This window comes from Eubalaena glacialis, chromosome 7, assembly GCF_028564815.1.
Source record: "Eubalaena glacialis isolate mEubGla1 chromosome 7, mEubGla1.1.hap2.+ XY, whole genome shotgun sequence".
In the NCBI taxonomy this organism is placed as follows: Eukaryota; Metazoa; Chordata; class Mammalia; order Artiodactyla; family Balaenidae; genus Eubalaena; species Eubalaena glacialis.
This window is the reverse complement of record NC_083722.1, coordinates 61,167,307-61,419,399: the sequence shown is the minus strand read 5'-3', so window position 1 is coordinate 61,419,399 and position 252,093 is coordinate 61,167,307. Positions and strand designations below refer to the sequence as shown.

The window sequence follows — 252,093 nt, the reverse complement described above, 5'->3', positions numbered from 1 at the left end:
CGGAGGTCAACATCATCAACCTTCTGGTTCCAACCGGTCTGAGGTCTCTGTGCTTGTGGGCAACATACAGTTCACTTCTTCCACCTGGTCAGGATTTCAGTATCTGCGTAACAGCTCAAAGGACATGGCTCAGAATATTCTCTATAGCCCTTGAGGAGGAACTAGAGGTGCTTGACTTTGTTTAATGGCTAAACTATTATTATTTTGTCTTGTTTGACTGTTTACCTTTCTTTCTGCATTTTCTCACTTCTCTGATTACGTTTATTCTTTGACTAAAGTTTTTTTTACAGACAAAAGTCAGGCAGAAGACATGGTGGGGTGGGGTCCTGTCCTGGGAAGGCCCCATAGGGTCCTGCTCGGTTACAGTAGGATGCAGGAGACGATGGAATCTGGAAGGTGAACGTAGTATTCAGGTCGCTTACATCCTGGGAATTTGCTAGTCTAAAGGGGTGGCTGAGTTGTGACACTTTTGAAAGCTTCCCAGAACTAGAGGATACAAATCAGAGTTCAGAGCCCACTGAGGGTGGGGTACCCTGGTAAACAGTCTCCTGCTTTGGATTAGGATCTCAAAGTACTACACCCTAGAAGTCAGAGTAAATTGACAGTAAACCAGCCTTCACACAGATTGTCACCAGTTTTGAATGATGGGGTGGGCCCCAAATCTAAGGCTTTGAAATCAGATTAAAGTGATCCTAGATTACTAGTGGTCCCAGGAGCCTGGCAGAAGCAAATAGAAATCCTCTCTGGAGAGAGATAACATCATCCTGAGTCTTAACTTATTTCTATAACTAATTTTTGAAATACATTGTTCAACACACAGTCAAATATAACTAGACACGTGCGGAGCCAAGATAAAATGAACAAGAACCAGCAGAAATAACTGACATCAGGCACAGCCCTGGAGGCCTCCAGATCTTGGAATTATCAAACACAAATAGTAAAACAAGTGCACTTCCTATGCTAAAGGATGCACAAGCCACGTTGGAAAATTTCAACAGGAAACTGGAAACTATAAATGGTGACATACCACACTTATAAAAGAACCAAATAGAATTTGACAAGAGAAAAATACTATAACCAAATTTGTTAAGTGAATGAGTTTACGAGCAGATAAACTGGAAGGTATGTTAAGAACCGAATCATAAAGCACTACAACAGTCTGGTGAGAGTTACATTTGCATATGTATAATAATATAAACACTGAATGTTGATTTGACCAAATATTATAACTATATTCAGAAAATATCACTAAGGATCCTACAGTTATTAAAAAGATAACAGTTTATTTTAAACTTATGATAAATTTCAATTTTAGATAAAATAGAAAACTTCCTTGAAAAACACAACTTACCAAAACACACAAGAAATAGGACATTTGAATAGTATTATATGTATTAAAGAAATTGAATTTGCAGTTAAAAACTCCCCCCTCCACACATACAAAACCCCAGCCCCAGATGACAGTAAATTTTTGAAAACATTTAAGGAAGAAATAGCACCAATGTCACACAAATTCTTTCAAAGAATAGAAAATGGGAAAATGTTTACCAATTCACTCTATGCTATCAAGATAACACATAAAAAAAAAATCTGACAAGGACGTTATAAGAAAGAAAAATTACATGTCAATATCTCTGATGCAAATAAATTTTAAAATTCTTTTAAAATATTTTAAAATTGAATGCAGTGATATATAAAATGGATAATCATCATGGCCAGGTTGGGTTTATTACAAGAATTCAAAGGTAAAATGATATTCAAAAAGGTATTCAATTAATATATCAAAATTTTGATAGCTCAGTTTTAAGAGTACTGTCTTTTTCAATGATTGATTCAACATTTTTTCCAAATACTTTAATATAAACTTATTGAATATTGACTCCATGCTAATAATAAAAATTAACTTTTTGTAATAAATGAACAAACCAAACAAAAACAAACATGCAGATAAAGAGAACAAAATAGTGGTTACCAGAGAGGGAGGGGTTGGAGAGAGGGCAAAATGGGTAAAGGGGATCAATGGTATGGTGAAGGATGGAAACTAAATTTTAGGTGGCGAGCATGCTGTAGGGTATACAGAAGCAGAGATAGAATGTTGTACACATGAAACATATAATGTTATAAATCAATATTACCTCAATAAAAAGATAATAAAATAAAATAAAATTTTTTGTAAAGAAAAAAATGAAGATAAAGGATAGTAGGAGAGGAAATGGCACTGTGAGAATAAATTTGCATCTACCATAATATGAAGTTGGTAGATAACGTCTAAAGTAGCATGTGCATGTTATTTACAAATACGTAGAGATATAAGTGCCAGAGGAGACAGCTAAAGGAGTGAAAATTAGTTGCTTCCAGAGAAGAGGAATGAAGAAACTAGGGAGGGATGGAAAAAGGGAAATGCTGTATTTTGTCATAAGCCTTTGTAGTCCTGAAAAGGAAAATCTCAGTTGTTGTTGTCTTTCCTATGTAGGGAAAAACCCAGTTCTTCCCTACTGTGTCTTTCTTCCCTGTGTGTCGCCTTTACCTTCACAGAGAACACTTCACTTCTAACACTTGTGGTCACCAGATGTGTGAGTTTTTTTCCCCACAACAGCAAGCTAGTCTCCACCACCAGCTGGATGTCCTACAACTTAAGTCTAGCACTACCTGGAGGTAGTGTCAGATCCCACAGATTAAGGGCTCACTCCCATAAGACTGCTCTTACCCCCCACACTTCAGACACCAGGGGCAAGCCCAGGTTGTCACCTGTGCTTCGGACCAACTGGCTGTAGATCAGAGACTCCTTGGGTTCAATTAATTTGATAGAGCAACTCACAGAACTCAGGGAAACACTTTTACCAGTTTATTAAAGGATATGATAAAAGATACAGATGAACAGCCAGATGAAGAGATATATAGGGCGAGGTCTGGGAAGGTCCAGATCGCAGGGGCTTCTGTCCCCATGGAGTTGGGGTGTGTCGCCCTTCAGGTGCACATGAGTTCACCAACCTGGAAGCTCTCCGAATCCCATACTATCGGGATTTTATGGAGGCTTCCTAATGTAAGCATAATCAATTATACACTCTGTTTTTAGCTATATTCTCCTCTCTGGGGGATGAGGGGTACGGCTGGAAATTCCAAGCTTCTAATCCTGGTGACCAGCCCCCATTCAGGAGCCAACCAGGAGCCCACTCAGAGTCACCTCAATAGAACAAAAGATGCTCCTAGGGCTCTTATCACTTAGGAATTTGCAAGGGTTTTAGGAGCCCTGTGTCAGGACGGGATCAAAGACAAATGATAAAACAAGAGATGCTCCTAGTGTTCTTATCACTTAGGAAATTACAACAGTTTTAGGAGCTGTGTGTCAGGAAATGGGGGCAGAGGCCAATATATATATTTTCCATTATCTCACAAGTACTCTTTGACTTTTCTAAATATGTACATATTACTTCAATAAAACAAAAATTAATTTAAAAAGTAAAAATGAAAAAACCAGGACTGGATGAGATCATGAGGTAGACAGAGAAAAGAAGAACTCTAATACCTGAGCCAGGGCCCTTCCAATGTTTAGAGCTCAGGAAGATGATGAAGAGGAGCCAGCCAAGTAGACAGAAGGAGCAGCCAGAATCACAGGAGGACTTAAAAGAGTGGTGGCCTGGAAACCAAGTGAAAGAAATATTTCAAAAAGAAGGGAATGATCAAGCATGCCAAGTGCGATTAGTAAGACTGAAAATTGATGAAAAAGAATATATATATATATTCAAATATATATTTATATATATTATTAATATATATTATATTATTTAATATATTATATTATAATTATAATAATTATATATAATTATAATTATAATATAATTAATATATAATAATTGTTGTATTATAATTGTAACATAATTATAATTATAATAATATATTATATATTATGTTATTAATATATGTAATATATATTAATGTATTATTCAAATATATATATATTTGAATCACTTTGCTGTATACCTGAAAGTAACACAACATTGTAAATCAACTGTACTTCATACTTCAATTAAAAAGAAAAGAATGAAAATTGATAATTGAATTTGATACCGTCAAGTGTAATCCTCAAGAGCAATTTTGGTGGAGTGAAAGCCTGATCTAAGTGAGTTCTACAGAGTATAGTGAGGATGAAAAGTAAAAACGGCAAGAACAGCAACTCACTGGTAAGGAAAAGAGGATGGGTATTTGTATGTCAACAGGGAGCTTTGTGCATCTAAGTGTGAGTCTCTGTGTATGGTTTCAAATGAAAGTATATGAATGTTGATGGGAATGACCTATTATGTTATAGGACAGGTATGTGATTTATATACATATATGCCTAAAATATACTCAAGTTAGACAGCATTAATCATTTAAAATGATCCTGGATTTACCTTGTTAAATTTTAAGATTTTTGCTTCTATGTATAGTATAGCTTTGGAAGAATAAACTAGTTTTCCTAAGAAAATTAGAAAGATATTTATTGTTTTCTGTGTTCAAAAGACACACAAAAGTGTTAAGTTATTCATTAGATTGGCTGGACCAAGTGAAGAAATACAGGTAAGAGAATCCAACAAACTTGGGTCCTACTCCAGCTCTTTCACAGTAAGTGAAATACATAAAGCTGTTTAACACTGGGCAACATTACTTCTTTGAACCTCTATTTCCTTTTCTGTAAAATGGTGTTAATATCTAACTCATATTGTTATTGAGGATTAAATAAGATAATTTATATTGTGTTCAGCATGGCACTTAAATATAGCTAAATGTTTACCATTAAATGTAGTTACTATCATTAATGATCATCAGTTATTTTTTTCTTTAATGTTTTTTTCAATTTCTTCTATTAGTTATTGACCTACAAATGTTTTCTACTTCTTCTTGAGTTAGTTTTTGTAGAGAGGTCTTTGGTTTTGTTATCAGGCTGGGAATTTTGAGCTCAGTTATAAGCAGCAGTCCAAAAACTAGCAGAGAAGGATAGAATGAGGCCAAGGAATGAAAGGGGTAATTGATGAACCAAAGTCCACAGGGAGATGGGAGAGGTGAGGCCAAGCACACAGATTTATGCATCAAACAAAAACGCACATCTACTGAGGCTGGCAGTAAGGGATGGATAAGTGTAATGGATGGTGTTAAATATGGAGGGAGGGAGGAAAAGGAGTTTCATGTTAAGTGAACATTCTAATTATTCAACAAAAAGCCTTTAAATTACATCTTATGGTCTAAAACACTGTGAAACTGCATTTATTTCTCTAAACTATATTAATGTCACAGCATAGTATTGTACTTCAAAGTACTTGTGATTGATGTAAAAAAACTAAAATGTGGGCCCTTCCTAGAGAAAGCAGTGTGGAAAAATACACAGAAGACTGTACAACACATTGAGAGAAAGTAAAAGCCAAATTTATGAGCAAAAACCAAAGCATTTCAGCAAAGCACATCATCTTCAGGGTGCTTTCATCATATAGAAACAACAGAAGTTCTCTGTAGAAATAGAATTACGAAATATATACTATGGTTATGCTATATTTATTGAATAGACAATTTTACTCACAAAAATACAGAATAGACATTGATTGTTTTATTATATACGGAGTAGTAAAACTAAACAAGCAAGAGAAAGTTTGTTAATTTATATGAGTATATCATGGTTAACGTGGCTACTTCTGAGGTTTCCTTGTGCATAGATTACCAAGCATCAAAATATCACATCTGCTACCAAAAAAAAAAAAAAGGCAGATGATAAGAGTGTATCAACTAAATGTTAGCTGGGGAATAATTTCTTGTTATGTGTAAATTATGTTATAGGTCATATGTTATACATGTTATATAAGAGTATCTTTATCAACTAAACATTAATTGGGGGTAAGTACTCTCTATGTAAGCTTAAGTTCTTATCAGTTTTACAGTTGTGTGTGGTAAACAAGAAGATGAGCAATTAACCAGTGGAAGGAATGGATAAAAGATGAAGACATTTTGAATAATTGAGAAGAACAACCCCTTTCTTTGCACTTAACAGTAGGACTTCTTTTTAAACCCAGATTATAAGTATTTGATAAGTCTACTCATTTTCCATGTGTAGTGGTAGACTAAATGACATTCAACGCATGTCAAACCTTAAAGCTAATTTCAGAAGAGTGTCCTGTTATAATGGAAAAAGTATAGGATAGGGAGACTGGCAAAACTGGGTTCAAATTCTAGCTCAATTACCTACTATCTGGGTGACTTTAAACCGGTTATTTAAGTTGTCCAAGCCTGTTTCCTTAGCTAAAATTTGGGCATCATAATACTTTCCTCACAAGGCTATTTTAAGGACTTAATAAAAATGATAACTATTATTAAGAGAAGAAAACTGTTTTTTAAATTTTGAAAAATTGAAAATCAATTTTCTTAAATTTTCTTTTTTGATATTCTTTCATATTTACTATTAACTGCTTTAAAAATCTTTTTTAAATCCACTAAACCAGGCTCCATTTATTACAATTTCTAAAATCTTCAGGTAATTTTTCCTATAAAGTTGGCATATATAACTTCATTATGTACTTCCTATATGTTGATTATTATAGGAAAAAAGTCATTTTTTTCTTGGTATCTTGGTATCTTATCTAGCAATAAGAGATAAATTACTTGTTCAAAGCTATATAGCTTGCTAAACTACTTCTGTTATAAGCAATTATCAACTTGTTATTTCTACTGTGGCAAATTATTTTGACCCACTAAACCCCATTTTAAAGCTTCAAATGGATTAATTCTGGCCTCACACACCATACTGAGGTAACTATTGCTGCATGACAAGTTACCCCAAAATTTAGTGGCTTAAAACAATGAACATTGATTATGTTATAGTTCCTATGGGTGGCCAGGCCAAGCCACAATATTTTTTATGGCTGAGCCTTGGAAGTCCACCTACCATCACTTCTGCCATATTCACAGACCAACCCTGATGCACTATGGGAAGGGGCTACACAAAGGTTGGAATACCTGGAGGTGAACATCACTGGAAGGCCATCTTGGATTCTTGCTATCCCCCCCACATACAGGAGTAAATGTTCTGAAGAGGTACTTTTAACAGTGAAACTGTTTCTAAAGGCAGAGTATTTTGCCTTATACATGAAAATGCTCAACAGTTTATTGAATAGATAAAGAGAAAACAAGCAAATAAATCCATTGCCTTTTTTTTTTTTTGTCTGAGCTTGGATGCTGATTGGTTATTTTGTACAGTTTGGCCATCTGTGTCTTTTAGATGGCGGTCAGCAGAAGTGAGGAAGATGGTTATACAATCGGGCACCTACGACAATGATAACACAATTGATCACTACAGGTTTCCACACAAAGGAGAGACAGAAAGAGGATATGGCAGGAAGTCTCCAAAGCACCTGGTAGCTTGGGTCTTGGGGTACAGTAATCAAGGAAAATGGTCTTTGGAGGACACCAGGGACATCACAGTAAGAGATAATGCTTGAAAATATACAACAACCAGCATATCATTTCTTCCTTATGAATGTCTTTCTAGTTGTGATATATGCATGGTCAGCATATTTTCAAGATTTCATCAGAAACACCCCCTCTTCCTTTCTACTACCATATACTCATTGGCAGGAAGCTGAGGGGACCCATCCCAAATCTCAGACCTGCGGAGATAACATTTATTTCAACGAGCATCTCAACCTAAAGCCAGTCAGCCTGTGGAGGTACCAGAAATGAAATGATCAGTTTCCCAAAAGCCTCCATCTTGGGAATGATACTGATAGTTCTCATCCATCCACAAATGGTGCTTAATAGATATTTTTGGATGAATAAATAGAAGAATGAATGAAAGTTCCCACATGTGAATGGAAGTTTTTAAACTATTTGATGGGAGACTGAGTCAACTAAAGATACATAATATGGACTTATTCAGTGTATCTGCATAATGCCACTTCGTTCAGACCCAAGCTTCCTGCTGCTGTGCCCTCACTGTATGGTGGAGATGGATACCTTGGGGAAAAGCACCAAGTTTCTCTGGAAAGGAACTCCTCCTCTTTCCAAAGAGGCTGGTGCGATGCTCTTTCTTTTGAATTTTAGCCCCAAAACAATGAAGTTTATTCATAGATGTATACTCACTATGAAATGGTGTCTCTGAAATGATTTATTATCTCTCAACTCCAGTAGCAATAAAGAATAATTGCTGAACACCTTCAAGAAAGAGCTATCTTGCTTGTCTCAACCCCTGCTGGCACACAGCAGACACTCAGCAAACATTTCTTGAATGAATAAATGTTATGCCAACTGTTTAATCTGTTCTGCCAGTACAGTCTTCATAACTAGTTAACCAGAATTTAAACTGGACTATAAAGCTCTTAAATCTTTTGAAAGAGATAAGTGTTGCTTATGTGAAAAGGAGACAAAAACATAAACCAAACTAGAAAGGTAGATTTGATAAGAAACTTTAAGAACTTTAAGAAGAAGAATTGAATTAGCTAATGACAAGTCACATTGTAATTATGAATGCAGTTTATAGCCAAAGACATTATAGAGTCAGGACAGAGAAGAGGTGGTTCAACCAGTTACAGGAGCTTTGAAGCAAACCATTTCGACCTGGCCCCAGGTAAAACTATGAAACTGGTTTGGTCTGTCTGTGTGGTCCCCAAACTTCTCTTTCCTTCAACCCTTTTCCAGGCTAACAGTACCCTCAGGTTTTCTCCACTCTCCCACTAACTTTTTTTTAACATTACAAGGAAAGTGCAATGGTGATAGGTTGAAACTAGCTCCAAAAATACCCCTAATCCATGTATTGCAGTGGCCTCAGGGCAAATTTCCCAGGCTATAGACAGTGAATGCATCACCGATGAGTTGAAATAAAATCCAGTATTTTTCCTAGAAGAAAGAGCTGGGATTTCTGGCCTTTATTTCCTACTTTTTTTCCAGAAGTGTGCTTGTTGAAAGCCCAGCTCCCTCCTCAAGTAGTGCAGTTAGAACTTGACATGGATTGGTTAGGGGAGGCAGTGCAGAGAAGTATAGCCTTTTTTAAAATAAATTTATTTATTTTATTTATTTTGGTTGTGTTGGGTCTTCACTGTTGTGCGCGGGCTTTTCTCTAGTTGCGGCGAGCAGGGGCTACTCTTCGTTGTGGTGAGCAGGCTTCTCATTGCGGTGGCTTCTCTTGTTGCGGAGCATGGGCTCTAGGCACGCGGGCTTCAGTAGTTGTGGCTTGCGGGCTCTAGAGCTCAGGCTCAGTAGTTGTGGTGCATGGGCTTAGTTGCTCTGCGGCATGTGGGATCTTCCCAGACTGGGGCTCGAACCCGTGTCCCCTGCATTGGCAGGCGGACTCTTAACCACTGCGCCACCAGGGAAGCCCTAGCCTTTTAAAATGTTCAGTGATTACAAAAGTTCTGGGGTTCAGGGACTATTCAATGTGTAATCAACAGCTCCTAAACAACATTTACTTAGATAAGAAGATAATTCAATGCAAACAGAATTGGGTATTTCTTTGGGCAATTTATTTAGAATCTTTTGTCCTTTCATGATTCAACCTGCCCTTTGTAAAACTATGAGTCACCATGATTCTCATTCTGACCAATATTTTTCTGCTTCACTGCTTGGGGGGAAATGAGTACTACATTTTGAATCCAGCACATTTTATCTACTGTATCTAGTCTTAACTATTCAAAGAAATTTTGAAGACTTGATAAATTGCTATGCTACAGCATGACACAAGATAGCCTCCTAATATTGTGTGTATGGATTTGACCTCTGGAACTGCTGCAGCCATCTTGTGACCATGAGGAAAGTGATAAAAGAAATTTTTGCTGAACCTTGAATATATGCATTCAGACTTGCTTACTGCATGACCCTGAGCTTGTAATATGGCAAAGAGTCAGAGCAACTGCTTCCCCAGAAGAAGGAACCAGAGCAACTGCTTTTCAGAAAACTAGTCAGTCAGTAGAAAAGCTACCTGATGGGGAGTTTGTGACTGTACTATCTAGACTCAACAAACTGACTTGGGGCATAGCAGTCAGCTGTGCCAAGCTCCACTATCACCAATCAACTTTGAACTGGCAATCGAAGTAGTTGTTGAAACCAAGAAACCATTACTCTTTGTGAAAACGTGTGACTTCTGCCTTTATGGGTCCCCTCCTTGCCCTTGATCAGAGACACCATCTCAGAAGGCTATATTCTTTCTTATATACCTATAAATGAGTAAATCCCGAAGACTTCACACTAAATTTGTCTCCAAAGTATTCTTTGCAGTTTAACACTTACTCTGCCTCGGAATCTTTGTTTCTTTTCTTGGCAGGTCAAAACTGATACACCAAGAATGGCAAAGCAGGAAGACAGAAAAAACCTGGTTCCTTGATGATATCTGTATTTTACTAACTATGGAGCCTTCCTACCTCTGGACTTTTTGTTTTGTGATAAAATAAATTTCCTTTTTTGCTTAAGCCACATTGCGTTGGGTTTTCTGTTTACTTGTACCAAAAGTAAAATAAGTGATACACCTTTCATTGCTCTTTTAAAAATAGTGCTCCCACCCCAGAACACACTGCCCCCTCATCCTCCTTATTATATAGTTACTTCTTTGTTTACTTGTTTATTGTCAATGTCTGCCACTAAAGTGTAAGCTCTACAAGACAGGGAACTTGGTCTGTTCAGATGTCTGTCTAGAAAGTGCTAGCACATTACGGATGCCCGATAATATTTGTTTAATAAATATTTGTTTAATTCATAGAATTGTATATCATCTTTGATTGGGTTTCCTAGAAGCAAAGCCTGAGACAGGGATGCACAAGCATGTGATTTATTGGAGGAGTGCTCTTTGGAGAAAGGTAGTTCAAGGAGCAGGGTAAGGCAGGGAGAGGAACTCAGGAGGGATGTGGTCTCAGCTGAAGTCTATACTCAGCCTGATCCCCGGAGAGCTCTAGACTATGAATTGCACCACAGAGTTGGCTCCATTTTGAAACAAGGGGGCAAGCTTTTATTTTTCACCCAAATTAATATCATTAGTTATTGACTATGAGCTGCTTGGTTAGGATGGAGGGGAATGTTATCTCCCAGGCAACTCAGCTCCCATCCAACCAAAGGCAATTCTCCAGAGAAGGGGCTAACTGTGAGTAGTTAGTAGTCAACATTCACAGCAGCTGGGGGACGGGTGTATTGGGCTTGTAAAGGGAGTCTGGGTGGGACACCAACAGTGTTTACAATATATATCTAGAAAAAAAAAAACCCTAGAGAATTACTAAAAACTATTAGAAGCAATCATAGAATTCATCAAAATGGAAGGTTATACATTGAGTATATAAAAATCAGCAACATATCCCTAATCAATAACTATGAAAAAATTTAGTGGAAGAAGACATTTTATTTTAAAAACTATAAACTGATCAAATATCTAAGCATTCACAAACAAAAAATATATAGAATTTAAATGAAGAAAACTTCAAAATTCTATTTGGGGACATAGAAGATAAGTAAATTGAAAGACATAACATTTCTTGGATCAAGAGACTAAATATGTTAAGTATATAAATTCTTCCTCAGTTGTCATATAAATTCAATCCAATCCCAATTAAAATACAAAGGATTTTTTTATCTTGAAAAATAGTTCTATAATTCATGGTAGCCAGGAAAATTCAAAACAAGGTATGGATGGTCCTACTACAAATTGATGCTGTAATAACTAAAGTACTTTAGAACTTGTAAAGAAATAGGCAGATCCATGGAATAGAATAAAGGGTCCAAAATAGATCCAAATATATATGGAGAGTTAGTTTGTGATAAAGGTGTCATGTCAAATTGATGAGGAATGAGAGATTATTATGTACATGGTATCAAAACAACTATATTATTATATATATGGGGAGGAGGACAAAAATACTGAATCCCTATCTCATTCTCTAAACCAAAATAAATTCCAGAGGGAGCAAAGATGTTATGTAACTAATGAAAAACAGAAACTTCTAGAAGAAAGCATGGGAACATATATATTTGCTGCTGTAGAAGAAGGAGCCTTACTAAGTAGTACCTAAAGTCCAAAAACCATAAGTCGTAAACAAAGTCAAGGGTCAAGTGACTGAGAAAAATATTAACATGTCCATACTTTACAAAGAGCTCTTGTAAGGACAGATAGTTCAGAGAAAAAGAAATACTAATGATCAATAAACTCATAAAGAGAGGCTTAACTTCATCCACAGTTAAAAAAAAATGCAGATCCAAACAGTGGAAGATATTTAACATCTTTTGGATTGGCAAAATTGAGAAGTTTAATGGTATCTAGTTCTAACAAATGTGTGGGAAGATGGGGAAACTCGCATAGGATTGGTGGTATTGTAACTAGTGGGACTTTTGTGAAGGTGATCTGGCAGTCACTACCAATGTAGAAAGCACATACCCTTGGCCTATCAAACTCACCGCTAGAAATATTCCATAAGGCTATACCTGCAAAAGTTCATCAAGATAGGATGTATACAGATGTTCAATGAAGCGTCATTTGTAACAACAATAAAAAACCCTGGAAACAATCAAATTGCAATTAATAGGATATTGGTTTAATAACTAATAGAGGGGGAATTCCCTGGTGGTCCTGTGGTTAGAACTCTGCACTTTCACTGCTGAGGGGCAGGGTTGGATCCCTGGTTGGGGAACTAAGATCCGGCAAGGCACATGGCAAAAAAAAAAAAAAGAGAGAGAATACTCTGCAGTCTTTTTTTTAATTTAAAGTATGAAGTCGTTTAGTTTGTGCTGATACGGAAATTATATGCAAGTGGGATATTTGGTTTAATTTACTAGTCCCCTTATTACATTCACCACTCACAGATTAGAGTAACAGTGAAATGAGTGTGTGATATTAAACTCCCTAAATATATCCTTTCAGTTCATTGCCTCAGCATTGTCATTTAAGTATCAGAGTACTGGCAAAGCAAAAGCCATCCCAGACTTGTATTTGAGGACAGAATACAACAGTGATTGAGAATACAGGATGTGTTAGTAATCTATTGCTACATAACAAATTACCCCAAAATATAGCGACTTCAACAGTGAATATTTATTATCTCACAATTTCTGTGGATCGGAAATCTAGGAGCGGTTTAGCTGGATGGTCCTGGTTCAGGGTCTCTCATGAGGATACAGTCAAACTGTTAGCTCTGGCTGCGGTCATTTCAAGGCTCAAATAGGGCTGAAGAATCTGCCTCCGAGTTCTCTGCTGTGGTTGTTGGCAAACCTGAGCTCCTCGCTGGCTGTTGGCTGGAGGCCTGCATTCTTCACCATGTGGGGCCCTGCCATGGGGCTGCGGGACATGGCAGCTGGACGTGGATGTCTCCCAAAAAAGGGAGAGGCACCCAAGTCCAATCTCAGAAGTGACATAGCATCTCTTCCACCATAAGCCATTGGTCTCCCAGACCCACCCTGGTGTAACGTGTGAGGGCACTTACGCAACGTATAGATACCAGGAGGCCGGGGGCGGGGACCACCTTGGAGGCTGGCCATCAGACTCCAGGGTTTGAATCACTCAATAACCTTTGCCTCAGTTTATACATATGTAAAATGGGAATAATAATAGTACCTGCTTTTGACGACTAAAATAGCTAATATATTTTAAAAGTTAAGAATGTATTTAAGATATTTATGAGTGAATTATGGGACATCTGGCATTTGCTTTAAATACTCCAGAAAAAAAAATTGAGGGAGGAGAATGATGGTGGTAGATAAAACATATATGGCAAAATGTTGATGATAATGATTTAAAGTGGGCGATGCACAGGGAGATCACCTCGGTGCTTTGTGACCACCTAGAGGGGTGGGAGGGAGATGCAAGAGAGAGGGGATATGGGGATATATGTATACATATAGCTGATTCACTTTGCTGTACAGCAGAAACTAACACAACATTGTAAAGCAATTATACTCCAATAAAGATGTTAAAAATAAATAAATAAATAAGTGGGCGATGCATACATAAAGGTTTTTAAATGATCTTTAGTTTTTAAAAAATTTTATTGACATATAGTTGATTTACAATGTTGTGTTAATTTCTGCTGTACAGCAAAGTGACTCAGTTATAGATATATATATTCTTTTTCAGATTCTTTTCCATTATGGTTTATCACAGGATATTGAATATAGTTCCCTGTACTATACAGGAGGATCTTGTTGTTTATCCATAATGATCTTTTCTTTATTTCTTAAGTTTAAAATGTCCCATAATAAAAAGTTACATAATTTTTTACATAAAATGTTTATAGCAGTACCTGGAACATAAAATGCTGGTTATTATTTTTGGAAGGATGAATAAGCCAGATTTTTCTTTATTCAAGTGGTTTAATTTCTTACACACTGGGTCTTTATACCTGTATAATTCTGGATGAAATAAGTTAACTTAGGTCTTTACAATGTTTCCTTAAAAATTATTGATCTATTCAGCTATAATCATTTCTCTATCAGGGCCCAAGTAATCTTTGCCGCTGCAAAAATGAAGATATAGTTTCCTATATCTTGTATGTCATAGTCCTGTCCTATGAACCACAGCAGGGAGCCCATGTCCAGAAACAAACTGAAAGTAACAAACTTCGAATTATCATTGACAAGAACAATCGTCTGCTTAAAATGCACTTAATCACTAGGTGAAAGAAGTCTACTCTCCATTAACCTGGGGCTGTTTATCAGGTTATCCAGGCAATAGGAAAAGAGTGCATCACAGGTCATATGAAGAGTGCAGTCCTGGGAAGATACCTGGGTGGGCAAACTAGAGGAGCCCAAGGGAGACACTGCCTATTTCAGACTGCCCCAAAGTGAGCATGAAAAATCACACTAAGATATTACTTATAATAGATCATTAAAAACTGAGATTTGCCTCATTTTTATAATCTAGGACTCAATTGCATTAATTTTCAGCTTTCTAACCCATTTTTGGTGGAAGCTTTGTGAAATATGCCCAAGCTTGGCTATCTTGAGACAAACAAATTTTACATTTTTTTCATGTCTCCTGATCACTAAAACTTTTTTCTCTTATCTAAATTCTGCTTTCAATTGCAGAATTATGGACTTTGGTCTTTTCTGTAGGATGCAATTTTCTTCTTAATAAATAGAAATTTTGTCAGTCTGTTTACAGATTTGGATCTGACTTGGTTACAGTAGAGCCCTTTTTGCAAACATTCGGCATATCAAGATCCAACTGTGGTGCACAACCGAATATGTAAAATACATCTTAAGTCTCTGTGCAATGTTACCTCCATTTATATTTAATAGACATTCACTGAAAGTAAACAGTGGGGGTACCACAATGTATAAGAACAGTGATAATAAGATGACTTGCACACAATTCTTGCACAAGTGGCATTTCTGAGTCTGATCTATCTGCTCCCTACTATCCCCCTTCTTTTTTTTTTCTTTTTTTCTTTTCTGTTGGTTTTTTTTGTTTGTTTTCTGGGAGGACGGACAGCTATGACTAATACACCTATGTCAAACTTGGGAATATACTATCCTTTTACATTTTATAAATCATCCTTAAGTGTACAGAACAAAATCATAGGGATAGAATTTTCTCTTCCTGAGAGTAGCCAGGTGAAATGAACTTTTTATCCAGGTGACCAAATGCATTCAATATGTGGTTTCAGTATACCTGGTACTTACCATGATGGAAACAGAGTTGTCTGCTCTTACACCCCCCAACCCCAAAATGAAGCCAACACTTATTAAAGGCTCCTTGAAGGAAGCTTATGCAGGATTCCCCTGGAGGGAGAACAGGAGGGATGGGATGGACCAGTTTAGTAGAGAGTGATGTAGGGGGATGCAGAGAGTCCCCAAGGCTGAGGGAGGCATAGGATTTGGTGAGGTCAGTGGGATGACCTGTGTTTAGCTTCTTAAAGCTCCTGAGAGGGTGTCACCCACACTTAATTGTGAAACATTGCAGCAACCTTCTACTGAAGAACCCTGAATGGGGCAACTGGCTAATTGACCCTGGAATTGGCCATCGTTGCCCTTCTCTGGTGTGACCTTTGGCCTGATCTTGGCATCTCTTAAGATGTCATGGAGGAGGGAGATACTACTTTACCTTCCTTGCAGGGTAGTGTAGTGGGGAAGCTCAGAGAAGTCCCAGAATATAAATGCTGTCTAGTAGTTAAAGAGGATAAGGCAAAGAAAGGCATCTTTTTCTTCAGATAGCAATTAGTTTACTGATTTAGAATTGTAAATGTAACACATGCTCATTGCAAAAATTCAGAAAATAATAGAAAAGTATAAACTGTGTAGCATTTTAATGGGATTAGTTGACAAATACTGATTGATAACCTGCTTTTTTCATCATAATATATTCTGGACATCTTTTCATGATAATGAATATCAATCTATGGCCACATAATATTTCCTTTTGTAAATATGTCAAACTTAATGCCTCTTGATAGAAATGTAGATTGCTTGCAGTGACTTTTTATATAGAATAGTGATACAGTGAACATCGAACTTTGCACACTAATTCAATTATTTTCTTAGGATATATTTCTAAAATTGGAATTGTTGGGTCAAAGATTACAGAAATTTTTAGAATCTTAAGGCTTACTACCAAGTTGTTCTCCAGAAGTTTAGTACCAATTTATATTTGAGCAACAAAGTATTAACAGTGTCTATTTTTTCCACATCCTAATCAATTCTGAGTATTATCATTTTTTAAATTAACAAATTCATTTCTTACTCAAAATATTAAGAATCTTCCTAGTCCCAGATACCAGTGATACTTTTTAAAAAATGGATAAATATATACTTACATATATGTAACTGAATCACTTTGCTGTACAACTGAAACTAATGCAACTTTGTAAGTCAACTATACTTCAATTTAAAAAAAAAGAACTAAAAAATGTATAAAATAGTAATAGTTGCTCAAACATTTAGCAAGGTAAGTTTCAGTAGACACAATTCTCAGGCAATAAGCTTTAGTTAAGGAAAAAGTAACAAGTTAAAATTTTATTTACATAACCTCTCATACAAAGCAGGGTATGCTATTACTCTGTAATGTTAGCTGTAAAGTAACTATGACAATACTTGTAATTCAAGATCAGTTTGGTATTGAATCACTCTATATTGATCTTCTTTGTCCTAAATACAAAAGAACTTTGTCAAAATGTGGACCCAGGGAAGGACTCCAAAAACAGAAGTAACTATAATTTGTTCTTTCTTTTTTGTAGTTTATATATGTAAAAAAGTAAGTAGAGAGACTTCCCTGGTGGCGCAGTGGTTCAGAATCTGCCTGCCAATGCAGGAGACACGGGTTAGATCCCTGGCCCAGGAAGATTCCACATGCCGCGGAGCAACTAAGCCCACCACAACTACTGAGCCCACGTGCCACGGCTCCCGAAGCCCGTGCGCCTAGAGCCCGTGCTCCGCAACAAGAGAAGCCACTGCAATGAGAAGCATGTGCACAGCAACGAAGAGTAGCCCCTGCTCACAGCAACTAGAGAAAGCCCACACGCAGCAATGAAGACCCAATGCAGCCAAAAATAAATAATAAATAAAAAATTTTTTAAAACACTTAAAAAAAAAAGTAAGTAGATATTTAGGCCAAATGATTAAATCTGAAAATTATAACTATTAACGCCCACTTTAATATCCAGTAAATGCTTTTTCAAAACTGTCTCAGATTTATGTAATTACATTAATTAAAACCATGTGCCTAGAATGGTGGTTGGGTTTCTTATTCCCATAAGCAAGCACGGTCATTTAAAGAATGTAGACGGAGACCTTCAAGATGGCGGAGGAGTAAGACGTGGAGATCACCTTCCTCCCCACAAATACATCAGAAATACATCTATATGTGGAACAACTCCTACAGAACACCTACTGAACGCTGGCAGAAGACCTCAGACTTCCCAAAAGGAAAGAAACTCCCCATGTACCTGGGTAGGGCAAAAGAAAAAAGAAAAAACAGAGACAAAAGAATAGGGACGGGACCTGCACCACTGGGAGGGAGCTGTGAAGGAGGGAAAGTTTCCACACACTAGGAAGCCCCTTCGCGGGCGGAGACTGGCGGGGGATGGGGGGGAAGCTTCAGAGCCACGGAGGAGGGCGCAGCAACAGGGGTGCAGAGGGCAAAGTGGAGAGATTCCCGCACAGAGGATCGGTGCTGACCAGCACTCACCAGCCCAAGAGGCTTGTCTGCTCACCCACTGGAACGCGTGGGGGCTGGGAGCTGAGGCTCGGGCTTCGGAGGTCAGATCCCAGGGAGAGGACTGGGGTTGGCTGCGTGAACACAGCCTGAAGGGGGCTAGTGCACCACAGCTAGCCGGGAGGGAGTCCGGGAAAAAGTCTGGACCTGCCTAAGAGGCAAGAGACCATTGTTTTGGAGTGCGCGAGGAGAGGGGATTCAGAGCACCGCCTAAAGGAGCTCCAGAGACGGGAGCGAGCCGCAGCTACCAGCGCGGACACGAGAGACGGGCATGAAATGCTAAGGCTGCTGCTGCCGCCACCAAGAAGCCTGTGTGCAAGCACAGGTCACCATCCACACCTCCCCTCCCGGGAGCCTGTGCAGCCCACCACTGCCAGGGTCCCGTAATCCAGGGACAACTTCCCCGGGAGAACACACGGCGCGCCTCAGGCTGTTGCAACGTCATACCGCCCTCTGCCGCTGCAGGCTTGTCCCGCATTCCGCACCCCTCCCTCCCCCCGGCCTGAGTGAGCCAGAGCCCCCGAATCAGCTGCTACTTTAACTCCCTCCGGTTTGAGCGAAGAACAGACGCCCTCAGGTGACCTACACACAGAGGTGGGGCCAAGGCCAAAGCAGAACCCCAGGAGCTGTGCGAACAAAGAAGAGAAAAGGAAATCTCTCCCAGGAGCCTCAGGAGCAGCGGATTAAATCTCCACAATCAACTTGATGTACTCTGCATCTGTGGAATACCTGAATAGAGAACGAATCATCCCAAATTGAGGAGGTGGACTTTGGGAGCAACGATATACATATATATTTCCCTTTTTCTATTTTTGTGAGTGTGTATGTGTATGCTTCTGTGTGTGATTTTGTCTGTATAGCTTTGCTTTTACCATTTGTCCTAGGGTTCTGTCTGTCCTTTTTTTTTTTTTAGTATAATTTTTAACGCTTCTTATCATTGGTGGATTTGTTTTTTGGTTTGGTTGCTCTCTTCTTTCTTTCTTTTCTTTATTACTTTTAAATTTTTTTATTTTTTAATAATTATTTTAATTATCTTATTTTATTATTTTCTTTCTTTCTTTTTTTCTCCCCTTTCTTCTGAGCCATGGGGCTGACAGGGTCTTGGTGCTCCAGCCAGGTGTCAGGTCTGTGCCTCTGAGGTGGGAGAGCCGAGTTCAGGACATTGGTCCACCAGAGACCTCCCGGCTCCGCGTAATATCAAACGGCTAAAGCTCTCCCAGAGATCTCCATCTCAACGCTAAGACCCAGCTCCACTCAACGACCAGCAAGCTACAGTGCTGGACACCCTATGCCAAACAAGTAGCAAGATAGGAACACAACCCCACCCATTAGCAGAGAGGCTGCTTCAAATCATAATATGGTCACAGACACCCCAAAACACACCACTGCACGCAGTCCTGCCCACCAGAAAGACAATATCCAGCCTCATCCACCAGAACACAGGCACTAGTCTCCTCCACCAGGAAGCCTACACAACCCACTGAACCAACCTTAGCCACTGGGGGCAGACACCAAAAACAACGGGAACTACGAACCTGCAGCCTGCAAAAAGGAGACCCCAAACACAGTAAGTTAAGCAAAATGAGAAGACAGGGAAACACACAACAGATGAAGAGGCAAGGTAAAACCCCACCAGACCAAACGAAGAGGAAATAGGCAGTCTACCTGGAAAAGAATTCAGAATAATGATAGTAAAGATGATCCAAAATCTTGGAAATAGAATGGAGAAAATACAAGAAACATTTAACAAGGATGTAGAAGAACTAAAAGGCAAACAAACAATGATGAAGAACACAATAAATGAAATTTAAAATTCTCTAGAAGGAATCAATAACAGAATAACTGAAGCAGAAGAACGGATAAGTGCCCTGGAAAATAAAATAGTGGAAATAACTACTGCAGAGCAGAATAAAGAAAAAAGAATGAAAAGAATTGAGGACAGTCTTAGAGACTTCTGGGACAACATTGAACACACCAACATTCGAATTATAGGGGTCCCAGAAGAAGAAGAGAAAAAGAAAGGGACTGAGAAAATATTTGAGGAGATTATAGTTGAAAATATCCCTAACAAGGGAAAGGAAATAGCCACCCAAGTCCAGGAAGTGCAGAGAGTCCCATACAGGATAAATCCAAGGAGAAACACACCAAGACACATATCAATCAAACTATCAAAAATTAAATACAAAGAAAAAATATTAAAAGCAGCAAGGGAAAAACAACAAATAACATACAAGGGAATCCCCATAAGGTTAGCAGCTGACCTTTCAGCAGAAACTCTGCAAGACAGAAGGGAGTGGCAGGACATATTTAAAGTGATGAAAGGGAAGGATCTCATTCAGATTCAATGGAGAAATTAAAACCTTTACAGACAAGCAAAAGCTAAGAGAATTCAGCACCACCAAACCAGCTTTACGACAAATGCTAAAGGAACTTCTCTAGGCAGGAAACACAAGAGAAGGAAAACACCTACAATAACAAACCCAAAACAATTAAGAAAATGGTAATAGGAACATACATATCAATAATTACCTTAAATGTAAATGGATTAAATGCTCCCACCAAAAGACATAGACTGGCTGAATAGATACAAAAACAAGACCAGTATATATGCTGTCTACAAGAGACCCACTTCACACCTAAGGACACATACAGACTGAAAGTGAGGGGATGGAAAATGATATTCGATGCAAATGGAAATCAAAAGAAAGCTGGAGTAGCAATTCTCAGACAAAATAGACTTTCAAATAAAGACTATTACAAGAGACAGAGAAGGACACTACATAATGATCAAGGGATCAATCCAAAAAGAATATGTAACAATTGTAAATATTTATGCACCCAACATAGGAGGCCCTCAATACATAAGGCAAATGCTAACAGCCATAAAAGAAGAAATCGACAGTAATACAATCATAGTAGGGAACTTTAACACCCCACTTTCACCAATGGACAGATCATTCAAAATGAAAATAAATAAGGAAACAAAAGCTTTAAATGATTCATTAAACAAGATAAACTTAATTGATATTTATAGGACATTCCATCTAAAAACAACAGAATACACTTTCTTCTCAAGTGCTCATGGAACATTCTCCAGGATAGATCATATCTTGGGTCACAAATCAAGCCTTGGTAAATTTAAGAAAATTGAAATCATATCAAGTATTTTTTCCGACCACAGCGCTATGAGACTAGATATCAATTACAGGAAAAAATCTGTAAAAAATACAAACACATGGAGGCTAACCAATACACTGCTTAATAACCAAGAGATCACTGAAGAAATCAAAGGGGAAATCAAAAAATACCTAGAAACAAATGACAGTGAAAACACTACGACCCAAAACCTATGGGATGCAGCAAAAGCACTTCTAAGAGGGACGTTTATAGCAATACAGTCCTACCTCAAGAAACAAAAAAAATTTCAAATAAACAACCTAACCTTACACCTAAAGCAATCGAGAAAGAAGAACAAAAAAACCCAAAGTTAGCAGAAGGAAAGAAATCATAAAGATCAGATCAGAAATAAATGAAAAAGAAATGAAGGAAACAATAGCAAAGATCAATAAAACTAAAAGCTGGTTCTTTGAGAAGATAAACAAAAGTGATAAACCATTAACCAGACTCATCAAGAAAAAAAGGGAGAAACCTCAAATCGACAGAATTAGAAATGAAAAAGGAGAAGTAACAACCAACACTGCAGAAATACAAAGGATCATGAGAGATTACTACAAGCAACTCTATGCCAATAAAATGGACAACCTGGAAGAAATGGACAAATTCTTAGAAAAGCATGACCTTACGAGACTGAACCAGGAAGAACTAGAAAATATAAACAGACCAATCTCAAGCACTGAAATTGAATCTGTGCTTTAAAATCTTCCAACAAACAAAAGCCCAAGACCAGATGGCTTCACAGGCGAATTCTATGAAACATTTAGAGAAGAGCTAACACCTATCCTTCTCAAACTCTTCCGAAATATAGCAGAGGGAGGAACACTCCCAAACTCCTTCTATGAGGCCACCATCACCCTGATACCAAAACCAGAGAAGGATATCACAAAAAAATAAAACTACAGGCCAATATCACTGATGAACATAGATGCAAAAATCCTCAACAAAATACTAGCAAATAGAATCCAACAGCACATTAAAAGGATCATACACCATGATCAAGTGGGGTTTATCCCAGGAATGCAAGGATTCTTCAATATACACAAATCAATCAATGTGATACACCATATTAACAAATTAAAGGAGAAAAACCATATGATCATCTCAATAGATGCAGAAAAAGCTTTTGACAAAATTCAACACCCATTTATGATAAAAACTCTCCAGAAAGTAGGCATAGAGGGAACCTACCTCAACATAATAAAGGCCATGTATGACAAACCCACAGCCAACATCGTTCTCAATGGTGAAAAACTGAAACCATTTCCTCTGAGATCAGGAACAAGGCAAGGTTGCCCACTCTCACCACTATTATTCAACATAGTTTTGGAAGTCCTAGCCATGGCAATCAGAGAAGAAAAAGAAATAAAAGGAATCCAAATCAGAAAAGAAGTAAAACTGTCACTGTTTGCAGGTGACATGATACTATACATAGAGAATCCTAAAGATGCCACCAGAAAACTACTAGAGCTAATCAACGAATTTGGTAGAGTAGGAGGATACAAAATTAATACACAGGAATCTCTTGCATTCCTATACACTAATGATGAAAAATCTGAAAGAGAAATTAAGGAAACACTCCCATTTGCCATTGCAACAAAAAGAATAAAATACCTAGGAATAAACCTACCTAAGGAGACAAAAGACCTGCATGCAGAAAACTATAAGACACTGATGAAAGAAATTAATGATGATACAAACAGATGGAGAGATATACCATGTTCTTGGATTGGAAGAATCAACACTGTGAAAATGACTAAACTACCCAAAGCAATCTACAGATTCAATGCAATCCCTATCAAGCTACCAATGGCATTTTTCACAGAGCTAGAACAAAAATTTCACAATTTGTATGGAAACACAAAAGACCCCAAATAGCCAAAGCAATCTTGAGAAAGAAAAATGGAGCTGGAGGAATCAGGCTGCTTGACTTCAGACTATACTACAAAGCTACAGTAATCAAGACAGTATGGTACTGGCACAAAAACAGAACTATAGTTCAATGGAACAGGATAGACAGCCCAGAGATAAACCCACACACATATGGTCACCTTATTTTTGATAAAGGAGGCAAGAATATACAATGGAGAAAAGACAGCCTCTTTAATAAGTGGTGCTGGGAAAGCTGGATAGCTACATGTAAAAGAACGAAATTGGAACACTCGCTAACACCATACACAAAAATAAACTCAAAATGGATTAAAGACCTAAATGTAAGGCCAGACACTATAAAACTCTTAGAGGAAATCATAAGCAGAACACTCTATGACATAAATCACAGCAAGATCCTTTTTGACCCACCTCCTAGAGAAATGGAAATAAAAACAAAAATAAACAAATGGGACCTAATGAAACTTAAAAGCTTTTGTACAGCTAAGGAAACCATAAACAAGACAAAAAGACAATCCTCAGAATGGGAGAAAATATTTGCAAATGAAGCAACTGACAAAGGATAAGCCTCCAAAATTTACAAGCAGCTCATGCAACTCAATATCAAAAAAACAAACAACCCAATCCAAAAATGGGCAGAAGACCTAAATAGACATTTCTCCAAAGAAGATATACAGATTGCCAACAAACACATGAAAGAATGCTCAACATCACTAATCATTAGAGAAATGCAAATCAAAACTACTATGAGGTATCACCTCTCACCAGTCAGAATGGCCGTCATCAAAAAATCTGCAAACAGATGCTGGAGAGGGTGTGGAGAAACAGAAATGCTGGAGAGGGTGTGGAGAAACGGAAACCCTCTTGCACTGTTGGTGGGAATGTAAATTGGTACAGCCACTATGGAGAACCGTATGGAGGTTCCTTAAAAAACTAAAAATAGAACTACCATACGACCCAGCAATCCCACTACTGGGCATATACCCTGAGAAAACCGTAATTCAAAAAGAGTCATGTACCACAATGTTCACTGCAGCTCTATTCACAATAGCCAGGGCATGGCAGCAACCTAAGTGTCCATCAACAGATGAATGGATAAAGAAAATGTGGCACATGTATACAGTGGAATATTACACAGCCATAAAAAGAAACGAAACTGAGTTATTTGTAGTGAGGTGGATGGACCTAGAGTCTGTCATACAGAGTGAAGTAAGTCAGAAAGAGAAAAACAAATACCATATGCTAACACGTATATATTGGATCTTAAAAAAAAAAATGTGGTTCTGAAGAACCTAGGGGCAGGACAGGAATAAAGATGCAGACGTATGGGCTTCCCTGGTGGCGCAGTGGTTGAGAGTCTGCCTGCCAATGCAGGGGACACGGGTTCGAGCCCTGGTCTGGGAGGATCCCACATGCCGCGGAGCAGCTGGGCCCGTGAGCCACAATTACTGAGCCTGCACGTCTGGAGCCTGTGCTCCGCAACAAGAGAGGCCGCAATAGTGAGAGGCCCGTGCACTGCAATGAAGAATGGCCCCCGCTTGCCACAACTAGAGAAAGCCCTCGCACAGAAACGAAGACCCAACACAGCCATAAATAAATAAATAAATAAAATTTTTAAGAAAAGATGCAGACGTAGAGAATGGACTTGTGGACACAGGGTGGAGGAAGGGTAAGCTGGGACGAAGTGAGAGAGTGGCATGGACTTACAAATATTACCAAATGTAAAATAGATAGCTAGTGGGAAGCAGCCACATGGCGCAGGGAGATCAGCTAGTGCTTTGTGACCACCTAGAAGGGTGGAATAGGGAGGGTGGGAGGGAGATGCAAGAGGGAGGAGATATGGGGATATATGTATATGTATAGCTGATTCACTTTGTTATAAAGCAGAACCTAACACACCATTGTAAAGCAATTATACTCCAATAAAGATGTTTAAAAAAAAGAATGTATAGTGATGTAAATTATAATCAGTTTAAGTCAGAAAGTTAGAAAACTAGAGTGATTTACTTAAACTTTTTGAGATTTGTTTCAATTTAATGAATGAATCAATTACTCAATAGCTCACCTTAAATAGGAGTATATGAATCATTAGTCTGTGTTACAAACAAAACAAGCTACAATTTTTTTTATTAAGATAGAATTCCTATGCCATAAAATTCATTATATGAAAGTGTACAACTCAGTGGTGTTGAGTATATTCACATATTGTGCAACCATCCCCACTCTCTAATTCCAGAACATTTATATCATCCCCAAATGAAACTCTATGCCTTTTAACAGTTAATCCTTGTTCCCTCTTCCCTTGCTCCCTGGCAACCACTAATCTACTTTCTATCTCTGTATTTGCCTATCTGGACATTTCATATACATGGAATCATACAATATATGACCTTTTAAAAATAACAGCTTTACTGATACATAATTGAAATACCATAAAATTCACATATTTAAAGTGTAGAATTTAATGGTTTTTAGTATATTTACAGATATATGTAACCATCATAAAGGTTAATCTTAGAACATTTTCATCACCCCCAGAAGAGACTCTGTACCTTTTAGCTATGATCCCCCTATCCAGCTATTCCTCCCAGCCCAAACAATCAATAATCTATCTCCTGTCCCTGTAGATTTGCCTATTCTGGACATCTCATGTAAATGGCATCGTACAATATGTGATCTTTTGTGACTAGTTTCTGTCACCAACAGGTTATTATCTGACTTTTTTATTATAGCCATCCTAGTGGTTTTGATTTGCGTTTCCCTGATGACTAATTATGTTGAGTATCTTTTCATGTGCTTATTGGCCATTGGTATATCTTCTTTGGATGTCTATTCAGACTCATTGCCATTTTTAAAAATGGGTTTTATGTCTTTATTATTGAGTTTTAAGAGTTCTTTATATATTCTAGATATAAATCCCTAATTAGACATATGATTTGCAAGTGTATGCTCCCATTCTGTGGGTTGTCTTTTCACTTTCTTGGTAGTGTCATTTGAAGCATGACACTAGAAGTTCTTAATTTTGATGAAATCTATCTTTTCTTTTGTCTCTCATGCTTTTTGTGTCGTATCTAAGAATCCATTGCTAAATCTGAGGTTATGAAAATTTACTACTATGTTTTCTAAGAGCACTGTAGTTACAGCTCTTACATTTAGGTCTTTGATCCATTTTGAGTTAATTTTTGTAAGTGATGTGAGATAGGGATCCAACTTCATTCTTTTGCATGTGGATGTCCAGGTGTCTCAGCACCAGTTGTTGGAAACACTACTGTTTCTCCCATTGAATAGCCTTGGCATGCTTGTCAAATTTCACTCAACCAATGATGTATATGTTTACTTCTGGGTCTCAATTCTATTCCATTGTTCTCTATGTCTGTCCTTATGCCAATACCATACTGTCTTGGCTATGGTTTTTAAATTGGGAAGTGTGAGTCCTCCAACTTTATTCTTCTTTTTCAAGATTCTTTTGTCTATTCTGGGTCCCTTGAAATTTTATATGAATTTTAGAATCAGCTTGTCCATTTCTGCAAAAAATGAAAAACAGAATTTTGATAGGGATTGCATTGAATCTGTAGATCAATTTGGGGAATAAAAAACAAAATTTTTAAATAACTTTACTCTAGCTTAATAGGTCATGGCAGACTGTTTGCAAAGATAGCCACAGTTATACTGTTTCCCATACCTATGGATAGATGCTATGATATTTTAGTTCCTCCCATCAAATGGTGGAATCTATTTCCCACCACTTGAATTCAGGCTGGCCTTTTGACTTACTTTGACCAAAAAGAATGAGGTAAGAGTGACATTGTGCTAGGCTTAAAGATGCCTTGTACAGTTCTTATTCTACTACCATGTGAACAAGCCCAGGCTAGCCTGATGGAGGATGAGAAAGCACATGGAGCAGAGACAGACCACCCAGATGAGGCTGTCCCAGACCAGCCAGATCCCAGCCAACCTAGAAGGTATCGCAGATATGACAGGCAAGCCAGCTGAGATCACTGAAGCCTAGCCCAAATCAGCAGAACTGCCCAGTCTATCCAAAGACTCAAGAGCAATTGTTTTTAAGTTGTTATTTTAATACACTTAATTATGGTGTGATTTTTGTATATAGCAATAAATAACTGTTTATAGTAAGTCCCCTACATACGAACGAGTTCCATTCCAAGAGCATGTTCATAAGTCCAATTTGTTCGTAAGTCCAACAAAGTTCACCTAGGTACCCAACTAACACAATTGGCTATGTAGTACTGTATTGTAATAGATTTATAATACTTTTCACAAAAATAATACATAAAAAACAAAAAAAATAAAGAAAACATTTTTAATCTTACAGTCCAGTATCTTGAAAAGTACAGTAGTACAGTACAACAGCTGGTGTACAAGGACTGGCATCAGGTGAACAGGCAAGAAGAGCTACTGACTGGAGGAGGGAGAAGAGTTGGGAGATGGTAGAGCTGAAGGATCGTCAGCAATAGGAGACGGAGGGCAAGCTGCAATTTGACTCAATCCTGACGTTGATGGCACAGGTTCTGGTTCCTTGCTGGATTCAATTCTATCTACCCTCTTTAAAAAATGATCCAGTGATGTCTGGGTAGTAGATCCTTTTTTCTTGTCATAGATGACACGGTAACACTGGATTGCATTCTGGACTGCTGCTGCAACCTTCATGTACCGTTCTACGTTCGGGTCCTGTGCCTCAAAAACTAACAGTGCCTCCTCAAATAAAGAAAATCCCCTTGCCATTTCCTGCATCATGAATCTCTCTGTTTCTTCAGTTACGTCTTCTTCCTCTTGTCTCTCTTCGTCCTTTCTCTGGGCCTCCAATTCCTGGCACTTCCTAGCTGTACCAGCTTCATCACCACTGCTTTTACACTTGCTTCCAGACACCATGGGCTTGAAATAAAGATACTGTACTACTGTACTCTATACAGTACTGTACAGTAAAGTACACAAAAGCACAACCACTTGTAGAGGATGCACGCACGTGTCAATGTACGCCAGACACGAGAACTAATTTATGTGATTGGACATACGAACGCATGTTTGCGTCTTTGAAAGTTCGTAACTTGAAGGATTGTACGTAGGAGACTTACTGTATAGGCAAATTGAAAAAATGAAGTGTCCACAAAAACATGTCCTCTTTATGGATAAACAAAATGCAGTGCATATATATATATATATATATATATATATATATATATATATATATATATATATATATACATATACATACACACACACACACACACACACACACACAGTGGAATGTCATTCAGCCTTAAAAAGGAATGAAATTCTAATACATGCTACAACATGGATAAAACTTGAAAATGTTATGCTTAGTGAGATAAACCAGACACAAAAGAACAAACATTGTATGATTCCTCTTATATGAGCTACCTAGAATAGGCAAATTCATAGAGACAGAAAGTATAAGAGAGGTTACCAGGGGCTAGGAAATTATTGTTTATGAGTAGAGAGTTTCTATCTGGGAAGGTGAAAAAGTTCTGGAAATAGATAGTGGTGGTGGTTGTGCAACACTGTCAATGTACTTATTGCTACTGAGTTGTACACTTAAGAATGGTTGGCATCGTATAAATTTTATGTTATGTACATTTTACCACAATTTTAAAAATATGTCCTCTTTGAGCCTGAATTTTTAAAATATGTGTAGTCAACTCACTCATCTGGATGGACTCTCCAGAGTCCTTGGGCAGTAAAAACCCACTTTAAACACATTAACCTTCAAAGCAGCTTTGTCAGTTCCCCTGACTGGCTCCATTCCTGGCTCTAGCTGTTTGCCCTATTACAGTGCCACCCAGCTTCTGACCCAAGGCTTCAACTTTCACTCCTTGGAATTGACAACAGGATTCCACTTGCTGGGTTTGGCTTTTGGGATTCCCCAGCACAGGACTCAAACTCTGCCTATGATCCTTTGCATTTCTGGCACTACTGGCAACCACTTACCTGCTTCCTACAACCCCTGAACTTTGAGATACTCCAGGTAGGCTCTTCACAGAAAATACTTACAATATTTGGGACATACTTAAAAATTACTAAATGTTTATCTGAAGTTCGAATTTAACTGGACGTCTTGTATTTGTATTTGCTAAATTTGGCAACCCTAGCCCCAGGGCTCTGCTAAGGAGATTTGGGGGGGAAATGCACCAGGAAAAACTATATGAATATTTTTTATTTTTATTCTCTTTCCTGGTGAAGCCATTTTTCAAAGCACTACCTATATCAGTATGTTAAGTATTTCAGCAGCCAGGTTAACAGTCACAAACCCAGATTTAAACACAAATACAATCCTGCACTCAAGAGAGAAGATAATGTAAAATGAATCTGGTAGCATTTTATCCCACAAGGATTCACTATCTCTCGATGTATTATTTTATAGCAAGCTACATTGTATGTGCATTTAACCATATAATTTTATACTATATTAATTTACACTGAAAAAGCATATTTTCTCAAATTATTTAAAAGGCATGATCCTCATATAAATAGTGAGCACATGTCAAAGTTTTATTTAACTCACTAATGAAGGAACAAGAAGACAGAGAAAATAGTTGGATAAGGATATGAGAACCCGGGGTGTAAATGTCAGTGGGAAAAGGAATGCTGAGATCAGATTGCTGAGTTAGATATGAAGCTGGTTTATCTCTTACGAAGCAATAAAACCAAAGCCTTTGGATTGTCTTCTCTACCAGATGGGGGAAAAAAATCATATCTTACCAGTTTTTGCAAGTTAACATCTAACCTTACAGAGTTGTGAGACATCTAGGCCCCTAATCAGTTGCTAGCCAAAAAAGTTACACTTTCTGAGAGACATGATCTCACGTGAGTCTATTAGAAAGTGCTCTAACATGATATTAAAATGTCCCTTAATTGTCTTTTTGCCTTTTGTCCAATTTCCGGATAATTTTTTTCTGTGCAACATCTACTACATTCATAACTATATTTGGTATGGAAAAATAAAGGATAGAGACAAATGATATGCTTGATCCCCCTACCATTCGTCCTGAGGTGAGCCTGGGAAAGGAGATAAAAATCTACTCTTCCCTCAGTTCCTCTTTGTATGCTGGCGACTCTGTCAATGAATATGAGTCCAGTGTTTAAAGTTGTGGGTTTTTCAAACAGAAGGTCACCTAAATGCAAGCCAACTATTTCATGTGGTGCTCGTCCAGAAAAACGCAGTTTGTTCCAATACTGGTGGGAAAATTGACTAACATGTTGTCCAAAATTGGAGACTTGCTAAGGATTTCTAAGGCTAACTATTACTGTTTAAATTTTGGCATTCATGCTGGATTTAGAATCTAGACAAACCACAATAAGAGACCCTTCTGTAATATTGATTTTTTAATTGATTTTTTTTTTTTTCTTGAGGAGGTAAGTACATACTCTACAGATCTGAGGCAGTACAATGAGTTTGTAGTAGACACCTATTGGGCCTAGATCCCTTTTTCTTGTCTAGTTCCTTGGCCGCTCTAAAGATTGATTGTGAATTGCTTAGAGCGGCCCTTTTTCTGGAGAATTGCCTTCGGCCAATAGGAGCCACTTCTCCTGAGAGGATACTTCCTCCTCCTGAAGGCAGCTCACAACCAGTGACTGACTGATAAGGATACAAAAGCCTGTACCCTCTGTCTCAAGGCACAGTTAGCACTCCAGAGCTCCTCAAGGTGTCAGGCAGAAGCTAGACTCCAGGTAAGACACATTCTTGCTTAGCTTTTGATCCCTGCCCTATCTTGCTTCCTGCATGCCCTTTTTCCTGAAATCACATACTCAAGAATCCCTATCTCTGCATCTAGGGAACCTGACATAAGACAAGAGGATAGAGTGAATAGTAAGCTTCCTTCCTGCATCTTCCCTTCAGGCACCCAGTTCACTCATAAGAAGTAACCAGGGTTGCCATTGTCTTGGGTAAACTAACAGAAATATTAAAATATATATATAATATGTAAATAAAAAATAGATATATGAAATATGCATGTTTGTGGGTTTGTTTTTGTTTTAGATAAACAAATGGTATCATCCACTATCACTGTTTTGCCTTTTTATTTGATAATGTATCTTGGAGGTAGTTCCTAACCAGTATACACAGTGCTGTTCCATTTGTGAAAGCTGTTCAGTATTCTGTTGTATATATCTACTGTAATTAGGAAATTGGTCTCCTAATTATGGACATGTAGGTTGTTTCCAAAGTTCAGCTATTAAATAAATATATACAGCAATGCTACGGTGAATCCTTGTTTGTGTGAAATATCATAAATTATGAATATTTTTGGAGGATAATTTCCTATTAGTGGAATTTCTGGGTCAAAGGGTACATGCATTTGTATTTTGGCAGATATTGCTGAAGTGCTTTCCACAGAAGTTAAATCAGTTTTCACTACCACTGAAAATATATGGGAATGGCTGTTTCTCCAACCCTCATCAACATGATGTAGAGCCATATGTTTTATATTTGCCGATCTGACATGTAAAAAACGGTATCTTTTATAATGAATGAGATTATGCATATATTTATACATTTAAGAGCCATTTGTATTTCCTTTTCTGTGCACTATTTATGTTCTTTTCCATTTTTATATTGGATTTTGCTGTTTAATTTATAGGTACTCTATATTTAGGAAAAATTAACTCTGACATAAATATCTTTTCTAAGTTTATTATTTATCCTTTTCTTTTGTTTATGAAGTTTCAGTGCTATGCAGAATTCTTTGTTATTGTTGTTTTTAGGTAGTTGAATATATAAACCTGTTGTTTCATGGTTCTTGATTTTTGTGTTACTGGGCAAGTTCTTCCCTGGTTCAAATGATTTTGGAAATTCTCCCACATTTTCTTCTAATACTTTTATGAATTTACCTTTTTTTTTTCATTTAATCTAATGCATCTGTAATTTGTTTTGGTTTAATCTGAGAAGAAAAAATCCAGTTCTCTTTTTTTCAGATGAATAGCCATAAATATAATTGATTAAGTAATCCACCTTATTATTCCTATCTTATTAATAGCTATTTTAAAAAATGAATGTCGTATTTCATCAAACGCTTTTCAGCACTTGTGGAGATATGATTTTCCCACTTTTTCTGTAGTGAATGGTGAGTTATTGAACAATCCTCAAATTCCTGGAGTAGATACCACTCAATGAAGTTGTGTTATTCTTTTAATGTACTCCTTGTTTGCTAATATGCAGTTCTGAATTTTTATGTAAATATTCATAAGTGATATTGAGCTACAGTTTTATTTTTTGGTATTATCTTTGTGGTTATATTCACTTCATTAAAAATTTAGAAGTCTTTTCCTTTCATACTTTAGAACATAGCAGCACAGAGTCATTATTTCTTAAAGGTTTGGTAGAAGTTCAGTGAAAATATTTGTGCCAGGGTGGTTTTGGGGGAATAGCTCTTTAATATTTCCCCCCATTTTTTCTATGGTAATCAGTCTATTTATATTTTCTATCCCTTCTAAGGTCAGTTTTGGCAATCCCTCTTTTGAACCAGGTTCTCAAATTTCTTTTCTAGTGATATACACGGTAGTCTCTCCTGAATCTATTAATTTCTCCTGTATCTATATTTAATTCCCTCATATAAATTCTTATTTTATGTACTTATGATTTCACTCTGTTAACCTCAATTAAATTAAAAAACAGTTTATTAATCTTGCTTTACTTTTTGAAGAATTCGGTTTTGGATTTATTTCTCAGATCTGACACTTTTTAAAAAGTTATTAATTTTGCTTTTATCTTTAATTCATTAATTTTTACAATACTAGGATTGTTTTCTTGTGTTTTTCTAATTTCTTGATTTGAACAATTAATTCTTTTATTGTCAGTTTTGCTTTTTTAAAAAATTAATGTATTAGGACTTTGCATTTTGTATGTATCTCAGATGTTTTCCTATGTGAAATTCAGTTTCAGTTTCCTCTTTGATCCAATAAATGTTTATGATTTACTGGTATAGTCTTGTTATTAATTTCTAATTTACTTGCATTAGGCACAAAATAATATGGTCAAAAACTAATGTTGCCTATATCATTCTTATGTTTTTGAAATTTATTAACTTTTTTTAAAAATTTATTTATTTATTTTTGGCTGTGTTGGGTCTTCGTTTCTGTGCGAGGGCTTTCTCTAGTTGTGGCAAGCGGGGGCCACTCTTCATCGCGGTGCGTGGGCCTCTCACTATCGTGGCCTCTCTTGTTGCAGAGCACAGGCTCCAGACGTGCAGGCTCAGTAGTTGTGGCTCACGGGCCTAGTTGCCCCACGGCATGTGGGATCTTCCCAGACCAGGGCTCGAACCCGTGTCCCCTGCATTGGCAGGCAGATTCTCAACCACTGCGCCACCAGGGAAGCCCCCTTATTAACTTTTTAAAATCACATTTTGTGAATATTTTTTGGACACATAAAAAGAAGATGTATCTTTGGAGAGTATAAAGTTATATAAATTAGAGCTACCTAATTATGCCTTAAGATATTTGAATCCCTTGTGGAAAGACACAGGAAAAAAAATATTTTTGAAAGATGGTTTTAATACTCCTTTGTTGTAAAGAGTATTGTAGAAACACTGTTCCTAGTGTTTTAGGGATAAGAGAAAATATTGTTTTAAAAATTACAGCTGTAATTTTTGCCTTTTGCTTTATAGGTTGTAAGAGCTGTAAAGAGCCTTTCAAGAGCCTTTAGTTGATACAAAATTACCAAGATTTTGTAGCATGGCTGATTTAGGAGTAGTAATGATTGATATACAGTTTTAAAATTCCATTTTCTCTGTACTAATACTCATTTATGTTAAAACTTTTGGTAAGCCTGATATATGAGGTGTTTGGGGGTAAACTAAGGAGAGACCTCTGTGAACACTTGAGGCAGTGGAGAGCTGCAACTACCTGGAGCAGTTATGATATGGGCAATAGTGACCACCAGAAAAAGGCCTGACCTTGGTACTGAGGATTGAGACCTTAAGGTGCAATGCAATAGAGAAATTGGATTTAAGTGTAGGTTAATTCAGGAGTGGACTTGACATACATTCTCCTGGAATATATCAGATAGCACAAAACATTGAAAAGAGAAGCTACAGCCTCCTAACCCATGGGTTGGGGCAATCTATCCAGCAGATATTTATTTTATGCCATTGTAACTAATAAAAGCTTAGAGTTTTATTGAGCACTTGCTATGTGCCAGCCACTGGCCCTGGGCTGATGAGATATATATATATATGTAAAATTTTCATTTAATCCCTCACTACAATCCCATGAGGCAAATGCTCATATAATCCTCATTTTAGAGAGAGGAAACAGAGACTTAAAGAATCATCCAAGGCTGATTGGTTCAAGATGGCAGAGTAGAAGGACGTGCTCTCACTCCCTCTTTCGAGAACATCGGAATCACAACTAACTGCTGAACAATCATCAACAAAAAGACACTGAAACTCACCAAAAAAGGTACCCCACATCAAAAGACAAAGGAGAAGCCACAATGAGACGATAGGAAGGGCTCAATCACAATAAAATCAAATCCCATAACCGCTGGGTGGGTGACTCACAAATTGGAGAACACTTATACCACAGAAGTCCACCCACTGGAGCGAAGGTTCTGAGCCCCACGTCAGGCTTCCAAACCTGGGGGTCTGGCAATGGGAGGAGGAATTCTTAGAGAATCAGACTTTGAAGGCTAGCGGGATTTGATTGCAGGATTCGACATGACTGCGGGAAACAGATACTCCACTCTTGGAGGGCACACACAAAGTAGTGTGCGCATCGGGACCCAGGGGAAGGAGCAGTGACCCCATAGGAGACTGAACCAGACCTACCTGCTAGTGTTGGAGGGTCTCCTGCAGAGGCGGGGGGTGGCTGTGCCTCACCATGAGGACAAGAACACTGGCAACAGAAGCTCTGGGAAGTACTCCTTGGCATGAGCCCTCCCAGAGTCCACCATTAGCCCCACCAAAGAGCCCGGGGAGGCTCAAGTGTTAGGTCGCCTCAGGCCAAACAACCAACAGGGAGGGAACCCAGCCCCACCCATCAGCAGACAAGCGGATTAAAGTTTTACTGAGCTCTGCCCACCAGAGCAACAGCCAGCTCTACCCACCACCAGTCCCTCCCACTAGGAAACTTCCACAAGCCTCTTAGATAGCTTCATCCACCAGAGGGCAGACAGCAGAAGCAAGAAGAACTACAATCCTGCAGCCTGTGGAATGAAAACCACATTCACAGAAAGATAAACAAAATGAAAAGGCAGAGGACTATGAACCAGATGAAGGAACAAAATAAAACCCCAGAAAAACAACTAAATGAAGTGGAGATAGGCAACCTTCCAGAAAAGAATTCAGAATAATGATAGTGAAGATGATCCAGGACCTCAGAAAAAGAATGGAGGCAAAGATCGAGAAGATGCAAAAAATGTTTAACAAACATCTAGAAGAACTAAAGAACAAACAAACAGAGATGAACAATACAATAACTGAAATGAAAAATACACTAGAAGGAATCAATAGCAGAATAACTGAGGCAGAAGAACGGATAAGTGACCTGGAAGACAGAATGGTGGAATTCACTGCTGCGGAACAGAATAAAGAAAAAAGAATGAAAACAAATGAAGACAGCCTAAGAGACCTCTGGGACAACATTCACATTACAGGGGTCCCAGAAAGAGAAGAGAGAGGGAAAGGACCAGAGAAAATATTTGAAGAGATTATAGTTGAAAACATCCCTAACATGGCAAAGGAAAGAGCCACCCAAGTCCAGGAAGCGCAGAGAGTCCCATACAGGATAAACCCAAAGAGAAACATGCTGAGACACATAGTAATCAAATTGGCAAAAATTAAAGACAAAAATTATTGAAAGCAGCAAGGGAAAAACGACAAATAACATACAAGGGAATGATGTATACATACAAAGTGATGAAAGGGAAGAACCTACAACCAAGATTACTCTACCCGGCAAGGATCTCATTCAGATTCGATGGAGAAATCAAAAGCTTTACAGACAAGCAAAAGCTAAGAGAATTCAGCACCACCAAACCAGCTCTACAACAAATGCTAAAGGAACTTCTCTAAGTGGGAAACACAAGAGAAGAAAAGGGCCTATGAAAACAAACCCAAAACAATTAAGAAAATGGTAATAGGAACACACATATCAATAATTACCTTAAATGTAAATGGATTAAATGCTCCAACCAAAAGACATAGACTGGCTGAATGGATACAAAAACAAGACCCGTATATATGCTGTCTACAAGATACCCACTTCAGAACTAGGGACACATACAGACTGAAAGTGAGGGGATAGAAAAAGATATTCCATGCAAATGGAAATCAAAAAAAGCTGGAGTAGCAATACTCATATCAGATAAAATAGACTTTAAAATAAAGAATGTTACCAGAGACAAGGAAGGACACTACATGATGATCAAGGGATCAATCCAAGAAGAAGTTATAACAATTATAAATATGTATGCACCCAACATAGGAGCACCTCAATACATAAGGCAACTGCTAACAGCTATAAAAGAGGAAATCGACAGTAACACAGTAATAGTGGGTGACTTTAACATTTCACTTACACCAATGGACAGATCATCCAAACAGAAAATTAACAAGGAACAGAAGCTTTAAATGACACAATAGACCAGATAGATTTAATTGATATTTATAGGCCATTCCATCCAAAAACAGCAGATTACACTTTCTTCTCAAGTGCTCATGGAACATTCTCCAGGAGAGATCACATCTTGGGTCACAAATCAAACCTCAGTAAATTTAACAAAATTGAAATCATATCAAGAATCTTTTCTGACCACAACACTATGAGATTAGAAATCAATTACAGGGGAAAAAACGTAAAAATGGCAAACACATGGAGGCTAAACAATACGTTACTAAATAACCAACAGATCACTGAAGAAATCAAAGATGAAATCAAAAAATACCTAGGGACAAATGACAATGAAAACACGATGATCCAAAACCTATGGGATGCAGCAAAAGCAGTTCTAAGAGGGAAGTTTATAGCTATACAAGCGTACCTCAAGAAACAAGAAAAATCTCAAATAAACAATCTAACCTTACACCTAAAGGAACTAGAGAAAGAAGAACAAACAAAACCCAAAGTTAGCAGAAAGAAAGAAATCATAAAGATCAGAGCGGAAATAAATGAAATACAAACAAAGAAAACAATAGCAAAGATCAATAAAACTAAAAGCTGGTTCTTTGAGAAGATAAACAAAATTGATAAACCATTAGCCAGACTCACCAAGAAAAAGAGGGAGAGGACTCAAATCAATAAAATTAGAAATGAAAAAGGAGAAGTTACAAAGGACACCACAGAAATACAAAGCATCCGGGCTTCCCTGGGGGCGCAGTGGTTGAGAATCTGCCTGCCAATGCAGGGGACATGGGTTCGAGCCCTGGTCTGGGAAGATCCCACATGCCACGGAGCAACTAAGCCCGTGTGCCACAACTACTGAGTCTGCGCGTCTGGAGTCTGTGCTCCGCAACAAGAGAGGCCGCGATAGTGAGAGGCCCGTGCTCCGTGATGAAGAGTGGCCCCCGCTTGCCTCAACTAGAGAAAGCCCTCGCACAGAAATGAAGACCCAACACAGCCATAAATAAATAAATAAATAAATAAATAAAATTAAATAAATAAAATTAAATAAATAAATAAATAAAAAAGATTAGAAACAGGGAGACAGATTAGAGTTTAAAAAAAAAAGAAAAAGAAATACAAAGCATCCTAAGAGACTACTACAAGCAACTCTATGCCAATAAAATGGACAACCTGGAAGAAGTGGACAAATTCTTAGAAAGGTATAACCTTCCAAGACTGAACAAGGAAGAAATAGAAAATATGAACAGACCAATCACAAGTAATGAAATTGAAACTGTCATTAAAAATCTTCCAACAAACAAAAGTCCAGGACCAGATGGCTTCACAGGTGAATTCTATCAAACATTTAGAGAAGAGCTAACACCTATCCTTCTCAAACTCTTCCAAAAAATTGCAGAGGAAGGAAAACTCCCAAACTCATTCTATGAGGCCACCATCACCCTGATACAGAAACCAGACAAAGATACTACAAAAAAGGAAAATTACAGACCAATATCACTGATGAATATAAAGGCAAAAATCCTCAACAAAATACTAGCAAACAGAATCCATCAACACATTAAAAGGATCATACACCATGATCAAGTGGGGTTTATCCCAGGAATGCAAGGATTCTTCAATATACAAAAAACAATCAATGTGATACACCATATTAACAAACTGAAGGATAAAAACCATATGATCATCTCAATAGATGCAGAAGAAGCTTTTGACAAAATTCAACACCCATTTATGATAAAAACTCTCCAGAAAGTAGGCATAGAGGGAACCTACTTCAACATAATAAAGGCCATATACGACAAACCCACAGCAAACATCGTTCTCAATGGTGAAAAACTGAAAGCATTTCCTCTATGATCAGGAACAAGACCAGGATGTCCACTCTCACCACTATTATTCAACATAGTTTTGGAAGTCCTAGCCATGGCAATCAGAGAAGAAAAAGAAATAAAAGGAATACAAATTGGAAAAGAAGAAGTAAAACTCTCACTGTTTGCAGATGACATGAAACTATACATAGAGAATCCTAAAGATGCCACCAGAAAACTACTAGAGCTAATCAATGAATTTGGTAAAGTTGCAGGATACAAAATTAATGCACAGAAATCTCTTGCATTCCTATACACTAATGATGAAAAATCTGAAAGAGAAATTAAGGAAACACTCCCATTTACTACTGCAACAAAAAGAATAAAATACCTAGGAATAAACCTACCTAGGGAGACAAAAGACCTTTATGCAGGAAACTATAAGACACTGATGAAAGAAATCAAAGATGATACCAACAGATCGAGAGATATACCATGTTCTTGGATTGGAAGAATCAATATTGTGAAAATGACTATACTACCAATCTACAGATTCAATGCAATCCCTATCAAATTACCAATGGCATTTTTTACAGAACTAGAACAAAAAAATTTAAAATTTGTATGGAGACACAAAAGACCCCGAATAGCCAAAGCAGTCTTGAGGGAAAAAAACAGAGTGGGAGGAATCAGACTCCCTGACTTCAGACTATGCTACAAAGCTACAGTAATCAAGACAATATGGTACTGGCACAAAAACAGAAACATAGATCAATGGAACAAGATAGAAAGCCCAGACATAAACCCACGCACCTATGGTCAAGTAATCTATGACAAAGGAGGCAAGGATATACAACGGAGAAAAGACAGTCTCTCCATTAAGTGGTGCTGGGAAAACTGGACAGCTACATGTAAAAGAATGAAATTAGGACACTCCCTAACACCATACACAAAAAGAAACTCAAAATGGATTAGAGACCTAAATGTAAGACTGGATACTATGAAATTCTTAGAGGAAAATATAGGAAGAACACTCTTTGACATAAATCACAGCAAGATATTTTTTGATCCACCTCCTAGAGTAATGGAAATAAAAGCAAAAGTAAACAAATGGGACCTAATGAAACTTCAAAGCTTTTGCACAGCAAAGGAAACCATAAACAAGACGAAAAGACAACCCTCAGAATGGGAGAAAATATTTGCAAACGAATCATCAGACAAAGGATTAATCTCCAAAATATATAAACAGCTCATTCAGCTCAATATCAAAAAAACAAACAATCCAATCCAAAAATGGGCAGAAGACTTAAATAGACATTTCTCCAAAGAAGACATACAGATGGCCAAGAAGCACAGGAAAACCTGCTCAACATCACTAATTATCAGAGAAATGCAAATCAAAACTACAATGAGGTATCACCTCACACCAGTTAGAATGGGCATCATCAGAAAATCTACAAACAACAAATGCTGGAGAAGGTGTGGAGAAAAGGGAACCCTCTTGCACTGTTGGTGGGAATGTAAATTGATACAGCCACTTTGGAGAACAGTATGGAGGTCCCTTAAAAAACTAAAAATAGAATTACCATATGATCCAGCAATCTCACTACTGGGCATATACCCAGAGAAAACCATAATTCAAAAAGACACACACACCCCAATGTTCATTACAGCACTATTTACAATAGCCAGGTCATGGAAGCAACCTAAATGCCCATCGACAGACGAATGGATAAAGAAGATGTGGTACATATATACAATGGAATATTATTCAGCCATAAAAAGGAACGAAATTGGGTCATTTGTTGAGACATGGATGGATCTAGAGAGTGTCATACAGAGTGAAGTAAGTCAGAAAGAGAAAAACAAATATCATATATTAACGCATGTATGTGGAACCTAGAAAAATGGTACAGATGAACCAGTTTGCAGGGCAGAAGTTGAGACACAGATGTAGAGAACAAACGTATGGATACCAAGGGGGGAAAGGGGTGGGGGTGGGGGTGGTGGTGTGATGAATTGGGAGATTGGAATTGACATGTATACACTGATGTGTATAAAATGGATGACTAATAAGAGCCTGCTGTATAAAAAAATTAATTTAATTTAAAAAATTAAAAAATAAATAAACTAAATGACAAAAAAAAAGAAATTAACGTTGCTACAATACTATTAACTAATTTACAGACTATATTTGGGATTCACCTTTGTTTCTACCAGTGTTCTTTATGGAATCCAGGGTCTAATCTAGGATACCACATTGCATGATTAATTTAAGTCAGAAAAATTTTTACTTGAGCCACATGCCTGTCCTTCAGCAATATATAGCGTACATATATTTATATTTCTGAATTTTCTCCCTTTCAGATGTTCTTTTATGTAAATAAATATTATTGCTCTCTGCTTATAACTCACTGATTCTGAACATAAGCTTTGAGTGGGCATTCTCAAAATGAGTTTTGTAACATTGCAGAGGAACCTTATTTTAAAAATTCCAATTAAAACAATTTTTTTTTCAAAAAAACAAAATAAAGAATCATCCAAGATGGCACAGTTGGGATTTAAATACAAGTGATAAGATTCCCAACTGGGTCTTTTAGGTATGAAAAGTAAACTAAAGACACTTCTGGTTGTGGGAAAAATGGAATACGCACACTTCTCCTTATTCCTTCCACTAAGTACAACTAAAAACCCTGGACGTTATATTTAAAACAAATAAAGATGGCTTTGAAAGGTGGAGCAAAGAAAACAGAATGGCTAGGGACCTCAGGACTCAAGGATTGACATGCATTGAGTTCCCTAGGTTTTCTTTTTCCCTCATATTCTCAGCTGGGTCCTGGAGAAGCTAAAACCTAGGAATGCCAACAGATGTAGATTAAAAAAAAAAAAAAGTCCAAGAAAACCCCATTCTTCCTAGCCAAAGGACAGGAAAGGGGCAGTTTGGCAAGACTGAAAACTTTTAGACAATAATGGCCCTACTGCAGCCAAATGCCTCAGGAAAAACTGAGGCCCCATCTCCACCCTTGTCAACAGAGGTTGAGTGGAGAGCCTAGACTTCCATCCTCACCCAGCTGGAATGAGGCCTGCTCCTCCCTGCCTCTCCCCACACTGGAGTGGTGTCAGAGAAGGCCGAGTGAGGAGCCAGGACTTTCACCTGAGTCATCCAGGTAAAAGCCCTCCATCCTCCAAAGCTTCCGTGGAGATGATGTGGAGAGCTTGGCTTCCACTCCCACATGGCGGTGAAGGGCAGCATCACCCTTCCTCCACTGGTGTGGTGTCCGAGGAGACCTGCTAAAACTGAAGATTTAAATAAGACAGATCTCGAAACATAATAACCAGGATGTCTGGAACTAATTTAAAAAAGAAATCCTTTTCTCACAAATCAGGAAAATCTCCACTAGAATGAGAAAAGACAAACAGATGGCAAGCCCAAGATAACACAGACATTGGAACTATCCGACAGGGATTTTAAAGAGACCATCATAAAGAATGCTTCAATTAGAAATTTTGAACATGCCTGAGACAAATGAAAAAATAGAAAATTTCAGCCAAGAAATTTCACCTGTGGGTGAGTGAACACTGAGAATCTCACCAGATCCACATGATAGGACTTCCCCACAGGAAAGAGGTGGTCTGGTATCAGAGTAAGAAGAGAGGAATGCAAATGACACCCCAAAGGATAGATGCACAACAGATGTCTACCTATTATGCTTGGCACTATGAGTACAGAGGTAATAAAACACGGACACTGCCTTCAAAGGGCTCATTCTCCCCAATTTTCTTTCTTTTCCTTCCTTTAACAACTTAGTAAATTGCTTTACCTCATTTGTAAGGTACTATTCCAGACTGGAGCCTTCTGATTTCTATTTTAAGGATCTTTGAGATCTGGGAGTTTCTGTTTCTGAATTATATACAAGAAAAATTCCCTATCATTTTGGGACTTTCCCATTCAACTGTGAGAAAAAGAACATCTAAAATGAAAACCATTATTTGTCTACTGGGGTTGTAAGGAAAATATAACTGGTAAAACCAGAGGCTCCTTTTATTAAAAAGAAGTAATGCATGATTAAAGCAGTTCTGAGGAAAAGAATTCCAATCTAGATTCACCAATCATGGGATAGGCGTGCCTCTGACATGCCCACACATGTCCTGGGCATACCATACATGTGTACATCATTCATGCTCACTCCACCCATCCCAGGAACCTGTAGAGTCGAGGTCTTTTTCTGATACTATTAAGACTTGAATAAGGGTTGGACGAAGGGGTGAGGAGGGAGGGGGCACATATGAAACTGCAAATGCTAAGACATGCTATCTAATTTACTTGCCTCCTTCATTTTTGAGAGTAACCATTTATAACATGACTACTTAAGGCATTTATTGAAAAGAAAAGAACTTGAAACATTGCTTGTTCTATTCTCTTGCTTCAGGGACAGATTTGTACTTGATTTAACTACAGGCAGTAACATTCCAGGCACCGTTGGTAATGCATTGCATTGGAGCCCATCCCTAGTACCCAACCCAGAACTTGGTTGGGTTGGGAACAAGATGAGGCATAAATGAATGGGAGTATTAATGAGTAATAGAGAGAAATACAGCAAGCAAACATTTTTTTTTATGTTCTTGAAATGAGAATGGGATTCTTTAAAAAGTTATGTGATTGGATTTTCAGTTAAACATGGTGGATGAAGCACATCTATTTCTCTGCTCCATCCAGAAACCTCACCAAAATGACTGGGGTTGAGTCTATTTTTTTTATTGCAGCACTTTTTTAAAAATTCAGGTATTGTTAATTTACAATGTTGTGTTAGCTTCAAGTGTACAGCAAAGTGAGTCAGTTATTCTTTTTCAGATTCTTTTCCATTATAGGTTATTACAAAATATAGAGTAGAGTTCCCTGTGCTATACAGTAGGTCCTTGTTGTTTATCTATTTCATATATAGGAGTGTGTATCTGCTAATCCCAAACTCCTAATTTATCCCTCCCTCCACCCCTTCCCCTTTGGTAACCATAAGTTTTTTTCTATGTCTGTGGGTCTATTTTTGTTTTGTAAATAAGTTCATTTGTATTATTTTTTTAGATTCCACATATAAGTGATATCATATGACATTTATCTTTCTCTGAGCTGAATTTTTAACAGCTTTATTGAGGTACACTTGACATACAGTTAACTACAGTTGGCTTTCTGTATCCATGGGTTCTGTATCCATGGGTTCCACATCCACAGACTCGACCAATCTGAAAGTATTCAGAAAAAAAAAATTTGTTTTCCAGAAAGTTCCAAAAAGCAAAACTTACCTGATTGCATTGGCTAGCATCTCCTGTACAATGTTGAGTAAAAGTGGTGAGAGTAAACATACTTGTTTTGTTCCTGATCTTCGGGGGAAAGCATTCAATCTTTTGCCATTAAGTATATTATGTACTTATTATATACCTTTGCCATTATATATAATTAAATATTATATTAGCTGTAGGTTTTATCAAGTTGAACAAGTTCTATTTCTACTTAGCTGGCAACTAGATCCTCTAAAAAGTTATATGGTTGGATTTCCAGCTAAACATGCTTGATTGAGCACATCCATTTCTATGCTCCTTCCTGAATCCTCACCAAAATAATCATAGATGATTTTTTTAAAAAGATATAGACTCATAAGAATAAAACATAAAAGCCAAAATATTGACAACCAAAAAAGCAGACTTAACAGCACTGAAAAAGCTGAAAGCCTACTTACCCTTCAACTGTGGGGGGAGCAGTTTAGAACAAACTTAGTCGAAGGGCAAAAACCTCAGAAAAGAATTGAACTCAGAAGGACCAAGTACTTCCGAAGGTAGGATGAGAGTGTGGGAAGATTGGCTGATTATATGTATAAAGAGCAGTTAAACACCAGTTTAGAATAAAAGGTGACTTCCCCCACCCTGTACCACCAGAAGGCTATCCTTCCTCCACTATAGCATAATATTGGAGACTTAGATACTGGAAAAATTGAGCAAAAGAGGATCTGAGGCAGAGCTGAGAGTGCCATAGTGAGAAGGGGGGAATAAATAAAAGTCTAGATACTGAATGCGATCAACCTTTAGCATCCTTTCCCTGCTGATTCCTGAAAACCAGGCTTATGCATCTGTATTAGTTTCCTAGGGCTGTTGTAGCAAAGTACTACAAATTAGGTGGTTTAAACAACATGTATTGTCCAACAGTTTAGGAGCTAGACGTTCGAAATCAAGGTGTTGGCAGGGTCATGCTCTCCAAAGCTTCTAGGATCCTTCCTTGTCTCTTCCAGCTTCTGGTAACCCAAGGTATTCCTTGGTGCAGATGCATCACTCCAATCTCCATCTCCATCCTCACATGGTGGTTCTCTCCTGTCTGTGTGTCGCTCTGTCTCATCTTCTTATAAGGACACCATCATATTGGATTAAAGGCTCACCCTACTCCAGTATGACCTCATCTAAATGAATTACATCTGCAACAACCCTATTTCCAGATAAGGTCACCTTCTGAGGTACTGGAGTTGAGGATTGCAACATATTTTGGGGGGAACACAGTTCAACCCATAACCTCAGCAGGATGTTGAAGGATTGCTCTCTGGGAAAACTGACTTAGTCAAGAGGAAAAAAACCTACAGATCCTGACATTTGGTGAAGTGCCAATCAAACATCTATGTTCTTGCCTGATCACCCCCTAGTTATCTGACTCACACATACAAAGCTTCCAACAGATTTTTGTTATCCTCCTTAAATAAACATTTAAGGAAACATCCTATAATGAAAGACAGAGATAAAGCAAAAGAAAGTTAAGGTAAATAGAATATGCAGGGAACAGGAAAAAATCTGTAAAAACCTTCAGGGAGATAACAGAAGAAGTTACATCTATGACACAAAACAGATTTCTTAAAAGTACACTAAGAGGATTAGAAAGAGTTCTTAGAAATAAAAATATAACAACCAATTTTTTAAATTCAATAGATAGTTTGGAAAATAAGATAGAAAAAATTCTCCTAGAAAGTAGAACAAAAATCAAAGATATTGGAAATAGAAGAAAAAAAAAAGATACGGTAATTAGTGAGCGCAACTAATCCAAGAAGTCTAATGTCTAACAAATAGTTCTGGACAGAAAAAACAGAGCGATATAAATTAGAAATTTTTCAAAGAAATAAGTTTTATCTTATCTGGACGTCAGTTTCCAGATTGCAACAGAGTGCTCAGCAAAACAAGTTACAAAGAACCATTTCCAGACACATCCACCTGAAATTTCTCTGCAATTGAAATAAATAAAGCATTATAAAGCTTCTGAACAAAAAGAATGGACTCCAGAAGATCTTCGAGCAATGCCTTCCAAAATGTAAGAGAAAATTAATTACAACATAGAATACTATAACTGAACCACCAAAGTATGAGGGTAGAATAAATACACAATCAGAGATGCCGGCTCTCAAATAATTTATCTTTCAGTGGAGGATGTGCTTACAAGGCAAGAGTGTAAACCAAGAAAGGGAAAATCTTGGAAACATGACACCAGGGACAGAAGAAGGGAATTCCTTAACTTATGGTGGAATGAAGTCTCATGGCTGCTGTGTAACCCACCTAGAAATGCACCACCCTGGACTAGAACAGGACAGAGGGCTCCAGGAAGGATGCCTTTAAAGAAAACAGTTGAATTGATAAACTACTAAGTGTTTATGGTCATTGGGAGGAGTTTTACCACTCTGACAAAGATTTTGAGGATGAATTAATGATCAATGTAGAAAATATTAAACAATCAAACAAAAAAACTGAGGCAGTTATATATTCATAGGTTGAATAAACAAAAAGTTATACAAGAAATGAAATATAATCACAGTTTTCTGTGTGGCTCAATAGTAAACAGAAGTTACGTAGTCCATAATAAAATAAACCATAAATATTCAGCTAACCACAAATCGTGATGTAATTATACCTGGAAAATGAGATGAGAGGAAGCGGAGATGAGGAGAGGAAGATGGGAGTGTAAGAAAAATAAGTCTTCAATTTCCATTTTGAAAAGATGGTAGCTAATGTTTAGTTTTGAAAAACAAAGAAATAACCTCATAAACTGGTAATTAGAAATATGGCAATAAATACTAAAAAACCAGCTAAGTAAGAGGTTACTCCTGGGACGTGGAAAACAAGAATAGGAAAAGGGGTAGGAGGTAGCTGATTGCTGCTTCTTGCTATCAGGTTTACTGACCTATTTGACTTTTTACATTACTTATCAGTATAATTTTTAAAAATTTTTATTGTACTATAATATGTATACAGAACTATGCACAATTTACATGGAAAAGTTTGGTTTTTAAAAATCAAACTTAAAAAAGTCAAAGGAGACATACAGGCACTACAGGTGTGGTGTTAGGTATGATTCACTGTTGATGGAAACAATGAACCACTGCAAGTGTTTCTGAAGTTGAGATACCAAGAGCACTGGTCTGTGATTCTCAAGCACTTTGAGGTTTCTGAGGAAAAGTAATGTCACATTATTCATAATTTTAAGATAAAGGATTAACTGTGACTTTCTCAGAAAGCTGGTTCTTCAAAATCATTATCAGTCTTTAAGATGGCTTTTATTTATTTATTTTTATGTATTTTTTTCTTTACTGGCCTCTCCGCACAGCTATGGGATCTTAGTTCCCCGACGAGTGATGGAACCCAAGCCCTCAGCAGTGAAAGCACAGAGTCCTAACCACTGGACCACCAAGGAATTCCCAAAGATAGCTTTTAGATAGTTCTTAAAGGACAACTCATTTTAGCTAAAGTTCAATTAACCAGATTAGTTTATCTCAGCCATGGTATTTTGAGTTCTTTCTATGTGGTTTTTTACTTTTGTTAAACTTAAGAGCTTTGATGCTCTCTGTTTTGTGTTCTATATCCCCAGGTCATCTATTATATCAATCATTGAGATATGGTTCTCGGAAGCTTACAATTAGTAATGAAAATAGTAACCTAAACACAGCCACTAAGAATAACTTAGCTGTTCTAGGCCCTTGCGAACATCACTCATCTGGGCTAGGCATAAATTTAAGCTTTTAAAAATGAGCAGTAAGTGGAAATTTCAGAGCACCAAGGGACTAATAAACTAGTCAGATATTCTGCTACTCCTTTTTCTCCACGGCAGTGCGTCTCAACCTTGTCTGCACATTAGAATCACTAGTGAAGCTTTTAAAATTCCAAACCCCAGCCATACCTCAGGCCAAGTAAATCAGAATCTCTTGAAGTGAGACCCAGACATTCATATTGTTAAAACTCCCTGGGTGATTCCAATGTGCTGTGAAGTTTGGGAACTACTGCTCTATAAAAAACCATAATGTACAACATTCAGGCACTACCGCATTGGTTTCAGTCTTTTTCTTAAATAGTCTCAGCCTTCTGCTTGTGAGATGTCCAAGCAAGATTTGATCCCCCACCTTTTTTGGGAAAGGGAGATTTCCCTCTCCCTAAGACACCTGCTTCAAAGAAGATGGTTTCTCCAACCCCGTATAAAACCTGTCTTTAGGGCAGTAAAGATTGGCAGGAATAATATCCAATCATAATTCCTTTACCCACGTGAGCTATGTTTCATAAGCAAGTCTCTCTCTGTTCTTTAACTGCAATATTAAACAAAAAGTTGGCACTTTTTTTTGAAAGAACAGTTTTATTGAGATATAATTTACATACCATAAAAGGCACCCACTTAAAGTGTACAATTCAGTGGTTTGGGGTATATTTGCAGAGGTGTCACCACGACTATCTAATTTCAGAACCATGTAGCTAATAGATCTTGTTACAAACACAGGGGAAGAGACCAAAACTAGAAAAACATCATTCAAAGTTTCATTCTGAGTAACAAAATAGGAGTAAATTAAATTATCATCAAAAATCTTGGCTATCCACCCAACAAATGACAAACATTAGGCTTGGAGAGCTAGCAAAATGAACTATTGGCAACATTTATTTATTAAATGACACTGTGGTACATAGAAAATAAATGACCATAATGTATGCATTCTCACAGATATTTAGCTCTTTATTTGGTCAAAACTATTTATGCAGAGCAGGAGTCAGCTCTTGGCATATACAAGGGAAAAGTGCTCAATGACTTCTTGTTCTGTTTATCATCTCAAACCCACATTCCAGGAGAACATTTTGTGTTTTAAGTTTGACGCATCTCACCATCATCTCCATCCTCCTCTGGAGCAGGGAGGAGTGGCTGGCTCCTCTCACGTTATGCACGTGAGCAATCCTTAAAACAAAAGCAATCCTTAAAAGCTGTGAGAAGAGAGAGCTTGGTGTCTCCATTTCCAGGTGTTTTCCATGCAGTAACACTGGGAAGCAAGACAGGCGAGGCCATGTGGATCCAGAGATCCTTGGTTGATTTTCACAGGTTGTAGCTAGGCCAGTGGGAGAAATGATTGTTATGTGCAGTGGCCGGATACCTAGCACATTATTGACCGGAGACGTAATTAATACGGCTTTTGTTACCCGCACGTTATTGACCAGAGATGTATCAATACATTTTTAGAGAGTGATATAATTAACATCACCGTGCAAAGTTGTTAGAGCTTAACATTGATCAAGCGTTCATTAGACAACTTATGGTTGTCATTATCATTCACATTTTGGTCTGTTAGGTTTTTGTTCCAACCTTGTGTATATTGTAAACGCAAGTTTATTACTGTAAAATTTTCAAAAATGAAGCACCGTGAAATTTTGAGTGAAGAAGAATATTTTGGTGAATTTTATGCAGATACTTTCTCTGACTGTCCGAGCGACATATATAGTAGTGTCTCAGAAGATGATAGTTCTTCAGAATATAGTTCTGATTCGGACGTTGTGAATATTAGACCAAGCAAAAAGACAAAAAACCTTAGTGATTGATTCTGATACGGAAACTGAAAATGAAACTCATGGTGCTGGAGAATGCTCCTTTGCTTCTACAGAAGAATGGATTGAAGACAACATTTCACGAAAATTAGAAGACTTTACAGGTGTGTCAGGTGTAACTATTGAATGTAATAACCCGCAAAGTGTTAGTGAAATAACAGAATTAATTTTTGGTAATGACTTTTTCGAGTTGGTTGCTTCTCAAACAAACTTGTATCACCAACAGAATGAAAAATCATATAAAAAGTATGATACGGCTTTAAAATGGACTGATGTAACCAATAGTGACATGAAGTTTCTTGGATTAATAATTTTTTTTTTAGGAGAATTTTTTTTAATGGCTTGAGATGAGGTTAAATTCAGTGGAGAATGTTGAATATTTGTACACCCAAGTCTTGTGGAATTTTATAACCAATGGATTAATAATTTTGATGAGACAAATAAGAAAGTCACACTGGAAAGAATATTGGTTGACTGATCCCTTACTTGAAACACCTATCTTTCCGAAGATTATGACAAGAAGAGGTTTCGAACAAATAATGACATTTCTTCACTTTAACGATAACTCGGAAACTCCACTTCCTGCAGACAGAATTTTAAAAGTTAAACCTCTTTTGGATTATTTTCTACCAAAATTTCAATCGATCTGTATACTCAAACAAGAGCTATCACTTGAAGAGGCAATGATAAAGTGGAGAGGATGACTCAGATTCAAAACCTATAATCCCGGAAAACTTACAAAATATGGAATTTTGGTCAGGATGGTTAGCAAAAGTGAAACTGGATATATATGCAACCTTGAGATTTACATGGGTGAAGGAAAGAAAATGCAAGAAACAATATCATCAGTCCTACAACCTTTTCTTGGTTCATGGCACCATATTTACCAAGACAATTATTACAACAGTGTGTCCACATCTGAAACACTGTTGAAAAATAAAACCAGAGTTTGTGGGACTATAAAAGAGAATCGTGGTCTACCAAACCAATTAAAGGAGAAATCTAAAAATCTACAAAGGGGAGAAATGACGTTCTTTTGTTTTTTGGCTGCGTTGGGTCTTCGTTGCTGTGCGTGGGCTTTCTCTAGTTGCGACGAGTGGGGGTTACTTTTCGTTGCGGTGCGCGGGCTTCTCATTGTGGTGGCTTCTCTTGATGCACAGGCTCTAGGCACACGGGCTTCAGTAGTTGCAGCACGCAGGCTCAGTAGTTGTGGCTCACGGGCTCTAGAGCACAGGGTCAGTAGTTGTGGGGCACGGGCTTAGTTGCTCCACGGCATGTGGGATCTTCCCAGGCCAGGGCTCGAACCTGTGTCCCGTGCATTGGCAGGCAGATTCTTAACCACTGTGCCACCAGGGAAGTCCCAGAAATGGCATTCTTACGGAAGGGAGAAGTGATTCTTCTTATATGGAAAGACAAGAGGCTAGTCCACACGGTGACAACTACTCATGACGCCTCCATAGCATCTACAGGAAAGGAAGACAGGAGGACTAGCCATCAGATAACTAAGCCCACTTGTATATTAGAGTATAATAAATATATGAAAGAAGTTGGTTGATCTGATCAATATCTGGCAAACTTCAATATCCTCCGGAAAACTCGAAAATGGTGTAAGAAAGTGGGCTTCTATTTGAGTAATTGCAGTTTATTCAAAGCGTTTAAAATTTATTGCAGCCTTAATGCACAGAATAAAATGACTTACAAGCAATTTTTGTTGGCAGTAGCTAGAGAATGGGTAACTGACCATTCTGGTGAATGCAGTGGTAGTCCCGCACCTGGTCCTTTTTGTGGCATTTCTAAAAGAGCCCCCGGCAAAGATCCACCTTGTCGACTATCAGGTAAAATAAAAGAACATATTCTAGAGGAAATAATACCCACAGGACTAAAAAAAAAAAATGCTGCCAGAAAGTGTAGAGTCTGCTCTTCCAGGGGAAAGCGAAGTGAAACACAGTATATTTGTAATAGATGTTCTGTTCCCCTGCCTAGAGGTGCCTGCTATACTGCCTATCACACTCTAACGAAATATTAGAATGCTTTAGTAAGACATGTGCAAAGTTTCAAATAAACACATTAAGTGCAAAAAAGGTTGTTGATATTTACTCAAACGTGGGTGTTTCAATATTCACTTACATAACAAATCGCCGGCCACAGGCATTAGTTTCTGCAAAAATCCCCTGGTCAATAATGTGCTAGGAACTCACAGGTACAGTGTATCCCTTTTACCTAAAATCTATGCCCACAGAGGAACCGTAGTTCTCCCTGGAAACGAGGGCCTTTCTGATTCCGCAGGAAACCAAGTGTCTCTAAAAGGCTCTGCAATTGTACTTTAGTACTAAGGAGTACTCAGGAGACTTTAATAGTAACTCCCCTCCCTCTGTTGATTTCCCTGCTCCTTGCCCTGCTCTCCGGTTTCTTACCTGCTCCCAGAACTGGAGCTTCTGAGCTATTTCTGTGCTCCTGAGTGTCCTAGGGTCATTAGAATTCCTCGCCTAAAAGTCTCCAAGGTCTCATTTTGAGGATAAAGTAAAGGGGGCTCACAGAGTGGATGAAATTGCCCCAAAGACACCGCCAATTTTTAACTTTACCTGAGCTCCTGGGAAACAGGGAGAGTTAGGAAAATCACTCCCACCCGCACCCACGCCGCCCGACACACACACACGCTTTTGCATTCTGGAAAACAGGCTTACTGGAAAGAATTTCTTTTCTCTATATGACTTAGATAAGACTGATGAAATACAGTTTAAAAAAATAAATAAAATCTATGCCTTTCCCCCAGGTGATTTAATTGCTTTATCTTTTCCTGAAACTCCTTCTAAATGTTATGCCCAATAGTCCTTACAAGTGTCCCATTGGCTCTTGTATACAACTTATGTTATTTTCACTTGGTTTTGCTCGTTATAATGTAATTAGCATAGGCAGAGGTGCTTCCTGTGCACTCATGAGGTTATGCAATCTGTTCTCAGTCAAGACCTCCGTTCCCCTTTGTACAATCTCAGCTCTTGTCTCACTTCACTTTTTGACTAAAAGAGTGCAGAAACTCAACTACCTCTTCCTCATTATCAGTGCCTGTGCTCTTAAGTATCATGCTGATCAAACCATATTTATCTAATTCTACTGATTCAATGCATTATTTTTTTCACTAAGTTATTCACAAAAAAATTTTCACTAAGCATACATCACCATATGAATGTATGTCTTCCTTTCAAATCCTCTGTTAACTACAAGTTACATACTTCTTAGCTATCCCATTTGTGATATACTAAATATCCTAAATCCAATAAAATAAATTCCCCTTCTAATTAATGTTACCTAATATTTATAATAATATTGAGAGTCTGGAAAATGTTCTTTCATATCAGTAAGGGTGACATAGCAGCTGTATAGGAAGCAAGAAAGGATATGCAAATAAAAAGGTCAGACTGAATGTCAGTCCACACACTGCTTTAATCACTGTCTTTGTGGGGAAGAATGTGCTCCCTGACCTTGATTTTATACCGAAGGAAATCATGAAAATAAAAACTGTAATCACAGAGACCGGGGTTTGGGGAAGAGGCCACAGTGCTCCTTGCCAGCCAGGCTGCAGGCATCCGTTGCAAGGATCAGTGGGCTCAGCTGCTCAGGATCTGCCAGCAAACAGAAAACCTCAGTCTAGTCTCCTGTTTTTGAAGCAAACTAGGTTTTGTTTTGTTTTGTTTTCAGAGCTTCAACTAAACAGCATATATTTTTTAATGGACCTGTTGGTGCTACTCGCCTGCCTAACAGTATATACGGCCAGAAGACCCTAGCCAGTCTGACCAGTCCCAACCGAGTTTCTCAGGGTAGTGACGTCCTAGCCTGAGTCAGGCTCACTGGCAGGTAGTCAGAGGGCTTGAGACGCAGGCTGCAGAAATATGCATTGCCAACTGGGGTGGATACAGACATATGCCCATGTGGACAGCTGCCTCAGAAAGCAGATCGTGTGATCTGGAATTTGTTCTGGCACTAGAGAGGAAGGGCTGTGAGAAGGACCATCTGATAACTCATAATACATGTTCGGGGACTTTTTCTGTAATCTTGTATTTCATAATAATTTCAAACTTACAGAAAAGTTGCAGCCAAAAAAAAAAAGAGAGAGAGAGAGAGAAAGTGATACAAAGAACTCCCATACACTCTTCATCTCAATCTACCATTTGTTAACCTTAAGCCACTTTTACTTTATTAGCCTCCCTCTCTTTCATTTGTCATTTTCTGAGCCATTTGAGAGTAAGTTGCTGATGATATGCCCCTTTACCTCTAAACACTTCTCATTTCTCATGAAGACAGAGACATATCATCTTCTCCCAGGTCTCTTTCATTGAAGAAAAAAATCTACTTACATACACTATCATCTTTCCAACAGAGTTAACTTCACGAATAGTGAAACAAAAGATTATAAGAATCTAAGATGAAGTCTTTCTTTCTCTTCAATTTTATATTTTCTATCTAGCAGCCATGTATTAAGAGAACATTATGTAGTATTTTAAACTGTTTTTCCCTTATGTTTACATCCTTAGGCCAAATAGTCTATTGAATGGGCTGAAAAAAGTCTGAATTATTAGAATGAAGTCAGGAAAATATGTCAAATACATGATTTTTAAACTTTTTGGACTTAATGCTTTTTCTTGGTTTGGTGACTTTTAATTTTGTTATGATTTCTAACTTACAGAAAAGTTTCAAGATGAGTACAAAGATTGTTCATATATTCTTTACCCAGTTTGTTTACACTTTCCTGTATTAACTTTCTCATTATCTCCCTCTATATAAAAATGTATGTGTACATTTTTATACGTATACATGTACAGCATGGTGACTATAGTTTTAAAAAAAGGAAAGAAAATTGAAAACATCATGCCCTCCGCTTCTAAATATTTCGGTGTCTATTTCCAAAGTACTAGGACATCCTCCTATAGAGGCACAGTACAATGATCAAAATCAGGAAATGAAAAATTGATGCAATACTATCATCTAATCCATATTAAAATTCATGCATTGTCCCAATATTGACCTTTATAGCTGTTTTTCCCACAGTCCAGGGTCCAATCCAGGATCATGCATTGCATTTAATTGTCATGTCTCTTTAATCTCCTTTAATTCGGAACAGTTCAACAACGCTTCTTTGTATTTTTGTGCTTCTTGACCTTGACACTTAAAAAAATTATTTTACCTAATATGCTAGCTTCACAAAAGAGATTCAAAATTGTGACTAGCTTTAAGTGTCAATGTTAGTATAATTTGTGCTGGTCATTGAGCTATATTCTTATTGGGGATGAACAATATCCAAAGAACTCTTTCTTCCGTGATTCTTCCAATACTGATTGATCAAAAGTTGTTATCATTTGCAGCTATTTTTCACCACTTAATTGATGTTTATTGGAAACTTTCTGAAATTGGCCAATAGCTTGGTTGTGTTTTACCGTATAATATAAATATAGTCATAAAAATAAAGGAATAGCTGGAAAAAATTTAAATATGATAAAATTGCAACTAGTATGTATATGTTTTCATATACGTACTTTAAAAAGATCAGCAACAAGATCTATATGAGGAAAACTACAAAACTCTGATAAAAGAATCCAAAAAAGAACTAAACAAATGTAGAGATATTCCATGTTCATCAATAGGAAGATTCAATATTGTCAAGACGTTAGTTCAGCCCAACTTAATCTGTAGATTCAACACAATCTCAATAAAAATCCCAGCAAATTATATTGTAGATATCAACAAAATGATTCTAAAGTTCATATGAAGACAACCTTCAGAATGGGAGAAAATATTTGCAAATGAAGCAACTGACAAAGGATTAATCTCCAAAATATACAAGCAGCTCATGCAGCTCAATATCAAAAAAAAACCCAATCCAAAAACGGACAGAAGACCTAAACAGACATTTCTCCAAAGAAGATATACAGACTGCCAACAAACACATGAAAAGATGCTCAACATCACTAATCATTAGAGAAATGCAAATCAAAACTACCATGAGGTATCACCTCACACCAGTCAGAATGGCCATCATAAAAATTCTACAAATAATAAATGCTGGAGAGGGTGTGGAGAAAAGGGAACTCTCTTGCACTGTTGGTGGGAATGTAAATAGATACAGCCACTATGGAGAACAGTATGGAGGTTCCTCAAAAAACTAAAAATAGAACTGCCATACGACACAGCAATCCCACTGTAGGGCATATACCCTGAGAAAACCGTAATTCAAAAAGAGTCATGTACCACCATGTTAATGGCAGCTCTATTTACAATAGCCAGGACATGGAAGCAACCTAAGTGTCCATCAACAGATGAATGGATAAAGAAGATGCAGCACATATATACAATGGAATATCACTCAGCCATAAAAGGAAACGAAATGGAGGTATTTGTAGTGAGGTGGATGGACCTAGAGACTGTCATACAGAGTGAAGTAAGTCAGAAAGAGAAAAACAAATACCGTATGCTAACACATATATATGGAATCTAAAAAAAAAAAAAAAGGTTCTGAAGAACTTAGGGGCAGGACAGGAATAAAAACGCAGACGTAGAGAATGGACTTGAGGACACGGGAGGGGGGAGGGTAAGCTGGGACGAAGTGAGAGAGTGGCATAGACATATATACACTAACAAATGTAAAATAGCTAGCTAGCAGGAAGCAGCCACGTAGCACAGAGAGATCAGCTCGGTTCTTTGTGTCCACCTAGAGGGGTGAGGTAGGGAGGGTGGGAGGGAGACGCAAGAAGGAGGAGATATGGAGATATATGTATATGTATAGCTGATTCATTTTTTTATACAGCAGAAACTAACACACCATTGTAAAGCAATTATACTCCAATAAAGATGTTTAAAAAAATAAAGTTTATATGGAGAAACAAAAGACTCAAAATGGCCAACAAAATATTAAAGGAAAAGAACAAAGTCAGAGGACTGACACTATGAAAGAATAGATCAATGGATCAATAGATCAATGGAATGGAATAGAGAACCCAGAAATAGACCCACATAAATATAGTCAGCTGATCTTTGACAAAAGAGCAAAGACAATACAATGGAGAAAAGATAATCTTTTTCAACAAATGATGACAAGCAACTGGGTGTCCATATGCAAAAAAAAAAAAAAAAAAAAATCCAGGCACAGAACTTAGGACCATCACAAAAAAATAAATCAAAATGGATCATAGAAATAAATGTAAAACTATAAAACTCCTAGAAGGTAACCAAGGAGAAAATCTGGATGACCTTGAGCATGGTGATAACATTTTTAGAAGCAACACCAAAGGCACAATCTATGAAAGAAATAATTGATAAATTGGGCCTCATTAAAATTAAAAACTTCTGCCCTGTGGACGAAACTGTCAAGAGAATAAGAAGACAAGCCACAGACTGGGAGAAAATACTTGCAAAACACATGTCTGATAAAGGACTGTTATCCAAAATATACAAATTCTTAAAACTCAACAATAAGAAAACAACCTGATTTTAAAATGAGCAAAAGATTTGAATAGAAAGCTCACCAGATACCTCAGAGATGGCAAATAAAGGTATAAAAAGATGCTCCACATTGTATGTCATTAGGGAAATGCAAATTAAAACAACTGTGAGATAACAGTACACACCTAAAACCCAAAACACTGACAACACCAAATGTTAATGAGGATGTGGAGCAACTGGAATTATCATTCATTGCTAATGGGAATGCAAAATGGTACAGACACTTTGGAAGACAGTCTGATGGTTTCTTATGAAACTGAATACATCCTTACCATATGATCCAGCCATTGTACTACTTGGTATTTACCCAAATGAACTGAAAACTTATGTCTACACAAAAACCTGCACACAGATCTTTATAGCAGCTTTATTCATAATTGTCCCAACTTGGAAACAACCAAGATGTCTTTCAGTAGGTGAATGAAGAATAAACTATAGTACATCCAGACAATGGACAGTGTTCAGCACTAAGAAGAAATGAGCTATAAAGCCATGAAAAGACATGGAGGAAACTTAAACGCCAGTTTGAAAAGGCTACATACTGTGTGATTCCCAAAAACAATGGAGACAGTAAAAAGATCAGTGGTTGCCAGGGGTTGAGGCAAGGGAGGGATGATAGAGCACACAGGATTTTTAGGGCAGTGAAGCTTCTGTACCATACTATAATGGTGGATACATACCATTATACATTTGTCCAAACCCATAGAATGTTCAACACCAAGAGTAAACCCCAGCATAAACTACGGTGATAATGAGGTGTCAATGTAGATTCATGGATGGTAACAAATGTACAGCCCTGGTGGGGGATGTTGATAGTAGGCAAGCCTGTGTGTATGTGGAGGCCAGGGGTGTATGGGAAATCTCTATACCTTCTACTCAATTTTGCTGTGAATCTAAAACTGCTCTACAAATTGTTCATTTAAAAGGAAAAAAAAGGGAATTTCCTACTTGTCCAGTGGTTAGGACTCAGTACTCTCACTGCCGGGGGCCCCGGGTTCGATTACTGGTCGGGGAACCAAGATCCTGTAAGTTGCATGGCACTGCCAAAAAATAAGAGGAAAAAAAGCAGCAAATATAACTGAGTTTCCCTACTGAAGCATCTTTACTGTTGAGGGGAGAAGTGTTCACATTGGTCTTTTTAATGAAGGATCACCTGAACACATTTCTGTATGCCATTTTTAATGCCAGCTTTCAAGTGGCTTGCTCGAGTGGCACACCTCAGGGATACATTTACTCTCTTCACTAGGCTTTCACACAGCCAATGTATTACAATCTTTAATATTGAGGATGCAATTTCTCAGGAACATCAAACTGAGATCAGTCTCTGAGCATTCAGTCCTTTCTCAGCAATGGGTGACTTTCTGTGCACATCACAGACATATAAATAGATGGCATATCATGGGGCACATTTATAAACCACATCTAAACATTGTACCTGAACATGAAGAAATCCAAGGCAAAAAGCAACCAAAAAGTAGATTAGGAATCCTTTTTTTTTTTTGGCTTGCAGGATCTTAATTCCCTGTGACCAGGGATAAAACCTGGGCCCTGGCTGTGAAAGCTTCGAGTCCTAACCACTGGACTGCCAGGGAATTCCCAGGAATCCATCTTTTTCTTTCTTCTTCTTCTTTTTTTTTTAATATTTATTTATTTGGCTGCACCGGGTCTTAGTTGCCATATGGGGGATCTTCGTTGTCGCTTGCGGGATCTTTAGTTGCGGCATGTGGGATCTAGTTCCCTGAACAGGGATCGAACCCGGGCCCCCTGCGTTGGGAGCACAGAGTCTTAGCCACTGGACCACCAGGGAAGTCCTAGGAATCCATTTTTTTCTGTTTCCCAAGTTGAAATATTTTCCTTTCTAGTTTTGGGTATATGTTCATTGACTTTGCAGAAGGCTGGAAATGGTATCAGTTAGAAATTGCTCCAATTTCAGGGTTCACCCTTGATCATAATATCTAGCAGTAGCTGACAGTGACACCCGAAACATGGTGCCAGTCCTGGTGATCTGGAGCAGAGTTTTGGTCATTTCCTTTAGCAGAGATAACATCAGAAAATAAACCAAAACATAAAAATAAAAACCTGACTGTATATAAAACCTGATCTGCAGCTCAAGCTGTATAGAAATTCCTTTGTATGTCATCTGCTTCATGGATAACAACCTTTATAACTATTCATTATGAATATTATAAAATTCACAATTGAATGAAGCTGAGAATCTGTTAAGAAAAAACCATTAGATTGCTTTAAAAAAAAAAGACAACTAATGCCAAATAAATTATCATCTTTCTAAAGAATGAGAGGTAGCTATAATTCATTTAACAAATTAGTTAACGAACATGGCAGAGTTAACATGATAATCGTATTATTAAATTGGCTCCTGGGAATTTTCTAAGCATTTTACATACATGTCTTTTGTCATTTAATTCTCATGAAAACACTGTAAGTTTCGATTATTATCACCATGCTTCTATAGGTGAATAAATTGAAGCACAGATAATAAAAGTCACATAACTAATAAATAAGCCAGGGACAGGACATTCAAAACTCTCACTGCCCCTACTTACAGACAATTCTATAAGTTTAGGTCCTGAATTTCTCTCCCTGTTGGTTTTCCCTGGCAATGAGGGCATGCTGTGGAGTTAAGACCCCAAGAACAACCTTCAACCAAAGAGATTCAGGAATTGGTCAATAAATACCCCAACTTCCTTGCCTCTCTGTGAGACAATTCTAAGTATTCTGCACAGTCCCCAGAGGAACTGAGCTCAAGTTACTCCCTGTAGTAACTTACTCATTAATGTCCCCTTTCTGGGCTTTCTTTCCTTCCACGTCTCATTTTCCAACTCTCTCATCACCCTTCCAGGGATCACTTCATGCATCAATGCCCCCGCCCCCAGCCCCAACCTCTGCATAGCTATTCACTCTTAAGAGCTGGTTGTCACCATAGCCCCTTGGTAGGGTACACACTCATTTTACTGCTTTGGACAAAACATGAAATTTGTTATGGTGACTATATATTTCTCTTATTCCCCAAGTCTCCTGCTTTTCAGGCAGGTATGACACAGAGGGGATTTAAAGGAACCCATTTTTGAGACTCCCTGTTTCACTGTTAAGGTTTTCAGAGAAGCACTAGGTGCAATCAGTAACTCTGCTCATGCCATTGCAAACTGCTGCTGGGAAGAAAAATATATAACAGAAGCCTGGACTGGGAACTTCTTGGGTTCTGGTTCTGCCTTTGTGCTTTCACCCAATTTACTTCTCCCATATTATGATTGTATATTATTTTATAAAAACACCTCATAAATGTACTTTGAAGTGCTTTTAGCTTCCTCAGTGCAGTTCAGTTATCAGAAGGATCTAGAGAAGATTGGTTTGGTCATATTGCATGCCTTGGGGAAAAAGAAACTCAGTGCCTCTGTCAAGGCCGCTGTGAATTCCCTGCGGAGTTCCCGTCTCACAGCCCGGCTGGCGCTAGCTACCGCCCCTGAACGCTTGTTCTCCATTGTGCAACTTGGGGCTGTTCCTTCATCTCTACTTTTCAATCCATTCCTTAGTTTTTGTACCAAAAGCAGCTCCTATTTACCCAAGGTTTGGAGTATGTAGCTGTCTACAATGACTGTTTAGGGAGCCACACAAGCATCTTAAAAATCAAACGTCAGACACTCTGGTTCTTAGGAGTCTTTTGGCTACATCTGTTGTTTCTGTACTCACTCCTCTCTCCTCTGCATTTGCCCTCCAGAAGAAAAAAGAAAGCATAAAAAACAAATTCTTTCCATTTCCTCTGTAGAGCAATGCGACCTTCTCAAGCCCCTGCTTCCCAAAGCAGCTCTGAGCCTTCGTCCAGGACGTTTATAGTTTCCTTTTTTAGATATAAATCTTTAGACTATCTGGTATTTGGTTTTGTTTAAGAATATTAAAAAAAATTTTTTTTATTGTTTTGTATAAACAAACACAAGGAGGTAGGATATAGATTAGCAAAGGGACCAGAAAAGAAAAAAATCAACAAACTAAAGAAAACAAAGATTAACAGGAACATCTTGTTCAAAGTGAATCAAAGATGCCCTAAAAGACTGTGTTTGTTCCCAGGTTCGGGGAACACATAGGTACCCTGCTCAGAACCCCTCAGAATCTCCTCAGGTTACACCAGCAACCTTCTTCAAAGGATTGCCCCTGCGCTAGTGGAGCCACCTCCAATTGGAAGGTTAGAGATGCCTGGGAGTGCCCATCCCCCAAGGTGGCTAGTAGCCAACCACTGACTAGTGAACCAAGCCCAGCTCCCTAGCCTCAAGACTGCAGGAACTCAAGGTATAATTTATGCTCCAGAGCTCCCTACAGCATCAGACCAAGTCCAGCAATTCATCAAAAATTGTACCCTTTTCTGCTATGAGACTAGATATCAATTACAGGAGGAAAAACTGTAAAAAATACAAACACATGGAGGTGAAACAATATGCTACTAAATAACCAAGAGATCACTGAAGAAATCAAAGATGAAATTAAAAAATACCTAGAAACAAATGACAATGAAAACACAATGACCCAAAACCTATGGGATGCAGCAAAAGCAGTTCTAAGAGGGAAGTTTATAGCAATACAAGCCTACCTCAAGGAACAAGAAAAATCTCAAATAAACAATCTAACCTTACACCTAAAGGAACTAGAGAAAGAAGAACAAACAAAACCCAAAGTTAGCAGAAGGAAAGAAATCATAAAGATCAGAGCAGAAATAAATGAAATAGAAACAAAGAAAACAATAGCAAAGATCAATCAAACTAAAAGCTGGTTCTTTGAGAAGATAAACAAAATTGATAAACCATTAGCCAGACTTACCAAGAAAACAAGGGAGAAGACTCAAATCAACAGAATTAGAAATGAAAAAGGAGAAGTAACAACTGACGCTGCAAAAATACAAAGGATCATGAGAAATTACTACAAGCAGCTAAATGCCAATAAGATGGACAACCTGGAAGAAATGGACAAATTCTTAGAAAAGCACAACCTTCAGAGACTGAACCAGGAAGAAATAGAAAATATAAACAGACCAATCACAAACACTGAAATTGAAACTGTGATTAGAAATCTTCCAACAAACAAAAGCCCAAGACCAGATGGCTTCACAGGCCAATTCTATCAAACATTTAGAGAAGAGTTAACACCTATCCTTCTCAAACTCTTCCAAAATATAGCAGAGGGAGGAACACTCCCAAACTCATTCTATGAGGCCACCATCACCTTGATACCAAAACAGAGAAAGATGTCACAAAAAAAGAAAACTATAGGCCAATATCACTGATGAACATAGATGCAAAAATCCTCAACAAAGTACTAGCACACAGAATCCAACAGCACATTAAAAGGATCATACACCATGATCAAGGGGGGTTTATCCCAGGAATACAAGGATTCTTCAATATACACAAATCAATCAATGTGATACACCATATTAACAAATTGAAGGAGAAAAACCATATGATCATCTCAATAGATGCAGAAAAAGCTTTTGACAAAATTCAACACCCATTTATGATAAAAACTCTCCAGAAAGTAGGAATAGAGGGAACCTACCTCAACATAATAAAGGCCACATATGACAAACCCACAGCCAACATCGTTCTCAATGGTGAAAAACTGAAAGCATTTCGTCTGAGATCAGGAACAAGACAAGGTTGCCCACTCTCACCACTATTATTCAACATAGTTTTGGAAGTTTTAGCCACAGCAATCAGAGAAGAAAAAGAAATGAAAGGAATCCAAATCGGAAAAGAAGTAAAACTGTCACTGTTTGCAGATGACATGGTACTATACATGCTACCAGAAAACTACTAGAGCTAATCAATGAATTTGGTAGAATAGCAGGATACAAAATTAATGCACAGAAATCTCTTGCATTCCTATACACTAATGATGAAAAATGTGAAAGAGAAATTAAGGAAACACTCCCATTTACCATTGCAACAAAAAGAATAAAATACCTAGGAATAGACCTACCTAAGGGGACAAAAGACCTGTATGCAGAAAACTATAAGACACTGATGAAAGAAATTAAAGATGATACAAACAGATGGAGAGATATACCATGTTCATGGATTGGAAGAATCACCACTGTGAAAATGACTATACTACCCAAAGCAGCCTACAGATTCAATGCAATCCGTATCAAACTACCAATGGCATTTTTTCACAGAACTAGAACAAAAAATTTCACAATTGGTATGGAAACACAAAAGACCCCGAATAGCCAAAGAAATCTTGAGAAAGAACAGTGGAGCTGGAGGAATCAGGCTGCTTGACTTCAGACTATATTACAAAGCTACAGTAATCAAGACAGTATGGTATTGGCACAAAAACAGAACTATAGAGAAATGGAACAGCATAGAAAGTCCAGAGATAAACCCATGCACACAATGATAAGGTGATATGGTCACCTTATCTTTGATAAAGGAGGCAAGAGTATACAATGGAGAAAAGACAGTCTCTTCAATATGTGGTGCTGGGAAAACTGGACAGCTACATATAAAAGAATGAAATTAGAACACTCCCTAACACCATACACAAAAATAAACTCAAAATGGATTAAAGACCTAAATGTAAGGCCAGACACTATAAAAATCTTAGAGGAAAACATTGGCAGAACACTGTATGACATGCATCACAGCAAGATCCGTTTTGACCCACCTCCTAGAGAAATGGAAATAAAAACAAAAATAAACAAATCGGACCTAATGAAACTTAAAAGCTTTTGCACAGCAAAGGAAACCATAAACAAGACAAAAAGACAACCCTCCAAATGGGAGAAAATATTTGCAAACGAAGCAACTGACAGAGGATTAATTTCCAAAATATACAAGCAGCTCATGCAGCTCAATATCAAAAAAAAAAACAACCCAATCCAAAAATGGGCAGAAGACCTAAATAGAAATTTCTCCTAAGAAGAGATACAGATTGCCAACGAACACATGAAATGATGCTCAACATCACTAATCATAAGAGAAATGCAAATCAAATCTACAATGAGGTATCACCTCACACCAGTCAGAATGGCCATCATAAAAATTCTACAAACAATAAATGCTGGAGAGGGTGTGGAGAAAAGGGAACCCTCTTGCACTGTTTGTGGGAAAGTAAATTGATACAGCCACAATGGAGAACAGTATGGAGGTTCCTTAAAAAACTAAAAATAGAACTACCATATGACCCAGCAATCTCACTACTGGGCATATACCCTGAGAAAACCATAATTCAAAAAGAGTCATGTACCACAACGTTCATTGCAGCACTATTTACAATAGCCAGGACATGGACGCAACCTAAGTGTCCATCGACGGATGAATGAAGAAGATGTGGCACATATATACAATGGAATATTACTCAGCCATAAAAAGAAACGAAATTGAGTTATTTGTAGTGAGGTGGATGGGCCTAGAGTCTGTTATACAGAGTGAAGTAAGTCAGAAAGAGAAAAACAAATACCGTATGCTAACACATGTATGTGGAATCTTAAAAAAAATGGTTCTGATGAACCTAGGGGCAGGACAGGAATAAAGACACAGACAGAGGACTTGAGGATACAGAGAGGGGGAAAGGTAAGTTGGGCCGAAGTGAGAGAGTAGCACTGACATATATACACTACCAAATGTAAAAGAGATAGCTAGTGGGAAGCAGCTGCATAGCACAGGGATATCAGCTTGGTGCTTTGTGACCGCCTAGAAGGGTGGGATAGGGAGGGTGGGAGGGAGACACAAGAGGGAGGAGACATGGGGATATATGTATACGTATAGCTGATTCACTTTGTTATACAGCAGAAACTAACACAACATTATAAAGCAATTATACTCCAGTAAAGATGTTAAAAAAAAAAAAAAAGGAGAGAAAAACTGAAAAAAGAAAATCAACTCAAAGCAGCTGAAGCCAAGAAGGGAATTTATAGTTTAGTAAGTTTAAAGTCCAGGGTTGCAGCTGGCTTCATCTGTGGCTGTTTCCAGGGGTCAAATGATCACGCTCTCCACTTCTAGGGAAGGATCTTTCCACATGGCAATCAAAATGGTGGTCATGGTGAATTGTACAAATTGAAAAGTGTTCATTTTCCCTGTTACCTCTAGCAGAGACGGACCAGCTTTGCTCAAATCCATCTCTCATTCAATCACTGTGACCACGTGGGTAGGATTCAGTAAGTGATCACACCTTGATCAAATGCCACACCTACATCTGGGAAGAAAGGAGCCTGTCACCACTCCACATCTCATACACCAATGCTTCCTGTTTTCGCAGCACTATAAAGCTTCCCATACACAGAACTGTAAGTGCTAAAACTGAGTCAGGGCAAACAAAAACAGTTGGTCCCTCTTCCCCATCACCCCAAAGAAAAGTGGTTGCAACCCAAAGGTGGATGGGAAAGGGTGTTAGGCAGAACAAGTGTATAGCTACCTACCACAGTGCACCACAGGGTTGAATTGCTTTGGTGTATGGGCAGATGCAACTCATTTCTGATCATTCCAGCTCCCTTATTCTCTTAAGACAGGGGTCCCCAACCCCCGGGCTGCGGACAGGTGCAGTGCGCGACCTGTTAGAAACCGGGCGGCACAGCAGGTGAGCGGCAGGCAAGAGCGAAGCTTCATCTGCGGCTCCCCATCGCTTGCATTACCGCCTGAACACTCCTCCCCCAACCACCGCCGCCTCGTCCGTGGAAAGATTGTCTTCCACGAAACTGGCCCCTGGTGCCAAAAAGGTTGGGGACCGCTGTCTTGAGATATTTACTTGTCAAAAGACTTTTTTTCAGTCACTGAAGAAAGCTGACTGATGATTTTTAGTTCACTGCCAGTCTTTAAAATCTAACGTAGGGACTTCCCTGGCGGTCCAGTGGTTAAGACTTCGCGCTCCCACTGCAAGGGGTGCGGGTTCGATCCCTGGTCGGGGAACCAAGATCCCACATGCCAGTGGGGCATGGCAAAAAAAAAAAAAAAAAAAAATTAAAAGTAAGTAAGTAAATAAATAAATATAAAAAATCTAATGTAAATGAACCAGAAGTCTCAAACAACTCATAGTTCCACCATGAACTCTCCTAACTCAGACTTTATTTTTGCTCCAGTAGTCTTGTCACATGCACTGAAAATATTAGCTTTACTTTGTCATTTGAGAGTTTCGCTTTTTTATTTATTTATTTTTTATGGCTGTGTTGGGTCTTCGTTTCCGTGCGAGGGCTTTCTCTAGTTGTGGCAAGGAGGGGCCACTCTTCATCGCGGTGTGCGGGCCTCTCACTATCTGGCCTCTCTTGTTGCGGAGCACAGGCTCCAGACGCGCAAGCTCAGTAATTGTGGCTCACGGGCCCAGTTGCCCCGCGGCATGTGGGATCTTCCCAGACCAGGGCTCGAACCTGTGCCCCCTGCATTAGCAGGCAGATTCTCAACCACTGCACCACCAGGGAAGCCCCTGAGAGTTTAGCTTTTAAAATGCAAATTATTCATCTTCGTGAGCCACTTTTATTGATAAGGTGCACTTATAAAGAATTCATTCATTTAATCCAAGTTTTACTCTTTGTCATGGCATTTTCTTTCTTTCTTTTTTTATAAACAAAAATAACAATTCAATATTAAGTTAGAAAACTTTGACCAGCTGCTACTCCTGACTAAGCCAGTGTGCATCTGCATAGTAAAGAAAGCTTTCAAAATCAACATGTTCATTATAAATTTTATTCAAAAGAAGAAATGATCAAACCACTAATTTTTTTAAAGCAACATTTACTTCTTTACTAGCCCTTGAAAAAATACAAAAACAGATTATTTGCAAAAACGTGTTCTTGTAGCAGGAGACTTGATGTGGGTTACCACTTCTGGAGTTCCGTCCATAATATATTTGGCTTCTTCTCTGCATATTCCCATACTTTTATTTCCAGAAAATGCTGTGTGGTATTTGGTTGAAAATATTTTCATCAGTTATTTTACCAACACACATCTTCACAGACATCACCATTACAAATATAATAAACAATTTCCTAATCAATAACAACCGTGCATTCATTCAACTATAAGGAAAAGAACTGGATTACATATGACTTTTTAAAAAATCGTACTCAGGTGTGTTTATTAACTGTGCTATTTTTATAAGAACACATTTTCCAGATTGGCAACCTCTTTTGACCTAAACAGATTTGGAAATATCTACCATGTAGCATGTCACCAATTTTTCATATTTTTAAAATAAACATCAGTTTCCAAGGTAATTAAAAAGTCAGTCTGGGAGCTTTATGAAATTTTTAATTGATGTGTGAATTTTATTGTAATGCTGTAGTCAGGGCTTCTTTCTTTATGGTTAAAAAAAGTTTGCAAATTTGATTTTTAAATGTCACTTCAAATATAATGGTTCCAGGCAATTATTACTCAGTTTTCTCAAAAACCAGATACAAACCTTTAGTCTCATTCACGCATCCACAATAATAGAAATTTGTATTAAACATCTGATTATATCTGTCTACATTTTAGATGGACTTTGGCTTGTTAAAATGATGATTGGACTACATCACTGTCAAAATAAGCACAGGGAAATTTGGGTAGTTGTGAGCTGTCAGTAACTTGAATAATTTCAGGTTTTTCTGAATTTCTCCTGTTCTCACTGTTTCAAACTTACTATTAAAACTTACTCCTTTTCACTATTGATTCCTGTTCCCATTTGAAAATACAATTATCAATATTTTAAAAGTGTTACAATTAAAGATAGTGTGGTATCAGCTTCCAGAATAATCCCCATTCTTGCCTTCAGTTTTCATGCCCTAGTATTGTCCCCTCCCACATCTCTGTAAATAATAGGACTCTTGGAGAAATGATGGCGTGTGACTTCTGAGATGAGGCCCTAAAAGACATTGTCACTTTCTCCGTGGTCTTGGATCTCTGACTTTGGAAAAAGTCTGCTGCCATGTCATGAAGACAATCAAGCAGCCCTATGGAGAAATTAATGCAGTGAGGAGCTGAGGCCTCCTGCCCACAACTATGGGCATGAGCCACCTCGAAGGGAGATCCTCCAACCCTGTCAAGCCTTCAGATGACAGCAGCCCTGGCTGACGTCTTAAATGCAGCTTCCTGAAAGAGCCTGAGCAAAGACATCCAGCTAAGCTGTTCTCAAATTCCTGGCCACCAGAATCTGTGAGATATGAATATATATTGTTGTTTTCAACCATTAAATTGAGGTAATTTGTTACTCAGTAATTAATAACTAGTAAAGACAATCAGGCAGAAACCAGAGTTTCAGAACACAAACTTTTTGGTGCTTTTTTTCTTAGAAAGCTCACTGCTAAATGAAATGAAAAAGTGCCACTTATAACAAAATATCCAGTCAGAAGCAACTGAGCAGGAATTGATTTTATGGGAGTTAGTAGATTTTTTATCTTGTTTTCTTTTTTTTTTTAATCACAAAATTAAAAACAGTCTTATAAGGTGGGAAAATTGTTTTTGAAAATATTGGCTGGGTGCATCCTTGTGGACTGGGCAAGAAGTCTCACATTAATGCAATGTCTCCCAGCGATATTTTCAGGGCTTTCTTACCACAGTCTAACTCACCTTTGATATATTGGACGGGAGAACATCACTGGGCACCCTGATAATATCAAACCACCAAAATTTCCTATCATTCATTACACATAAAATTTTACATTTTTCCAGGCTTTTATGAAAATAAGATTGGCTGCCATGAAAAAGTGGGATATTGTTTATTTTCCTTATTGAATGTATGTGACAAAACCTTTTTAGGGCTTAAAAATTCTGACAAGAACTCCTCCATATAGGTCCCAGGAACCAGCCAAACTGGCCTGGCTATGATTGCTGAGCTCAGCCTGGCATTTCCTGCCTCTACATCCAGATTCCTTCTTGCCCCTGGGATCCCTTCTCTGCTTCTCCTTGCTGAAATCACATCCATACTCCCACTCACCTCATTTGCTCCTATCTAAAAAAGTGTCTCTTAAATCTGCCATGTGAGAATAATATTTCCCACCTTGGACCATACCCATTTATGACTATTCCCACACTTACCATGGTAACATATATATTTTTGGAGTTGAAAGTTTGGAGTTAAATTCTTCTCCCAAGAAGTATTTAAGTTCCTTCTGGATTTGAGTTATTCCTTAGAGAACTTAACTCAAATTCTTAAAAATGGTAGGAAAACCAAAGGTATTTCCCATTTGAAGTATTACATAAAAAAGTCCTTCTGTACCCCAGGGTCATAGTGGGAAGTTAGGAGAATTGAAGCCATTGGTGGTACTATTGGGTAGAGCCTTCCTAATAGGCAGGGTGATGGAAACTCTGTAACTCTCAATTCATCTTGAAACTGATCCCCATTTTAACTCTTAGCCCCTTTCTTCAACAAAGCATTCTGCTCATTGGGAATCCACTTTTGACTTTCTTATATTGGAAATTTATGAGAAAATATTTACTCATAGAAATAATTTTACAACAAATATTGCTGGGACAGGTAGGTCTATTTCATCATTAATTTCCAGAGCAACCTGTGAAGTTTTGTCTGATCTTTTTAGCTGGACTTCCTTAATACTTGTGTTTCATTTGTCTAGGGGTTAATTGTATGCCACCTAATATTGTATTTCAAATATTTACTACATTGATGGAATCTTTTTTTAAAAAAATTTTACTGAAGTATAGTTGATTTACAATGTTGTGTTAATTTCTGCCGTACAGCAAAGTGATTCAGTTATACATATATATTCTTTTTCATATCTTTTCATATCCACTTCTCAATGGATTTCATTTGATTTTTACCAAAAAATGAAAAAAAGTCTTTGTGGTGGGTGATGGCATTTGATTTTACCTTACTTACAAGCTAATAACTTGGCCTTTTGCTGTTTCATAGATGCTAACAGAAGACCCAAGACTTCTGGATCAGAGAGAAAGGTCTTTTCTACTCATGGCAAAATACGCAGTGTAAGCTTCATGTTTGCAACGGTTCCCCTTTGCCTCCCAAATTTCCTGGGGTTGTGTTACAGGAGAGAAACAGAAGCTGGAGAATCCTCTATTTTAGAGCAAGCACTAAGTAAACCTGTTTTTTGTCTTGGAGGGAGACATTATTTCATCCCTCAAGGTTGCTCACTGAAAACATACCAGGTAAAGAGAGGTCATGAGACAAGTTGGTACCTGGGACCTGGGACCTGGGACCCCTTACTGCAGTGCTTGCACCTGGACAAATGTCTCCTTGAGCAACAAAATACAGAGAAACTGTGAGGGACTAAAAATAACTGTGCCCATGTGCAACTGGGACAAATTACAGACAATAAGATACAAAAAGACCAAAAAACCCAACTGCTACTTCTGAAGAGCCAGGAGCAAAAACAGTGTGTCGGGAGAGAAAGCAGGGTACTGCACATGCCCCCTGCACACAACACCACCAAAGGGGTGGGCAGACCACCTAAGCCAACCCTCCAGCCCGACCCATGACATACCCCTACCCTCACCCCATATAAGGAACCTGCTCGCCCCCCTGGGGGAGTGAGCAAGGGCACCTGTTACTTGTTTTTGCTCCCCCCTGCTGCAGCAGGGGCCCCAATAAAGCCTTGCCTGATTTCTTGTATGGCCTCTTATCAATTTCTGTTGATTAAGGAAGGCCAAGAACTCTGGTTGGTAACAGTTAGGGCCTTGCTTTCTTGGCATACCCAACAAGACATATGTGAGACTTACGTAGGAGCCTCTCTGCCTACAGTCATTACTGATTTCCTTTATTTATTTATTTATGACTGCAGCACGTGGCTTGCGGGATCTTAGTTCCCTGACCAGGGATTGAACCCTAGCCCTGGCAATGAAAGCGCCGAGTCCTAACCACTGGGCCACCAGGGAATTCCCCCTAATTTCCTTTATTTCGACGGAAACACTGGAGCTCAGAGAAGTTAACAGATAACTTAAGTTTACACAGCTAGTAATATCAGAACTTGAGTTTTCTAATTCTAAATTGGTGCTATTTTCAATAGACCTGCACTGTCTAATATATAAAACATTTTAATAACAATTTTCATTTTGATCACGGTTCTAAATAACATTTGAATATTAATACAATATTAAATATAATAAAATTATTAAATATACAATGTAAGAAAACATCGCCTATAACTTTATTCAATCTTGTTTTAAAACATCATTAAATAAAATATGAAATATAATCTATATATTACTAAATATAACTTCACTTATTTCTTTTTACTTTTCAAACTGTGGCTACTAGAAAAAAATTAATCACATATATTAATACTTTATGGTCACATATGTATTATATTTCTATTGGATAGCCCTGCAATAGACTATAACTCTTTTATCCCTTATTTTCCTTTTAATTCTTTAGTTTTAACTTTTTTCCCCCACTTTTTATTAGTTTTAACATACATATAGTAAATACACCATGTACTAGTCTTGTTGAATTGATACCTATGCATATACTGCAATGATCACTACTCAGGTCAAGATATAGAACATGTCCATCACTGCAGAAAGTTCTCTCAGGCCCCAGTCAATACCCACCGACTCCCATTCTTTGTGATAACCCCTCTTCTAATTTTTATCACCATCAGTAAGTTTTCCCTGTATTAGAACTTTATGTAAACAGAATCACAGAGTATATATTCTTTTGGGTCTGATTTCTTGTGCTCAACATGGTGTTTTTGAGATTCATCCTCATTGTTGAGTGTATCAGTAGTTTGTTTTTTATTGCCTTGTAGAATTCCATTGTATGGCTATATACCACAGTCATCTATTTTCCAGTTGGTGGATGTTTGGGATGTTTCCAGTTTGGGCTATTATGAATTAAGCTGCTCTGAACACTCGTGTACATATCCCTCTTAACCTTTGAGGAGAGATTGTGGTCTATCTTTGGTGAGCCACCCAATGCCCCCACTGCCACTCTAGTACCTAACACAATGCCCTTCTTGATGGATATTTATTGGAAGTATGGTTTCAAACTAGCAGTGTCGTGATTTGTCTGTCAGTCTCCATGTGGAAAATAAAGTCCAGTGTCAGAAGAAAGTCGACTCAAAGTTTCCACTATTATCATAAATAATGAACAAATAGGTCAGGAAGTCGGTCTCCTGTATTTAAAAGATCTATTTCAGTCTAGTTGCCAGTTAAAAATAGACTTGTGCTCCCAGATACATTTAGTGACTGATTACAAAAGAATGTAGATGTTTCTTACGCTGTTTTTTCCCCTAATATTTCTACCCATTTTCTGTGTCTCCTTGCTCTTTTCTTTTTAACAGCAGTTCAGAGAAAAGCAGGTTCTCAGTGGAAATACTATATGGATATTCAAAGAAAGACTGTGTTATACTGATACAAGGAGTGTTATTATTTTGGTAGTAAATTCCAAACTTTTCTGTTTGTTTGTTTTCTTTTCTTTAAAATTATCTATTTGGGAGAAGCCAGACATCCTGTGTTTAAATCATGAATCTGAAATCATGAGTGAGGCTGGAGACTTAATCTCTGAGCCTTAGTTTTCTCATCTTTAAAATGGGGATGTAATACCTTCCACATAGGGTTGCTTGGAGGATTAAAAGACCTAACATGTGTCAAGCTGAGCTCTTCAGGCAACAGCGTTTGTGAAGCCCAGTTCTCATTGGACCCACGCCTTCTTCCTTCATGAGCTGCTATTTTCATTTCCTGTTCTCTTTGTCTCTCTGACAACTTGGGCATCGTCAGATATCTGTCTGCCAAGATTCCTAAATTGTGTGCTCAGGTACCCCAGGGTGCTGCCATAAACTCAACAAGAGCCTTCCAGGATAGCTTGAATTTTAAAGGGAAACAGTGATATTTGGCATCTGTCCGTCATGGAGTGAACTACTAGCTCCAAGGAGTTAGAAGTTTCAACATTAGATTGTGATACATTTCTTTCATTGATGCCATTTTTGCAAGGCTGTGTTTTCTGTGGTTGCTGTGATAAAAAGCCAGTGCTACATGAGAAGCAATGTACCACAGGCAGTGTCCAGTCTGATTCCCAGGTTTGAGAAATTGTGCAGTGTACCAACAGGTGCAGATATCTCATAAGTAAGTGCGCTTATTTAAGAATGAAATGAAAATGCACTTTTTTTTTCAAATGCCTACTAAGATGTTAGGATGTGAATACTTATTGTTTGGCTCTTACTATTCAGTAGATGTATTTCTTAGGTGTTTCTTTTGGTCTAAGGTTCTGTGAAAAATCACTGATACTAAAGTGCTGTGAACTAGAAGGCTTGAGAACTTTCTGTTTTAACGATATTTAACTGAGGACAGACAACAGTGCTATAGAGAAATAAGTAGATTTTGTAGTAGGTATGTAATGATAATAACTGTTAAATTTAAATAGTCAAGACTACATCTTGTAGATAAACATGTTATTCCTCAAAAAAACACTTTGAAAAAAATTTTATTGAAGTATAGTTGATTTACAATGTTGTGTTTAATTTCTGCTATACAGCAAAGTGACTCAGTTGTACATATATATATTCTTTTTCATATTCTTTTCCATTATGGGTTATCACAGAATGTTGAATATCACAGAATGTTGAATCATGTGCTATTACAGTAGGACCTTGTTGTTTATCCATTCTATATATAATAGTTTGCATCTGCTAATTCCAAACTCCCAGTCCTTCCCTCCTCCACCCTCTCCTCCCCCTTGGCAACCACAAGTCTGTTCTCTATATCTGTAAGTCTGTTTTTGTTTCGTAGATATGTTCGTGTCTTATTTTAGATTCCACATATAAGTGATATCATGTGGTATTTCTCTTTCTCTTTCTGGCTTACTTTGCTTAGTATGATCATCTCTAGGTCCATCCATGTTGCTGCAAAGGGCATTATTTCATTCTTTTTAATGGGTGTGTAATATTCCATTGTATATACATATGTACCACATCTTCTTTATCCATTCATCTGTCAATGGACATTAAGGTTGTTTCCACATCTTGGCTGTTGTAAATAGTGCTGCTATGTACATAGGGGTGCATGTATCTTTTCTAATTATAGTTTTGTCTGGGTATATGCCCAGGAGTGGGATTGCTGGATCATATGAAAAAAATCACTTCTTTAATTAGCTAATTCCTATATATTCTCAAAACTCAATTTATACATAAACCTCTCCAGGAAGCCTTCCCTGGTTTACACCTGTCCCACCCCCATTCTCAGTGCCATCTAGATAAGAAGCCTCTCATATAGGCTTCCAAATACCTTCTGTTTACCCCATCCTTGCATCCTGGGAATGTTGATTTTCTTGTCTGTACTTAGGTTTGTTGTGGGTAGAGACCAGATCTAAATGAACTTTGTATCTGTGGACCCTGGCACAGTGTGTAGCACATAACAAGCTTTCAGAAGATATTTGTCGATGAATTAATGAAACACACAGAGGGTATGCATAGGTAATAGTAACCAGTGTTACTAAACATTTCATAGTTACTTCCAACGTTACTCAAATGCCATAATATTATTTTATAACGTGAAGACTATTTAGTTATCAACTTAAAGACCTTGAGTTACGCAAGTTCAGAAAGGTGAATGGAGACAACAGAGGGCTTAGGGCAGCAGTAACTTTTGGTCACAGGGACAGGTAGGGCTGAACCTAGAATCCACAGCCTCCTACATTTTTTTTTTTTTCTATACCACATACTGCACCTGGTCCCTGGCAATTAGAAAACAAACTTCTTTGGATTGGACCCTTTTTTTATATTCTTCTGTAACCCTTATGAACAGAACCTTTAGACACTCAAGAAACAGTTGCTACAGTTTATGATTGAGGCCTAATTGCAGGGAGATTACAGTCAATTAAAGATGGAAGAAACTTTACATCACAATACAAAGAGAAACAGAGAAATATAGAAAAAACCTCAGAGTAAATACAGAAGAGAGGTTTCTTTGAATTTGGAGAGTGTGTTATTATTGTTTTTGTTGTTATTATTTTGTTACTGTGAACATTTCAAGCATTTCATTACATTCATTCACTTGTTCAACTTAAATTGATTGAGTGCCCATTATTTGCCCAGCACCATCCAAGGAAAAACACAAATGATCTTGGAGCTTTCTGTGTAATAGAGGAGACAGATACATAAAATAATTATTAAATTGTGGCTGGAAATAATTGGCAGGAAGCTAAACAATGTGCTTTTTTTTTTTTAATTTTTATTTATTTATTTATTTATTTATTTTAGGCCACACCGCAGGGCATGCGGGATCTTAGTTCCCTGACTAAGGATCAAACCAGCACCTCCTGCAGGGGAAGCACGGAGTCCTAACCACTGGACTGCCAGAGAAGTCCCCAGTGTGCATATAGAATGTATTATAGACCAGTTTACACACACTAAAATGGCTAAAGCTAATTACCCCAACCATACCAAATATTGTGGAGGATGTGGAGCAACTGGAACTTCCGAGTACTTCTGGTGGCAGTGTAATATGGTCCAGCCACTTTGGAAAAGTATGGCAGTTTCTTCTAAAGTTAAACATACACTTCTCATATGACCTAGTAATTCCAGTCCTTGGTATTTACCCAAGAGAAATGAAACCCTGTGTCTGCACAATGACTTGTACACAAATGGTTATAGCTGGTTACAGCTGGAAAACTGAAAAATGAAACAACTCAACTGTCTATAAACAGGTGACCGGGTCACGAACTGTGGTTCTTCCATATATGGAATACTACTCAGCAATAAAAAGGGATTACTGACACACCAACAGCAGTGGATCAGCCTTAAAACATATGCTAAAGAAAGAAAGAAGCCCGAGTCAATAAGAGTACAAACTGTGTGAAGTCACGTGAAATTAAAGAACAGGGTGACCTATGCTACAGTGATAGAAATCCGATTAGAAATGCTTGGCAAGGCAGTAGTTGTTGACTGGGATGTTCCTCCAGCTTCCTAGGGTGATGAAAACGTGCTCCAACTTCTTTAGGATGGTAGCTCTTCACATTGGTGAATACATTTGCCAAAGCATATGGACTGAACACTTAAAATCTGTGCATTTTACTCTGCAAATTAAACCTTAGTTTAAAAAAAAAAAAAAGCATCACATGGTGACCCAACCAGAAGCAGGAGTCATGGTGTTTGTTGTTATTTTTTTAAATAAGGAAGTGTATTCTACAAAGTAAAACAACAACCACCACCACAACAAAACAAACCCAAAAAACCGGGAGTGGGGCTGGGAAGTGGAATTCCAAGTACCAGAAACTTTCCCAAGTATTGGTTTCAAGTGGAGGAAAACCTGGAAGTGTTCTCGATTTTACAGGGCGAGGGCAGGCTGCTGAGATGGCGGATTGCAGAGAACTGTCGGCTTCCCGGTGGGGGCCAACACAGTCCGACCCCAATTCCCCGCAGAGGTCCCACTGTCCCCAAGGGTTCCCGCCCCCGCCTCCGCCCCCGCCTCCGCCTCCGCCCCTGCCTCCTCCGCGAAGCTAGAGTCTGGACAGGCGGGCGGGCGATCGCCCGCCGGCGTCGCGCTGACGTCACGCGCGCGCTGACGTCGCCGGCGGCCGCGGACTCTGAAGCGGGTTGGGGCGCGGGGGGCGCCGAGTTTGACTAGTTTGGGGGCCGATCCGCGCCTGGCGCTGCACCCGCCGCGCCCCGCGAGCCGCGCCTCGGCTGGACCCAGCGCGTCCCTCCCGTTCCCGTGGGGCCCCGCGCTGGCGGCTGGGCGGTGCTCGGCGAAAGTTGGTCCCTCACAGGCGGGCGAGCGGTCGCGGCCATGGAGCCCCGCTGCATGGAGTACTTCAGCGCCCAGGTGCAGCAGAAGGACGTCGGCGGCCGCCTGCAGGTCGGTCAGGAGCTGCTGCTCTACCTCGGCGTCCCCGGCGCCATCCCAGACCTGGAGGAGGACCTGGGCTGTCTGGGCAGGACGGTCGACGCTCTCACCGGCTGGGTGGGCTCGAGCAACTACCGGGTAAGCGGCGGCGGCGCGGCCTGGCCGGGCACGCCCTCCCCCGTCGGCCCTTTAATCACGGATGTCCGAGGCCGGCCGGGCGAGCCCCCGGGGGGGCGCCGGGCACCTCGGAACCGCCTCGCGGACTTGGGGTCCCCCGACGCGCCCCCACCGGGGAGCCTGCCTCTCCGAACTCGAGCCGGAGACCGACTTCCCACCACGACCGACTTTTTCCACAATTGTGAACAGTGACACATTCAGCGATTCCGTGACACCGCACCGTGCGGAGTTCCTTGGCAGTAGGATATAATGTTTCATCACGTATTTTAAAAAATCAATGATCATTTACATGCATAAAAGGTTAGAAGACGTTTTACATTTGTACGTACCTATGTAAACACTACCCAGACCAAGACGTAGGACATGAGAATACAAATTTTAAGTTGAAAGATGTCAAGTTAATCCCTGTTCATTAGTGATTTTTATCCTACTTTATCGCCTGTTTCTTTTTTTCTTATATAGTTTGTGTGTGTGTGTGTGTGTGTGTGTGTGTGTGTCTGGAAGGTTGTGCTTTTCGTGTCTAAGGCATCTTTAGAGCTTAATAGCATGCCTGATTAAGTTTACTGTTAAATCTAATGAAAAGATGCTGACCTCATGGCATTATTTATTTGCTTTTCGTTATGGCCGACGGAAGGCAGTTGAATGCTGTCATTTTGTTTTGCCGCAGTTGAGAACTGACTCGGATTTGAAACCGTGCCGTAGGAGGTTAGCTGATGCTGACAAAAAATAAAAGGATGAGGTACAAGAAGGAATGAGTGTTTCTGAAGAGCCGGTAGTAGGCAGGTTGTAATGTAGCCAAGTTGGGAGACCAGGTAAATATTCTGTAATCAGCCTGAACTGTGGTTTTTGACAGTAACTTTTCCTTCTAGTCTTCTGGTGGCAGTGTTGCTTTAAAATGTTGGCCCAAACGTCCTGTGGATGAAGTGATTCTTCTTAGTAATAGATACTTAAAACCCAGCGAATAGGCTGTACTTTGAAAGCATTATCATCATGGAGAAGAAAAGCAAACTCTAAAATTATTATGCAGATTTAATGGTGAAACTTATATGAGTTTTGGAAGGGTTTGACTTTTTACAAGAATAATAAACAGTTTGAGAATTAACCACCTCAGTGCTCCATTATATACTATCTCTTTATTATTTTTTAAAACTTTGGGAAAAGTTAATATTTAAGAATATGTCATTACTGTTTAGGGGATTAGTCTTATTTCTTTGGAAGAAACAAGCTAAATTTACTTACCCTGTAAGAAGAGCATACACACTCAAGATAGCTGATTTTGTGTTACAGCCTAGGCTGCTGTAGAAAGTCGGCTCTTTGGTAATGCTTGCTATCCTTCCCGAGTGAAGGTTGATGTGTCACCTCTACGCTGGCTGTGGTTGAATTGGCTTTGGGCCATTTCACTCCTCAGGTGTACCATCAGTGAATGGCAGTTAAGCCGTCCCATCTCTTGAAACATATTTTTGGCTTCTGTGATACCACAGTATCCTGTTTTTTCTTTTTTGTCTCTAAGCACTACTTCTACTCAGTGTTATGTTTTTCCTTTAACTGATCCTTAAGAGTTAGAATCCTTCAGGGATCTGACTCAAGTTCTTATCTCTTTACTACACATTCTCTCCATGCTCCTCAGTAGATACTGCAGCCTGAGACAATTTCAGAAATCCGAAGAGAACTCCCACATCCTCACCTACATACTTCCTTGTAGCTGTGCCCATATAACTCTGTCTCCTCTGTTATAGTGAACAAATTATCTGTCTTTCTCACTTCTACCAATCCCCCCACGTGGATATGAAGGCATGTGTATCCCATGCCCTCTTGCCTTCTCAAGGACATTAATTCATTAATTCTGATCTCTCCTTGATCATTAGTTCTCTCCTTTCTACTGAATTCTGTAGTATAAGAGCTTTTCTGACATTGTTAGGGAGAGGGCATTCTAATTAGTTTATTTGGGATTTATAAACTAAGTTACCAAGCTAGGTCATCATTTTTTACTCAAGATACAATGAATATTTAAATCTTTTGAAAAAAGTGTATCATGGAATTTTTTGAACATACATACAAATAGAAATGTACTTAAATTTCAAGTTATGCTGAACAAAATATAGTTTTTCTTTGGATTTGATAGTACTTCAGAATTTGAGTTTATTAATAACAGTGAATTTGAGTGACTATACTTATATGCTGGGTATTATTCCAGATATTGAAGACCCAGCTGTGAACAAGACTAGAAAGGCTTATTCATTCAGCTTCATTTGGATATTAATTGAGGAACTACCATGTGCAGACAATCTTCTGGGCACTTGGGATACAATAGTGAAAAAAAGACAGAAATCCTTGCCTTTGTGTGCTTAGATTCTCATGGGGGCAGAGGAATAAACAAGATAAAATAACTAAAATCTGTAGTATGTTAGACGGTGGTAAATGCTTTGGAGAAAAGCAGTGAAGGGAATAGGAGTGTTGGGCAGGATGCAGATGTTGGAATTTTAAATAGCTGGTCATTGAAGACCTCACTGAGAGTGATTTAAAGGAGAGAAGAGTGAGATCACTGCTGTCATGGAGGCAGATAGGTATAAAAATTGAATAGTTTCAAGTAACAAGTGTTTGTAAATCAACTGATGTGAAAGACTGAGGGGAAGATGAGACTATTTTGGAAGTAAAGGAAGTGAGGTGAAATTTGAGTACAGACAGGAAAGAAATACAGGAATGAAGAATGCCTTTAGGGAGAGGAAACTGCAAATGCAGAGAACCTAGTTCTGTTGAGGAACATAAAGAAGGCCAGCATGGCTAGAGTTTACAAGTGAGGGAGGTGTTCAGAAAGGTGAAGTTGAGGAGGCAGGTAGAAAGAGCTTTGTAGGATTTTATTCTAAATTGGCGGAGGTTTTTATGTAGAGGGTTGGCTGCTTTGTGGGCAGTGGACAGTAAAGCAGCAAAAGAAGAAGGAGAACGATGGTGGCTAAGGCTTGTTTGGTAGCAGTGGCAATACTGAGAAGTGGAAGATTTGGTATGTGACTTGGTGGTAAAGCCAATAGCACCTCCTCTTGCATTGAATATGAGCATTGAGAGAGAGCAGTTAGGGGTAGTTGCGTTGCTTGAGCACCAATAGAGGGTAGTATTTACTGAAATGGGGAAGACTGAGAAAACAAGTTGGGTGAAGGAAGTAAAAAGTTAGGTTTGAGAAGGTCGTTTGACATCCAAGTTGAGATGTTAAATGGGCGATTGGGGTCTTCATCCCAGTGGAGAAATCATAATTGAAGATTAAAAATGTGGGAATAGGTATGTATATTATATAAAATATATATGCTCTGGTGTTTGACTTTGGTAAGGATAGTCCTGTGATTTCATGAGTTCCCAAATTTTAAAATGGTACTACAGCAATAAAGTGTCCCTTATAAAATGCAGTTAAATATGATACCCACCATTTAAAGAGTCCTTAGTGAGTATCAGGCATTGTCTCAAGTGCTTTATTTCCATTATCTCATTTTAATCTTTAAGGTGGCCTTAGAAAGTCAGTACTATTTCCTCATTTTGTAGAAAAGAAGATAAAAGTATCTTGGCGTAGGTCCTAGACCTGGTATATTGGTGGAGTACTTAAACCAAGGGAGATCAGGATTTTCCTTTCCTTTTCTGTACTTTTGTAAACCTCTTCAATATCCTAGCATTTGTCAGCTCTACTCTCACTTTATCTATCTGCAACTATAACAAGTTGACTCTAAAAATGGAGAAAACAGTAAGTACCACTTATATTATAACTAGTGCTGGGCTAGTAACGTGCTAGGATTTCAAGTCTTGTAATCCAAAATCACAGCCCTTTTGCCACTTGAAGGATGATACTTTTCAATGTTAGCATCACCTTGATTGTATATCTTATAAGCCATCAATTTGTTACAATATACTATTTTTTAGTTTGAAGTCTATCTGTATATATGGATGTTGTCTCTTCCTTTTACCTGCCATGTAGGAAGAACATCCAGGGTGTTTTTAACTTTTTCCTGTTCGCATTGTCCTTTTGCATTGTCACCTTGTACGTGTGCATGAGAGTTTCTGTAGGGTGGTGATTCTGAACCCTGTCAGATTCAGTGCCTTCTTTTAATGCCCCCTTTACAGTCCTGAAATAAAATTTATAGATAATACTCAATATACATCATTTTTAAAAATCCCAATAATGACCAAACTGTACTATAAAGGAAAATTACACATAATTTATAATGAGATAAAATGTTTCAATATGTAAATGTGCCAGCCTGACTACCCAGGAAGACATAATGCTAGTCAGATGGCTGCATCAGTACATATTGCTATAAATGCCAATTCAGACCACTACAGGTATGTGGTTGCTCGTTATTCAGACTTCACCAGCGGCATTACTGTTGGTGGTTGTGATATTCTGTGACTATAAATTCTGAACCTTATTTCTTTGACTATACCATCTTAAAGAGATTGACCACCCCATGTGACATCCAATTCATTTAAGTTTTAACCGTCCCATTATCCCTCTTGTCTGAGTTTAAATATCCTAGTCAGTCAATCACACCCTTACATTCATTTTTAATTCTCTTCTCCCTCCTCACTTTTCCTTTGTGGTTCTCATTTGATAAAATGTAATCCTAGTTAATCGAACTCTACCTACCCTGCACCTGCACCAGTGCAACTGAAGGTGGATGGAGAAAAACACAAAACCTCTAACTGATTTCATTTTAAATTCCTGACATTCAAGTGGGTCCTCTTTGGAGCCTGGCAGTCTTCCTATATTTTCTTCATTCATTCTTTCATCTGTTCCTCTCCCCTCAGACCTCTCCCCTCAGACCTATCAATAGTTCTGCTTCCATCATCAGTTTCAGCTGATGGCCTTGCTTCCTACTTCACTGAGAAAATTGAAGGAATTAGAATTTATTAAGATTCCCACTACTGTATGTACCTACCTTCCAGCATTTATACCCATGGCAGGCTCTCAGTATTTGTAGAATCAGTGAAATTGTGTGAAAGCACACTTGATTTATCTGCTGGCTGCATTCCTGGAAACCTCATATAGTAAAACTGTGTACACACACACAAAAGTGTTAGGCTCTGATAACTTCAAACAGGGCTTTTATTTACTTAAATGACTGGCAGCAGGGCTACCAAGTATAGCCATATACCTTTGGGCTGCAGAGCTGCAGGGAAGAATATTGTGTGTCTCCAATAATTGTTCTTGGTTATGTGTCTAGCAGTGGAAATATTGGGTTATACTTCCTGTCTTGTCCCCCTTGCCCTACCTAGAATTTATCAGTATCTTTAAGTTATTTATTTCCCTCCTTTTTTGAGGGAAATAGTTTTTTAATATATTTATATAAAAACCTGATATTTCTCTTCAGGTTTTCAAAATTTGTAAGCCATCGTGTTTTACTTATTTGATCTGTGCATACATGTTCACTTGCCAATTATTCTATCCCATTCTTTTACTCATTTTCTTAGATGCTGAATTAATTTGTGTGGGGAAAAAAAGTCCTGTACACCTACAGTATTTCCTAATGAGAGAAGGAGCATTACAGAAGTATGCTTGTTGTGAATAATACATGCCTTTTCTCTGTTGCACCTATGGTGGAAAAAATCTATGACTGTGAATTAAGCTTATGTCCTTCCTAGATTTCAAGAACTCTTGTTGTCAGGCTTTCTGACCTTTACATGGAAAGTTCTTAGTTGTGATTTTTTTTTTTTTTTTTTTGGCCGTACTGCGCGGCATTCAGGATCTTAGTTCTCCCACCAGGGATCAAACCCTCGCCCCCTGCAGTGGAAGCGCGGATTCTTAACCACTGGACCGCCAAGGAAGTCCCAGTTGTGATTCTTAAATTGGGGGTAATTACTATCGCATGCAATTACTTAGCTCTAGTGTTGGTTGACAACATTTCTGATTTAAATCATTTTGAAGATTAAACATTATATTGAATTAAAACTCTGTCGCCAAGATGACAACTTGCATGTGAGTTTATTGTTCAACCACTTGTGATTCAGAGGTAAAAAGGGAGTGAGAGAGAGAAAGAAAGAATAGGAAAATGACCCTAAGGGTTCTGGGACTTCTTGGGGTTAATAAAATTTCATAATTTTTTTTTTTTTTTTTTGGCCATGCCATGCCGCTTGCAGGATCTTAGTTCCCCGACCAGGAATTGAATCCAGGCCTTGGCAGTGAAAGTCCCAAGTCCTAATCACTGGACCACCAGGGAATTCCCCATACATTTTTAAAAATTTCGGTTTTGTGGCTTAAAAACACCATACAATTTAAGCTTGGTTGTAGCCCAAAGTTTGCTTTTTGGGGTTTCTGTTTTTCTACCTGTTAAAAGGTATGTTATTTGTGCTTTTATGTATGTGTATATATATATATATATATATATATATATACACACACACACACACACACATACATATATATACACATACATACATATATATAAAATTTGGCTGTGCCACAAGGCTTACAGGATCTTAGTTCCCCCACCAGGGATCAAACCTGGGCCCTGGCACTGAAAGCGCCGAGTCCTAACCCTTGCACCACCAGGGAATTCCCATATATTATATATTTTAAATATTTTATTGTTGTATATTTTATATTATATAATATGTTTTATATTTTTGCTTTTATATTTTATATATACATGTTAGAAAGTACATTATTTTTGCTTTTTTTTTTTAAAGGATCTGAATGGAGGCATTTGAGTTCCTAAGAAATTGGTGAGGAGCAAATTGGAATACTGCTCTAGTTGTTTTTTCTTCTTTTTTCAGGGTTTTAATATTCTACTGAAAGGATCCTTAGCCAAGATGCAGGCTAAGTTGAAAGATGTCTAAATGGAAATTCAAGAAAGTTATTTGTAGCTCCATGGTAAATCTTGATGTTTGCTGTGTCATATTCACTCACCAGATTCTTCAGGAATGTGTTGGCTATTATTGGGTCTTTATTTACTATACCATGCGAATTTTAGAACCAGCTAGTCAAGTTGCACCAGAAAATTGTGGTTTTTTTATTGGGATTACATTGGATGTCATCTTTTGGGGGGAAGACTTGATAGCTTTATAATATTGAATTTGTCATAAATTGCAAATATATTGTTTCATCAGTTAAGTCTTTCTATTAATGTCTCAAAGATATCAATAAGTGCTCTTTAAAAAAAATAGCATAACCTCAATACTATTATTATACATAAAAAATTCCTTGATATCAAATATCTTGGGTTTAAATTTCCAGTTTTTAAAAATGTAGTACAAATTTTTAAATTAGTTGTTTTAAGAAAAATCAGGATCTGAATAAGGTTCACATGTTGTGATTCATTAATATATTTGTTTTCTATTGCTGCTGTAACAAGTTACCACACACTTTGTATCTTAAAACAAAGTACATTTATTTTCTTACAGTTCTGGAGGTCAGAAGTCAGAAATGGGTTTTATTGGTATAAAATCAAGGTTTCAGCAGGATTGTATTCCTTCTGGAGACCTTAGAGAATTTTCCAGCTTCTAGAAGCTGCCTACATTTCTTGGCTTATGGCCTTTTCTTCCATCTTCAAAGCCCTCAGTATCTCATCCTCTGATCTTTCTTTCTGACCACTGCTTCTGTCATCACATCTCCTCTGACTCTGACTGACTCTCCACCCTGTCTCTTATAAGGACTCTTGGGCCCAGGATAATCCCAGGGTAATTTCCCCATCTTAAGATCCTTAACCACATCTTTAAAGGTTTTTTTACCATGTAGTTAATCTTTTCACAGGTCTGGGGATTAGGATGTGAACACATTTGGGAGGCCATTATTCTGCTTACCTCAGTTAACATGTTTATTTGTTTATTTATTTATTTAGGCTGGGTTGCTGCGCATGGGCTTTCTCTAGTTGCAGCGAGCAGGAGCTACTCTTCATTGCGGTGTGCAGGCTTCTCACTGTGGTGACTTCTCTTGTTGCGGAGCACGGGCTGTAGGCGTGCGGGCTTCAGTAGCTGTGGCATGTGGACTCATTAGTTATAGCTCATGGGCTTAGTTGCTCCGCGGCATGTGGACTCTTCCTGGACCAGAGATCAAACCTGTGTCCCCTGCATTGGCAGGTGGGTTCTTAACCACTGCACCACCAGGGAAGTCCTAACGTGTTTATTAAGTCTCTTAATCTGTTTCTTCCTCAGTGCCTTTTTTTTTTTAAATTTTTTTTATTTAGTTATTTATTTATGGCTGTGTTGGGTCTTCGTTTCTGTGCGAGGGCTTTCTCTAGTTGCGGCAAGTGGGGGCCGCTCTTCATCGCGGTGCGCGGGCCTCTCACTATCGTGGCCTCTCTTGTTGCGGAGCACAGGCTCCAGACGCGCAGGCTCAGCAATTGTGGCTCACGGGCCTAGTCGCTCCGCGGCATGTGGGATCTTCCCAGACCAGGGCTCGAACCCGTGTCCCCTGCATTGGCAGGCAGATTCTCAACCACTGCGCCACCAGGGAAGCCCCTCAGTGCCTTTTTAAAAAAATTCTTGGCTTTTGTTTGTGGTAGAGTTTCCCACAGTCTGGATTTTGCTGATTTCATTCCTGTGATGTTTTCTCTGTATTTCCTATAAATTGGTAGTTGGATCTAAAGTTTGATCAGAATCAGTCTTTTTTTTTTTTTGGCAAGACTACTTCATAAGTAGTGCTCTTCTTCCACCAGCTGGCATGTAACATTAGGAAGGCACGTAAGGTCTTGTTCTGTGACGTTAGCAGCCATTAATGTTCAGTGTTTAGATCTCTTATTCATTAGGGTTTACAAAATGATATTCTAATTATGTCATTCCTTCATTCATTAGCTGGAATACTTTTATAAAGAGAAACTTCCACTGTTTACTGGTATTTGGTTACCCAGTGGTATAGTTTATATATAAACTGTAGTTTATAGTTCGTATGATTCTTTATTTACTAATTGTCAAAATAATGAGGTAAAAATAACTAGTATCCTCCAGTGTTGACCAGATAGTTTTTGTTATCATTATGAACTCTTGCATTTAACTATATCTAATGCATTTCAAGACAATACAGTTATTATCCCCCCCCCCTTTTTTTTAATTTTCAGGCTGGTTTCTTTGGTGTTTTTTTTTTGTGTGTGTGTGTGTCCACGCTGCACAGCATGTGGGATCTTAGTTCCCCAACCAGAGATCGAACTCGAACCCATGCCCCCTGTAGTGGAAGGGCAGAGTCTTAACCACTGGACTGCCAGAGAAGTCCCCAGTTATTATCCTTATTAATATCCAAGCTGTTCTATCACATGACCCTAATAATCTTTGATAGAGTCTTTGCTATCTGGTATAATGAGATCATATTTTCTGCTCCTGCCCTGGAATCAGCCACTTCTCCAAGAAGCTTTGGTTCCTTTTTGTGGGAAATGGTATGTGGAAACTACAGTGTGGGTGCTAATGGAACTTATTGTTACTCATCTGATCATTGTTTCCAGATTTTTTTCAATGCATAGGGTTAGGTTTAATTTAAAGAAAAATATATGGTGAGTTCATACTGATATTCTAATTCAGATTCAAGACTGCGGTTTTTACTATTATATATCTTCCATCTATATCTCCTTCTATCAACAGAATTTCTCAAAACATTGACAGTTTCTTTTTTGCAGAGTTTCGTTTTTGTCCTTAGGGTATATCCCACTGGAGAGATAATAGTCAAATTGCTGTATTTTAAAGTCACTTGGAATAGTCTTCTGTGTGGTTATGCTACTAATTGAGTATACATTTAGGTTTACTTATTTTATTTGATTTTCAATGAAATTAGTTATTGCTACAAAGAAGGTATATTCACACTAGTCTGGTTTCTTTCTCTGTTCCTTATAGCCTATTGCCAACCATAAAATTTTTTTTCTGATTATCTTTCCATTGTTGTTATATTTTAAATAAACATTTATAACTAAATCTGTTTGTAGTCCCCTTTTTAAAATATACACATGCATTTCTCCAACTTGCTTTTTTCACTTAATATATCTTGGAGAGCATTGCATAGCAGAAGTAGGGTAGCCCTCATTTTTATTTTTAAAGTGTCATAGTACTCTCTGGTGTGGATGTACCATAATTTTTTGAATCTGTCCCATACCACTGATGAATGTTTGGATAGTTTCCAGTCTCTTGCAATAATCTTTGTGTGTCTTCTCATAATTTTGCTGGTATATCTCTGGGGTAGATTCCTAAGTCAGATCTCACTAAGAGTTCATGTTTTTCCTGTTGATTTGAGATACTGCTTTTATCATCTATTAAATTTTGTGTATGAGTGTGTCTATTGGTGCACTTTCAGTTAATTTTTTAAATAGCTTTATTGATATAATTCACATATTATACAGTTCACTCATTTGAAGTGTACAGCTCATTTTTTTTTTAGTATATTTGTAGGTATGCATGACAGTCAGCACAGTCGATTTTAGAACATTTTCATCACCTCAAAAAGAAGCCTGATGGCATTTTTCACAGAACTAGAACAAAAAAATTTCACAATTTGTATGGAAATACAAAATACCCTGAATAGCCAAAGCAATCTTGAGAAAGAACAGTGGAGCTGGAGGAATCAGGCTCCCAGACTTCAGACTATACTACAAAGCCACAGTAATCAAGACAGTATGGTACTGGCACAAAAACAGAAATATAGATCAATGGAACAGGATAGAAAGCCCAGAGATAAACCCACACACATATGGTCACCTTATCTTTGATAAAGGAGGCAAGAATATACAATGGAGAAAAGACAGCCTCTTCAATAAGTGGTGCTGGGAAAACTGGACAGCTACATGTAAAAGAATGAAATTAGAACACTTCCTAACACCATACACAGAAATAAACTCAAAATGGTTTCAAGACCTAAATGTAAGGCCAGACTCTATAAAACTCTTAGAGGAAAATATAGGCAGAACACTCTATGACATGCATTACAGCAGGATCCTTTTTGACCCACCTCCTAGAGAAATGGAAATAAAAACAAAAATAAACAAATTGGACCTAATGAAACTTAAAAGCTTTTGCACAGCAAAGGAAACCATAAACAAGACAAAAAGACAACCCTCCGAATGGGAGAAAATATTTGTAAACGAAGCAACTGACAAAGGATTAATTTCCAAATATACAAGCAGCTCATGCAGCTCAATATCAAAAAGCAAACAACCCAATCCAAAAATGGACAGAAGACCTAAATAGACATTTCTCCAAAGGAGATACACAGATTGCCAACAAACACATGAAAAGATGCTCAACATCACTAATCATTAGAGAAATGCAAATCAAAACTACAATGAGGTATCACCTCACACCAGTCAGAATGGCCATCATAAAAATTCTACAAACAATAAATGCTGGAGAGGGTGTGGAGAAAAGGGAACCCTCTTGCACTGTTGGTGGGAATGTAAATTGATACAGCCACTATGGAAAACAATATAGAGGTTCCTTAAAAAGCTAAAAATAGAACTACCATACGACCCAGCAATCCCACTGTTGGGCATATACCCTGAGAAAACCGTAATTCAAAAAGAGTAATGTACCACAATGTTCATTGCAGCTCTATTTACAATAGCCAGGACATGGAAGCAACTGAAGTGTCCATCAACAGATGAATGGATAAGGAAGATGTGGCACATATATACAATGGAATATTACTCAGCCATAAAAGGAAACGAAATTGAGTTATTTGTAGTGAGGCGGATGGACCTAGAGTCTGTCATACAGAGTGAAGTAAGTCAGAAAGAGAAAAACAAATACCGTATGCTAACACATATATATGGAATCTAAAAAACAAACAAAAAAATGGTCATGAAGAACCTAGGGGCAAGACGGGAATACAGACACAGACCTACTAGAGAATGGACTTGAGGATACCGGGAGGGGGAAGGGTAAGATGGGACAAAGTGAGACAGTGGCATGGACATATATACACTACCAAATGTAAAATAGATAGCTAGTGGGAAGCAGCCGCATAGCACAGGGAGATCAGCTTGGTACTTTGTGACCACCTAGAGGGGTGGGATAGGGAGGGTGGGAGGGAGGGAGACGCAAGAGGGAAGAGATATGGGGATATATGTATATGTATAACTGATTCACTTTGTTATAAAGCAGAAACTAACACACCATTGTAAAGCAGTTATACTCCAATAAAGATGTTAAAAAAAAAAGAAAGAACCTTGTACCTTTAGCTGTTACCTCCCTATCCCCCACATACACTAGTCCTAAGTACCACTAATCTACTTTCTATCTATCGATTTGCTTATTCTGGACATTCTTATAAATTGAATCACACAACATGTAGCCATTTGCGTCTGGCTTTTTTACTTATCATAATGTTTTAAGGTTTATCCATGTTGTAGCATGTGTCGGTCATTACTATTTATAGCCAAATCATATTTGATTGAATGCATATACCACATTTTGTTTATTCATTCATCAGTTGATGGACATTTGGGCTTTTCCACCTTCGGGCTGTAATGAATGATGCGTAATGAACATTGGCATGCAAGCATCTGTTTGTGTCCTGCTTTAATTCCTTTGGGTGTATACCTAGGAGTGGAATTATTGGGTCATCCATGTTTCTGCGTCACACCCTACACTTTAGGCCTTCTCTTTTTTCTCATGCTTCATAGAGGGGTTTTCTTCTTCCCCAGTGGTAGACTGCCGTTGCTTCTTATTCTGTTCTTGCTGGCTGGCTTATGGGTAGTGGGGCTGGTCCAGTTGTTTTCCTGGTCCAGCTTCAGTCTTAGGAACCCTCTGTCCCTGAGTCTTGGGGGTAAGGCTTTATCAGAAATCCTGCCCCTCCTCAGCTGAAACCTTTTTTAATCATCGGAGCCCAGCATGGTTTTCTGCTCCTACCCTTGAAGTAGAAGCCTTTTTTTTTTTTTTTCCTTTTCTCTTTACTTAATGGGTATGAGTTTTTACCTCTGTCTAGAGGGTAGTAGCGTTGTCTTTCCCTCAGTAGCTTCAAACTTTTGTTTCTTGTAGGACAAGGAAACGGGAAAGGTTTGTGCTTTTCCTGCAGAGGCAACTGCTCCCTTCCTACGAGACCTGTAACCACCAAGAGACTTTCTCTTATCTCCTACCCTGTCCTCAGTCTTAATTATGAGTGTCCAGTGGAGGTTTGTGGAGAAAGAGCCGGCAAGTGGGTGTGAACTCTCCTTGTGTCTGCAGCTAATAGGGATTCTGTATTTTCATGCTAACCCACACTCAACTATTAACAGTGAGTTGAATATAGCTGAATTCTTTTTACACACTTGCATCTCAGCTTCATTTTCCATCTGTCCTCTGCCACGTGTGACCTACTGCTTATGTCCCATTCTCCTTGGCACCTGTCTTTCCTAAAGATTTCAACCTAGATGATTATTCTACAACCTTAGCTTTCTGATGAATTCAAGAATAGTTATGGTTTTGTAGATTATTTGGCTTTTTCTTGTTTATGGTGGGAGTGATGGTTTTTTCCAGTTTCTTCATCCCAGACAGAAGCTAGAATTCCTCTGTAATTAAATGTGCTGTTTTGTTTAACCGTTTCATTTAAGAAACATTTCAACATTACAGGAAAGTGACAGGTATAGTCAGTGAACTCCTGTGTACCCTTCACCTAATTTACCAGTTATTAATATTTTGCCAAATATGCTATATCACTATCTTCCTGCATTTTCACGTCATCATTATTATTATTATTATTGAACCATTTGAGAATAGGGTGCCATACCCTCGTGACTGTTCACCCTGAATATTTCAATCTCCTTATTTTTTTAAAAACTTGGTAATATATGAAGATCTTTATGTCAGCAGTTACATACTGATATTTAAATATGCATCAGTAATTTGTATTCATTAAAATTTCTTTCCATCTGTAGGTGTCATTAATGGGATTGGAAATTTTAAGTGCCTTCGTGGACAGATTATCAACACGATTTAAGTCCTATGTAGCAATGGGTAAGTTAACTTTATTTAAAAATTATTATAGGGTTTGACATACTTTTTTCTCATAATTTTTAACAGAATTAGTTCTTTGTAAATGCAAAAGTGTAATTTTATACAACCCAGAGATCTGCTACTTAGCATTTTAATTTGCCGAACATAAAAGATTTTAAGCCTATTTAAATAAATATGTTCTTTTTAAGACAAAAACAAACAAAAGCAAACAACTTACCGAATATACTGCTAATAGATTTTTACTTTGTATTTTCAAATTTTTTACTTATCATTTACTTTTTTTAACATATTAATAATTTATAATATAATTCGCAGCACCACTTTTCACTTATCTATGGTGAAGGACCAGTTTTTTCATTGCTAGTCTACTGCAGACCAATATTTTGTAAAATACAATACAAATAAATTACAGCAAAATGAAATGAAAAAAAATACAAGGCTCAGTTTTTTATTGGTAGATTCAACAAATGTATAATTTACTTTGGTCAGATTGTTTCCAAACCTTGTTTTAGAAAAACTCACAATTTCTTTACCACATGTAGTTTGTAGACTGGCCCTGGGCTGCTGGCCATACTTGAGCAGCACTTACTTACATTGTGTTTGCAGTCCAGAACGATGTGCTAGTGTAAAGCTGTTTGTATAGTAGTTAGATTGCAAAGTTGGCTTTGACTTATCTTTTAAACCTAAGTGACCTTTGTGTGCCTCTTGGAGTGCTTCAGTGCGTGGATTTGGTCCTATTATGTAGAAATATATTTAAGGGTAACCTCAGATGTTTGTGATTTCTTTTATGGATTAAGTTAATGCCTCATAATGTATCATCACCCTTATTTTCAAATTATCTTTGGTCAGCTTCATGTTCGGTATGCCACTAAATTCTGCCAATTTCTTCTTTTATTTTTATTGTCTATCTACCCTTTCAGCAGAAGCATCTTAGTGACTTTCTCTATCTCTATTATTTCCTTTTTAATCAATATCTGGTTCCAATTCAATCTTTGTATGAATATCTTCTGAAAAGATGATTTTTAAGCTGTCAGTCTCCTGCTTAAAATCCTATGATAGATGTTAAAAACTGCTCTGCAAGCATGTTACTTGCTTATGTATTCTCTTAAAGTATTTTGAATCATTGTTAGTAAAAATTCGTATTTGTAGCTTGTCTTGAAAAATTGGCCAATGTGGCAACCCTGCTCTTCCATTTCCACGTGTAAATAAAGGCAGAAGCTCTGTCGCAGCTTCCTTTTTGTCTGGGTCATGAGCTTTCCAATCCATAAGTCCCTCCCATCTCCTCTTGTTTCCTCATAACTGAGAATTTCGGTTATAATACACAGAGGTTGGAATACTGCAGTTCTTAGGTCTGGTTCATTTTTGGCATTTCTGGTACCTCCCTGACTGTAGGCACCTCTGTTTGTGACCCCTGCCCTGTAGTAGCTCCCTATTATTAGTTGTTACAGACAATATTTTAGACTTGAGAGTAATTCTAGGTATCATGTATCTCACTTATTTTTCAGACACAAGGAGGGCCAGATGGGGTTTGATATACCTACTGACTGCTCATATTGAGGCAATAGGAGTATTAGGACCAGAACCCTAGTTTGCTGCCTCCCAGGACTGTCCTATTTTCAAAACTTATTTCTGTTTTTCTGTCCTTGGTGTTTTAGTTCTCTCAGCGTGTATGGCTCTTCTCCACCTCAGCAGCCTTCTTTATTTGTGATTGTCAGTAAATACTCTCCACTGTTGTTAATCAGAAACTTGCTCACTCTTGTTAGTTCTGGCTTAGTTTGTTTATGCCTGTGCTGTGCTGTTATTTCTTTTTGAAATCCTCTCTTCTTCTCCATGGTCCTTCCTTTCTGGGGTTTTTTTGGATTTTTTTTTTTTTTTTAATGGCTGTGTTGTGTCTTCTTTGCTGTGTGCAGGCTTTCTCTAGTTGCGGCAAGTGGGGGCTACTCTTCGTTGCAGTGCGCTGGCTTCTCATTGCGGTGGCTTCTCTTGTTGCAGAACACAGGCTCTAGGCGTGCGGGCTCAGTAGTTGTGGCTCGCGGGCTCTAGAGCACAGGCTCAGTAGTTGTGGCGCATGAGTTTAGTTGCTCCGCAGCATGTGGGATCTTCCCGAACCAGGGCTTGAACCCGTGTCCCCTGCATTAGCAGGTGGATTCTTAACCACTGCCCCACCAGGGAAGCCCCCTTCCTTTCTGTTTTAACGATTTACTTCCGATTTTAACATCTGGGAGCTTTGCAGATTAATCTCACCATATACTGAATTTTTTTTTACTTCATGATTCTTATACCCTTAAATATTAATAAATTACATTAAGTTGTTTTTGTTGGTTAGTGTTTTTTGTATGTTTCTCACATATCTACATATTCTCATATGTATAACTTTATCTTTTAATCTCCTAGCTCTTTCTGGTTATCCCTGTGCATTCACTGTTAGTCAGTATTGTTTTCACTTTGAACCCTAAGTGTTCATTATTTTTCTTAGTGAAACCTGAACTTGTTACTACTTGAGAGTCAGTGTGATATAATAGGAAAATTTCATCCCAGTTTTGCTACCATTTATTGAATGCCCACTTTTTATCCATTTACTGGGCTTCTCTACTTTACATATATGAAAGATTATCCTTAAATAATTATTTCTAATTTGTATGACAGCTCTACAAGAGAGGCTACAGTATATCTGTGTGCTCTTAAAGAGATATAGTACTAGACTAAGAATCCCAGACTTAGCTTTCTTGTTTTACTCCATCATAGATCTTAGCCAAACCATTTTAGGAACCTTTCCGTAAAAGGAGGGAATTGAATTAAGTTATGTGCTGAAGGTTTTTTTTGATAATGTAACCTTAGATACATGTAACTTGATGTGAGTGATATTGTTTTCCTTTTGGTACACTTAGGTTATTAACTATCATTACAGATATTTTTTATCTTTTTACATTAAAAGTGAAGTTTTAGGAAAATTGAGGTTCATGTTCAGTTTTAGACAAAGTATCAAAAAGAGTATGGACTCTATTAATGTAATTCTTTAATATATTTAAATTTTCTCTTGTGACTACATGTACTGTGGAAAAATTTAATGTTCAAACCAAAAAAAAAATACAGTTTACATTTAACACCGATCACCAACCAAGTTTTTTTTTTTTTTTTTTTTTTTTTGCCGCACCATGCAGCTTGAGGGATCTTGTATTTTGAATCATTAAACCTGTGCCCTAGGCAGTGAAAGCATAGAGTCCTAACCACTGGACCACCAACCCTGGTTTTATGATTCCCCCAAGCCTGGTTTTATGACAACAGTAAAGGATTTCATACTTTACAAATCTTAAACAGATAGTTTTAATCCAAAGTGGTTTTGTAGAAAGGGTATTAGAACAGTCAGGATGCCTGGTCATCAGCTTTGCATCTTGTAAAATGATTTGCATCTTGTACAATGCTAAGAGAATAAAATATGCTAACATCTATGCTTCAAACTTCTTCCATGTTTCACTGTCCAAATTCCAGTCTATGATAGATGTATTTGTTTATTTAACGAGTTCTTTTTGAGAGTTTACAGAGTGAAAAGCTCTGTTTTGTATTCCCAATAATTATCGATTGCATGTTCATTATCTACAGATCTTTAAGGAATAGTGCTAACACTTCTGAATGGTTATTATGGGCTTGGCCACAGGTGCTTTTTACCAGTTTTACTTATTCTCTCACTAGCTGTGTGAGGTATAGACCTGGATCCCTCCTTATTTTACAGACAAAGAAACTTTGAAGTTAGAGAAGTTTACTATCTTGCATAATTAAATAACCAGTAGAGCTAGAAATAAATCTTGTTCTGTTTGACTCCAAGAGTTTATATGTTAAAAAGGAAAAAAATTATGAATTTTTTTGTTTAATTTAATAGCTGTAAATCTTAAGTTTATGTAGTGTGAGGTTTTTTGTTTTAGTTGTTTATGTTTTACAAATTTTAGTTTTTAAATTGAAGTGAGCCCCGTTTGGGCCAAAAATTTTTTTTTTTTTTTTTTTGGCTGTGCCGCACGGCATGCGGGATCTGAGTTCCCCAACCAGGGATCGAACCCGTGCCCCCTGCAGTGGAAGCACGGAGTCTTAACCACTGGACCACCAGAGAAGTCCCTTTATTTTCTTTTGGAGTTAAACTCTGCCTCTCAGGAATGAAGTGTCTATTTTTTTTTTCATTATTGTTACGTGGTTGTTAATACACACACACACACACACACACACACACACAAAACACCTCAGTCACAAATAAATGGAAGTAGTTGTGACTGTAACCTAACACTGTGTAGATTACTTAAATCCTGATTTCACTATTTGCTACTTGTGCGACCTTGGTCAAAGTATTTAATCCCTCTGGGCCTTCTCTATCAAACGGGCCTACTCTGTTTCATAGGATTGTTATGAGGATTAAATGAGATAATTCAGTGCTTAGTACATAATAATATCTAACATTTACTAGTGTTTAGTATTGTCTTCTGTCAGAAGCTATCAGAATGAGTCCCACAATAGCCAATCCTGTAGATGTAGGTGAATTTCTTTAGTGTTAACAATACATCTAAGCAAAATGAGAAGGATTTATATTGTTTCAACTGACAGGTACTTCAGTTGCCTCATGATTAGGCTTATGATTTTTATGACAAGGACTTTGTTTTCTTACACAATCATTTCCTTGATTAAGCTTAGATTTTTGGATGATCTTTCCATTTTGTATGGTTGGCTTCTCACTCGAATCATTTTCTTCCAGAAGGATGTGTTCCTTCTTTCCTTAAATGTTGTTGATTATTATATCAGTTCTGGTTGTTATGTTATAGACAATGTTAACATTGCAGAATACATTTGCATTACATTACATACACATTTAATTATATGTGTCTATAAATAAACTAGAGACACATTGAATGCTTACCCAGTGTCCTTCACTCTCTGAGTTGTTTACATATATTTCAGTAATCTTCCGAGGTGAGTACTGCTGCACATATTTATGGGTTGAGGAGATAAAGACAAAAAGATTAAATACTAATACTACACTGAGTGGTAGTGGTAATTTAAGGGATTACAAAAAGATAATTTTGACTATGAGATGTTTTTGCCCTATGGGCTGACTTTAGAAACCATAACCTCAGTTCTAGCCCCCCTCCCGTTTCCTTCCCCCCACACCCAATAGATGTGATTTCTTTGTGGTGCTTTGTTGATTTATAGTTACAGCAACCTGTTTCATGAAAACTCTAAGAATGGACTCTAGCCTGCCTTTCCTGCCTCCTTTCATGGAATAGTGTCAAAGTCTTGGACATAGTAAAGAAAGACCTCAGTCCCATGGACCCATGCTTTGTTTTTGTCATTTGAGTAATATGTTGTACATATAGAATAATACATATCAAGCATGTACAATTTAAAGAATAACTATAAAACCAACACCTGCCTGTGCCCAGGTCAAAGAACTAGAGCTCTGCCAGTTCCTTATATGCTCCCTCTGCATTTTCTGATGACACCTCCCACCCTCTGCCAGAGATGACTGCTGTCATGACCTTTGGGATAATCGCTCCCTTGTTGATCTGTAGAGCTTAACCGTCTATATGTATCTCTAAACAGAATAATATTAAGTTTTGCCTGTTTTTTGAACATTATTATTATAAGTGGATGTCATACTATATGTATTCTTTTGAAACTTGCTTCTCATTTATTTTTGATTGGACTCATGAGTAAAGAACTTGAAACAATTTGCTTACCTCATAACTTTTCATTTATGGAAATAATTGATGTTTGTAATTTTGTAAAATACAGTTTATAATGGAGATGAATTATAAATATTTATTCTTTTCCCCCTTAATTTCTCTAGTTATTGTAGCTTTAATAGACAGAATGGGAGATGCCAAAGACAAGGTTCGAGATGAAGCTCAGACTCTGATACTGAAGTTAATGGATCAAGTAGCACCACCTATGGTAGGCCTACATTTTAGAATTCAGATTTTGCTAATTAATGATTAAATAACAGTAAAGATAGATGGTAATCACTGCAAGTCAGTAAAACCCCAGGGACATAAAAGCTAAAATTTTAAACAATAAATTATTGCTAATGCTTTAAAGAAGTTGAAATTTAAGATAAAGTGTCAATATTTAACTTTTTGATTTTTTGCTTTCCTTTTTCTTATTTTTCTATTCTTTAATGCTTTTTCAAAAAGCTAACTCATAGATTTAAGTGATTTGACAATGTACTGATTATATTATTTGTTAGGATTTTCTGGTTTTCTCTACCTACAAATAATACAATGTTCAGTGAGAAAGCTTATTTTGAGAACTGCTGAATGTTATATGAATTTCTGCAACTCTTACTGAAACAAGGAGAAAATTTCTTATTTTAACAGATGGTTACTAATTATATAAGGCATATATTAGATGACGGTGACCTGTGTTTTATGAATATGGTAGAAAAGAATTGCCCTTACGGACGTATTTTGAAAGAGGAGTAAAAATAAATTGACACGTAAACAAAGATTTAAAGAGTAGCTCATGTCGGGGGCTTCCCTGGTGGCGCAGTGGTTGAGAATCCGCCTGCCAAGGCAGGGGACACGGGTTCGAGCCCTGGTCCAGGAAGATCCCACATGCCGCGAAGCACCTAAGCCCGTGCGCCACAACTACTGAGCCCATGTGCCGCAACTACTGAAGCCCACGCGCCTAGAGCCCGTGCTCTGCAACAAGAGAAGCTACCGCAATGAGAAGCCTGTGCACCACAACAAAGAGTAGCCCCCACTCGCCACAACTAGAGAAAGCCCTTGCGCAGCAACGAAGACCCAATGAAGCCAAAAATAAATAAATAAATTTATTAAAAAAAAAAAAAAAGAGTAGCTCATGTTAAGTGGGAAAAAAACCAGAATTTACAAAATATAGTGATACTATGTGTTATCATTTAAAATACAGTTTAAGAATTGTATTACATATGTTTTATAAAAAATCCAAATAGTAGTGAAAGTAAACTTCCTCAGATTTTTTATACCATAGAGTATAAAGATATATATATAATCCTTATAATTTGATGGATATCCTTTGACACTTGCTTAGCAGTTCAAATTTTAACTTGTTTTTGACATGCTGTTATTATGAGTGCTGTAAAGAGCATCCTTGTACATGTGTCTTTGGACATAAATGTAATTATAGAACAGAGTTCCAGAGACAGTGTTGCTGGATCAGGTTATTCACATTTAAGACTTTTTTGGTAAACTTCCAAGTTACCCTCCAGAAAGTTTGGCAGAGAGAAATAATATTAGTAGAACTGAATATAGAGTCCAGGGAGAATAGAGTCCAGGAGTAGGGGTTTGTGTGTATGTGTGAGAGTATGTGTGTATGTACACATTAATTTAGTAAATGGTAAGGGTGGTGTTTCTTAAATGTGGAGAAAGGATTGATTGGGATAATTGGCTATATGTTTAGAAAAACAAAGTTGAATTCCTTTGAATAACAAACCCATATAATTAGATTGTTTGTATAGGTTTATCTATGCTTTTTCAAAAAAAAAAGATTATAGTGGGTAGCAATAGAATGATTATGTTTCTGTATTTGGATCCAGTGTTAAAAGGAAAAAACCCCTGAATTATAAAATGCTGAAAAAGCCTGTTCCATGTGACAGTCTGTACTAGTTGCTAGGCAACATTGGACCTTTTAAATGCTTACAATACTACTAGGCTTATAATGGTAACATTGTTATTGAAGGTTTCTAAAGTTTAGAAGAAATTATACGTCCTTGGAAATTTTAAGGTTTTTAAATGTTGAACACAGTTTTTCTGAGAATAATTGAAATCTAAAGTGAAAGATATAAAATAAAAATTAAAAATGTGATTAAGATATTTAAAAATGGGTGAGAACAGCATCAGTGCAAATTTGGCTTAGAAAAACTTGTAGAGAAATCTGTGGGAAAATTTAGCTACCAATAAGGTTGGTAGTAAAGTTGAGAATAGATAAAAGATTATAACATGAGTAATTTAATTTTTTGTTATACATGTTTACTTTTCTTTCAAATAGTACATTTGGGAACAGTTGGCTTCTGGTTTTAAGCACAAGAATTTTCGATCTCGAGAAGGCGTGTGTCTGTGTCTTATTGAAACATTAAACATGTAAGTTTTATGATTACTGGAGTATGTTTTTCATTTTTCTAAAAAAAAAAAGCAAAATCCATTTCACAAAGCTCAAGGAAAGCTATGAAAATAACAAATTTTAAATAGTTATTAATTTATCTCTGGCACCAGAGTTTTTTTATTTGATAGCTTTATCTGTTAATTTTTTTGTATGTATGTTGTTAATTTAAAATTATTAGTCATTGGTAAGAAGAGTTTCTTTTTTTCTCTTTAGTATGTTAATAGTTGCCACCCAAATAGATGGCCATATAACAAATACGCTGATATAACTTAGAATCTACCTCTGTTCTGGACCCAGTTTCGAATTTTTTTAAACTCAGTGGTATTTCAACAATTGTAGCCATTTTCCCCAGCCCCCTTTTGCCAGTTGGCCCTAGGTTTTCTAGAGCAATGCAGGTGGTTACCAAAATCATAGACTGAATAAGACTCCCCCAGGTAACCAGACAGTGAAGCTGACAGCAGTGTGCAGAGCTCTGACAGCATAGATGCCACAGAGCTCAGAACTCCAGCCTGAAGAAATTGTAAACTAGGGCTTTTGTTCTCTTTCTGGATTATTTTTTCAAGTTTTGTGCAACAAGATAGGTAATATATAGTAGCTTTCAACTTATTTTGTAGTGTTACTTCCTTTTCTCTAACTATACCTTCATTTTATTTTCTTTTACTCCTCTATGGTCCTTTCTGCCATCTAGAGCTTGTAAGTGCATTCAGTCTGCACAACTTCCATGGTTTTTGGCTGTCTTGTCATTTGCTTTCAACCCATGACCTCATCAAAATATTAATAAGCATAAATAAAGATCTTTTAATTTACTTATTGTACTGGAATGCAAATTTGTTTGAGACCCAGAGTCTAAAAAAACAGTATTTTAATGCAAAAGCTCAAGTTTTCTAAGTGATTGATAGGTTGCTAGGTTTAAGAGTGCCATTGGTTGAACATTTTGCTCTGTTGGATCATGTGTTGACAGTTTTCATTGTCAGTCATGATTATTCAATTTTACATATCTCACATTGTTTAGAATTAGGTTTTGCTTGTGTCTCATATCCTTCATGTTTTAATGATGTGTGCCCATGCTCTCCACCGTATTTGTCTTATTGAGACAGATAAAAGTATAAGGATATTTTGTTTACTGTTTGATTAAAACCAAATTCTCTTTATTTTATTTTTCAAATTATATTTAGTTTTGGGGCTCAGCCACTAGTCCTCAGCAAGTTGGTACCACATTTGTGTATCCTATTTGGAGATTCCAACAGTCAGGTAAAATTTTATCTACATTTAAGCACTGACTAATTTTTTAGCCACCTCTTGTTTTCTAATGCTCTTATTCCATTTTTAAAAAGAAGAGAGAGGGTGGAGGGGGGTGGTAAAATCAAGATTCCACTTCATTTTTTTCTTTTAAAGTCTACCACATTTAGTTTTTAAGAATACATTATATTCACAAACGTAGCTTAAGTTTGTTAGCTGTTTGGCTAGTATTAAGGATAGATGGGACTTAAAGGATAGTTCTTGAGTTTGAAAGATTGAGTAACAAAGAACCTCAATTTCCTTATCTAGTCCTCCTATAAGCTAATTGTGAGGGCAGATTGTCAGCTTCCTTTTCATTCCTGCATAACAACTTTTGCAACAGTCATAACCCTGTTTGTGCCAGTGGTATATCACTTGTTGGAAATTTCATTCCCTGAGCTTCAAATACTATAGGCATAATACAGGGGTGTGTTCTGGATCTTGTCCTTTGTGGTGGAGTTGAATCTTGGCTGTAACCCTTTTGGCACAGCTTGGGCATTTGGAATGACCCTGGATATTTCCTTGCTTTTAGGCCCTAGCTCCGCCTCTAGAGGTTTGTAGAGAGTTCTACTGTCTCTTCATTTGCCCTTCGACAGTGAGCTGTGCAAAGGAACTAAAAGCTGTCTTCCACATTCCTGTCTTTAGGCCACATTTATTTTTTCTTTTAATTGTGGTAAAATATTCACAACATAAAATTTACCATTTCAGCCTTTTTTAAGTGTACAGTTCATTGGCAGTAAGTACACTGACATTGTTGTGCAGCCATCACCACCACCCATCTCCAGAACTTTTTCATCTTCCCAAGCTGAAGCTCTCTACCCATTAAACAATAACTCCTCATTTCCCCCAGTCCTTCAGCTCTTGGTGGCCACGTTTTACTTTCTCTCCAAATGAATTTGACTACTCATAAACGTGGAACCATACAATATTTGTCCTTTTGTATCTGGCATATTTCACTTAGCATAATGTCTTTACGGTTCATCCATGTTGTAGCATGTGTCAGAATTTCCTTCCATTCCTGTTTAAGGCTGAATAATATACCATTGTATGTATATACCACATCTTGTTTATCCATTCATCCATGGCTAGACATTTGGGTTGTTTTCACCTTTTGGCTATTGTGAATAATGATGCTATGAACATTGGTGTATAATTATCTGTTTGCGTTCAGGCCACATTCTTGAAAGGCAGTTTTATTCTACGAATATATGTTAACCACGATAATGATTTGTAGTCATACAGTTATTATTAGTTCTTTATACAATATTATTACAAATAGAAGATTTTTTAAAAGCCACATTTATTTACATGTTTCTTAGATTTCTGTAAAACTTTTACAAGGTTTCTCTAGAGGTTTCTTGGCAGGTCGTCTTGGTTTTTGTTAATGACCTGCCATAATCTCCCAGGGGTTTAGAGGCATTAAAACCAACTTGGAGCTTCAAGTTGGTCTGTGAATTTAATGTTACCTTGAGGTGAAGTATTTTATTGTATCTCATGTAAGTTTTTTTTTAAAATTCTGAATTATTTGGCAGGTTAGAGATGCTGCAATATTGGCTGTGGTGGAGATTTATAGACATGTGGGAGAGAAAGTGAAAGTGGACCTTTGTAAGAGAGGAATTCCCCTTGCTAGGTAAGTCTTGCTAAATTTATTTTTTTGCCAATGGTTTTAAAGGTTTTAATTTCATGTGCTTATTTAAAATAGGTTCAATTTTCTGGAATGCTTTAATATTCAAAAGATATAAAAGGACATATAGGTTATTACTGTTTAAAAAATTCTTAAGATTCTATACTGTTCTAGACAGGATAGTATAATGAACCTTCATGTACCTATTATCCATCTTCAATAACTAACTTGTGGACAGTTTTGTTTGTTACACCCTTACCTACTTACTCTTGTCCTGTATTATTTTCAAGCAAATCCAACTCATAACATTTCATCTGTAATTATTCAATATATTTCTTTTTATTTTTAAAAAAAATTTTTTTTCACTGAAGTATAGTTGATTTACAGTGTTTCAGGTTTACAGCAAAGTGATTTAGTTTATATGCATATATATACATATATATAATCTTTTTCAGATTCTGTGCCATTATAGGTTATTACAAGATATTGAATATAATTCCCTGTGCTATACAGTAGGTCCTTTTTGTTATTCAGTATATTTCTAAAGGGAAAAAAAAATCTTTTTTCCAATCACAACCACAATGCAATCATCACACCTTACATTTTTTTGCAAATAATTCTGTAATATCAAATATCCAGTTAGGGTTCAAATTTTCATAAATGTCATAATGTTTTATAAATGTATGTATATATTTTAACAGTTTGTTTGAATCAGTATACAAATAAAGTCCAACAATTAGTTGATATGTATTACAAGCCTTTTTAAATCTTTGTATACCCCCAAATACTTTTTTCCTTGTGTTTTATTTGTTGAATAAGTTGGGTAGTTTACCCTGAAAGGTTTCCCATATCCTGGATATTACTAATTCTTTTCCTGTGTTGTGGTTTAATGTGTTCTTCTGTCTTTATATCCTTTAAATTGGTAGTTGGATCTATAGGCTTGATCAGATTTTTGATGGGGGGTGGCAGGAGGAGCAAGACTACTTCATAGGTGGTGGTGTGTTCTATTTACATAAGTCTCATCAGATCTGGCTGCCTCTCTTACCACGTAGATTATTTCCAGTATGAATTATTTTTTAGGTAATAAGGTCGTCTAAAAAATATGCATTTTGTTTACTTATTTATTCATTTGCTTTCTACTTCCAGGGTTAACAAGAATTTTATTTGAATAAATTCTGTATCATTTTATGAAAGAAATGGTATTAATGTATATTGATATATTTTGTGTGAGTGTATGTATATATGCTACATTATATATTTTTAAATTTATATTGAGATTGTTTTTTTAAAGTATTTAGAATTTTTATTCAATTTTGACATTCATACAGAAGAGTGCATAAATTGTAAGTATGCAGCTCTGTAAGTTATCACAAAGTGAATACACACATGTATCTACCACACAGGTGAAGAAGGTAGAACATTACAACATTCCAGAATCCTCCCCAAATCTTTCTTAATCCTTGTCTTTTCTCTCCTTCCCAGAAGTAACCATAATCCTGACTCTCACCATACGTTAGTTTTACCTGTGTTTGAATTTTATATAAATGGAATCATATAGTGTATACTTTTTGTGTCTTGCTTCTTCCAGTTAACGTTATCTCTTTAAGGTTCATTTGGGTTGTTGGATCCAGCTATAGTCGTTCATTTTCATTGCCTTATAGTTCTCCTTTGTATGAGTAGGTCATACTTTATGAATCCATACTGTTGATGGACTTCTGAGTTGTTTTCATTTTGTAGCATTTATGAATTAATGTTGTTAGAAACATTCTTATGCATGTCTTTTGGTATACTTATGTATTTGTTCTCTTGGAATATATTTGAATGGAATTGCTGGGCCATAGGGTATGTTTACCTTTAGTTGATATTCACAGACAGTTTTCCAGAGTGGCTGGAATATTGGATGATTTCATTTATATGAAATGGCCAGATATGGCAAATCTATAGAAAGGAAGTTAGATTAATGGTTGCATAGGATTGAGGAAATTAGGAGGAATGGGGAGTGACTGCTGATGGGTACAGGGTTGTTTTTTGGGATGATGATGACATTCTGAAATTGATTGTGTACATCTCTGGCTTTATATTAAAAACCATTGAATTGTGCACTTTAAAGGGGTGAATTATATGGTATGAGTTTTATCTCAATAATTGGCTGTTATAAAAAAAGATAAGTTCTGAGATACCTAATTACCTCTTTCATATTGTACTTGCGATTTATTATTATGACTCTAAACTTAAATATGGACTTTGGATAGAGTTGCTTTTCCAGTTTTATCCTAGTGCTTTACTGTTCTCTATCCTTTTCCTGAATCAGAACCTTCCAGAGCTTTACAGGCCTCTATTCTTTGGCCTCCTAAGTTGTGTTTTGGATATTCCAGCCTCGGTTGTATTTGCCTTCTGTTGAATTTCCTAAATTCTTTTTCTTCCTGAATTACTTAAAAGATCCCAGTCTCTTCTTTCTACTCTTACATTGTTCCTTTCCTCCTTTTCCATCAGATTATATGTGTAATGATCCTCCATTATGAATAAGCTTGTTTTTCTAAATAGCTATATTATTATTTTATAATAGCTTTTTATTATTTCTTTTTCCTTTCTTTCTCCCTGTTACTGTTATATTTGCCTGGTATTTCAGTTGACCCCTCTTCACATTAAAGCTGCCTGTATCTGCATTCCTTGCTGTATATTTTATCTGTCCCACCTCATTCCTTACCAACCCTCTTTTCTCTCAGAGCTTCCAGCCTTTAGTTTCCTACTCCCTTTTTGCTACTGAATAGCTGAGTGTTAATTTCATGCTTCTTAACATCTTGTTCTGCCTTTTTCCCAGAGAGCTTTCCTAAATCCTCTCCTTTCTGTTTCTGGGCTGTCTGGTCTTCATTCTGAAGTCCCATCTTCCAATTCCAGTTTTCCCTCCCCGGTCTCATCTTGTCCATCTTGTCTCTGGGCAGCCTGTCTAGTGTCTGCTCAATTCTCTGGAAGGTAACTACTTTGTAGGATGAAGGGACCTGTGTCTTTTGACTGCAGTGCTTTCAGGTGTGTGAATATTTGTTGAATTTAATGGGGGTAAGAGCTGAGGTTAAGGTTTAGAAATCCCATTATAATGAATTCCTAGAAGGTTTTCAACTAAAAAAAAAATTTTTTAGACCAAACAGTATTTTCATCCTCAGTTTACAAGTAAAAAATGACAGGATGTGGACCAAGGCTTAACTAAGGTTTTAGAAGTGAAATCATGACAGAACCATTGATGTGAGAAAAACATTTGGCAATTAAAGACTTAACCCAAATCTCTAAGTCATAATTTAAGAATCATAGTGGGACTTACCTGGTGGCACAGTGGTTAAGAATCCGCCTGCCACTGCAGGGGACACAGGTTCGAGCCCTGGTCCAGGAAGATCCCACATGCCACGGAGCAACTAATCCCATGTGCCACAACTACTGAGCCTGCGTTCTAGAGCCCGCGTGCCACAACTACTGAAGCCCGCGCGCCTACAGCCCATGCTCCACAACAAGAGAAGCCACTGCGATGAGAAGCCTGTGCACCGCAACGAAGAGTAGCCCCAGCTCGCCGCAACTAGAGAAAGCCCACGTGCAGCAACAAAGACCTAATGCAGCCATAAATAAATAAATAAATTTAAGAAAAAAATAAATCATAGCATGGTATAATACTGGAAAGTAAAAAATAGTGCTGTCAGCATGATCCCATGATCATGGTCTGAAAAAAATATATATATAAATATGGAACATCGGAAAGCATGCAGTTAAATAAGTTCTCTGGATGGTGGGATTGTGGTTTTTTTCTTTGTTCCTATTTATATTTCCTAATTTTCTTCTATAATGAGTATACATTGCTTTTGTAATAAATACTTTTTTTTAAAAAGTGAAAGCAGAGGTGTATTATTCTGAATATAAAATCAGAAGTGCTAATAGAATTGCTGTTGAATTAAAATAGGTTAACAGGAAAAACATCAGATTATCAGTCATATCAGCATCACTTTAATTTCTGACATATTTCATTGTTTTTATGTTTGCCTTAAGTTTCCTTAGCATGATTTTTATGTACTTTTAAAAAATGTCTTGGTTACTGAGTAGATTCATTATAAGGTTGGAACTAAAGTATTGGGTTGGCCAAAAAGTGCCTTCGGTTTTTAAGTAAAAATAAAAGACACATTTTTCATTTTCACCAAGAACTTTATTGAACAGCGTACTCACCCTTTTGTTCCACTACCTTCTGCCATTTTTCAGGCAACTTCATAATTCCATCTTGCCAAAACTTTTTATCTTTTTGAGCAAAGAACTGTTCCAGGTGCCTTTTCCAGTCTTCCAGGGAGTGGAAATTTTTTCCATTAAGAGAATTTTGTAAAGACCTAAATAAATGGAAATCCAAAGGCGCATTGTCTGGTGAATACAGCAGATGAATCAGAACTTCCCAGCCAAGCTGTAACAGTTTTTGCCTAGTCATCAAAGAAACATGCGGTCTTGTGTTATCTTGATGGAAGATCATGCGTTTTCTTTTGTCGCTTTTCGTCGAGTGCTGCTTTCAGTTGGTCTAATTGGGAGCAGTACTTGTTGGAATTAATCGTTTGCTTTTCTGGAAGGCGCTCATAATAGAAGACTCCCTTCCAGTCCCAGCATATACACAGCATCACCTTCTTTGGATGAAGACCGGCCTTTGGTGTGGTTGGTGGTGGTTCATTTTACTTGTCCACCATCTCTTCCATTCCACCTTATTGTACAGTATCCACTTGCCATCGCCCATCACAATTTGTTTTAAAAATGGAACATTTTCATTATGTTTAAGTAGAGAATCGCATGCAGAAATACGGTCAAGAAGGTTTTTTTCGCTTAACTCATGTGAAACGCAGACATCAAAGTGATTAACATAATCAAGCTGGTGCAAATGATTTTCAGTGCTTGATTTGGATATTTTGAGTTGTCAGCTATCTCCTGTGTTGAGAACAATGTTGACTGGTCTCAATTAATGTCTCGATTTGATCGCTGTCAACTTCAACTGGTCTGCCTGACCATGGAGCATAGTTCAGCAAGAAATCTCCCGCACGAAACTTCGCGAACCACTTTTGACACGTTCGATCAGTCACAGCACCTTCTCCATACACTGCCCAAATCTTTTTTTTGCATTTCGGTTGCGTTTTTACCTTTCTTGAAATAATAAAGCATAATATGCCAAAAATGTTGCTTTTTTTCTTCCATCTTCAATGTTAAAATGGCTACACAAAAATTCACCAATTTTGATGTCTTTTTTTAAATGCACGCTGATATGACAGCTGTCACATACAGTCTAACAAAATTGTTTCGAATGAAGTTAAAGACAACTAAGTGCTACTAGAGCCATCGTATGGAAAAAACCGAATGAACCTTTTGGCCAACCCAATATTTTTGGTGGGTTTGGGGGAGTAATTTTATGATGAAAATATGAAACTGCTTTGTGTGAAACTTATCTTTTTTTTAAAATTGAGGTATAGTTGATGGTACAATATTATATAAGTTTTGGGGGTACAACATAGTGATTCACAATTTTTAAAGGTTATATTCCATTTATGGTTATTATAAAATATTGGCTATATTCCCTGTGTTGTACTATATATCCTTGTAGCTTATTTATTTTATACATCGTAAACCCCTACCCTTGAAGGTTACCTTTTCACAAATATACCTGTGAGTGTGTAGAGTGCTACCTGTATTTGACTGCTTTGCTCTACTGAAGAGATGCATTTTGTGTCTGCTTTCAGTGAGTTAATTGTAAAAGAGAGTTGTATAGAGCTAACTGAATCCTTGGAATTGTTTTTTCTCAGGGAGATGGTGAAGGAAATTGTTTCTAATTAAAACTGTATGTAAAACAAACAAATAAAATTTATTCTTTATTCCCAGATTAGAAATGATACTTGGCAAATTTGATGAAGTGCAAAATTCAGGTGGTATGATTTTGAGTGCCTGCAAAGGTAAGAATAATTAAGTTATTCCAGTTCTCAAACATTTCTAAGATTATTTAGCAAAGTTTTAGACACTAAAATATGTCTTCAAGTCAACTATTATATCACTGATTCAGCAGATTTGACTTTGTGGCTTAAAACTTGTTTAGGATAACAAAGTCTTTACATCCTGCTGATCATTACCTATCCTCTGACTCTTTTGGAGTAAGTGAAAATTTAATAATGGGTTAATTGTGTAAAATGATACTATTCTTTTGCCTTATATTTGGTATCTTCTGGGTTGAAGATATGATGACCCTCTTGCCTTCTATGTTCTGTGCACAATATGTGTTTTTTACTCCCAGAGTAATTGTGTTTTTTTAATTTATTTTTTAATTGAAGTATAGTTGATTTACAGTGTTGCGTTAATTTCTGCTGTACAGCACAGTGACTCAGTATATACATATATGCTTTTTGTTTTGGCTGTGTTGGGTCTTTATTGCTGCGCACGGGCTTTCTCTAATTGCGTTGAGTGGGGGCTCCTCTTCACTGTGGTGCACGGGCTTCTTACTGTGGTGGCTTCTCTTGTTGTGGAGCACAGGCTCTAGGCGCGCGGGCTTCAGTAGTTGTGGCACGTGAGCTCAGTAGTTGTGGCTCGTGGGCTCTAGAGCGCAGGCTCAGTAGTTGTGGCACACGGGCTTAGTTGCTGCGCGGCATGTGGGATCTTCCCAGACCAGGGTTCGAACCCGTGTCCCCTGCATTGGCAGGCAGATTCTTAACCACTGAACCACCAGGGAAGTCCTCTACATTCTTTCTTATTTTCTTTTCCATGATGGTTTATCCCAGGATGTTGAATATAGTTCCCTGTGCTATACAGTAGGACCTTGTTTATTCATTCTATATATAATAGTTTTCATCTACTAACCCCAAATTCCCAATCCATCCCTTCCCCACCTTCCCTCCCCCTTTGTAACCACAAGTCTGTTCTCTCTGTCTGTGAGTCTGTTTCTGTTTCATAGATAGGTTCATTTGTGCCGTATTTTAGATTCCACATATAAGTGATATCATGTGGTATTTGTCTTTCTCTTTCTGACTTCACTTAGTCTGATAATCTATAGTTGCATCCATGTTGCTGCAAATGGCATTATTTCGTTCTTTTTTATGGCTGAGTAGTATTCCATTGTATATATGTACCACATCTTCTTTATCCATTCACCTGTCGATGGACATTTAGGTTGTTTTCATTGTAGACTTTTTAATGATGGCCATTCTGACTGTTGTGAGGTGGTACCTCATTGTAGTTTTGATTTGCATTTCTCTAATGATTAGTGATGTTGAGCATCTTTTCATGTGCCTCTTGGCCATCTGTATTGTATGTCTTTAGAGAAATGTCTGTTTATGTCTTCTGCCCATTTTTCGATTGGGTTGTTTTTTTTGTTTTTGTTGAGTTGTATGAGCTGTTTGTATATTTTGGAAATTAAGCCCTTGTTGGTTGCATCGTTTGCAATTATTTTCTCCCATTCCATATGTTGTCTTTTTCTGTGTGTGTGTGTGTGTGTGTTTTGTTTTTTTTTTAATGGTTTCCTTTGCTGTGTCAAAGCTTGTAAGTTTGATTAGGTCCCATTTGTTTATTTTTGTTTTTATTTCTATTGCCTTGGGAGACTGACCTAAGAAAACATTGGTACGATTTATGTCAGAGAATGTTTTGCCTATGATCCCAGAGTAATTGTTTTAGTTAGATGCTTTTAGTAGAAATTGTAGGGTTGATTACTCTGTTACACCTATGTGTAGAGTATCAGTGATCATACTAGTGAAGAGACACAGCCATAGGAACTTCACCAGTGTAATCATTTTTGGCTTCTTAATTAGAATGAGACCAAATTGGAATTCAAGGAGGTTTGGAATTGGTATCTGGCATTTATTTGATCTTTTGGTTGCTCTTCTTTTTGTAAGGTTGCTAAATTGTGTTTGGTCTTATTGGGTAGCATTTACCTTCAATCCTTAAGTATTAATTAACCATATATGTGAAGAATATATTCTGTTTCCAAAGATAGTATAGGTGGTTTTTCTACCTGGGAAAGTAGGTTCATATTAAAGATAGTATGCTTAGCTTAGTAACGTGCATGATGTTGGAGAAAAAATTTGGTGTATGAGTTATTATAGTCAAATAATAGGAAAGCTAGTTACTAATATAATTTGGTTCTCTTTTGCTGGATAAACCAAAACCAAGCCTTGCTGTGTGGCAGGAAGGCAGATGGAGTGAGAGAATTTAGTGTTAAAAAGATTGTGTCTACCCTAATCTAAACTTAGTTACAGAAGCATAAATTAACTTCAGCACTACCAATCCTCACCCTGATTGCCAGCTGTTTCTCACTCCTCTTCTCTAAATAGAAGGTGTTTTAAGTACCTTGTCCTTATTTTTCCAGCCGTTACCACTGTCCATTTCCATAGAAACCAGAAACAGCAAGAAGATGGAGAATTGTTAAAATTCCTTGAATTAAGACTTGTGTGTTTTCATATCATTTACACTACATACTCATTTATGTATTCCAGACTATGTAGTTACAGCCCTATGAAGAAAAGTATAATGTGTACTAAAAATTTAAGATATTTATTATTTGGATATGGTTTATTTTGAAAGTATTGTCCTTCTTGTATTTTGTGAGGTTATTTCTGTTACCTTCAAAATAGAAGTTTTTTTTTGTTTCCTATTCTTTTAGCTCCCATTTCTTCTTCTTTTCATTATCTCTCCACAAACAGGGACGTTTGGGGTTAGTATCTGGCATTTATTTCTCTTGGAGAGAGTTTTCAGAAACCTTTCTGTTTTGGAGATTATAATCTGAATATTGCAAGTATACTCAAATGTGAACGTTAAAGTGTATAATATACTTATTGGTGTGTAAAAATTGGTCATGATGATTTTGATGACAGTATTAAGCTGTCATTGAAAAATACTTTAATGGCTCTGTTAATAAGGGACGAGACTAGAAGAGGAAAGCCCATTTATCATGTTGGTAGGTCCCAGGGCCCAAGCCTCTTTTTCCCCTTGTCTTTATTCTCTTTCAGTGATTTAATCCAGCCCAAAAGCTTCAAATGATAACTATTTGCTGATGACTACTAAATATGTAGTTCTAGCCTTCATTTATCTCTGTGTGCTCTAGATCTGGGAGCCTGTGGCCTCGACGACATTTCCATTTGGATGTCTAAGAGACATCTCCGGCTTAACAGGTCCAAAAGTTAAAGCCTGTTGTCTCTTCCTTTCCCTCAAAACTGTTCTTCCCCCAGTTTACCCATTTCAGTCAGTGGCACCACCATCAGCTCAGGCTAGGAAATTTCCTGATTAGAATTAGTTAGCGTTGATCTCCCATTCTAACTAGTCATTTTTGCCTCTGAAATTCTAATATATGCCAAATTTGCTTATTTTTTTCCATCTCCACTGCTAAAACCCTACTCTAAGTCTCCTTTAGCTTTTACCTGCATCACTGCAATAGATTTCTGTTCCATGTTTGACCCCTGGAATCTATTTTCTACCCAGAAGTGAGAGTGGTCTTCTTAAAATGTAGACGGATTATGTCACAACAGTGAAGAAGACAGGACAGTTAAAGTTTTTTGCCTTGAGGAGCCTACATTCTAGTGAGAGAGATAGATCATAAACAAGTAAACAAATGGATATCCAGAGTGATTACAGTTGGTAATGGAAGAAATACAACTACTCTTTGTTTAATGAATTTAATGAAATTAACTTAAATTATTCCTTAAAATCCTTGCTGCTAAGTGAAAAGCCATTAAATGAAAAAGTTATTTCTTAATTTTTCCTAACATTATGTTATGTTTCATCCCAACCCAAGATGCTTGAATAATTTTCACAGGTAGAAAAATACATCAATTGAGCACTGAAAACAAATTTTTATAACTAGCAATTTGAAGGCAAATAAATAGTTTACACCTAAAATAATGTAATGAAGTTTTATTCGACTCCTTTTTTATTTCTGCACAATTTTTCCCCACATAATTTTCAGTCCCTGTTGGCTCATTGTTATTGTGCACTCAAACTAAAACTTGAAAATAAAGTTATAGACCAGGAAAACATTTAGGACAAAATAAAGGCTCATCATGGAAACTTGTGGAAATAGTTCATGCACACAACAGATTGAAGAGCTATTAAAGATACCACCTCTTTTCTCTCTCACTTGGTGTACATATGCAAAGCAAATTATTGTGAGTTCACCCAAACATGGCATTCTATTCAGATTTGTTTCATCTGATATTCTGTGACTAGAAACTATATGGTAAGTAAAAATTTTTAGTGTGTCTTTGCCTGAAACCATAATAATGAAATATCACACTTCTTTAATATATTCATTGAGGGTGTTTGGGGATGAAAAAATCATTTTACTAAATACAGACAAAAACAAACAAAAACCCAGAGGATTTGTTGTAAAGGTGGTATAACTTTTTAAGAGCCGCTGCAGTTAAAAGTTATCATCTACACAGTCATTAAGTGAAGTAAATAGGGTATGGAGATGTGAAGTAACTCAGTGATGCCACTTTAGATAGAATAGTGGGGCAAGCGTCTCTCAGAGTTGACATATTTGAATTGAGACTTGATAAAGGAAAATGAGCTAGTCATTGGATACATGGTAGGAAAAATGCTTTGGGCAGAGAAAATGTGACCATAAAGGCTGAGAGGTGGAAAAGGACTTAGTATATTTGAAGAAAGGAAGGAAGGCCAGGGCTGACTGGAGCCTAGTGAGGCTAGGGCTCTGTTGGAAGGGAGACCGTGTATGAGAGAAATTGGAAAAGTAAGCAGGAACCATTATATGAGGGTCTTGGAGGCCTTGGGAAGAGTTTGGTAGACTTCTGGGAGTAGGAAGGGTTTTAGGCTGGAGAGGCATGTGGTAAGTGAGAGTGACACGGCCCAACACTATCTTACATACATTTATTGTTCGGAAAAATTGTCTGTTTCTTTATTTCCTCTTCCTTCTGCCTCTTCTCCCCTTATGCATGTCTTGATATATAACTTTACATCTCATGCTTTTGTCTCTGATTTCTTTCATGATTGCCATATCTACGCTTTTAAGGTTTGATTGAACTCTTTGACTTTATTTTCTAGAGCATTAGTTCAGCACACTCAGGAACACAAAGTAAATTCTATTATCAGAGATTTGAGCATGTCATTTAATTTGGGAATAGTGAGAAATGCATGGCATTTTTTTTTTTTTTGTCGAGGGTTTTTCAAGCCTGACTTTAATTCTTGTATTATAGAGTAAGTTAGGCAGAATCCTTAAGTGCAGTGGAATTAGCTCTGCTATTAGAAGGAAACTGGATTTAAAATTAATCAAATCATGGCTGAAAGAAGGCAACACCAGCCCTGTAGGAAGGAAAAGACTGAAAGTTGCAGGCCCCCCTGTGATTATGGCAGGGTCTGGTGTTTTCTAGACAGGCTCCTATGCTAACTGAGATATAAACACGGACGTGTTGGTGGCTGTGACTGCAAGTCTTTTTCTTTTTCACTGAAAAAACCATATGTAATTCTGATTTGTCAAGTGTGTGTAGGACCTAATGCAGTCTTGGCATGTAATCATTGTAAAATATTTCCCAGCTTCTCTCTTTGAAAACAGTTGCTAGGAAAAGCATTGTTTTAGGAGGCTGGCAATAAACTAAACCACAGAAATTAGGCTTTGAAATTACCTTGATTTTTGGCAAAAGAGGTAATGAGGTAACTTGCAGTCTAGTTTATAACATACCCTTTGGTGAAAAGCAAAGCAACCCTTTTCTTAGGTTGATTTAAAAATGTATCTGTTTGTGACCATGAGCTCCAGGGCCTTCTTGGAGCTTGACAATGTGCTGATGGTTGTGCAGCTTGGATGGAGGGTGCTCCGTGTCCCTGCAGCTGCGCACTGGCCAGGTTCTGTCTCCTCCACCAGAAGCAAGCTTTGTTCCGTGTGGCCCTGCCGTCTGCATACAGAGCAGCCTTTGATGGGCTGCCTTTGACGTGATTTGTTTACGGCAGCCAGAAATGCTTCCTGCATAATGAGAGCAGTTGATCATGGAAACTGGGCTCTTCCTGTTTGTGCACTTCTAGCAGTCTTCTGTTGTAAATATTAAAAGGTAACGGCAAAAGGATGAAAACCTTTTAAAAAGGCACAAATCAGTTAATTCATCAGATCATGTGATTGCTACTGATTACATGGATATCTTTAGGGAAGCAGAAAATGATTGCTGAACACATGCCTTGTGTTTTGATGATTGCATTAAAAGTCCCCCAGTGGGATGGCATTTATTGGCTCCCAGAGCTTTTCTGACATTAAATTTCAGGCAGCCAGCACAAGGAAAAACACCGTAACGTATATCTAATCTCATATGTGCAGTTAAAGAATAATCTTGATCAAGCTCTGCTAGGCTTTGCTAAATAGACGAGGGCTTTCAGCAAGACCCCAGACTTTTATTTTGAAGTGGAGTAGCAGCTGTTGGCTATTGCGGTGCAGAGCTGCAGCGGCCTGGGTCACACAGAGCTCTGGGTGTCTGCAGGGTGTCTGCAGGGTGTCTGCAGGCTGCAGGCCGAGCCCAGTGGCGCAGGCACCGAGCTGCATTTATTTGCTGTGCTGTTTGACCTGTTGGTTTGAGAGAGCTCCCTGGACCATCTGAATGGCTATGGGAGATGGTGAGTAAGATTTATTTTTCTTTTTTTTGCTTGTGCTATACACTTCCTTTTAAAGTGACAGTCATCTGCTGTATAAGAAATATATTTCTCCCTAAAGAACGAAGGACACTTTGTGTATGTGTGTGTGTGTATACACACACACTCGTATGTTCATGTGTGCACGAGTGTGTGTACTTGTCATTTGGTATCTTTTTCTACTTGATATGTCTGTATGGGATCTGGCAAATATAAGATGACAGTTTATCTTGCAACCCAAGCAAACCCTCTGTCTTTGGTGGTGGATATAAAGGGATGTTGGAAGAAACATGGAATAATGTAAAAGCTTTGAAGAGAGAACATGGCCTTTGGAAGAATGACAGATTTGGCAGGAAGGTTTAGTTAGCTAGCTTGATATCTTTCCTGTTGTATTTGACAACAAGTAGAATTCTGTGGTGATAAAGTATGTAAAGAAGCAAAATGGCTTGCCATGGACACTGTTTCAATTGATATCCTTGTGATTTGCCAATGTCCCTAGTAAATAGTTCTCTAGAAAATATTTAGTCTTTTACAAATTCTATACAGGTATAATTTGATCAAAAATTGATTTTGCGAGTGTTTTATTGTGATAAGAATAATTTAAAAAACATATGTAGTGCTGTATAGTTTTCCAAAGCACTTGAGTATACTTATTGTACATTAATTCCTAAAAAGTACAAATAACTGTGAAGCGTACAGAGTATTTTGGTATTTCCATTTCACAGATTGGGAAACTAAGGCTTGTTGAGATTATAAGTCCCAGATCCAGGCACAAAGTAAACCAGAATCAAATCCGGAGCCTCAAATGTGCATTCAATATTGTCCTTCATGACACTTAATACTTGAGCATTTTTTTTCATTATTAAACATTTTGTTAAGATGCTTAGAGGTATAGTTTATAATTGCATCAACACCAGAGATGTGTACGAAGGGGAATTTGAGGTTACTTCAAAAATGTTTTGTGTATTTTTCACTACGTTCTTTAGGAAGACTGGTCTGTATTTGGGAGTTCTAACTCTAACAGTTTCAGCCTCCTTTTATGACTGTATAATGACTTCTCTCTAAGGAGTTTGTCCCCTTGGGACAATGAGGAATAGGGTGCAAACTTATCAAAAGGATGATATTGGTAAACAGTCATTCAAACTTTTATACACATGTTAATGGAAATATGATACTAAATCTGGTTTTGCGTGTTGTTATAGTTTATCCCAAGAATTTACATAAATGTTTTATATGTCCTTATAGAAATAAATAACATATAAACTTCTAATTTTTAAGGCAAAAGCCATCAAAATTAACAAATTAAGTTCTCATATACTTAATGGCATTGCCAAGTTTGTTTGTTTGATTGTTATTTCTAAACCTTCATTTACAAGCAACTCTAAATATTGCATTTGATTTGGGTCATATCCAGATTTTATTTCTTTTTTAAGCATTATAAGTTCAATGGCTATCAATGTATATTTATTTAATTGTTCTTTTTTCAAGTAATACTGAATACATTCAGACTGTTTAGGAATGCACTGATTTTTAAAAAATCAAAGTAACAACCTCATAAAGCTCAGAGGGTAACCTTCCTGCATAGTCTCTTCTTTAAAATGGAAATACATTTATTGGATTTTTATTGATAAAGTAATACATCTTTATTAAAAAATTAAACACCCAAACAGTAGTAACAGGTTATCTTGGGATTTATAGTTCTTAACAGTTTCATATATACTCCTCTGTATATTAGTCTCTCTCACGTAATACACATACATCATACTAGTATCATGTGAACACATACAACAAATGGATTATGTTATTCCTAACCTATTTTGTTTTTTATTCTTTAAACACAAATATCTTCTCTTTTTAAAAATTCAAACAATGCAGATAAAGCAAAAATCCTCTCAGAACCACCTCCAAGCCCCAAGGCCAGGGATAAGCAGAGATGAACACTTTTATTAGTTTGGAGTTTGTCTTTTTATACCTTTTACTCTGCCTTAACATACATATTAAGTATCAAAATAAATTATTTTGTTTTTGACCATGTTTACATAAATGGCATCATTCTTAACATATTTTTGCCATTTACTGTGTCTACCCAATATCACATAGTGATCTTTTTTTATGCCATCACGTGTAACTGTTTTATTTGTTTGAACTGTTGCACAGTATTCCATAGTATGGATATATCATAACCATTTCTTTGTCTGTGGAATTTCAGATTGCTTAATCACATATAACTTTTCTAAATGATTCTGAAATAAGCACCTTTGTACAAATCACGTGTGTGTGCACATATATATTTTTTAAAATAATTGGAAGTTGAATTTCTGGATCAAAGTTTTTATTCATTTCAAATTGTGTTAGCTATCTCTAATTTCCTCCAAAAGAGGCTTTACCACTTACTTTGCCACCAACAGTGCCTTCTATCTTGCATTCTTTTGAGTTCTCATTATTATTAATCTTTTTAAAATTTGCCTATCAGATGGGTGAAAAATATCTCACCCTTTTAAAAAACATCTTTCTAATAAGGTTGATCATCTTCATACGTTTGGTTGTTTGTATTTTCTTTTTTGTGGATTGCTTTCTGGCATCTTTAGCCAACTTTCTGGTTTTGACTTTTTTGTTTACTTATAGTTGCTCTGTATGTCTGGCTATTAATCTGTTATCTATTAAATATATTATATAAGCTTAACTTCAAGGCCATATGAAAGATTTTATTTATTAACAGTTTTATTTCTGGACAAACTCAGATTTGTGAAGCACTGTAATGACTATCAGTTGAAGAGTTGTTGGGGGTGGCTTTCAGGTGCCTTTCTGTTTAGTTGTCTTTATCCTCACCTAAGAATATAAAACCAGGCAGTCAGATGATTGTGAAGTAGCTCTGGGCAGTCAAACCAGATAGAGTTAAAAACCTGTAGGATTATTATGTGGCGCTGAGCCCTGAAATCTGCCTCAAAAGCTCACGAGAGGAATTTGGCCTTTTGTTGTTATGCTGCAGAGTGGCTGGAAAGAAATAAGGTTTTGTTGCAAATAGACTGTTTCTGAACTTTAAACATTTCAACACAATCTATTATTCCTAACACTGAATCTCTTAAAAAATCATACAAGCGATGATATAACCTTGGCGTTCTAGAGGTAAACCTTTTGGGACCACTCCAAACTGACATATAACTACTGGTTTGGGGGATAGGGAACAATAGCAAGAAATTAATGTTGAATAGATCTCTATTCTTCGAAACCCTTGAATATTCTATGTGATATACTAGGATTGGATAATTTAAGTCACTGAAAGAAAGCAACCCTTTAACTTACTGGCCAAAAGGCCAAGCTTTTCTTCTAGGAGCAGTAAGGGAAAAAAAGGGTCTATGAGGAGAAAAAGTAAATTACAAGGGAGAAAAAAATGGGCATTAGAAGCAATAAAGGCAGATAAGTAGTGGGAACTAAGATTGAAAATCTTGATACAGACCCATTTACCCATCTGGGTGAAAAGTGTTGGACATCAGTAGCAAGTTATCCTCAAACATGATGTTGCTAATGAACCTGAATCTTCAAGAAAAGATTTACATCTTTTCTTTGTATACATGTAGAATGTATAGTAGATGTTCTTGACAGCTGTTATAACCAAGCTGTAGCTGTCATGAAATTTTAACTACCTGAAATGACTACATTTTGTAAAGGTTCTAAATAAGCCTTATTATGAGGCTCATTTATTGTTTAGTTTGATATTATGGTTATCATGAAATATGTTGTTATTTACTTTTATTAATACCAAATAACGGTTTAAATTGTGTTTATTAGCTTTTTACTTCACTGAACTATTGAAGGTCTTAAATTTTTAAAGGCCCCTTTAAAGAGGAGGGTAAAGTCTTCAAATATTTTTTAACTAGTGAGTTAATATCTACCTAGAAATTTTAAGAGAGTTTATCAAATTTCTTGGCCTCTCTTAAACTTTGTATGGAATAAACTTTATTTTTAATAAATAAAATAGTTAACTATTTAAGATTAACTGTGCTGTTGAACACAGTATCTTCATGTGAATATTAAAATCTGATGATTAGGGACTTCCCTGGTGGCGCAGTGGTTAAGAATCTGCCTGCCAATGCAGGGGACACGGGTTCGAGCCCTGGTCCGGGAAGATCCCGCATGCCGCAGAGCAACTAAGCCCGTGTGCCACAACTACTGAGCCGGCGTGCCACAACTACTGAAGCCCGCGCGCCTAGAGCCCGTGCTCCACAGCAAGAGAAGCCACCGCGATGAGAAGCCCATGCACCACAACGAAGAGTAGCCCCAGCTCGCCGCACTAAAGAAAGCCCGTGCACAGCAACGAAGACCCAATGTAGCCAAATAAATAAATAAATAAATAAAGTAAATTTATATTTAAAAAATCTGGTGATTATTTTATTTTGAAGCACTTTGATTTTCAGTTTCTAATCACTTTACTGAAATTTTTCATTTTAGTTTAAATTGAAGACATTCTTAGTTTTTACTATTTGATTATTTTACTTCTGAAAGCTTGTGATTCTCTTTAGCCCTGGGAAATCTTTTTTTTTTTTTTTTTTTGATAAGTTTCTCCCCTTCATTAGTTTTAGTCTATCCTTATGGAATTATTATTAGTCAGGTATTGAACCTTCTAGGTTGATTCACTGTGTCTTTTATGTTTTGTATTCTCTCTTACATTTATGCTTTTCTCTTTTATTCTGTGTTCTGAGAGATTTCCTCGACACTCTTATCCAGTTCTTCTATTAAATTTTAATTTTGGCAAACAAAAGTTTAAATGGTTCTAAAAACTGTCTTTTTCCTTTTCTGGTGGTTCCATTTTTACAGAATGCACGTGCACACCTGTGTGTAAAATATTGAGCTCCCTGAGTTGGGGGTGGGAAGAACTTAATGATGAAATCATTCCATAGGTTTTCAGTTGTTCCTTACTAATCAGCTCTGTACTTGCTGGCTTAGAAACTGTCACTTCTGTCATTCTACAAGGTAGATCAGTTCTCTCTGCTGTTTCATTCTGCTTCTGAGAATTCTAAGTTGCAGCTTTGCTATGGTATTCTTCAAAAGCCTTCCATCCTTTTTATTTGCATCTTATAAGAAATTGTTGCTATCTTTAGGTGCTGATTTCACATACTCTCTGCCTTGCTTCATTTTCTTTGCTCTTATGATGTTGCTTATCATTTTTTGGGGTTCCATTGCAGGGTTTTGGGCAAGACAGTAAAAGTGTTCAAATTACCGTAAATTTTTAAGGAACAATTTCAAACATACCCCGAAATAGAGAATATATTATGACAGACCTTCCTTACCACCCATTATCCAGCTTCAAGAAATTATCAATACATAGCCAATCTTTATTCATCTGTATCCCTACCTATCTGGCCCAGCCCTACTATCCTGCTGGACTGGGATGTGTTTGTGTGTACATACACACATGCACTCCTACTCATATATAAAATAAAGTAAAACATCTTTTTAAGAGACACAGTACCATTTTCACATCTAAAAAAATTAACCCATAGTATCAAATGTTCAGTGTTCACATTTCCTCAATTGTTTCATAAATATCTTTTGACAGTGAATTAGGATTCAAAGAAGGCTCACCATTGCAGTTAGTTGATATATCTCTTAAGCCTCTGTTCATCTCTTTCTTTTTTTCTCCACTTGCCATTTATTTGTTGAAGAAAAAAACATTTGAGAGTTGCCAGCATATATAGAAGATATTTAAAACTTGAGAATGGATGAAGCCATTTAGAAAGTGTGTTTGGAGAGAAGGAGGATGTTCAACATTTAGTGGTTGAGTAAAGGAGGAAGATACTGAGCTACAGGGACTTGTGCGGTCAAGGGAAGCCAAGGAGAGTATCCTATTGTAAAAGCAGAGTGGAGAGTGGACAACTAAAATGTTTTTGAGTTTTCTGAGACACCTATGGTACAATAGCTTACAGGGATTATTGTTTCCTAGTCTCAGTTGCTAATTTAGCTATGACCATGGTCATTGCTGGATATGCAAGTGTATAAAACAGTTTAGAAATCCAAAGCCCTTTTGCTCAATTGTTTTAATTAGAATAAGGAAGGATATAGCTTCAAGTGAAAAGCGGAACTTTGGTATAAGAAACTACTTAATATGAAAGAGTATATTTTTTGCATGAAAATCTGTGACATGGGTTCTTACTGAACTGGTTGGTTCACTGAAGAAAATACCAAATGAATTCTCTTTTTTTTTTTTCTTGAGAAATGGTTTAAAGTTTTGGCTTGCTCTTTTGTTCGCCATGTAAGATGGAGCAGTTTTTCATATTTTATATGGATTCAGAAGCAGAAATTTCACGTTTTCAAATACATGTACCCATAAAAGTGAAGTGGAATGTTTAAATATATGGCTTTCATTTGAAGGGAAAAAGAAAAAAGGGAAGGGACTTGATTATGGTAATATGAATTCACTATTTTATGTCGGAAACCGTGGGGACCAGTTGTGTTTTGGAATTCAGAATATGTCAGATTTTAGAAAAGTAATATGGCCATACACCATACATTGTATAACGACTCCAGATGGGTCTGAGGCTATACCTTGTAATCAAACATATTAATTTTTTTGCAGTTAAATGTATACAAATTCACAGTGAGTAAAATACACATAATAAATAGTCTCTTGTCAGTTCACATCATGTTTTGCTATAAACTGAGTTCAAATCAGTTCAGATTTTGCCACCAAATGAATTTAAAAAGGCAAAACAAGTAAAGGTGGACTTTAAGAGCTTTTTGGCTTTCAGGTATGCAGGTATGGGATCGTGGGCCTGTAATACCTCAGTGTTTGCTGAGGGCAGTTTCCAAGTGTTATATGAAGGGAACAAAAGGTAAAGCCTTATTCTACTTGGGCTTTTTTTTCCCCCCCCTCAATTTTTGCCTGTCCCTCCCCCCCTTTTCTTATCCCCTTCCTCCTTTCTCCTACTCCATTTCTTCATCCTCTATTTCCATCTCTTCCTTCTCCTCCTTTATTTCTACCTCCTCCTTCCATCACCATCTCTTCTTCCCAATCTTATCCTCCTCCTCCGTCAACTCCTCCTTCTCCATCTTCATCTCTTTCGCCTACTCTTATCAGCTCCTCTCCTCCTTTTTCTCTCTTTCTTTTCCATCATACACATAACCACTGCAGCCTGCTCACTTTATTAGTTTATGTCCTCTAGTACTTGTTAATATGTTCATCCTTTTCAGTTTCTGCACCAAACCATAGTATTGTCATTTTGAAACATTGGAGTGAGAAGAGAGGTGTCAACGTAATCACGATTTATAGGTTACTTTTTGTGTTTGATCCTTTTTTTTTTTTTTTTTTTGGCCACGCCACGTGGCATGTGGGATCTTAGTTCCCTGACCAGGGATCAAACCTGCACCCCCTGCATTGGAAGTGTGGAGTCTTAACCGCTGGACCGCCAGGGAAGTCCCTTGATCTTTTTTTTGTTTATTCAATTAATATTGAAGCACCTACTATATGTATCCTAGGTGATTTTTTTTCTGATTTATCTTCTGGTTCACTAATGATCCCTTGAGCTGTGTCTAAAATCTACTGTTATGCCTGCCTACTGAATTTAAATTTCAGTTATTGTATTTTTAATTTTATAAGTTCTGTTTTGGTTGTTTTAAAAATAAATCTATGTCACTTTGAAAATAACTTTCTTATCCCTGAGTTATTTTCAAGCTTGCCTAGTAAAAGCTTCCAAGTACAGGTGTTTTACAGCCTGTGCTTAATAATTCTAAAATTTGAATTCAAAATTCTAGGACCTTGATAATTCTAGGATCTGTTCCTATTGTCTGTTTCTTTCTGTTTATTCTTGCTCATGGTGTCTTGTTTCCTGTCATGCCAGGTGATCTTTGGAAAATTATTTGTGCAAATAATGTGAGGCCAGAGAATTTCTTCCAGGAAAAGTTTGAATTTGCTTTTGGTATTGCTTGGGAGTACTACCAGTGTGAGCCTACTGAGTTGTTGTTTTTTTCTTAAACATCTTTATTGGAGTATAATTGCTTTACAATGGTGTGTTAGTTTCTGCTTTATAACAAAGTGAATCAGTTATACATATACATATGTCCCCATATCTCTTCCCTCTTGCGTCTCCCTCCCTCCCACCCTCCCTATCCCATCCCTCTAGGTGGTCACAAAGTACCGAGCTGATCTCCCTGTGCTATGCGGCTGCTTCCCACCAACTATCTATTTTACGTTTGGTAGTGTATATATGTCCATGCCACTCTCTCACTTTGTCCCAGCTTACCCTTCCCCCTCCCCGTATCCTCAAGTCCGTTTTCTGGTAGGTCTGTGTCTTTATTCCCGTCTTGCCACTAGGTTCTTCATGACCTTTTTTTTTTTTTTTTAGATTCCATATATATGTGTTAGCATATGGTATTTGTTTTCCTCCTTCTGACTTATTTCACTCTGTATGACAGACTCTAGGTCCATACACCTCACTACAGATAACTCAATTTCGTTTCTTTTTATGGCAGAGTAATATTCCATTGTATATATGTGCCACATCTTCTTTATCCATTCATCTGTTGATGAACACTTAGGTTGCTTCCACGTCCTGGCTATTGTAGATAGAGCTGCAATGAACATTGTGGTACATGACTCTTTTTGAATTATGGTTTTCTCAGGGTATATGCCCAACAGTGGGATTGCTGGGTCGTATGGTAGTTCTATTTTTAGTTTTTTAAGGAACCTCCATTCTGTTCTTCATACTGGCTGTATCAATATACACTCCCACCAACAGTGCAAGAGGGTTCCCTTTTCTTCACACCGTCTCCAGCATTTATTGTTTGCAGATTTTTTGATGATGGCCATTCTGACCGGTGTGAGGTGATACCTCATTCTAGTTTTGATTTGCATTTCTCTAATGATTAGTGATGTTGAGCATCTTTTCATGTGTTTTTTGGCAATCTGTATATCTTCTTTGGAGAAATGTCTATTTAGGTCTAGGTTTTTAAGAAGACTTTTGTAAATGTACATTTTATCCAGTGTTTATAGTTGTTTGTCTTTGGTGTTTCATTTCAAATAACCTAGTAACACTTTTACTGGAGACAGAGTGTCTCTGTACTATGAAAAATGCCGTTCTGAGTGCTGTTCTACATGTTGGAGATATGGCAGTGTGCAAAATAGACCAAAGTTCTCACTCTAATAGATAATGCATTTCAGTGGGAGGAGGCAGGTAATAAAATAAGTAAAATATGTAAATGGTAAGTGCTAGAGAGAGAAATAAAGCAGGGAGGTAGGGATAGATCAGTAGCATCAGGATGGTGGAAAGTTTATAATCTTAGTATCCAAAGGGGACCTAACTGAGAAAATGATAGATGAACAAACACATGAAGGAGGTGAGTAAGCAGTGTGGCTATGGAGGGGAGGAGCATTCTTGGCAAACAGGTGCAGAGCCCCTGTTATGAGTCACAGCAAGAAGACTGATGGGACTGGTTGGAGAGAAAGGTGGAGAGTGAATAGGAGATGAGGTTGGAGAGAAAGGTGGAGAGTGAATAGGAGATGAGGTTGGAGAGACCTATGTGGTATCTAAGGTCTCACAGATCTTGGAGTCCTGGTAGGCCTTTTTATGGCGTCATAGGAGGATTTTGAGCAGCAATGTGATGTAACTTTGTTCAACTCAGGACATTATGTTGAGAATAAACTCTAGCAGGGCAGAGGTGGGGAGCAGGAGGAAGCGTTAGCTATGACAGTTACCCCAGGATTGTTCTAGGTGCTGGTGTTACAGTATAAACAAGACCAAGTTCCTGTCGGCTTCCAGTCCACCTTCTGGTTCACTCAGAAGAAGCTGTTATTTCAGGAAGTGGTAGGTGCTATGAAGAAATACAGGATTTGTTCTGATATTTTATAATTATTAAGAAAATCTTTTTAAGCCTGTAATATTTATAACCTATATATAAACTAAACTACAGAACATTTTAAATTTGGGGGCTTGTGATGGTGAATTAGTTTTATGAATTCTTTTTTATTTTTTTAAAATTTATATTTATCTTTGGCTGTGTTGGGTCTTCGTTGCTGCGTACAAGCTTCCTCTAGTTGGGACGCGTGGGGGCTACTCTTTGTCACAGTGCGTGGGCTTCTCATTGCGGTGGCTTCTCTTGTTTGCGGAGCACGGGCTCTAGGCGCGTGGGCTTCAGTAGTTGTGGCACATGGGCTCAGTAGTTGTGGCTCGCGGGCTTAGTAGCTCCACGGCATGTGGGATCTTCCCAGACCAGGGCTCAAACCTGTGTCCCCTGCATTGGCAGGCGGATTCTTAACCACTGCGCCACCAAGGAAGCCCCTAGTTTTATGAATTCTTTTAGCTAGCTTATGGTCAAGAAAGGTATAACCTTATGGGAAGTGGATAAAAATTTATTTCCCTCTGTGTTTGTAAATTTGTCTATTTTTCCTTTTAGTTCTTCATTTTTTGCTTTATATATTTGAAGATGTGTTATGGGTGCGTAAAAATGTAGGGTTAATTTTTTTTCCCCCTATTGGATTGGGCTCCTAAATCATTATTAAAAAGTCTCTCTTTATCTCTAGTAATGCTTCTTCAAGGTGCTTTGTTTGAAATTAGTATAGCTATGCCAACTTTCTTTTGGTTGGTGTTTGCCATGGTCTGTCTCTCTCATCATTTTACTTTTTAAATTTTATGTGATCCTTATATGTAAAGTATATCTCATTTAAGCAACCTGTTTTTAAAAATTCAGTCTTGGTCTTTTACTTGGAATATTTAGTTCATTTACTTTTAAGGCAGTTACTGATGTATTTGATTTTATTTTTGCCACTTTATCTTTTATTTCTATTTTTATCCACTTGTTTTATCTTTTTGTCTCTTCCTGAATCTTTTCAATTAATCAAATCTTTTTTATTATTTTATTTTTCTTCTAGTTGTTTATTTATGTGTATATTTACTCTTATTTTAGTGGTTTGGCAAACTATTGCTTGCAGGCCAAATCCAGCTGCCCTTCTGTTTTTGTACATAAAATTTTATTGAAACACAGCCACACCCATTTGTTTACATGTCGTGGTATCATTGCTTTAACACTACAGTGGCGTAATTGAGTAGTTGTGCAGAGAGACTGCATATATGTATGGTTTGCAAAGCCTAAAATATTTACTATATGGCCCTTTATAGAAAAAGTTTGCGTATTCCTGCCGTAGGACTGTGGTTCTGAAACTTGAGCATGCATCATAATCACTAGGAGGACTTGTTAATACACAGATTGCAGGGTCCCCATCTCCAGAGTTTCTGATTCAGTAGATTTGAGTTGGGGCCTAATAATTTGCATTTCTAACAAATTGCCAGATGATGATCTGGGACCACATTTTGAGTACCACTGCCCTAGAAGTTACAATATGCATCTTTGACTTTATACAACCTAAAATAAATTACTGTGTTTACTACTTCCATATTAATACTAAAAGCCTTAGAATCCTTTGACTTTGCTTACCTCTTAGGAGCACTATTTTATAATAATCTCAGACTGGCCACAACTCATATGTCCATCAACAGTAGAATGGATATTAATAACTTGTGGCACATTCATGCACAATAAAACTATAAGCAATGAAAATGCATCTTCCAAATATTATATTGAGTGAAAAGTAGCTAGGTACTAGAGTACCTATTATATGATTCCTTTTATATAAAGATCAAAAATGGGCAAAACCGACTGTGGTGTTACAAGTCAAGACTAGTTAGCTTTGGTAGGAAATAGTGACTTTTGCGGGGGTCAGTGAGGGTGCTTACAGGATGCTGATAGTGATCTGTTGGTCTGGAGACTGGTTACACTGGCATATTCCTTTTGTGAAAATTAATTGAGCTGCGTACTTTAATCTGTATACTTTTCTCTGCCTTGTTTTGATAAAAAGGTAAAAATTAATTTCCTAAGAGTTTAAGAATGTTGAGTTAATTATTTTTAAGCAGTAGAGATATTTACTCATTTTAATTCTTGTGTGTGTGTGTGGGAACAGAGAACACTGTTTCCATGGGAACTTCTGGCTACTCAAGTTTTAGTACCTCTCTCTCTGTAGATTTGTGTATATACTCTGTCCCTCTTAGCTACATTTTTTTGTTTCAATATGGTAGTGGCAAATAAAAGCTTATTTGGGATTGTATTAGTGTTTTTAACAGAGCAGTCTCTATAGAGCATAGGTTTTAATTGATCCAAACTGGCTCCCCAATAACATTATGCTAAAAAATATATATATTTTTTTTAACTAGAAGATACTTTTTTCCTACAAGTTGTGCTATTTAAGAAAAAACACTTGCTGAAATGGAATGTGGTTTATGGGTGTCTACTGAATAGTAAATTTAATGGGTATCTATTTGATTCTTTTTTCCAATAAATAAAACAGTCTTAACACTTGTCTGGTATATATATTTTAAAATATATTCAATAGTTGGACTTGCAGTCCTTTGTAGGGATGATTTTGTTCTGCTCGATTTGGGTGTTTGCATAGGTAAGGGATGCAGACTGAAAGGAAGAGATTCTGGTACGTTGATCTGAAGCCTGTGGTAAAGCTCCTTCTCTGCCTCGCCCATCTTGTTTGTCTGGTTGGTTTGTGCAGGGTCCTAGAGAAAACCATCTTCTTGGACGAGTAAAATGCATACATCTTGTGATTTGGAGGGTGGGGTGGGGGTGGGTGGGTTCATTTTATATAAGGAGGTTATACTTGTGTGGTTATTCATAAATATTCCAAAAGGAGCTTTGTAGAATATTTTAGAATCATTTATGAGAACAAATTGTTCAGTTTGGTTTCTGTGGCCTAAATAAACAGCAAATTGTAAGATTACATAGTTAATTATGCCAGTAATGAGCACTGTGATACTCCGTATTTTTACTGATGCAATAATAAGCACTCCAGCAGATTGAATATTGCAGAAAACATTTTCTATTTGTATAAATTTTCATGTGAATTAAATAGGAGAAAACAAATGTAGGTTTATAAACCTTTGGTATTGAATGCCCTTGAAATTTTGATATAGACTAAGGATTGCAGCTACATGGAGGATTTTTTAAAAGACATGGAGAATTTTTACCTTTCATCTGGCAGTAGCTGCCATAAGATGATGTCACCTTGTAGCTGATTGGCTGTTACAGCACCTAGGGCAGGGAAGAGAAAGAAAAATGCCGGCACAAACCTCAGTGGTGGTTCTGTGGTTGTTGCTGTCTGTTTTTGATAGAATCTTTGATTAGTATCAAATCTATTGTATTTGGCCATGTGAACTAGTCAGAGCATCCTAGGGTGAGGAAAATTAAGAGCTTTCAGAGGAATGAGGCGACTGATTTGCAAACGGATCTGTGATTGTAAGTTGCAGAATCTGGGTCTAAGGAATAAGGCAGGGTGTGCTGGAAGATGCAGTATGGGAGGAGCTGGCGGAAAATGCTTATATGAGTAGCAAAGAAATGAAAAATGCTTTTTACTATTCTTAGAGTTAATGTATTCGGTTTTATGTTTTGACTTAATATATATAGGTAGGAAATATAATATTGCAGACTGATTTTAAATTATACTGGGTTATTTTATATAGTGTTAGTCAATATATAAATGCTTATTCAAAGGGGCTTTATTTTGTATTATATATCATAGAAATTAATGACTTTATGTATAGCTTTATTTGATTTTGAGGCTTATGGAAAATTGAGCAAAGCTTAGTTCTCTTAAAATACATTTTTCTAATGATTTGTGCAGATAAAAGCTTTGATGATGAAGAATCAGTGGATGGAAATAGGCCATCATCAGCTGCTTCAGCCTTCAAGGTTCCTGCACCTAAAACATCCGGAAATCCTGTCAACAGTGCAAGGAAGCCTGGTTCAGCAGGTGGCCCTAAGGTTGGAGGTAATGTAAATCCATTTCAAATCTGATGTGCATGCCTCATGCCCTTGATATGGCCACACATACTTAGAACTTTAGAGGAATATGTTTATTCATGACTGCAGCAGGATTGCAGGTCTGGAGAGTCTGTTGCAACACACAGAAGAATGTGCTGCCTTTTTGAAAATGTTTAAAATATTGTATTTTGATATTTCCTGTCAGAACATATGTGAGTTTGTGTTTTCTTGAGAGTGTTTATTTTTCAGAAGCCATAAAAAGATATTTAAGGGAATTTTTGGGGTTTGGGTTTTGTTTTGTTTTTTGTTTTTAAGGAGAGAGCAGGTTTTTCAGAATTTGGCTATTTTCAGATGCTTTAGTTGTTAAAGAAATATTATTTTATGTAATGTTCTTATATATTCATCTAGGGCATGAGTCTTAAATACTCTAACATTGGAAAAATGTTTGAAGATACTGGGTATTGAATAGTTTGTCACAATAGGAAATGGGTGGTGGTCAAGTAAAATTGCCTCAAAAATATTTTCTGGATTAGATAATAATAAATAGGAAAAAATAGGTTTTATGCAGTTATACAGAACATAGTACATTCTTTGATCATTTTAAAACTATTTCTAGCATATTGTCTAATCTTTGAATTTTTAATGAGTATTTTTTCATATACTAATTAGAAAGTTGTGAGTCCTTTTCAGGTGCTAGTTTTGCCAGGTTCTTATGGTAAAATGAATCCTATAAGAAAAAGGGTAAATATTTAATACTAAAAAGACAATAGTTCCTTTCTTTCCCTTTTTTGTTAATAAATTTGTGTGTTAGTTATAATTTGGGAAAACAGATTTTTCCGTGTTTATGATAGCTGGTGGGAAAGTCATGGTCTTCAGGATTTTGTTTTTTCTGTCTGTAGTTCTTTTAGTAAAAGCAAAAAGGAAAGAAAAATAAACTATATTTTGACCAGGTTCTCTAAGTTGTGTTCTCTTGATCTTTTTATACAACCAAACGTTATTTTCTATGTCATATGATATTCTAAATATAGGAAAACTATTATAAATATTTCATCTTAAATATCTTTAACTAATATGTCATGTAACCAGCAAGAAAGATGGTATGGTATAGGTATACACACGCACATATTTGCATGCATATAAATAAATAGATAAATAAAATACTGTTTAATAGAAATGTCTTACTGATTTCTCTGGCTATTTCGAGTAATTTATACTTTAGTATTTTAATTATTTTCTTTTTGTTTTGCAATTATAGGAGTGTATTCTCATTCAGATGTTAGTTATTATATCCTATTACATGATGTCTATTATGCATTCTTACTTATTTCTGGTAAAAAGTAAATGACATTCTTTGCTTTCTTACTTTTGTAACAAATGGCTACCTTCACTTACTACAAAGGGAATACTTTTTTCTTTATTTTGAGGTATAGGTTTCCAAACTATGATACTATGATAATTATTTTATGAAATAGTCTTATTTGACTTAAAATGGATTAATATTTGAAATTCATGGTGAAAATATTTAACATTTTTGTGAATTTGAGCCAGTAGTTTATAATTAGCTCTGATTGTCATGTTTTACTTTCTTTTCTTAGATGAAAATTGAAGATTATAGTTTACCTACCAAAGGTCACTTAATTCTGATGTTAATCAAATTGATAAAGTCAGATTTCTTTTTAAAGAAACAGCAGACTTTCTTAATGCCATTCCCCCCTTCTCTGATTTGTAGTCCTACCAGATATGAGAATGTAGGTAGCTTTCATGATTGTAGTCATTAATCACTCATACAGATTATATTATCCATCCTGGCAGTGGCCCTTTTGATAAAAATAAGGGAGAGACCTTCATTCTTTTTTCATTCTCCTCTTCCTCCACTTCTTCCTCCTCAGTCCTTTGGCAGTTGCGTATTCATTCTGCAATTTTTAGTTTGTTTATTTCTTTTGTTTGCCATAGCTCATTTAGGTTCATTGCCCATTTTTGTAAGAAAAAAGCTATTAGTCAGAGGATACTGATATTGCTTCAGAAATTGTTATTCTTGGCTGTCAGCCCTTCTTTGAAAATTTAACTTTAGATCTTTTTGTTCTTGGCAGAAGCTTATTGATTTTTAAATTAGTTGTAGAATGTTTTCTTAGAGTTGTAGAATCTTTGAGTTAGAAGGGACATTGGGAGTCATATAGTTAAATTTACTATTCAAGTATAGCAATCCCTTTCAAAATATTCCTGATAGATGATTATTCAGCATCTGATTAAATATGTGCTCATGGATTAAAATTTGGGACAAAAACCATCTGCAGTACCACTACGTGTAGACATAATCAACTGATAAATTATGATGTACTTTGTTCCAGTTATTTTTATAATAACTTTTCTAACTATTTTTACACATACAAATATTTTCTCAGGAGGACAGAATTGGCACCCTTCCTTTTGTAGTTTTGTATACCTTTTGTCTCATTAATATTTTACCCTGATCATTTCCTCATTGTCTTAAATTATTAATTTAAAACTATTCATGGCTAGTGTTCATATCTAGGCTGCTATCACGTTTTCTGCAGTTATAAACGGTGCCATCATTCTTTTAAGTATATATTTTATTAGCATATCTCCAATCATTTCCTTGGAATAAATTTTTAAAGTTTACGTAATCAAAAGTTACAGGGATTTCTTGTGTTCTTTCAGTTTGGCATAGTATCCTCCAGAAAAGTTATAAGCCATTTCAATTCTGGATAAATTAATTATTTTTTTATATTGCATTAAAATCTGCCTCCTTGTAACTTAGGCAGGGAAGATGAATTATCTGTTAACATGATACTTTCAAATACTTGAAGGTTGTCCTGTCTCTCTTTATAACTATTGTGTTTTCTAGACTGTACAGTTTCTTTCTCATAACTTTACATGGAACAATGGTGATTTAGTCCAGGCATTTTATTTGCTACTCCTTGGTATATAATAAACAGGTATGATTAGTTCCTAGTTAAAGGAGTATGGTAGGCAGAGGTATACGATAGTGGTATAAGCCACTCACAGTCCACTGAGTTTAACAAATTTCTTTTCAGAAGGATTACCAAAATAAAAGTAAAGTGAGCTTCTTTGGAATCCTGATTGAATCTACTCTGAAGTTTTGGAGTTTAATTTACTTCACTTCTCCCAGAGATATATGTCAAGATTAAAGAGATGTATGCTATTTTTAGCAAAGTATCCTAGCCAGTTAAAGCCAGTAGGATCTGTATTTAATCTTTAGTGTGTGTGTTTTGTTTTGTTCTTTGCCTCGGTGTGCCAACCTTTTCTACTCATATTGTAATTGTGGGGCTTTTAAACCAAGGAGAATTAAAAAAGAAAAGGTTATGGGTTGCTCCCATAACCTTTTCCAAATATATCATGGCTATAAAAATCCATATTATGTGGATGTCAAAAGTGTTACCTTTGTGCTTTGCTAATTAGAATAAGGATAAATTGAATTCCCTTAAATAGTCCATTTTCTGAATAACATTTGTGACTTCATAATAGGAATTTAGATAAACATATTTTCCCTCCTTTTGGCTTAATGGCTTCAATACAATTGCTGAATATACCTGATTATTTGTAATACTTACATCTCTATAGTATTTTAGGTAATAGTTTTTAAAAATTGGGGGATGTTTTTACCTATGTTCTCTCATTTAAACCTCAGAACTCTTGAGTTAGGTACTTTATCTCAGTTTTACTGATGAGCAAACTAAAGTTCAGAGAATTTAAGCAACTTGAACAGGTCATGCATCTAGTAAGTGGATGAGGCGCAAAAATCACGTTGCTATACTGCCACCAACACTAATCTCACTGGGTAAATAAGGACTCTTCTAGATCTTAAAGCTCTGAGGTTATAATCTACAGGAATGATCACTACTTTCAGGGTCCACAAATCAGTCATTTTAAACCTCAACTAGTACGATTCCCAGCAAAATAGAATATTTGGAAGTAAGCAAACTGGTAATTTTTTCATTATAAATGGAAATACTTTTTAGAGTTTTCTTTTTGAAATTGCCTTTTTAAAGCTTACTGAGTTATCATGTCCTTATTCCTGTACCAATTATTTTGGCTGCTATTCTTTTCTAAAAATAAAAATTGAATTAGATGATGATATAATTGTTTTTGTTTATCATTAGTACCAGATTCTGACGTTAGTGATTTGTCACTGAGGCTTGTATGTAATCATTGAAACATATCATTAACCAAATCATCAATTGTCAAAGTTCTGTTGTTCTCTCTCACCCATTCATTCAAGCAGACAGAGTATTTTCTCTCTATTGTTTCCATCTAATATCAAAGACTACTTTGAAATGGTTTTAACTTTGAATTCTTACAATTGGTTAATTACTGTCTTTTCAAATTCAGTAGTACTTACTTGTCTTTAGGGTATTTTATATTAGTTTTACTTTATGTCTTACCTGAGGTTTTATTAAGAATGTCTAAATATCTGTTTTCCACAAATTATGCTAATCATTCCCATTTTTTCCTGTGACGCAAACAACAAAGATGTTTTTCCTTTTAAACAAATAAAGATCATGAAAATCAGTATATATTTAATAAAACAAATCTCACAGAATTTGTTGTTTAATCTTGAAATCTAAATTTTTAATTCGTAAACCTCAATTTCTTGTTTCTGAACTTATGTAAAACCAAATAACTTTTCTGTTTGTGTATTTTGTTTTGCTCATTTTCTTCCTCCTTTCTTCCCCCTAATGACAGGGAATGATACTAAACCCAAAAGATTTTAGCCTTGAAGGGATCTTAAAAGATGATCTGACCGCAGTTCAGATGAAGAGACTAAGCCTCAGAAAGTTAAATGATGTATCCAAGATCAGTTAGTTATTAGCAGAGATGAAACAAGGGCCCAGTGTTTGGCCCACTGTCAAGGGCTTTTTGGATTATCTCTGGGTCATCTCCTCACTAATACTGCATATAATACATATTTCGTATTTTTATCCCATATAGCAAAACACTATTAATGACATTTGGAATTTAAGGATTGGCCAGTCACCATTCTGTCTTAAATTTCTGTGACTCCCATGTCATTCATCATAAGATGCCCTGGTGCTGTCTCTCTTAACTATGGTTTTAAGGTAAATAAGATTTGAATAATTAACCAATAAGTTATTATAAATATAAATCAATAAACTGCCCAATGGCCTACTGTGTCTAAGAATATGTGTGTTTTGCTGTAGTTATTTTCTTTGACCTCAGTTTTGTTTTACCTCTTGTGCAAGACTTAAAGTCAAAGAAATTTCATTGTGCAAGGTTTATTTTTTGAAGCATTCAGAATGTTTGAGAGGGGAGGAAATTAATATAAACAGCCAAACTATTTTGATTAAAATTAGTAGACATATTGAAGACCCAGTCTCTTCACAGATGAGTTATTGTCTTTATCTACATCTGTATGTAGATGTGTGCAAGGCTTCATGTTAGGCATTGAGGAGACCATAGGAATGCTCAAGAAAAAAAGCAGAAAAGAAACTGGAAAAGAAATTACAATATCTGTCCATGCTTATTATCCCACCAACCAGTGTTAGTGGTTTTTAGTGTTTTGGACTTTCCATACTTCATTTGCCTATACTTTTTGACTGAGATTTAAGTGTTAGAAAATTATAGTGTCATATAGGTAGGCAAATTGATTTCAAGGTTTGCCTCAGAAAAGAGTGAAATATCATTAATATAGATCGCACATGTGAGGGATTTTCCATTAGTTAGATTTGTTATACTTGATCCATATAAAGTAGAAGTTTGTAATAACTTACAATTCCAACTTATATTTATTACATTATATTACTGAATTGGTAAGAAGCATTATTTCTATGATGAGCATGTTGTAAATTTAATTTTTTCCATTAACTTGGCATTTTTCTTTTTTAGAACCAATTTATGTGTTTCTTACTAATAAATTGAATGGCATAATTTGATTTTTTTTAAATATAAAATGCATACTCACTGTTAACAAGTCTAACATTAGAGAAATGTTTAGAAAAAAAACTTTCATGCCGTCTTGCTTTTCTAATCTCATTGCCCAGTGTTACGTATGATATCCTTCCACATCTTACTCCATTTTTATTTGTGTAGGTATTCAGATTAGATTTTATTTTTGCCCCCATTAAACATACTAGTAAGCACTTGCAACTTGCTTTTTTTTCACAAAACATCCTTCCGTCCTTCAGCATCAAGAATGAGAGCTATCACATTCTTTTAATAGCTATACAGTATTCCACATTATTGATGTACCATGATTTAATAAACTATTTCTCTGTCAGTGTCATTCAGGTTGTTTGCAACTTTGCCATTACAAAGAATGCAGGTCTCCATGTACTTATGTATTTGGTCATTCTGGTGCTTCTGATCTGTAGAATAGACTCCTCTAAATGAGGTTGCTTGGTCAAGGTTGTGTGTGCTTTTAATTTTTTTTTTTTAACATCTTTATTGGAGTATAATTGCTTTACAATGGTGTGTTAGTTTCTGCTTTATAACAAAGTGAATCATGTGCTTTTAATTTTAATAAAGACATTATTTTACCTTCTCCAGCCTTGAATATAACAGGTTCATTTTGATCGGTGAAAAATGGTACTTCTTTTTCTTAATCCTCATCCGCCTGTCCAGCCAGCCAGCAGCTAGCAAATGTTTACTGAAAGCTTTTAGTATGCTGCTACTCTCGTAATCTCTGGGAAATATCAGTGAATAAGAACAAAGACCCTGTCCTCCCAGAGTTTATATTCCAGTGAGATTCAGAATATTTAAATTCATTAATAGGGATTAGCATATCCTCTTGTGTGAATTGTAATTTGTTATTATTTGCCCATTTTTTAATTGGGCTGTTTGGTCTTCTCATCAGTTTGTTACAGTTTTTAAAATATCAGGCCTTTTATGCTTTTATTAAAAGTTACAAGTATTTCTTCAGTCTCTCCTTTGTCTATGGCATTTTTATGTCAAAATTTAAAAATTTTTGTTTTGGTAGGTAAAATATCTATCCTTTTTTTTTTTTTTTAACTTCCCCATTTCCTGTCTTGAATAAGAAGGACTATTGTCTATTCCCCAAAGTTTATACAAAGTCTAATTTATTCTAAAACATAGATTATTTTACATTTAGTTTGTTCAGTATATCTGGAATTTTTTTTTTGTATAAAGTGACAGTATATTCATTTTAATTTCTTTTCTTCCTTATGTATGGGCAAGTTAATGTCCATGCAATTGGATAAAACATTCTTGACTCCATTGAATTGAGATACTACTAACTGGATGTATTTTGGTTACTGATGTTCCTGATGTTTATCTGTACTTATTCTAGCTTTTTAGTGAGTGGTTTCCCAAACTTTTTATTATGAAAATTTTTAAGCATATAGAAAAGTTGGCATGCAGTAAACACTCATCACCTAGATTTAGTAACTAGCATTTTGTCATATTTGTTTTAACCATCTCCATATAGATATATTCCCACACGTATTCTTTTTTTTCCCAAAACTCAACAGTTAGAAAGTAAATTGTAGACATCATGACATTTCAGCCATAAATATTTAATATACACCTCCTAAGACTTAAAGGTGTGCTTCATCATAACCATAATACAATTATCATATGCCAGAAAATTCCATAATATTATGTATAAAACAATCCCTTCACCAATTTTTATACCATGACATTGACTTTTTTTTTAAAGAGTCTATGCCAGTTGTCTTTTAGATTGTCCCATGCTGTGGATTTGTCTGATTTCTTTGTGGTGATATTTAACTTGTTCCTTTAAGCCCTTTTATTTTCTGTAAGTTTATTCTAACTATATACCTCCTTTTAAGCACTTCCATTCTATATTCAAATTTCCTCAAATGTCCTAAAAATATTTTTTAATAAGTGATTCTGTGGGGCCAGAAAGAAAAATGTACTGTTTGTTAGTTCAGGAATGCCCTCTTCTGTTGGTATAGTGAAATGCAACTTCTTTTCTAAATGATACATGGAAGGCTTTCTATTCAGTGCTTCTGATTCTGTGATACCATCTCATTTCAATAGAACTGTTATCTTCTCTTTCTTCCTTTCCTTTATCCACCAAGCTTTGAAGGAATACCTCCCCCTTCTAAGTGCTACTTACCTCTTGTTCTGAGGGGAACCATATTAGATGTCTTTGTACTCCACTGCCAAGATCCTCCTCTTCCATACAAATTCCTTGGATTTTTCTCTCCAGTGAGGACTCTGTAATTGACATTGCTGGTTTTGGATGTTTATATTTCCCCATTTACCTGTAAATTGAAGTTTGAAGTGAAAACTTGTATTACAAGTATGTGCTGTGGACAGTTTTATTTGTTTTTCTTTTTGATCTCTGGTTTTCGGAGTATTTAGTAAAACATTTGATTTGAATTTGGATGACTACCATTTTCCCATGGGAATCAGAATGTCTACTGTAAGTTTTAAAATTGGGTAAGGAAATAACCTTTTTTTTTTTTTACTAGATAATCCATTATCTCAGAATTTTGTTGAATTTTAGGCATTATTATTGAATTACTTTCCTTGTTGATCTGAATCACTTCTTTGTCATGTATCAAATTTTTGTACATTTGTGGGTCTGTTTTCGAAGTTTGTGTTTTGTTCATTTGATTAGTTGGCCTATCCCTGCACTAAAACCTAACTGTCATCATTATCTTAGGTTTGTAAGTCTTCATTTCTGGTAGGGCAAGTACTTCCTCCCTTTACTTATAAGGATTATCTCAACAGTTCTTGGCCCATTGCCCTTCCAAATTTTAGAATCAGCTTGACAGCTTCCACAAGAATCCTGTTGGAGGCTTGATTATGGCAGTACTTTGGGGAGACTGGACATCTTTATGATACTGAGTCTTCCTGTCCATGAACACAGAATATCTATCCATTTATTTCAGTGTTCTTTAATGTGTCATTAAAATTTATTCTTTTTTCCACCTCAAGGTTTTTCACTTCTTTTGTTTTGTTTTTGTTTGTTTGGTTTATTTCTAGATACCTCAGAATATTTTTATTTTATGTTAAAAAACATAGGGTTTTTTTTGGCTGCGTTGGGTCTTCACTGCTGTGTGTGGGATTTCTCTAGTTGCGGCGAGTGGGGGCTACTCTTCGTTGCAGTGCGTGGGCTTCTCATTGCGGTGGCTTCTGTTGTTGCAGAGCATGGGCTCTGGAGTGCAGGCTCAGTAGTTGTGGCGCAGGGGCTTAGTTGCTCTGCAGCATGTGGGATCTTCCCGGACCAGGGCTCAAACACATGTCCCCTGCATTGGCAGGTGGATTCTTAACCACTGTGCCACCAGGGAAGTCCCAGAAAGCATATTATGTTTTTAATTGTAAAACTTCATTGAAAGAAATTTTAAAAGTCATAAATAAATGGACATACTACATTCCTGGATAGGAAAACAGTATTACAAAGATGTGAGTTCTCCCCAAATTCATCTATAGAGTCAACGCATTTTCTTTTTTTTTTTTAAATTGAAGTATAGTTGACATGCAACGTTATATCAATTTCAGTTGTACAATATAATGATTCAATATTTGTATATATTGCAAAATGATCACCACAATAAGTCTAGTTAACATCCGTCACCATACACAGTTACAGAGCTTTTTTTCCCTTGTGATGAGAACTTTTGAGATTTACTCCCTTAGCAACTTTCAAATAAGCAGTACAGTGTCAACTCTAGTCACCATGCTGTACTTTACATCCCATGGCTTATTTATTTTATAACTGGAAGTCTGTACCTTTTGACTCCCTTCACCTATTTCATCCACCCCTTGCCTCTGGCAACCACCAATCTGTTCTCTGTATCTGTGTGCTTGTTTTTTTGTTTGTCTGTTTTTTAGATTTCACATATAAGCGAGATGATACTGTGTTTGTCTTTCTCTGTCTGATTTATTTCACTCAGCATGATGCCCTCAAGGTTCCTCGGCATAGTATTTTCTTAATTTAAAATTTCTAACTTTGTTGCTGATGCATAGAAATGAAATCAATTATTATATTTTGATTTTATATCTAGTCACCTAGCTAAAGTTTAATTTTTAATGATTTTACTATGTATTATTTTGGGTTTTCTATCTGCACCAGGATTTGGCAAATTACAGCCAGCAGGCCAAATATGTCCTTGCTATCTGGTTTTAGAAATAAAGGTTTATTTGGAATGTCGGGGAACTAAGGTCCTGCATGCCCTGCGGCCAAAAGTAGATAGATAGATGGACAGATAGATAGATAGATAGACAAAGTGTACAGCTCAGTGTTTTCAAAAAAAAAAAAATCTGTTTGTTTAAGTGGACCCACATAGTTCAAACCTGTTTTGTTCAAGGATCAAACGTATTTGAACTTTGATTGTGAGCTCATTGCTTGAACTTAATTAGTGGAAGTCCTTCAGGTCCAAATTGGGGATTCTAGAAGCTTTCCTCTGAGAAGTTTTTTTCTGCTGGACACTGGGGAATCACCAATCAGGGACCCCTTCAGCCTCTCCTAGGTCTTGTCTCAACCAGAATTCTCAGTTACTCTTCTCCACCTCTTTACTGGGAACTCCACTTTTCAATAGGGAAAGCTGCAAAGTCACATTGTAAAAGGAGCAGTTGTCAGGAATGAGAGCAATTGTTGCAACTACCCTTGCAGCCAGCCTACTGCAGCTTGCCCTCTGACCATGATAATTTACATGCCTCCCACACACAAAATGCACTCATGGACCTTTCCCAAAAGTCTCATCCTAATTATACCATCAGGCTCAAAGTCCGTGATCCTTTGATCTGCATCAGGTCCAGATGCATGTGAGGTTTCTCTCCTCTGGTGTGGCTCCTCTCCATGCAGAGGCCTCTGAACTAAAAAGACATCTACTTGCACCCCACATACTCAACATACAGGACAGAAAAACCATAATAGACACTCCTAAAAAAAGGGGAGGAGGGCTTCCCTGGTGGCGCAGTGGTGAAGAATCCACCTGCCCAGTGCAGGGTACACGGGTTTGAGCCCTGGTCCGGGAAGATCCCACATGCCGTGGAGCAAATAAGTCCGTGCACCACAACTACTGAGCCTGCGCTCTAGAGCCTGCGAGCCACAACTACTGAAGCTCATGTGCCTAGAGCCTGTGCTCTGCAACAAGAGAAGCCAACGCCATGAGAAGCCTGCGCACCGCAACGAAGAGTAGCCCCCGCTCGCCGCAACTAGAGAAATCCGGCGCACAGCAACAAAGACCCAATGCAGCCAAAAAATTTTTAAAAATAAATAAAATAAATAAGTTGCTTTAAAAAGGTTGGGGGAAGGAACAGGAACTTCATAGTAGTCACTGATTTATAGCAATTTTGAAATCCAACAGGAACCTGCTGTCAGGTTCCCTTATTACAGGGGTCATGAATGTTCCATCATGAAGGTTTCATTCTCTCTTTGGGTGTGCTTCTCTAAATCAGTGTTTTCTTCTGTTCTTGGTTTTGCCCTGGACTCTGGGCTCTGCCCCCGAAATCTTTTCTTCTTTTGTATCAAAATGTCCTGTGTTTTCAGCTGAGTGTCTTTTTCAACCTACTTCCCTTAGAAAGTTGGGGATCCAGAAAGCTCTTCTGTCTTTTCATAGCACTCTTCAAAAGCACTGATAGTGCTTTCATTAGTGTAACTCTCTTTAAAAATTATAGATTTTGTATGAATTTCATCAAGGTTCCTGACATATTTCCCTCCATGTTGTTTTTCCAGCATTTATCTTTCTCTTCAGTGCTAGTCGCTTCATTGTAGCATGAGAAGAACCTGCCTCTTTCCATCTCTAAGACTTTGCTCTCCTTGCTCCTTTATCTGTACTTTACCCTTTGTTTCATTCACCATTGTATCCAGCACTTCACCTTATTAGTAGTTAAGGACTAAGTAGAATGGAGTTTTCTCTTTATACTTGAACCTTTTAAAGTAGTATTTGAGGATTTCTGAGAATGCCTCCTCTAGGCAGTCTGGCACACTAGAAACCATGGTATCTCCTGAATGACAGTACCCTCTAATCCCCCTTCCCCTCCCTCTGCTTCCGAACCAAGTGATTACCAGCTTAGAATGGATTCTAGAGCAGGGATCAGCAAACTATAGTGCACAGGCCAAATCCAGCCAACTGTCTGTTTTTGTTTCACCCATGAGCTAGGAATATTTTTTACATCTTTAAATGATTAAAAATAGTCAAAAGAAGGATAATATTGTGTGACATGTGAAAACTATATGAAATTCAAATTTCAGTGTCCACAAATAGAGCTTTATTGGAATACAACCTTGTTCATTGTATATTGTCTGTGGCTGTTTTCAGGCTACAATGGCAGAGTTGAGAAATTGCAACAGGAACCATATGGCCCATAAAGTCTAAAATATTTACTCTCTTGTCCTTTACAGAAAAAAATTGCTGACCTCTGTTTTAGAGTGGTTAGACAGCTGGGCAAAGCTCTTCTGTTCTGTTTCAGCCCATTAATATTTTCTGGTATGATTGTTAACACAGTTATATTTGAAAGAACTTTAGTCGAATTGGAAACCAGCTTCGCTTGTCCCTTCAGCCCAACCTCTACTTGTGCTCCTGCTCTCAAACTTAATTTATCTAAATACATCTCCTCTTGGTGTGCACACTCATTCTCCTTTTCTTGCAGTAGTATTTGACATTAAGGCCCATTACTCTTTTTGACTGTCTTCCTATGTAATTCATTCTCCTTGCTGGTGCTAAAGGGATTTTATAGTATTTTTGGGTGAACTTTTTAAAGCTGTATCAGAAAATGGAGTGGTGATGGTAAGATAAAACAGTTCATTCAATAGTTTATTCTTGGCCCATTACTCTTTTTGACTGTCTTCTTATGTAATTCATTCTCCTTGCTGGCGCTAAAGGGATTTTATAGTATTTTTGGGTGAACTTTTTAAAGCTGTATCAGAAAATGGAGTGATGATTGTGAGATAAAACAGTTCATTCAACAGTTTATTCCCTATGCAGGGATCCTTTTCCTACTTTGTAGGTCAGAAAGTCAAAACCAAGGTGAGGGGAAACATTAGGCAAACATGGATTGTAAAAAGGTTTACTTGTAATACATGCAAGCTATAAACAAGGTTAGAATGGGGAGCTCAGAATGTCCTCTGTCTTTACACTATTCGTATATCCCAAACACTCCCATTAAAAGCAGCTCTGATTAAACAAAGTGATTCTCCAAGGTAAGAGTGAGGTAGATTAGGGTTAAATATTCAGACCATGCAAGTTCTTACCAAATTTGGTAATGCCCATGTCCAGGTTTAGAGACCTAGCTGTCATATCTGAGATAGTCACAAGGCTGCATTTATTTGTCTCTGCATCTTCTGTGGGACTTTTAAAAGCCATTATATTCTACTCCCCCACCACTCCCTAATAGCTTATTTGGCCCTAGTCATAAGAAATTACTGCATAATAAAGAAATTATGATTAGAGTAAATTGTGACTTTCAAAGTTAGACTTTCCTATGTATGTCCTTAGTCATTGGCACATTTTTCTGGCCTTACCTGGGATCTGTTCAGATGCTCTGCATCCCCTTGAAGGTTTTTGACATTGTGTTATGTATGGCTGGCGGGTTAATGTATCGATGTTAGCATTCTGTTGTATGTATGATACCTTAGTAAACTGCATATACACTGTACTAATCCTTCATACTGATCTCCCCTTCACTTCTCCATTCCTCTGTAAAACTTTCTGTCTTCCACACTTCAGTACACTAAGGTTGTTAACTGGCTCTGCTCTGGTACATCTGCCCAGGTCTCCTCTACCACTTGAGATGTATACTTTCTAGGAGTCGTTGTTTGTTCTTAAACTTGCCTAATGGTTGCTCTTATTATTGTAACAAAGTAATTTGCAAGAAGTGGTAATATAAAGGAACAAAATATATTAATGAATGTGGAAAGAACTTTGTTTTTATGAAAACTGTGTTGAATGTTTAGGAACTGCTTGGTAAGGACCAGTCCCTAACGAAATTTCTGTTCAGTGGCTTAGACAAAGACAACTGTGAAAGATTGGGAAGAAATTGTAAAATTCTAGGCATATGCAGTCCTATCAGAGGACCCATTGTCGAAAGCAATAAACCCTGCCATATTAAGAGATTGTAAATGAATGTAGTATCTTATAAGATGTTAAGATAATATGATTAGCTATCTTTTTGTTTCTTTGCTTTAGCTGATTATTTTCAGGTTATCAGTTAGTTACTAGTACTGATTATGGGCATGGGGTTGAGAGTTTTATTATTTTATTGGATTTTTTAATATCTAGGGGGTAACTATAATTTTTTTACTCTTGTAATTGAATTTCCTATAGCAAGCATGCATTCATTCCTCTTTTAGTTTATGAAATTGTCATTGCTTTTAATTTGCAGTTTTATATTGCCTTAAACTTTATGCTGTTCTGTGGTCCATCTCTTATTGCTGTTAAAACTCATATACAAAGACCTTCTGAGGTTTTTGTTTGTTTTTAAGATAAGGAGCTTTTTATACACCTTTGGAAATCCTGAGTATCTTTTATTTTTTAGGATGATTTTTTTTAAGTCCGGTTTTGCAGTATTAATATCTCCTTTGGTAGATGATAAACTTAATTGAAGAGATATTTTCTGTTTAATTTTTTAACCAGAGAGATTTTTTAAGTGAATTGTCCATTGGAATGTACATCTTAGGTATTTGAAAACCATTTCATATGTTGGATTTTTACCATGAGGAAAATAAATAAGTAGAGTTATCAGCCAGATTTCAGTCAGAAGACAGAATCCACAAGTTATTTTTGCAGAGAGAATTTAATATAATTTGTTAAATGGGTATTGATGAATTAAGAATGCAAAAAGAGAACACTAAAGTATCATGGAAGAGGCCGAGGAGGCGAGAAGATTACTGACCCTTCTGCCAGCTTCACAGTCCATCAGTGCAGAGCCTTCCCGGCTTTATTCTCCTTCCCCCCCAAACAGGTGTCTCCTCCCCAGCTACCTATACCACAGTACTCTCAGCGGCTGTGTTAAGATTCCTTGGTTGAGTTTTGTGACGACAGTTCTCCATGAAGCCAAGTTCCCTCTGTTGACTCTGGTTTCTCCACTGTCATTAAGAGCAAAGACACTATTTTAGTGTCTTCTGCACAACAATTACATATAGCAGCTGAGTACCCAGCAAATAATATTTATAATTCATACTACTTCTGTTAAACAACTCCCCTCCCCATTTAAATACTGGTTAATTTGAAAAAAAATAAAAATAAAAAATAAAGTATCATGGATGTAGCAATCACAGTAAATAGCTCCTACCCCTAAAGCTGGAAGAACAAAATGAGGTTAAAATTATTGAAACATAGAGGCTTAGAGGAGAGGCCCTGCAGAGCTGTGACTTGACCTCTGAGGAGCAGGTACTAGCTGCCTGGTGTCTCTGTCAGGCATAGTGAGCTGGTTTCAGTGAATGTTAGAAAAACTGCAGTCTGGAACTGCTACTGAAATGAGCAACCTGCCAGAGTTGCTAGGGTTTTACTGACAAGAAGAGGAAGTAGTTAGGAAGGAGCAGGTCCCTTCTTCCTTCAGCTTTCATTCTTTCCAGCATCCCTATTGACACAGTTTAACAGGAAACCATTAGAATCAGCAGAAAAATGGTTTGCTCAGTCCTAGGCCCAGCATCACAATATAAAAGAGTGTATTTGGAGCTGAAAGACAATAGCTAATTATTGGCTCTTAAACAACTACTGCCTATTAAGTTTACTTTTTTATTGTGTATGTGCAATAAAAGAAGATTTGTTTGTATATTTAAAGTTAATTTCAAGACCCTCATTTCTTTCACATTTGCTTTCCTCACCACTGCAGCACATGTGGATCCTCTGCCTCACTTATTTGGCATCATTATTTTTTATTTATTTATTTATTTTTTATTTATTTATTTATGGCTGTGTTGGGTCTTCGTTTCTGTGCGAGGGCTTTCTCCAGTTGCGGCAAGCGGGGGCCACTCTTTTTTTCTTTTTAAAATTATTTATTTATTTATTTATTTATTTATTTATTTATGGCTGTGTTGGGTCTTCGTTTCTGTGCGAGGGCTTTCTCCAGTTGCGGCAAGCGGGGGCCACTCTTCATCGCGGTGCGCGGGCCTCTCACTATCGCGGCCTCTCTTGTTGAAGAGCGCAGGCTCCAGACGCGCAGGCTCCAGACGCGCAGGCTCAGCAATTGTGGCTCACGGGCCTAGTCGCTCCGCGGCATGTGGGATCTTCCCAGACCAGGGCTCAAACCCGTGTCCCCTGCATTGGCAGGCAGATTCTCAACCACTGCGCCACCAGGGAAGCCCGCGAGGGCCACTCTTAATCGCTGTGCGCGGGCCTCTATCGCGGCCTCTCTTGTTGCGGAGCACAGGCTCTGGACACGCAGGCTCAGTAGTTGTGGCTCACAGGCCTAGTTGCTCCGCAGCATGTGGGATCTTCCCAGACCAGGGCTCGAACCCGTGTCCCCTGCCAGGCAGATTCTCAACCACTGTGCCACCAGGGAAGCCTTGGCATCATTATTGATATTTAGGGTCATATAAACTGACTGCTCAGCTTTTTAAATGTTTATCCTTTCACCTGTATTTCTTGTGTCCTTGCTCTTGCATTGAATGAGGGATGAGAGGGCTCTGTTCCTATAGTTTGGATTCTACTACCAGCCTCATCTAGTACCTTACAGAGGGCTAATCAACCACTGCTAAGTACCTTCTCTTTTCTGAAGAGTTGGAGGTTTTTTTAATACCTTCTTATAAAATGGAATGTCTCAAAATTACGCCTTTTTCATATCAAAAGAGTTAATATTTTTCATGGTGTTCTTAGTGCTAAAGTGCTTAAAAGTAAACTTTAAAAGATAAATTTATTTTTAATTATCAGGTGCTTCTAAGGAAGGAGGTGCCGGAGCAGTTGATGAAGATGATTTTATAAAGGCTTTTACAGATGTCCCTTCTATACAGGTAAGGATGCCAGTAAAGTGGCATTCCCCATGAATATTGCCTATGTGCCTGTTCGTAATATTATTTATTTTTGTCCCTGTTTTCCAAATTCTTTTTTTCCTGAATTGACTTGCCAAACTATTATTTGTTGGTACAATTAGACTTCCAAGTGATTTTTTCAGTGAGGCTGAAACAAAATTGAATCCATATCATTGAATCATATTACATTGCAATGTCCAACTACATCCACTTTTTTTTTTTTAAAGGTGCCTGTGATACAATGTTCTTCCATTTTTTTTCCTCCTACCTTTCTGTCCACTTCATCTCTTTCTCCTTTAAAGCCACATCCTTCTTTACTTGACTGTTGAATACTGAGATTTCTTAAGGGTTAGTTCTGGGCCTCTCTTCTCGCTCTCCGTTTCCTTCCTTCCTTCAAATCCATGGCTTTACTTCGTGCCTTTACATAGGTAATGCAAGGTTTTTATCGCTAAGCCAGAACTCTCTTTAGTGCAAAAATAATTTTTCCACTGATTGTTTATTTGACATCTCCTTTTAGATGTCTCAGAGGCATCTCAAATTCAACGTGCCCACAACTGGACTCATGATCTTCCCCTTTCAAACCTACTCTTCCAGTGTTTTATATGTGGAAACCTAATCAGTTACACAAGTTAGAAACCTAGGAATTATTTTATTGCAGCCAATTCCTAACTTAGTGGTATTCAAACTTCTTCTCTCTGTATGCCCCCTAAAAGAATGTTTAAAAAATTATGTACCCCCTCACTGAAGTAAATTTTTGAGTCGACCCTTTTTTCCCATGTTAGGGGAGGGGGAGCCTGGCATTGTACTCCAGAGCAAAGCATCATAATAAGATTAGGAGTGGGAGAGGAACCTGCCTTTCTTTTTAAATATGGCAGAAGGACTTTTGTGAAGGGAAAGTGGGAAGCAGGAAAGGCTCAGAAGCTTCCAGTAATCACTCTGTAACAAATGTTTATCTGGTCCCCCTCCTGCCTCTTCAGCCTTGTCTCATGCCTTGCTCCCCTTTGTACTCTTGTTTTTGGCAAGTTTTTGTTTTAAGTAAAAGGAGAATTTGATGGCCGTTGAACGTGAAAAATATAAATAGGGCCTATTTGATGGCAGTATCTGTTTGTACTACTCAGATGGTATCTAGGACCCCATTCTTTCTTATGTCTCATTTCTGGATTCTTCTGCATTGTCTTCCCTCATGGTCAGCAACATGGCTGCAGCTGTCTGAGCCTCACTCCCTTAGTACCCTCTGCCTCTTCCCCAGTTGACCATGTAAAACTTTGAAATTCACTCTATCTGAACTAATTTAGGTCATGCGCCCACCTCTGAACCTTGACTGTGATGTAGAGAAATACTGTGCACTGACAGACTTAGGCCTTGGGTCACTGTCTCTTCCCCTGATCCCCTTTGTACTCTTTACTACTGTACTTGGCCTTCTTTCAGTTTCTTTCTGTCACAGAGCCTTTGCACATGTTGTTCACCGCAGGGAAGGCTGATCTTTCTCTATTTTGTCTAATGATGTCTGCCTCATGCTTTAGCTCTCAGTTCAAGCTTGACTTTCCTAACTAGTTCAAACCGCCTATTGTATGTATACTTTCATGGCAGTATGTACTTCTCCTTGGTGATACTTTCTATTTGCAATTTCATATTTTATATCATTTGATTAATTTTTTCTTTCCCTGACTAGATTGTAAGTTCCATAAGGCAAAGACCATGCCTATTTTTTGCTCACCATAGTGCCTAGAATGTTACATCCCTGTTATGTGAATATTTGTTAAGTGAATGAAAGGATAATGGTGTTTGGCAGACAGTTAGCTCCAGAGGGAATAAAGCATGTAGCTCTCCTGGCTACAGTCTAGCGAGAGGGTCAGAGGAGGGACTAACCTAAAACATGTCCTTTTGCAATATTGTATAATAAGTATACAAATGCAATAGATATGTTATATACCTGAAGTCATTTTGAGAACTCAGTCCTGTTTTTACTAATCTGTAGGATATTTGCATTTTGTTTTTAAATGACAAAGCACTTTAAAAGTATATTTGAAGTTACTCATGAGTGGAGAAATACCCTTACCTGGGTAACAGGTAAGGAAGACAAAGCATTTTATTTTATTATTATCTATAATGTATTTTCATTCTCCATTTAAAAATGGTGCTAGAATGGGAAATAATACTATTACTGGAAAGATTATTTGAACATGAGGGCATAATTTTGCTGTGGCAAGAAATATTAACGTTATAATTTTGCATCTTTTCTTTAAGATCTATTCTAGTCGAGAACTTGAAGAAACATTAAATAAAATCAGGGAAATTTTGTCAGATGACAAACACGACTGGGATCAGCGTGCCAATGCAGTAAGTTTTTTACTTTTTATTTTCTTATCCCTCTCCTTTTTTTTTCAATGTTCTTTTTCAAAAACTTGGAAATTCAATAGTAGTACTATCTGGTATTTGCTTATGAAATAGAGAGTCTGATAGGTAACATTTCTTTCTGGAAAACACATTGAGATAATAGGCCTTTTCTTAGTTAGGGTCCATTTTTTTCTGTTTTGCTAATCAGGTGGAGCCTATCTCACCCATTTGTTAGTGTCTCCACATGTGCCACTTTTTGAGCTTCATTGATGCCCCAGGACCATGACTCTCCTTAGGGTTACATAGTTGTGGAGTAAAGGGAACCCTTCTGCACTGTTGGTGGGAATGTAAATTCGTAGGGATGGCATTATATCTGTAGATTGCTTTGGGTAGTATGGCCATATAACAGTATTAATTCTTCCAATCCAAGAGCATGAGATGATTTCTTTGAATCATCTTTAGTTTCCTTTATCAACGTGTTATGGTTCTCAGCATATAAGTCTTTCACCTCCTTGTTCAGGTTTATTCCTAGGTTTTTTGTTTTTTTTTTACGTGATTTATACAGGGAATTTTTTTTTTTTTTTTTTTTTTTTTACTTTTTCTTTCTGATAGTTTATTGTTAGTGTAAAGAAATGCAACAGATTTCTGTATGTTAATTTTGTATCCTGGTACCTTGCTGAATTTGTTTATCAGTTCTAATAGTTTTTGTGTGGGGTCTTTAGGGTTTTCTATATAAATTATCATGTCATCTGCATATAGTGACAATTTTCCTCTTCCCTTCCAGTTTGGATACCTTTAATTTCTTTTTTTGTCTGATTTCTGTGGCTAAGACTTCTAAGTTGAATAGAAGTGGTAGAGAGGCCATCCTTGTCCTGTTCCAGATTTTAGTGGGAAGGCTTTTAGCTTTTCACCATTGAGTATTGGGTTTGAGTTTGGCATAAACCATTGGCTGTGGGTTTGGCAAAAATAGCTTTTATTATGTTGAGATATGTTCCTTCTATACCCACTTTGATAAGAGTTTTTATCATGAATGGATGTTCAATTTTATTAAATGTTTTTTCTGCATCTGTTGAGATGATCATGTGGCTTTTGACCACATTGATTTGCGTATGTTGAACCATCCTGTGACCCTGGGATGAATCCAACCTGACCATGGTGTATGATCCTTTTTATGTGTTGTTGGATTCAGTTTGCTAGTATTTTGTTGAGGATTTTTGCATCTATATTCATGAAAGATATTGGCCTATAATTTTCTTTTTTGGTAGCGTCTTTGTCTGATTTTGGTATCAGGGCGATGGTGGCTTCATAAAATGATTTTGGGAGTATTCCCTCCTCTTCAGTCTTTTGAAAGAGTTTGAGAAGGATTGGTATAAGTTCTTTTTTGTACGTTTGGTAGAATTCCCCAGTGAAGCCATCCAGTCCTGGCCTTTGTTTGCAGGGAGTTTTTTTTATTGCAGATTCTATTTCACTCCTAGCAGTTGGACTGTTCAAATTATCTATTTATTCTTGATTCAGTTTTGGTGGGCTGTATGTTTCTAGAAACTTGGATGGACTTGTTTTTATATTTTGTGCTGTTTTAACAATATTGCAATAAACATCCTTGCACATATTTATAACAATGGTGTTTTTATTTTTGTAGCTTAAATTTTTAAAAGTAGATTGGTGGGTAAAGAGTAGATGCAATTTTATTTTAGTAAACATTGCCAAAATATTTTGAACAAAGGTATTGGTCATCCACGATCTTAACAGTAAGAGCTATTACTGGGTGCTATTGAGTCTTTTTAACTTTTGCCAATCTAATGAAGGCAAATGATGTGTCTTTGTTGTAATTTGCATTTGCTTATCACTGGTAAGGTTGAACACATTTTCTTATATTTATTTTGCCCAATTTAATATTTGGTTGTCTTTTGTACTTATATATTGCAGATAATTTTTTCCTACCATATTGTAATTTTTTTTAGTTGTTTAGATGCCTTCTGATTTCTCTTCTGCTTATGATAGTTTGCCTACCTTATATACCCTAAGATTGTATAACTATTCTTTCAGATGTTTTTCTAACATCCACAGTGTTTTATTTTTATGTTTTCCATCCTTAATTCATCTTTAAAGATATCTTTAAAAATTTAGAAAACCACAGAATTTAATATGAAGTTATACATAATAATGGGTATGATAGGTAAACTTTTAGCTTGTATGTGTGAGCACAGATGTACACCTGAGTGTATCTCAATTGACTGATTAATTTTATTAGGTATACATGATGTTTATATGGAAAACATTTGGCAATCCTATTCTTAAAGGTTTAGAAATAGGGAGAAAGAGCTATTTGTGTCACAAAGTAAGTGTGATAATGTTAAAATATTGGAGATGGTGATGACTTAATGGTTGATCCTTTTGATTTTTTACTTTTGCATATGGATGAATATAGTTTCCAAATTTGGTTCTTTTAAAAATAGGCTTCTTAGTAGATAGTGGTAATGGTTGCCCAACATTTTGAATGTACTTATTGCCACCAAGTTGTATACTTTAAAATGGTTAAAATGGTAAATTTTATTTTAATGTGTATTTTGTGACAATTTTGAAAAGACTCCCTTAAAACTTTAAAATTTACTTACCTACTCATACATTACATGTCTATTATGCATATAATTAAATCTATAATGTTCTTTTCCAGAAAGCTTTTTTGTTTGTTTGCATGTTTATTTATAAGATACATTTAATGCTGTTAAAATGTCTGAATATAATTATGAAATATAATGAAAAATTTTTAAATTTTGTTCCAATAGTGAAGTTTAGGTAGCTTTTTTTTGCACTGCCACTTTTTAATGTCAGTAATGAAAATTCTCTTTATTTCAGCTTAAGAAAATTCGATCATTGCTTGTTGCTGGAGCTGCACAATATGATGGCTTTTTCCAACATTTACGCTTGTTGGATGGAGCACTTAAACTTTCAGCTAAGGATCTTAGATCCCAGGTGGTTAGAGAAGCTTGCATTACTGTGGCGTAAGCATATTCTTTTTTGTGATAAGTATTTTTTATGAATGAATTTTGTACTCATTGATTCAGTGATTATTCAGTAAAGCACTAGCAGGATAACCCCAAAAAAGCATATATATGTTCCAAACATCATATATATAAGGATTAAATTTGTGTGATTAAAAAAAAAAATCTTTCTTAATAGCACTTTATACCAACCTTAAAATATGTTTATATGTCTAAAGTCTACTGGTGGATTTTTGGTCACTAACTCTGTGAGTATAAGAAGAAAGTGAATGGGTCTGAGAACTGGCTATATGTAACTTTCTCTTTGCTAATTTGGATATTAAGCTTTTTATTTCTGATATTTTAGCAGTTGTCTTGGAATTATAACGTGCATCATTAACTTATCAAAGTCTAAACCTATTTTGTATGTTTATATTTTTCTAAAATTTAAGGATGGTAGAACACAAACTCCTTTTACCACTTCTCCCGACCAGAATACTTTGTTGTGTATGTTGTTGTATTACTTTGAAGAGAGGGAACACAAAGATGCCTACTATTAATATTTATAATCTGGATTGTATTAGATGTCCTAGTCAAAACAGAATAAACAAACAAATAAAAAACCCCTCAGGAAATAAAAACTATGAGGATTGCAAGAAAAGGAACAAAACTGCCCTTATTAACAAATGATATAACTATCCATGCAGAAAATGATAAGAATTGATAGATAAATTATTATAATTAAGGGAATATATAGCAAGATTGCTAGATACAAGTCAATATACCAAAATAATTGAATATCTCTTGATAGCAAAACAAAACAAAAATCCACAAATTGTAACCTTCAAAAATAGTCCGTGATAGGAATTCTGCTTCTTGCCATGATGCAACAACTGGTACAGGATTAGCCCTCTTGCAGAAAACTGGAGAAAATATGTAAGACAACTGTGTACAGATGATGGACAGCAGGCAGAGCAGGAGTGTAATTCTTGAAACAAACAAATCAGTTGAACAGTATGATCAGCACAGTTTTGACCTGGATGCATTTTCTGGACCGTAGAGAGGGAGGGAGAACCCAGGCAGAGCAAGGCAGTCTCACTGAGTTGAAGAAGAAACAGATTGGAGGTTCTGAAAGCTGAAGTGGCTAAAATTTGCAGTGCAGAACGCTGGAGAGGAGAGATATACAGAAAAAGAGCTATAGAAATCTGCATAGGGGATCCCATGAGTCTAGTTGAATACTAATCTGTGCATGTGAAAGGTACAACTCCCTGAGGACTGGAAAGAACTGCTGGAAGCTATAAGATAAACAACAATTCCCAGAGTTCACCTGGGCCGGGAGAGGTTCAAGTTCTGACGAGCCAGACTGGAGAAACGTTGAACACCCAGGGCATTCAGTAGAGACCCCAGAAAGGCTGTTGTATAGGAATAGGACTGTTCAGGCTACTCTGGAGGCTGAGTACTCTGCAGTACTCTCAGGCCACCCCTCCCAGTAAGCTTATAAAGATCAAGCTGATTTCAAAGTACATCACTGGCCTACCAGAACAAAACTCTTACACTCTTTAAAGGAAGACAGCAACATCCGGGCACAGGTGGCACCTCTCTGCTTCTGATTTGAGTTTCACATTGGAAAACTGAAGGTATAACTGAACACTAGTAAGTCAGTCTGAGTCTGAGTACCTCTTTGAACCAGGAACCTGAAATTCTGGAGCTAACTGTACCCCAACCATGTATTTTAAATAAGATATAAGTGTATAGAAATTAAATAATTCCACAAACATTGTCAGAACTGTAATTACAGCATTCTTCCTAAGTGTTTTAACCAAAATCATATTAAATTAATTAGCCTGGATTAGTTGTTTAACTACAAATTTGGAAAGAGAAGACAGATGTCCTTAGAGTCACCCAACTAATCAATGTATGGTAGAGTTCTATTTTCAATCAAGAATTCTGAAATCCTACACCGAAGATGTCAGGGAGTACTTGTGACCGAAATATTAATATTTCTCATTAATAGAAATAGAGGAGTACTGGGACTTCCTTGGTGGCGCAGTGGTTAAAAATCCACCTGCGAATGCAGGGGACACGGGTTTGATCACTGGTCCGGGTAGATCCCACATGCTGCAGAGCAGCTAAGCCCATGCACCACAACTACTGAGCCTGTGCTCTAGAGCCTGCGAGCCACAACTACTGAGCCTGCATGCCACAACTACTGAGCCTGCATGCCACAACTGCTGAAGCCCATGCGCCTAGAGCCCGTGCTCCACAACAAAAGAAGCCACCGCAATGAGAAGCCCGCACATGCAATGAAGAGTAGCCCCCGCTCACCACAACTAGAGAAAGCCCGCATGCAGCAACGAAGACCCAACACAGCCAAAAATAAAATTAAAAAAAAAAAAAAAGAAAGAAATAGAGGAGTACTGATTTGGGAAAGATTTTACTTATTTGTCAAATATGTTGAATTTAAGATTGATATTGGGACATCAGAGTGGAAATATCCAATGGATAAAGACTAAAGTTCAGGACAGTCAGAGCTGAGTGTTTTACCTGTCATGTTAATGGTTAAATTCTGAGATCAGATGACTTCTCCATTGCAAAGAGTTGCTTAAAATGCCAAATTTCAACTTTGCACTAGACAGTAAAAGGACGGGGAAAAGAAGGAAGTAGGTAGTATCTGCACTTGCCTTTCTTTCTTTTGTTTTTCTGCCATTGGAACTGGTTAAAATAAAAATTTTGTTAATTCAGTAAAAGAATATTTTAAAATTGTATGGTCCTACCTATATTTAATGTTAAACTATTTTTTTAAAAAACATTTTTCTGTCTTCCTTTATAGCCATCTTTCAACAGTTTTGGGAAACAAGTTTGATCATGGAGCTGAAGCCATTGTACCTACACTTTTTAATCTCGTCCCCAATAGTGCAAAAGTCATGGCAACTTCTGGATGTGCAGCAATCAGATTCATAATTCGGGTAAGTTCTTTTCTTTTCCTTTCTTTTCTTTTGTTCTCTTTTCTTTTTTCTATCTTTCTCTCTGTGTGTTTGTCCACCTCTCTGTCTGTATGTCTCTTTCTCAGTGTACTTAAATAAATCATTGGTATTTTTTTAAACCCGAAAGGAAAATTACTTTTGAATTATTTTTCTGATAATAGAAGTAATACACAGTTATTATTGAACATTTAAATAGTACAGAGGATTACAAAGTAAACATGCTTGCATACAGAATATAATAGACATAATATTCATGTACGTGTGTGAGTGTGTGTGTGTGTGTGTGTGTGTGTATAACCACGTTATGGGTGGTAGCAGGCAAATGTAAAACAATAAAAAAGTTAGAGACAGTGGTAAGAGATGACAGACAAATTCTTAATATTTCTCATCATCCACATCTTGAAGGTGCCCAAAAGAACAGAGTTAAAAAAAATAAATCTTCCACACCTGAATTCTGCTCTTCTGCAACTAACCACTCTAGCCATTCAGTATGTACTTTTCCAAAGTTCTGTTCTTGCCTATACAAACTATATTTACTACAAAATGTAAATGTAGCATTTATATTTTACATATATGTAAAAATAATGTTTTTTTACACTTTAAACTTCATGTACTTGGGCAGCTTCCCTTGTCCATACATATAATTCTTTTTAATGTCTAAATCAGTTCTCTATTAAAGAACATAATATTAAATTGTCCTCACCATTCTTCTCCCTGAGGTTTATGAAGTTCTTTCTCTCCACCCTTTACCAACATTGTGCATTATTAGTATCTTAAAGGTTTTAAAAATTTAATAATTGAAATATTATTTCATATTCTACTTTGCATTTCTTGGATTATTAGAGACATTAGGTTTTTTTTTTTTCCTTTAATAGTTTTTCTTTGGATTGCCAGTTTATACTTTGTGCATTTTTTTCCTCACTTATATCTAAGGCCTTTTTTATACGTTATAAGGACAGTCAGCCCTCCTTATCCATGGGTTCTGCATCTGTGGATTCAACCAACCTCAGATCAAAAATATTTGGGGGGAAAAAAATCCCAGAGAGTTCCAAAAAGCAAAACTTGAATTTGCCTCCTGCTGGCATCTATTTATATAACATTTACAGTAATTACAACTATTTACTTATCATTTACATTGTATTAACTATAATAAGTAATCTAGAGATGACTTAAAGTATACAGGAGGATGTGTGTAGGTTTTATGCAAATACTGCACCATTTTATATAAGGGACTTGAGCATCCACAGATTTGGGGATCCTCCCAGGGTCTTGGAACCACCCCTGTGGACACTGATGGATGACTGTAAATTCTATGTTGCAAATATTTTCTGCCAGTTTGTCAATTCTTCAAATATTGTTTAAGTTATCATTTGTTATATATAGAAATTTGAAATTTTTTTGCTTTGAGACAATGCTCCTTTTGTGGTTTTTGTTATAGTTAAAACAACCTTCCTCATTTCTCAATTATAAAAATATTCAATTGTTTAAAACTTTCATGATTTTGTTTCTTAGGTTTAGATCTAACTCAGTTTTATTTCTGTGTGAAATACAGGTATCTAACTTCATTTTCCCCCAAATACAAAGCTATTTGACCCAGTGGCATGTAGTGAATTACAGTTCAGTCTTTTCTTAAAATACCACTGTTTTCATGTAGTAAATTTCCATAAATATATGGGTCTGTTTTTTAAATGCCTTTTCAGTTTCTGTGATCAGTTTGTCCTCTCCTGTTAAGTGATGTTTTTTTCTAATACTGCTGTACCAGAAGGTTTTTTCAGCAATTAAATCCAGTGCCTATGAAGAAATCTATGAATCTATCTACGGAAATGTTCGCTTCTTTCTGTTTTAATATTTTTGTAAGCTTCACTAAATCTGGCACCTTCATAACAGTGTTCAAAAATAGTGGAGATTATTGAAATCTTTGTTTTATCCCTGAGTTTAACGGGAGTACTTTAAATATGATGTCTGGGATAACTTTCTCAATACTTTACATTAGGTTATGAGAACTTCCTCCTATTTCTCATTTGCTAAATTTTGGTCAACAATAGATGTGGAATCTTGTCAAATATCCCTTTAATATCTTTAGAAATGGTTCTCTTTTCGTTTATCCATTGTACATTCATGAGCTAAATTCTGCTTGGCCATTGTACCTTATGATGCTGCTAGATGCAGTTGGCTAATTAAGATTTTGGTATTTACTTAATATGTCTTGTAGAATTTTCTGTAATTTTTCTGTTTAACATATTTTGTTATTAGGGTTTGCTGACTCGAAGTTATCCAGTAACATTTCTAGTGGTTTAGACTGGGCGTTCTTGCATCTCTTTTTGAAGTATTCTTGGTTATTTGTGTTTTCTCAGAATATCTATTTCATATAGATTTTAAGACTCTTTGGCATGAGGTTGTATACTGTTAATTTAAAAAAAAGTTTCTTCCACTGTGGTTATATTGCCATTTTTTCTTATTATATTATTATATGTTCTTTTTAAAAAAAAAACAACACTTGCTAGAGGTATTGTTATGGATTTTTTTATAAGCTTCAAGTTTGTTTTATTGGTACCAATGGGGTTCTTTAATTTTTTCTAGTTCTTTAGTTTCTACATTTGTGTTTCTTAATTCCTTTCTTTGACTTGCTGTGGCTTACCTCTTTTTTTCCCCCCTAGATTTTTGTGGTATATCCTTAGATAATGTCATAGTTTTTGTTGTTTAATATTATAACGCTTTCTTATTATAATGTTTTCTTCTGAGTTTGGCATTAGCAGCATCCAGTGATTTAGATTTATCACATTCTCTTTATAATTCTCAATCATTTGTAATTTCCATTTCAACTTTCTCTTTGAATTACATAAGGATATTGTTTGCATTTTCAGATGGTTCTTTTGTTCTTATCATTTTGTAATCTCATGATATTCTGATCATACAATTTGGTTGTACAATTTCTTCTTCATTGAATCACCTGAATTTTGTTAGTATCCTAATACATCATAAATTTAGATAGATAGTCTTTTAGTATTTGCAAAATATGGAATTCATTTATAGGGTACTTTATTCATTACTAAATCTAGTTTGTTTATTATTCAAATTCTTCATGGTCTCATTTTTTAAAAAGCTGCTTTATCTGGCAAATTCTGAATCTAGTTTTTATCAACTTTATTTTCCTAACAACTCTTGCTTAATGTACTTTATGTATGGTGAAAGTTTTTGACTACTACCATCTTGAAATAGTATTTTTTCTTTCCTATCTTTTCTGTTTTATGTTCATTGTATTTGCTCCTTACCTGTTTCATTATTTTCTTGGAAGTTTCTTACTCATTGTCAGTGTCAGGAATAAAACCTCTGTTTTACTTCCCCAGCCTTTTAAAAAGTATACATTTTATCTTATTCATGTCATTTTTTTCCCTTAACTATTAAATTAAATTGAGTCAAAGACATTTTCATTTTCAGCAATTGAAATTAATTGCTTTTTTTTTTTTTTTTTTTTTTTTGCTGCCTTTATTCCTGCCCAATCTTTATTAGGAAACTCTTCCCATTTAAAATTTTTGTTTGATTTTAGTGTGTTCTCAATTTTCATATATGTTTATCTTTGCGTATTTCGAAATGGCTTTTCTTTGCCCTTATACAGGAACTCAAAAACTGGACTTTAGGTTCACATTTCTTTTCCCTCAGAATTATGTCCTTTTCACTCAATTGTTTTCTTAACTTTTTATTGTTTCTATAATAAGTTAGATATCATTTGATTTTTTAATTTAAAACAAAACACCACCTTAGGAAGCTTTATAGAAGAGTCTCTGTGTCAGGAGTTCCCTCACGGCAGGCCTTGGAGTAGATCATCTTTCATTAGTGCTTTCTTTACATAGTGGAGCCAGATTTCTGACTAAAATGAAGTTTCCTTAAATTTATGTTAGTTTTCATGGATCATTTATTTATTGCTTCTGTTTGTCATTTATCATTTCCTAAATATTTTTTTGTTTTCTGTCTTACAGCTGTATATGTTCTCAGGAAAAATTCCTTTAAATTCTACTTACTATCTTATGATCTCACTGAAAATACAAATCAGGTGTTTTGTTGTTGTTGTTTTACATTATTTCCTGTTTTCTATATTTTGTTTCCCAGGTTCTGACTTGGTGTTTGGTTGAATGCATCATCTGTAATTGTGAGGGTCACTTTTTATTTTCCTTTGGTATAGCTCCCCTGAATATGGTGTAACAATAGTTAGGTTAGTCTTTTGCCCCATCCCTGCCACTGTGTTGGATGTGGGTTAATCAGTCAGCAGTAGGGTTTTGAGGAGGTTATGAGAGAGGAGGAAGAAGGTAGGTGAGACCTCCTATGTAGTATGTTGTGGCTAGGGAGTCTCCTTGGGCTTTAACGCCACAGTAATGTTTGGGGATGGGTTCTTGTGGATGCTCTAAGGGAGCCGGGTCCACAGAGCCCTTCCACGCTGAATGTAACAGTTGAATAATATGCAGGTCAGCACTGTGTTGCATTATCCTCATTTGAACAACTTCAGGTCTGTGGGTGGTTTCCCTCTGTAGGAACTGAAAAAAGTTTTCCCTCTAATTTTGGTTGAGTTAGTTGTGGCACACGCTGATGTGCCATTCACGTTCTCCTTCACTGAAAGACTTGTTTCCCCAGGACTGGAAGCAATGTGGGCAGACAGTCTTCAGCTGCCAGCCTCTTCAAGGATGCCGCAGCTTGCAGAGAGCTGCCTTTCCCAAGGTCTTGCCCCTTCCTGGTTATGGCCCACGTCCAATAACTGATTGATGTGGAAGTATAGCGCTGTGGCTATCTTAGACCAATTTGAGACTACTCTGAAGGACCATTTTAGCTCCAGAGCTCCCCAAAGCTTCGGCTTTGGGCAAAGATGTCCTTGGGCCATATCACAGATTGATTTCTTCTTCTGCTCACTCCTGCTTCCTTCTCCTCCCTTCCACCAGTGTTGATCCCAAGAGCACTTCTTAATATCCTGAATGCTAAACTCCATCTCAGAGCCTGCCTCCTAGAGAACCCAACCCGTACCATTAGCTCAGAAGAAAAATAGGAGATTTAAAACATCAAATACGTATGCTTAGGTTACTATTTTATTCTTATGTCAATTATGAACTTTTTAGTGTTTGCTTCACTAAAGAAGAACATAAGAATTACTAATAGAAACCAGAAGATTGTATATACGGAACTTTACCTGAATTCTAGAGAGCTGTGGTTCAGCCAGGATGAAAGTTCAATTAAAATCACCATTTCAAAGTGCATTCCCAGTAGTTAATGTAGATTCACTCTGATAACCTGCTTTGATGACATAGCAGTTACTGTCTTCTCCAGCAGTAGCAGTACGTCAGAAAATAAGACCAGTACATGCCTGGTCCCTCTTAGTGCTCCATCCCCCCAAAGTACACTGTCCTAACAGTTCTCTGTAGTTATACAATTAACTTGTCTTTATTATTTAATATTACAATCACATCTGCCCTTCTGAAACTATATCATTACTATTACTTTAATTTGGGGAAACTTTTTGACTGGTCTTAATTTCTTTCAAAATCTGATTTTATGGTATTTTTGTTCTGTTGTAATATAGCTAAATACTTGAATGCAAGGCAAATAGAAGAAGAGATTATGTGAAGTACACAGTATTTTTCAACCTCTTCTAAAATATCTTTTTCAGCATACTCATGTACCCAGACTTATACCTTTAATAACAAGCAATTGCACATCAAAATCAGTTCCTGTAAGGAGGTAAGTTTTGAAAAAACTTAGTATAGCTTTATGTTGAATATTGCATTATGTTTAATTCTTAGTTGGGTGCAAAAATTAGTTGTCATCAATTTCTTGCCTTCTAGAAACATTATTAAAATTTTTTAATCTTATGTCATATAAGGGAAAAAGGAACAAAGTGCTTGTTATGACTATGCACATTTCTCAGTTTTATCCTATTAAGGTTTGGTTTATTTGGGCCACTAGTTGTTTGGTTTTCAGAGAGTATGGAGTCTAGAGTTAGCCCTTACCTAGAGTCCTACAACTGTGACTGATTGTCCTACCTCAGGCACTTATTTTAACTGCCCTGAACCTCAGTGTCTTCGTATGTTAGTGGGGCTAATAATGTGGACCCCATGGAGTTGTGAGGGTTAAATGAGAAACACAATGGTAGAATTGAACATAGTGTTTGGCACAGAGTATGCAGCCATAACACGTCAGTCTGTCAGTATCTCTCTCTCTCGTTATGGTTTCTACAATCTTTAATATCATCACTATCTCCATGAATAATAAAGACAGCAAAAACAAGATTTGTGCATTGGATATTTAAGAAAATTGTAAAGAACTCTTTCCCCTTTTTTGTTTGATAAATATGTTTATTTAAGTACTTTGAATGTTAGGAAAAATAAGACATCATTATTACCTGTAAGTGATTTGGAGTTTTGGGACAGTTGTTTAATTACCTCTCTCTTATGTCAAGGGTCGGCAAACAACAGCCCACTGGTCAAATCTGTCCAACAGTCTAGTTTTGTATGGCCTACAAGCTAAGACTGTTTTTTATGTTTTTGAAGGGTAGTTAAAAAGGGGGAAAGAAAAATATATAAAATAGAGACTACGTGGTTCTCAAAGTTTAAAATATTTACTGCCTAAAATATTTACTATCTGGCCCTTTACAGAAAAGGTTTACCAATCTCTGTCATACACTGAAGAAAATGGTAATTGGAGAAATAGGAATGTGACAGAGAAGAGGAAGTCAGGAAATGCATCAGAAAATTACCTTGAAAATGGGGAGCAATTCAATACCTGTAAGGGAGGAGTGGGATATAATGTACGCAGAGATGGAAAGCTATGCTGTGTGCTGCAGAGCCATCGGACAGGCCACTGAGGCCAGAACACATGATAAATGGGAGGATTCAGTAGGAAAAGAGGCTGACTGAGGGGAAGAAGGGGATAGGTTGAAGTCAAAGTATAGAGGGCTTTGAATGTCAGGAAGAGAAATTTTGATATTGTTCCATTAGCAGTTTTTGGTGAGGAGGTAATGTCATCCATCCTAGTTTTTATTTCAGCTATGAACAGCAATTTAAAAGGGACAATGAGAAGCACTGGTTTAATTAAGTAGGACTTCTTACAGCTCATGTAAGAGAGGCAGGGTCCGAACTAGAGCTGTATTTATGATAATTGATTGAAGGAGGTTTTATTCAATAAATTAAGGAGATTTCAGATATAGAAATGAGTCTTGATAATTGGATATGGATGAGGAAGGTGATGTCAAGTGCTTCAGACTGTGATCTCTAGAGTCAGAATGCCAGGGTTTAAGGCCGTGCTCTATCACTTTGGGCAAATTAATTTAACCTCCATGTTTCTCTTTTTTCTAATCTGTATCATATGGGCTCCAAGAGTAGAATTGAGAGGGTAAGAATTAAATTTGTTGTTTTGTATCAGTATGTAGTGTTTGAGTTGACACTCACTGCCTGTGTAGAGATGTCTGTGAGCTGGTTGACACTGACTTAATGGCTGAATTGAAGAACCAGTGCTGGAGATAAAGGACTAGGTGTGAGAAGTACAGCTGATAGAGCTAAGGGTACAGGTGATACTGCCCAAGAAAAGACTATAAAAGGGAAGTGGGCTGAGATCAGCACTAACCAGGTGAACACCTATGTAAGGGTAGGTGGAGGGAAAGTGTTAATAAAGGAGGAAAAACAGGGCAGAGCTGTGTCGTCAGATGCCAAGAAAGAACAAAAGCTCAAGAATGAGACAGTTGAAGAAGTTGAGAACCAGAAGGCTAAGGAGAAAACACCAAATACTTGATTAAGATTCATTTACATATATATTTAAGGGAACAAATGTAGAAATGGAAGATCCGTCGCAGCTTTCTTGGTCACCATTGTATGTCTTCAGTTTCTAGTACGCAGTAGGTGTTTGGTAAATATCTTTTAAATTAAGTTAAATTGTATATTTGACAAACATTTTAAGTTAAAATTATGGGGAACCCTTAAGGTCTTTTTGAACTATTAAGCATAGGAATAGTTGGAGCCTTAAATAAGTTAAGTGGGACTTCCCTGGTGGCACAGTGGTTAAGAATCTGCCTGCCAATGCAGGGGACACGGGTTCGAGCCCTCGTCCGGGAAGATCCCACATGCCACGGAGCAACTAAGCCCGTGCGCCACAACTACTGAGCCTGCACTCTAGAACCCGTGAACCACAACTACTGAGCCCGTGAGCCACAACTATGGAAGCCTGTGTGCCTAGAGCCCGTGCTCCGCAACAAGAGAAGACACTGCAATGAGAAGCCCATGCACTGCAATGAAGAGTAGCCCCCGCTTGCCGCAACTAGAGAAAGACCGCGCCCAGCAGCAAAGACCCAACGCAGCCAAAACTAAATAAATAAAGAAATTTATTTTTTTAATTAATTAATTAAGTATTTGACAGTAAAGATATCTAAAAACATGTCTTATGCTTTAATTTAGGGGGCAAAGTAGAATATTATAGAAGAAAGTGTTAATTAACATTTAGTTATAAATTAATATAACTTAGTATAATGTTATGACATTTAGTTATAATTAACTTTTATTTTTCAGGCGTTCATTTGAATTTTTAGATTTGTTGTTACAGGAGTGGCAGACTCATTCATTGGAAAGGTATGCGTTGACTATTCCTCTCCCACCACCCTCCCCTCCCCATTGTCACCGGTTCTTTAGAAATTGATGTGACTGGTTTTGCATTATTTCTCATTTTGCTTTGAAAGTTATTAGCACTGATTTTCCCTTAAAGCTGTGGTGCTGCTCTTATTCATTACAGCTATGATTTTCTTCTTTGTGGGGTGAGTGAGGGTCTCTTAGTAAATGGGTTATATAAGGTGTTCCAGGTTAAATTGGGCAAATATTTTAAAACGTATTTCTAGTCACGTGAGATAGGTTTCCTGAGGTGCAATTAATCAAGTAATGAATGATTTAAGATAGAAGAAAGGCACTTCCTTTCAGAGGAAAGAGATTAAAAAAGTGAAAGAGGAATTTCCTGGTGGTCCAGTGGTTAGGACTTGGCGCTTTCACTGCCAGGGTCCGGGTTCGATCCCTGGTCAGGGAACTAAGATCCTGCAAGCCTCGCTGCGCGGCCATTAAAAAAAAGGTGAGAGAGATTTGTTGGAAAGTTTTTCCACACCAGTTGTCAGGTGTCATTGGTCAAGTATACACTGGGCAGCGTCTAGTGAAGCTCTGAGATGAACAAGAGGAAAATGTTGGTCACTGGCTATGTGCATGGCTGTATTTCTCATTAATTTCAAGTTTGAAGCTTGGGATATACATGCATTTATGTTGAACACGTTGCTGATTTTCCATTCTCATGGAAATCATTAAATCTATTCATATCCCATTTCTAAAAAATAGAATTTGTTGTTTACTGCAGGCATGACAAATTTTCTTTAAGTTCTTTTGTGGCAGCTGCTATTCAGTTTGGTTAGATTATAACTGATTGTACTATTAGCAAATAATTTTATACATTGGTAAATTAGTGAGAAACCACACAAAAGGTTTTTTTAAATTCATCTAAAAATAATTATGTCCAGGTTTATAATTTTTGACTTGTCAGAAGGAAACCATACATGAATGAAACGTATGGGATGGATTATTAGGAAATCTTGCAATCTTAGATTTATTATTGTGTACTAATTATCTTTTTATCTCCCTTGCCCCTTTGTGATTGATGCATAATGTATAGGCAGTATCATTTATGGTGAAATACATAGTTTTACGCATGAATCTGAAGGTGTTTTATTTTATAGACATGCAGCCGTCTTGGTTGAAACTATTAAGAAGGGAATTCATGATGCTGATGCTGAGGCCAGAGTGGAGGCAAGAAAGTAAGTCTATAATGTATTTTTTGACAGTTTAAACATACTTTGGTCTTTTCTTTGACAGGAATTATATTGGGAGAATGAAAATATCATTCAAGTGTCCCAAGTATTCTATTTGATTAGCTCTTTAGTAAAATGGAGGTTGATTTTTCTCCATTAAATCTGTACTGGGTGTCTTAACAGTTCACGTAGCATTGTCATTTGTACATTCAACAGTATTCCTGTTCCATCATAACATACTCACTTTTCCTGTGAATAAAAATAACTAATTTATTGAACATTTAATATGTATCTGATACTGTGTAGGGCAGTAGGTATATGTTATTTTCTAATCCTTAAAATGATCCCACAAAGGTGCTATCTCCTTATATTGGCAACTGAAGTTTGGAGATTTGGGAGTTTACCCAAGGCCACACAGGCCATAAGGATTACAGCCAGCTTTTGAACTGAGATCTCCTTTTCTCAAAAGCTTGCCGTCTTTCTACCAAAACTTGTTAAATATAGAAAGTATTCTACTTGGCACATTGTGGGTGTATTAAAAACCTATGGGGGACTTCCCTGGTGGCACAGTGGTTAAGAATCCACCTGCCAACGCAGGGGACACAGGTTCGATCCCTGGTCCAGGAAGATCCCACGTGCTGAGCAGCAGCTAAGCCCGTGTGCCACAACTACTGAGCCTGAGCTCTAGAGCCCACGAGCCACAACTACTGAAGCCCACACGCCTAGAGCCCTGCTCTGCAACAAGAGAAGCCACTGCGAGGAGAAGCCTGCGCACCGCAATGAAGAGTAGCTCCCGCTTGCCGCAACTAGAGAAAGCCTGTGTGCAGCAATGAAGACCCAACGCAGCCAAAAATAAATTAAAAAAAAAAAAAAAAAAACCTATGGGCTTAAAAACCTTTGTTCTTCTTGAATGTACACATTTTACGGTTAATGTCTAATAATGCAAAGTTGTTACTTTTTGTTGTTTGTTCATTTGTTTTACAGGACTTACATGGGTCTTAGAAACCACTTTCCTGGTGAAGCTGAATCACTGTATAATTCCCTTGAGCCATCTTATCAGAAGAGTCTTCAAACTTACTTAAAGAGTTCTGGCAGTGTAGCATCTCTTCCACAATCAGACAGGTCCTCATCTAGCTCACAAGAAAGTCTCAAGTAAGGTCATATAAATGATAATTACTGATTTCTTTGTCTCTCCAGCTCCACAAAGTTCCTTAAGTTGGATGGTTGAATATCTGATTGCTTTCACTTGAAGCCTTTTTGAAAGAATGATGACTGAATGTGCTTATTTTCTTTGGTCTGTTTTCTCAGGGGTTGGATTACATACTTGTATAACTTCTCGTTAGGTAAAGAGTATAGGGATTCAAATTTTGTTTGAATATGTTCAAACATATTTTGTTAGAATATGTTCACGTCTGTGAAAAAGATTGGAAAGCATTAATTTGTATACTTTTCTTAATACCTGGAAAATAGTCAATATAGTAAGTAGCCCATTTCTAGGGCACTGTAGTGGAAGAGTTATAACGGAGATTCAGAAGTCATCTTCAGAACTCTTACACAGCACTGTGACTGGTAAAAACTCCACTGCTTTCTTTCCTCGCCTCTTGCACGGTTTAAGATTTCAGCAGATCCCTCAAGGAGGCAAAATTATCTAGTATCTGACTCACTTCTCTGTAACTCCACTCATCATTATGTTGGCTACCTCAAACCCTTGCTGCCTTGGCTTACCCCTATTTTCTGTTTCTCTAGCCCTATGAGACTGCTAAGATCCCTAGCAGTGGCCACAAGTATCTGAAGATTTCCCCAGGGAAGAGCAGCTCACAGAATGTCAGTTTACCTCCCTGTAATTCCTATCTCTTTAGGACCTTAACCCCACAAAGATTGCTGTTTGCCTTTGCAGCTCTCTGGTACAGAACTGGGACTTGGAAGCAGCTAGGGCACAAAATTCAAGGAAGCACTCACAGGGTCTTGTGAGTACTGTACAAAATAAAAGTTCAGTGACTTACATGTTTTCGGAGTAAAAGCAGATATGATTTGATTTTAAAAAACAATTCTTGTAGCAATAATTACCTATTTAAACTTCTCTTTAAATTTGTGATAAATCCTTCACCTCAAATGAGCTTTGTTGCTTTTTTTCCCTTTACTTTGATTTACTATACTCAAACTTTAAAGTGTATATGAATTACCTGAAGATCATGTTAAAATGCAGAATCTGATTCAGTAAATCTGGGATGGGACCTGAGATTTTGCATTTTTTACATACTCCTGGGTGATGTCAATGCTTTTTGTCTATGGACCATACTTTGAATAGCAAGGATCTAAACAAGATATTTTCTTACTCTAGTAGAACATCTTTAAACATAAACAAACAACTTTAAAATCTGTGGACTTGAAGTGGTCTGCCTCAACCTATTAGAGTCACAATTTTAGGGGACAATTATAAAAATAATATAATACTGGGTTTAATAACCAACTACCAAATTTACCATTTGATAATAATAACTTAAAGAATGTTTTTCAACACTCTGTCATTAACCTCTCTTCCCCTTACCTTTAAAATTTGTAGACAGGGAATTCCCTGGCGGTCCAGTGGTTAGGACTCCATGCTCTCACTGCCGAGGGCCTGGGTTCAATCCCTGGTCAGGGAACTAAAACTCCCACAAGCCACACAGCGTGGCAGATAGATAGATAGATACATAGATAGATATACTTTCCAGACTCTCTCACATACTTAGATATTTATTTATGGGCTTCAGAGTACCATAGTAATTAAAGATAAATAATCCAAAAAGATATTAAAGGAGGCAGTGGATTCTTTGAGTTGATTCTAGGTGTTTTGCTTTCTAATCATACATGTTATCCTCAACAGTAGTCCTTAGCTTTGTTTCTGTTGCCCCATGCAGTAATACTTAATAGAACTGCTATAGATGGTGTTATACCTACAGGGTAACTGCACGAGTTACCAACGGCCACAACCATTATGACTTCGGTGAGACAGGCCTTGGTTACACTGAATTCCCTGTGTACTAGCAATAATACTACCTTTCTCTCCTTCTAAGTAAAATATATCAGAATAGAAGTGTTGGAGAGTGCTATTATTGAGTTCCCTGTGGTAGTGTGTGCTGAAGACCAGAGTGGACAACAGCAACCTGGTCCCTGTTTCTGTAGAGCTTACAGTCTTTATTCAATGCTAGTTATTTCATTTTTGCTTCACAGCTAACTTAGATACCATTGATATATGACAACAACTGTTCTGAAGTGATTTGTAAAAGGAAAATTGAAATCAGAAATACGTCTCAACTCTTCGGAAAACTCAATGGTATTTCATTAATTTTTGTCAGAGGAGTGATAAATTATGTCGTCTTACTAAAAGTATTTCTTTTTACCTTGCAGCCGCCCTTTTTCTTCCAAATGGTCTACAGCAAACCCATCAACTGTTGCTGGAAGAGGTAAATTGCTTTTTTAACTAAGAGTCATAGCATATTTTACTTAATAGAGTAAAAGTGACTTTATAAATAAAGTAAAAGTTACTATGTAAAAAGATATTCTCACTCTGGGTCACATCAAGGGTTGAAAAGTTTAAAACACAAAGTTACACTTTAAAAGTTTTAAAAGCACATTAGAACAGCTTTAAAGCTAAACAGTTAAAAGCAGTAGCTTTTAAACTGTTTTAATATGACCCACAGTGAGAAAATCATTTTACATAGTAAATACCACACCTAATACTGTACCTGTGTTTGTATACCATATACATATACTACATGTCATATATACAATGTAGTGTATATAATTATATACATACAATATACATATGCTGTGTAGTATATTGTATATAAATATACATATATAGTATAATCCAAAGTTCCAGGAAGCCTGCTTACCCTTACTTGTGATGCATTCTCTTTTCTACTGTGTTTCATTTCTTTAAAATGCTGTCATGACCCATTTAGTTGATTTCACAGCCTATTAATGGGTCATAACTCAGAGTTTATAAAACTCCTCATTAAAACTGAAAAACTAAAGACCAGAAATTTAATGACTTAATTGGCATTACCTAAGAGTGGCAGAACCTGCATTATTTTCTGAATTATTCTATTCCCAGGCTAGTTCTACTTGCATTATTCTTATAGTTAAAAAATAGCCCCGCCGTCATCTATTTATCTGGTAACAGTGCTTCATTTTCATGAATCAGTCATAAACATCATCCTTTCATCTATAAAACAGTCCTATGAACTTTACAAAGTATAGTTATTTTTCCCATTTTATGAAAGGGGAAAATGAGGCAGAGAAATATTGCGAAAATTGTCTAAGAAGAATTAGTTGTGACAGCATTGAAACTGAGGCATTCTAATTTTAAAATACTCTAAAGTACTTTCTAGTATCCATTTGGCCACTACTTCCTTTTTGACCATTTGTCATCATGGATTATCTCATGGTGATTTCAAGTTTATATAATTTTTGTGCCGTTTGCAGTGATTGAAATAATATAGGTTACCTTTCCTTTGTTTTTCATAGTATCAGCAGGCAGCAGCAAAGCCAGTTCCCTTCCAGGAAGCCTACAGCGTTCACGAAGTGATATTGATGTGAATGCTGCTGCTGGTGCCAAGGCACATCATGCTGCTGGGCAGGCTGTACGAAGTGGGCGGTTAGGTGCAGGTGCCCTGAATCCAGGTTCCTACGCATCACTAGGTAAGACACCTAACTATGGGAAATTGTACGACATTTTCTCCCTGGTCTCAGGGAAGCAGTAAATCATCATCAATTTCAGTGATTGATGATGGTAATATCTTTATCATTTCTATTTCATTCTTGCTAGTTAAGGATAGTCCATATGTTTTATATGATTCTGTCCTTGCAGTGTAGTTCTGAGGTATCTGAAATACCGTGTTTCTACTTTTCCCCCTGTTGTCCTCCTAATCATCTTAATCAAAGGAACAATTCTTTATTCCATGATTTGCCTATAGAATTTTCAAAGTTCTGCACTACAGCCACATCCAACTGCTGGATACTAAGGGAGTTTGGTCTTGTACCCAGCTTCTCCATTCTCTTTCTCCTACTTCAGTTCCCTTACCAAGAAGTTAAAGCCTTTTGGAAATCTGGGAAAACTGCAAAGCTGAATCATAGTCAAAGCTTAAACATAAATAAAATACCTAGGAATAAACCCACCTAAGGAGACAAAAGACCTGTATGCAGAAAACTATAAGACACTGATGAAAGAAATTAAAGATGATACATACAGATGGAGAGATATACCATGTTCTTGGATTGGAAGAATCAACATTATGAAAATGACTATACTACCCAAAGCAATCTACAGATTCAGTGCAATCCCTATCAAACTACCAATGGCATTTTCCACAGAACTAGAACAAAAAATTTCACAATTTGCATGGAAACACAAAGGACCCCGAATAGCCAAAGCAATCTTGAGAAAGAAAAACGGAGCTGGAGGAATCAGGCTCCTGTACTTCAGAGTATACTACAAAGCTACAGTAATCAAGACACTATGGTCCTGGCACAAAAACAGAAATATAGATCAGTGGAACAGGATAAAAAGCCCAGAGATAAACCCACGCACATATGGTCACCTTATTTTTATATAAAGGAGGCAAGAATATACAATGGAGAAAAGACAGCCTCTTCAATAAGTGGTGCTGGGAAAACTGGACAGCTACATGTAAAAGAACAAAATTGGAACACTCCCTAACACCATACACAAAAATAAACTCAAAAATGGATTAAAGACCTAAATGTAGGCCAGACACTATAAAACTCTTAGAGGAAAACATAGGCAGAACACTCTATGACATCCATCACAGCAAGATCCTTTTTGACCCACCTCCTAGAGAAATGGAAATAAAAACAAAAATAAATCGGACCTAATGAAACTTAAAAGCTTTTGCACAGCAAAGGAAACCATAAAAAAGATGAAAAGACAACCCTCAGAATGGGAGAAAATATTTGCAAACGAAACAACTGACAAAGGATTTATCTCCAGAATATACAAGCAACTCATGCAGCTCAATATCAAAAAAACAACCCAATCCAAAAATGGGCAGAAGACCTAAATAGACATTTCTCCAAAGAAGATATACAGATTGCCAACAAACACATGAAAGAATGCTCAACATCACTAATCATTAGAGAAATGCAAATCAAAACTACAATGAGGTATCACCTCACACCGGTCAGAATGGCCATCATCAAAAAATCTACAAACAATAAATGCTGGAGAGGGTGTGGAGAAAAGGGAAGTGTCTTGCACTGTTGGTGGGAATGTAAATTGATACAGCCACTATGGAGAACAGTATGGAGGGTCCTTAAAAATCTAAAAATAGAACTATCATACGACCCAGCAATCCCACTACTGGGCATATACCCTGAGAAAACCATAATTCAAAAAGAGTCATGTGGGGCTTCCCTGGTGGCGCAGTGGTTGAGAATCTGCCTGCCAATGCAGGGGACACGGGTTCGAGCCCTGGTCTGGGAAGATCCCACATGCCGCGGAGCAAATGGGCCCGTGAGCCACAATTACTGAGCCTGCGCGTCTGGAGCCTGTGCTCTGCAACAAGAGAGGCCGCGATAGTGACAGGCCTGCGCACCGCGATGAAGAGTGGCCCCCTCTTGCCACAACTAGAGAAAGCCCTCGCACAGAAACAAAGATCCAACACAGCCATAAATAAATAAATAAATAAATAAAATTAAAAAAAAAAAAAAAGTCATGTACCACAGTGTTCATTGCAGCACTGTTTACAATAGCCAGGACATGGAAGCAACCTAAGTGTCCATCAACAGATGAATGGTTAAAGAAGATGTGGCACATATATACAATGGAATATTACTCAGCCATAAAAAGAAACGAAATTGAGTTATTTGTAGTGAGGTGGATGGACCTAGAGTCTGTCATACAGAGTGAAGTAAGTCGGAAAGAGAAAAACAAATACCATACGCTAACATATATATATGGAATCTAAAAAAAACATGGTCCTGGTGAACCTAGGGGCACGACAGGAATAAAGACAGAGATGTAGAGAATGGACTTGAGGACACAGGGAGGGGGAAGGGTAAGCCAGGACGTAGTAAGAGAATAACATTGACATATGTACACTACCAAATGTAAAATAGATAGCTAGTGGGAAGCAGCCACGTAGCGCAGGGAGATCAGCTCGGTGCTTTGCTACCACCTAGAGGGGTGGGATAAGGAGGGTGAGAGGGAGACGCAGGAGGGAGGGGATATGGGGATATACGTATGCATATAGCTGATTCACTTTGTTATACAGCAGAAACTAACACACCATTGTAAAGCAATTATACTCCAATAAAAATGTTAAAAAAAAGCTTAAACATATATTCCCAAAGCTATTCAGAGTTTGTTTTTTATATCCATCAACCTTAAAAGTTTGAAGTTGGTTATCCATATTATTTATCTCTGTTTTGTGCTTCATTTTTCTTTCTCTTGGGTAGTACTCATGGAACACTAGGCAGGCAGATCATTGGAACACAGTAGGAAGTGCAGAGATTCTAGGTGTGAATGTGGTACATAATAAAGGTGGCATAGCTGCATTCAATGAGGAAAGCATAAATTATACAGTAAATGGTGTTTAGACACATGGCTTACAATTTGGTACAAAATTAAGTTAGAACCATGTTTCATACCATATAAAAATTTATTCCAGATGACTAAGAAGTTGAACAAAAATATAAAGCATCTTGACAAAAACATAGTAGTTGAGTATTCATCTAATCTCAGATTGGAGAAGAAATTTCTAAACATAAAGAGCCAGAAAACCATGAGGGAAAATCTGTTAGGATTGAAATCTTAAGTGTGAAAATATAAAATCAAGTGATTGAAAATTAAAAGGGAAAAAAATTTTGCCAATGCTACAAAAAAAGCTAAAATGTCAACAAGTTTTATAAGTCTATGAGAAACAGATGCGCTTATTTTTATAGAAAAAAATTTTACATATATCGAGAAAAGCATATTTCAAAATTGCCCCCAAAACCCCCAAACAGATGTTGGACCTCCACTGTAATCAAACAAATGCAAACTGAAAGACCTGTAAATGCAACAAGAAAGTTAAGGTTAGTGCCTACTATTCATAAAGAATGTGTTTAAAAGTGCTGATGTGAAGTAATCATGGAATATACTTTATCTGAGTGGCATTTTAATAATACCCATGAAGCTTTTTTAAATGTTGAGAGTTTTGAGCCTGTAATTCAATGTTTATAGATAATTATGCCAAGAAATAAAAGGAATATTCATTATGTTTCTAAAAATAGATGTATTAGATTCAACCTTGATGTGTAACAAAGAGGGAGTGATTAAGTGATTACATCCTTACAGATTCTATGAGGCCATTAACAAGTCATATTTTTTTTATTTTTAAAAAAATTTTATTTATTTTTGGCTGCATTGGATCTTTGCTGCTGTGTGGGGACTCAGTAGTTGCGGCACGCTGGCCCTAGAGCATTTGGGCTTCAGTAGTTGTGGTGCGTGAGCTCAGTAGTTGTGGCCCGAGGGCTCTAGAGCTCAGGCTCAGTAGTTGTGCACGGGCTTAGTTGCTCCATGGCATGTAGGATCTTCCTGGACCAGGGATCAAACCCATGTCCCCTGCATTGGCAGGTGGATTCTTAACCACTGTGCCACCAGGGAAGCCCCAACAAGTCATATTTTTAACAAAGATCAAATGATATGGCCTACCAAACAATGTGTGATACTTTCATTATTTTGTATAAAATTATACATAGATGAAAGACTGGACAAAGATGGGTTTTTTTGTTTGTTTTTTTGTTAAGATTCATCTGTGTTGTTGCATGTAGCTAAAGTTCATTTATTTATATTTCTATGTACAATATTCTATTGTATGAATATATCACAATTTAGTTTTCTGTTCTACTGTTAGTGGGCATCTTGGTTGTTTCCTGGTTTTTTATTATTATGAATAATATTCATGAACATTCTTATATATAAGACTGGACAGAGATGTTTACAAAGATGTCAACAGTGGGTTGATTAGTGCTTTTAATTTTCATAAAACTTTTCTGTGGTAGAAACATTACCTTCCTGGAAATGCATTATTATTTCAATATATGAAAACTAATCAATATAATATACCATACAGTAAAATAAAGGACAAAAATCACATGATCATCTTAGTAGATACAGAACAGGCATTTGACAAATTCCAACACCCTCTCATGATAAAAATACTCAACAAACTAGTATAGAAGGGAACTTTCTGAACCTGATAAAGAACATCTGTGAAAAATCCACAGGTAATATATACGTCATGATGAAAGACTGGATGCTTCCCCCAACATCAGGAACAAGATAAGGATGTCCACTCTTGCCCTTCCTAACAGCATTATCATGGAAGTTCTAGCCAGGTCAGTTAGGCCAGAAAAAGAAATAAAAGGTATCCATATTGGAAAAGAACTGAAACTATTTGTAGAAAACATGGCCTTATATATAGAAAATCCTAGGAAATTCACAGAAAAATGATTAGAGCTTTTTAATAGTTCAGCAGAGTTACCAAAGATAAGATCAATATACAAAAATCAATTGTATTTCTAAATGCTAGCAATGAGGGACTGCCCTAGTAGTCCAGTGGTATAGAATCCGCCTTACAATGCAGTGGACACTGGTTCAATCCCTGGTCAGGGAACTAAGATCCCACATGCCGTGGGGCAACTAAGCCTGCGTGCCACAACTACAGAGCCCATTCACCCTGGAGCCTGCGCGCCACAACTAGAGAAGAGAAAACCTGCACACCACAACTAGAGAGAAGCCTGCGCACCACAACGAAAGATCCCATATGCTTCAATGAAGATCCCATGTGGCACAACTAGAGAGGTGACCGCGCACCACAACGAAAGATCCCACATGCCTCAATGAAGATCCCATGTGCCACAACTAAGACCCAACGCAGCCAAAAATAAATAAAATAAATAAATAGAAGATGGTGGAGTAGAAGGACGTCTGCTCACTCCCTCTTGTGAGAGCACCGGAATCACAAATAACTGCTGAACAGTCATCGACAGGAAGACAGTGGAACTCACCAAAAAAGATACCCCACATCCAAAGACAAAGGAGAAGCCGCAGTGAGATGGTAGGAGGGGCGCAATCACAATAAAATCAAATCCCATAACCACTTGGTGGTTGACTCACAAACTGGAGAACAATTATACCACAGAAGTCCACCCACTGGAGTGAAGGTTCTCAGCCCCAAGTCAGCCTTCCCAACCTGGGGGTCCGGCAAAGGGAGGAGGAATTCTCAGAGAAACAGACTTTGAAGGCTAGCGGGATTTGATTGCAGGACTTCAACAGGACTGGGGGAAACAGAGACTCCACTCTTGGAGGGCACACACAAAGTAGTGTGTGCATCAGGATCCGGGGGAAGGAGCAGTGACCCCATAGGAGACTTAACCAGACCTACCTGCTAGTGTTGTGGGGTCTCCTGCAGAGGCGGGGGGTGGCTGTGGCTCACTGCAGGGACAAGGACACTGGCAGCAGAAGTTCTGGGAAGTACTCTTTGGCATGAGCCCTCCTGGAGTCCGCCATTAGCCCCACCAAAGAGCCTTTAGCCTCCAGTGCTGGGTCATCTCAGGCCAAACAACCAACAGGGAGGGAACTCAGCCCCACCCATCAGCAGACAAGCAGATTAAAGTTTTACTGAGCTCTGCCCACCAGAGCAACACCCAGCTCTACCCACCACCAGCCCCTCCCATCAGGAAGCTTGCACAAGCCTCTTTTTTTTTTTTTAAACGTTCATAGCAGCTTTATTCATAATCACCAAAACTAGAAGCAACCAAGATGTCCTTCAATAGGTCAATTGATAAACAAACTGTGGTACATCCATGTAATGGAATATTATTCAGTGATAAAAAGGAATGAGCTATCAAATCAGGCAAAGAAATGAATAAACCGTAAACCCATGTTCTAAATGAAAGAAGCCTGTCTGCCAGGGTTATATACTGTTTGATTACATTTATATGACTTTCTGGAAAAGCCGAAACTCTACAGAAGATAAACAGATCAGTGTTTGCCAGGACTGGGGGGCAGAGCGATGGAGGAAGGTTGAATAGGTAAGGCAGAGGGGATTGTTTAGCTTGGTGAAAATATGCAGTATGATACTGTATTGGTAGATACATGACACAATGCATTTATCAAAACCAATAGAACTTTACAGCAGAAAGAGTGAACCTTAATGTATGAGAAATTTTTTAATAAAAACATCACTTAGGTAGTTGGAGCATCCCAGGATGTAATGACAAATAAATCTAACTATATGACAAAGGAATCTAACTGTATTACAAATGTATGAAACAATCTCACTGAGGTGGATAGGGGGAAAAGATGCTGACCTAAGTAACTCTGGAAATTAGTGGAATCTGTAAGGCAAATGCACAAAAGCAGTGTATTTCAGTTGATAAAGTTGTTTCCATGGAAGCATGTAACATAATACATGTGTACTGGAATTGAAGAATTAAGTAAATGGATGGCAGATGGTGGGAGCCCATTTTCCCACTGTTGGAGTTGGAGGTTACAGATGAGCAAGAGAAGGCTAGAATGATCCATGTGGAAATGGAATAAAGTTGAAGACATCACTAAGAACTTACACTGAGCTTAAGAGAGAGAGAAATATTTATAGATATGTGTATATACATGATTGCACAAGCCTCTTAGATAGTCTTATCCACCAGAGAGCAGACAGCAGAAGCAAGAAGAACTACAATCCTGCAGCCTGTGGAATGAAAACCACATTCACAGAAAGATAAACAAAATGAAAAGGCAGAGGACTATGAACCAGATGAAGGAACAAGATAAAACCCCAGAAAAACAATTAAATGAAGTGGAGATAGGCAACCTTCCAGAAAAAGAATTCAGAATAATGATAGTGAAGATGATCCAGGACCTCGGAAAAAAGAATGGAGGCAAGGATCGAGAAGATGCAAGTAATGTTTAACAAAGACCTAGAAGAATTAAAGAACAAATACCTAGAAGAATTAAAGAACAACCAAACAGAGATGAACAATAAAATAACTGAAATGAAAAATACACTAGAAGGAATCAATAGCAGAATAACTGAGGCAGAAGAATGGATAAGTGATCTGCAAGGCAGAATGGTGGAATTCACTGCCACGGACCAGAATAAGAAAAAAGAATCAAAAGAATTGAAGAGAGCCTAAGAGACCTCTGGGACAACATTTAATGCAGCAACATTCACATTATAGGGGTCCCAGAAGGAGAAGAGAGAAAGAAGGGACCTGAGAAAATATTTGAAGAGATTATAGTCAAAAACTTCCCTAACATGGGAAAGGAAATAGCCACCCATGTCTAGGAAGTGCAGAGAGTCCCAGGCAGGAGAAACTCAAGGAGAAACATGCCGAGACACATAGTAATCAAATTGACAAAAATTAAAGACAAAGAAAAATTGTTAAAGGCAACCAGGGAAAAACAACAATTAACATACAAGGGAACTCCCATAAGGTTAACAGCTGATTCCTCAGCAGAAACTCTACAAGCCAGAAGGGAGTGGCACAATATATTTAAAGTGATGAAGAGGAAGAACCTACAACCAAGATTACTGTACCTGACAAGGATCTCATTCAGATTTGACAGAGAAATCAAAAGCTTTACAGACAAGCAAAAGCTAAGAGGATTCAGCACAACAAAACCAGCTCTACAGCAAATGCTAAAGGAGCTTCTCTAAGTGGGAAACACAAGAGAAGAAAAGGACCTACCAAAACAAACCCAAAACAATTAAGAAAATGGTAATAGGAACATACATATCGATAATTACCTTAAATGTGAATGGATTAAATGCTCCAACCAAAAGACACAGGCTCGCTGAATGGATACAAAAACAAGACCCATATATATGCTGTCTAAAAGAGACCCACTTCAGACCTAGGGACACATACAGACTGAAAGTGAGGGGATGAAGAAAGATATTCCGTGCAAAGGGTAAACAAAAGAAAGCTGGAGTAGCAATACTCATATCAGATAAAATAGACTTTAAAATAAAGACTGTTACAAGAGACAAGGAAAGACACTACATAATGATCAAGGGATCAATCCAAGAAGAAGATATAACAATTATATACGCACCCAGCATAGGCACATCTCAATACATAAGGCAAAGGCTAACAGGTATAAAAGAGGAAATCGACAGTAACACAATAATAGTGGGGGACTTTTAACACCTCACTTACACCAGTGGACAGATCATTCAGACAGAAAATTAATCAGGAAACACAAGCTTTAAATGACACAATAGACCAGATAGATTTAATAGATATTTATAGGACATTCCATCTGAAAACAGCAGATTACACTTTCTTCTCAAGTGCACACGGGACATTCTCCAGGATCACATCTTGGGTCACAAATCAAGCCTCGGTAAATTTAAGAAAATTGAAATCATATCAAGCATCTTTTCCAACCACAACGCTACAATGAGAGTAGAAATAAATTACAGTTAAAAAAACGTGAAAAACACAAAACACATGGAGGCTAAACAATACTAAATAACCAAGAGATCCCTGAATAAATCAAAGAGGAAATCAAAAAATACCTAGAGACAAATGACAATGAAAACATGACGATCCAAAACCTATTGGATGTTTATAGCAATATAATCCTACCTCAAGAAACAAGAAAAATCTCAAATAAACAATCTAACCTTACACCTGAAGGAACTAGAGAAAGACGAACAAACAAAATCCAAAGTTATTAGAAGGAAAGAAATCGTAAAGATCAGAGCAGAAGTAAATGAAATAGAAACAAAGAAAACAATAACAAAGATCAATAAAACTAAAAGCTGGTTCTTTGAGAAGATAAACAGGACTGATAAACCTTTAGCCAGACTCATCAAGAAGAAGAGGGAGAGGACTCAAATCAATAAAATTAGAAATGAAAAAAGAGAAGGTACAGCAGACACTGCAGGAATACAAAGCATCCTAAGAGACTGCTACAAGCAACTCTGTGCCAGTCAAATGGACAACCTGGAAGAAATGGACAAATTCTTAGAAAGGCATAACCTTCCAAGACTGAACAAGAAAGAAATAGAAAATATGAACAGACCAGTCACAAGTAATGAAATTGAAACTGGGATTTAAAATCTTCCAACAAACAAAAGTCCAAGACCAGTTGGCTTCACAGGTGAATTCTATGAAACATTTAGAGGAGAGCTAACACCCATCCTTCTCAAACTCTTCCCAAAAATTGCAGAGGAAGGAACACTCCCAAACTCATTCTATGAGGCCATCACCCTGATACCAAAACCAGAGAAAGATGTCACAAAAAGAGAAAACTACAGGGCAATATCACTGATGAATATAGATGCAAAAGTCCTCAACAAAATACTCGCAAACAGAATCCAACAACACATTAAAAGGATCATACACCATGATCAAGTGGGATTTATCCCAGGGTGCAAGGATTCTTCAATGTACGCAAAGCAATCAATGTGATACACCATATTAACAAATTGAAGAACAGAAACTATATGATCATCTCAATAGATGCAGAAAAAGCTTTTGACAAAATTTAACACCCATTTATGATAAAAACTCTCCAGAAAGTGGGCATAGAGGGAACCTACCTAAACATAATAAAGGCCGTATCCGACAAACCCACAGCAAACATCATTCTCAATGGTGAAAAACTGAAAGCATTTCCTCTAAGATCAGGAGCAAGACCAGGATGTCCACTCTCACCACTATTATTCAACATAGTTTTGGAAGTCCTAGCCACGGCAATCAGAGAAGAAAAAGAAATAAAAGGAATACAAATTGGAAAAGAAGAAGTAAAACTGTCACTGTTGGCAGATGACATGATGTGATACTATACATAGAGAATCCTGAAGGTGCCACCAGAACACTACTAGAGCTAATCAATGAATTTGGTAAAGTTGCAGGATACAAAATTAATGCACAGAAATCTCTTGCATTCCTATACTCTAACAACGAAAGATCAAAAGAGAAATTAAGGAAACAATACCATTCACCACTGCAACAAAAAGAATAAAATACCTAGTAATAAACTTACCTAAGGAGGTAAAAGACCTGTACCCAGAAAACTAGAAGACCCTGATGAAAGATATCAAAAATGATGCAAACACATGGAGAGATATACCATGTTCTTGGGTTGGAAGAATCAATATTGTGAAAATGACTATACTACCCTAAGCAATCTACGGATTCAGTGCAATCCTTATCAAATTACCAATGGCATTTTTTACAGAACTAGAACAAAAAATCTTAAAATTTGTATGGAGACACAAGAGACCCCGAATAGGCAAAGCAATCTTGAGGGAAAAAAACGGAGCTGGAGGTATCAGACTCCCTGACTTCAGACTATACTACAAAGCTACAGTCGTCAAGACAATATGGTACTGGGACAAAAACAAATATAGATCAATGGAGCAGGATAGAAAGCCCAGAGATAAACCCATGCACCTATGGTCAACTAATCTGTGACAAAGGAGGCAAGGATATACAATGGAGAAAAGACAGTCTCTTCAGTAAGTGGTGCTGGGAAAACTGGACAGCTGCATATAAAAGAATGAAATCAGAACACTCCCTAACACCATACAGAAAAATAAACTCAAAATGGATTAAAGACCTAAATGTAATACCGGACAGTATAAAACTCTTAGAGGGAAACATAGGCAGAACACTCTATGACATAAATCACAGCAAGGTCCTTTTTGACCCACCTCCTAGAGAAATGGAAATAAAAAACAAAAATAGACAAATGGGACCTAATGAAATGTAAAAGCTTTTGCACAGCAAAGGAAACTGTAAATAAGACGAAAAGGCAACCCTCAAAATGGGAGAAAATATTTGCAAATAAATCACTGGACAAAGAATTAATCTCCAAAATACATAAACTGCTCATGCAGCTCAATATTTTTTTTGTGTGTGTGTGACTATTTTCCTTTTTTCTTTTTTAATTTGTTTATTTATTTATTTATTTATGGCTGTGTTGGGTCTTCGTTTCTGTGCGAGGGCTTTCCCCAGTTGTGGCAAGCGGGGACCACTCTTCATCGCGGTGTGCGGGCCTCTCTCTCACTATCGCGGCCTCTCTTGTTGCGGAGCACAGGCTCCAGATGCGCAGGCTCAGTAATTGTAGCTCATGGGCCCAGTTGCTCCGTGGCATGTGGGATCTTCCCAGACCAGGGCTCGAACCCGTGTCCCCTGCATTGGCAGGCAGAGTCTCAACCACTCCGCCACCAGGGAAGCCCCGCAGCTCAATATTAAAAAAACAAACAGCCCAATCAGAAAATGGGTAGAAGACCTAAATAGGCATTTCTCCATGCAAGACATACAAATGGCCAAGAGGCACATGAAAAGCTGCTCAACATCACTAATCATTAGAGAAAATGCAAATCAAAACTACAATGAGGTATCACCTCATAGCAGTTAGAATGGGCATCATCAGAAAATCTACAAACAGCAAATGCTGGAGAGGGTGTGGAGAAAAGGGAACCCTCTTGCACTGTTGATGGGAATGTAAATTGATACAGCCACTATGGAGAACAGTATGGAGGTTCCTTAAAAAACTAAAAATAGAATTACCATATGACCCAGCAATCCCACTACTGGGCATATACCCTGAGAAAACCATAAGTCAAAAAGACATGCGCCCCAGTGTTCGCTGCAGCACTGTTTACAATAGCCAGATCGTGGAAGCAACCTAAATGCCCATCAACAGACGAATGGCTAAAGAAGATGTGGTACATATATACGATGGAATATTACTCAGCCATAAAAGCAACGAAATTGGGTCGTTTGTAGAGACGTGGATGGACCTAGAGACTTTCATACAGAGTGAAGTAAGTCAGAAAGAGAAAAACAAATATCTTATACGAACTCATATATGTGGAATCTAGAAAAATGGTAGAAATGAACCAGTTTACAAGGTAGAAATAGAGACACAGATGTAGAGAACAAACGTATGGACACCAAGGGGGGAAAGCGGGCGACGGGGGTCGTGGTGGTGATGGGATGAGTTGGGAGATTGGGATTGACATATATACACCAATATGTATAAGATAGATAACTAATAAGAACTGGCTGTATGAAAAAAATAAAATAAAAATAGTTGATGGAGTCAGAAAAAAAAATAATAAACCTTTTTTTAAAAATGCTAGCAATGAACAATCTAAAAATAAAGTAAAAAAGCAATTCCAATTATAATAGCCTCAAAAAGAATAATACATTGTACATAGGAATCGATAGAACAAAAGAAGTGTAAGACTTCTCTAGGATGAACCACTCTTATGTTTCTCCTTTACTCTTACACTCATAATATTGCTGACACGAGATGTGTGGGATTTTCTCATCAAGCAATTCTCAGACAACACCTAGATGTCCTAAAATTCAATTCAGTTGTGACCCTAACCATAGTTAACACAGACCTTACAGGTTAAGGGCTTAGTCTGTTATGACCCCCGGCCCCACTCACCCCCACCTCAGACATCAGTTGCAAGTCCAGGTTGTTACCTGTGCTTCTGACCAACTGGCTCTAAGTCACAGGTTCCCTTGCCCCCTCCTTGAGTTAAATTAATTTGCTAGAGTGGCTCACAGATCTTGGGAAAACAGTTTACTTACTAGATTACTGGTTTATTACAAAGGATATTAAAGGGTATGAATGAAAAGCCAGATGAAGAGATACAGGGGGCGAGGTCTGGAAGGGTCTCAAGCCCAAGAGCTTCTTTCCCTGTGGAGTTGCAGTGTGCCACCCTCCCAGCATATGGGTGTGTTCACCAACCCAGAAACTCTCTGAATCTTGTGCTTTTGGCATTTTTATGGAGGCTTCATCACATAGTCATAATTGATCATTAACTTAGTCTCCAGCCTCACACCTCTTCCCAGAGGATGGAGGATGGGGCTGAAAATTCCAAGCTTTTAATCATGGTTTCATCTTTCTGGTGACCATCCCCCATCCTGAGGCTGTCGAGGAGACCGCCAGGAAATGCCTTATTAGAACAAAAGACACTCCTATCACCCAGGAAATTCCAAGGGATTTAGGAGCTCTGTCAGGTACCAGGGTCAACGAGCAAACATTAGAGACAAAGGTACTCCAAGTGCTCTTACCACTTGAGAAATTACAAGGGTTTTAGGAGCTCTGTGCCAGGAATTGGGCGCATATATATGTTTTATTTCACACTTGTGCACTAAAAACTACAACACATTGTTAGAAGAATTTAAAGCTCTAAATAAATGGAAAGACACACAGGTTATTTAAAGACTTAATATTAGGATGGGAAATTGACGTACAGATTCAATGCAATCCCTATCAAAAGTCCAGCTGCCTTTTTATAGAAATTGACAAACTGCTCCTAAAATCCAAATGACAAAGCAAAGTTTCCAGAATAGATGAAACGATCTTGAAAAAGACCGAACTTGGTGTACTCACACTTCCCAATTTCAAAATTTACTTCAAAGCTACAGTAATCAAGTCTGTGTGGTACTGGCATAAAGATAGATATATACACCAATGTGAGAGAATTGAGAGTCCAGAAATAATCCCATATATCTATGGTCAGTTGATTTCCAACAAGGGTGCCAAGACCATGCAGTAGGCAAGAATTCTTTTCAGCAAATGTTGCTGGAACAACTCGATAGCCAGGGGCCAAGGAATGAATTTGGACCCCTACCTCATATCATGTCCAAAAAATAACTCAAAATGGATTAAAAACCCAAATGTAAGAGCTAAAACTATAAAATGCTTAGAAGAAAACACAGGTGTAAATCTTCATAACCTTGAATGATGCAATGTTTTCTTAGATACTACACCAAACACAAGCAACCAAAGAAAAGCTAGATAAATTGGACTTCATCAAAATTAAAAACATTGTGCTTCAGAGGGCACCATCAAGAAAGTGAAAAGACAACACACAAAATGAGAGAGAACATTTGCAAATCACATATCTGATTAGGGACTTACATCTCAAGTATATAAAGAACTCATAACTCAGTAACAAAAAGGCAATTCTGTTTAAAAATAAGCAAAGGATTTGAATACATATTTCTTTAAAGACAATATACAAATTGCCAATGAAAGCACATGAAAAGATACTCAATGTCCTTAGACATTAGGGAAGTGCAAATCAAAAGCACAGTGAGATACCTCTTCACACCCGCTAGGCTATTATCCAAAGAATGGACAATAACAAATGCTGGTGAGGATATGGAGAAATTGAAACCCTCATACACTGCTCCTGGAATGTAAGTGGAGCCACTATGGGAACAGTTTGGCAGTTTCTCAAAAAGTGAAACATTGAGTTAGCATGTGGCCCAGCGGTTCCACTCCTAGCTGTATACCCAAGACATGTGAAACATATGTTCTCATTAAAACATGTACACAAATGAATGTTCATAGCAACATTATTCATAACAGCCAAAAAGTGGAAACAACCCAAATGTCCATCAGCTGGTGAATGGTTAGGCAGGTATGTGCATACAATGAAGCAGAATATTACTCAGCCATAAAAAGGAGCACATTACATAAAAGTGAAATACTAATGCATGCTCTAAGAGGGGTGGAACTCGAAAACATTATAAAGTTAGGCACAAACAGCCACATACTGTATGATCCCATTTACATGAAATGCCTAGAATACGTGAATCCACAGAAACAGAAAGTAAATTAGTTGTTGCCAGGGGTTGGGAGTCGGGAAAATAGGGAATGACATCAATGGGTATAAGATTTCTTTTTGGGGTGATGAAAATGTTCTGGAATTAGATATTTATGAGGGTTGTTAAGTCTTGTGAATATATTAAAAACACTGAATTGTATACTATGAAAGTAAATTTTATGGTACATGAATTATACATTAATTTTTTTAAGTGGGGAAAATGGAAAACAAATAGAAATAAAACATTCATCCTGAGTCTTAAAAATAAAACATTATATTTAGTATCTATTATTTTTTAGTACCAGAAAAAAATACTGAATTTGAAATGTTTTAATATGAACCCAAAAGCCATTTGCAGCAATTCTTTTTTTAAAATTTTTGGACACGCCACGCAGCTTGTGGGATCTTAGTTCCCCAACCAAGGATTGAACCCAGGCCCTCGGCTGAAAGCGCGGAGTCCTAACCACTAGACTGCCAGGAAATTCCCAGCAGCAATTTTTTTTTTTCATAAGAAAGTCATAATAGTGCCATGAGATTGCTTAATTTGTTTCCTTTGGTTCTTTAAGGTTTGGATGGCATGTTTGCTTCTTTACAGAAGGGAAAGGTGTCCATCTATCCTCTTTTCTTCATCTGACCCAGGTTCACACTCAGGCACAATGAGATACTTGTCTGTGCCTCTGTCCAGGGCTTAGAGAATAGATTTTCTCATTCTTTCTATTTCTATGTCTTTTTTTCTTTTTCTTCCCTCCCTCCCTCCCTCCCCCCTCCCCCTTCCCCCTTCCCTCCTTCCTTCCTTCCTTCTTTCCTTTTTCTTTCTAAACCCCCTCCTCCCCCTTCCTCAACTTTCTTATACAGATGTGACTTGTGTATTCTTTGTTTTCTTCTCTTTGAGCCTTGTTTATCATGGCTGAACATTTATGGATCCAGAGATATATGCTTCTATATTGAAAGAGTCTCTCAGTCTATTGGTAGATTGCTAAAGGATGAGCAGCTAAAAGCTTGTTGAGTTTTATGCATTTTGAGTTTGAAACCCCTGAGACATCAAACTGGAAGTGTTCGGAGGCATAGTAGTATATGAGAAAGAATTACAGACAGTGGCAGAGAACTCAGGAGAGAGATCTGTGCTTGAGATTAGATTTGGAAGTCATTAGAGAATTGTTCTTACTGTAATCTTTCAATATTGAACTCAATACATTTCTTAAAGCAGTTGCCACAGGATTTTTCGTCCACTGAAGTACTGAATCCTTTGGCAACGGGGATATGATGAGTGTTTTGAGGTTTACCCTTGAAAACTTTATCCTGAAGAGGAAGCTTGGTATGATGGGAGACAGGAATTTCTGTTAAGGAAACCTTGATATATCTATGCATATTTATGAATATTTGTTCTCAACAACTAGGTCTGTGGGATTGCTTAAATGAAAAAGAAAATAAGTGTTTTCAGTTGGAGTCATGTGGACAGAAGTCAGATTTCAGTTGATTGAGGAAGACGTTGGAAGGAGAATCTGTATAAATTATTCCTATGCTTAGCGGTTGAGAAGAGATGAAAGAAGATTGTAGGAATTATCTGTTGTTAAAGGTTAATGAACTTCTTGTTTTTTAAAATTGAGGGAGTTAAATATGTTTGTATACTAAGATGGTAGGGTCAGTAGAGAAGGAAAAGTAAAAAATGGAAGAATGAAAGGAAATTGTTACAGTCAAAGTTCGTATGAGAGACATAAGGAATAGGATGTAAAGAGAAGAGCTGGGGAGTTAGTTAGCCTTGGATGTGGAAGGGTCATCAGTTTCACTGAGGTAGAAGGGAAAGAAATGAAGGGGGTAGATTCAGATATATTTTGGGCGGGTGAGCATTAAGAGCCGTGTCATCGGGAGGTAGCTGTGTCTTCATGTCTGAGGAATCAGAGTCAGGACACTGAGCTAATAGAAAGCAGGGTGTCTGAGAGGTGGCTTGAGGTTTGGAATAGCAGTTGAGGAGGCACAAGAGGAGGGGCTCTCTTCCGGGCTTCCTGCAACCACCCACACATTTAGAAACTCACTAGAAGAACTCACAGGACTGTTAACTGTACTCATGGCTGAGGTTAATTATAGCAAAAGGACACACAGCAGGATCAGCAAGGGAAAAAGACTCATCCGGTAGTCTGGAGGAGTCCAGGCACAGGCTTTCAGAGTTATCCCTCCCAGAGGTGAAAATGACGGGCTGCACAGAACATGCTCCTTCCTCCAGCAATGAGTGTGGAACATGTGCATAGTGTTTCTGTCCAGAGAAGCTTCCTTAAGACTCAGAGTCCAGGGTGAGGGTAAAAGGGCGGTCGTTATGCAAGCACTGTGCTGCACAACCAGCCACAATTACCAGAATTCCATACTCCCAAAAAGATAACAGGTATTCCCCTAAATCACATTGTCTGCAAAAACAATTCAGGCAAGTTGGTATAGCAGGAGTTCAATACCCCATCCCCAACACTCAAACACACAAAACAGCCTTATCATTGATATAATCAGGATCCAAAACTAAATTCCCAAAGGCCAGCTAAGGGCTAGCCCTGTAACTAGGCTCTTCTTAAGAGTATCAGGCCTGGTTTATTAATACTTTTCTGCACAGTCAGTAAAGGCCAAGCCTGATAATTACCCGTTTCTAGTAGTGCCAGTATGCATGACTTCGTGATTTTGTAATTTTCTCTATTGGGGCACCTCAAAGTAGCGGGGTAGAGAAATTTAGTTGTTAGATTTATCCATATTTCAGGTCTTAAAGGTACTGAAAGTACTAAAGGATGGGGTGAGGAAGCAGCAACACAGTAGACAGGATAATGATGAGACAGCTAAATTTAGAGTAGAATTTGGGGGTGTGCTCTAGCCTATAGAGGAAAAGAGAAAGCAAGGCAAGGTGACTCTTAGATTATGAGAAACTCAGCAGACCCAAGCAAGGGGTTTGTCTGATGGTGCAGGGGTCCAAGGTTGGGACATGGGCTTCTCTAACTTATCTAGGCTAGTGAAAATCAGACTTATTGTCAATTCAATTCTATATATATATAATTTTTTTTTTTGGTATCTTTATCTCACAAAGAAACCTCGTCTTGTTTAATCTCCTATTATGTTTTAGTTGAAAACAAGCTTCATATATATGTGTGTGCTATGAATTCTTTGTTCTTAAAAATAATGTTTTCCAGGGGTTATAAAATCCTTTTCTAATATACTAAGTTTTCTTCTGTTCTTTGCTTGCTCTTTCATCAGAGGATACTTCTGACAAGATGGATGGTAAGAACTTCCTTTTCTAATTCACCTAAAAAATTTTATGGCTCTTGGATTCTACATGATACCTTTGTTCGTTCTCTTAAGTTCTGAAAATAGGCTGCTTATTTGGCAGCACTCTTAATGTGAAAATGGCTACGTAATTCTCTGATTTAATTTTGGGTTAATCATATCCATTTTGGGTTTCTCAGTTTACTCAAATACTAGGTTACTGTTTGTTATAAGTTAAATCAATTTTCTTAATTTTTTTACCTGAGCTCTTAGAATATTCTTGATTTCTTAAGTCTTTCTCTGAAATATTAGATTCAGAAGAAGGGAAAGGAATCTCATAAGTCACTTGATTCAGTTCTTTAGTTTAATAACTCTGATACAGAGAGAGACAAATGACATATTTTACAGATTCATATGGTTATTTATGAAAATGAAATGCAAGTCACAGATGCTGTCTTTCAGAGAGTGAGTTTTAAATTGACATTTAATCAAAATTGAACTTACTTTGAGCTATGCCTTTTTAATTTCAGTATTTAGTTTATCTTTAGTTGCTTGATCCAGTATGGTAATTTTTATCTGTATGGTATTTTTGTCTAACACTAGACTGTGTATTATCCATACTTGCCCTTCACTTCATCAGATACCATAATGTTATCTAAGAACTTGAGCTTTTTTATAAGAACTTGTAAGAAGATCCTGAATCTGTAAGTCACAGTATGAGATCTAGAGAAAATGGAAAACTGTACGTTTTTCTGTCAGTTATTACATAAACTCTGAAATTGGTATATCTTCCATTCTGATGAAATGGAAGATTTATTTAATCTTGGGTTGGGTACATGAGTGTTACTTATAATTAGTCTCTGTGCTTCTGTGTGTGTTTAATGTATTTCATAAATTTAAGAAATTATTAAATGAAAGAAAACCTAACCAAGAGATAGTTTCTATATTTCAGACCATTCAATATCACTTCTAACACTGAGATTCTAGATCCTTTAAAAACAAATTATTCTCACATTCCAGATCAAAATGTTTTCTCTTTTGGGTCAGAAACATCAGCCTATTTGAGGAATCACCTGTGTTGTGTGATGTGTTACTCTCACTGATGTTTAATCCTGTGTTTTAAAAAAAAAAATCTATATACACACACATGGAGAAGCATCTGTTATTGCCCTATAGTAGTAGTGAGTTTGTTTTTTTTTGGCCGTGCCGTGCGGCTTGTGGGATCTTAGTTCCCCAACCAGGGATTGAACCCGGGCCCTCAGCAGTGAGAGCATGGAGTCCTAACCACTGGAGTGCCAGGGAATTCCATTTACTTGATCATTTTTGCTAGTTTTCATTGACATCTTAGGGAGTACAAGAATTTTTGAATAAATAGCTAATGGATTGATAGGTCTTTGTAATGCTTTGGTGAAAATACTGGGTTAATGAGACCTAGGTCATGGATTTGATTCCCATGTTTGTCAATTAGTTTTCTAGTTCTTTTATGGACTACCTTTTGAAAATGCACAGAAAGAATTCTTACATTGGAAAGATCTATAAAAATCTTCGTTTTGGAGAGAGCAATGAAAGTTGCATCTTTCTTGAGTAATTAATTTCTCTAATTTTCTTCACCATTTAAAATTTTAAGTATGAAGTATAACAGACAAACGTGTTTGTTATAGAATTTTGCTATTTTTAATTGTCTAGTTTTAACCTTTTTTGTGCTATGAGTCATTAGGTTACCTCAAATTTTCTTTTATCTCAAATTGAATCTTTTAAAAGCTAATTTAAGGCTATCGAACTAGAAATTTTTTCTTTTGCCCTTTTGTTTTCGTTGGGTGGGAGGCGCGAGGAAGGTTTTAACATCAGCATTGGCAGACTTTGTTGAAATGTTATTGTTTTATTTCTCTTATTTAGGAACAGCATCTGAAGATGGTAAGAATTATACATTTTGTTAGTAACACAAATACCTCTACATTAATATTTTCATTGGTAGGAATTAAATATTAAAAACTAAAATAGGCTAATTTCTTTGCAAATCTATATAATTTGCGAGCTGTGGTAGCTTTTACATGTCATGTTTGGTTGTGTTAGTTATACATGTGGATTTTTTTTTAATCCTTCATCCTGGAGTTTTGCTTTGTATCTTGGATCATCTCATGCTAGAAAAACATAAATGCTTAACATGTTTAATAATATCTAGTATAAAGTTACATAGTTTCATTTTTTTCTTGTAGTGACATTAATGCTTTTATTTTGTGTTTTTGTTTTTTAATTTATGCCAATTCATTTATACTTTGGGAGTGCACGTGCCATTGCTTTATCGTCTTTAAATATCCTCAGCATTTAAATGCATTTATTTTGTCAGCTTTTAAATGTATCTTTGATTTTGAATCAGTGACTGGAGAATTGCATATGATTTGAATTTGGGATTACAGAAACCTTGCTAGATATAATACTTTATTTTACTGAGCCAGTTTACCTTTTAAAAAATTATTTATTGCTTTTGAATTTGTAGAAAGGAAAAAATTCAGTTTTTATATTTATCCTGCCTGAAGGCTGTCTTATTAAGCCTCTGATATGAAACACATTTTTTTTTTCCTAAATTTTACATGGATGACATTTTCTTGTGATACACAGCTAAGTAGATTTAACATTTTGGAGGTCTCATACTTACTCTGATATATTTGAAATATTTTCATATTTTAAGTTTTAGATTAGAGTACTAGTTTCTGGCACTGTGGCATTGTAATTTAGAATGGTAGTGTCAAAATACTTAATTTATCCTAATTTTGTTGTACTGGATAAATTCTGCATTTCAAAAATAATAATTTTTTTCTATTTTACTTCTTAGTCAGGAGAACATTGTGTCCTATTCTAAACAGACTCTGTAAAAGGGTGAAAGTCCTGAATTATGGGCTTTTTAGGGGCCTCAAAGAAGTTGGTAGAATGCTAGGATCTACCAACTGTACTTCTCCTTTTGCTTCATTTTATTCCTAGTTCCTAATTATTCTCATATCTTCCCTCACTCATTTCTTAATTTTGTAATTTTTCCTGACTCTTTAGTGTATGTTTTCCTAGTTAATATTGCCATATCAGGCTAGCCCCTATATTGTTGGGGTTTTTTTAAAATTTATTTTGTTTATTTATTTTTGGCTGCTTTGGGTCTTTGTTGCTGCGTGCGGGCTTTCTCTAGTTGCGGTGAGCGGGGGCTCCTCTTCGTTGTGGTGTGCAGGCTTCTCATTGCGGTGGCTTCTCTTGTTGTGGATCACGGGACACGCAGGCTTCAGTAGTTGTGGCACGTGGGCTCAGCAGTTGTGGCACACAGGCTTAGTTTATCTGCAGCATGTGGGATCTTCCCGGACCAGGGCTCGAACCCGTGTCCCCTGCATTGGCAGGCGGATTCTTAACCACTGCACCACCAGGGAAGTCCCCAGCCTCTGTATTGTGATTGCCCTAAAAGTTGTGCCTTTTAACTAAAAAGTATTTTGAGTCCTTCTTTATGATCATGTTTGGTATTGGTTCTGATTTGATAGTGATTGAGACTGTTGCTTGAGAATACCAAAGTACCTGCTAGTAATATATTTTTGTTTTTTCTAATGACAGTTTACTTAAGCACTTTGGTAAGCATTATCTCCTTTGGTTCAAGAGCTCTAGAAACATCTTGTGGCTTGGTTTTGTGGAGGGGGATGAGGCAGTAGTAAGAGAAGAAAGGAACGCAACTTGGAGGTAGAGAAGGAAATGTGTGTAGAAAAGTGCCATCTCTTTGAGGATTGGTATTTCCTCAAATAATTTTATAAATGAAATTGGTTAGTTGGAGGAAGAGAAGAGTAAACGTGTCCATGTACATCTGTAGTAATCTCATGTTTAGCACAGGATATAAAAAGATGAGATATTTTACCTAGTATTGTATCTTCTTGCAGATCTCTTTAGAAGTATATTTTCAGTCAGAGAGATTGTTTGGGTTGTTGTTTCCAAGATTAGCTTGTATTTTAAACTACAGGGTGGATTTGAGAATAAATTAAATTTCATGGAAACTGAAATTTTAAAATTGGAACTACCAATTAAGAATAAGTGCATGCCTGTGGTAATTATCTTAATTATAACTCTACTTTACTGGACTAATAATATCAAACTGAGAATGGAGATCTTTTAGTTTGACTTTATTCTTACCCATAAAGGAAAGTTAGCTTATGGTGCAACACGTAAAAAGCAGTATGTATTTTTTAAATTTTAAGAGAACTATAATCTTATAATCTGTAAGTGAAGGTTACATTATTACAGAATTTAACAATACTTGAAAAGCACACCCAATTAGAAAATTATAGTGAGATTTTTTTCCTCATTACTAAATATTATTATAGAAAAAAGTCTTCAATTATGTAAATAATTTTATTCCTTAGGCCGGGTGAGAGCAAAGCTTTCAGCACCACTTGCTGGTATGGGAAACTCCAAGACAGATTCCAGAGGAAGAAGTCGAACAAAAATGGTGTCTCAGTCACAGCGTACGTATTGCCTATTTGTTCTCCCATATTTCTAATATGTTAGGATAAGCGTATTCCTTGTATGTTACTGTATGAAGAGATTGACCAGTGGAAAAAGACAAAACTAATTTCAAAAAAGACAAGCCACATACTGAGTTCTTGTTCTGTACTTTAGGTTCATCATCACCTGACAAAAATGAAGGTATTTTTTTTTCAATGTTTTGGGTCAGTTGTTGTGCATGTTTTGGAATTTTTGGAGTGGGTGTTGTCTTGTCTTTGGTGTGTTATTAGGGCTGCATCATTGATATCTGCACTTAGAAAGAATAACTTCATCTGCTATACAGACTTTTGCATGGAGATATTTTAAATAGCACAAATCTTTTAACATTAAGGTTTTCACAGTCTACTCAGAAACTTGTAAATGTGGAAAATTGTGCTTTTTAGAGGCAAAATAATTGCCATATGTTAGCATCAGATCTGGTTGCATCTAGCTAATGTTGTTCAAGGGCAGATATGTGGTATCTTTGTACTCTCCCTAAAATCTGTTAGAATGCAGTTAGCATTTTTGGCAGGTATATACTGATTCATAAAGAGGAAACAAATTGAAATGACCAGTTTTGTTATATTCCTTTTTAAATTTAAGATTTATATTTTTGCAATTTCATTGGAAGCTGAGTTTCTCATAAACACAATTATTAAAAAGCACAATTTTGAATTCTAGGTAAAATGAATGATCCATTCCTATATATTCCAGAATAGTAATATATACACTTAAGGCATAATTAATTTAAAAGAGTTCACAGTCCTTCTTTATCAAACAGGAATTTTTTCTAGGGAGGTAATTCTGGGGTTCTTCTATATACTTGGCCATTTTGGAAAGAAATAGATGTAGCTATCTTCCACTATTGTTTAGGTGACTCTTCCAGGATATAGATGCCCAATTTGTCTGTTTTTTTAACTTGATTCTTGAATCGTGGAATCAGGGAAAGGAGCTGGGCTTAGAGGGGGTCAGGGCAGTGATTAGACAAGTCCGGCCTAGCAGATTCTCCTCTTTCCAAAGTCAAAAAATCTAGACAGAGTAATGATGGGAGCACTCAACAAGAGTCCTAAAAATAAGCAGAAATGCTTAGTAAAATTGGTTTGCAAATTGAGGGTTATTTACAAATAGGAAAAAATGGCAAATGCCCTCTGGGTGAGAGCTCTTCTCCCAACCAAATTAGGAATAGATCATACCACATTCTTCCCTGATCTTGTGTATTTTTAGGGTAACTGTTAAAGTAACTTAATCTTTAGCAGTATAGCATAGTAGTTTAGAGCCTTGCTATTCCAAATGGGGTGCCCAGACCAGCATCAGCATCACCTGGGAAATGTACACTCTCATGCCACCACAGATCTACTGAATTCAGTCTTTAACAAGATCATCAAGTGATTTGTGTTACAATCAAGTCTGAGAAGTATTGATTTAGATCCTGGATTTGATCCATGGCTTTTCCAGGTTATTTAAAGTTGCCGTATGTCTATATACTTCTACTGTAACCAGTAAAATGAAGAGGATAATCTCACAGGATTGTTGTGAGAATTAAATTAGTATTTTGCCTGAGCACAAAGTATGTGCTGTATATTTTAGCTGGTGAAATTGATGTCCTTGTTTTTTTTAACCTAATGTCAACTGAATTTTATACTCCTATTGTGCACTTCTTTGTTGTTATTTCTTATGGCCTTCAGGAAACAAAAATAATGGTGAAGTTAGGAAATTTAAAGCAGAAAGAAAAATAAAGGTAGCAACCAGAAACTGTCTGTATCCAGCATCTTAAGGATAAAACAATTTTATATGAGATATTTTACTGAGTTCTCTTCTAAAGTAATACTAAGACTGAACTCATGGCAGAGATTCAAAGTGCTTTGTGTATGGTTTTTTAATATATTACTTAAGGAACTCCCTTTTAAGTGTATTATAACTACTGATCACTTCAAGAGAATATAGAATAATTTTTTTACATTTGGTTTTTCACTTTGAAACCCAATCCACAATACTTGAAATCCTCTCCTAGAGTGTGAGAACATAATGATAGATTTTTAGACCTAGTAGGATTTTAAGATCAGAAGACGTTCCCACTATAAAATCACTTAGATTTTAAATCATATTGGTGAGGTTTTTGTTTATTTGCCTGCTTATTTATTTGAATGACTGTTTTTTTCATTTCAAATTCTTTTGAAAAAAGATATTGTGGCCTTGTATAATTTGATGCAAGTTTCTTTACACATATTTGCACAGAAATATTGCTGTGCTCTCCATCTTCACTTTGTTGTGAAGTAATTCATTAGGGTTTGCATGGTCTTTTCCATATTTTTATATCACCATTTAGGAAAAAAAAATCTCTTGGGTCAAAGCAGGTATGTTCTGATGGCTAACCAAAAATAAATAAAAACAGACCCAGTGGAGAGACTTCCAGACTTAAATGTTTACGTAAAGATTGTGTCTTTTGTTGTTGGTAGTGACTGATTATGTACAAATGATTGTACAGCCTGTCAGAAATTTTGTCTCTCCACCCCACCCCTCTACTGTTTGGTTTTTTTTCCCTGTGTGCCTTAAGAAAAATAAAACCTGTAGCTTTTTCATGTAATTTTTCTTCAGCTAGAAGATGTTGTAGTTCTTCCTTACCTGTAGTTTTAAATTAAATGTTTAAATTGTAAAAATTTAAACATTTAATTATTTAGATTTTAGACTATCAATAGAAGAAAAGCTGAAGAATTTACATTTACTTTTGCACCTTCATTTCATCTGCTTTGTACATGAGTGTCTGATTTCAGTTTATCAGCTAAAAACTACTAAATGTTCTGCTTTTGTTACAGACATCAGTGGTTTGGGGACTTTTTTTAAAGTTTGCTTTTTTTGCTTTAGAATTTTTTATTTTCTAAGAACTGACTAAAGCTTTCTTATTTCCATCTGCCATTCATTTTAAATCTGCTTCTTCCCTCTTCATGGATTATAACCCTTACCCTAATTCTGCCTTTACACTTGTTCAGGATCACAATCTGCTAATACCATTGGTGGTAAGAATATATAGACTTTATGTGTGCATCTATTGTTTGATCACCTATTTTCATTATCAAGAATGGGTTCTATTCAGCAGAAATTCTTAACATTTAATATTATATCATTCTGTAGCCATTATTGGGGTAAAAATCACCAATTATGATTTTTCTTTGACCTGTCCTTATTTATTACCAAAAGCCTGGGTTTTTAAAATTATCCATGTTGATGCCACAGGTGTAAACATTCAAAAACAAGGAGCTTTAGTAATGCCTTGAAAACATCTCATAAAAAGTATAAAATGGTAATTTGAAAACTTCAGGCAGCACAAGAGAAATTAGGTATCTAATTTCAAATTTCATAAATTAGAGTATTTTCTAGTAGCATGCTATTCCCTAGGTACATCATACTCTTTTTCATCAACTATGTGGTTTTCCTAGAAGAAATAATTAGCCTTGGTAGTTCTTTTGCTGGAGAAAGAGCCTTGATATTTTCTTCTAAGTATAAATAATTCCAAAATGGGTTGTAGGCACTGGAATTAACATGGGGGCCGGGGGAGGGGCTGCGGCCATTGGAGAAGAGCGGGTAATGATTAACACTGCCAATTTTATTTCCCAGGAGAGGGCATGAATGAATTTAAATATATAGAGAGTGAGCTCGCATAGTTTTGATAAATTCAATAAATCTAGAATAGGTAGCGTGATTACTCTGCTTCTATACTATATGTTTCCTCTCTGCTGAATAGATCCACATTTCAAGGAATTCTCCAGTCTCCTACCAACACTGTCACCCCCTAAACTTACATTAGTTTTAACAGAATAACGTGTTGTATGTGTTCAGTTCATAATTTACTCTTTTTATATTGTTGCAAGTGTTCCCATAAAATATTCCATCAGCTTATCTTGCATTGTGAGTTTGTAGCATGTTGGGTGTTTGGGTGTTTTGGTGTGTATGTTTAGTTTAGATGCTGCATGGAGAAAATAGGTGCCTTGTGAGTATCTCTAAGGTTATAACTGAAAGAAACTTGATTTAAAGATTCTTCACCTGAAATATCATGAAACAATTCAAATGAGTCATCATTTTAAAGTACACTTGTATAATTTACCTGCAACAATTTAGAATTCCTTCTACACAGATAATAAATTGCTAATGTCATCGTAAAGATTGATTTGTTTTACAGTATTGCTATAACCAGCAGAAGATGAGTTTCATTTTGTGTGCTAATAAAGTTTAGGAATTAAGCATGAGTTTAAATTGTATTCAGGAAGACCATGCCAAGAAAACGGTAGCCAGGGTCACAGATTAGCAGCCCATGAACCACATTCAGCCTGCCTCTATTCATGTATTATTTGGTCTACACAACATGATAAAAATCAGGAAATGTCAAAGCTTTCATTTAAAAAACAAAAAAGTCCCAAAATGTAGCCAGTATTACCTCAAGACAGAGCTAGCTTGAACTAAAAAGTCACCATTCCCTGCCTCACACTCAGCACTGCTCCCTGGTTGATGTTCCCTGCTTGTCCCCATTGGCTTTGAGTCTTTAATCTTTGCTCTGTGGAAGTGAAGTGTCATTGGGTAAGATTACACCAGGTGAGCAGTGACTGTGGAGAAGTTCCCAACAAAGAGGAAACGTTGCTTTCATGAAGTTTTATTTAAGTGCAAGTTTAACTTTTATAATGCTACCATCCAGAATCTAGAGTTAAATTATACCTTGGAGTTATCTAGTTCATTTTCCTTTTCAATGCAGACAAAAATGTTTTGATTGACAAGGAGCTTATCCCTTTAAACACTAACGCGTGCAATTCTAGTTTAAAAGCGTGTTTCTTAACTTTTTTTTTTAACTCTTACCCCAATCTCTGAGATTTTGTCCAGCTCCCTTTCTCTATCCCTGACCAGTATCCTTTGTCTTCCAAGACTGAAAATCACTAGTTTAGAAAGGGTCTGCCTTCTTTGACATTTATTTGCCCATTATTCGTGTTTTACCCTCAGTATACATCTCCTTGGCAGACTGGCCACCCAAGACCCCTTTGCTATTTGAAGGCAAATAGCAAAATGCAAGTTTCTTTTTCAGCTGGCCCAACTTTGTAAACATTTAAAATTAGATCTTGTAAAAATTTAAAAATATACATAGTTGCAAGATAACCTTGTTATGCCCATTTAGAGGCATCTCAGCAGGCATACTTTTAACAGGAAGCACATTTTCATTACCATATTCTTAACAAAAATAATAGCAGTAATAGAATTATTAATTTTTTCCTTTTAAATGTATAGCTTTAATATATAGCATTTTAACATATAGCTTTAGCTGCATGAAATGTATTGTTAGATAAGTTATTTCTTTGGAAATCTTTTCTACTATTTATGTTCTGAAAATCATAATAGTGTTGTCCTTATTAAACATAGCATCTTATACTCCCCAAACTGAAAATATATTTACATGATTTACCATTCAATCCTAGTATATATAGTATACCTTTTTATTCCAGGTTTTGAGTATATATAAACCTTCCTCAGTCTAATTCCTTTGAACTTAGAACTGCCATTCTATCACAGTTTTCTCAGCTGCACTTCTTGAATTTTTATCCTTTCAACAAGTTCTCTTGGAGTTCACATCTTAACATTTGTATGTGTGTTTGGTGTTTAGCTGGCAGCCGGTCTGGGTCTCCGGGAAGAGTTCTGACCACAACAGCCCTCTCCACTGTGAGCTCTGGTGTTCAAAGAGTCCTGGTCAATTCAGCCTCAGCACAGAAGAGAAGCAAGATACCACGAAGCCAGGGCTGTAGCAGAGAGGCTAGTCCATCTAGGCTCTCAGTGGGTAAGATTTTTGTGCAAAACTTGGGACCTTGTATTTCTTCAGTATTTCAGGCATTGAAGACTTCAATTTAGGCACTTTAAGTTAGAGGAAAACAACTTAAAATTCAAGGACAACTGAAATATAGGTTAAAAATGGAATTAGATATCTTACCTTGAAAGTATAATTCATTTATATTTTAAATCTTTTTATTTTAGTAAAATATCATTTTACTCTTCTAATCACATACAAACTAGAAGACTGTATTCAAGAATTTTAACTGTATTCCTGGTAATGCTTCATCAAGAAAAATTTCTTCTCAACCTTAGAAAAAACTTATTTATTAGTTTTTAAGAAAGAAAAGAATAGGGACTTACCTGCTGATCCAGTGGTTAAGACTCTGCACTTCCACTGCAGGGGGCATGGTTTCGATCCCTGGTCGGGGAACTAAGATCCCGCATGCTGCATGGAGTGGCCAAAAAAAAAAAAAGAAAGAAAAGAATAAAACCAAAATATCAAAAATACAAACTCTATCTCCTGTTTACTCCCCTTCTGTGCTGCTGTTGCTTCATACCAGCCCGAAGCAGTCGTATTCCTCGACCAAGTGTGAGTCAAGGGTGCAGCCGGGAAGCCAGTCGGGAGAGCAGCAGGGATACGAGTCCTGTTCGCTCTTTTCAGCCCCTTGGTAAGTGTTTGGGCAGGTGTGAGGCGTATTACTTTCCTGTTGTGTTCCTACCATCTGATAACCTCAACACACCCTGGATTTAGTTGATGATTTCTTCAACTGTATCTTTTCCTCTATCTCTTTTCTGTCTTTTTAAAGACAGTCAGAAGGAAATTATATGTTTGGGCAATTCCTTTGACATTTCTCTGTCTTAAATGAGCAAGTTAGACATTGGATAAACAAATTGCCTTCATAATCAAGTAAATATCATACAGATTTAAACTACAGAATATTGAATTCAAGATTTTTCTTAACAAATCTCCCTATAAAATTTAAGGACAATATTTAAATATTTACTCTTAAGTGAAATATGGACTATTTAGTTTGATAAAAATAAAGACTTTTGTCCTTTTTAGCAGAAATATTAACATTTCACCTTAGATATTTCAGATTACTAGAAAGAATGCTACAAAATAATATATGAACTACTTATTAAAATAGGAGGGATTAACATTTTTACAGTATTTTACAATTTAACAACATTTCTCATGCATTAGCTTATATCATGTCATTGCTGTGAAACCTGTCTGTCCCTGATTATAGAGATTGTATTATACCCTTGATTATAATACTATATTTACCTCAATTATAAAAATATTAAATGATTTTTAAAAAGCTAAATATTTTAGAGTAATTGGAGAGGCAGAATTTTTTATGTTGAAAATCTTTAGAATTTCTGTGTGGTCCTCAGCATTTTAACTAATACTTTGTTTATATGCACTTACCTATAGCCATTTCAGGTTTTTTCTTTTAATTCCATAAAATATAGGTTATTGTAATACTTAAGAGAGTTGCACTTCAGACTTTGTGACACTTAACGTAGAGCATAGTTCCACTCATTATTTATTGGAATTATTATTTCCTTCAATAGACACGTTAGTATAGAATTTCTAGAGGTTAATTTCTAGTTCTTTGGGCCATTTGGCTCAACTATATCACTACTAGACTATCCTGTACTGACCCTTTGAGCTAGGAACTCAGGCAGGGGTATCCTCAACCCTTGTTTGTGTTCCAGTTCCAGGTGCCAAAGAGTTTCCTTCTATACTTTGCCAGAGGTAGATTTAGTTCATGTACAATATACAGTAGGCTTAGTCTGTAGAGTGTCTGTGTATGTGTGTGTATACATGCACACACACATACATATGCATATATATATGGTACATCCTCATGCATATATGTTTAAAAATGAAATAAATCTTACATTTGTATAAAGTAAGCATGCCACCTTGAAGAGTCAAAGGAAGTAGAGTGGGTGTGTGGTAGTTAAGAGCATATGTTCTCGGGTCAGATGGCCTGGTTGATACCCCAGCTCTGTAGCTGTTTTATATCTGGGTTTTTCCTTATCTGTAAAGCTAGAATAATAATAGCATGTAGTTCTTAGCATTGATTTGAAGACACTGTAAAGGAGAGAATACATGAAAACTGTCCCTCAGAGCAGTGTTTGCACACGGTGAGCACGTGGTTATCACGGTCATCGTCACTGCTGCAACTGCTCTTCCATGTCTTCCCCCTGGAACAGTGCTTGCTTACCTACAGTTAGTTGTGTTACACATCAGTGGCGAGGATCTTAGATTTTTTTAACGGTATAATACTTACATTTGTATAATGTAGAATTAGTAGAAAATGTGAGATATCAGGAAGATACAAAAATAGGTTTCTGTACCGTTTAAACCTGTACAATAGTCAGAGATTAGAGGAAATTTATAACCAACTTCTAATTACTTAAAACATAAACATGTTAATATGCCTTTTTTTTTTTAACATCTTTACTGGAGTATAATTGCTTTACAATGTTGTGTTAGTTTCTGCTTTATAACAAAGTGAATCAGAATGTATACATATATCCCCCATCCCCTCCCTTTTGCTCCTCCCTCCCACCCTCCCTATCCCACTCCTCTACGGGGTCATGCCTGTTTTTAAAGAGATATGTTGTTTAGTCATTGATCTTCTAGATTTACCTCAAAGCCGCCATTTGGCAATTTAAATCATTTAAATTTTATTATTAAAGGAGACAGTTTTCCCAATTGTGATGAAACATCCCATTTGGTTTAAAGGTGGTTAAACCTTTTAATCATATAGTTTTGGAAGAATTGAATTTTATCTCCCTTTATTTACATATGGATATTGCATAGTAAAGGTAGCAGATTAGTCCTGTTTATTACACAGAGATGAAGATAGCATTCCCAGAGATCAGGTTGTCCTTTTCATTCCCATTTTCTGCCATATTTGCCTACATTTTTCTCTTTCTTTATTTGGTGAATCCTTTTGTCGCCTCTGACTTGAATATGGCCATTCAGCAGATGAATCCCATAGCTTGCCATTTATTCAGTTGTAACACAAGTCCAGCATCAGGGCCCTAAAACCCCAGAAATAAATCAGAGCTAAACAAAGATGAACTCTGGAACTCACACTCTTAGTTTCCATCTGTTTCTAGAACCAAGATTCAAAAAAAGGCTTACATTATTACAAGCACGTGAGTGTTATCTTCAGCCACAGATAGCTATTGATTTCAAAAGGTTTTCAAAATTTTTTCATCTATTAAAGCATTTCCATATTGCTTCAACTCTTCCTTATCGTTTTAGAAATTATTCTGTTGGGTAAAATTAAAACTGTATATTAGTATGTTTTACTAATGATACCAATCACCTTTCAGGGTCTGTTAAACATTTTATGCAACAGTCTCTCTTTAATCCTATCTCTCAATCTTTTTGATCATTTTCTTATTCATTAAGGTCCTGTGGCAAAGGAAAGAGTAATTCATGTAATAAAAGTATTTTAACTGTTCTCATTAATATATCTGAAGCAGAGTAACTTTTAAAATGAGTAATATGTTTCATTAAATAATAAAATGATTTTTTCCTGGCTTATTTGTTTGCATGTGTAAGAAAAAGACTGACTTTATGATGTTATGAAAATCAGGATTTTAAGATCTAAAATTTTAAATATCCTAAATTTAGATTTAGAGAGATGTCATAAATATAAGAAGTCACAAGTTTCTAGGTTTTTTGATTAAATTGTTAATACTCCCCTTTTTTGGTGCTCAAAATGTGCTTTGATATTTAAATAATCTACTGAATGCAGAATTTATATACTGTGAACCATTATAGAAAACATTTATGTTAACATAAATGAGGTATGTTATCTTTTGAACGATGTAAAGATGGTATGTGTACTATTTAAGAGCAAAGGCCTTGAAAGACTACAGATACTGAGGTGTGGCCTTGATCAAATTAATTAACTTTTCTCTGTGCTTTAGTTTAGCTATTTGTAAAATTGAATAGTAACAACTGCCTCACTGGGTTCAGGATTAGAGGAGATGGGATTATTATTGGTTACTATTTACCATAGTGGTTTTTTTTTTTGAAACTACAGTGTTCATTTTTTTGTCTCATGCTTGTACTTTTGACATTTCCTTCCATTTGAATACTTACTTTTTTGTCTCCTGTGAGCTTGTCTGTCCCCTTAGGTGTAAGATCTGTTGTGTGTCAAGGAAGATATTGCAATGCAAGTGTTCAGTTGCCCTAGTCTAAGGCAATATTCTGATCCTTAGCTATTAATAGTAATACCAATGTGAACTAACTCTCCTTGCCTGACTGTAGTGCTGCCACTATTCCTTGTTTCTGTAGTAATAGATGAGGTTTGTATGGTCCTGTTATTCCAGCCTCCAGACACCATTCCAGATCTACTGGTGCCCTCTACGCCCCCGATGTGTATGGGGCCTCAGGTGAAGGATGAGTACATTTTCACTATCATCTGTGCATTCATCTTAAGTTTTTTGTCCTTGTCAGTTTCCATTGAGTAATCATGTTTTAAAATTGATTTGTTTTATTTACATTTAATTTGTTGGAGAATAAGTCATTTGTGGGTTTTTAAAAAAATTTTCCCCCAAGTAACTTTTTTCCCTTCAGCAATCTTATTTGAACATTTTTCTCACTGGAGATGGGCATTTTTCTTTTGTATAACCTAAGTTATGTCATTTTAAAATATAAAATTGTTTTATGTTCTCAGTTATGTACTTCATCTTTGTATATATGTTTAAAAAAAAAAAAACCAAAATGGTGGATGAAGTGTTTTAATTGTAAATGATGATATATTGTAGAAAGTAGTTGAGAGGAAGAACCCATCTATGGTTTGTCTTTACATACCTCAGAGTGTCTGTCGGGCAATAGTAGGTCCTTGACAAATATCAAATGATACATCTTAGTTACAGAATGAATCAGCCTATCTTGAAGGAGAAGAGATAATAATTGGAGGGGTTTTCCCTTGTAAATTCCTGGCATTCCTTCCTTGAGCTCCCTAATCCTTACTGGTTTGAGAATTGATCTTTGTTCTGGGCTACTCTGTGGCTCAAGCAAACGGATGAGATTTGCCTGACTGATAGAGCTAGATTAATTACAGGGCTATAGACTTGCAAGCCCTTAGTTGGCCAGCCATGCTTTCTTCTATCTTCTGGTGAAAAGTATATCATAGCTACTATTCTTTAAATTTACTTCCCACACTGTCAGTGATTTTAATTGCCTTTGCCCTTTTATTTGACCAAAAATAAATGTACCCAGAGAATACAGTATTGCTTTTAAAATGCTTTGCCCCATTGGTTTTTTTTTTCCTCCTCTTAAGGATCTTAAAGTTTCCAACGTGACCCTGTTACATTTATGGCTCTCTCAAAGCTATTTTCCTTCTTCTGATGAATTAGGTCCAGGGTATGGGATCAGCCAATCAAGCCGACTGTCATCCTCTGTCAGTGCCATGCGAGTCCTGAACACAGGTTCCGACGTGGAGGAGGCAGTAGCAGATGCCTTGGTACTTTTCTCCATTTCCTTATCTTTACAGATGTTCCAGCTGTGAAACTAATGTATGAGTGAGCCAATCCACAAGTGTGGGAAAGGAGATGGGAAAATTCTTGTGGATTAAATCTAGGAAGATCAAATGTGGGCAATGTAAAAAGGAAAACAGTATAATTAATTCTTGATCTTTATTAATTGCCAAATTTTTAAGCCAGGGCCCATAGTAATTGATGGGATGTCAGGAATATAAATATTGATATTGTTAATATGGTGATGTTTTTTATGCACTGTAATACACTGAGAATAAAGGCAGATAGATTAGTATATAAATATGTACACTACAAGTATGTAATTTCAAGTTTAGCTTAACCTTGGGTATTTAGGGATTGTTTTAGTTTGGGGTACAGTTTTGTTTAGTCTTTTACTTATTTGTATTTTCTGAGCTGAGAGAAAGTACAACTTCAAAACAAATTATATTTAAGATATCTTTCTGGCTCTTTATACCTGACACATTAAACAGTGAGGCTTAAAAACATAATCCATAGATCTATGATGGTTTGTCAGAAGAGTGCTGTGCAGATATCACTATAGTTTTTCTCACTTAAAATTATGAAGGAAGTATTAGAAACAGTGATTATAATTGGCGTTTGCCTTTTTCCCAAGTCAGTTCAACATGATAATTTCTCTTTCAAATTATGATATTAATCCTATATTTGAGAAGTAAGCATTTACTCAGTTTTTTACACAGAACTTATAAAGGTGTCATCTTTGTTTTGAAATTTAAAAATACATTATGCCTTTTAAAGCCACATATCACCTCTTAACCAGTGTTGATACAATATTTGCCACCTATATTTGAAAAACAAGTTTTTAAAAATATTCATTGATCATAGCTGTAATATATTAAATGTAATCACATGTAGTTCTGTTCTAACAGTCTGTATGTGCTGAATTTTTCTCTTTACCTTAGCCATCTGATTTTTCTAATCAATATAACTAAGTAGGAACTTTGTTCTCTTGAGCTTGGGACATATTGATCACATCTTGTTCTGGTGATATTAAATTAGTCATACGTTTTAAATTTACTATTCCTCATCAGTGTATTTCTCAAATTATGTTTTTTAGTTTCTTGTAAGTCGATGATTTACTAGTTAAATTCTGCTCACATAAATTTTATGAATTGAATGGATTATTCTTGAACTATTACTTGTCATAAGATGTTGTATTTGATTTATATGAGGAATATTTAGCCACCAGGGCTAAAAGCTGAATCCCAATAATTTGACTGTGAATACTTCCATTATTTGCATAACATAGATATTCCAGTTATAACTATCAGTTTTTAGGAAAAGACTATCCAACTATTAAGTCTAATTGGACCTAGAGAAAATCATAGAAATAAAACTAACTTTGGAAACAACAAAAGGATCCAAATAGGAAGAAGACTTGAGTTTCTTTGGGAAAACTGGTCATGGGAATATTTCTGGAGCTTAGATTTTTTTCTTTGGACTAAAGGATATTGACAAGTTAAAGATATATTCTCCTAATAAGCAGTTCTAATGTATCTATATATTTAAAAAGTTAATGTTTCTAATTATGGGCATTGTTTATGCCTACTTCACTGTGCTGTTTAGCAAAATGTTTTTCATTATTTTCAATTTTTCTCTTTAAAAATCTGCTCTCAGCTCTTAGGAGACATACGGACTAAGGTATAGACATTGCTGTTTTCTGACATCTTACGATACCATAACTTTTTTTTCTTTCCTTCATCAGTTTAACAGATGATAGTCTTTTATAAAAAATTCAAATGGAAGTAATAAAATCCTTAGATATACATCATTTTTCTGTATATATGATTATATGATTATCAACAGGGAGATAGTGCTTAAATAGAGTGTCCTATGGGGGTTCTCATCCTTTAAGCCTGACTACTTTGTACAAATGCAATGATGTCATCGACACTGATGTCTATAACAAAACTGGTCTTGAAGACCAACACAGGAAATACCACATTTTTGCCATTCTAAATTAAGTTGGTGCCTCTAAAATCAATTTAGTGTTGGAAATGTCATTATAAAACTATTTTTCATTGAGTTCAAGTTATATTTCCTTTAGATTTTAAACTTGGAGAATTTAAGTCACCTGGAGCTGTGTAAAATTATTGTGCTTAAATGTTTCTTAGAAATATCTTCACTGCTCACCAGCCTAAATTCAAATATCAGAGTACATAAAGATTTATTTCTAATTCTTCCAAAGAAATCTCAAATAAGCTATTTATTCTGTCTCATTTCACTTTTAATATTCAAAGTAAAATTAGCAGTTACATTTATTAAATAATAAGCTTCAGATGTAAAGAAATCAAAGGAATCTAAATATGCTTTCTCATAAATATTGAAATAGACAGTATAGACACATTGGGAAAAACATGGAGGACCCTCCAGGAGCTTGCCTCCTAAAAGTAAGAGTAAGCAAAACAGGCTCTCATCATTCTCTGTATTTTACTTCTCTAGGAAATGTCAGGGTTGGGTACAAGAGAAGAAAGAGTGGCAAGACAAGTGATAGTAGAAGTGAAAGGAGAATAGAGGGAAGAGAAGGTTGAGAGACAGAAAAAAATAGAACTTTACATGGGGAAACATGTTTTTCTGATCCATTGCCCATTTTCTGATCCATTTTCATCCTTTAAAAAGGTAGTAATTTCTTCTTAACAACTCAGAATTTTAGTACAGAGTCCATTTGTTTATACTCTTGTAGTTCTTTTTGGTTTTCCAGAAAAAGGAAAAAGAAAAGGAAGAACCCCATGTTTTTAGTGCTCCCCACTTTACATATCTGACTTCCATACAGTAGTCTTATTCTGCTTTTACCACTCCCCATAGTTAAAGAATATTTCATCATCTACTAACTCCTAAAACATGTTTTTTGAAGAAAAACTAAATATCAACATTTTATTATTACAATGATTAGCAGCATGCTTTACACTGATTTTTAAACAAAAACCAGTCTTTTTATGGTCAGTAGAAATTTGTGAAATACCGGCATATTATTTTAGCTACCACTAATGAGAGTCTTTATGTGTAACAGAAAAAACCTGCTCGAAGAAGATATGAATCATATGGGATGCATTCAGATGATGATGCCAACAGCGATGCATCCAGTGCTTGTTCAGAACGCTCCTATAGCTCTCGGAATGGTAGTATTCCTACATACATGAGGCAGACAGAAGATGTGGCAGAAGTCCTCAACAGATGTGCTAGCTCCAACTGGTCAGAAAGGAAAGAAGGCCTCCTGGGTCTGCAGAACTTACTAAAAAATCAGAGAACACTAAGGTGAGTTATGTTGTCTTTAAAATAATTGTCCTCTCTGGTTAGCACTTTTTGACTTGACTTTTTCATAACACTTTAAAGGTACTGGTATGGGCTCATATGTGTCCTGAATTCAGAAGGTGGCATCAAAATATTTTCCCAAGCCTTAATCCTTTAGGACCATCTATACTATTGTTACTTTTAAAAGTTTTAATTAACTTGCTCTATTTAAAGAAACATTCTAAAAGGAAACTTTTTATTCACAAATAGATGTTAAATGAAAAATGTTATTAATTTTTTTAATGAAAATAAATAATAAAATATGCATAATATTAAAGCTGACTCATTATTAAAATTCATTTCTGATAAGTTTTTCAGTGAGATGAAAGAATATTTATGCTCATTTGGAAATGAAGGTATATTCTTTGTGTTTGTGTAATATTTGAATCTTGGTATAATATGAAATGGATTTGGAGTGAATTTCTCTAAGAACAGAAGTTTAGCGACTTCCCTGGTGGTCCAGTGGTTAAGACTCCACACTTCCACTGCAGTGGGTGTGGGTTTGATCCCTGGTCAGGGAACTAAGATCCCCCATACTGTGTGGTGTGGCCAAAAAATAAAGTTTAAAAAAAAAAAGTTTATATTGGTTTTTAGTTGGGTTTGATTCGGTTTCCTTTCCTAATGGCTTTTGCTTGCTTTTCCTCTCTAAATTCTTTATTTTTTTAAATTTATTTTATTTATTTTATTTTCGGCTGCGTTGGGTCTTCGTTGCTGCGCGTGGACTTTCTCTAGTTGTGGCAAGAGGGGGCTACTCTTTGTTGCGGTGCACGGGCTTCTCATCGCGGTGGCTTCTCTTGTCATGGAGCACGGGCTCTAGGCGCGCAGGCTTCAGTAGTTGTGGCACGCGGGCTCAGTAGTTGTGGCGCACGGGCTTCGTTGCTCTGCGGAATATGGGATCTTCCCGGGCCAGGGCTTGAACCCGTGTCCCCTGCATTGGCAGGCGGATTCTTAACCACTGCACCACCAGGGAAGCTCCTCTTTATTGTTTTTATCTGTGTAATGTTTTAAATCTCTATAGTCTATCCCTTTAAGAACATAGTTTCAGAAAATTCATAAGTTTGAGTGTGGTGGAAAATAGCGGGCCACTTCCTGACTTGATACCTGAAATCAGAGTTTGATTTACTAGCTGAGTGTTTATTTTAGGAAGTATTAGAACTATATAATTTAAAATGTGTTTGTCTATATACTTCCTAATATATTTTAATGCTTTCATATCACAGTTCATGAATCACTACAATAAATCATCATATTGTTGTTCCCAACCCCATCAAGATTAGGTTAGTATTAGGTTCAGTATATCATTTTAAATGGCAAGGAAATAGTCATAGTTTAGAAAGATTTTAGCCCTCAGGTGGCAAAATTTAAGAAAACATCATAGCATTTAAAAGGATAAGATTCATGTGCTGGGAATGTTATCTGTATACTTTCCTCTGTTGTGCTACATTAATGAAGTACAGTTGTATTTCTTTTCATATAACTTTCAGCCTTTAAAATAGTGTCTGTTACTACAGAATTATTGTTGCATTTGATAAATTTGTATTTAGCCCTGACTAGTAAATCCCACTAATTTCTCATTTAGGAGGGATGATTATTTTTAGCTTTTTTTTTTTTTTAAGAAGCCCAGTTATATGTAAGGTCACTTTTTTTTTTTTTTTTTTTTTTTTTTTTTTTTTTTTTTTTAGGCTGTGTTTGGTCTTCGTTGCTGCACGCCGCTTCCTCTAGTTGTGGCGAGCGGGGGCTACTCTTCACTGCAGTGTGTGGGCTTCTCACTGTGGTGGCTTCTCTTGTTGCAGAGCATGGGCTCTAGGCGAGCGGGCTTCAGCAGTTGTGGCTCTCGGGCTCTAGAGCGCAGGCTCAGTAGTTGTGGCGCACGGGCTTAGTTGCTCTGCGACATGTGGGATCTTCCCGGACCAGGGCTCGAACCTGTGTCCCCTGCATTGGCAGGTGGATTCTTAACCACTGCGCCACCAGGGAAGTCCCTGTAAGGTCACTTTTAAATGACTTCTTCCTACAGCAAGATATTGATTCCACTTTATTATTTTGACAGTCGAGTTGAACTGAAAAGATTATGTGAAATTTTCACAAGAATGTTTGCTGATCCTCATGGCAAGGTATGTTTTAGTATTTAAGATTACTCCTATAAGGTGTCATTATTGTATTGCCCCAAAAAAGAAGTGAATAATAACAAAAAACTATAAGCCATTTTTGTTTTGTTATTGCCCTAAAATGGCAATGATCTTTTCAAACATAATTGAAATTGAGTATTTGATTTCATACTTAATTTAGAAATTGCTCTCTAGTAACTGTTTAAGCTTCTCCAAAGAGAGATTATCTAAGACTATAAACTGAAGAATATACAGTAACATGCAAAACTCTTATACACTTAGGGTGAGTATTTGTATTTCTAAAAACATTTTACTATTTGTAAAGGAAATAATTGGGGTAAGTTGAAAAAAGTTTCTAACTTTTTATTCAGTTTCCTTCTCTATTAACATAAATATATTCTTGAAAGAGCAATTTTGTAGAAAAGAATTGCCATTAAATAACAAAAAGCACAAAATATGGCTTCACCCATAGTTTGTTAGTAATATAAAAGAAGCATTTCATATATTGAAATAGTTCATAAAAATCTTCAGAACTTTGTTCAGTTTTTAATGCTGATTAAAATATATTTAAGTACTTATGCGTAGTCTGCATGTATACTGTGAAATTTTGCTTTAAAATGTAAAATTTTGTTGTAAAATTGACTCATTTATTCTGTTTTCAGCAGTGTGTTTGACAATGGTGAAACTTTATTCAGTATCTTCCTTTAGGACACCAGGTGTCTACATGAGAATTTCTAACCTAAGTGAGAGGGAGATGTGGAAGGGAAATCATAAGAAAGATATTAACAAATTCACTTTATTGTTTTTTTTAATTGTCTTCACTTTATTGTTGCACATGTCATTTCCCCCTCATTTTTTTTCTATTTTCAATATTTTCATTACTTGTGACACTACTTAAAGATACTAAAATCCTGCTCTATACGTAAACTGAAATCCAGCTAAGAATTATAAATTGCTTGTACTTTAACTTCTAAAGATTATCCTTTTATCAGAAGGTATATTTATTTTATCCAAGAATGCAAGATCCCATTAAAGACAAAGATTAAAGTACACTAAGTTTATAACTTTCAAACTGAGCATGTAGATAACCGTACCATTTTATACTGATATTGCTACCACTAATTACAGCTGTAGGAGTTGCTTTAATGGAAAAATTTCTGTAAATCCTGAACAAATTAGCTGTTGACATTTTTTGTTAGCAGTATGAGCCAAAGGACAAGACAGTTATGATCTGGGTGGACCTGTTTTATTAAATGATGTTTTAATTAATAATCTCTACAACTTTTAAAAATAGAGTTTTAAAACATCTTCAGAAGTAATATAATTCATCTCTACTGGAAGGTATGAGAGTGTAAGGCTAGATTATTTCTTGAAGTAACAGTTTTTTATTTTTTGTTAGGACAATAATGCAATTTAGTTGGATCCTAGGATTTGCACAGTAATAAAGAGAAACACTTTTTTAAAAAGCCTCTTGAAGAAAAAATTTTTTAAATAAAGTAAATGTTAAAATTTTTAAAAAAAGTCTCTTGAAGATCAAGTAGGAAAACCAAGTTTGATGTTGGTGAAAGCACAGATGTTTGGCCTCCCTTAGTAGATGCAGGGAACCAGCCACAATCCTTCCAAGAGTTTTCGGGAAGGAGACTTTTTTTTTTTCTGTGGGATTTTATAACAACGTACAGTTCTTATTGATCCATCGGCTTTGTTTGTTTGGTTTTGTTTTTGTTTTATTTGGTTAGTTCAGTGAATACACATGTAAAGGGAAGTTTTTTTTAATTCGTTTTTGTTCAGCTTTTGTTTGGTGATTGTCCATCAGAGACTCTGCCAGTAATGTAATTCATTAAGAATAAACTGGATATATCACCATACTGTGCTGAGTTAAAAATATCAGGGTTTGATTTGAGCTTTTGCATCATATCCTTATATTATTAAAATAGTAGATATCCCCCCTTTTTAATTTTATAAAGTACTAACAGTCCAGTCATTAGGATCAAGCAGCTGTTTTTGATGCTTTCTTTTCTTTTCAAGTAAAATTGTGTTCTCTATCAAGAGTCGGCCTTTTTTGTTTGTTTGTTTTTCCCTATAAAGGGCCAGGTAGTAAATATTTGTAGCTTTGTGGGCCATAATGATCTCTGTCACAACTACTGAACTCTGCCATTATAGCACAAAGGTACCTATAGACAATATCTAAACAAATGACTATGGCTGGGTTGCCATAAAACTTTACTTATGAACATTGAAATTTTTATTTTCATAAAATTTTCATGTGTCACAAAATAGCCTTTTCTTTTGATTTTTTTAAAAAACCATTTTAAAATGTAAAACCATTTTTAGCTCTCAGACCATAGTTTCCCGACCCCTGTTCTGTACAGTCAACTCTGATCATTGACGCTAAAATAGAAATATTTTCAAGAACATCTGCTCGTGCTCATGCCATTGGTTGAAGGTTAAGACTGTTGAAGGGAAACAATGTACTGGCCCCTGCTGGGTGAAATCAGCCCTGTTATTCCTGTATATTGTGCCATTCTCCATTTCTGATCTGTGATTTTTGTCTAAAAGCCCAGTGCTGCCTTGCCTCTTCCTCTAGTTTTTTTCCTCTGTCCTCCACAGAGACTGTGTCAGATAGTCTTTCCTCAGAACTCCAGCCCTTGTTCACCTCTCCACCCATCTCATGCCCCAAGCATATGTCCTGGCCTCTTAGCTTACCAAGAAAATAGAAGCCATCCAGCAGAAACTCCATTTCCTGTCTCCAAACTAGCAAAGTTAACTGCACATAAGCCTATTCTTTCTACCTTTTCTTCTATGGAAATGGCAGGAGGTCTTACCTTGAAGCTGTTGGTAGCCACATAAACCTGTACTCTATTTTTTGCTAACATGGTCTCATCTGCTTGGTCTTCCAGGAATTTTTCATAAATTTCAGTTTGCTGTTTGACATCCCTTTTTATTTTTCAACCTTGTTGTGAGTTTATCCAGTGTATCTTTTCTGACACTTTAAGGAAAGGGATGCGGGAGAGATGGAAGAGGGGTGTTTTCTGTTGTGCCTGATCCAGTCTTCCTCACAGTAGACACCTTTCTTTTCAGACACTTATCTCTCTGCTTGTTTTACTTATATTGGTGTTGCTTAGAGCATTGCCTTAGGCCCTCCTTTTTCACTCGGTACCTTATCTGAAGCTTTATCCCACCCACTTTATCCTAATGACTCTCAAATGGTACTTCCAGCCCACATTGTTCTCCTGCACTTACTTAGTTACATGCCTTTTGCTCATCTTAAACCTCAAAACTACTTTTCCTCCGCATTGCTTTATCTCATTAGATGAAACCACTATCCTCTCATTGCTCAAGTGAAGAATTTGGGCATCATTCTAGAAATTTACTCAGTCCTAATTGATTCAACCTTCTAAACATTTCCATTCTCACTGCTAATTCAGGGCACAATCATCTTTGGCCAGCTGCACCTCCTCCCCAACTCCTATCCCTAAATTCTCTTCCACACTGCATCTTTGAATAACCTTTCTAAAAGGTAAATCTTCTCTACTAACTTAAAACCCTTCAGTGACTACTCATTACCCTCAAGAAAATATTCAAACAAATCATTTTTGCTTGTCATTCCCTTCTCACTCTCAACCCAGCCTGGAAACTACGTTCATTTCCCCAAATGTGCCACGTGCTTTTCCTCATAGCCTCGAAATAGGCCATCAAAGAGACTTCTCTTTTCTTCCTCAAGTGTGGGTTAGTTCTCCACTCTGAATCGGAATCACTTATCTGTAACCTTAACTGTCCTGAAACTCACAGGGCAGAAATCGTCTGAAGCCTTGCCCCCAGAATGGGCCGTAGTGTTTAGGAGACACCTCATACCATGAGGTTGGTTGGGTGGGTTTTCCCATGTCCTTTTAAGTTGAAGTCAACATTTCAATCTCTGTGTTAACAGCTTCTGAATAGTAGCTGGCTTCCATGTTAACTGAAAGCTGTCCTTACTTCTCCCCAACATGATTGAGACCACCTGCTGTCCCCAACAGGTTACTTAGAGAACCAGGGTGTGAGCAGCAGCCCCATCTCCTTTCATCTAGGATCACCTCCATCCCCCAGAATGTTTTTCTTATATGTGTTAGAGTAAGCATCTGAGTCCAGCTGAAATATCAGGTGAGCTCCAATACACATCCCAGAAAGGAAGGGCTAGAAAAGAGCTTCTATTTCAACTTCTGAATACAGTTGAAATAGATGCTGGCTTTTTTCCTGGGACAGGAGTAATGTGGTTGGTAAATACAGTTTACAAGCTGAAATTATTTGATGTCCGTAACTTGATAAATACACTTTTTAAACTTTCAGATACTACTCATACAATCACAGTGTATGACTCTGTAAAGCCTCTAAATATTTTTCTAAGAGAGGCAGTACAACACAGTGATAACGACTATGGGTAGTGGAGCTAGACTGCTTGGGTTCAAATTCTGCCTCCATCACTTATTAGCAGTGTGTGCCTTGGTTTCTTAATCTGTAAAATAGAGTTAATAAGATTGCGATGATGATTAAATGAGTTAATGTATGTAAAGCCCTTACAACACACCAAGCACTATATAAGTTTTTAAAAAATAAATAAGTTTGAAAAATTAAGGAATTCAGGGCAGATTTTTATTTTGATTGCTCTAGACCCATTTTTTCCTTCAAATGTAAAGAGTGTCAGATGCCAAAAGCTATCCCCTGTGATTCTGACATTTGACTCTGAAGGACCTACTTGAGAAGAGCCACCTTCACTAAAGTGCATGATTTGATTTCACATTTTATGGTCTGTGTAGTCCTACCTCTTGAAGTCTTGAACAGCTGGGGTAGGAATTCAATCTGTGGCTACTAAAATGCGACACAGTTGAGTGCCCTGCTTAGAAGGACATACCTGGTCTCCTGAAGAGTGTCTGCAGTCTTAGGATCAGGAGACCACAACATACATCTTACCTGGGGAAAATTAAAAGTTGTGGTATAGTTACTTTTTACCTCCAAACAATAGTAATTATTCCAAGCCTTCACAGAAATAATTTAACTTGTGAATGCATTGCTTCTGAAGAGGAAAAAAAAAGATAAAAGAAAAATTCTAGATACTGTGCTTTAGAAGCAAATGTTTGCACTGTACAGAAATTTTGGCAGGTGTCTGTTAGTCTTAGATTTTTTCCAGAAGTTGAGCCTCAAGGATAGTAGGGTCTGGAAAAGAAGCGAGTTTTTGCTTGTTTTTTTGTTTTTAAATTTCCTTGGCAAGAAGGTGAGAGAGAAATATAGGAAAATCACATACTCTTCTCCCATACTATTCATTTAACTCTTGTTTTAAAAACTATTTTGAGTTTTTCGTAAAACTTTGAAAAACATTTGTCACTTTTATTTTCTAAGTGTTTTTCTTCCATACAGGAACTTGGCATTGATGGCGACTAATTTGTGTGTTTTTCTTTTTTTTCTTTTTTTCCTTTTGCATGCTGTCCCCTGTGTTGGAACTCTCAATAGAGAGTAAGTTGGTTCAATATTTGTTGGAAACCTAACTTTACTGCATGACTGTGAAATTAACCCTTTTTCTCTGTTTTCTCTCCCGAAGAGTTCATGCAGTGTTGGACCCTTTGCAATCCACGAAATGCTATTTGCAGTTATGCAAACTGTCATTCTGTTTGGAGATGTGCTTTTTAATCTACTAATTAATCTAATTTGATTATGTTCTTCTGTTCTATATTTGATGACTGGCACACCTAAGATATAAGAGGTTAAGAAAAGGCTGCCTCAATTGTAATAGCTCAAATATTATAATTTTCCAATAAACTACAGTTATAAATTGATTCCATTGAAGGTTGGTTTCATTGAATTATTAAAAAAATAATTCCCAAGTTTCACAATTTTTTAAATTGAATTCCAACCTCCACATACGCGCTTTCTAATATTCTATTAATGGCATTCCACAAAAGCAAACAGGGCTGTTTAAGGAGCAGTGATTCTCAGCTTTCTCTTCTGAAATCACATTTTTAGCCCTAGTGCTATATTAATATGTCCACTTTCCTCTTTCTCCTTTAATCATAGATAAGGAAATGGGAGAATATCAACATCTGACAGTGAACTCTCTGTGATAGGGCAGTCAAGTAAGAAATTTTATACAAAATTTCCAATGTATATTTTGGATGGATATATATATATGCATATATTTATCATTTAGTAAGTACCATTGATAGGATATAAGTATTTTGAAAAATAATAGTGTAATTCTATATATAGAGTACCATAAATAACATGTCTACATTTTTATTCAGTTATACTCACATTTTATCTAATCAAAAGAAATTTCTACTTTTGAGAAGTCTTCTTTAAGAAAATAGCAATTCAGATCTTGACAGGAACATAAACTTTGGATTATGTCAGGATGAGAAGAAAGGGCCTCCCTGGCATGACTAGCCTGAGTCCAGAGAAGTGGGAGATGTCAGAAAGACTATAGGAAAGAAAAAGAAAATCTTGGCTGCCATGAAAGGAAGGTCTTACATCCCTTGCATTGAGAAAAAGGGTTGGCTACCAATTGCAGGGTAAGCTTTATTTACTTACGAGAAAATTCTTACTCTTTAAGGAACTTTTCCTGCACATTCATTGAACAACTTTTTAATTTGGTCCTCAGCCTCTGATAACTTTAGGCTTCGTTCTAATTGGCGATACAAGACTAAAAAATATATAGTCTTTTTTCTCAAATGTTATATATTCCAGATGGGAAGATGATATAAATTCAGATAAAGTGAAATAGCACCATACATCTAGCCCCACTACAAGTTCCAAGTAGGGATGATCAGTGGCTGTTATCTAAAGAGGTCCAAGAAGCTTTTTGGCTGGGACTTGAGTGGTAAGCTTTGTAGGAAGTCATGCACTTTGTGTAAATAGGGGGATTAGGGAGTGTGGTAGGAAATCCAGAGTGTGTGTGAGATGTGTTCAGGGACAAAGAGTTTATGTTGCCAAATGGTCCAGCATGAGTCTGGAGAGTTAGAGCTTCGTCTAAGCCTTGGAGACTTTATTCTACAGACAGTGAAGGGACATGAAAGGATTTCGTTTCTATCAAAAGAGTGATGTCACAATCTGATGTTGAGAAAGAAGTATGAGTTGGCCTGCTGTCTGTTTTGTAAATAAAGTTTTATTGGAACACAGCTGAGCTCACTTGTTCACATACTGTCTATGGCCGTGCTACGATGACAGAGCTGAGTAGTTGCGACAGACACTATATGGCCTGCAAAGCCTAGGATATTTACTTTCTGGCCTGTTGCAGAAATCCAGACTTGAGGTCAGAAAGAATTGGTGCCTACGATGATGTTGTGATCAACAGATTTGAGGAAGGCCAAAAGTGAGAGCTATTCTAGAGGTTATTGTGGGGCCTAGTAGGCTAGGACAGAGAGGCCCTGTCAAGGAAGTCATACTTTCGGTGAAAAGAGAATCAGGATGAAGACTGGCTCTTACATCTCTCCTTATTCAGGATGCAAAAGGACAATGCCTGGTAAAAAGAATGAAAGAAGGAAGGGAGATAATAAGAGGAAAAACATTGTCAAGCTACAGAATGGCTAAGCATACTAAGCTAATGAAAAAGCTAATACATTTCACGATTAGAAGATAATTGATGGGTGCAATAGGATGGAAATTGAAGGAGAAATTCTTGAGACAGTGTCTTCTGCATCTGTAAACAAAGAATTTAGGTTGAGAATAAAAGAGTAAAGATAGAGGAGACCATACTTTAAAGAACAAGAATATAGAAAGCAAGATTAGTCTTAACAGAGGAATAAAATTGGCTCTTCCTTGGAGAAACGATTATGAGAAGGATAGCTGTAGAGGAAATCAAAGTGAGGGAAAAGTCAGTATAGAATTTTATTATGAATGACAGTAAAGTAGATGAGGTAAGTTGTCTAGTAGCAGAGCGGATGGAACACAATTAAAAACCAAGTGACTTAGCCATTGATTAGCTGTGGAAACCTTGGGAAGTCACTTAATTTTCTTGTTCTCAGTTTCCTGAGAACCAGATAAAATGGGAGAGTTGACTTGGGCATTCTAATGTCTATGATTTTCAAAATGGATTTTGGCATAGAGAAAGCTTAAAGTTGGACTCTTCAGGAAAATAGGCAAGAGTTGAAACGATAAGAGTGAAAGTGAACCAAAGAATTAGAGTGTTGTACAGGTAAACCACGTTTGAGAGGGGGCAGGAAGCCCTGATTTGTAATGTTTGTTATAATTTCTGAGGTGTAAATATTCCCACATGGCTGATTTCAAGCCACCAACCAGCTCACAAAATTCCTGAATATTTAACATTTGACTTTCTAGGCAGGTACTGACTGACTCCAGGACATCACTTGACAGATTTGCCAGGTACCAATAAGAGTGAGTACTAGATTAGACACATGCACTTGTCGCAGAGCAGGTCTGGTGAAGTTCCTCAGCAGCGTTCAAGCCCTGAGGAGGGAGCCAGAGACAGTTTCAATGAAGCTGTGGGCCACGGGTTGTGGGTGGGGTTAGGACCAGAGTTAATGGATCTGCATTGTGAATAAGAACAGTGTTGAAGCAGGTACTTGCTGCCTGGGGGTCAGAGGTAACAGAAAATTCAAAGTAGTCATAGTTTCTGCTTTTACAGATAGTATCTTGAGCAAGTAGCTAAAGTGTACTTTTTCTAACTCAGATTCAAATGTTGAAAAGCTTAGTTACAATTCTGATAGATAAAAATCCTTCATTTCTAACATAAGAAAAAAAAAGTTCATGTATAACTATATAAAGGAAATTCAAGAAATAAAATATATATTGAGAACAAAACTCTTTAATTTTCAAATTAGCGTAGTTACTTTGGGCTTAACTTTTGAAACCATAGTTTTTATAATCCATTGTGATTATAAATTATCTCATATAATACAACATGGCTGACATTGTCTTAAGAGCTTTTCCCTCTTTACCTAGAAATAAATTTTCCTGTATGATATTGAATTTATTGAGGAGATATAATCTTACTGTATGTCACTTTTCCTAAGTTTTGTTTTGTTTTGTTTTCTTTAATTTTTTGGCTGTGCCGCGCGGCATGTGGGATCTTAGTTCCCCGACCAGGGATCGAACCCCTGCCCCCTGCAGTAGAAGCGTGGAGTCTTAACCACTGGACCACCAGGGAAGTCCCCATAAGTATTTTTAGTGAGATAAAGCACTTATGAATTTTAGCTTCCCTTCCCTTAAGTTTTTCCTGAATCTTACAAAAAGTTTAAAACTTGTAGATTAATATTGGAAACAGTATAAAACCTGTCAGTAGAAATGGAGACTAATAGCATGCCATCTGGGACTTTTTAGAAATCATTAAAATGTAGATGTAGATTTGTATCCTGATTTTATTTATTTTAGGTACAGTTATAGTTATCCCAGGTCATTTAAAATTACTTTTGGGGCAGTTTTAATAAATAATATGTCTTCTACCAAAAAATTTTGTGACCACTGACATTTTGAGAACTAAGAAGTCTCCAATTAACCCGTTATATCAAAATCATCATATATGTTAAGGTAGCTGTTGGCATAGTCAGCCTCTGATTAACTCACTGCCACTCTTCCAAAGAGCTGGGGGCTGATGAGACCATAGGTAGTTCCTTGCCCTAAATTTCAGATAAAATAGATTTCAGTTTAAGCTGTGGCATCGTTGATAACCTTAGGTGTGCCAGCCATTATAGCCAAAGTTTCTTTACCAAGTGATGCTGCATGGAATAGCTAATTGTCGAACTTCAGCAGAAGTTGGATAACAGTTCAGATGTACTCTTGTATCACAGAGTCCAATGAAAAGCAAGAGAGATTGTTTTTCCGCTTGGCTGCCAATCGCTGTGCCTCTGATTCCTGTATTCCTTTCTATTTCAGTTTTGAATTGATCATAGAGGTCAATATTTCCTCCTTTTTCTCCTCCCTCCCCCGTTTATCCACTGTAGGTGTTCAGCATGTTTTTGGAGACTTTAGTGGACTTCATACAAGTCCACAAAGATGATCTTCAAGATTGGTTGTTTGTACTGCTGACCCAACTACTAAAAAAAATGGGTGCTGATTTGCTTGGGTCTGTTCAAGCAAAAGTTCAGAAAGCCCTCGATGTTACAAGGTAAGATTTTCTTCATGTATTTCAAGTTTACCCGGTAGTAATCAAGAATATTTCGTTTCTGTGTTAAAAGTTCAGATTTCTGAGTCCTTTCAAACTATGTAGATTGCATGAGCTCCATTTGAAAATTATTGATGTTGCCCATTTACATGGTATATTTAATGCAACATTGATCCTTAGTTCAAACACTGCATTTAATCTATTAAAAAATTTTATTAACATTGGTTGAGTAATTCAAGGTAGTGTTTTATTTTAATTAAGATGTAACTGCAAAGTAGAGTTGAAGATTTTATTCAGTCTAGTGTAAAGATAAAAATATTTTCTAAGTTTAAAAAGAATGTTTTATTATGCATTCTTTTTTCAGAAGATTTTGAACCAATGATATATTTCTACTTTCTTGTGTAGATTGTTGAAGTGACTTATTTCAAATATCCATTTACTAAGTTGAAGTGAGTCTAGAATTCAGATATTAGGTATGGAAACATCTCTGATAATGTTGAACTTTTTACTGAATACATTTTTCTGATTAAATCTATAAATGAGGCAAGAGATCATTCTTTGCTATAGTGTTGCTTTTTAACCCCCTACAGGGGGTTAAATGTATACTTACAGGGTATAAATTCAGACGTTCAGATTCTCCTGGGAGTAGCTTTTATCGTATACTTTACCACATAGACTATATACCACATACAGGTGCTACTTCATGCATGCTTTCTGAATGACATTGTGTTTTGTTTGGTATTAAACATAATCTTCTGTTAAGTTTGCTAAATGCTTACTTGCTGACTTAATTTTTATTTTATTTTGCTTTGTTCTTTCCTTATTTCAGAGAATCTTTTCCAAATGATCTTCAGTTCAATATTCTAATGAGATTTACAGTTGATCAGACCCAGACACCAAGCTTGAAGGTAAAAATTTGAGGTCTTTTGATGACATTTTAAGGAACTGAAATATTTTGTTCATAAAGTTATGTTAATATTTGTATTTCTGTCACACGAGAAGCTGTTCAATCAGTGGATTTTGTTTTTATAAACTTTCAGACAGTCAAGCCAGCACTTCGGGACCAGCTTCACTCTTTTTGGAGTTCCAAGGTTTTTTTTGGTTTTGTTTTAATCTGCATTATTTCTTTTCTTAACTCTCTCTACAAACTGCAGTGTTTCAGATAATGTTTGTATGCATCTATATATTCAACTACTAACCTTTATAAGCCTATAAAGCATGCATGGATTTGATTTCAAATGTTATTCAATACCAGATTATCTTTTGGAGAAGCTTACTGGGGATACATATTAGAAGGCAACACAAGTTTGGCCGTCTAACCCTAAGCTGTTATGCAAACTCGCTCTATAAAATCTTATCTAATTTTATGTTTGTGATTTCCCAATCCTTTTTTTTTTTAAGTTAGGAGTTTGAATAGTTATTCTGGGCAAAATGTCAGTTTTGCCTATGTATTTCAGTAAACAGAACTTTTTAAGTTTAATCTCAGAGCTATTCTCCAGTTCTTAACTGAAACAGTAACTTTTTTTTCTTTTTGCAATGTGATTTTCTAATGTGTGCATAAAATTTAGATTCAGGGTTAACTTCCTCCATTGTTATTAGCACACATTTTCTAGTTAATTTATGAGAAAACTAGATAGATTCCAATTTTTGATTAAAAATAATTATTTAACATAAAAGAAAAGATAATATAAAAGATCTGCCCCTGAATTCTTTACTAAAGATGTTTCTTAGTGAGTTTTCTTAAATTAAAAAGAGGTTAAAGTCAGGGAAATAACAAGCATATGAGCATTTATAAGCCTTGTATTTTCTGCTCTATTCTGCACGAAGTATGTTTCTATAAGCATTATTGCCTTGGATTGATTTTCCTTTAAGTTTCTGGATATGATTTTGCCTTAAAATCACAATTATGTTTCTTGCCAGGGTTGACTTATACTCAACATAATGTTATTTTCTCAGAGCTGCTTTGTGAAAAAGGATCCATCTGTTTTGATTTTAAAAAGTGACCTGCAGAAGGAGAATAATTTACTTGATATTATTGATAAATACTGTTTAAACTTATTTTTTTGTCCAAGCCATTGTGCTAGGCATTCATAGGAATATAAAACTTACAATTTTCTATCATTATTGTTTATAATACATGATAAACTGTAAACTGTGATAAGAGTTATGATTTAGGTACTGGTGGTAGGTATTCAAGTGCTGTTGAAAACATATATGGAGATGTCTCATGGCCCAGTAGAAATGGAGGTCTAAACCATTAGCTTAAGAAATAAGGGTGATAGGTGAGTTGAAGGAGAGAATAAAGTTGCTGAAGGCCTGAAGAGAAAGACAGTGGAAAACATATAATTAAAACGTCATACTACTGGGGCTTCCCTGGTGGCGCAGTGGTTAAGAATCCACCTGCCAATGCAGGGGACACGGGTTCGAGCCCTGGTCCGGGAAGATCCCACATGCCGCGGAGCAACTAAGCCCGTGCACCACAACTACTGAGCCTGTGCTCTAGAGCCCGCGAGCCACAACTACTGAGCCCACAAGCCACAACTACTGAAGCCCGTGTGCCTAGAGCCCATGCTTCACAACAAGAGAAACCACCGCAATGAGAAGACCACGCACCACAACGAAGAGTAGCCCCCACTCGACACTAGAGAAAGCCCGTGTGCAGCAATGAAGACCCAACACGACCAAAAGTAAAATAAATAAAATAAATAAATTTATTAAAAAAAAAAAAAAGTCATACTGGAGACTAGAATCACAGACTGTTTCTCTAAAAGCCCCTATATACATATACATATATATAATACATATACCTAGACTGTTTCTCTAAAAGCCATGTATACCTGTACGCATATATGTATATATGGCTTTTGTATATAGGGCTTTTAGAGAAACAGTCTATGTATAATATATGTGTATTATATATAAACCATAATATATAATACGAACATAGTATGTACTTGGCTTTTATATATTATGTATACACACATATTATATGCACACACACGTAAAGCTGTAGGGGAAAATCACTCTTCAACTCATAAATTGATGTTTTAGGATAGCAAGGAGACATTCTATTAGAGCTACACCTTATGCTGAAAATAAAGGTAACTTTCAGATGGGTGACAGGATTAAGAATTAAAAACTTAACAGGTTGTAGAAAAACACAAATAACTTGAGTATGAGATGCATAAAAATTCTTTATTGAAGAAGTGCTGGATCTTTCAGATAAAATTTTACATCTCTCACAGAGTATCATATGGGTAAATGTCAGAAAAGAAGCAATAAAATAGGGGGAAATCACATACAGAGTGATTTTATTTGAGTAATATTTTTTAAAATAAATGGAATTTTGTTGACTTTTTTTTCTGAGTTTCACAAACAGGTTTAGAATTATACGCACCTTAGCAACTATATTGTTTTTCCTCTCTGAAGAAGAATGCATGTTTATGTTATTCAGAGTACAGACTATGTATAGAACCTTGTGAAATATTCTACCAAAATGTAAATTTTCAAATGATTATATGTGTATCATGGTTATTTTGCCTTTGGTATAGTAAACACACCTATTCTGTGAAACCCTTTAAAAACTTTACATGCCTCTCTATAAATTGCCAAGACACGGAATTGAGTCTCACATAGTGCAAATAAATATATTCAAAAAAACAAAATACATTGATGTTCATTCTTTGATTTACTATAGTCACCTTTCAGCCAGTCACACTGATAGAAGGTGACGTGGCTTCAAGAATCCAGAATGTTATGTGCTGCCATAATTTAGTTGGGCCTGCTACTGCAAAAGTAACCATAAATCTCTTTCCCTCTCCCCTGTACAATTTACTCATGATGGCTGATAGGTTAATTCTTGTTTTTTTCAGTACATTTCTTAAAGTTATAGTTACTTCTTAAAATTCATTTATTATGAAATGAAGAATGTAAGTTGATGCATTCTGTCTTTTTTTTAAACTGGAAGCAGAAGGGGGAAAATGTACAAGAGTCAGAATTTTAACATATTACTTCCTATATATTAACTTGGCTTAGTACTTCCCAGAGACCTTATTTGGATTGAGTGAGAAAAATGACATCTTAAGATCAATAATAAGGGAAGGAGTATAGAAAACTTGATTACCTTCATCTTTGACAATTTTTTTGCAAAGTCACTATTTTAATCATATATTTAAACCTTCCTTTTTCTAAGTCAGCAAATCAGCATTTAATATGTGTTTAGAATCTGCTGTATACAAGGACTGTGCACTGTGCCAGGTGCCATTTCTAAAGGGCACTGGTAAAGTCTTAGAGAACCATTACTTAGAAATCCTAGAATGTTAGATGTGACTTTAAAAACAGTGAATCTCAAACTTTTTTTCTACCCCAACATACCTGAGAAAGGGGAGATTATTTAACAATGGCTTACTCTAAGGATAAAGAAGGCTGCATCTAAGAGAGAAGCATGTGTGCTTTGCCCCACCTCCTGCTTATTTTGAAGCCTGCATCCTACCACACACCTACCCACCATGCCACCCATGCATCAGGAATTCATGGGAGAATAATAAGACTTTTTAAACTCATATATGATAGTTCTTTTATACAGATAAGTATTGTCTCTTCTCCAGTGGTACTTGTGTAAAACTTTTTTGTCACATTTATTTTGAGACATAGTTCTAGCAGTTGATGGACCTATTAAGGAACCTGATCTCATTGTGTGAGACTCACTGTATGTTTGCCAAAAACCTGTATTGCCCACCTTGATTACCCAGTTGATTTATAATACCTTATTTCCAAAATTCTTTGATTCATTTCCCCAAGAGGCAAATTGTACTTTGATTTATAAAGACTGGTTCCTAGGGAAATCTAGACAAGAGTCAGCTGTAAGCTCTGAAGGCAGACTCAAGGAGAAGTGTCTAATCTTATCAAGAGAGTCTTTAGCAGTTGTTCAAACATGGGGAATGAAACTTATAAGTTCTGCTGTGTGTGAAAAAAATCCGCATTATCATATACTTGTACCTCTGGTAGGTAGGTGATTGTATAACTTCTCTTTTGTTGTTGATGCTTATTCATTGTGTATTTGTCAAAAAAATAATCACCTAGGGATTCCTGACCATCGAGTGGTTAAGACTCCACGCTTTCACTGCAGGGGGCGTGGGTTTGATCCCCCGTGGAGGAACTAAGATCCCACATGCCACACAGCACAGCCAAAAAAAAAAAAAAAGTCACCTAATTATTTCTGAAGTGTTCTCATTGCCCCTCAATGACCAGCTGATTGTCCTCTTTCATTGTGCATCCCTCTGCAGGTGAAGGTTGCTATCCTCAAATACATAGAAACTCTGGCCAAACAGATGGATCCAGGAGATTTTATAAATTCCAGTGAAACTCGCCTGGCAGTGTCTCGGGTCATCACTTGGACAACAGAACCCAAAAGTTCTGATGTTCGGAAGGTATGTTTTAATTTAAGATTTAGAAGATAAATTAGAAAAGCAAGTCAGTCATTTTGGATTGCCAGTGAAGGAAGCTAATATTTTCAGGATGTTACCAGTTAGCATAGAGTTATTTACCTGGTGATATAAAGACCTTTTTTAAAAAATATCTTCTCTTTTAAATTTTATTTTAAATTTTATCCAATTAATATGAGTATAATTTTGAAACTTAGAATTAAAGATAACTGTCTTTGAAACAGTCCTCCCAACCTCTAATCTTATAGCCATTCAAAATATTTCAAATCTTTCCCCTCGCATTTACCTATATATTTCAAATAAGAGCTTGCACTGTTTCTTGATTTATTAATTCTAGGCATTATTTATTGATCTGTTGATAAATTTAGTCATTATATATGTCTGTCTACCTTTGTAAATTAAGACTTAACTTTCCCATATTCTTTCCTATGTCTTTCCCCATAACCTTCAAAATACTTATGAATCAGTTGTTGGTACTCAATAGAAAAGATTTAATTTTGACTGTGGAAGTATTCACCCCTACGCCAAGTGGTTTATTACAGCCTCCTTCCTTACAGAAGCTTTATTTGTCCTGGTGTTAATAATTTACCTTTTCATTTTCCTTTTTTTTCCCCCACATGTTTTTAAGTACTTGTTGTTAGGTTCAACATCTCTGTCATATGCTCATGGCTAAGATTTTCCATATGCTCAAAAACATAGGTTATTTATTTTCTGGGGAGTTCCTTTCTAGACCCTCCTTTGTTCTCTTCACCTTCTTCCTGAGACTTCTCTTCAACCCTAATCATTCGTTTCTTGCATTCTGTATCTAGCTCTGTTGACAAAGCCAGAATAATCAAAACAGTATGGTACTGGCACAAAAACAGACACATAGATCAATGGAACAGAATAGAAAGCCCAGAAATAAAACCCATGCACACGTGGTCAATTAACCTATGATAAAGTAGCCAGGAATATACAATGGAGAAAAGATAATCTCTTCAATAACTAGTGCTGGGAAAACTGGACAGCTGCATGTAAAAGCATGAAATTATAATATTCTCTGTCACCATATGCAAAAATAAATTAAAAATGGATTAAAGACCTAAATGTAAGACTGTAAAAATCCTAGAGGAAAACATAGGCAGAACACTTTCTGACATAAATCACAGCAATACTTTTTTGGATCCATCTCCTAAAGCAAAGGAAATAAAAATAAACAAATAGGACCTAATTAAACTTAAAAGCTTTTGCAGAGCAAAGGAAACCATAAACAAAACAAAAAGACAACCTATTGAATGGAAGAAAATATTTGCAAATGATATGACCAATAAGGGATAAATATCTTAACATTTATAAACAACTCATACAACTCAACATCAAAAAAATGAGCAACCCAATTGAAAAATACGCAGAAGAACTGAATAGACATTTTTCCAAAGAGGAAATGCAGATGGCCAACAGGCACAGGAAAAGATGCTCAATATCGCTAATCATCAGGGAAACACAAATCAAAACCACAATGATATATCACCTCATACCGGTCAGAATGGCTATTATCGAAAAGAACAGAGGTAACAAATGTTGACGAGGATGTGGAAAAAAGGGAACCCTGTTATACACTGTTTTTGGGAATGTAAATTGGTGCAGCCACTGTGGAAAACACTATGGAGGTTTCTCGAAAAACTAAAAATAGGGACTTCCCTGGTGGCGCAGTGGTTAAGAATCCGCCTGCCAATGCAGGGGACACGGGTTCGAGCCCTGGTCCGGGAAGATCCCACATGCCGTGGAGCAACTGAGCCTGTGTGCCACAACTACTGAGCCTGTGCTCTGGAGCCCACGAGCCACAACTACTGAGCCCGTGTGCCTAGAGCCTGTGCTCTGCAACAAGAGAAGCCACCGCAATGAGAAGCCTTTGCACCGCAACAAAGAGTAGCTCCTGCTCACCACAACTAGAGAAAACCCACGCACAACAACGAAGACCCAATGCAGCCAAAAATAAATTAATTAATTAATTTTTAAAAAAACCATTATTTGAAATGTTTGAAATAATTTGAAAAGATACATGCACCCCAATGTTTATAGCAGCATTATTTACAATTGCCAAGATATGGATGGAAGCAACCTAAGTGTCCATCAGCAGATGAATGAAGGGACTTCCCTGGCAGTCCAGTGGTTAGGACTTCGCCTTCCAATGCAGGGGTTGTGGGTTTGATCCATGCTCAGGGAGCTAAGATTTCACATGGCTCAGGGCCAAAAAACCAAGACATAAAACAGAAACAATATTGTAATAAATTCAATAAAGACTTTAAAAATGGTCCACATCAAAAAAATAATAATCTTAAAAAACAAACAGGTGAATGGATAAAGAAGATGTGAGGTATATATATGCCATGGAATACTACTCTGCCATAAAAATGAACGGGATTTTGCCATTTGCAGCAACATGGATGGACTTGGAGGGCATTATACTAAGTGAAATAAGTCAGACAGAGAAAGACAAATACTGTATGATATCACTTACATGTGGAATCTAAAAAATATAACAAAACTAGTGAATGTAACAAAAAAGAAGCATATTCACAGATACAGAGAACAAACCAGTGGTTACCAGCAGGAGAGGGGCAATATGGGAGTGGGGAATTACGAGGTACCAACTATTAGGTATGAAATCAGTCACAAAGATATATTGTACAATGGGGAATATAGCCAATATTTTATAATAAGTATAAATGAAGTATAACCTTTAAAAATTGTGAATCACTATATTGTACACCTATAACATATAATATTGTACAGCAGCTGTACTTCAATTTTTAAAACCAAGCCAAACAAGACAAAAAACATAAAGATTAAGCAGAAATTAATAAAATAGAGAATAGAAAAATAGAGAAAATTAGTGAAACCAAAAGTTGTGTTTTTTGGAAAGATCAACAGTATTGGCAAACTTTTAGCTAGATTGACAGAAAAAAAGAGAAGACTTAAATTACTAGAATTAGAAATGAAAGAGGAAATATTACTAACCTTACAGAAATAAAAAGGATTATAAAGGAATGTTACAACATTGTATGCCAATAAGTAGTTAACTTAGATGAAATGGACAAATCTCTAGAAAGACACAAACTACCAAAAGTGACTCAAGAAGTCAATAGAACAAGTAAAGAGTTTGATTTAGTAATCAAAAAACCACCCACAAAGAGAAGCCCAGGCTCAGATGGTTTAACTGGTGAGTTCTACCAAGCATTAATATCAGTTCTTCACAAACTCTTCCTTAACAAACAGAAGAAGAAGGAACACTTTCCACCTCATTCTGTGAGGACAGTTTTATCTTGATAAGAAACCCAAAGACATCACACACAAAAAGAAAACTACAGATCAATGTCTCTTACAAATATGGACCCTTTTAATCCTGGCAAACCAAAGTCTGCAACATATAAAAAGAGAATTATACACCAAGACCACGTGTAATTTATCCCAGGAATGTAAGGTTAACATCTGAAAGTCTTTTGTAGTACTCCATATCAATAGTAAAAAGACAAAAACCACATGATTATCTCAACAGAAAAGGCATCTGGCAAGATCTAACATCTTTCATGATTAAAACAAAAACAAAAAATCATAAACTAAACAAACGATCAAGGGAAGGGAACTTCTTAAACCCAATACAGGGCACCTCTACAGCTATTACTAATATCCACAGCTACTTAATGGTGAAAGATTGGATGCTTTCTCCATAAAGTCAGGAACAAGACATGGATGTCTGCTCTCACCATTTCTGTACAACATTGTAGCGGGGTTCGCCGGTTTCTAGCCAGGATAGTTAGACCAGAAAGAAGAAAAAAAAGAGAGAAAGGAAGAAAAGTAAAACTATTTCTGTTTGCAAATGATACAATTTTATATATAGAAAATCCTTCAGAATCACTAAAAAACCATTAGAACTAATAAACACATTCAGCAGGGTTGCAGGATACAAAATCAATATACGAAAATCAATTGTATTTCTAAACACTTGAACAATCCAAAAATGAAATTAAGAAAACAATTCCATTTATAGTAGCATTAAAAAGATTAAAATAGGGATAAATTTTTAAAAGGAAGTGCAAAATTTATAGTAGAAACTATGAAATAATATTGAAAGAAATTAAAGAAGATTTAAATAAATGGAAAATCATCCCATGTTCTTGGATCAGAAGACTTAATATGCTTAAGATGGCAATACTTCCCAAAGTGATCTACAAATTCAGTGTAATCCTTACCATATTCCCAGCTGGCTTTGTAGAAATTGACAAGCTGATTCCAAAATTCATAATGGAATTCCAAGGGACCCCTAATAGCCAGAAGAGCCTTGAAAAAAAAAACCAAAGTAGGAGGACTTTACACTTCCAGATTTCAAAACCTAATACAAAGTAATAGTAATCAACACAGTGTGGTACTGGCATAAGGCTAGACATAAAGACCAGTGGAATAGAATTGAGAGTCCAGAAAAAAACCTGTGTTTATGGCCAATTGATTTCCAACAAGGGTGCAAAGACCATTCAATAAGGAAATCATAGTCTTTTCAACAAATTGTGCTGGGACAACTAAATAGCCACATGCCAAAGAATGAAGTTGAACCCTTACCTCATACCATATACAAAAATTAATACAAAATGATCAAAGACTTAAATGTAAAAGCTAAACCTAGAAAAATCTTAAAAGAGGGATAAATCTTCATGACCTTGGATTTGGCAATGGATTCTAACCAAAAGCACAAACAACAAAAAGAAAAAATAGATCAGTTGGATTTCATCAAAATTAAGAATTGGGAATATTCCAAGACCAAGAATACTGATGGGACTGTAGAAACCATTGATTGACATGTTTTAAGTAAGGGAATGATATGATCTGATTTATGTTTTTAAACATTATTTTGACTAATGTGACAAAAATGGACTAGCTATGTTGTGTAAGGGAGAAGAGGGTAGGAGAGGTAGGGCTGATATTGAACGGAACCTAAGTTTTCATCTAATGTAGTAGGAAATCACCAGAAAATGTTTCTAACTGATAAATCAAGAAATAATTATATAAGCCCATGTGTACCTAACAATCAGTAAAAACAAGCACTACAAAGAACTCTGGAGAGCTAAACAGGGGATTGAGAACTATAAAACCTTTTCTAAAGGTTTTTTGTTTTTTTGTTTTTAAATCCATGAGTATGTGTTACTTTCATTTAAAGACTGGAAAATTTATTTTTAAATAAATGTAAAATGTAGCTAGTAAAATAAATGTGACATTAAACTAACAGAAATGAAGGACTTCATCAAAATATACTAAAGCTATTGCAGGGACTTCCCTGGTGGTGCAGTGGTTAAGAATCCACCTGCCAATGCAGGGGACACGGGTTCGATCCCTGGTCCAGGAAGATCCCACATGCCGTGGAGCAACTAAGCCCATGCGCCACAACTACTGAGCCTGCGCTCTAGAGCCTGTGAGCCACAACTACTGAGACCACGCGCCGCAACTACTGAAGCCCACACGCTCTAGGGCCTGTGTGCCGCAACTACTGAGCCCGCGTGCCTAGAGCTCGTGCTCCACAACAAGAGAAGCTACCGCAATGAGAAGCCTTTGCACCACAAGGAAGAGTAGCCCCTGCTCACCGCAACTAGAGAAAGCCTGCGCACAGCAATGAAGATCCAACGCAGCCAAAAATAAATTTTAAAATTAAAATAAAAAATAAATAAAGCTATTGCATTTTAAATCATGCGATTTAAACCTGTATTATTTGATGCAGAAATAGACAAAGATCAATGTAATATAAAGGAGGGTCCAGAGAAACAGGTTTATATAGAAGATTAGTTCATGCTAAGGGTGTCACGTTGAGTCATGAGGAAAGGATGCAGTCATTGGTTTGGGAACAGTTGGACTGTCTGTTTCTAGAGAGAAAATAAAGCTGCATCTCATACACCAAAATAAAATCTAGGTGGAATAAAATATACCTTAACAATTATTAATTCATTTGCTCAAATTAACTTGAGATCTTTTCACTGTTTAGGTTCCAAAAAGACACAAGATCATAAAGTTTTGTTTCAAAATGCAAATAGCTTTATTTAAACACTATTAACATGTTAGAGTACACACCCACACAATGTATACTTTGTTGTTGTTTTTAACAAAATGGGCTTATGTTACAGCTGTTTTATAATTTTTTCCTTCAGCAGTATGTAATAGTCCTCTCCCAATCTCTTCATGTATAGAGCTACATCATCTTTCAAGGCTGTGTTGTGTAGTATGCCATTGTGCCAATGTAACTTAATTTCACCATTCCCCTCCTGTTGTTTATTAGCTGTCATAAACATGGAACACTTAGGTTTTCATAGAGTGGGGTCAGAAAGGATCCAGAACAAGATGTGCACATTTACAAACAAGTCATAATTGTGAACTATTTGGATTTCTTTCTCCTCTCAATTAAGTTTCTGTGTAATCTGAATTTCACAGTGTGGCTTTTAATAACTCAATTGATTACTTTAGAAGAAGAAAGGAAATTTATGTTTTCTTAACTGATCTGAATAACCTTGCTTTTGTTCCCATTTCCACAGAAACATTAGACTAGTTTTAGCTTTGAATTGTAGATTTGTTAAGATTAGCTGCTTTGAGAGAAGACTAAATACAGCTAGTTAATTTAAGAATCATATAATGGGACTTACGTGGTGGTCCAGTGGTTGAGAATCAGCTTTCCAATGCAGGGGACATGGGTTGATCACTGGTCGGGGAACTGGGGTTCCACATGCCGCAGGGCAACTGGGCCTGCGTGCCACAACTAGAGAGCCCACGTGCTGCAACTACAATGCCCATACACTCTGGAGCCTGCGCACCACAACTACAGAGCCTGCACGCCACAACTACTGAGCCCATGCACTTTAGAGCCCACACGCCACAACGAAAGATCCTGCGTGCTGCAACTAAGACCCGATGCAGCCAAAAAGAAATAAAGAAATAAATTAAAAAAAAAAAAAAGAATCCTATATTGAGAAAATGAAAGTTAAAGTGCTAAGTTGCTCTTGATGGGCTTTGTATAGTTTAGGGATGTAGTTCCTTATTTCCATCCATCTTTCTTCTTGTAATAATTTTTTTAGGAAAACTGAAGTAGGAGCATATATTGACGGAGTAATCCTAGAAACTGGTTGACTTTTGCCATTGATTTCTAGGTCGTATTTGTTATACTTTTCATATTCCTGTCTTACTTTCAAAAAATAAATGGTAAGTCAAATAGTTTTTGATTTTATTCTTCCAGCAAAGAAATTTGAAAGCATGTAAGAACATCTTTTTCCCTGGGAAAGATGGCCTTGCACTATTGAACAGAAATGTTGAGTGAAGAAAATGGTCTCCTTTGAATAACCAAAATATATTCATATGCTTCTTGTATGTCTTTCTTTTCTAGGCGGCGCAGTCAGTCCTGATTTCCTTATTTGAACTCAATACCCCAGAGTTTACAATGTTATTAGGAGCTTTACCAAAAACTTTTCAGGATGGTGCTACCAAGCTTCTTCATAATCACCTTCGAAACACTGGCAATGGAACCCAGGTCTTTTTCAGTTATTTTCTTGGCCATTGTATAATGTGATGACTAGTTAACAATAATTGCTGTTTTTTTTTTTTTTTTACATGAAGTAAACTTTGATCCTAATGTACAATTTTTGCATCTGCATTGGGCAGCATTTCCTGAGCAGAATTAAATATTTTCCTGGAAAGAATATAGTTCTTAGGCCTATCATGTTTCTATTATAATTTGGTGTACACTAGGATGGTGGTGAACGGTGGCCAGGGTATGAACAAGGAAAGTGAAATGTAGCAGAACTTAGATGAGGGCATCAGCTTTGCAAGCCATGAGAATTAGGACATGCTCTTTAGATGAACCAGTCCTTATTTGAGGACCAGAAAGGATGACTTATTCCAGGAATAACAAATAAGGCCCGAGGAGGGTAGTGCTTTAAAGGGTGTGTTCACATTTAATAATAACAGGCTTGTCAGCCCATAGGTGGTTGGATAACACAGGATTTTGTTTTGGAGAAGTAAGATCTGAGTAAATGAAACATTAGTGTTATATCTAAATGGTATCAAACCATTTACATAATATGCCTGAAGAATTGAACTTAAGTTTTAAAAAGACAAAGAGAGCAATACCTTTGCTAATGGATAAAGGAGAAAGTAGATGCACTTGTGGCAGGATTAAGGTAATGTCTAAGGGGAGAGCAATCTGAGAACAATTTCTTGGGACCAAAGTCAGTTTTTTTAAAAGAAGGGGGAATTCCCTGGTGGTCCACTGTTGAGAACTCTTCACTTCCACTGCTGAGGGCCTGGGTTCGATCCCTGGTCAGAGAACCAAGATCCCACAAGCTGTGCGGTATGGCCAAAAAATAAAAATAAAAAAATTTTTAAAAATAAAAGGAGAAGGTATTGTTTCATTATATTTTAAGAGATAGGAAAATTACTAACATGACCAGATTCTATTCCTTTGGTGTCTTTGTAAAAATCATTTGTAAATCAAACTCAAGAGGGAACAGAATTTGAGAATTCATAATGGTTGGAGGAAGGAAAATTGGCTCAGAACAGGGAGCTAATTTAAAATTGTTAATTTGGGATCTTGTTTAATCTTTGAGGAAAAAGATATTGTGGTAATATTTGAGAGAAGGAAGTGTGTGAGGAGAACAATAAAAAGGCTTAAAGAGCTAGATTTCTGAATGGGAAGAAAGTTTTTTCCCACAGAAACTAGAGATAAGTACATGAATATTTAAAATAATGACCTATAAGTATGGCTCTCTCATGTTGTTCAACATCTTGATTGTATGGCTTCCTGAAGAGCCTTTTGGTTGAACTACCTGTCATATGTTAATGTTTATTTGACTCCGTCCATCAGGGTTCCATGGGGAGTCCTTTGACAAGACCAACACCACGGTCACCTGCCAACTGGTCCAGTCCTCTTACTTCTCCTACCAACACGTCACAGAATACTTTATCTCCAAGGTAATAAAAGGGTTATTTTCCATCATGGTTTGTATTTGTAGATTCCCCATTCTTAGAAAAATAGACATTAATATAATTCCAGTTGATTTCTCCTCAACTTGAAAGGTCTTAGACACATAGAAACTTAGCAAATTCAAAAAATGTTTATTCCAAAACTAACCCTTTAGATGATAATAATGTATAGGATATGGAACTGTTTTTTGTAAGTGACAGGAAAACTTAGGGACACAGCTTTTGGAAATTACTGCTTGTTGCATTAAATAGCATAGTTATGTTTCTCAGATATGCTGTATAAATCCATTAATTGCCAATTGTGTCTTTCAATTATAATACTCAATATAAGTGATGAGGTCAAGTTATAATGATGAATATTTAGATCTAATATTGGCCAGCCACCTCTAAAAATAGAAGAAAAAATTAACCTTATAGACAAAAATGTAAAAATAAAGAAAAACAAGTAGGGAAGGGTTAAATATAAAATGGCAATATGTATAGTTAGGAAAAGATGTGACTGTGAGATTGATCCTTAATAAGACATGTGAAATTTTCACACACTTGTGCAGTTCAAGCATCGGCTATATTTCAGATGAAGTTCTTAACTCATTAATGGATTAACATTTTTTCCCGTCTCCTGGCCTTTTAAAAAATTTTGCCTAGGGAATTCCCTGGCGGTCCAGTGCTTAGGACTGCACACTTCCACTGCAGCGTGCACAGGTTCAATCCCTTGTCGGGGAACTAAGATATCCCGCAAGCCTTGCAGCCAAAAAAAGTAAAATAAAATAAAATAAAAATTTAAAAATTAAAAAACTTTGTCTAGTGGGTCATATTTGTACTTACCAGCTTGATTTTTGTTATTAACCATATACCATAACATATGCTTCATCATATTCATTACAATTATAAGATGCTTCATTATACTGCAGACCAATTGCAAATTTATCATCTAGCCTGTTTTTTCAATGTTATACATATGTGACAATTTTGATGGCTCAATTCCAGACTCAGTTGAATTTTAGAATCTGATTATAGAATTCAGATCAGTAACACTTATGTTCACTGTTAAGAATTCTCAGCCTTCTTACAGATTTGTGTAAAATACATTTATCTCCTCTTTAAGCAGTACCATTATTGTGAGTTAACCACAGGGGTTAGCAAATTCTCTGTAAAGGGCCATATGGTAAATATTTTAGGCTTTGCAGGCAATGCAGTCTTTGTCACCTCTACTCAGCTCTGCTTCTGTAGTGTGAAAATAGCCATAGATAATAGCTAAATAAATCAGCATTGCTATGTTCCAAAATTTTATTTATGGACACTGAAATTTGGGTTTTATGTAATTTTCTTGTGTCATGAAATGTTATTGTTTTGATTTTTTTCTCAACTATTTAAAAATGTAAAAAAAATTCTTAGATTTCAGGGGTCATAATTTGCTGGCCTCTGGTTAGTCAGAACATTTTTGAAGGTGAAAAGACAAGCCAGTTGTTAAGGGCTGTGCATTCTAGAGTCACTGTAAGCTGCCCTTGATGGGCAAACAGTGGGACATGTTCTTTAGCCATTTGTAGCTGTCAGGTTTCATTTTGCTCATTATGCTTTAGAGCATATACATTCTCTAATCCTGTCTTTATAAATATCCTGTGTAATCTCCTCATATGTATTTGTATTTTAAAACTACACATAAATAAAAATTAATTGTTGTCTTTTTCATAGTGCATTTGATTATGACACAGAAAATATGAATTCTGAAGATATTTATAGCTCTCTTAGAGGTGTCACTGAAGCAATTCAGAATTTCAGCTTCCGCAGTCAAGAAGATATGAATGAGCCATTGAAAAGGGATTCTAAAAAAGATGAAGGCGATTCAGTGAGTATTTGAACATTATTACATTGCACATGTTTTCATTAAGAGTTTTTGATTTTATTTTTAAACTTTGCTTTCTGTCATTTTCAAAGGTAATTTTCCAGGGGTCAGTTACTCAGTATTTACTGAGTATCTACCATGTGCCAGGCACTGCTCTGGGCAGAGTCACTGCCCTCGAGTTCCTCATATATTTTTGGGTAGAGATGAGTACTGTGGAGTTCTAGGTTAGAATGTAAAGTGAATCTATTTTAGATTAAGTTGTAAGGGAAGATGACATTTGCATTGAGACCTAAGTAAAGCCATACAAGATCTAGGAGAGAAAAATTCCATAAAAGAAATAAGAAGTGCAAAGACACTTAGATGGGAGCAAGCTTTGTACAGTTGAGAACCAGGATGAAAGCCAGTATAGGAACATGGGCCAGATCACGTGGCTCTTGTAGGACAAAATAAGGTGTTTAAACCTTTTTTATTCCTGTTCAGTGTAGTGATAGTGATTTGTTTCATCAGTTTCTGCGGTTCCAATTAAGAATGTTATGACCCATCTTTCTGACATTTGTGAATATTATTGCTCAGTTTGTTACCCTGCCATTATACAAAAAAGTTTTTTTTTTTAACTCTGCTTCTTCTTAGACTTTTCTCTCACAGCTTAGACTTTTCTCAAAACAAGCTATCCCACCATTTCCTGTGGAATCTGTGGTTTCTCAGTGTTTACAAAATTATAGAACATTGCAATGCTTCAGCAAATCTCTACAGGGCTCCCTGCTCTGCTTCCTGACATCTTTCCTGCTATTGTTTTTCTCCCCGTGCCTGTATGGCAGATGAGCCTAGTAAACTGGATGCCAAAAACCTGCTTATCACTCGTATTTGAGGTTCCCTACCCCAAAAGCTGCCTATGGTACCAATAACAGGTTAGTAAGAGTCACTGCTTAATTGAGACTTTCTCCCCAGTGATAGCAGGGTACAGTGTCAGGAGCCCAAGTAGTGGATTCTGGCAGAAGTGAGTTTGGCATTTACTCACTAGTCAGATTATCACTTCTAAGCCTCCATGTCTTCCTAAGGAAAATAGGGATATTACTGCATACCTTAAAAATTATTATGCATATGATAAATCATATGACTCCATCCAGCCCAGACCTTTCTCCTGATTTCCAGATTCATACATCCAGCTGCCTGTTTGAACTCCTGATCTTTCCTCCTAAACTGTTCTTTTCTATCTCAGTTGATAGCAGTGCTAGTTGCTCAGCCAAAAACCTTGGACAGAACAGTTGTCCTTGTCCCATCTCTTTTTCTCATCCTCCCTACTTGGTCCAGCAGGAAATCTGTTGACTCTGTCTTCAAAATATAAGCCACAGTCTATACAGTAGACTTTTTTCCCTTGTTACCTCTCTGGCCTCATCTCCTACTACTCTCCTCTGCTTTAGCTACATGCTTCCTTGCTGTTCCTTCAACTTACTGGGCATGCTTTTTTTTTTTTTTTTTTTTTTTTGGCTCTGTTGGGTCTTTGTTACTGCACGCGGGCTTTCTCTAGTTGTGGCGAGCGGGGGCTACTCTTCGTGTGGTGCACCGGCTTCTCACTGCAGTGGCTTCTCGTTGTGGAGCACAGGCTCAAGGCGCGTGGGCTTCAGTAGTTGCAGCATGTGGGCTTCAGTAGTTGCAGCACGCGGGCCCTAGAGCTTGTGGGCTTCAGTAGTTGTGGTGCGCGGGCTCAGTAGTTGTGGCTCGCAGGCTCAGTAGTTGTGGCGCATGGGCTTAGTTGCTCCACGGCATGTGGCATCTTCCCGGACCAGGGATCGAACCCGTGTCCCCTGCAATGGCAGGCAGATTCTTAACCACTGTGCTGGGCACGCTTTTGCCTCGGGGCCTTTGTCTTAGCTATTCCCTCTGCCTTAAACGTTCTTCCTGCAGATAGCCATGGCCAGTTTCCTCACTTCCTCCAAGTCTTTGCTCCAGTAGCTTCTCAGTGACCACCCTATTTAATCTTCAGCCTCCTCTCTCCCACCTCGGCACTCATGATCCCTTTAATACTGTACTGCCTCCCATACACTAATTACCTCCTACTGTACCACATACTTTACTCATTCATTATGTTTTCTTAATGTCTCTGTCCCTCCACTAGAATGTAAACTTCATGAGGATAGACAGCATTCTCTCGTTTGTTCAAGAATATATCCGCAGTGCCAAGAATAATACCTAGCATGGAATAGGCGCACAGCAAATATTTAAAGGATATTTGTGAAGCACCTAGCTAACGACTTGGCAGAGTTGCTCAGTAGACGGTGGTAATGGTGATATTGATGATCATAATTGATATTTTGATAAGTATGTTAATGTGCCCGAACTCCATCAGGCATCCTTCCAAAAGTTATGCAGTCCTTTTGGGACTTTTTAATTTTTTCTTAAGTAGACCTTTTTTTAATTTGGTTTTCTTATACTTTGTTGACATACTGTCATTGTATAATTTACAACCTTAATAATGAAATCTGGGAGCTTTTAGTTCTGTGTTGCTAATGAAAGTGTTGCTAATGAAAGTCCTTTTGTATCTTTAACTGGCATAGAGAAACTGTTGCTAATCGCATTGTATATATTGCTTGATCAAGCCACTGGCAAGGAAACTATAGGAATCATTAGAGACAAAATTCTTTTTTTTTTTTAACATTTTTATTGGAGTATAATTGCTTTACAATGGTGTGTTAGTTTCTGCTTTATAACTAAGTGAATCAGTTATACATATACATATATCCCCATATCTCTTCCGTCTTGCGTCTCCCTCCCTCCCATCCTCCCTATCCCACCCTTCTAGCTGGTCACAAAGCACCAAGCTGATCTCCCTGTGCTATGCGACTGCTTCCCACTAGCTATCTATCTTACATTTGGTAGTGTATATATGTTCATATATACACTACCAATCTCTCACTTTGTCCCAGCTTACGCTTCCCCCTCCCCTGTCCTCAAGTCCATTCTCTAGGAGGAGAGACAGCATTCTTTTACAGTTCTTATTTGCCCCTATGGCTGTGGTTTCCTTACATCTCTTCTATAAACTGTGACTTTTTGAATGTTAAGTTTTAACTCATCATGTTGATTTCCATTACTTAATTTTTTTTTGGCTGGTTATTGTTACCTTTTTAAAATAGCCTTTGAAGCAGTAGGGAAATATCTTTTTAGAATTTGAAAGAGATTTAAAAAGGAGTTAATTTGCTCTGCCTTCCCCTTCCCATTAATAGACATGTGGCGGTCCTGGGATGTCTGACCCAAGAGCAGGAGGTGATGCTACTGACTCAAGCCAAACAGCCCTTGATAATAAAGCTTCATTGCTCCATTCGATGCCTGCTCACTCCTCTCCACGCTCTCGAGACTATAATCCGTATAACTACTCAGATAGCATCAGTCCCTTCAATAAGTCTGCCCTCAAGGAAGCCATGTTTGATGATGATGCTGACCAGTTTCCTGATGGTATGTCCTGGGTCCTGCTGCTACTGTCTGTGTTTTGGAGGACTGGTAATCAACGAAGCAAACGAAATATGCATGCTCTTTTATTGTAACTCCCTAAAAAGTAAGGATCTTTGGGGGTGGGAACGTTCTCTCCCATCTTCTAGGAGCTCATTTCTAGTGGTTTGGTGGTTTTCTTCCCCTGAATAAGAGACAGATTAATCATCCTAATATAATTCTTGAAATCAAGAAAACCTCAGTGACCTCCCAGAAACAACTGAAACCAGCTGTAGACACATTTCATTTAGTTATTAATTTTCATACCAGAATGACAAAACCCTTTGAAAGGATACCCATTCTTAACAATAGCCTTTTGAGTGTGAAGTCATAAACTCTTTAATAAGATACATTCAAGAAACAAATATGGGAAAAGCTACCATTAAGATTTGGAGTTGGCTTAGGTCTAAGCTCTGATACTACGCTGCATCACCTGGGAAGTTGGTTGACCTTCCTGAATCTCACTTGTCCCTAGGTTGCAGATGCTATGTTACCTGCCCTTCTGATCACAGTATGCAGTAAGGTTTGGATAAGGTGTATAAGAACTGACTATAAAGTACAAAACACTGTAAATGTTTTACTTATTTTTAATAGTAAGGAGTTACATTCTTTTCCTCTACAAATTACATGATCCATTAATTCTTTTCTTAACTAAGTAATGTATAGTAATATATAACTTTATGTAGATTAACTTGAAAGTCTCCCCCTCAACACTCTCATGATTTCATACTTAGGTAATTTCTGATTTTCCCTTTATTCCCTCAGTGTTGCTGTCAGTGAACATATTTCTGCATAAAATTTATGTACATATACAGGTAATTCTAAGAGATTTCTAGGGATAAAATTGCCCAATTAAGGGATATCTGTAAGTTTGTTTTGAGAGTTACTACCAATTACCAACTCAAAACACTTGGCCAGTTTAAGTAGTACTGATTTCCTCACCAACCCAGAATGTTTAAGTGTTTTTATTTTTTGTCATTGTGATGGATATAAAATAGGTCATCCTAATGAGCATTTCCTTAATTGTTAGGAAGACTGAGAAATTAGATATCAGATTATTTTTTAATTTTTCGAATTTTGATGAATAGAAAAATATCTTCACTTCTGAATTTCTTTGATTACTAATGAGGTCAATGAATCATATTTTGGCCAACATGGCATGTTAAGAGACTTAATATATCACATATATCACAAAGGCAAAATTATGACAACATACCAAACTGTCTAAATTACATAAGAATCTATAAAATCGCCACAATTATGCACTTTGGTGTGTTTTAATCTACCATAAACAGTTGACTATGCTGTTAAGGTTTAGTCATGATAGCAGCATAACAGAAGTGTGTGAATTGGACCTAGCAGCAAAGTGCCCTTGGAACCCTGCGTAGTAGCAACAGCCTGGTGATTGAGACCTAGCTTTAGCAGCTTAATTTACATTGGTTTTAAATTATTTATGCACAGAGGTCACAACTGACATTTCTTGCTTCGGCTCCGCTGTATATATGTATATCTCACATATATATGCACTATATAGGTATATATATATATGTATATATATACCTACATATATATATATGTAGGCTTTTTTTTAAGTATTATTTCAAAATAGTCAAAAGCTTAAAAGTTGGGAGTACAGTAGAAGGAACTTTTTCTTGAACCATCTGAGAGTAAGTTGCCAAACTGACGCTCCATAACTTCAAATACTTTAGGACATACTTCCTATAAACAAAGACAGTCTCCTGCATAATTACAATATATTCATCAAAATCAGGGAATTATCGGTGCTACATTAATAACTACCCATCCTTAGAGTTTTTCCACTTGCCCCGATAATATCTTATAGTGGAGTATCCAGTTCAGAATGTCATGTTGCATTTAATCATCACGTCTCCTTCAGTGTTCAGTCTTTTCTTGGCTTTCATGACCGTGACACTTTTGATGGTTGAAGACCAGTTATTTTGTAGCATTTCCCTCAATTTAGGTTTGTCTGATGTTTTCTTATGATTGGATTCAGATTTTGTACTCTTGGCATCAGTATCACAGAAGTGTTAGTGCGTCTTTCAACTAACACATGATTTCCCTTTGCCCCAAGATTGGTGATGTAATTTTGATCACTTGATTATGGTGCTGCTAACAGGCTTCTCCACTGTGAAGTTACTCATTTTGTAATTAATAAGTGTTTTGTGGAGAGGTACTTTAAAACTGTAAATATCCTGTTCCTCATTAAACTTAAATTTTATTTATTTAAAAAAAATAAATATTTATAACTGTACAGACACATAGTTTCCTGTTGTATTCAGTGGGCTATAATGTTTAACTGTCATTATTTATTTTGATGCTCAAATTGTCCTTAATTTGACCATCAGGATCCCATTCAAGCTGGCTTTTGTGTCCTTTTAACATGTCCCCATTCTTACATTCTGACACAGCAAAATCTTACACTGTCCTTGCTTCAGTCCTGGAATCAACCATTTCTCCAAGGATCGATCCTTGGTTTCTTTTAACAGAAAATGGTCTTTAAAGACTAAAGTCTGGGCACTAGGTGTACTCACTGCTGGTGGGACATCACTACTCCCCAGACCTCTAAGTGACTAGAGCTAAGGAGCGTGTGTGTTTGTGTGTGCATGTGCATGTGTATACACACACGCACGCTGATTTATATCTATTGCTGTATCTGTCAGAAGCTAAGTGTTTATACCAATAACTCCAATTCTAGTCTAGCACCATGAGATTAATTTTAGTTTCTCCCTTTCCATATTAATAACCCCCTGTGAGAAACCTGACTTCCGTTATCTTGAATATACTTACTTATTTGATCAATCCTCCTGTATGCAACCAGTTCTCCATCTCTGCCACTACCTCCTCACTTGCGCGGATGCACTCCCCACCCTGCTGGGCTCTACCATTCCACCCTCAACTTCCTTGGCCTCAATGCCATTCTGCTTGGGCTCTGACACATCACACCTGGTTGCCACTACATGTGGACACGCTTCTTGTTCTAGCTGAGCTCTGAAACCCTATCTTACCCACTCTCACGTGTGGAAACCCTCCGTACTCTGCCTGGGAATCTGTCCCCAGGCCTGTAATTTTGATAAATGGAAAAATATCTTCATTTATGAGATTGAGGAATTGTGTTTTTACCAACTTCTCATGTTGAGGCTTGATATATCACAAGTGCCACAAAGCCAAAATTATGACAACTTAGCAAGATCATCCCCTTATTGTCTAATTCTCTTCTCCTTTACTAAGGATCATATATTTCTCATTTGTTAAAGGAAAATATCTCTGGAAATTATACAACTGAAACCTAACTGGGTAGAATATTTTTCAACTTGAGAACGTTATTTCTTCACAGCATAATACTTGATTGACTTCTGAAACATTTGAAGATAGAGAAGCCTTCAGTTACACCAAAATAGTAGTTGTTCCAAGCTTCATATAGCAATTGTTTTCATTTACTGTCTATTTTCTTTTTTAAATTTGAGGTGGGGAAGACCTTATTTGACATTATTTTATTGTAAACATTGCTGACATTATCTTTTTTAATGTATTGACCTCCATTTTGCTGTTTTGATTTTTCTTTTATGCCCTGCCCCCAAGTAAAATTTCTCCTTATTTTGTTTTTAAAATATAAAACTTTTGGCGGGAGATAATTATTTTGTTCAAGTAGGAATTTGTTTTAAAATTCTGAGACTTATTAAGTATCTTTCTTACTCAGATGTGTCTGTACATATTACAGACAGATACACACATTAGTGATAACATTTATCAAAACTAACAAGTCAAACCCACTAATGACCAGTTCTAATTATGACCTTTGTAAAGTTTACCGGAGACTATAATATTCCAGAATATGTACTACCTCTAGTGAGGATGATACTGTTATTCAAGGGAGACTCATATTTCAGGCCCAGGTCCTCACCATGACCCTAGGAGGTGCGTGCTATTTTCCCATTTTACTGATAAGAAAACCCAGCCTCCACAATAATTGAGAGCGTGCTCCTATCACACAAAGGCTAAGGGGCAGAGGCTTGGTGAGACTCTAGAGCCTGTGTTCTTTTCACAGAACAACAATGCTTCTGTGTGTCAGAAGAGGAAATACAGTTGATTATACTTTATCTTAATTAATTCAGTACGTTAGGTTTATCTCATTTGTATGACATAAATAGTTCAGTTTTTTAACAAATAATTTATGTGCTTTCTTTGGCAGAAGTTATTTTCCTGTCAGTCATCTGTCCAGACCATTATATGACAAGTCATTTCTAATTATCTTCTAGAGTAATTACAAAGCCTATATTCATGAAGAGGAGAACTGAGTTCCGTTGAAACAAAAGCATTTTCTTGAGATTTCCCTTTATTCAGCTGAAATAAAATATACTCTTATCAGAATGATTTTATGACATCTTTGAAAGTCTGATAATGTAACTTCACAGGAGTGATTTTTGAGCGGTTTATAGAGATGCATTGATCCTGCTGCAGTAGTTCTTGTTAAGCCAGCAATATTGTTCTAATGTTGGTCTATACAAATGAAATTATTATAAGACAGTTTTTATTCTCCAAGTTAACATCTTTGAACTCAAATTTCTTATTTTTCATGGTTTTGCTCTGCATTTTGCAGAGGTTCTTCCTGATCTTCCAAAACCCTAATTTAGTTCTCCTCGGTGATCATTCTTTCCAGATTATCTCAAGTTTTTAAATTCAGTAATCACATTTTGTGCTCTGTGTATGAGTGTTTGGGGACCAGAAGTTCTTAGTGCTCTTATTATAGTTCCACGAAAGTTGTCCTAACAAACTTCCTTTTTTATAGGCAGTGAATATTGTCATTACATTTTGGTTCAATTTCCCTTCCCTATCATCTGTTAGTTTTATTCCAGTAGAAGTCATCTGTTCTAGTAGTTCAGCTTGATTTCCTTTCCTCAGGTTTCTGAATCCTCTTAAGTGAAATATAACTTTTCTTTCCCTACTTGTAGTTGTGGGTTCCCTGAGACCTATAATGTCAGGCCATTGGTATCTCTAGGTCAGTGGCTAACCAGCTGGCAGGATGAGGCAGAATAGCTTCTGTTTTTATGGACCAGTTGTGAACCATCTGGCAAACTACAACCTCAAGGTTCATTTTTGGGAAAAGTGCTCTTTCTTCTTGAGCGTTTCCTTTTGTAGCCAGCAACCCTCTCCAAAAGGCCAGCATACTCATGCCAAGTGAAGCCACAGAGAATACAGCTCCACAGTGTTAGCTGTCTTTCCTGGAGACTTGGGAGAGGGAGTGACCCCAGGTGTACCTTCTAGGCTCAGGCACCGTGTTCTGTGATTATTTTATTCCAGAGAATGAGTTAGAAGGGAAAAGAATCTATGGCACAAGCTCAAGCAAATGCCTGCCCAAGTCCCTCAAACCTGAATTTATCATGTATTTTATCATCAAAAGAATTTAGGAAGAACTCTGGTATTTTTTAATGTTCTAATGTGAACTTTTGGATTTAACTGTCTTTCCTACAAAGATTTCTCAAAGCATTATCTGATGACTTTGAAAAATAAACAGTGTGTCCTTTAACATTCATAAAATTCATGAGTTCATAATTATACTTTAAAAAAAGAAAGCAAAAACAAATGAAAACTCCTTGATAACCACTGGGCCCAACTCTTGACTCAGAAATTTAAAGGGAAATATATTAGGTATTCTGCCTTTTCTATCAAACTGTATTTCAGGGCAATCAAAATAGCTCTAGTTGATAAACTCACTCTCTCAGAAGAATTCCAACCCATTTTTAACTCCTAATAAAATAATTGATTCAGCAACATCAGTGGGTGAAATCATTAGTTAAAAGGTTGACGGGGAACTTTACAGTGGTGGGATCAAGTTGTTACCAGTTAAATCCAGTGATCATTTATTAGTATCACTAAAAATTGAGTACCCAGACACTGTGAGCCTCCTGGCATGACAACATAGAAGTGCATGCTGAAGTGTGTAAGGATGAAATGATACATTTGGGATTTGCTAAAAATTTTTCAGAAAAAAAGTTGTGGGGGCGGGCACGAAGATGATGTAAGAATGGTAAAATCTTAATAATTTTTAAATCTGGGTGATGGGTACATGGGGGTTCATTATACAATTCTCCTGTGAATTTTTATTATAAATGGTTTTAAACTAGCATTGAGGTTTTGGGGATGACAAATGGAAAAGAATATTACTTGGTCATTTTTCTTTGTTTTTGGTTTTTTTTTTACAAGTAACTTTCTGTTTGTGTTTCATGATGTTATAACGTTGTCATCCCCATACTTGTGAAAGTTGACCTATAAAGTTACAGAATTAACATCATGTCCTTATGACAGATCTTTCCTTAGACCATTCTGACCTGGTTGCAGAGTTATTGAAGGAGTTGTCTAACCATAATGAACGTGTAGAAGAAAGAAAAATCGCCCTCTATGAACTCATGAAACTGACACAGGAAGAATCTTTCAGTGTTTGGGATGAACACTTCAAAACAATATTACTTTTATTGCTTGAAACCCTTGGGGATAAAGAGGTAAAATGGCAGAATATGTAAACAATAGCCTGTTTTTCCTGTCTTGGATTGCCTGTCATTGCCTATTAATCAAGTGCTACACAGATTTGGAAATTGGGAAAATGAGTCTTTTCTGCTGCTTCTTTCTGCCTGAAATTTTCACTGTAAAGTACTTTTTCTTCCCAACCAAGCAGCTCAGTGATTTTCAACAGTTGACAACAGGGAAAATGAAAGGTTGCTGACAAAATTTTTATAGGAGAGTACTTTTTTTTGCATATTTGAATTAGTTGTTCAAAAGTAAAACTTCCTTTTTAATAGAATGTAGTGGTTCTTGGTTTCTTTAAGAAGTATTCGTTTTCAACTAGAGATGTGAAAACTTGTGTAATATACCACATATTTTATGCAGTTGTCTACAATTCCCCCAACCCATATTAAGACCCTTAAGTTACAGAAATGGAAAATGTAAAGATCGTCTACAACCCAAAATATTAAAAACATTAAAATATTTCTTCTTAGCCTACAATCAGGGCTTTGGCATTAAAGGTTTTAAGAGAAATCCTAAGGCATCAACCAGCAAGATTTAAAAACTATGCAGAACTGACTGTCATGAAAACACTGGAAGCACATAAAGATCCTCATAAGGAGGTAAGTGACCTGATAGTACTTCTGATATTATTGCATGAAACATACAAACGTTGTTTGAAAGTACTCTTAGCAAGCATTTTCTTAATGTTCAAGGTAGTATCTGATTGAGAAGCAAACATATAATCTTTTCTGTTTAACGAATTATATTGATACCATGGCCTTTTACCTAAAATAGGTGAGCTCTAGGATATAATTTATCTGATTTCATTTTCTCCTATAATTCACTTTTAGATTTCCATTTAGAGTTCACCAATCTTAACTTCACTTTCCATTTACCAATAAGAATTTGGTTTTTTAAAATAACTAATGAAGATAAGAATCATTGTTATTTTAAAGTGGTAAATTGCCTATAGGAGCTAGATGTCTGTTAGAAGTTTACTCAATAAAACAATGAGGACAGCTTTCCTGAAAGAGTCCTGTAAACCTGTCTTGTTACATTATAGTCAGGATATCCCCATCATGACCAATGACACTGATGAGATAATCAGTGAGATAAGATAATCATAAGGACTTTTATTAAAATAATTAGAAAAGCAAGTTTCAAATAGGGACTGCAACTCTAAGAGAAAGCATCAGAGCAATACATAAGCAAAAGACAAGTCAAAAAAAGGGAGTTAAAACAGCAGTGAGACAAAATAGATTAAAGTGAAGTATAAGAGCTAAAACTGTAAAACTCTCAGAAGAAAGCATAGGTGTGAATCTTTTTTACCTTGGGTTAGGCAATAGTTTCTTAGATACAATACCAAAAGCAGAAATAATCAACAAGGAAAAAAAGAGTAAATTGAACTTTATCAAAATTAAAAACTTTTGTGCTTCAAAGGATGCTCTCAGGAAAGTGAAAAGACAACCCATAACATAGGAGAAAATTTTTGCAAATCATGTCTGATAAGGGACTAACAACCATAATATATAAAGAACTCTCATAACTCAACAATGAAAAGGTAAATAACTCAGTTTTTCAACGAGCAAAGGATCTGAGTTGACATTTCTTCAAAGAAGATATACAAATGGCCAATAAGCACATAAAAGGATTCTCACCCTCATTAGTCTTTAGGGAAATGCAGCTAAAACCACAATGAAATACCACACTTCACACACATGATGAAGAACGATAATAAGAAATGTTGGTGAGGATATGAAAAAATCGAAACCCTCTGGGTAATTCACTTTTCAGAAGCTGTGACTGTGAATCTTATAGGAGAGTGAGCCATAACTTTTAAATCTACCTGGATTTTTAATCCGATTTTTAAAAAAAATCCAGTTGGTGTTTAGTAGTGGTACATCTGTAGCATCTTGCTGAAGGCTTAAAAAAACTATGTAATGTTTGTACTTTAGTTATCCACCTTCTGACGTAAATAAGGCCTTGTAGCATACCAGTTTTTACCAAAGATAAAATTGACATTCTTAAGCTGTTACAGCTGAAATTAGCCCTAGGTCTTCTGACTTGCAGTGTATTTTCCACTATACCTTTATAAGTACCTCTCACAGATTGAGAGCACAAATGAGACAATACCAAAGTAGCAGCAAAAGCAATAATTTTTACATGTTTTCAAGACCATCTTTAGAGATTACAGATTCCAATAAAAATATAGATAACTGTTTCTTCTCTTCATTGCAGAACCAGTGTTTTACCCTCCCCAAGTCCAATATAGAAGGAAAGAAAATCATTATGAACAGTAGGGGAAATAGCCTGTTAACTTGATAACATATTAATGAAATGATTTTTATTTTTTTTTCTTAATAACGTGATAAAAGGCACAAGCCCTCCTGGAGTTGAGGGTCCTAACGATGAGCAGGGTCTCAGCGTGGCTGATGCAGAGGACTCCAGTCACAGTGTAGTCTAGGTGGACAGAGCCTCCACTCCCCTGCAGAACTAGACCACAATATCATGTTAAAGTTGCTTTTAATCACTGAATCAAGCCAACATTAAGAGAGCGCAAATGAAGGAAGAATGATGTAAAAAAGCACCATGTTTCCATCTTCTAGCTTCAACAGTTATCAACATTTTACCAAACCTGTTTTATCTGTACCCTCACCTTTTATGTTTGTTTGTTTAGTGTTTTCAAAGAAAATCCCAGATATCATGTCCTATGACATATTTCATTAAGTGTATACATCCAGGACACAGTATAAGTTTTACAAAATTACTTCCCTGCTAAATGTTGACCTCTTTGATTTAGGTGGTGAGATCTGCTGAGGAAGCTGCGTCAGTGTTGGCCACTTCAATCAGTCCGGAGCAGTGCATCAAAGTGCTTTGTCCCATCATCCAAACTGCAGATTACCCAATTAATCTGGCTGCAATCAAAATGCAAACAAAAGTGATAGAGAGAGTTTCCAAGGAGACCCTTAACCTGCTTTTGCCAGAGATTATGCCAGGCCTAATACAGGTAAGCAGCAAAGCTTGGAGGAATAAGCTATGTGTGATACATTTGGGACTCGGTTATTTTAGACACTTGCCAGGCAACACTAGTGGCGTGACCAAGCCTTCCTGCTGTCTTAGGTGTTCGGAGCAAAGACTTTCCGTAATTAGCTGTGTGTGTGTGTGGTAGAATATACATAACATAAAACTTACCATTTAGCATGGTAACTTACCATTTAATGTGGTTTTTTTCTATGCATACAAACCCATACATATAAATACTTTAAAAAAATGGGATCATATTTTGTAACATGCTTTGCTTAACTTAATCATAGATTGTGAACTTTTTCCATCCAATAAATAATATTCTATAATGTAATTTTAATGACTAATATTACATAGTATGTATATTAAGATCCCTCCTGAAGAGAGTTAATCATTCATTTCTTTGTGCTTCTATAGTATTACCTTTGTGACTCTGTTCTAAGCCGAATACTACTAAATTGTGAGGTCCTTGAAGATAAGATCCAAATCTTTTCCTTTCTTATCTGTGCTTTGGTACTAAGAACAGAATATACATAATAGGTGTGTGTCATACATATAGTGGGTACTGAATAAATGTTTGTTGGATGAATAACTTAGAGTAATGGTAGGGATGGGCCAGATGTTAAGCTTAATTCAGCCTGGATTACAGGAGTACCTTGACTGCCAGGCCAAGGAGTTTAGGTTTTACTCAATAGTGAGGAGCTGTTGAATTCACTACAGCTGAAAGCCTTAGGAAGGTTAATTCAGAGGCTTCGGCAGGGTGGATTGGCAGAGGGCAGCCCCAGAGTCAGAGGATTGCAGCTTTCCAAGCTAAGTAAGAAAGAACCCGATAAGGAAGGCTGACAGTGGAGTGCAGGTGCCGAAGGGGAGGTGGAGGAGGGAAGGGCACACCTCTGCCTGAAAAGGTGAGAAATTAACTTTGTCCAGTCAGTAAAGCTCTCTCTCCTCAGCACACTTGGGATCTCCTCTTTGAGTTGCACTTCTGTCTCTGTGGAATGGTACTTTCCTCAGATCCTGCAGGAGTGCTAACAAGGACTTTTCTTCCCAGGGTTATGATAATTCGGAGAGCAGTGTTCGGAAAGCTTGCGTCTTCTGCCTGGTGGCTGTTCATGCAGTAATTGGTGATGAACTAAAACCACATCTCAGCCAGCTCACTGGCAGTAAAGTAAGTAGTGCTGCTCTGTTCTAAAGAGGGTGGCCGTGGGTCCCTCTTCAAAATTCAGTTCTTTGAGTGTGTTAAAGAGTAAATTTGGGGGCTTCCCTGGTGGCGCAGTGGTTGAGAATCCGCCTGCCAATGCAGGGGACACGGGTTCGAGCCCTGGTCCGGGAAGATCCCACATGCTGCGGAGCAGCTAAGCCCGTGCGCCACAACTGCTGGTCCTGCGCTCTAGAGCCCGCGAGCCACAACTACAGAAGCCCGTGCACCTAGAGCCCGTGCTCTGCAACAGGAGAAGCCACCGCAATGAGAAGCCCACGTACTGCAACGAGGAGTGGCCCCCGCTCGCCGCAACTAGAGAAGGCCTGCGCGCAGCAACGAAGACCCAATGCAGCCAAAAATAAATAAATAAATTAATTAATTAATTTAAATAAAAAGAGTAAATTTGTTATTCGGATTTTAATTAGGCTTTGCGAATCCAACTTATTTCTCTTACCGTTTGCAGTTTAGCTGTTTGTACTTTCACATCTGTTACTCAGGTGAGGTCAGCGGTTTGGTAGGGTGGTTGGTAGACTGCTGTGAAAAACATGCCTACAGCTTCTGGTTATTTATTGATCACCAACTGACTCTCCTCACTCCCACACCCAAATCCTTACCGCCAAGGGCTGTTTAATTAAGAATAAATAGTAGTTATATATCCATGGATTTATATGTCCCCAAATATGGAACAATTGAACATTTAAAAAATTTTCCTTTATGAACTATGATAATCAAGTATTTGTTCGCCTTCTCTTTCTGTTCTTATTATGATCACAATAAATGTTTAACTTTGATTTGTTATGTTAAAATGAATTTTCCAATTAGTCCTTAAGATGCAAAAAAACACAAAATCAGTCTTGCTTTCTTCATTTCTTTGATACTATCAAAACCTTGAAATTTATTCTAAAGGGTGAGGATAAACTATGATTGCTGAATTATGGTTTATGAACCAGTTAACTGGCAAGACACTCACCTTCATATAAAAAGTTTCCCCAAATCCTAACAGTTGTCATTACTATAATCAAATTTATTTTTTAAGTAGCAAAGAGAAGAAAAAATACATAGAAGGAAAAAGAGCTCAGGTATATACCTTACATTAAATACCTATACAAGTTATAGATAGATTAAAGCAGTGGTTCTAGGGACTTCCCTGGCGGTCCAGTGGTTAACACTCTGCGCTTCCACTGCAGGGGGCGCAGGTTTGATCCCTGGTCAGGGAACTCAGATCCCACATGCTGTGTGGCATGGCCGAAAGAAAGAAAGAGAAAGCAGTGGTTCTTAACCTTTTCTGTGTTACAGAGCACTTTGAGCTTTAGGTATAATCTCATCCCAAGAAAAATAAATGCATACAGATAAATTTTACACATAGTTTCGTTGGCGGGGGGGGCATTCAGTGAGCCTCTGAATCTCGTGGACACCAGGTTTAAAAACCCTTCGGTCAAAGACAATGTTAAAAAAGCAAACTTTGAACAACAAAGTGGTTTTCAGAGAAAAATGTATCCTGAGTTTTGTCATAAGTTTAAGTTAGGTCCTAATAATCCAGAGTTATCTGTAGAAGAATTAAAATTCAGCACTTTACCAGAATACTAGGCAGCCAGTAGTAATGTTGCATGTGAAGACAGTAGGTGGGAAAAATATCTGAGAATGACATTAGGTGAAAAAAAGTAGAAAACAGAATTGGATGTGCTTTGATTCCAAACTATAAAAATATGATCTCATACAATAAAGACTGCAAAATGACACAGAGAAATCAAAAACATTCTTGTTAGGAGAGCAGTGACGTAGTTGTCTGAGATCTTGGGTGCTGGAGCCCAAGTGCCTAATTGCCTCTCCTGGCCCACTTCTCTCCACCCCTGTGACCTTAGGCAGGGATGGCACATCCTGTATCTCAATTTCCTCATCTGTAAAATGTTGTGAAGATAAAAAGAGAGAATTTAAGGCAGTATATTGTATAGCACATACTGCTCAAATGTTTATCATTATTGTTTTAATGGTGACTTCTTTTTCTAAGTTTTGTATGTTATCACTATAACATTTTTTGAAAAGGCATGCTAGAATACTCAGTCCTGAACAAACTGAGACTTAAAAATTTTTTTTTTGAAATTCTTAATTAGCAACAGTAACTGGGGTATTATAATAACCCCTCAGTCTAAAATATCTTTTGAAGCTCACATATGTATAATTTTTTTTAATGAGCATCTTACAATCATTTAGAGCAGCTTTCTCAAATGACGTGTTTGGCTTGAATCTGCAGATGAAGCTACTGAATCTTTACATCAAACGCGCACAAACAGGTTCTGGAGGAGCTGATCCCACTACTGATGTTTCTGGACAAAGTTAGTGAAGCTGATGGAAGTGAACCAGGTCTCTCAAAGGAAGGACAGACAGACCACCCTCATCAATGAAAGGAAATTTTCAAATACATCTTTTGGAAGTTACCATTGTTTCCCAGTTTTAGTTTTTTGTTTTGTTTTGTATTTTCTGTAACAGAGGGCTATCCTCAGTCTGCATGTAACTTTTATGATAGTTATTCCAAATTCAAGAAGAAGCAGTATTAACATCAGTTGGTCAATACAAAGTAATTTTTAATCTAATTCATCATTTCACATGTTTTACTTCTTTGTCCTCCCATTAACCTTTGCCAGTGTTATGATTGTATCCATTTTTTTAAATGCTGGTTAAACAGGAATGCTTAAAGCTTTAAAAGTTTAACAGTCTAAAACATTTTTTGGCCTTCATTCAAATGCAGAATAATATTTTTATTGCTACTTTGAGTTTTGTTCCATATCATGTCCTACGCTAGAAATATTGAAATGATGTGAAATAAAGCAGGACTAATCTGAACTACAGCTGGACTCTGTTGGTGTGATGGTGATACACGTCATTAATTAGTTGCAACTTCTTTGGGGTGATCTGTAGTTTAAAACTAAGACCTCAAAGACATGTTACAGAATCAGCCAGTTCTGTAAGGCTGATACCCTTTGTTGGTTGTTGATCTTGCCATCTTTATTTAAAACCATGTCCCCTCTATGATCCCTTAAGAAAGCTGTACCAAATCATCAGCCTGTGTTTTTCTTGTTACTTATTAAAATAGAAGGTTTCATTGCAGGGTTTTTTGGTTTGTTTATCTTTGTTGTGAATGATGCTTTTTTTATTTATTAATATCAAATTCACTTATGAATAAACTTGATAATGGAAACATAAAAAAAAAAATCAAGTGCATGTGTGTCCTTGACTGTCTTCTGTTTCTCATTTAATAAACTAATTATTGAGACATGGGAGTCGACCAGCACCTTTTCTTTAAATGGTGGAACCTGGTTTCCTTTTACCATGAAATTGTCTTACTTGAAAACATTGATCCTGATGAGAGAGAAGATGGTGCCAAGGTTATTATCTTTGTATAATGGGCTCAAATTCTCTACCTCGTCAGGGCTAATACTTTTAACTGAGCTGCTGCCTATAGTGTCTTTTGGAAAACTATTAAAAGGGTGATTTTCTGTTACTTTTTAACAAATTTTTTTAATCACCTTTTGCTACACCTCTTATTTTCATGTGCAGCCAACTTTCAAAAATTACCAGTTTTGGTGGAAGGCAAATTAGGTAATTTGGAACCAGGATACTAATGATTTCTCATCTTGACTTTTTTTAAAATCCTAACATAAAGTGAATTTGACTGGAAAGGCAAATACCTATTAGGGAGGCAATTTGCTTTTGTTACAGAGTTATCTGTACTTTCTCTGTTTAATCGAAAAAATGTAGAAATGTATGTAAAGAATTTAAGGCAAGAGTTCTGAATGGATGATTTGTGATAGGCTTTTACCTTCCTTCGTTTTTGTTCTAGCAGCAGGAAAATAGTTTCTCTATATCCCCCCCTTTATCTGTAACAATTTTGTTTTCTACTGTTAATTACATTGTGTATTTATAGTTCTATGCTTACTGTTGTGCATATACTGGCAATAAAACTGTACATAACATTACTTGAACAAATTAACAATGTATATCAGTTGTTTTTCTGTCTCACTGTGTGACAAGCCACTTATAACTAGGTTTTTAAAAATGTTTAGAAAGTCCTGTTTCAGTGGTATTCTCATGAATTTGTAAGTGCATCCAAGGAGAAAAGATCTGTCAGGGGTAGCAGCCACAGTCCAATGTATATAGCTCTATATGCATGTATGTATTATAGCTTATCCT

General features: G+C 36.7%; 1 protein-coding gene across 3 annotated transcripts; it reads left to right on the top strand.

The window, feature by feature from the left end:
- Positions 1-76,422: 76,422 nt before the first annotated feature.
- On the top strand, positions 76,423-251,037 carry CLASP2 (cytoplasmic linker associated protein 2). 3 transcript variants are annotated; one of them, XM_061196475.1, is made up of 38 exons: positions 76,423-76,820; positions 90,659-90,737; positions 96,565-96,668; positions 98,742-98,833; positions 100,031-100,106; positions 101,666-101,763; positions 107,638-107,708; positions 128,027-128,173; positions 144,972-145,051; positions 147,317-147,409; positions 150,263-150,408; positions 153,218-153,353; positions 159,022-159,092; positions 161,909-161,968; positions 163,108-163,185; positions 164,164-164,331; positions 166,570-166,625; positions 167,692-167,865; positions 186,051-186,074; positions 187,956-187,973; positions 190,442-190,543; positions 196,201-196,371; positions 196,925-197,032; positions 201,765-201,871; positions 204,934-205,178; positions 207,262-207,325; positions 217,243-217,406; positions 218,233-218,311; positions 222,689-222,832; positions 230,241-230,384; positions 231,717-231,823; positions 233,528-233,681; positions 236,900-237,128; positions 243,486-243,679; positions 244,175-244,303; positions 246,484-246,690; positions 247,756-247,872; positions 250,157-251,037. In XM_061196475.1, the coding sequence occupies exons 1-38, from the start codon at positions 76,626-76,628 to the stop codon at positions 250,241-250,243; spliced, it is 4,518 nt and encodes a 1,505-aa protein (XP_061052458.1). In that variant the 5' UTR covers positions 76,423-76,625; the 3' UTR covers positions 250,244-251,037. The 3 variants fall into 3 exon arrangements, with proteins under 3 accessions (XP_061052458.1, XP_061052456.1, XP_061052457.1); XM_061196473.1 differs by lacking the exons at positions 186,051-186,074; positions 187,956-187,973 and adding an exon at positions 218,444-218,494; XM_061196474.1 differs by lacking the exons at positions 186,051-186,074; positions 187,956-187,973.
- The last annotated feature ends 1,056 nt before the right edge of the window (positions 251,038-252,093 follow it).

Excerpts from the sequence above, each read along its gene's own strand:
- CLASP2 (XM_061196473.1), top strand. The coding sequence starts at position 76,626 with ATGGAGCCCCGCTGCATGGAGTACTTCAGCGCCCAGGTGCAGCAGAAG. Across the intron at positions 101,764-107,637 it reads AGAGGAATTCCCCTTGCTAG|ATTAGAAATGATACTTGGCA; the intron begins GTAAGTCTTGCT and ends CTTTATTCCCAG. Across the intron at positions 222,833-230,240 it reads AAAGTTCTGATGTTCGGAAG|GCGGCGCAGTCAGTCCTGAT; the intron begins GTATGTTTTAAT and ends TTTCTTTTCTAG.